General features: G+C 52.0%; 5 protein-coding genes across 6 annotated transcripts in view; 3 read left to right on the top strand and 2 right to left on the bottom strand.

Annotated features, from left to right (window-relative positions):
• The first annotated feature begins 72,263 nt into the window (after positions 1-72,263).
• ELAC2 (elaC ribonuclease Z 2) lies at positions 72,264-85,339 on the top strand. The gene is made up of 24 exons (XM_059864282.1): positions 72,264-72,469; positions 72,537-72,587; positions 72,660-72,730; positions 73,974-74,038; positions 74,600-74,657; positions 75,105-75,173; positions 75,658-75,807; positions 76,303-76,361; positions 77,145-77,203; positions 77,293-77,365; positions 78,128-78,240; positions 78,824-78,922; positions 79,117-79,255; positions 79,332-79,417; positions 80,386-80,495; positions 80,756-80,852; positions 80,968-81,106; positions 81,799-81,837; positions 81,986-82,095; positions 82,514-82,613; positions 82,683-82,803; positions 82,985-83,063; positions 83,721-83,865; positions 84,469-85,339. Exons 1-24 carry the CDS (start codon positions 72,279-72,281, stop codon positions 84,709-84,711), a joined length of 2,466 nt encoding a protein of 821 aa, XP_059720265.1. The 5' UTR covers positions 72,264-72,278; the 3' UTR covers positions 84,712-85,339.
• Positions 85,340-85,905: 566 nt separating this feature from the next.
• LOC132336834 (dynein axonemal heavy chain 9-like) lies at positions 85,906-175,242 on the top strand. The gene is made up of 54 exons (XM_059864731.1): positions 85,906-85,931; positions 86,147-86,825; positions 88,347-88,543; positions 89,180-89,338; positions 90,640-90,770; positions 93,738-93,949; positions 95,067-95,300; positions 96,851-97,018; positions 97,775-97,891; positions 99,270-99,420; positions 100,199-100,313; positions 101,267-101,335; positions 102,475-102,601; positions 103,946-104,201; positions 105,895-106,136; positions 107,074-107,209; positions 108,172-108,368; positions 108,896-109,043; positions 109,110-109,335; positions 111,125-111,347; positions 112,595-112,761; positions 114,463-115,333; positions 115,963-116,093; positions 117,160-117,286; positions 119,903-120,055; positions 121,450-121,575; positions 122,530-122,769; positions 123,695-123,855; positions 124,470-124,626; positions 127,300-127,457; positions 127,783-127,921; positions 129,403-129,690; positions 130,753-130,963; positions 133,105-133,232; positions 134,269-134,377; positions 135,197-135,344; positions 136,230-136,404; positions 138,513-138,686; positions 139,721-139,928; positions 142,707-142,872; positions 144,206-144,308; positions 145,211-145,450; positions 148,242-148,403; positions 148,653-148,849; positions 151,232-151,394; positions 152,318-152,441; positions 153,606-153,748; positions 155,456-155,617; positions 157,395-157,628; positions 163,020-163,280; positions 164,455-164,880; positions 168,448-168,567; positions 172,513-172,701; positions 175,003-175,242. The coding sequence occupies exons 1-54, from the start codon at positions 85,906-85,908 to the stop codon at positions 175,240-175,242; spliced, it is 10,614 nt and encodes a 3,537-aa protein (XP_059720714.1).
• Positions 175,243-175,960: 718 nt separating this feature from the next.
• LOC132336833 (ATP synthase subunit a-like) lies at positions 175,961-176,844 on the bottom strand. The gene is given in 3 exon segments (XM_059864730.1): positions 175,961-176,058; positions 176,675-176,725; positions 176,728-176,844. Coding segments are annotated over 3 exon segments (246 nt in total). The 5' UTR covers positions 176,825-176,844.
• A 3,497-nt stretch (positions 176,845-180,341) lies between these two features.
• Positions 180,342-239,522, top strand: LOC132336647 (dynein axonemal heavy chain 9-like). Of its 2 annotated transcripts, none has more exons than XM_059864364.1 (15): positions 180,342-180,362; positions 182,296-182,460; positions 185,043-185,183; positions 187,515-187,685; positions 188,653-188,775; positions 199,641-199,834; positions 203,160-203,308; positions 206,178-206,305; positions 217,439-217,666; positions 220,545-220,736; positions 220,994-221,185; positions 221,941-222,111; positions 224,931-225,113; positions 232,810-233,199; positions 238,040-239,522. In XM_059864364.1, exons 3-15 carry the CDS (start codon positions 185,121-185,123, stop codon positions 238,265-238,267), a joined length of 2,412 nt encoding a protein of 803 aa, XP_059720347.1. In that variant the 5' UTR covers positions 180,342-180,362; positions 182,296-182,460; positions 185,043-185,120; the 3' UTR covers positions 238,268-239,522. The 2 variants fall into 2 exon arrangements, with proteins under 2 accessions (XP_059720347.1, XP_059720346.1); XM_059864363.1 differs by lacking the exon at positions 180,342-180,362 and adding an exon at positions 180,400-180,884.
• Positions 239,523-264,095: 24,573 nt separating this feature from the next.
• The window catches only part of SHISA6 (shisa family member 6), a 161,817-nt gene continuing 144,692 nt past the window's right edge, over positions 264,096-281,220 (bottom strand). Inside the window, exons 5-6 of the mRNA XM_059864557.1 lie at positions 271,298-271,450; positions 264,096-264,646 (exon numbers count right to left, since the gene is read on the bottom strand). Of these exons, the coding sequence (XP_059720540.1) occupies positions 264,096-264,646; positions 271,298-271,450 (704 nt within the window). The remainder of the gene's footprint in view (positions 264,647-271,297; positions 271,451-281,220) is intronic.

Below are 281,220 nucleotides of genomic sequence, written 5' to 3'. Positions count from 1 at the left end.
CTTTCCCAAGAAACAATTGCAGTGTGGCTCTAGTCCCTGGCAAGGTGAAGCAGCTGCACTGTTATTGCTCAGAAATGTATATAAAATTGTCACAGGAGAAGCCTCATTTATTCCCTGACACAGGCAAAGGGTGAGATTTCCAAACAGGCCCCTGGCAAGTGGCAGCAGCCAGGAGGGGACCGTGCCAAGCTCTGCCAGCCCCCAGACATGTGTGAGGCCACCCTGCTCAGAGCCACCTCTGGGCAGAGGAATGTGCCCCCCGTTGATGGAGTGACAGAACTGTCCTTTGTCCCTTTAAAAAGGAAATGAGCCCACAACTTTCTCTTCTCAATTAGGTGAAGACACCTCATAAAACCTGGGGGACTTCACCTCAGACTTAAGGATGGCCAACTGGACAGAGGCCAAAAAGCCCCACCTGAGCAATTCACTGGAAAAAGAAGAGAGCAAAGAAACCAATCCCTGTTGTGAGGTGTTTTACCAGGAGCAAGAACCTCCTGCACCTGGCTCGGTTTTTCTCTGTGAGGAATTTGTTATTTTGCCTTTTAATAAAACTTTTTGTTTCCAACACTGCCACAGAAGCCATCCTGCTGATTTTATGCCTCCAAAGGCAGCTGAGCTATCTTGGGTGTGAAATCTCCAAAAGCTTTTGAGACCAGGCTCAAAGAGACCCTTAGAGCAGTGGAGTTGGGTTTTTTTTCCTCTTGCACATGGCTCAGTTTTTCTCTATAAAGAGCTTTGTTATTTTGCCTTTTATTAAAACTCTTTTTGTTTCCAACACTGCCACAGAAGCCATCCTGCTGATTTTATGCTTTCTAAGGCAGCTGAGCTATCTTGGGTGTGAAATAGATCTCCAAGAGCTTGTGAGACCTGGCTGGAGGAGACCCCTATTTCACTCAGGGTCTACAGATGTGACCCTGGGCACAAAACAAACCAGAGCCACCTCCACTCTCCTGCAGGACACTTGAGCTCAGCTTTCTGCCACAGCCATCCTCACTCTGCAGGAAAACATTGCTCTGCAAACCCAAAAATCACAGTTTCCCAAGGGGAAAGTTTTTCTTACCCAGCAATTCTGGGATTTGCAAAATTTGGGATTAACCCTGCATCTGTTTCAGGTGCTGCACTGCATCCTTGGTGCTCTGCTCTGCCCAGTCATCTGGGCTCATTGCCCAGGGTGGGCTTGAGCCCCTGAGCAGAGGGGAGCAGCTCAGGGGGTCCTGTGGCCACTGAGCAGAGCAGGGCAGAGCCAGCGAGCCCCGACTCTGATAACGACCCAGTTATCTCAGACTGAGGCAGACAAAGGAGAGGGTAAGAGCTCCCTTTAGCCCAGCAGCCCTCTGCCCAGCTCCAGCTGCCACAGGAGGATGTCTCAACCCCACGAGGGGAGCAGCAGCCCCCCTGAGCTCCTCGAGGGAGTTTGGGACAATCCTGGCTCGGGCACACTTTCTGTTTGGCTCTCTCTGGATATCTGCAAGCCTCGAGTGATGCCCAGTGCAAGCATCTGCCCCAGGCTGTGTTACCTCAAACAACCCCAGGCCAACAGGTAAAACAGGGAGCAGAGAGCAATGGAAACCCCAGGAGCACCGAGGCTGGAACAGCCCTCCAAGATCAGCAAGTCCAACCTTTTCCCGATTCCCACCTTGTCCCCAGCCCAGAGCACTGAGTGCCACCTCCAGCCCTCCTTGGACACCTGCAGGGATGGGCACTCCAACCCTCCCTGGCAGCCCCCTCTAATGCCTGCCCATCTGTGCAGGAAGAAATTCTTCCTGAGCTGAAAGGCACTGTGAGGAGCAGAGCACCACGAGGTACCATTGTTTGCACTCCAGCTGGATGCAGGAAGGTGCATTGGGTGAAAATCCCTTTGCACCTTGTCCCTGCAGCCCCCTCTGCTCCAAACCTCGGGTCCCAAACACCTGCACCTGCCCTGCAGCAGCTGGCACAGCTGGAATGCACCGGGGAGGGGGTCTGCAGAGCTCACAGCCCCAGGGCACACCCTGAGGGCACAGCAGAGCCCCAGCTGGCTGCTGTCCCTGTCCCTGTCCCATTTCAGGTGCTGGGCTTGTCCCAGCTCTGGGGCTGCTGTCCCTGTCCCATTTCAGGCCATGTCCCAGCTCTGGGGCTGCTGTCCCTGTCCCATTTCAGGCCATGTCCCAGCTGTGGGGCTGCTGTCCCTGTCCCATTTCAGGCCATGTCCCAGCTCTGGGGCTGCTGTCCCTGTCCCATTTCAGGCCATGTCCCAGCTCTGGGGCTGCTGTCCCTGTCCCATTTCAGGCCATGTCCCAGCTGTGGGGCTGCTGTCCCTGTCCCATTTCAGGCCATGTCCCAGCTGTGGATCTGCTGTCCCTGTCCCATTTCAGGCCATGTCCCAGCTGTGGATCTGCTGTCCCTGTCCCATTTCAGGCCATGCCCCAGCTCTGGGGGCTCAGGGATGCTGCCCTGCAGGCCCTGCAGCCTCCCTGGGCTGTGGTGTGTGCAGGCTGTGCTGCAGATGGGTTGCACAGCTGTGGGCATCTGGGAAGCAGCTGCTGCCTCCCACTTGTCAGCCAGGAGAGCTGAGCAGGGATCTCCTCTCAGCTGCCTGCCCAGCTCCCTGCAGGGTCCCTGGCAGGGATGCTCCCTCTGCTCCATCAGGGGACTCGGGGCAGTGGGAATCTGCCCCAGTTTCTGTGCTGGCAGTGCCACACTGGGATGTCACCCAGGCTCTGCCCTGGCTGTGAGAGGGAGGGGAGATGAGCACGGATAACTGGGGCTGGGGGATTCCTGCAGGGTGTGTACTGGGCAGACTGAGCCCATTCCACATCCTTGCTGACCCCATGGGCTGGCAGTCCCATGTCCTGGCAGTGCCAGCTTGCCATGGCACAGCATTTCTAAGCAGTGGCAGGAGCTTCTCCTGGCTCCCTGCTGTCCTGCCAGCAGTCCCTGCTGAGGAGGATGAGGGTCCCTTTGCCAGCCTTCCTCCTGCTTGCCCCAGCCTGTCCCTCCCAGGCAGGGAGCCAGAGCACCATCACCTCCAGCAGGCAGCTTTACAGGCTGACACTATAAATGTTCTGTGCTCTCATGGATTTGATGCTGTTTTTATGAACTTGGAGCTCAGTGTGGCTGTTTAGTTTGAGATGAGCGAGGAATGTATTAATAGTTGGGTAAAGCTCACTCCGAGCTTCTAATCTGACCGGGCTGTTTGCTTTAGGGAAAAAACACTTCACTTTTTCCATTCATTACTATTCCTCCTCAGTGGCTGCAGCCCCAGCCCCCAGCACACCGGGGCTGCTTTAACCCCTGGGCCACTGCACCCCAGCCACCCAGGCTGTCCCACGGAGAGCAGAGTGCCAGGCACAGTGACACAAAGGCTGTCATCCCCTCAGACCCTGCTGAACCACAAATCCTGGTGCCAGGCTCAGCCAGACCCAACCCCTGTCCCACTGTCCCACCCAGGCTGTCCCAAGACAGGAGAACACTTGGCACAGCACCATGAAGGCTTTCATCCCCTCACACTGTGCTGAAACACAAATCCTAGTGCCAGTCTCTGCCAGACCTGTGGAGTGGCCATTGTTGCTTTGCGGTTTTTTTTTTAAAGTTTTTCTAAGCTTTTTGATGTTGACATTCTTGTAATGAACTTTTTAACGTACTGTATGTAAATAACTTGTTGTTTTGCATTCTTTTATAGAAGAAGAGAAATTTGATAAACTGTTAGCTTGTCCAGTGTCATTGGAGAGGTGGCACTGTCACCCTCCAACCCGCTGTCACTTTGAGAAATCTATAAATGTTAAGGGCAGAAGTCAAACGTTCTCTTTCTTGCCTTAGAGAGCTGTGTCCATGTCGTTTTACTTTGTGTCCTACAGTGACAGGCCATGGCACCTCCCAAAGGTGGGCACAGGCCATGGCACCTCCCAAAGGTGGGCACAGCCCCCACAGAGCCCAGCAGCAGCACTGGGGTGTCACCACAGCCCCCCCAGCACCCTGGCACAGGGGGACAACACTGCCCCAGCAGCTGTGCCCACTGCTGGTGGCCAGGGCTGTCCCAGCCTGGCAGCTGCCCCATCAAGAGGAGCAGTCACCTGTTGGGAAGGATGAAAGTTGGACAAGGAAGTCTCACAGATGTGTGTGCTTGGCAGAAAGATTTTGAAATGTGGAGCCTGATGAAGGAATGGAGATGGAAGCAAGTTTTGGTATAGAAGAAAAGAATTGCTGAGCCAGTCTGACTGGCTAACCAAGGAGCAAAGGGTGTGTTGGTTAGAAGGGGTTTGTATGGCTCAAACCCACCCCAAACAAGAAGATGTTTTTACCAAGCACAAAGACAGCACAGGCAAACAAGGCAGCAAATGTGGCAAGTAGAAAAAAGGGCTCAGAATTTCCCACTGCAAGGAAACTGGAAAACAACTTCTAGCTTAAACTGCAATGTACTGACTGTGAGTGATTGGAGAACATGAATATGGTAATTATAGGAGTTATGATGGGCTGCAGGTAAAAGTTAAGGGATAGATTGGTTCTGCTGTGTGAAGATGCTCAGCAAAGAAAAGTATAAAATGCATTTGTAACCTAAACTCAGGGTGTCCAGGCCTGCCTGCAGCTGGAGCTGACAGCTGTGGGCACAGCTCTGTCACCCACCACCCTGGGCTGCTGTGACACCTTGGGTACAATAAACTGCATTTTGGAGAGCCCCTGCAGTCCCACATCTCTCATTTCTGCTGTTACAGTCACCAAGTCACCAACATTTGAATCTGAGGGGACATCTCATGTGCCAGGGGTTTGTCCTCCTGCCTGCCCCACCACTGATTTCCATCCAGATGAGGATCTCAGTGTCCTGCAGAGCCTCTTGTCCAACATGAACTTCCCATAATCAAGGCTCTATTTTTAACTCTGCCAGGCCTAGCAGAGGGGAGGGGGCAAGGAAGTCCTTGCACAGCCTGCAGCTGGGCAGGGTGAGCCCAGGGAGCTTTGGGTTTGCCAGGGGGCAGCAGGTTCCCCAAACCCCGAAGCTCTGGTGCCCTGAAGACCTTTTGGGTTGGGATGGTGGGGTAGATGTGGGCACAGGCAGGGTGCTGCTCTCCTGCTGGCCACCACAGAGGGGAGATCCCACAGCAGAGCTTTGTGTCCAGCCCAGGGCAAGCAGGGCAGGGCCGTGAGGGGTCTCACCTACATGGCACAGGATGTCTGTCCCCACCTGGGTGAGGGACACCATGGTTTGAACCCACCACTGATGAGCCAGAGAGTGCCAGTGTGGGGTACAGAGGGGTCTCCCTCAGCCCAGAGCCCACACTGAGCCTGGATTCAGCTGAAGGACACAGCCCTGGCACCAACAGAGGGCATGGGAAGGTGTCTGCATCCTCCAGCTCTCAGGCAGGGCAGAGCTCAGGCAGCAGCAGCACCAGGCACTGCAGCTCCCCAGCCCTGCTGCTTGTTGTGGGGCTTGGAAAGTGGAGTGCAGAGATGAGGAGCCTGTAAATCAGGACAGAGCTCCCCACAGAGCCTCTTCCAGAGCAGAGCAGCCCACAGCAGCCAGGAAAGGGGAGCAGCCATCCCTCTGTCTGTCAGCTGCCAGGGCGGGGTGGACAGAGCTCGGGACAGAGATCACACCTTCTCCCCAGGTACTGAAACCCCTCCAAACTCCACCCTGGCTCAGGGTCACCAAACCCCCCAGGAGGGGGATGGAGGGAGTGCAGAGACCCTCTGTGCAGGGCGGCAGGAGAGGAGTGGAGCCCTTGGCTCCTGCCCAGGCTCTCAGCAGGGACCAGCCCCCCGTGCAGCTCATCTCCCCCAGCCCCAAACGCTCTCCCTGCTCTGTACACTCTGATCCTTGTAGCACTGACTGATCACCAGACAGATCCCTCTGCAGCAGGCTTTTCTTCTCCATGCATGCCAGATTTTCACGCAGTCCAAGCCCACAATTAGCCTCTGCAGCCTGTTCCCAAGCACTCTGTCCCATCCAATTTTAAATTACTCCAGCAATAGAGTGCTTGCTCTGTCCCCTGGGAAAGCACTCTGCTCCCATAGATCTCACTGCCTGCAAGACAGGGCTGTGCTGATATCCAGCCCACGTTTTCCTGCAGTTAAATTCACTGTGGGGCTCTCAGCTGTGCTGCCCCAGGCAGTTACATCTCCTCCACTTCCCTGCTTCTCCAGTTTGCCTATTCCCAGTGACCTTTCTGGTCAGCTGGTTTTCCCACTTTTAGCTCTTGTGCCCTTTAGGCTTGTCAGCCCCTTATCATTTTGTTTGGCTTTCAGAAGGGATGGGATCTCAGCAGGGTTTGGCAGAGGATTCCTAGGAATGCTTTCCAAATCCCTGTCATGGCCTTTCTTCTCCAGCTTTGGATTGGGGAGTGCTGGTCCCTCCTCCTGAGGGGACCTGGTGGTGATGCTGTCACATCTGGAAGGATGTGTCTGCACCTTCTGTTTGCACCTTCCATCCCCTGCTCCAGGCTGAGTGTTCAGCTTTCTCCTTGCAAAACAAGCCTTGCTTTATTGTGGAGAAATGAGGACCTAATTCTGGGTTTAGCACAACAGGTATTTGGAACAGACACTGGTTTACACACGTGCACAGGTCAGTTCAAACTTCCCCCACCCTCATTTACAGTGGGGATTAATGGCTTAATTAATGATTAATATCTGCTGGCAAATCAGAGCACCAGTAAATCAGGCTGGGAAGGCAAGCACAAGAGCTCCATCAGAAATGTCAACACTGAGAAGTTTCTTCTGATTCTCATTAAATTGATGTCTAAAAGTCTCAACATTTACTCAACACGGGTAAAAAGGCAAACAGGTTACTTCCATTCTGACTGATTACTGCACAAGAGGTAACAAGGTGATGCCTTGTATGCAGTAATACCTAATGTCATACTGTAAGGCTAAAAAACCCCCAAACCATGAGATTACAGGAAATTAATGAAGCAGCACTCTTGCATGGAAGTGCCTCTAACGCTTCCTTTGTGCACATAAAGCATGCAAACCTCAATGACTCATTTAGACATTCTGGGGACAATAATGAGCATGGAAACCCAGCCAGTTGTGTGTGCTCTCCACAGAGCATCCAAGGCAAAATGCTCAACCCAAAACTCAACCCCACGATGAGCCTTGAGCCCAAGCACCCTCTGAGCACCTAGCTGGCCACGTGGTGCCACAGCATAAACCTTTCCTAGCCCTACACAGTTCATGGGAGGGAAAAATACACCTTGAAGGGGGAGGAATTGTGGTGACACTGAAAATCTCAGACCCATTTCCCAGTATATTTAACTGGATTTTTTTTTCACTTCTCTTGTGTCAGAACTCAGGACATCCCTCTAGCTGTCTTGGAGTGCCCAAACCCCTGCCAGGGGGTCAGAGACCCTGGCACACAGCCCAAGGCACCTGTGACTTTGATTTTGACCCATGGAAAAAATAACAAACCTTACATGAGGATCTGCAAGCCACGAAAGTTTAAGTAGAATGATAGCTAGTTTTCATGGGGTGAAAAATTGATTTTTGAGGTTTTTAGAATGGGAGATCAGGGTCCCAAGATGGAGGAATTTGGGCACACTCTATCCTTCTTCTTCTTTTTCCCAGCCTCCACCTTCTGCTGTGATGGTGGCACTTTTGGATTGGGTTAAGGTAGAAGCTGACTGTCTGACAGAGGTGATGGGTATTGGGCAGTTATGGTAATTATTGCACACGTGGTTTTTAGTATAAAGATATAACACCACGCCAGGGGCAAGCAGAGTGCCTCTGTCTGACCTGCTGAGCAGACCTCAGCAGGCCAGAAAAAGAATTTTATAGATAAAAAATTCTTGAGACTGAGAACTGAAGAGCTCTGACTCCTTCTTTGACTGCCAGGCTGGGAAAAGAGACTTTGTGACACCCCTCGGGGTCACTGAGAGCAGCAGAGATCTCCAGACTCTTGGTTGGCTCCCCCAGCTGCCCTCATTTTCCTGGTGAGCAAGCACCCAGGTCTTGGGAGAGGTGAGGAAGGTGAGCAGCCTTCCTCAGCAGCACCCTGATGTGCTGAGGATGTCTGGGGTGCTGAGGGCAGTGCAGGTGTGCAGGGCTTGGCAGGTGCCAGAGCAGGTGCAGGGCAGGGAGCCCTCCGAGGTGCTGGGTGAGGTGTCAGCAGCTCCCTGCTCCCCTGGAGTGATGGATATTGCCCTGATAAGCTCTTTGCCAGCACCCTGCCTGTCAGGAGGCCCAGAGCCTGGCTCTCACTGCGTTTCTACTGGCACATTGCACCTCTAATTTGGGAGGAAATCTGGCATCCCAGCAGTGCAGGGCTGCCAAGGGCTGCTCCAGATAATCTCTGCAAATAGAACGATGAGAAGGCTCCACAGGGCTGATGTCATGGCAGAATTGCTGCCAGACTCAGTGAGACCCCAGCCTGCCCGTGGCCAGCCCAGCACCAAGGGGACAAGCCTGGCCTGTGGGTGGGGACAGGGCTGGCAGCTCTGTTCCCATGGTGCCAGGGCTGTGCCCGCGTGTGTGTGTGTGGCAGTGGCTGCTGGTGCTGGGTGGAATTTCACCTCAGCTGAACCTTCCAGCCCTCTGGGATCATGGCCCTGCTGATAAACAGCCTGTGGTGAATGACACTGATGCCACCGCCCTGCTTTCCATCCTCCCCATGTCTGGAATGACACCAGAGACAACAAACTGTTCCTGCAGTGCTCGTGGTGAGATGTGCCCAGGCCCAGGGAGCTGATGGGGGACCCCAGGAGCAGCTGGGGCCACCCTCCAAGCACAGAGGGCTGTTCTTGGGCACGTGGTCACCCTGCAGCCAGCCAAGCAGTGCCTGCACAGCTCCTGGGTGTTGTATTTGCTGGGAATGTCCTGACAAAGGAAGGAATGATGGATCTGACTCCCTGTTCTCAGAAGGCTGATTCATTATTTTATGATTCTATATTACATTAAAGAATGCTGTACTGAACTATACTAAAGAGTACAGAAAGGACACTTACAGAAGGCTAAAAAGATAATAATGAAAACTCCTGACTCTCTCCAGAGCCCTGACACAGCTTGGCCCTGATTGGCCAAAGAGTGAAAACAACTCCCAGCAGAATGCAATGAAACAATCACCTGTGGGTAAACAATCTCCAAACACATTCCACAGGAGCACAACACAGGAGAAGCAAATGAGATCAAATTGTTTTCCTTTTTCTCTGAGCCTTCTCAGCTTCCCAGGAGAACAATCCTGGGCAAAGGGATTTTTTCAGAGAATGTGAAAGCCACCCTTGTGCCTTGGACAGTCAGCACAGAGAGGAACCAGGGCCACTCTCAGGTGTGGCACCAGCAGTCAGAGCTCCCTGCCCAGCTGGACCTCTTGGGGAGGGAGGAATGACCTTCCTGCAGCCCTGCCCTAGGGTTTGGGGGGGCAGACTGGAGCAGTTCAGTGCCCACAGCTGCAGCACACATCCAACAACCTCTTTAACAGCTCTGTCCTGTCCCACCTGAGCCCCAACCTCAACCCTCTCCCAAACCTCCTGACCCATCTCTTGTGGTAAAACAGCTCCCAGCCCCGCCAGACCAGCCTGTGGGAGCTGGCCTGGCCCTCAGGAACACACCCTGAAACTGTCTGAAAGCCTTTTCCTCATTCTCACAGCAAGTTCAGATTCCCAGGAAGGGACTGATGACCAAAACCTGCAGCTCCTGTGCTGCCCTTGGCCAGGGAGCCTGGTGGGTGAGGCTGGCCAGGGGACAGCCCTTGGAGGATGGGGATGGGCCCAGGGAAGTCCAAGCAGTGGATCTGCCAGGAGATGCACTATGAGGGGCCAAGCTTCAGCTCCAGCCCATTCACACTTTGATCCAAAATTGGCAAGATTTAATGGAAAAACAATTCTTTCTCTCAGAGCATGTTTTCTTTACATGCAGGGATTTTTTTTATTTTATTTTCTGATTTCCTTCAGCTCCCTCCTAAGAAATGAGGTAAGAGCCATGGTGCTGTCTGTCCAGGCTGTTTGTGTGGGACACAATCCAGAGCAGGGCCTGTCTCTCACTGGGGCTGGTTCACAGGGCTCAGCATGGCTCTGGCTGCACTCACACAGCACCAGCAGCAGCAGCAGCAGCAGAATTCCCTCAGGCAGCTCCTGGATTAAACACAGCCAATGCAGGAATAAACTCCACAGGTGCCTCCAAAACTGACAAATACATTTGCACAAAAAAGACACACACAGTGCACAAAGTGATAGTAAACTAAGCAATAAAAGGGAATCATAAAAGGATAATTAAAAGGAATCATAAAAGGATAATTAAAAGGAATCATAAAAGGACAATAACAAGGAATCCCTGGCTGTGGGATAAAAGTCATGCTGCAAATGGGGTGGACATGCTGCTGCAGACCCCATCTGAGCCATCCTAAATTGAGGTGGCAGTGCAAGGAGTCAGTGTCCGTGTTGGCAGGATGTCACAGAGTCACTCCAGGCATTTGGGGTGGCAGCCAGCAGGACATGGGGCTCCTCCTGGTGCTAATGAGAAAATTACCCCCAGATCTGCTCTGCCTCTTCCAGCAAGGACACAACTTTGAGCAAAGGGGGTTTGGCAGGCACAGAATGCTGCAGGATGGCTGCTGTGTGGTCTCTGCTTTCCCACATAAAACCAAGCTGGTCTCCGTGGGGTGCCTGGCTGCTGGGAGGTTCCTGTGCCCCAGGGCAGGGGAGATGTCCTTTTTGTGCCTATGGGAAGGATGGATGAACCCACTGCAGCAGTGCCACGGCACTGAGTTCCTCCTCTCTGCTCTCCTGGTGTGGGGCCAGGCCCCTCCAGGCTCTGCCCTGGCTGCTCTGTGCTGTATTGGTTTTTTGAGGTTGGGATTGAAGGTACTTGAGATGGTAGTTCAGGTTTGGAGTTAGGTGTTAATTATTTTTTATTAGTGAAACAGTTTTACAGCCATGAGTTTGGCAGTTTTTTATTAATAAGGCACAAAATGGTTAACTGTTTTCTGTTACAAGGTCTTTTAAGATTAAACTGTCTAAAAAAGAAATGACACTTAGATTAATTTCCCTTTTCACTTGATAACTGATCCTTTGAAGTCTGTAATGTGGACTTTTTTGTCTAATTATAAAATATCACTTAAACTTATGAAGAAGAAGAAAGAAGAAGGTGAAGAAGGAAAAAGGTGAAGAAGAAGGAAGAAGGTGAAGAAGAAGGAAAAAGGTGAAGAAGAAGGAAGAAGGTGAAGAAGGTGAAGAAGAAGGAAGAAGAAGGTGAACAATTTGCTTCTACCTTAAAACTTCCATCTTGCTTCATAATTATCACTATATTCTTAGACTCTTAACTCTTAAGTTTTACACTTTGTGATATTACACTCTTCTAACCAACTACACATTAATAATCTTAGTGTTATTAATTAATTTTGGAAGCCTTCTCCACAGCCTCAGGTCAAATGCAGTGTTCTCTTGTGGGTCTGTGCCTGTCTGCTCAGAAAGTTTAAAATTCTCAGGGTTCCAACAGTGCTGAGGGGCTGCACAGCAGCTGCTGTGTCCTTTCCCTTTCCTGGACCTTGCAGTCTGGGACACTTTCTCCATGGATGAGGGACAAAGTCAGGGCTCCCCTGGGGCTCAGGGCACCCCAGAGCAGACACAGAAATATTCCTGGTGCTCTGGGTTTGCACACCTCTCCTGCTGAAGCAGCAACTCTGGGGGCAGAATAAATCCTCAGCTCCACTGGTGGCCTCAGGCTGTGCCAGGGGAGGGTCAGGCTGGGTATCAGGCAGAATTTCTTCCCTGGAAGTGTGGCCAGGCCTTGGCAGGGGCTGCCAGGGAGGTTTGGAGGTGTCCAAGGAATTGCTGGAGGTGGCACTGAGTCACTCTGCATTCCAGGGAGAGCCAAGGCAGACCCTTGGGCTGTTCTCAGTGGCTCAGCAATGTCTGAGCCCCAGCAAATCCCCCCCAGGTGGGCTGGGCCAGGATGCTCCGTGCAGGTGAAGAAGGGCTGGTATGCAGCTTGGGCACGGGGCTGGGTGGGCCCTGAGAGCTGCAGGAGCAGGGATGAATTTCCCAGGCTGACTGTAGGGGTCATCAGCCCTCAGCTTTTACAAGCAGGGCTTGTCAGCTCCCTTCCTGCAGCCCTGGGGACGCTGCTGTCCCCACCAAGCACCCAGACAGAGCATAAACAAACCCGGGTGTGGCTGAAGGACACACGCTCAAACCCAGGGCTTCCAGGCAGGAAGGGTTTCCCCCAGAGCTGCAAGGTGCAGGCTGGGCAGCAGGAAAGCACCCAGCACTTGTGCTCAGGGGACAGAAAGCAGCTCTGAGAGGAGTCAGAGGGACAGGCGTGGGAGCAGAGCCTGTCTCTGGTGATGGGGACCCGTCCTGGGGGCTGGGAGGGGTGGGTGGCCATGTGCAAGCCTTCCTCAGCTGGGTCAGAATGCCAGAGTCCCAGAATCCCAGAATTCATGAATCCCAGAATCCCAGAGTCACAGAATCCCAGAATCCCAGAATCACAGAATCCCAGAGTCACAGAATCCCTGAATCCCAGAATCCCAGAGGTTGGAAATGACCTCCAGGATTATCCAGTCCAAGCTCTGCCCCATCCCCACCCTCTCCCCAGCCCAGAGCACTCAGTGCCACCTCCAGCAATTCCTTGGACACCTCCAAACCTCCCTGGCAGCCCCTGCCAAGGCCTGGCCACCCTTCCAGGGAAGAAATTCTGCCTGATACCCAACCTGCCCCTCCCCTGGCACAGCCTGAGGCCACCAGTGGAGCTGAGGATTTATTCTGCCCCCAGAGTTGCTGCTTCAGCAGGAGAGGTGTGCAAACCCAGGGCACCAGGAATATTTCTGTGCCTGCTCTGGGGTGCCCTGAGCCCCAGGGGAGCCCTGACTCTGACCCTCATCCATGGAGAAAGTTTCCCAAACTCCAGAATAGACTGGAACCACCAAAGTGTGCAATAGATTATAGAGAGCAGTGCAGGTGTGTCACTGGGTGAGAAATTGAGGGTTTGGGATTTTTAGTGTGCTGTGGATGGAAGCAGGATGGAGGGCACAGGGTGTCATCCTGGGTTTCCTCTTCATGCTGCTTCTTCCTCCTTCTCCAAGGGTTTGGGTGGCATTTTGTAATTGGGCAGAAAAGTCCCCACTGGGGCTCTGTGGGATCAGTTCTTGGGTTAAAAGGGAAAATAATCCAGGTGTCAGCTCTTAATTGGAGAGTTTAGCTTTAAAAGCCCTTGGACCAAGAGATTGTTGGCCATTTTGTGCCTTCTAATGGAAAGCTGCAGAGCTCAGGGCTGTGAGGCTGTTTCACTGGTAAGAAATAACAAACACCTGAGTCCCAACATGAACTGCTGCCTCAGGTGCCTTCAATCCTGACCAGAGAAACCCACAGCTGGTACCCCCACAGAGAGGGGGGGATTGCTGAGAGCTACAGCACTGCCCCATGGGGGCCCCTGTGCCCCTGCAGCCCCCTCCCAGCTCAGCCCCATGCACAGCACACGAGGTGCACACACTTGTATCTTGAGCTGGCAGGGTCATAATCCCAATCCAAAGAAAATTTTGCCCTTTGGAGATTGGATTTTGTCTCAAGTCAGGATGGAAACAACAAGTTTTCAACTGGCCAGTCCCGTGTAATATGAAGAATGGCACTAGAGCCAACTGAAATAATTCAGTTTGAATTTTTTTTTGTTGTTTTACTTCTTATTTTTATGAGGTATACTGGAATAATAAAGTCAGTAGGATACAGAAACAAAAAGTCAAAACAAAAAATCAGGGCATTTCACCAGCTAATGCAAAAGCCAAATATCTTGACATCAGCAGAATGTTTCATTTCAATGTTTTTTCTAAACAGATTTAGACCATGGAAAGTTTCCATTGAGTCGAATTGGCAGGAAGGTGTGACCAGCTTTCCTGGCAGGGCTGTGCACAGAGGAATGGGGCACAACCCACCTCACATGGGCACCCTCCTGCCTCCTCCAGGGTGCTCCTCACGTTCAGCCCCTGGAAATCCCTGTGTGCCTGTGCTGGAGCTGAGCTGGAGCTCTCTGGCAGCTCTCTGGGGGCTCTCTCTCTATGATTTCTCTCTGAGCTCTTTCTGAGATCTCTCTGTGATCTCTCTATGATCTCTCTCTGAGCTCTTTCTGAGATCTCTCTGTGATCTCTCTATGATCTCTCTCTGAGCTCTTTCTGAGATCTTTCTGTGATCTCTCTGAGCTCTCTGTGATCTCTCTGTGAGTCCTCTCTGAGCTCTCTTTGAGCTCTCTCTAAGCTCTCTCTCTCTGAGCTCTCTCTGAGCTCTCTGTGATCTTGCTCTCTGAGCTCTCTCTGTGATCTCTCTGTGATCTCTCTGTGATCTCTCTGTGATCTCTATCTGAGCTCTCTGTGATCTCTCTGTGAGCTCGCTCTCTCTGAGCTCTCCATGAGATCTCTCTGTGATCTCTCTCTGAGCTCTCCATGGGCTCTCTCTGTGATCTCTCTCTGTGATCTCTCTGTGATCTCTCTGCGCTCTCTCTGTGATCTCTCTGATCTCTCTGTGATCTCTGTGAGGGGCTTGGAACACAAGCCTTATGAAGAATGACTGAGGGAGCTGGGGTTGTTCAGCCTGGAGAAAAGGAGACTCAGAGGTGACCTTATCACTCTCTTCAACTCCCTGAAGGTGGTTGTGGTGAGCTGGGGGTCGGTCTGTTTCTCCAGGCAACAACAGACAGAACAAGAGGACGCAGTCTCAAGCTGCACCAAGGGAGATACAGGCTAGAATTAAGGAGGAAGTTTTTATCAGAAAGAGTGGTCAAATACTGGAATCATCTGCCCAGGGAGGTGGTGGAGTCACCATCCCTCAATGTGTTTAAAAAAAGACTGGATGTGGTGCTTGGTGCCGTGTTCTAGTTGAGGTGTTGGAGCGTGGGTTGGACTTGATGATCTTAAAGGTCTCTCCCAACCTAGAAATTCTGTGATTCTGTGATTCTCTCTGTGATCTCTCTGTGAGCTCTCTGTGAGCTCTCTCTGAGCTCTCTGCCTGGCACTGGGCACCGTGTGCAGGGTGTGGAGCCACCAAACCATGAAGCACCTGCAGCAGGGTGGCTCAAAGCTGCAGCACCATCCCAGGGAGTTGTTCTCCTGATGTCTGCCAGGCCCTGCTGTCACTCTGGGGCACAGGAATGGGCTTTGCAGCTTGCTCCCTGCCAAACCAGTGCTCCCAGTCTGAGCTGCGCTCCCAGGAGAGGCTGTGGGCTCAGCCAGCATGGAGACTGGTGGGTTTGGATGCCCCTGTTGGGTGGCAACCTCTGTTCTGCCCGAGTGACAACCAGCCAGCCCCCCTGGCAGGGGCAGAGTGCCCAGCCTGCACACAAAGCCCTGGAGAAGGCCAGAGCTCCCATTTCCATCCTGCCTGGAGGAGGCAGCCTGAGGTGTCCCCTGAGGCACAGCCATGTGGCCTTGTCCCTCTGCAGGGTGGTGCTGCCCCAGCAAGGGGACCAGGGCTGCTGTGGCACCGTGAGAGCCCCGGGGCAGGGGAAGCCTGGGAGTGCTCCTCCAGCCCTGGAGATGCTGCTGTGGGCATGGAGCAGCTCTCCTGTGAGGGAAGGCTGGCACAGCTGGCATTGTGCAGCCTGGAGAAGTTCCAAGGTGACCTAACTGTGGCCCTCCAGTGATTGAAAGGGCTACAGAAATGTGGGGGGACACTATTGATGAGGGAGGGAGTGACAGGGAATGGCTTCCCACTGACAGAGGGCAGGGCTGGGTGGGATGTGAGGAAGAAATCCTTCCCTGGCAGGGTGGGCAGGCCCTGGCACAGCTGGGGCTGCCCCTGGATCCCTGGCAGTGCCCAAGGCCAGGCTGGATGGGGCTGGAGCAGCCTGGGACCTTTGAGATCTTTAAGGTCCCTTCCAAGCCACCCCATTCCATGATCTACCTGCCAACCCAGGTGTCCCCAGCCACTGGGAGTGGCTGCAGAGCCAGAGCCCTGAGCTCAGCAGAGCTCCAGGCTGGAAACAGCAGTGCCCAGGCAGGGATGAGCCTCCCCACAGTGCCAGGCTGTGACATTGCTTGCTGCAAAGGTCACACAGGAGCTGAGGTCTCTGAGCACCACCCTGGCTGCCCAGCCAGCTGCAGCCTGCCCTGGTTGCTGGGCAGGAAGATCCTCACCATCCCCACAAAACCTCTGCGAGCAGCAGGAAACCTTCCCACCCCACACCAGCATCAACCCAAAACCCTGAGACATTTCCATGAAAAACCAAAGATGTTCCCCATGGGTTGCCATGGCTCAGGACCAGCTGGGCTGTGGGAAGGAGGACCAAGGTCTTCTCCAGTGCTGGCAGAGGGGGGGTGTGCCTGGAAGTGTCCCAGACCCCAGCTGAGCTCCAGCCCAGCGTGTTTGTACGGCCTGTCCCACTGCAGCTTCCCACAGCATAAATAAAGGAATAATCACTTGAACTTGAGCCCGGGTCAGTACCTTAACGAGCAGACTGCAGTCCAACTTTCCCTTTGGCTTAATGAATATTAATTAAGCAGACACAATTGAGCAGCCCCAGCAGGACAGGAAAGGCATGTGCTGGTGCTGGGGTGTACCCAGGGCTGTGCTCCCCTGGCTCACAGGGCTGGCTTTGCTGTCCCCTCCCAGCTGTGACCCAGCCAGGAGGTGATGGGCCACTGCAGGGTGGTCTGCTCCTGCCTGCAGGAGACAATCCCTCCCCAGCACCCCTGACCCTCTCAGATAAGACTTTAACTCAAACTGCTGCATTCCTGGGTGACATTTTCCTCTCGATTAACCAACGAGTTCATTTTTTTCCTCCAGTGAAACTCCATTGTGATGGAAAATTCTGCTGCAGAGGTGAAGCTGCTGCTGCTCAGTGCCGTGGCTGTTGGCTGCTGCTCTGCTGAGCCCCCAGGGTGGGTGGGCACAGCAGCCTTGCCTGCCTTTGGCACACGTGGGCACACACAGGTCTTTATCTCCTGCCTCACCAGGAGAGTCAGGCATTAGAGATTGTTCTGCTGTGAAGCAGGCAGGTGAATTCATGTGGCCCAGGGCAGGGAAGTGATTCCCCATGGTGCCCTGGCACAGCTGGGAGCAGAATGATGTGCTCCACGGATGGGATGGGGTTTGGGGAGTGGGGATGAGCTGCTGCTCTCACGCTGGGGAGAGCTCAGCCTCCCAGGAGCACCCATGCCAAGAGTGCATGATGCTCTCCAGATGCTCCCTCTTCTGCTCACAAAGGCAGAGATTGACACAATAAACAAACAATTTGTAAAATTCTTTAGTGAGGGCAAAAAACCCCACATTAACTGGAAACATGGATACCCCCTGAAAGAGTGCAGGAGGGGGGAGCATTCCCAGGACCTGATGTTATAGCAGTGGGTATGGAAATGGAAACATGCTCAGCACTGGGTCTGCAGGCAGGGCAATTCCCCAGAGAGTAGCAAGCCCCCAGCCCCCAGCCCCCAGGCAATGTGTTGCCTTGCTCAGCAGAGGGGACAGGATGTGTCTGCACGTGCCTGGGGAGCTGGGGGTCTGTGCAGGGGGGCACTGACACCACCCACACCCCACACTGCTGGCCTGGGCCTCTCCCCATGGACCCTTCCCCTGCCCCAGATGGTGTGGGCACTGTCACCACCTTGTGAGGAGGTTCTGATCACTCACTTTGGTCTTAGCTGACTTTGTTTGAAACCCTGTGTGCCAAAGATCCAAGAGAGCATGAGAGAAGATTCTCTAAAACTCTGTAATGCAGCTTCCCTCCTCACCCACACCCCACACTGCTGGCCTGGGCCTCTCCTCACAGCCTCTTTGCCTGCCCCAGATGGTGTGGGCACTGTCACCACCTCGTGAGAAGGTTCTGATCACTCACTTTGGTCTTAGCTGACTCTGTTTAAAGCCCTGTGTGCCAAAGGTCCATTAGCAAGAGAGAAGCTTCTCTAAAACTCTATAATACAGTTTCCCTCCCCACCCACACCCCACACTGCTGGCCTGGGCTTCTCCTCATGGACCCTTCCCCTGCCCCAGATGGTGTGGGCACTGTCACCACCTCGTGAGAAGGTTCTGATCACTCACTTTGGTCTTAGCTGACTCTGTTTAAAGCCCTGTGTGCCAAAGGTCCATTAGCAAGAGAGAAGCTTCTCTAAAACTCTATAATACAGTTTCCCTCCCCACCCACACCCCACACTGCTGGCCTGGGCTTCTCCTCACAGCCTCTTTCTCTGCCCTAGGTGGTGTGAGCACCATCACCACCTCATGAGGAGGTTCTGATCACTCACTTTGGTCTTAGCTGACTCTGTTTAAAGCCCTGTGTGCCAAAGGTCCGCGAGTATGAGAGAAGCTTCTCTAAAACTCTGTAAGTTTCTTGGTTCCTGGATTTTGAAGAATGGCTCAGAGTCACACCTGAAAGGGCTCCTTTGGGAGATCTGCCCCATGACACCACCAGGCCCCCAGACTGGGTCTGGTTCCAGCAAACCCTTGCTCCTGGCAGTGTTTTCCTACTCATGAACTCCCTGAAAGAAAGGATTAATCAAGGAGGACAGTCCAGCTCGTCAGGGGAGAATCTGCCCCAGAGCCCTGGACCCACAGGAGCAGGTTTGGGGTGTTTGCATCACACAATCTGCCTGCTGGTTCATGGTTCACCTGCCCCCAGGGCTGCCCAAGCCAGCGTGACCAGTGTGACCAGTTGGTGACAGCCCAGCCCCAGCTCTGTGCTCCAGTCCCTGCTGGGGTCCGTGGGGGTGATGCCCACCCAACACTCTGCTTGGGCCCAGTCCCTCAGCTCTGTGGCACCAGGGTTTTTTTTCTCCCTTATTTCTCTCCTCTGGAAGCTTTCCCTGGTTTGATGCCTGGAAGCACCTTCATGTTCATGACAGATTGTCCTGTGACAGGCATGTCCTGCAGTTCCAGGGTCCCCACCCAGAGTTTAACCCCTCACAGAGTGCCCAAGTCCCACCTGCAGTGACAGACTCTTCCTCCCTCACCTCCTCGCAGGTGATGTTCCTCTCGAGCTCCCACTGCACCTTTTAGCCTTTATTTACAGTTTTCCTCAGCACAGACTTCTCCAGCACTCCTTTGCTGGCAAACCATGACTTCAAGAAATTTAAAAGTCTAAGATCTCAATGCTTCCTTGAGGAGTCCCACCAATAAAAACCAAAACTCCTCTTTTCAGCACTGTGGCCTCCTTGCCTCTTGTAGCCAGACCCAAGAACTACTGCCCTGTGCTGGGAGCCAGGAGAGGATGGAGATTCCAGTGCCAGACTCCCACCTGAGGCTCCAGTGTTGCTCCAGAGCCTCTCCTGTCACGGAGAGTTTGCAAGTAAGGGCAAGATTTCAGAGTGGAGGGGCAGTCAGCAATTAAATGGTGGCTGAGTAGAGGGGTTCAGTCCTTCCAGTTACAGAAGCACAGCTGTTACTCACACAGGATTAAACAGTTCAGTTTAAAACTCTGAGGTTCTGCCCTTTGACAGCTGGGGTTCAGAGGAGCTGAGCTACTTCTCCTCTTGTGTACTTGGTGCTTAGCAGTACCAACCTTTTCTTCAGCCTCTTGCTAATGAAGGACGTGGCCTCTGGTAGCCAGACCCATGAGCTGCTGCCCTGTGCTGGCTCTCTTCAGCAGAGCCAGGAGAAAATGGAGATTCCAGCCCTTACTCAGCTCCTGCCCAGTGCAAGCCTCCGGTGTGAGGCTCCAGCGTTGCTCTAGAGCCTCTCCTGTCACTGCAGTGACCAGTGAGAACCCCATCACTGTCCCCAAGACAGCTTTCTGCATCCCCCAGAGCTGGGACAGAGGTGCAGGAGCCCCTTGTGTAGGAGTGACAGGGGTGGGATGGTCAGGAAGGATGGAGACCAGAGATCTCTGAAGCCAGGGCTTGGAACTTGGGGGTTATTGCAAAGGGCCTGGGTGCAGGGCCCTGCTGGGAGCTGCCAAACACAGCTCAGACCAGTAAAGAGAAGTAAAGAGAGAAGGCAAGAGCGTGGTGAAGAGGATGAGAGTGTGAGGTTCCCGTTACAATACCATAAATCCTCTTCTGTGCTGAATATTCTAATTCTCACTAGCCAATCTAATACAAGATACAAATCCTAAAGCATTTACATACAGCCTATAAGAATCATTACATTACCACACTGAGTTACATTTTAAACCCTAAAAACTCCTCTCTGGACCCCTTCTGCTAAGCCTAAAAACTGCTCTTTGGAAACCCTAAAAACTACTCTTTGCAGGAGTTTTAAACCCTAAAAACTCCTCTCTGGACCCCTTCTGCCAAGCCAGCAGGGTCTGCTCTGCCCCTTGGAGCTGCCTGCAAGCAGAGGGTGTTGTTCCATCACAAGGGGATTGCCTTCAGCTGGCCATGCCATTGTTTTCCAGGTGTTCAGTAACTGAGGGATCTCAAAGCTTGCTTTCATTTCAATCTCACTTACAGTTTCCATTTTCTCAAAATCTTTTGCCAGGCAATCACATTGATCAGGCTTTCCTGTTCCATGTTCCCCAACACCCTTGGAGATTCCCTGTGCCTGTGCTGGGAGGGATGGCAGTGCCCTGGCTGCAGCAGGGGGCTGAGCTGCTGCTGAGCACAGCCCAGAGCGAGTGTGGCCTGCCCAGGAACAGCTCCAGGGATGATTCAGAGCCAGGCTGAGGATGCTGGCCCCCCCCAGAGCCCCAGTTTTCACACGACCTAGGTGGGCTGTTCCTGCGAGGCACAGCCAGCAGCTGCTCCCTGCTCCTATCAGATAAAGCACCGAGGGCTCGTGTCAGGGACTCTCTAACAAGCAAAACCTGGAGAGGGAGAGGGGAGAAAGAAAAGCTTTGGGTTTGCTGCAAATTCCAAAGGGCTTTGCAGAGGCAGGAAAGTCTTTCCTGGAGTTATTTCTGTCTTTCCGTTTCTTGCGAGGGGGGAAGTGGCATTGTCACTCCTAACCACGATGTCACTGCCTCTCCCTGATTCACCATCCTCAAATCCCCCTGGAAGAGCCTCAGCCCGTCCTGGCCAACTTTTACTTTGGCACTTCAGGAGGAAAAATCACAAATGTCTGTGAAAGTCACCAAAATATTCCCCAAGTTTTCATCACTTGAATGAATGAAAAGAATAAAAAGCCGAGCAGAGGAGGGGGAGGGCTGGGCAGGGTGCAGAGAGCAAACGAGCGTCGTTTAGAGAAGCATGCTGTTATTCCTGGAAGTTGGTTTGTGGAAAGACAATTTACAACGCCTGGGAAAAGTCTGGCTGTTCATCCCAGTCCCACTTGGGGCTGGTAACCACAAGGGCAGGCTCCCCTTTGCCATGCAATTACACAGTGGGATCTCCAAAGCCAAACAGCTTCACCCAGCCCCAAGAGCAGCTTGCCAGCTCTGCTCCTGGCCTGGAGGAGCTGCACTGCACACAAGGGGCAAAACTCAGCACTCTAAGTGAGGCCACTAGAGAAAAATCACAATAAAATAAAATAACTTTTAATTGTTCAACTTTTAAAATATTTTTTTAATTAAAGTAAAAGTTTCAAAACTTTTTTTTTTACTTTTTCTACTTTTTTCTAACTTCCTAACTTTAAAGTTTTGTTTGCCCTTCCCCCTTTTTGCACATTTTGTCGTTTGTTTGCAGTTTGCTTTCTACAAACCCAAAAGGAATTCCTGCTGGTGATGCTGAGATTTGAAGGGGGAAGGGTGAAGCAGAGAGCAGCCACTGAGAAATAGGTTTGGAGGTCTCAAAGAAGGTAGTTTTAAAACTGTATTCCTCCCCCCCAAAAAAAAAAAAAAAAAAAAAAAAAAAAAAAAAAAAAAAAAAGAGGAATATTGGGGAGCCATGGAGCCATGGAAAATCCTCCTGGTTGTTGCAGGACTGTTGTCCCTCTCAGCACAGACCTGCCTTTCCTGTGCCCCAAGGCAGGCAGAAGGGCTTGGGTGATGTCCAGAGCTCTGTGCTGGAAGCCCCAGCACTGACACAGAGGCTCCCCCTGGCTCTGTCCCTCCTCCAGCCAAGTGACACACAGAGCTGACCACACCTGGCCCCTCCTCTAAAAATCCCTCTGGCCTGGCATGCTGAGCCAGCCTGGACAAGCAGACAGACAGACAGACAGACAGACAATTTCATCCTCCAGACCTCAGGGCTGTCACCCCCTCCCGTGGCTCCATCCTGGTCCCTCTCCTGAGCTCTGGGAGGGAGATTTCAGAGCTCCTGGCACTGCCTGTCCTGCTCACCTGCAGCTGCTATTCTGGACCAACACACCTGGGTTTGGGGGCAGGTCAGACCCCTGACAGGCCCAATTTCCTCCAGGCAATCCAGAGGGAAACACCCCTGGCTGCCCTCTCTGGGTGTGAAGGGCAGTGGGGCAGCTCTGGGGCAGCAGAGGAGGAATTTGGCTTTGCCTCCTCACACAGCCTGGTGCTCTGTGAAACAATTCCAAAGAGTTTGGGCTCTAATGTGCCTGCTTTGCCCACCCTGTGTCCCTTTCCTGTTCACTGGGGCAGGAAAAACCCACCTGGAGAGCTTTTCTTTGCTGGTTCCACAGCACAGAGACAGCAGCTCTGCTCCTGCCTCCCCCTGTGGCTGAGGGGAGGTGGTTTTGTGGGGAGGGGGCTGCCCTGGGGCTCTGCAGGGCATCAGGGACCCCGGCTGGGCAGCGGGCTCAGTGGGCAGGGGGCATCTCCTGGCACAGTGTTTGCTAAATAAAGAGCACTTTAAAATAAACTCCAGAACATGCATGTTCCTGAACTCGGGCCCATACTATTTAGGGACTCAGCAGAGCAAATAAAATGCCGATTACAAAATCACTATTTAGAGAAAATGCTGCAGAAGGATCTAGAGAGAACTCTGTGTTTTAGCATGGTCTGTTTACAGTGCATCACTGCTGCTCTGTGGAGGGCTGTGCTGTAACCCAGCAAAAATGCATCTGCATTCCTTCCCTGCAAAAATACTCATGCCCAGACATCACAGCAGCATCACAGCAATTTCCCTTTCTCCCTGCCTTTCTGTTGTGCTGTTGTTGTTTTGGTTCTGTTTGCTTTTTGGTGCTTTCCCAGCTCCTAGAAGATTGACCTAATATATCCTTGGCCCAGGCTGTGCTGTCAGTCAGACTCCTGGTGCTGCTCCAGTGCTGCAGGCTGGTGGCACTGCTGGAGCTGGGACACTGGCACAGGGCATGGGTGGCACTGAGCTCTGCATTTGGGGCTGTGCTGGAGCTGGGACACTGGCACAGGCAGTGCCACAAAGCACAGTTTGGGGTCACTGGGATGGGGCTGTGTGTGGCACAGTTTGGGGTCACTGGGCTGTGTGTGGCACAGTTTGGGGTCACTGGGCTGGGGCTGTGTGTGGCACAGTTTGGGGTCACTGGGATGGGGCTGTGTGTGGCACAGTTTGGGGTCACTGGGCTGTGTGTGGCACAGTTTGGGGTCACTGGGATGGGGCTGTGTGTGGCACAGTTTGGGGTCACTGGGGCTGTGTGTGGCACAGTTTGGGGTCATTGGGATGGGGCTGTGTGTGGTACAGTTTGGGGTCACTGGGCTGTGTGTGGCACAGTTTGGGGTCACTGGGATGGGGCTGTGGCCCAGCCCCATCCCCAGTGGGTGCAGGTGAGAAGCAGGTGAGCAGCACTGACAGCAATGAGCCATGGAGTGCCCAGGGGTGCTGAGCAACCACCCCAGGGAGCAGAGGGCACACAGGGGCAGTGCAGGGGCAGCAGGGGATAAAAGGTTGGGCTGAAGGGCAAGAGGGACAGATGCCTGCAGCCTTCTGAGGAGGTGTGGTGTTACACTCTGTATGGGTTGTTGCTTTCTGAAATTGTAGAGCGTTGCTCTGTGCAGTCACAGAATCACTGGGTTGGAAGAGACCTCCAAGACCATCCAGTCCAACCCAGTCCCAACCCCTCAACTCAACCCTGGCCCCCAGTGCCACATCCAGGCTTTGTTAAACACACCCAGGGATGGGGACTCCACCACCTCCCTGGGCAGCCATTCCAGAACTTTCTCACCTTTCTGTAAAACACTTTTCCCTGATATCCAACCTGTATTTCCCTTGGTGCAGCTGGAGGCTGTGTGCTCTGGTTCTGTCAGTCCCTGCAGACAGAGCCCAGCCCCAGCTGAGCACAGGCACCTTTCAGGAGCTGTGAGAGTGATGGGGGCACCCCTGAGTCTCCTTTTCTCCAGGCTGAGCACCCCCAGCTCCCTCAGGGCTCCTCACAGGGTTTGTGTCCCCAGCCCCTCAGCAGTGTGGCTGTCTCAGAGGTGACAGGGGCACAGGGCACAGCCCCCAGCCCTGGCCCTGGCCCTGGCCCTGGCTCTGCCCTCCCTGCCTGGCCCCGGGCTGGGTGGCCGTGCCTGTGAACAGAAGCTCCCAGGGAGTGCAGCTGCATCATCCTGTGCTTTCCCACTTCTCATTCCTCCTGGCTCTACATCCCTCTGACATCCAGACGAGATTTTTTCCCTTCCCTTTTGCTGGTTTATTGCTCTCCAACCCGCTCTGGGTGAGCTGAGCTCTTCTGGGACAGATTATTTACTAGAAGGTATTTGGTACATTGCTTTAATAATGAGAACAATTTTTTTTTCAAAGCCCTACAAATATGTTTAAAATCTAAATACAATGAGGCAATGCAACATCATTTAATAGTTCCAATAATATGCCAAGCCTGGGAATGACAAAAGCTGCCAGCAGGGTGCTACAAAGCAGGGTTCAGAACCCCACTGCTTCCCAGCTAAGCAGAAACAGATTTCCAGCAGTAAGACATTTGTTAACCATTTTGGAGGCTGCAGGATGGGGCGTGGAAGGAGCCTGGCTGCCTCTGTGTCACTGCCTTGCAAAATCCTTGGCACAGGCATGCACCAGCGTCCTTGGAATTAAGGCCCTTGTGAAGACTTAAAGGCTTAGTGGACTAATATACTTAAGATGGATTTTTCCAAATATTATTCTAAGTCATTGAGAAACACCGTGTCCTGGTGCTGGTGTGAATGAGCAGAGCTGCAGGAGCAGCCACGTGTGCCAGCCCTGCTCCCTCAAGGCTGGGCAGGCCTGGGAGAGGAGCCCTGGGGGGCTGGGAAATCATGGAATTGTCATGGAATCACACGAGGGGCTGGGCTGGGAGGGGATTCAAAGCTCATCTCATATCTACCCTCCCTGCCATGGCAGGGACACCTTCCACTGTCCCAGAGTGCTCCCAGCCCTGTCCAGCCTGGCCTTGGGCACTGCCAGGGACCCAGGGGCACAGGATGACAGGGAGGGTGGCACGTGCCATCCCTGGGGCTGCAGGGTGCCCCCAGCTCAGTGCCATGGTCACTGCCAGCTCCTGCAGGGCACCCAGGACTGGGGCTCATCTGCACCCACAGCTGAAAATCTGATGAGCACCTCAGGGAGAACCAGAGTGGTTTGGGGTGGAAGGGACCTCAAAGCCCATCCAGTGCCACCCCTGCCATGGCAGGGACACCTCCCACTGTCCCAGGGACACCTCCCACTGTCCCAGGCTGCTCCAGCCCCAGTGTCCAGCCTGGCCTTGGGCACTGCCAGGGATCCAGGGGCAGCCCCAGCTGTGCCAAGGCCTGCCCACCCTGCCAGGGAACAATTCCTCATTGCCCATATTCCATCTCTGCCAGTCGGACCCTTTCTGTCCCTGGGGAAGGGGCAGCAGAGGGTCCTGCAAGCAGAGGTGTCAGAGTGTCCCAGAGCTCCTGGGCTGCTCCCCCAGGACACACAGACACCTCAGCTGTGCCACACCTTGGCTGGTGACACCTTGGCTCAGGGAGGTGACACAAGCTGAGGGGATGGGGGGCACAAGCCCAGCTCCCCCTGCACCCCATCCCTCCTGCTCCTGCCCCATCCTGCTCCCACCAGAGCTGGAGCCAGCAGAGCCCCACAGGGGCTGCAGAACTGCTCCTGAGCTGGGCACTGAGCCTCATTTCCCAGGAGAAAAAGGGTGAGAAAATCCAGTTTGAGAGCAGGATAGGGATGGAGCCTGCAGCCATCAAAGGCAGCCCCAGCACACACCAAAAGCCCTAATAAACTGTTAATGGGAAAAGAGATCATATTCATTACAGGAAAACAAGTTTATGATTACTGCAGGCATGACATCATAACCCCCTGTGCCAGTTTAAACAATATTTGGGGAATTCATTTGTTTTGTACTATTTAAAATTACAGTGTGGGAGCCTATTTAAATGCACTTGTGAGAGTGAGAGTGTGTGTGTGTGTGTGTGTGTGTGTGTGTGTGTTGATGTAGCCATGCTAATGTTTATTTAAATCTTTTTATTTATAAAATTGATGTTCCTACGCCAAAAATGGAAATTTTTCTGCACTAAAACATCTCTTAAATCGTGGAAAACTATGGTATATATTTACATTTTCCCTCACATCCACATCTGTGTGTTTATCCTGGGGCACGTGCACAGATCTTCATGGTGACACCCAAAGGTGCTGCCACCTGTGACAAATCTCCTGAAAAATGGGAAAAATGAGGAAGTGAGCTGCAAAGCTGCATCACTGCCCACCCCAAACACCAACCCTGGTACTGCTGCATCTGCCACCAGCCCCGGGGGCCAGGGACAGCCTGGGGGGTTCACCTGCTCCAGCCCTCCCACAGCACTGCCCGTCCCGTGCAGTGGGGGGACTCCAGCCCAGCCCTGCTCCTGTGGGGCTGGGACCCAGCAGGGATGGAGCAGCATCAGAACCACAGAAATACAGAATCCCAGAACCACAGAATCATGGAAATACAGAATCCCAGAACCACAGAATCATGGAAATACAGAATCCCAGAAAGACTGAATCACAGAACCACAGAACCACAAAAATCACGGAATCCCAGAACCACAGAATCTCAGAAACACAGAACCACAGATTCACAGAATCCCAAAACCACAGAATCAGAGTATCCCAAAACCACAGAACCACAGAATCCCAAAACCACAGAACCACAGAATCCCAAAACCACAGAATCAGAGAACCCCAAAATCACAGAATCACAGAATCCCAAAACCACAGAACCACGGAATCCCAAAACCACAGAACCACAGAATCCCAAAACCACAGAACCACAGAATCCCAGAACCACAGATTCACAGAATCCCAAAACCACAGAACCACAGAATCCCAGAATCCCAAAACCACAGAATCACAGAACCACAGAATCCCAAAACCACAGAATCAGAGAACCCCAAAACCACAGAATCACAGAATCCCAAAACCACAGAACCACGGAATCCCAAAACCACAGAACCACAGAATCCCAAAACCACAGAACCACAGAATCCCAGAACCACAGAATCAGAGAATCCCAAAACCACAGAACCACAGAATCCCAAAACCACAGAATCAGAGAGTCCCAGAACCACAGAACCACAGAATCCCAGAACCACAGAATCCCACAACGAGCCATGCTGGAAAAGCCCTTTGGGATCATCGAGTCCAAGCTGCTCCAACACCTCCTTGTCAGCTGAGTGCCCTGTCCAGGCTGTTTTACCACGCCCAGGGACAGTGACTGCAGCACCTCCCTGCCCAGATGACTCCAGTGCCCAAAAGGCTCCAGGATCCCACCCTAAGCTCACCCCTGTGCTGCAGAGGGGGAAGTTTTAGCAGGGGTCCCCAGCAGGCAGCACAGCAGGGTGACCTGGACAATCCCCCATGTCCCAGGGGATGCTGCAGAGCTTTTTGGCAAATCCCCTCTGCTTGGCTCTGAGGTGAAGGGCCAGCAGGCCTGCTGCCTTTCAGGAGGAGGTACCTGTCCTCCCAGGCAGGGCAGAGCTGGTCTAGACACCCAGGCCATAAATCTGCTGGCTGCTGCTCTGTGCAGCACTCCCACCATCACTGGGACAGAGGGAGGCAGCCCTGGCACGGCCTGATGGGGAGCTCAGTGTCCAAAAAGGCTTTGGAACAGCCTGTCTGGAAACTCTGGCAGGATCCTACAGGAATATATCCTAAATCCTCCCCTCCTGGGCACCTGGGAAGCTTCAGTAGCACCTTGGGGCCTCAGATGAAGGGCTCATGTGCATCCCTGGTGATGGGGGCACCCAGCATGATTTCCTGAAGTTTTCAGAGCACTCCTCTTCCTTTTTTAGTGGGGCAATGAGGCACAGCTCAGGCCAATTTCTTCCTGTGGATCTTGCCAGACTTTGAGTCCCAGCCTGGTCCTGGCTGCTCCTGGTGCCACGGAGCAGAGTGGGGTCAGTGCTCTGACAATGGGGGCTGCCATGGCACAGGGGGCAAGGCACCCCTGAGAGCTCAGCACCTGCAGCCTGGTGGGTTCAGGACAGCACTGTCCCCTCCTGGTCCCTCTCACCACTGCCAGGACAGCAGTATATATGTATGTGTATATATGTGTGTATATATATATGTATGTGTTATATACACATATATATAAAACTATATGTGCCAGTGTTATAGTACTTGATAATTATACAATTTCCCATGTGTTATTGATTGTGTAATTATCTGAACAATTTCTAATTGCTATCAGTCCCCTCTGCACCACATGCCTTGCTTTGCTTTGCTGTTTCCTGATCCTCACAATAAAGGGATGAGAGCAGGACTGAAATAAGGGCTGGGATGGGGTGAGGAGGAGTCTGGACAAGCTGGGCTGCTCAGCCCCTCTCCCTGGTGGGTGTCAGTGCTGGGAGAGCCGGGTCAAAGTCCCCAAGAGCTCCCTGGAGTTCCAAACCCCATCCTTGGCCAAGCCCTGTGGGAGCAGCATCCCCCAGGGGCTCGGTGGGTAGCGGTCGCACACGCTGCAGCTGAGCACTCTGCTGGCACAGGCACGGCTGGAGCCTTGAGTAACACTGAGTAAACTTTGTTTAAAGGAGACAGCTGTGGGACTGGAATGAGCTCCAAATGGGTGAGATTCCCAGTGACGTGGCTGCAGCTCTGCTGGAGTCTCCCACCGCCCAGGGCGCAGCGCTCCCAGGGCTCTGTCCCCAGGAGCAGCAGGGACCTGCCTGCCTGCCAGGGCTCTGTCCCCAGGAGCAGCAGGGACCTGCCTGCCTGCCAGGGCTCTGTCCCCAGGAGCAGCAGGGACCTGCCTGCCTGCCAGGGCTCTGTCCCCAGGAGCAGCAGGGACCTGCCTGCCTGCCAGGGCTCTGTCCCCAGGAGCAGCAGGGACCTGCCTGCCTCCCAGGGCTCTGTCCCCAGGAGCAGCAGGGACCTGCCTGCCTCCCAGGGCTCTGTCCCCAGGAGCAGCAGGGACCTGCCTGCCTCCCAGGGCTCTGTCCCCAGGAGCAGCAGGGACCTGCCTGCCTGCCAGGGCTCTGTCCCCAGGAGCAGCCTGCAGCAGGGATCTGCCTGAGGTTTTTATTGGAATTATTACCAATATTGCTGGTGGGATGTGCCTGGGCTGGTCTGGCCCTTGGTGCTTGACCAAAAGGCAGCAGCTGTGGTGATTTCACCTGTGAGACACTTTTGGCCATGGGTGTGTGGTGTTTCACCCCAGAGACACCTTTGGCCATGGGTGTGTGGTGTTTCACCCCAGAGACACTTTTGGCCATGGGTGTGTGGTGTCTCACCCCAGAGACACTTTTGGCCACGGATGTGTGGTGTTTCACCCCAGAGACACCTTTGGCTGGCTGGGTGTGTGGTGTTTCACCCCAGAGACACTTTTGGCTGGCTGGATGCTGCAGCTGGGTGCTGGGAGACAACTCCAGACATTCAGGAGCTCAGGTTTAGCTTGGCAGAGAAACTTTAAGGCGATGGGGAAGGAAAGGAGTCAGTTCTGCTGGAGGGTCTGGATCCAGAGCTTTATTCTGGCCCACAAACCTCTGAATCCAGCAACAGCTCCAACAGAACTCTGGGAGACTCTGGAGCAGCCAAGGGAGTGTGAAAGCCCTGTCAGGTCTGGCAGGAGCCCCAGCAGAGGAGCTGCTCCTGCAGACCTGGAGTTTCAGGGAAGAGCCAGCAGAGGGTCAGAGCCCCTGGAGCTCAGAGGGTCAGAGCCCCTGGAGCTCAGAGGGTCAGAGCACCTGAAGGTCAGAGGGTCAGAGTGCCTGAAGGTCAGAGGATCAGTGTCCCTGAAGGTCAGAGCTCCTGGAGCTCAGGGGGTCAGAGCTGCTGGAGCTCAGAGGGTCAGAGCCCCTGGAGCTCAGAGGGTCAGAGCTCCTGAAGGTCAGAGGGTCAGTGTGTCTGAAGCTCAGATGGTCAGTGTCCCTGATGGTCATAAACTGTCCCTGAAGCTCAGAAGGTCAGAGCTCCTGAAGCTCAGATGGTCAGAGCCCCTGGAGCTCAGAGGGTCAGAGCACCTGAAGCTCAGATGGTCAGTGTGTCTAAAGCTCAGAGGGTCAGTGCTCCTGAATCTCAGAGGCTCCTGTCCCCTCCTTGAGCTCCCAGGAGAGGAGCCAAGGGTTAATCAGCATCTTGGGGAGAAGGAGAGCCTGGGGCAGCACTCTCTGCCTCTGGGTGGGTTTGAATCAGTTCAGCCCCAGAGATTCCTTGCATTGTGGTGTTATCTCTCACGGCAGGGATGGGGACTGGACCCAGAGCAGGGCAGGGTGAGGAGCAGCTCCAGCCAGAGCTGGTGCCTGGGAAGGGGCGAGGGAGAGGCACCAGCCCGGGTACCGTGCCCATTCCAGCCTATAAAAGGCTCTTTGCGTGTCAGAAACAGAATTGACTTGCACCCCTGACAGCTCCTAAGCTCCAGTGTCTCCTAATAAACTCCATATCTTTATGCAAAGGAGTTGCTTCATATATACAAGATATGCAGGAGGATGAGGCTCGGAGCCAGGCTGAGCCTCCAGGACAAGGAGTGCCTCGGTGTGCTGGAGCTCTGCTTTGGGGAGCATCTCCACCCTGATGGCAGGGAGCCTGGGAAAGGACAGCCTTTCCCCTGGGCAGGGGTGCTCAGGGGCTCTAGGAGGGTTGGGAATAGCTGGGTGCCTCCAGGGAAGCTGCAGATGGACATGGTGTGGCCAGAGTCCCTGCAGAGCCTCTGGGAAGTGAGCTGAGGGAACTTGTCGGGACCCAGGACATCCCTCTGAGCAGCCAAGATCCCTGCCAGGGGTCTCAGAGACCCTGGCACAGAGCCCAAGATGCCTGTGGTTTTAAATATGACCTGTGGAGCAAGTTACCAGCCTTAGATGAAGATCTGCAAAGCCACGACAAATTAGGTAGAATGATAGTGAATTTATCACAGGGTGAAAAAGTAGATTTTGGGGTTTCTAGAACAGGGTTTCAGGGGGCAAGATGGAGGGATCTGGGCATGTCCTGCCTTTCTCCTTCTTCTTCTTGGCCTCCATCTTCTGCTGTGATGGTGGCACTTTTGGATTGGTTTAAGGTAGAAGCTCACTGTCTAACACAGGTGATGGGTATTGAGAAGTTATGGTAAATATTGCACAGGTAGTTTTTAGTATAAAGACATAACACCACCCCGGGGGCAGGCAGAGTGCCCTGGGCTGTCTTGCTGAATGGACCTCAGCTGGACAGAAGATGCTCAACCACTGCTGCACCACAACTCTTCAGGCTCTGGGGTCACTTTTGGGGAGGAACTGTTGGTCTTGGTGGGCCCCCATCCCTCTGGCACCATCCTTGGGCTGGCCCAGGCAGGGACCTTGCACAGCCCCTCTGCCTGTCCCTCCCGAGCTGAGGGGACCCAGCAGGACAGGCCAGGGCTACCTGGAGCTGCAGGGGCCAGGTGTGGCCAGGAGAGCCACAGGAGCAGCAGGAAGGGCTGACATGCAGGAACCAGGTCTGGGGATGGGACAATGGCTCAGCAAGGAGCTGATGCTCAACCACTGCTGCACCTCAACTCATCAGGCTCTGGGGTCACTTTTGGGGAGGAACTGTGGGCCTTGGTGAGCCCCCATCCCTCTGTCACCACCCTTGGGCTAGCAGGCTGAGGACAGCCCCCCTGACCTCCCCATCTCACAGCACCACCTGTAAAACACGTTCTTCCTGAGCACCCCAAGAGACTTTCCTCTGCAAAGCCTTCCAGATCGACCCAACTTATTTAGCTGGTAATGTATAAACAGTTTATCAGCTTGGTGCATTTGCAGTGCAGCGGGATGGATGTTGTTCTTGGAATTCTGTTTGGTCATAATATTTAGAAGAGGGCTCTGATAGCAAAGATAAGCAGCTCGCCCACAGCAGATGGCTCGTGAGACACTCAGAGGAGCCAACATTCTGTGGGGAATGAATAAACTCGTAATGCAAGTTGTTTGTAAGTGGTTTTAGCTAAATGTCACATGTAAGACTGCACAGACATGCTCTGTCCAAGGTGTTTGAATTTATAGGAGCGAGGATTCAAAGGCAGGGGCCAAATTTGCTTTTAAACTTCCTTAAACAAATGTACAGAGGATAAAATACCTCTGGATTTGCTCTTGTGTGAGCGAGACACAGCCCATCCCTCGCAGCAGGTCCTGCCAAGGGGCTGTGCCTGCCCCTGTGCCCAGCCTGGGCTGGGGTGAGGCAGGGCACTGTGACCTCATGAGGTCCCCTGGCCCACACCCACGTTATGAATGGCCCCTGCTGTGCTGGCTCATTCACCTTCCTGCAGAAGGGAAGCAGGGAAACCCTCCCTCCCAGGGAGCTTCTTCTTTATTCTCTCTTTATTTTCTTTATTCTCTCTTCATTCTCTTTATTCTATCTTTATTCTCTCTTCATTTATTCTATTTATTTTCTTTTTCATTATTCTCTTTTTCTTTACCTTCTTTTTCTTTATCCTCTTTTTTTTTCTCTTTTCCTTTATTCTCTTTTTCTTTATTCTCATTTCCTTTACCCTCTTTTCCTTTATTCTCTTTATTCTCTCTTTATTCTATCTTTATTCTCTCTTCATTTATTCCATTTATTTTCTTTTTCATTATTCTCTTTTTCTTTATCCTATTTTTCTGTTTTCTCTTTTCCTTTATTCTCTTTTCCTTTATTCTCTTTATTCTATCTTTATTCTCTCTTTATTTATTCTACTTATTTTCTTTTTCATTATTCTCTTTTTCTTTATCCTCTTTTTCTTTTTTCTCTTTTTCTTTATTCTCATTTCCTTAACCTCTTTTCCTTTTTTTCTCTTTATTCTATCTTTATTCTCTCTTCATTTATTCAGTTTATTGTCTTTCTCATTATTCTCTTTTTCTTTATCCTCTTTTTCTATTTTCTCTTTTCCCTTATTCTCTTTTCCTTTATTCTCTTTTCCTTTATTCTCTTTATTCTCTCTTTATTCTATCTTTATTCTCTCTTTATTTATTCAATTTATTTTCTTTTTCATTATTCTCATTTCCTTTACCCTCTTTTCCTTTATTCTCTTTATTCTATCTTTATTCTCTCTTCATTTATTCCATTTATTTTCTTTTTCATTATTCTCTTTTCCTTTATTCTCTTTTTCTTTATTCTCTTTTTCTTTACCCTCTCTTCCTTTATTCTCATTTTCTTTACCCTCTTTTCCTTTACCCTCATTTTCTTTATTCTCATTTTCTTTACCCTCTTTTCCTTTACCCTCCTTTTCTTTATTTTCATTTTCTTTACCCTCTTTTCTTTATTCTCTTTTTCTTTACCCTCTTTTCCTTATTCTCTTTTTCTTTATTCTCTTTTCCTTTTTCCTCTCCGACTGCACGACAAGGCTGGGAATGGCTCCCAGGGAAGCTCTGGACACTCACACACACCCCCAGCATCCCAGAGCCCCTCCCTGGCAGCCAGGGCAGTGTCTGTCCCTCCCTGGATGTGCTTGGCACAGGAGGTGCCAAGAGCAGGGAGCTCCCAGGTGTGGCAAAGCCATCCTCACTCCCAGGCTCTGTGGGTGCTGCCAGTGCTGCAGGGCAGGGCTGGGGCTCTGTGTGGAGCCTGGGGAGGGCAGGCCCTGCTCTTCCAGCCCTCTCCTGGCAGCTTTCTGGGAGCTCTCTGCCTGTTCCACCTGCTCCATCCCTCCTGGCACAGTGACACTGCAGGGGCCAGCCAAGGGCACAGCTGCCCCACTGCTCCTGGCCTCGGGGAGCAGTGGTGCTGTCCAGGGACTGCCCACCCCACTGCACCCCCAAACCAGAGCTGTGCACCATGCCAGCCCGAGCACCTCCTCTCTCAGGGCACCTCAACACCCAGAAGGGACTCCAGGAGTGGCTACTCAGGATTCAGAGCACCCAAAAAAGGAGAGAGCTGAAGCCAAGGAGCATTTGTCTCGCTCTGTGCTGCAGGAGTTAATGAACGTGGTGTCTGCAGCCCTCTCCATTCATCCAGCCTTCCCCTCCAGGTCCTAAAGAGGCTCCCAGGTCACCCTGCTCTGGGATGTCCTCATGCCAGAGCTCCTTGGAAACTCTTTGTTTCCAAAGTCGCCCTCCTGCCCCAACATAACAGTGCTGGGCTGCTCTGAGTGCATCTCACAATTGTCCAGATTTATGAGCCCCCTACTGAAATGTTGAAGACAGCATTTAGAGTCCCTCAGTCCTTGTTCTGTTTAATCCATTCCCCTTTTCCCTGGGTTGTGATTCCAGCTCAGCGTGTGAAGCCCTGCTATTGCCAGCAGGCTCTTTCATTTCCAAAATGAGGCAGTTCCACCTCTCTGTGGTTCTGTTCCTTTCCCTCTTGTGCTCCCTCTGCACCTTTTTTACAGTTGTTTCATTGGCAAATGAACTGCAGGCTGGGCACAGGGAGCAGGGATTGAAATTCCTGTGGCCAGCAGCAGTGGCTTGCCCTCAGGATGGACCCAGTGTCCTGACTCATTCAGAAGGCTTCACCTTCTCTGAGCATCAGTCCCACCACCTTTATCTCCACACTGGGCACTCTCTGAAGGACAGATCCAGGCTGAAGGTCACAAATTTATTGATTTTGGTGAAAGGGCTTGAACTTTGTCTTTACAGCCACAGAAATACCAAAGGCAACAAATTGTGGGAGCCCCAAGATTGGTATTTCAGCCTGAGCACTTTCCCTTGGCACAGTCTGATGGTTCATTCACTCAGGGTGTGGCTGATCCATGATCCTTCCCCAGAAAATGTTTTATTGCATTTATAACAGCAATTGAACTGTAGCAATGGGATTGATTCACCTCTGAAATGAGAAGTGATTCTCTGAAATGAGACTTGACAAAGGATGCTCCTGTACAGGATTCCTGCACGGTTCCTACCCCTGCTTCTGTCTTCTGCAGTCAGGCCTGCAGTCAGTGGGCAGAGGGATCTGCCCACCCCTCTCTGGCCCCTCAGCCCCACCAGAACTCTCCCCAGGTGCAGCAGACATGGGTGGGCAGGGGCACAGGCTCTTTTGGGACTGTGAGTGAAGGGGACATTGCCCAGGACACCAGGGTGACACTGCCTAGGACACCAAGGTGACACTGCCCAGGACACCAGGGTGACACTGCATGGGTCCCTGCAGCTCCAGGAGCAGACTGGTGACCTCAGAGCAGCAGAAGCTGAAGCAGCCACAGAGCAGAGCCCAGCTGTCCCCTCCCCTGTCCCAGGGGTCCCTCCCCAGATGGGGTCCTGCCAGCAGCTCTCGCTCTCCATCGAACAATCCCTCTCTAATTGGCATTGTATGCTAAAATTAAACCCCTGCTCAATGAAGCACAGCCAGGAAGACACAGCTCCCCCAGGGCTTGGGCCCTCCCCATCCCTCAGAGCTCTGCCCTCGTGCTTGGCCACCGTCCTGCTGTGGGAATGGCAGTGGTGGCACGGGCAGGGACAGTCCCTCACTAGTGCCATGAGCCCATTAGTGGCAGACCGTGCCTGCAGGCCCCCCAGATGTGGCACAGCTGTGCTGGCAGAGGCTGTGAGCAGCCAGCACAGGGCAGCCCCTCCCTGCCCAGGAGTGTCCCTGGGGTTTGGGTCCTTCCAGGATGTCCCATTCCCCCTCGTCCCCAGCAGTACCCAGCACACAGATTCTCCTCTCCAGAGCAGGGCAGGAAGGCAGATAGCAAACTTTGCATGCTGAATTTCCTGAAACTAACTATAAATGGTAAAAACTCAAAGTCTTGCTTTCTCTGGAGGTTTTCAAGCAAAATAACCCCAAGAACGGCAGCTTCGACTTTTACTCGGATGAGAAAACATTCTTTTATTTTGACATCATCTCTGTCCGTTTTTATCATAGGGATAAAGTGTCTTTTATCTGGACACAATGCATCAAGTTGCAGGGTGAGTCATAAAGTGAATCTATACAATGGAGCCAAGGTGCTGCCCTGGGGTGAGGGCTGGCAATGTCCAAATGTCACACTCGAGGTAGGAGGCAATAAACAGCCCTCTCTGCTCTCCAAAAAGTGGGGTCTGCTTGGGGGGAAATGACACTTCAGAGACACCCCCATGGGCTGGGCACGGAGCTGAGCCCATCACTGAACCTTTCTCACACCTCCTTAATCCAGCAGGGACGTGGGCTCTGTCCCTGTGCCCTGGATTGCCTTACAGGGCCTGGCACGGGGCAGCTGTGGGAGCTGCTGTGGGGTGATGCTCTGTCAGGCAGGGCTCAGCAGGGTTTCCATCTGAAGCATGCTCCGTGCTCAGTGTCAGACTCTCAGAGGATTAACTCAGGGGCTGGAAAGCCCCTGGACACTTGTAAGGGAGGGCAGCCCTTGCAGAGAGGTGCTGGGGTGTCAGAGAGCTGGAAACAGCCTCACCCCTTCCTGGGCTGCTGCAGAGCCATGGCCAGAGCCACCCTTGGTGACAATCGTGCCCCACAGTTTTTGGGGAGGAAGAGGGACGTGTGTGAATCGCTTTGGCTGTGCAGTCCTGTCATGGAAAGCCTGTGTGCCCTCCCTGAGGGCAGCAGGGCCACCTCACCTCCTCTGCTCCTGGAAGGGCTGCTGAGCCAGCTGGGGGTGAGGAGGAGGAGGAGGGGTCCAAGACATATCACACAGAATCACAGAATCATCAGGCTGGAAGAGACCTCTAAGATCATCGAGCCCAACCCCTGCCCTAACACCTCAGTCAGACTCTAGCACCCAGTGCCATGTCCAGTCTTTTTTTGAACACATCCAGAGATGGTGATTCCACCACCTCCCTGGGAAGAGCATTCCAGTATTTTATTATTCTTTCAGTGAAGTTTTTTCCTAATACCCAACCTGTCCCTTCCCTGTGTAGCTGGAGACTGTGTCCTCTGGTTCTGTCAGTGCTGCCTGGTGGGAGAGACCGACCCCACCTGTGCACAGCCTCCCTTCAGGGAGTTTAGAGAGCAATAAGGGCACCTCTGAGCCTCCTCTTCTCCAGGCCAAACAGCCCCAGCTCCTTCAAACATTCCCCACAGGGTTTGTGTCCCCAGCCCCTCTCCAGCCTCGTTGCCTCCTCTGGATGTGCTCAAGCATCTCAACATCCTCCCCAACCTGAGGGGCCAGAACTGGGCACAGCACTCCAGGTGTGCCCTCACCAGTGCCAGGTACAGGGGCAGAATGAGCTCCCTGCTCCTGCTGGCCATACCATTCCTGATCCAGGCCAGGAGCCATTGGCCTTCTTGGCCACACCATTCCTGATCCAGGCCAGGAGCCATTGGCCTTCTTGGCCACACCATTCCTGATCCAGGCCAGGAGCCACTGGCTTTCTTGGCCACACCATTCCTGATCCAGGCCAGGAGCCATTGGCCTTCTTGGCCACACCATTCCTGATCCAGGCCAGGAGCCATTGGCCCTCTTGGCCACCAGGGCACACTGCTGGCTCCTGTTCAGCACCAGCACCCCCAGGTCCCTTCCTGCCTGAACACTTGTAACGTTGTAGGGGATTTTTGTGGCCAAAAATCTTAGTCTGTGTCATTCACAGGGGATTTACCCAAATGGTTAATGCTGTGCTAATTGAAAGAAAGGCAGAAGAGACAGTGAGGCCTCTTCAGCAGCACCAGTGGAGCTGCCACCCACCAAGTGAAGTGTCTCCTGTGGTGACAGATCAGACTCCTGCAATGTTTGTTGTCAGTGTGGCACCTGCCAAACCCAGGAGTGGCCGCAGTGGAGAAGCAGTGACCATGTGCTTTGGCTGCTGACTGAGAGGAGGTCACAGAGAACACGGGGAGCCAGAGCTCCCCAAGGAACCAGCCTGGGTGAGCAGCAGCCTCTGCACTGACTGCAACCAGGAGCCACAGCCCAGCTCAGCCCAGGGCAGAGGTTTCCTCCTGGCAGGGACACTAAACCAGGCATCTCCTGCACCTCTGGAGGCACAGTGTGACTCAGCTTTTACCCTCTCTCTTCTCAGAGGGGTCTCCTGCTCCACAGAGCCCTTGCCCACCCCCTCTGTCCTCTGCACTCCTCCAAAGCCGTTGGATTAAGATTCAAAGGTGAAAGCCCAGCAGGAAACGCTTTGATACCCAGAGAGGGACCAGCCCAGGAATGTTACAGGATTTTTCCGTGGCTGTTTCTTCTCAAGCATGTACACAAGCAGCAGCACTGGGTTATGCAACCTTGCCTCAGTGCCTTTAGCAGCTCCAGGCAGGGAGAAGAGGGCGTTATTTAGAATGCCCCCTCCTTAAATCAGGCTGAGAAATCAGGCCTGGCACGAGCAGCAGGACAATTCCAAATGTTCCCACTAACGAGCACAACACAGCATCTTTCCAAGAACAGGGGAAGCTCAGAGAGCCCGTGGCAGTGCAACAGCATGCAGTCTGATGGAAGCCTGTGTCCTGAGGGTGGGTGGCCAAGCCCTTGTGGATGTGGCCTGGCTTGGCTCACAGCACGGCCTGAGCACGTGGCAGGGCTGGAAAACCACTCTGACAAAGGCACCCTTCAGCAGCCTGATGCATTTGGATGTGCTTTCCCTGGGGAGGCAGCTCCTCTGAGCCTTCCCACAGATGCTGAATTTCCCCCCTGTGCCATCAGCTGCTCTCAGACCCTCAATAATAGCTGCAGGACACAGCCATGGTGCCATGGGAACTGCAGGGCACCTCAGCCCGGGGTGGGATAGAAGGGCATGGAGAGAAAGACTCTTCACAGCTCCTTCCCACGTGCCTGATGCTCAGAGCCAGGCAGAAGTGTGTCCTTCAGCTCTGAAGGTCTCTTTGAAGGCTTTCCTGCCTGGCCCTCTCCCCGAGGCTGGGCTGTGGGAGGCAGGGGCCCACCTGGATCTCTTGGTTCACAGAATTCACAAAATTTACAGAATCACTGGGTTAGGAGAGACCTTCAAGATCATCGAGTCCAACCCAGCCCCAACACCTCAACTCACCCCTGGCCCCCAGTGCCACATCCAGGCTTTGTAAACACCCCCAGGGATGGGGACTCCACCACCTCCCTGGGCAGCCCTGCCAGAACTTTATCACCTGTCTGTAAAACACTTTTTCCTAAAATCCAACCTGTATTTCCCTTGGTGCAGCTTGAGACTGTGTGCTCTGGTTCTGTCAGAACCAGCTCTGGTGTTGGGGGCCTGCCCACGCTGTGTGAGAGCCCAGTGATGTTTGTGAGCTCAGTGACCACCTCAGCCAGATCCCTTTTGCAGTTAGGAGGGGAAGGAAGCTGTGAGAGCACCAAACATCTCCTCTGAAAACCCAGAGAGCCTGCAGGGGGTGTTTGGTGGAAGAGCTGTGCCTGCAGCACTCTTCACTCTGCTCAGTAGCCCTGGCACCCCTCATCCTGCAAATCATCACCAGCATCTTGGAGTCATCACTCCTGCAAAGCTCCTCAGGGAATGCTGCCCACGCACGCTGCAGCTCCAGGAGCCTGGGCAGGAGTGGGACTGTGGCTCCCTGGGGTTCCTGATGGGGGAGAGGAGTGTGAGCAGCTCCTGACCCAGGGCAGAGCTCTGCCAGTGCTGCTGCACGAGCACAGAGCCATGCTGAGCACCCCGGGGTGACACTGGCCTGGAGAGCTGGGCACTGCAGCGCTGACTTTGTGCTTCCATCAGCTCCTGCAGCAATTCCCCAGCTCCTGCAGCAATTCCCCATCTCCTGCAGCAATTCCCCAGCTCCTGCAGCAATTCCCCAGCTCCTGCAGCAATTCCCCAGCTCCTGCAGCAATGCCCCAGCACCCTGCAGCAATTCCCCAGCTCCTGCAGCAATTCCCCAGCCCTCTGCAGCAATTCCCCAGCACCCTGCAGCGATTCCCCAGCTCCTGCAGCGATTCCCCAGCACCCTGCAGCAATTCCCCAGCTCCTGCAGCAATTCCCCAGCTCCTGCAGCAATTCCCCAGCTCCTGCAGCAATTCCCCAGTTCCTGCAGCAATGCCCCAGCTCCTGCAGCAATGCCCCAGCACCCTGCAGCAATTCCCCAGCTCCTGCAGCAATTCCCCAGCCCTCTGCAGCAATTCCCCAGCACCCTGCAGCGATTCCCCAGCTCCTGCAGCGATTCCCCAGCACCCTGCAGCAATTCCCCAGCACCCTGCAGCAATTCCCCAGCTCCTGCAGCAATTCCCCAGCTCCTGCAGCAATTCCCCAGCTCCTGCAGCAATTCCCCAGCTCCTGCAGCAATGCCCCAGCACCCTGCAGCGATTCCCCAGCTCCTGCAGCAATTCCCCAGCTCCTGCAGCAATTCCCCAGCTCCTGCAGCAATTCCCCAACACCCTGCAGCAATTCCCCAGCACCCTGCAGCAATTCCCCAGCTCCTGCAGCAATTCCCCAGCACCCTGCAGTGATTCCCCAGCTCCTGCAGCAATTCCCCAACACCCTGCAGCAATTCCCCAGCTCCTGCAGCAATTCCCCAGCCCTCTGCAGCAATTCCCCAGCTCCTGCAGCAATTCCCCAGCACCCTGCAGCAATTCCCCAGCACCCTGCAGCAATTCCCCAGCTTCCTGCATCTTACAGGATGCCCCTGCTGCTCTTGGCAAGGGAGAGGGTTGGTGCAGGCACACACAGTGCAGTAAAATCCCCAGAACCTCACCCCTGCTGCCAGGTAGGGCTGCCCTGGAGGAGGGGGTGTCACCGTCACATTTTCTGAAAAATCCCTTTGCCCAGGATTTTGCTCCTGGGAAGATGAGGAACCTCAGAGGAAAAAGAAAACAATATTATCTCACTGATTTGCTTCTCCTGTGTTTTGCTGCTTTGGAATGTGTTTGGGCATTGTTTACCAACAGGTGATTGTTTCATTGGTTTTATGTGAATTGTTTTAACTTAATGACCAGTCAGGGCCAGGCTGTGTCAGGACTCTGGAGAGAGTCACAAGTTTTCATTATTATCTTTTTAGCCTTCTGTAAGTATCCTTTCTGTGTTCTTTAGTATAGTTTAGTTTAGTATTGTTTTATATAATATCATAAAATAATAAATTAGCCTTCTAAGAACAAGGAGTCAGGTCCATCATTCCTTCCTCCTGCCACGGGGCACCCCACAAATACAAGAGAGGAGGCACCCAGGGTGTCTGTGGAGCTCAGCAGCAGACGGGGTGGCAGAACCCAGCCTGGTGCTCCCAGCCAGCCCAGTGTGCTGGGGGCTGCTCCACGCTGCCTTGGTTTGTGTTTTAATTGTGTTTTAATTCCTCCTCCTCAGCCAGGAGCTGCTCCCCTGGTGTGGCACAGGGGAAGGAGCAGCTCTGGCCATGCTGGCAGGCACCAGCCCAGGCTGTGCCCAGGAGAGGGCAGAGGCAGCCTGAGCACACCCACAGCACATCCTCATCCCAGCACATCCCCCCCAGGGAAACTCAGAGCTTGCTTTGCAGTGCTTGAGAACATCCATGGCCTGTGCTCACCAGGGAGGGAAGGTTCCCTGAGTGCTGCTGCTGCCCTCGGGGCTGTCACACCCCTGGGCACTGTGCCAAACTGCAGCTGCTGTGACTGACGTGGTCCTGATTCAGGGCTGGCCCTGGAGCCCCTGCCTCAGCCGGGTGGTTGGAGAAAGGACTCAAAAACAAGCCAGGGAGAAAACGTGGAGGGAGGTGAACCACCTCTAGGCATGTGGCAGCAACACCTGGGCTGTGAGCACGTTCTCAGGAGGGCACTCTCACCCTGGAAATGGTGTGGCAAAGTCTTTCCCAAGCACAGGGGAGGTCACCCAGCTCAAACCATACCATGAGTGAAGGCTTTTCCCTGGCACAATGAAGAGAACCTGCATTCCCACCTCTCTCAGGGAAGCACAACACCAGGCAGATCAGAAAGGTCTGGGATCTCCAGCAGGACACCAAGGAAGGGTGGACAGCACTTAGCTGGGATCCAGAGGGGTTTTAGGCACAGGGCAAAGTTTACTCTGCCACACCCAGACAGAGAAATACTGCCCAGAGAAGAGGGGGGAAAGGTGATCTGAAAGAACTGGGATGGTGGAGGAAGGAGAAGCAGCACAGAGATGAGGGTGCTGTGCAGTCCCAGAGCAGTCTGCAGGCACAGCCCCAACCCTCTGCCAGGTCTGCAGTGCTGGCCAGGGGCTTTGAGAGAGGAGGGATGGAAAAAGCATTTCAGGGAGGCTCAGGTAGCTTCTGCACCACCTCCCAGATGTGCTTGGCCCTTGAAGAGTCATCTCCTCTTCCCAGCACACCCTGCTCTGGGCCAGCCTGAGGGAGGAAGGGAGAAAGCTGAAACCCCAGTGAAATCACAGGAGGTCCCTTGTGGTTCCTGGCAGGAGCTGCTGAGGATCCATTTCAGCTGAGTGCAGGATTATCTTGACAGCTTGAAAGCTGCTCTTAACCACAGCCTGTGCCCAACGCCCCCCACAGCTGTAAATCAGCAGAAACCAAATCAGTGAGAGGAGATAAGGGACAGAGCAGAGGTGTGACACACTCTGACAGATGTCTGGGAGGTGGCAACCCCAGAGCTCGGTGCTGCAGCCACGTGGGACACCAAAGGTCTGGGCTGATGGATGGTTCTGTGGGCTTGGCCTTGCTGCCACATCCTGCAGCACCTCACAACTCCTGCTGGGCTGGGCTGAGGGGCAGGAGCTGTGCTGCCAGAACCACAGAGGCTCTGGGGCCAGATCCATTCATCCTGGGCTGAGAAGAAACAACAACTCCAGGAAGCAAGGCAGAGGAGCTCCAGGCAGAGCTAGTCCCAAGTTATTGTTCCAGGTTATTCCCAAGACACCTTCTAGGCAGCAATGGGAATCTCAGGATGGACTCCAAACCCTCCTGCTGGCCTGCACTACCCAAAGGTGGCAAACATGCATCAGCCAAGGGCAAACAAGTCCCTCATCCCATTCCTTGTTTCAGCCTGTCTCTTCCTAACAAGCAGCTTTCCCATGGCCCCATCCCTCAGGAAAAAGCAAAATGCTGCTGATAATGCAGGAGGAGCAGTGGTCTGCTCTTCAGGGGCTGAGAGGCAGGACAGGAGGAGAAAACAGGCAAACTCCAACCCCTCACTGCATGTTTGATCCTTCCCTCCTTCTCCTGTGCTCAGGATTCCCTTCCTTTTCCACCTCTGCTGCTCTGGCCACAAGAAGGGAGAGGGCAAGAAAAAGCCTGTTGGGAAAGCAGAGCAGATGCAGATTCTGATGGAAGACTGACCAGGATGGGGGAGCACCTGGAAACTTGGAATCCTCAGGGATCCACTGCAAAGCCTGCAGAGACACCCTGGTGTCCCTCAGGAGTTAAGGATCTGCCCTGTGTGGGGAGCCCAGATGCATCCAGGAAGAAATTGGCCCCCATCATGGGATCTGTAAACCTACAGAACTGCCAGGGGGACATTTCTGGAGGCAGAAAATGTTTGAGTCCCCAGGGCTGCCCATGCAATGACCTGCAGGGTTTGCCTGAGGGGTGTGGGCACTAGATCAGGTTTGTGCTCTCCTCACCTCACTGAAAGCAGCCCTGCCAGCAGCAGTGCCTGGGCTGGAGGCAGCTCTGATGGTCTCTGGTGACAACAGCCAGGAAGCCCCAGCCTTGGCAGGGCCAGTCCTCCCTCAGGTCAGCTTTGCACACCAGGAATGGCTTTTAAATGGGGACTTTTGAAGGTGCCAGCATCCAACTCCTCAGCTTCTCTTAATTTTTGCCTTCTTGCCAGTCCTCTTGCTTCACAGACAGGACATATCACTTCTTCTAATTGCTCAGGGACTCCCTGGCCAGGACCTGTGTGAGGCTTTGGCCATGAATAACAGCCACAGTTCCATATCTCAACCAGCGCCCACCTCCCTCCCTCCCAGCTCCCTCCCTTCCAGGTGAGCCTCTGCCAGAAAAGATTTGGGATCTGTGGCAAACTCCAAGGCTCTGGAGAGCCTTTGGCCTCCTCCACTGATCTCCAGCCCCAACAGAGTGCGAGTTTATCCTGGAAGCTTTCATTGATACTCAGCCACATTCGTCACTTGAGTCTCTGCAGACCCTCTGCCAGTTCAGGTGGGGTTTCTTGCTTCACCCTTTCCCCCCAGCTCTCAGCTCTGCTCGGGCCAGCCCTGAGAGATGCCTGGCTCACAGCCACACATCAAGGGCTGGTATCAGATCTGGAGCACTGAGATTCTTTTTTATGGGGATAACTTTGGCAGCAGCGGGTCCCCTCGAGCCGACTGCTGAAACCTCTCCTCCCGTCTGCTTTCCCCAGCCATCCGTGCACCAGGGTGCCAAACCAAGCCAGGGGCACCTCCTGGGGACATTTCACTCCAGGCCATGGTCTTTGGTGCCAAACCAAGCCAGGGGCACCTCCTGGGGACATTTCACTCCAGGCCATGGTCTTTGGTACCAAACCAAGCCAGGGGCACCTCCTGGGGTCATTTCACTCCAGGCCATGGTCTTTGGTGCCAAACCAAGCCAGGGGCACCTCCTGGGGACATTTCACTCCAGGCCATGGTCTTTGGTGCCAAACCAAGCCAGGGGCACCTCCTGGGGACATTTCACTCCAGACCATGGTCTTTGGTGCCAAACCAAGCCAGGGGCACATCCTGGGGACATTTCACTCCAGGCCATGGTCTTTGGTGCCAAACCAAGCCAGGGGCACCTCCTGGGGACATTTCACTCCAGACCATGGTCTTTGGTGCCAAACCAAGCCAGGGGCACCTCCTGGGGACATTTCACTCCAGGCCATGGTCTTTGGTGCCAAACCAAGCCAGGGACACCTCCTGGGGACATTTCACTCGAGGTCGTGGTCTCTGACCCCCTGTGAGAAGAGCAGCCCTCCACATCCTGCCCAGCTGGGCACATCCTACTGCAGAGCCCAGGTCCTGCCCATGCCCCTCTCCTCCTTGCTGGCATTCAGGCTGTGTGGGAGCCTGAAATCAATGAAATTGGCATAGTCAGTCTTTTTTTGGAAATGGTACTCCTAGCTTCAGGAAGTTAGATCAGCACATGGAGATGTTCTGCTGGAGGAACGCTCCCTTCACCTTTCTTGTTTTATGTTCCAAGGAGATTCTTTTGTTTTAATCAGTACAAAAATCAGACAAAAGCCACACTGTGCTGCAGTACTGAAAGTACATCCCAATAATTCAGAGTAAAATACCGTACAAGACAGGAGGACTCACTCCCCAAACTGCCATTTGAGCAAAAAAGAAATTCCTGGTTCAACTCCCAAAGACCTGGCCAATGCTGAGGATACACAAATGAGCCTGGTGGTGCCTTGACACACTGCTGCACAGGTGGCTGAGAAGCATTTAAAGGGTTAATGGCATCTTTCTGGTCCTTTATCCACTGCCTGTTCTGGGGGTGCAGCTGGAGGGTCTTGAAGGTCCCCTCCAACTCAATCTCTGCAGGGGATGAATCCCCTTGGATTGATGATGATCCCAGGGGATCCCCCATTCATTCCCCCTTTGTCTCCTCAGGGAGGGGTGTCTTGTCCACATGGCCCCACAAGCTGGGACAACATTCTGGAGAGTTCTGGGCTAGAGCTGGCCAAGAGACAGCCCTGGGCTTGTGCTTGGAGCAGGCTGGTGGCCCAGTAGGAGGAATCACAGAATCATGGCAGCTCCTGGGCTGGACAGGAACCCCAGGATCACCCAGTGCAGCTCCTGGCCCTGCACAGACACCCCAAAATCCCACCCTGGGCACCCCTGGCTGTCCAAACCCTCCTGGAGCTCTGGCAGCCTCGGGGCTGTGCCCATCCCTGGGGAGCCTGGGCAGTGCCAGCACCTCTGGGGAAGAACCTTTCCCTAAATCCACCCTAAACTTCTTCAGCCATTCCCTGCACTCTGCCCAGAGATCAGAGCTGTCCCTTAGGAGGAGCTGCAGGCCCTGGGGAGCTCTGTCCTCACCTCCTCTGCTCCATCTGAACAAACCCAGCTCCTTCAGCCTCCAAGCCCTTCACCATCTTCACCACCACCGCCCGCCTGGTGACACCGCGGTGTCACCTGCTCTGCCCAGGTGCTTTTAATGACCAGAATGGCCTGTTGGGCACATCCCTGGCTGCTCTGGGCAGCCACCCTCAGCCTCCAGCAGAGGAGCAGAGCTCTGAGGATTTCCACAGGGCCCAAGGCTGAGCATCACTGCTCGTGCCAGGGGCTGCAACTGCTTCAGCCCCTAAAGGACCTGCCCAGTGCTGAGGATGCACAAATGGGCCTGGTGGTGCCTTGACACACTGCTGCACAGGTGGCTGAGAAGCATTTCAAGGGTTAATGGCACCTTTCTGACCATCTGGGCACCATCTGGGCCCACGGAGCTGTGCCCAGGGGCCAGGGGTGGGCTGGGAAGCCCGTTCCCATTCCATGCCCCCAGCAGGGTGTGCTGGCCCCAGGAAGGGCTGGCCCGGGGTGCATCCTGCTGCTGTTTTGTCTCCGAGGGGTCAGGCAGCCCCAGGAGCTGTCAGCAGGCTCCGTGTGAGGCCCCAGTGAGCTTGCACAACACAGCAAAAAGGGATTTTACACTGGACAACAATGAAGAGTTCTTGTGCTTGGCAACAAGTGGGTGCTCTCTAGGCTGGCTGGAAAAGCCTCTTGGGGAAGATGAGACAGGAAAGCCTTGTAAATATGATTGCCTGGCAAAAGATTTTGAGAATATGGAAACTGTGAGATTGAAATGAAAGCAAGCTTTGAGACACCTTAGTTACTGAACAGAGTGCTGCCACCAGTTGGGAGAGCAAACCACACCGTGCTGACTTGCAAAGAAAGTTGGGAGTGTTTTGTTTTCTTTCCCCTTGCAGTGTGACCAGGGAGCTCCACAGAGCTTCTGAATGAGGGGCTGGCTGTGTGTGCTGTCCTTCAAACCAATCTCTGCCCTGGAAGCATCTCTGGAAAGCTGATTTGGCAGAATTTCATTGAGAACTGCCAGTCTGGAAATGGCAGGTGTGTTTGGAATTGTCTTGTACAGCTGTGCATGCTTCCCACCTTCCAGGAAACAATCCCTGGGGAGCACTGGTGAGAGAGCCAGGCTCCACCAGAAACTCATCCAGAACAAAAGCTCAGCACAACCTAAGAGCCATTCCAAATATTTGTTAATGAAAAAAAAAAAAAAGCAAACAGAAATTACACACAAGGAATTTCAGTCTGAATCAAAGTGCACATCATCATTTCTCACCATCCTTTTACAGGCCTGTTGGTTTCCAGCTGAAAAATGCCACTGATAAATCACTTGCACTCCAACAAAGCCACCTGGCTTCCATCCTGACACTTGCATTCACTTGACTGATTTCCCCCCTTTTTCTGTAACAAGCAGAACCCTCTTGTTCAGCAGAAAATTCAGAGAGGCAGAGGAGGAAGAGGAGGTTGAGGATCAAGCCCTGCATCCCAGGAAGAGAGGATCCCTCAGCTGGTGCCCAGGCTGGATGTGGCAGGCCCTCTGTCCCCCTGTGCCTCTCTCTGTGCCCTCCCAGGGGCACTCAGGGCTCTGTGAGCCTGGGGGAGGGCTGAGTGCCAGCCCCTCTGCCATGGCATGGGGAGGGCTCATGGGCACCTCACTCTGTCCCCAGGAAAAGCAAACCTGTGACACCCCGTGCTGCTGGGCAGGGAGGGAGCCTGGGGGTCTCACAGCCTGCCTCCTGTCCTGGGGGATGCCACACTCTCCCTGCCAGGGTCACAGGGCCTTGTGTGACACCTGGAGAGTGTCCTGCACTGCCCTGTCACAGGCTGCAGCCGTGTTCCAGGGGACAGAGCCATCCCAGGACACCCCTCCACCCTCACCCTGCCAGCTCCTGCTCTGCTCAGACGTTTGGAAAGACAGAGGAGCTCAGGAGGTGTGGACAAGGCTCTCCAACACCCAGAGGGGCTCTTGGGACTGTGCAGGGCCAGAAGTTGGGCACAATGGCCCTGTGGGTCCCTTCCAGTTTGGGATTTTCTGCCATTCTGTGATTCTGTGAAACGTTTGTTGGTGTTTGCATTCAGACAAGAGGCTGGGGAGGTCTGTGTGTGTCAGAGCAGCCCAGCAAGATGAGGGATGAGCTCATGGGATCTGCCATGACATCACAGGGCACAGCACCCCAGCCTGCTGCTGCTGCTGCACGTGGGCTGGAAATGCCTGTGCATGACAGAACCTTCCTGCACGGAACTGCAAACATTTATTCTGGAAGGGTCTGGATGCTCGTGGCTAAGAGCAATAAATACAGGTTTCATTTCATAGTTAATACCCTGGCCAGGGTAAAATGCTCATTTTTAATATCGCTGCCTGCGATCTGACATTACCAACGAGATGTTGCAATGCAATCTCTGAGTCACTGAGCAGCAGATAATGGTATTTTCTTGAGTTCAATCTGGAGGAGTTGGCCCCATTTATCAAGCTCAAAAAAACGATGCCAGAGAGTCTGCCAGAGAGTCTGTCTGGCCTGTGCTGCACGAGTTACGTGACCCAGGGCTGCGAGGAGAGGGGGAGAGAGGGGGCAGGCCTGGATGTCACCATGGGGGACATCCTGGGAGGGTGTCTCCCTCTCTCCTTCCTTGGGGTCAGCCAAGAGTTTGGGCTATGAGGGAGTCAGGACTGACCATGTCGATCTGCCTTGGCTTTCAGGCTGCCCCAGGGGAGCTGCTGTCCCACAGCAGGACCAGGCACAGATGACATTTGGGGTCTGGGCAGTCCCTGTGATGTGGAGGAGGTGGCCCATGTCAGAGGATCCCAAGGGAGCTGCTGTCCCACAGCAGGACCAGGCACAGATGACATTTGGGGTCTGGGGGTCCTGGGGGCTCCAAGCACCTCTCCTATGCCATAGGGTGGGGTCATGGTCACCTCGCTCTGTCTCCAGGAAAATGAAACCTGTGTCCAGGTCTGGGCAGTCCCTGTGACGTGGAGGAGGTGGCCCATGTCAGAGGATCCCAAGGGAGCTGCTGTCCCACAGCTGCCATTTGGGGTCTGGGCGGTCCCTGTGACACGGAGGAGGTGGCCCATGTCAGAGGACCCCCCAAGGGTGCCCACCACCAAGGCTGGGAGCCCCACTGCTGCTGAGCCCAGGGCCACTGGTGGGGACAAGAAGACCTGACAAGGTGGCTGAGGAAGGAGAGGTCAGAAAAATCTCCCAGGTAGGGACAGGGGCAGGGAAGCCCTGAGGAACCATCCTCAGAGACATCCTGCCCTTAGGGGTGTGTGTACATCTTGGAGGTGTCTCAGGGGAGGAAGCAGAAGAACAGAAGGGTGGGAGCTGGAGGAGAGGCCTGCCTGGGCTGCCTTGGGGGTGTTAAAGGAGCTGGAAAGATCTGGAAGAAAGCAGAAGCAAGCCTAGGAATGCTGGGCTTTGTCTCCTGTAGGCAAATGGGAGCATCTCCAGTGACCCAGCTGGAGGGAGAGGTCACTGGAGGAGGGAGCGCTCCCTGGCTGGCAGAGAGCTCCTTCCCTGGGGGGCAGAGCCCAGGTTCTGCACAGAAATGTGCTGTGCACCTCTCACACAGCACCACTGACCCGTTGGCTGGGGGTGCAGCAGATTTGTTTTCAGCAGAAAGGCTTCAGCTCAAGACTGGGCACCTCATTGGGGAAGAAATGGTTTTCATTGAGCAGGCATGGCAGTCAGGATGCAGGAACCAGCAGATGAAAGTCCCTGGCCTGCTTTGCAGAGGTCACAGATGATCCCCTCTGTCCTTGAGAGCCAGTGAATGGTTCTGCAGACACTTTAATGTGTGAATGAAACGGTGACTCATGAGAACAAGGCACATTTAACTCCTGCCCTCCTCCGTGAGGAGCTCACCAAGGCTCCCACAGCCACAGGTGCTGCCCAGGGGCTGCACAGGCAGGGCTCGTGCTGAGATCTCCTCCTCTGCCCACCTGGGAGTCTGTGCATCAGCAGAGATCAGTGGCCAGTCCTCTCTCCTGCTCCTCACAGTTTATTGTGGGTTTTGGTTAGGGAGATCCCTGGCCAGATGTATCTGCAGCCACCTGCCTTTTCATGGCTGTGCCTTCCTTCTCCTTCCTTCTCCTTCATCCTCCTTCATCCTTCTTCATCCTCCTTCCTCCTCCTGCCTTCTCCTTCCTTCTCCTTCATCCTCCATCCTTCTCCTACCTTTTCTAACATTCTCCTTCCTTCTACTCTCTCCTCCTGCCTTCTCCTTCCTTCTCCTGCCTTCTCCTTCTGCCTTCTCTAGGCTTCTCTAATCTTCTCCTTCCTTTTCCTTCCTCCTCCTTCCTTCCCTTTCCTTCTCTTTCCTTCTCCTTCCTTCTCCTTCCTTCTCCTTCATCCTCCTTCCTTCTCCTTCCTTCTCTTTCCTTCTCTTTCCTTCTCCTTCCTTCTCCTTCCTTCTCCTTCATCCTCCTTCCTTCTCCTGCCTTCTCCTGCCTTCTCGAACCTTCTCCTTCTTCTGCTTCCTCCTCCTGCCTTCTCTAACCTTCTCCTTCCTCCTCCTTCCTTCTCCTTCCTCCTCCTTCCTCCTCCTCCCTCCCCCTCCCTCCCCTGCCCTCCCCCTAAGCTGCCCAGCAGGATCTCCCTGTCCTGAGGCTAGGAGCTCCATCCAGGCTCTGCTCAGGGTTGGCAGTGGGGGCTGGGGGCTGGCTCTGGGACAGGAGCTGGTGACCCTCAGGAGCCCTCCCAGCTGTGGGCATCCTCCCCACAAGGAGTCACCACTGCTCAATCTCCTGTCAATGAAATGTGGCATGCTGGGCATCAAATTCATCATTTTGTAGGAATTTTCCTACAAAAACAAACAAAAAAAAAGCACAAATTTTACTTCCTATTAAATCCGGAAAAACTCAAAGTGATTGAAGAATTTCTGGTTTTAATTGCCAAATGTGGAATGTTGGGGAAACTTGGAGAATCCAAAAACAAATTGTGGACTCGAATTTCAGTTGCCAGAGGAGGGATGATGCCATCTTAAAGCTGCCAGATTTCAGACAAGCCTCGCTTTATCCAAATTAATCTATATGTTGACAAAAAACACTTCATGAAAACAACTTTTCTCAGGAACAATTTCCATTTCCCAGTTCTGTGACCCGAAAATGCATGCCAAAAGTCTCTAAGAGTGCTTTAGTTTATTTAACTGAAAAGCAAAATGACAATAAAGCGAATATTTAAAGTGAAGGTCTGTTCTGAAAATATATCCACTTAATGCTTAAACGATTCAGCTTCACAGAGCTGGAAACAATTATGAACCAAATCAACTGGGAGAAGGAATTAAATCAGAAAAATGTGAATGCTAAGTGGGAATTGTTGAAAAACATTTTACACGTTGCCCCAAAACCACAATCCCACAATTGAGAAAGAAAGCAACGCTGGTTTAAAAAAAAAAACAGACAACTCTGGCTCGTGAGGGAAGTGAAGACAACAGTGAAAAATAAGAAAACCATATATAACTTAAGAAAGTGGAAACTGATCGTAATGACTGAGAAGTGAGGAGCTGCAGAAAGCTGATAAGGAAAGCCAAGAGTTGAGAACAAGGTTTGGGCTGCAAACCTGAGTGAGGGAGCAGCAGCTCCTGTCAGTGTAAAGGGAATAATGATGGCTCTGGGGGCTGTGGCTCGGCGTGGGTGCACCAGAGCAGCCAGCAGCTGCAGGAGAAATCTGCTCACCGGGGTTTGGGTGGCTGAATCAGGCTCTGGAGGGGCTGGGCATCATCTCTGCCTCCCAAGGCTGCCACAGGTAAATTTAGGTGAGAAATGGGGTTAAAGCTAACTCACACCCACCTGCAGGAGGCAGAACGTGTCAAACTGAGGCTCACCTTGTTCCTGGAATTGCAGTTTGGATTGATTCAATAATATGGGTGGTGTGATACACTCGGGCTCCTGCAGGGCCGCTGCACTGCTCCCTTCTGGAGGAGAAGGCAGAACAATGCCCAATTAACACGGGCCACATTGAGCAGATTAAAGCTGGCTGGGGGGTGTCCCAGCTGTGACTGCCGGGGGGAACTCCACACCCAGAGGGGGGAAAGGAGCTCCCCGGGGCTCAGGGCTGGGCCCTGGGCTGCTCCACTGCCTTATCAACCATCTGCAAAGAGATTAACTCATCTGTGCTGGCACCGAGGTGGTGAGACAAACCAATGGATGGAATGGTCACTGTGCACAAGCACACACGTCCAGGGGCAGATCACTGACACCCCAGGGTGTCTGTCCTGGGGAAGGGTGGCTGTGCAGAACTTGTGCAGGCTGCAGCTCCTCACAGGTGAACATGAACATTCCCAGGGCAGCAGGGCAATCCCTGAGTGCCCCCTGGGTGTGTCCAGCACCCAGCTCTGGTGCTCTCTGGGCACAGGGATGTTGGGAGGCTGAGGAAAAGCTGAGAATTTGGTCATAGAGAACCAGCCCTGCAGTGAGAGTCCTTCAGAATGCACCTGACTCACAGTGACACAAACCAGCTCTGCACTTCCTAGAGCAACAGAATCCCAGGATGGCTTGGGTTGGAAAGGACCTTAAAACCCATCCTGTTCTGCACCTTCCCAGGTGCTCCAACCCCTGTCCAGCCTGGCCTTGGGCACTGCCAGGGATGCAGGAGCAGCCACAGCTGCTCTGGGCACCCTGTGCCAGCCCCTGCCGACCCTGCCAGCAACAATTCCTTCTGTATATCCAATCTAAAACAGTGTGAATCCATTACCCCTTCTCCTGTCACTCCAAGCCCTTTGTGGGCTCCCATCAGGTCCTGGAAGGTCACAATTAGATCGCCCCAAAGCTCCTCCTGCCCAGGTGAGCAATGCCAGCTGTGCCAGCCTCTCCTCCCAGCAGAGCTGCTCCATCCCTGGCATCATCCTGGATCCTCCCTGGGCTCTGCAGCAGCTCCAGCTCCTGCCTGTGCTGGGGCCCCAGAGAGAGACAGAACTTGGCCTGTGACATCTCTCCCACTGCTTATTTCCACTGGACCCTGAGCCCCAGGGTGGAAATGGACCAAAATTCATAAAAGGGTGAGAACTCCTGGCTCTGAGTCCATCCTGGGTGCAGCCCTGGCTGGGCTCTTGCCCTGCCCCAGGTGGATCCTTTGGGGCCTTTTCATAAATCCCCACTTTATTCTTTAACTCTGCCCAGCCTCTGCTCCAGGAGCCTCTCCAGGCAGCACCAGCACTCCGGGTGCACAGAGTGGCTCTGGCTGCCCCTGTGCCAACATCCAACATGTTTTACAGCTGACCTGCAAGGAATGTGTGTCACTGAAGAGGATCTGCAGCCCTGCAGAACACAAAGCACAGCTGCATTGTTTAAAAGTGTCTGGTGCAGCGGGCTGGAGCAGCAGAGATGATCTCAGGGAGATAACTCCAGGAGTGTGCTACAGCAACTACCTTGGCCAGTGGAAGATTCTTATAAATTCACTCCTCCTGCCACCCTTCTGCAAGGGGTCAGGAGATGTACTGACAATAGCAGCATGCAAATATTTCAGGACTTGGCCACACGCTGAGCAAACACTCTGGATAGTTTCACCAGCAGATTAAAATGCCAGATCAGCCAGCAGCACTGCCCTTTAAATATGCTCACTAATTTATGAAGTTTATTCTTAGCAAGCTCGCAGACTTCAGAAAGTTGAATTTCTTGCTGACAAATGGAGCTGGGCAGGCAGGGTGTGTGTGCTGAGGCAGCGCAGGGGAGCAGGTCCCACCCTGCCCTGCATGGGGCACAGTCCCCAGGGGCAGAGGCAGCAGGGCTGGGTGTGCAGGCTCCTGAACAGCCTCAGAGTACAAACCCAGGCTCTTGGCACACCCCACGCTCCTCCAAGGAGCTGCTGCCTCCTGCTCCAGGCTCAGACATCCCTTATTATCTGTTCCCCTGTGTGCTGTGGGTTAACTGCTGTGAGCAGCACTCCAGCCTCAGTGCCCTGCTCCAGGAGCAGCAGCAGGTCACCTCCCACACCCAGGGCTGAGCCAACACACCTCCCCTGCCAGGACAGCCTCCTCCGTGGGCCCAAAGGACAGCCCTGTCCCTGGCAGTGCCCAGCTCCTTCAGGAGCTCACTGCTGCCTTTTCCCAGTCCAGACTGGTGGCAGGTGTCTCAGGTGGGACACAGCAGGTGCCAGGTACACCCCAGTGCCCCTCAGCCCTCTGCCTCTGCTGCTCTCCGTGGCCCTGAGGAGCTGGAGCAGGGCCTGGAGTAGCAGGGCTTCCTCAGGAGGGAACCAGGGCTAGCACTGCTGCTAAAGAGAGAAGAGATAAGAGATAAGATGCCAGCTAGAAGATCTAAGAGATGAGATAAGAGATAAGAGATAAGATAGATATAAGAATATGTATATAAGATATAAGACAGATATAAGATATAAGATATAATATAGATATAAGATTATGCAAGATTATCTTATTATATAAGATGATATAAAATATAAGATACAAGATAGATACAAGATGTAAGATGTTATAAGAGATAAGAGATAAAATATAATAAATTAGAGATAAGATATAAGATAGATATAAGATACAAGAAGTAAGATATAAGATAGACATCAGATATATATTTTTAGTTTCCTTCTTGTCCAAAACTAAAATTAAAACTTGAACCAAAGACTGTGTTCAGGAGCCCTTCTGAAGGGCTGTGTGTCCACCTTTCACCAGCACCACCCTGAAGATGAAGCCTGGCAGCAGGCCAGAGCTCTGGGATGATGTTTGGAGTCCTGTGCAGCAACATCTCCCAACCCCTTGGGCCCTGGCAGCACCACAGGACCAGGCCCTGCCAGGAGGGCCCTGGCACTGCTGCACTGCTGGGGCAGAGGAGTTCTGCACCTTCTCAGGTCTGTTTTTACTGCCAAAGAGAGGAGGGTCCTGGCTGGTGGGGAAGGGCTGCAGTGGGGGGGATGCCCCCAGCCCCCTGCTCTGCAGGGCTCCATGCTGAGAGCAGAGAGCAATGACGTGGGACCTGTGGGCAGCAGGGACTTTACCCAGCTGAAAAACCACCTGGAAGAGCATTCCTGTCACTGGAACTGGGAACTGTGCTCAGCAGAGAGGAGAACCCCTGGGGGACAGGGGGCAGAGAGGGGAGAACCCCTGGGGGACAGGGGGGCAGAGAGGGGAGAACCCCTGGGGGACAGGGGGGCAGAGAGGGGAGAATCCCTGGGGGACAGGGGTGAAGAGAGGGGAGAATCCCTGGGAAACAGGGATGCAGAGAAAGGAGATGCCCATGTGGCACAGGGATACAGAGAAGGGAAAATCCCTGTGGCAAAGGGATGCAAAGGAAGGAGAATGCCACAGGGCACAGGGATGAAAAGAAGGGATGCCCTGTGTGACAGGGATGCAGAGAAGGGAGAATCCCTGTGGGACAGGGATGCAGAGAAAGGATGCTCTGTGTCACAGGGGTGAAAAGAAAGGATGCTCTGTGTCACAGGGATGCAGAGAAGGGATGCCCTGTGTGACAGGGATGCCCTGTGGCACAGGGATGCAGAGAAGGAATGCCCTGTGGCACAGGGATGAAAAGAAGGGATGCCCTGTGTGACAGGGATGCTCTGTGTCACAGGGATGCAGTGAAGGGATGCCCTGTGGCACAGGGATGAAATAAGGGATGTCCTGTGGCACAGGGATGCAGGGAGGGGATGCCCTGTGTGACAGGGATGTCCTGTGGCACAGGGATGCAGTGAAGGGATGCTCTGTGCCACAGGGATGAAAAGGGATGCCCCCTGGCACAGGGATGCAGAGAAGGGATGCCCCCTGGCACAGAGATGCAGGGAGGGGCAATCCCCGGGCAGGGAGCCGCCTGCCAGCCCCGGGGCCAGGGCTGGGCACTGCGTGCTGGGCCAGCTCCTCGGGAGGCGATGCCAGCCGCCGTGGCGGTGCCTCCGTGCTGTTTGTGGGGCAGGAGCGGCGCAGAAGGCGGCGGGGTGCGGCGGGCTGGGGCTCGCAGCCCTGCGGGGCCGCTCCGCAGCTCCGGCGAGCTGTCACTGCTCTCCTGGAGGGAAAAGACTTCGCCAGGAACATTTCCTGAGCTGGGAGCAAATCCCACACGGCATCACAACCCTCCAACAGCAAAGGCATCTTGTTGTTACTCGCACTGCAAATGGGCTGCGTGTGCCTCTGCTGGTAGCTCAACAAACTCCTCTGCCCCGTCCAGTAGTGCTGGGTGATGGGAGAATGTCCCACCTAAACCGACCCTCCTGGGTGAGGGATGGACAAATATCCCAATGAAACCAACCCTCCTGGGTGAGGGATGGACAAATGTCCCACCTAAACCGACCCTCCTGGGTGAGGGATGGACAAATATCCCACTGAAACCAACCATTCTGGGTGAGGGATGGACAAATGTCCCACCTAAACCAGTCCTCCTGGGTGAGTGATGGGCAAATGTTCCACCAATCACCCTGGGAAACAGGCAAATGTCCCACCAACCCTTCTGGCTGAGTGATGGGCAAATATCCCACCTAAACTGACCCTCCTGGGTGGGTGATGGCCAAATATCCCACTGAAACCAACCCTCCTGTCTGAGTGATGGATAAATTTCCCACCCAAACCAACCCTCCTGGCTGGGTGATGGGTGAATGTCCCACCTAAACCAGCACTTCTGAGTGAGTGATGGACAAATATCCCACTGAAACCAACCATTCTGGGTGGGTGATGGACAAATATCCCACCTAAACTGACCCTCCTGTCTGAGTGATGGATAAATTTCCCACCCAAACCAGTCCTCCTGGCTGGGTGGTGGATAAATTTCCCTCCAAACCCAGCCCTCCTGGCTGGGTGATGGATAAATTTCCCTCCAAACCCAGCCCTCCTGGCAGGCTGGCTGCTCCCCAGGAGGCAGAGCTCTGTCTGGAGGGCAGACACCCCCCACACCCCACAGCACCAGCCCAGTGCCATCCCTGCAGAGCACCCCCACACCCCAGTGCTGTGAGGGAGGGGGACACAGCCCCGTGCTGCTGGTGGCTGTCCCACTGTCACAGCAGGGTTCAGAGCCAGGAAACCCCTGGGGACAGCTGATAAGCCCTCTGCATCTGTTCCAAGAATGCCAGTGCTGGCAGGGTGAATTTTTTGGCTGGAGGTTGGGCCATAAATCAATGTGAGCCAGAAAAGCCCCCTGGCAGTATGTCCCCCCTCCCTGGTGCCTTCTCCAGGGCACTGCCAACAGCCCTGGTGCCTGGGACATGGGCACAGGCCTGCTGCAGTGGCCAGGGAATCCTGGAGGAGCCTGGCAGCTCTGGTTCAGGATCACCCTGGCTCCTCATGCCCAGGGTGGGCTGGGCCCTGGAGGAGAGCATGGCAAGGGGGCTGCCAGGGGGGTTTGGGGCTGCCAGGGGGGTTTGGGGCTGATCCAGGGGACACCTGCAACTGTCTGTGCCCAGCCTGGGATGGGGACATGCACAGGCAGCTGCTGGGGGCTCAGAGCTAGGGAGGGGGCACCACAAATGTCTCACATCTGGCAGAACACCACCCCAGCAGGTCCCTGGGGGCTGGAGGGGGCTCAGAGCTGGGGAGGGGACACCACAGCCCTGTCACATCTGGCAGAACACCCCAGCAGGTCCCTGGGGGCTGGAGGGGGCTCAGAGCTGGGGAGGGGACACCACAGCCCTGTCACATCTGGCAGAACACCACCCCAGCAGGTCCCTGCCCTCCAGCTCAGGGGCTGTGTCCTGGTGCAAGGCACCCCTGAGAGCAGGGCTGGATCTCTGTCACCTAAAGCCCAGAGCTGAGCTCCTCTGCAGTCACAGGCAGGAAGGCCAAGAAATAAAGCAGGTACATTCCAGGAATGCTGCAGCAGCAAACACTGCATGAATCATGTCAGGCCATGTCTCCTTCCCAAAAAACACACTTGGGGTGGGCACCCCACCTTTGGAGCTGGGCCTTTCCAGCACACACAGGTCCTGCCCACCTGGGGTGGTGGAGGAGTGGGGAGAGCACCAGGCAGAGGGAGGTTTGGTGCAGCCATGAGGGGTGGAAGAGCCACAGATCATCCCCCAGGCTGTGTCCTGCACATCATCCCCCAGCCTGTGTCCCACACACCATCCCCAGCCTGTGTCCTACACATCATCCCCCAGCCTGTGTCCTACACATCATCCCCCAGCCTGTGTCCCACACACCATCCCCAGCCTGTGTCCTGCACACCATCCCCAGCCTGTGTCCTACACACCATCCCCAGCCTGTGTCCCACACACCATCCCCAGCCTGTGTCCTACACACCATCCCCCACCCTGTGTCCCACACACCATCCCCAGCCTGTGTCCTACACATCATTCCCCAGCCTGTGTCCTACACACCATCCCCAGCCTGTGTCCCACACACCATCCCCAGCCTGTGTCCCACACACCATCCCCAGCCTGTGTCCTACACACCATCCCCAGCCTGTGTCCTACACACCATCCCCCAGCCTGTGTCCTACACACCATCCCCAGCCTGTGTCCCACACACCATCCCCAGCCTGTGTCCTACACACCATCCCCAGCCTGTGTCCTACACACCATCCCCCAGCCTGTGTCCCACACACCATCCCCCAGCCTGTGTCCTACACACCAACCCCAGGCTGTGTCCCACACACCATTCCCAGCCTGTGTCCTACACATTATCCCTCAGTCTGTGTCCCACACATCATCCCCAGGCTGTGTCCCTGCTCCATCTGCACCCTGAGCTGCTCAGGGCCATCAAACCAACCCCCCGGGCCTTGGCACAGGGCACTGCTCCTGCCACAGCACCCTCAGCTCCCCTGCTCCTCTGGAATGGCCTCCAGAAGGGGAATAAGGGAATTGGAGTGACACAGTGCCACCAAGCAGCCAGCCCTGGCACAGTGGGGCACTCACCCCTGCCAGGCACGAGCAGGCAGCAGCTCCTCAGCCCGTGCCCCAGCACAAACCCTCGGGCACAGGGGAGCAGCTGGAGCGTGCCCAGAGGAGGATGAGGGTGGGAGGAAGCCCCGTGTGCCTGGCCCTGCCGGGATGCTCCCGGGGAGGGAGGCAGCCAGGAGTGCTGGGATGCTGCACAGCAGACAGCACAGCCCAACAGGACGGAGTTTTCTGCCGGTTCCATGTTTTATGAAAAGCTGTTGGCAAAAATGCGCATTTTCTTTGGCCGTGTTTTGCATGGATCTGGCAAAAATGTAACGTTAGTGTCTCCCCTTGAGAGAACTTTATTGAGTGGAACAAAGTCGGATATTTTTAGCTACCCATTGTTAGCTGAAGAACAAAGCCATAACTAAGATATTTTGTCTCTTACACTGAAACGGGACTATCAGACAAATCCATGTACAGTCATATGTGGCTGCCCATTCAGATGGAGCACCAGAAGGAAACTATTTTTAGCCTGAACGCTCCACACAACAACCACATTTCCCTTCCCCTCCGAGCTGGACCACCAGAAGACACAGGCAGCACCAGAGAGAGCAGCACTGGGCAGGGGGACCTGGGGTCACCTCCTGCTGCTGGCCCTGGGGCCGTCTGACAAATGACAAAAAAAAGCACTTTCATTTTTCTGCCTTTTGGGGTGTTTTCCCCCGTGCTCAGAGCTGAAATGGTGAGAGGCAGCAGGAAGGAGAAAAGCAGGATACAGAGGGCTCTCAGAACAGCGCTGCACCCTGAGCCCTCCCTGTCCCCAAAACACTCGTCCATGACCCTTCTGGGGGCTTCTAAATCCTGCCACGGCAACGAAGCCCTTCTGGGGGCCACCAAACCATCCTGGGGGCCACCAAACCATCCTGGGGGCCACCAAACCATCCTGGGAGCTACCAAACAATTCTGGGTCCTACCAAACCATCCTGGGGGATACCAAACAATCCTGGGGGCTACCAAACCATCCTGGGGGCCAGCAAATCCTGCCAGGGCCACCAAACCCTCCTGGGGGCCACCAGTCTCTCCTGGAAGCCACCAAACCCTCCTGGGGGCCACCAACCCCTCGGATGAGGAGGGAGGATGCTCACGGGCGGCACCGGGGGAGCGGAGCGGGCGCGGCCCCGGCAGCGCTGCCCCCTCCCCGCTCGGCAGCCGGGCCATCGGCGCTGGAAATGCCCCGGCTGCGGCTGCCAGGGCGGTGCTTTCGAAAGTTTTAACCCCGAGCCAGCCGAGAGCCCAGCACGGGGCTGACAAAGCTCCCCCAGCGAGCGCTGCAGCGCTCAGCGAGTGACATCAGTGCGCTCGGACTGGCAGCGCCTCTTCTGTGAAATATTCGTGTAACAGAAACAAAGCGCTCCGTAAATGCCCTGGATTTCTGCGTGTGAGAGATGCCGGGAGCTTCTTCTGAACAGTTCTTGTGGGTTGCAGTGGTGAGTCACCGATGGGTTGCGTTAAACACTGAGAGTCTGGTGCCACCAGCGTGACCCTGCACAGTTCAGGGAGCCGCGACACGCTCATGGCAATGAGTAGTAAAAGCGGGGTGACACCGCCACTGGGGGGATCCCACCGTGCCAGCTGGGGTGGGGACACCAGAGAAGCCACCAGAGCAGGGTCCCAATGGCTGCAGCACAGCCAGAAGCTTTAGGAACCTTCAGGAAGCTCCAGGGCCCACCAGCTCCATCCTCCCCGCGCTCAGCCAGCCGCTGCCCCCGCAGCACCTCTCGCTGCCAGGCTGGCTCCTGAGTGCCAGACACGCCTTGTGCCCGCTCCTGCAGGAGTGCCACTCTCCTCAGGGATCTCTCTGCACTCCACAACCTGCCAGGTGCCGCTGGCACCCCTCAAAACCCCAGCAGCAGCAGCAGCAGCAGCAGGCAGCGGCGATGCCCGGCTCTGCTCGTGTCCCCAAAGCTGTCCCCACACACACCGTGTGTCACCGTGACCGAGCCGGCAGAGGACAGGACAACACGAAGAAGGAAGCTTGAATTAATTACCTGTGGGCTTTTCGGCCGAGCTAGAGCGTCCTGCAGGAGATGCTGCTCTGCCGCTCCTCGCCTGCTCCGCGGGTTAGGGCTGCTTTGACCAGGGAGCACTGATTGTGTTTTATAAACTTGAAGCACAGTAAGAACCGGTTTAAAATAGAGTGAACAGAGCTGGTGCGGGTGGAATTAGACAAACTCTGCGAGCCGCTTTTCCAAAAATAAATTAACTTCTTGCAGCCCGCGGAGCAGAGGCGGGGGACGGGGCCTCCCGGGAGCGCTGCCCGAGCGCCTCTGCCGCTGCTGTCCCCTCCTGGCACAGCCCCGAGCTGGGGCTGCCCCACTCCCGGGGCTGCGTGGGGAGGGGGCAGCCCCACCGCATCCCCCCCAGCCTCTCTGCACCCCAAAGAAGCGTCTGTGCCCTGGCAGAGGGGAGCGAGGCACCTGAGGCAGGGAGGAGAGGGGCAGGATCCCAGCCAAGGGTGGCACTGACGGGGCGGTGCCTGCCAGGATTGTTGTCTCAGCGTGTGCTGGGCATTTCTTTCAGCCCAGGGAGGCCAGGCTGGGTGAGCAGAGCAGGTCTCCTTGGCTCTGCAAAGTGCCCCTGCTTGGATGGAACTGGGCAGTGAGGAGCTGAAGGAGGGGGCACAGAGAATCACAGGGAAGTTTGGAAGTGTTGGAAAGGACCTTAAAGACCATCCCATCCCACCCCAGCCATGGCAGGGGCACCTCCCACTGTCCCAGGTGCTCCCAGCCCCAGTGCCCAGCCTGGCCTTGGGCACTGCCAGGGATCCAGGGGCAGCCACAGCTGCTCTGGGCACCCTGTGCCAGGGCTGCCCACCCTCACAAGGAACAATTTCTAATTCCCAATGTCCCATCCAGCCCGGCCCTCTGGCAGTGGGAAGCCATTCCCTGTGTCCTGGTACTCCAGGCCTTGCCCCTAGTGTCTCTCCAGCTCTCCTGGAGCCCCTTTAGGCACTGGAAGGGGCTTTAAGGTCTCTCTGGAACCTTCTGCTCTCACCCTCTCTCAGCCAGTGGCAGGGGTTGATCTCACACAGGTGGCAGGGGGAGGTGGCACTTCCTGCACCCTGAGTGTGGGCTCAGGGACCCCACGGTCTGTCCCCACATCCCCGAGCTCTGGAGGGTTTATTGAGCTCTGCCCAGCACTCCCAGAGGTGCACAGCAGGCTGAGCACCAAAACAGGCATGGCATGACCTGCCTATAAACCCTGCACGTCCCCAGTGCTTTCTCCTCACTGGGGAACAAGCAGAATGATGTCCCCCCACCTCAGTGCCACTGTGGTGCTGGGGACAGCACTGGTGGCAGTCCCCTTCTCTCTCCCCAGCTTTCACCCTGCCCTGCCCCTAAAAAAAAAGAAAAAAAACCAACCCAAACAAAACAACAACAACAACAAAAAAAATCCCTTTAAGTTTTTTGACACCAGCAGGGAGGTCCCTGGAAGCAAATCCCTCTTCCAACCAGCATCCAGGCCAAGGGCAGCCCTCCCTGGGCGGGCAGGATGCCACTCCCCAGGCAGGGAAAGTCCTTTTCCCTCTATTTATTTATATCCCTGTCGCTGTAAACTCACCCGCCTGCTGTGTTAGTGTGAACCTGCTGCTCACACTAACAAACACATCTCCCTTTGGTCAGAGCAGCAGTCCCTGCCCGGGGAGCTGGGGATCTCCACCAGCCCTTCTCCAGCTCTCCCAGAAATCCCCAGCTCCCACTGGGTTTGTTTACACAGCAGCTTGTGAGCGAAGTCCTTTTGGCAAAGCAGCTCCTGGTCTGGGAGAGACCCGAGGCAGAGCCCCAAGGGCCACAGCAGTGATGAGACTGGGTGATGGTCCCGTGGAGGGTTCTTCAGTGTCACACCCAGAGCCTGCCCAGGAGAGCTCTGCTCATGGTGGGTTTGCACTGGGCAGAGCTGCAGTCCCTACAAAATATCCCCTAAAAGCAGGAGGGTTTTAGGACAGGCACAAAAAGGGGAACAGTGACATTTCTAGGGTGGAGAGGTGGGAGTTTTTGTATTAATAAGTTTCTGTACCAATACAGATATCCCAGGGCTCTGTGTATTTAGGGTGTGTTTATTAATACAGAAATCCCAGGACTCTGTGTATTTAGGGTGTGTTTATTAATACAGAAATCCCAGGGCTCTGTGTATTTGGGGTGTGTTTCTGTACCAATACAGAAATCATGGTGGGTTTGCACTGGGCAGAGCTGCAGTCCCTACAAAATATCCCTTAAAAGCAGGAGGGTTTTAGGACAGGCACAAAAAGGGGAACAGTGACATTTCTAGGGTGGAGAGGTGGGAGTTTCTGTATTAATAAGTTTCTGTACCAATACAGAAATACCACTGTATTTCTGTATTAATAAGTTTCTGTATCAGTACAGAAGTCCCAGGGCTCTGGGTGTTTGGGGTGTGTTTCTGTACCAATACAGATATCCCAGGGCTCTGTGTATTTGGGGTGTGTTCCTGTACCAATGCAGAAGTCTCTGGGTGTTTGGGGTGTGTTTCTGTACCAATACAGAAATCCCAGGGCTCTGAGTGTTTGGGGTGTGTTTATTAATACAGAAATCCCAGGGCTCTGTGTATTTGGGATATGTTCCTGTACCAATGCAGAAGTCTCTGGGTGTTTGGGGTGTGTTTCTGTACCAATACACAGTACAGTTGTTATTTAGGTTGCCACCCTTAGAGCTCTGAGTTAAAAATCCCCAGTGGGCAGTGGAACTGCTCACACTTCCCTCAGGTTCCTTCTGAGCCATCTGCTGTCCATCCCCTGCCCCAGCCCACGGGGCACGTTGGAGTTTTTGCTCCTTGCAGAGGAAGATCCTCAGCACAGTTTTGGCCCACAGGTGGGGCAGGACCTTCCTGCAGCAACATCAGGGCATGTCCCAGGGTGAGGAGGGGAGGCAGGGTGGGCTCAGGGCACTTCCAGAGCGAGCCCTGCCTGCTGGCAGCAGCGTAACCCCACAGGACACAGGGGATCCCCTGCCAGCCCCACACCTGGTGAGTCGATCCCATCCAAAGGGAGCTGAAATGATGCACAGCAGAGGGGCTCAGCTCTGCCCTGCAGCCCAGGACGAGGGTGGTGATGGCTTAGGGACACCAGAGGGTGGCACGGAGGTGGCAGGCACGGACGGGGTATCCCCTGGCAGTCCCACCGAGCAGCCAGGACTGGCACACGGGGTCACTTGGTGCCCGTGGGTGGCACGGAGGTGGCATGGACGGAACTGTCCCCTGGCAGTCCCACCGAGCAGCCAGAGCTGGTTCTTGGAGTCACTTGGTGCCCGTGGGTGGCACGGAGGTGGCAGGGAGGGACAGGGCTGTCCCCTGGCAGTCCCACCGAGCAGCCAGAGCTGGTTCTTGGAGTCACTCGCTGCCCGTGGGTGGCACACGGAGGTGGCAGGCAGGGACAGGGCTGTCCCCTGGCAGTCACACCGAGCAGCTAGCGCTGGTACACGGGGTCACTTGGTGCCTCCTGGGTGCCGCAGGCAGGGCCGGGGCTGTCCCCTGGCAGTCCCACCGAGCAGCCAGCGCTGGCACACGGGGTCACTTGGTGCCCGTGGGTGGCACACGGAGGTGGCAAGCAGGGACAGGGCTGTCCCCTGGCAGTCCCACCGAGCAGCCAGAGCTGGCACACGGGGTCACTTGGTGCCCGTGGGTGGCACACGGAGGTGGCAAGCAGGGACAGGGCTGTCCCCTGGCAGTCGCACCGAGCAGCCAGCGCTGGCACACGGGGTCACTCGCCCCCCGTGGGTGCCGCACTGCGCAAAGGGAGGTGGCGGTGTGGCGGTGGCTGTGTCACCGTGCACGCCCGGGATGGGGACACCAGGGGTGTCCCGGGCTGTTGCTGCGGGGAAGCAGGACACGGGGTTTGGCTGTGGCAGCGCCCCAAATCCCAGCAGGTGCTGACCCGAGCGGGGCTTTCTGGCACGCCGTGAGCACGGCTGGATTGCCGTGCCGCTGCCGGCGGAGCAGCGCGGTGCCGGCTGTGCATCAGACAGTTTATTTTAGCCGTCGAGGCAGCAGACGGCTGCAGGATCGCGGCTGAGGCTGTGTGGGCGGGCGGGGGCCGTCAGCCCGTGCCTCCAGCGCGTGTGACACGCGTTTGGTGTCACCCGAGTGGGAGACCTGCTGGCGGGGTGAAATATGAGCTGCGGGTTCCCGGCTGCAGCTGGAGGAGCTCGTCCTGCAGCCTGGCTCCGTTCCCTCTCCGGGGCAGGAGGGCAGCGGGAGCCGCTGCGGAGCCCGGGGGCCGCAGCCACCATCCCCGAGCGGGGCGGGACGGACACCGGGCAGCGGGACAGACAGACACCGGGCAGCGGGATGGACACCGGGCAGTGGGATGGACACCGGTCAGTGGGACAGACAGACACCGGGCAGTGGGATGGACACCGGGCAGTGGGATGGACACCGGGCAGCGGGACAGACACCGGGCCGCGGGACAGACAGACACCGGGCAGCGGGATGGACACCTGGGAGTGGGACAGACAGACACCGGGCAGTGGGATGGACAGACACCGGGCAGTGGGACGGACACCAGGCAGTGGGACAGACAGACACCGAGTAGCAGGAGGGACAGACACTGGGCAGCGGGACAGACACTGGGCAGCGGGACAGAGGGACACCAGGCAGCGGGACAGACACCGAGCAGCGGGACAGACAGACACCGGGCAGCGGGACAGAGAGACACCAGGCAGCGGGACAGACACTGGGCAGCGGGAGGGACACTGGGCAGTGGCACAGACAGACACCGGGAAGCGGGACGGACACCAGGAAGTGGGACGGACAGACACCGGCCAGTGGGACGGACACCTGGTTCTCCCTCAGGCCCAGCAGCGACGCCAGTGAGCTCTGGAGAGCCTTGAGAGCAGCAGATGGGGCACACAGCAGCCAGGGCACACAGCACAGAGGGCACACAGCACAGAGGGCACACAGCACAGAAGGCACACAGACCCAGGGCACACAGCAGCCAGGGCACACAGCACAGAAGGCACACAGACCCAGGGCACACAGCACAGAGGGCACACAGACCCAGGGCACACAGCACCCAGGGCACACAGCAGCCAGGGCACACAGCAGCCAGGGCACACAGCACCCAGGGCACACAGCAGCCAGGGCACACAGCACCCAGGGCACACAACTCCTGCTGCAGCCTGTCCATCCCTGAACATCCCCTGCCAGCCTGCAGGCTGTGCTGGGGCTTCTCCTCCTGCCATGTCCAGCCCCAGCCCTCCAGGAAAGCTCCTTCCCTGCCTGTGATCTGAAGGGGTGGGGAAGGACAAGCTGAAGCCTTTCCCCTGGATACACTAAAAAAATACATACACAAATAAAAATGCCCTTTCAGAGCCTGTGAAGCCCCAAGCTGCCATCAAGGGAAGACACAGAAGCCTCGTGTCCCTGCTGTGGGCAGCTCCACCATGCTGCAAAATCCCAGGGCTCTGGTATTTGGGGTGTGCATGAAGCAGAGGCAGGAGCCCCATCCCAGAGGGGAAGTGGCAGGGTTGGATGCAGCAGCCATGCCCTAAAACATGAAATAGCTTCTTCTCCCCACACACTGCATGTCTGGGATATAAATACTTCCCTTAGCCAGCTCTAGGGACGCAGGGATGCTCTCCTGCACCAGGATGCTCTGCCCTGTGGAGGAGGGCAAAGGGAATGGAGCACCTCCCATGGTGGTGGCACCTGCCTGTGTGGGGACAACAGGAGAGCACTTGTTGAGGGACACCCTGGAAGCAGTGCAGCTGCTCCTGTGCTGTCAGCAGCCCGAGGGACCCCGATCCCTCCTGGCCCCACTGCTGCCCACACCCAGCTGGGCATGGGGGCATGGGCACCGTGCATGGGGCCGGCAATGCTCTCCCCACGCTATTCTTAGGAAGGGTAAAGTTTATACAAGAAATTTAAGCTTTAAGCCCAGGCACCATAAATAGTCTATTTTTCAAGGGCTTCAAGTCAGTTGTAGGCTCAAAGCCAGAGCCAAAATTTGGCAGCTGTCTTTGTTTAGTGATTAATTAAAATGAGGTAACAAAACGAGACATATCTATTAACGAGGGTATTTGCAGCGTCAGTAGAGGATTCCAAATGGCTGATTTTTTTCCCCTTTTAATCTTCAAACTTCTCGTTAGGAAAACAAGCTCTTCCTCCGGCCGCAGGCGGGCTGGCAGGGAGGGGCTGAGCCGCGGCCCCTCGGCCGGGCAGCGGGAGGGGAGCGGCGGGCAGGCGAGGCTTTATCTTTATGGTCCTCTTCCTTTAAACAAAGCAAACCTCTGCATAAAGATTTTTCCAGTTTGGAAATTTTATTAGACCTTAAAGTAAACTTCAATGGAGAGACCCTTGGCTGTGACAGAGGCGGGAGGGGGGGAGGCTTTGCGCATTGCCGGCCTTTCCCCAGCGGGTGACACCCAGTGGGACTAAAATGGGACTGTGGAGGCAAAGGGGCATTTTCCAGGCTCTTTTCCACTTTTGCCAGGCAAACAGGGCCAAACCCGTGTTCCCTCCTTGTCTTGGGGCAGCAGCACACAGCATTTTGGGCACCCTGAGGAGGTGAGAGCAGACGAGGTGACAAGGAGGAGGGTGAGGATGGAGCCTGGGATGCATTTCCCATCCGCTGGGCTCTCAGCTCATCCCTGACACGGGATGCATTTCCCAGCTCGGGAAACCAAGTGGAGCATGAAGCTGGCCTGTGTGGGAGGCGCCTGTGGTCAGAGGAGGGGGTTAAAGTGTATGCAGGGGTCAGAGGCAGCTCTCAGGGGTGTGTGAAACAGGTTCACCCTCCCCAAGGCTCCAAAGGCTTAGCCACATGGGAAAGCACCCAAGTATGAGGAAAAGGGAAAAACATCCCAAAATAGTTTAGTCTTGTTTTCTGCACTGAGAGCCCAGACAGGGTGGGAGTTCTGGTTGTGTCTGAGCTAAAAATTACAGTAAATAGAGAAGTGGCTGCAAAGCCCCATGTTCTGGATAAGAGGAACATGTGCAAACACCGTCCTTCAGGGCGAAGCCACGCTGCAGAGAAGGACCATAAATAAATGAGGAGGGGGATGCAGTGAAACGAGCTCAGTGTCAAGGGTGAGCTGTCAGCCACCCACTGAAGTGTGTGCTCGCCCCAGTTTGGTTCATGGGATGACTGGGAGTGAGGGGAAGAGCTTAGTACCAAGGGACCACTCTGAGCAGAGGTGGGATCCCAGCATCTCTGTCTGCATGGGGCTCTGGCACCACGGAGCCCACTGGCCCCAAGATGGGCTGGTTCTGCCAGGACAGAGCAGCTCTGGGCCCTGCTGCTCTCCCCGCACCACTCTCCAGGATTATTTCAGCCACTGGGGAAACCCCAGCAGAAATCCTGAGCTCTGGTTTCTGGAGGAGGTGATGGAGTGGGGATCATCCATGCAACAACCAGAGAGGTCCTGAAGGGATCTGCTCCTGTGGCACACACGGGAGGAGCAGGATGGGGAGAGGGCTGGAGCTCAGAGGGGAGGAAAGCCCACTGCTGCTCCTTGGAGGATCACTGTCCCAGGAGTGGAGGAAAGCCCACTGCTCCTCCTTGGGGATCACTGTCCCAGGAGTGGAGGAAAGCCCACTGCTGCTCCTTGGGGGATCACTGTCCCAGGAGTGGGGGACAGCCCACTGCTCCTCCTTGGGGATCCCTTTCCCAGGGATGAACAAACAGGGGATACATCCCATGGATGCTCCACGGCCCCTCTTTAATCCTCAGGAGTTGCCCACATCAAGCAGCAGCCTCAGGGCCCTGTGATAGTCCTGGGGTGGGTGAGCTGGTGAAAACCCAGCTTGGGGTGCTGGGCTGTCCAAGCTGTGTCTGGAGCTGGCCACGGGCAAGGTGCCACCCTCAGTGGGGCAGGGACTGCTGCACGGGAGGGTGACAGGGTGCCACTGCAGGAGCTGGCTCTGCTCCCCGGGCAGGGACCCTGCCAGCCCGGCCTCGCCGCAGGATTTGCCCTGGGGGTGCTAAAGGTGACACCGAGGGCAGGTGACAGGCAGCCGGGGTGGGAGCGCTGCGCTGCGGGATGTGCAGGTTCTCCGGAGGGGGCTGAGCCCCGAGCAGCAGCAGGTGCGGGGCAGAGACGTGCAGGGGCAGCACGGAGGGGATGGGGCAGCGCTGGGACAGCCCAGGGACAGCGGGACAGCCGGGGACAGCCGGGGGGCACAGAGCAGCCCAGGGACAGCGGGACAGCCGGGGACAGCCGGGGGGCACAGAGCAGCCCAGGGACAGCGGGACAGCTTGGGAGGTGGCGCTGGGACAGCCGGGGACATCGCGGGTAGGAAGGGGGCTGGAGGGAGGCGGAGGGGCTCGGGCGGCTGCCGGACTCGCCGGGGCGGCCCCGTCCTCACCTCCCGCCCGCTCCCGGCCGGACGCGGCGGCGGTGGCGGAGTCGCGGTGCCACCTAGGGCCGGAGCGGGGCCGCTGCAGCGCCGGGGGCTGGGGACAGGGATGGGGATGGGATGGGGAAGGGGGTATGGGAATGGGATATGGGATATGGGATATGGGGTATGGGGTATGGGATTGGGATATGGGGTATGGGATATGGGATATGGGATATGGGGTATGGGATATGGGAATGGGATACGGGATATGGGATATGGGAATGGGATATGGGATATGGGATGGGGAATGGGATATGGGATATGGGATATGGAATATGGGGTATGGGATATGGGATATGGGATATGGGGTATGGGATATGGGATATGGGATATGGGATTGGGATATGGGATATGGGATATGGGATTGGATATGGGATATGGGAATGGGATGGGGGATATGGGATATGGGAATGGGATATGGGATATGGGATGGGGAATGGGATGGGGAATGGGAATGGGAAATGGACTGTTCTGTTCCTCCTCGAACAAACAGGAATTGATTTAATTTTTACTTTGCCAGGCAATACTGAAAACAATCCCAAGCCTCTGCAGCTGGCTGTGGGGTGTTTACCTTTCTTTCATTGAAAGAGCAGAAGGAAATATCCCTGGACAGGGAGGACTGGGAGAGGGAGATTGGGCTCTGCAGGGACCAGGCTTATCCCTACATCTGCTCCTCTGGCAGACACAGGGCCAGGGGGCTGGGGCAGATTGCAGATAAGAAAAGTAAACTCTTCTTTAATGAAGCTCCCTCGGTTACACCTTGCTGTTGCCTCCCTGAAATCATTCTACATTCAAGTATTTCCGAGGCCTAATGGATTTTCCTCCCATTTAATTGCGAATATCTCTGCATATTTATTTTTTGGGGTTTTATTTTGAAGGTTTTTCTGGCTAGGGCAGTGCCTGTCATGTCCTGTGCCCTTTTTGAGAATTTCCCCACTCCTCTGCCAAGTGCTGCCATGATTTGTTGCTGAGGAACAAGACCTTTTCAGCAAAATGCCACTAACCTGAGGGCTGAACCACCTGAAAGCTCACCTCTTAAGGTAATCCTCCCCACAATCTCCACTCAAATCCTTCATGGCAAAAGAAGCCTTGCCAAATTGCTTTCTCCTCCTGGACTCCCTGTCTGTCCCCCATCACTCGATGCCATTGGTAACTCAGTTATCCCTCAGGAACCACAGGTTTGCAGGGTAAATCTGATAGTATTGGGATAAAATGTTTCTAAAATCATGGGATATTCAGGGGGGTTGGAAACAAAGGTTGGGCCTGGTAGGCCCTGGGAAAATTTCAGGCTTTACTGGATCATGCAAAAGTGCACCTGAAAAATCATTTAATGGCTATGAGAAATGATATCATTGTTAAATGATAAATGATATCATTTTTAAATGATAAATGATATGATTGTTAAATAATTGCTTGGTAATTGGATATAATTACTGTTTAATTGTAACAAGAATAATCAGAAACGATGTTTGGGGGGTTTGATGGAAATTACAAAACCCATGCTTGGATGAAATCAATGTGTGCAATAGAACAATAAAAGTTTAACAATTAATGTGCAGTTATATAATGATAAGGGTATAAAAATGTGTTCATCCTGGACCCATGTCAGGTCAGATTTGGGTCTGTAGCCCTGACCCCCAGAGCTCTCCAATAAAAGCTCCTGCACAGAATCATTCCAGGATTATGTGCTTCTGAACAAACCCACCCCTCGGGCTGTGCAGAGCCAAACCCAGCAGAGTTCAACCTGAATCCTCAGAGCTTTAGGAGCTCTAAGCTGCAATGCTGAGAAAGAGGGGACCCTTTGGGAGACCCTCCTGCCATCCCATTCTGCATCCAAAAGCTAAGCACACACATCTGTGAGAGTTTCCTGTCAAACTTTCCTCCTTCCCAACGCTCTGTGCCTGGGACCAGCATCTCGTGGTTATTGCTTTGCCCTCAAGATCTACTTTCCTCTCATTTTGCTTCTTCTCCTGACCAGACTGGAAATCTTTATGAGCCACTGACACACCAAACTCTCCACATTGTCCTGTGCTGTCTTTCACCTGTGTGCAAACCTGCTCTTTTAACAACCCCAGGCTCCAGTGGGATAAACAGCAAACAAAGGGAAGTACAGATACCACCTTGGGGAAATAAGGATCCCCCTTTGTCTGTCAGGATATTGCTTTTAAATCTCCCTTGTGATGGCTGATGCTATCACTGCAGCTGGCTGCTTGTCCCCAGGTCCTGGACAGGCTCCTGGGGGAGAGGAGCAGCGGGAATGGGGGAGCCTGGTGTGAGAAATGGTTACTGACTTTTCATAATTTTAGAAAAGTTTATTAAGCCGTATCAAAAATACAACAGAAGAGTGAATAGAGAAAATATTACAGCGCCCGGGGAGCAGGGGATTTTCCCCACCGTGTGCCCAGCCACACAATGGAGGTTTTCCCTTTTTAACCCTTTAACCTCTCCCAAATTCTGTCCATCAACCCCTTCCCTGTCCAGTGGTGGAGACCATTCCTTAAATCTTGATTTGGGAGGGTCAGATGTTGCCATAGCAACAATCTGACCTCGCAAATGTCCCAACCCCGGCTGTCCCTTGGTGACAATGCAAGGGGCTAAAACATAAGTATAAATCTATAAACCTTAACCTATATACCCGATACTTGTCTATTATCGTGTCATATATGTATTATTATACATTATATTTGTCTATTATCGTGTCATATATGTATTATTATACATTATATTTGTCTATTGTCAATCATGGCATTGCTCATCTAGCACACTGGGGAGGTAAAAATAAAACCAATTAACTCTGCTTTTCTAAAAGAGCCCTTTAAAAGTTCTCTCCCAAATCTGCCCTAAACCAAAGCAAATAAGCAGGGGTTCAGAGGGGCTTTGAGAGGCTCAGCCCCCCCATGGAGGTCAGGCCAGGGCTTCCAGGGCTGTGTCCGCAGAGGCCTGGCAGGGACCGGGCACGGAACCGAACAGACCGGACACAGAACCGAACAGACCGGGCACAGAACCGAACAGACCGGATACAGAACCGAACAGACCGGGCACAGAACCGGCAGTGATCGGGCACAGAATCGAACAGACCGGGCACAGAACCGGCAGTGATCGGGCACAGAACCGAACAGACCAGACACGGAACCGAACAGACCGGACATAGAACCGCCCGGACCGGACACAGAACCGGCCGGACCGGAATCTCCCGAACACCGACCGGCAGAGCTGGTCACGTGTCCGCGGCCGGGCAGCACAGCGGCGCCTCAGGGGCGTGGCGGCGCCCGCTGTTCTCACTCCCCATTGGCCCGCCTGCATGACGTAATTAAGGGGCGGTCCGTCCGCGGGCATTTCTCGCCGTTCATTGGCTGCGGCGCGCCGGGCGGGGCGGGCACGCGGATGTGGGCGCTGGCGCGGGCGCTGTCGCCGGGCCGCGCGCTCGTGTGGCGGCGGGCGGGCCCCGGCGGCGCGGCCCGGGCCATGGCCGAGGGCTCCTCGGCGGCGCGGCCGGTGCGGCGCCCCAAGGACGTGCCCCGGCACGTGTGGGCCCGCGAGCGGCGGCGGAACGCGGGCACCGGCCTGGCGGGGCCCAACACCGTGTACGTGCAGGTGGTGGCGGCCGGCAGCCGCGACGCGGGGGCGGCCGTGTACGTGTTCTCCGAGTTCAACCGGTGAGTGCGGGGCTGGCGGCGGCGGGGCTGCCCGGCCGGGCCCGCCCTGACGCCGCTGTGCCCGCAGGTATCTGTTCAACTGCGGCGAGGGCACGCAGCGCGCCATGCAGGAGCACAAGTAAGTGTGGGACACCGGGGGGACCGCGGGGCTGCGGCGGGCCCCGCTCACCCACCCCCGTGTGCCCCGCAGGCTGAAGATCTCGCACCTGGACAGCATCTTCCTCAGCCGCGTGTCCTGGGCCAACGTCGGGGGACTGCCGGGTGAGTGCGGGCACAGCCCGCGGTCACTGCCAGGGGACCGTGCGGCCTGCGGGGTGTTCCAGGCGGCGGTGGGGACGGCGACATCGCTGCCTGAGGGCTGGGCTGCGCCGGGGCTCTGCGGCAGATTTTTTCCTAAAATCTCCTGAGCAGGAGGTGTTGGGCTGGGGCTCTGTGCAGTGCAGACACGTGGTGGGACAGGCCCTGCCTGAGCAGCATGCCTGGCTTCAGCTTCCCAAAATCCCCTAAGCAGGAGGTGTTGGGCTGGGGCTCTGCGGCACTGCAGAATCACAGAATAATGAGGCTGGAAGAGACCTCTAAGATCATCGAGTACAACCCCTGCCCTAACACCTCAGTCAGACTCTAGCACCCAGTGCCATGTCCAGTCTTTTTTTGAACGCATCCAGAGATGGTGATTCCACCACCTCCCTGGGAAGAGCATTCCAGTATTTTATTATTCTTTCAGTGAAGTTTTTTCCTAATACCCAACCTGTCCCTTCCCTATATAGCTGGAGACTGTGTCCTCTGGTTCTGTCAGTGCTGCCTGGTGGGAGAGACCGACCCCACCTGTGCACAGCCTCCCTTCAGGGAGTTTAGAGAGCAATAAGGGCACCTCTGAGCCTCCTCTTCTCCAGGCCAAACAGCCCCAGCTCCCTCAAACGTTCCTCACAGGGTTTGTGTTCCCAGCCCCTCTCCAGCCTCATTGCCTCCTCTAGATGTGCTCAAGCATCTCAACATCCTCCCCAACGTGAGGGGCCAGAACTGGGCACAGTTCACAGCACTCAGTACTCACTGCAGACACGTGGTGAGACAGGCTCTGCCTGGATTCAGCTTCCCAAAATCTCCTGAGCAGGAGGTGTTTGCAGTGTTGCCAGCAGGGAGGTGATTAGGCTGGTGTGAATCCAAAAGGGCACACAAAACTTGGTTGGCACCCTTGTGCTCAGTGCTGGATGAGGATGGGATAGATGGCTGGGTCTTGTCCATTAAAATTCTGGAAATCTCCAAGAAAAGGAGGTGATTAATGATCTGTTCTGATGCCTTGCTCCAGATTAATTTTATCAAGATGTGTATTTTCTTTATCTGTAGAGGCAGGTGACTTGTTGAAACTGCCACAAAATTCAGGTCCAGGTTTAGTTTTGGCCTTCATGGAGAGGCCAAGCTCTCCTGAACAGAGAGGAATCTTTCTTTTGGGATCTACCAGTGCTCACTGGAGCTGTGAGAAAGCTGTTTCTCTGCTTGCTCTTAGGTATGATCCTCACCCTGAAAGCCATGGGGCTCCAGAGGTGTGTGTTCCTGGGGCCACCAAAGCTGGTAAGTGTGGCAAGGTGCAGAAGGCAGAGCAAACCCTCAAAGTGTTAAAGCTCACCCTGGAATTGGGAGAGCTGGTGGCAAAGGGAATCTCTGTGCAGGTGTGAAATGCTGCTCTGAATTAGTGTCAGCACAAAGGGCTGGCTTGAAAATCCAAATCTCCTCAGTTACAGGACTGCAGAAATCTTCTGTACCTGCCTTGTAGTCTTGTACCCTGATAAATCAGCTTTTGGGAGAGGGGAGGATCTTTGTTCCCTTGTCTGCTCCCTCCCTGTTTTACATTAATAGGAACTCAGTCTCTGCTCTCCTGTTTGATGTGATCCTTCCAGCCTAATGCCACGTCTGGACCAGAAATTTGCAATCCTCAGCATTGTAGTGGTTTCATTTCCTTGCAGTTTCTGCTGACTAATTGCAGGGCTGGAGGGGGTGGGGACAGTGGCCCTTTCCCTTTCTAAAGGCACAGTGCCTGCCCAGAGCTGTCTGAGCTGCTCAGGTTGGTCTGCCTGGCTGTTTGGCATGGCACTGTCTGTGCCCCCTCCTGACAGCCTGTCTCCTCTCTTCCAGCAAAACTACTTGAAAGCCATTCGCCTCTTCCCTGGGCCCCTCAAAAGGATGGATTTAGGTAGGTCAGGTGGGTTAGGGATGTGAACCAAGGAACTTGGAACTTTGTTTCATCTCTAGCCAAGGTTGCATTGCTGAGCAACAGCCTCAGCCTCTAGTTTAGGTCCACTCAGAGGATGTTTTAAACATTTCTTTTGCTCTGATACACTGTTAAACCCCTCACAACAGTGTTTCCAGCTCTGTTTCTGCTCAGGGCCTATAAACAGCATTTGGTTTTAAAACACTGAAGGCGGTTTGCTTCCAGAGTTTGCATCATGACACCATGAGCATGATGGGCTTTTAAAACTTTAATTGTTCATTGGGGTGTGCAGTTGGGCAGAGAAAGGGAAGGGGAACGTTCAGCAGGTTGTGTTTAAGGCAGACAATGACACTTTTCTGATTTATATCCTTGAAGAGTGTGAATCTCTGCTTATGCACTTGTTAATGGTGGGTTTTGATCTCTTCCCAGCTGTGCAGTTGCACACAGAGCCTGAGTACAAGGATGAGACAATGACTGTCTACCAGATCCCTCTGACAGGTGAGCCCTGGTGCTGCAGGGAGACAGGGGAAGCACAGTGAAGGTTCAAGGAGCAGCTTCTGTTTGCCAGCCTGAGTAAGCAGAGGTTCATTAATTTGCTTTTCTCAGGAGAAGCATCTCATTTAAATAACAAGACCTGCTGAGTCAGGCTTGTTCCTTTAGGTGTGGGTGGATGGAATGACCTGTTTGTCACCCTGGGTTTGGCTTTCTCAGCCAGCTGCATTCTTTCTGCTGCAAAATGGGATACTGAGGGTGCAGCACAGACTTGACAGAGTTTAACAGGTTGGGGAGAAGGACTTGGATGAGGGATGGCTCTGAAATAAGTGACTGCAGGATGCAAGTGCGAGCTAGACTGGAGGAGGAGCTCTGTATTCTGGTGCAATTTAAACCTGACTGCCATGGAGGAGGGAATGCTACTCATGCTTTTCTTTTATGTTGCTGTGGATTGAGTGATCTTTGTCTGCTTTTCTTGGATTTGGGACAGGAAAACCACTGGCTGCTGGAAGTTCACCCCCCCAGAGTCCTGGAGCATCTCCCCAAGGTGGAGATAGCCCTAAAGGGGACACAGAGCCTGGATCCCCAAGAGCTGCACAGCAAAGCTTGGAGGAAGGAAAAGACAGCCCAAAGAAAGCAGGTGAAACACATGGAATGGCCTTTTAAACTTTATTGAGATGGTTCCAAAGGATAGGAATTTGTCCTCTGAGCCATTTGCTGTCTGAAAGTGAGGTTGGTAGAGAAGCTCAGCTGGAAGGTTCCATGGAGCAGAAAGTGTTCTAATACTTTGGAAGTTACAGAGAACTTAAAAGGCCTAGAAATTGGACAGGATTGGTGCTTGGGTGTGGTTAGTCCCTTAGTAGTTTGCTTCTGGCAGGGGTAGATGCTCCAACATTTGTAATTTAATTACAGGTGGATGCTGGGCTGATGATTTTTAATCTTGGGCTTTAGTTTGGCTTCCTGTATTTGAAGCCACAAGCTCTCTGGTCTTGGGTGTTTATAACATTTTGCTGCTGGGCTCCAGGTTAAGTGGATAATGTTCCTGTTAAAGCTTTAGCAAATTCTGGTGTGGTTTGGTTTTAAGAAAAGTAATAGTGAATGATGATTTTTTTAGTAGTTTTGCTTTGTTTTACAGGTGATGAACAGAAGTGTGCAAGGAAGCATCCTGACCTGGTGACAGCTTTTCTTTGTAAAGTAAGTTTGGGCACAGGGTCTCTAAGCCAGCACAACAGACAAGAGAATAAAACATGGTATTTCAGGGTGGAGTGACATACAGTGATCATCTATAGCCACAGGATGCATTGGGTTGGGAGAGACCTTAAAGATAATCTCATCCAATGCCCCTGTGGGCAGGGACACCTTCCCCTAGGTCAGGTTGCTCCAAGCCCCATCCAGCCAGGCTTTGGATACTTCCAGGGCTGAACCCAGTCCAGCTGCTTGGCTACTTCAGGCTGCCCAAAATTTAAAACTTATTATTGAGGGCATTGTCCAGTCATCTCTTAAACACTGGCAGGCTTGGGGCATTGACCATTCTCTGTAAGGAAATGTTTCCTAATGTCATCTTGCTGCAGGGATTTAAATGGAGACAGCATTTTCAAGTAGGGCTTTGAAGCTCTAATGTGTTTCTGCTTTTCAAGTGTCAGAGTTGCTGTAGCATGAGTAGGAGTGTGTAAAACTGGAGGTGTTTTCTAGAATCCAGCAGTGGTTAGGAGCATACAGTTTGTATTCTTGTTTAACCCTCAGAGGAGGGCAGCCTGTCGTGCTTGCTTGGCTGGAGAGGGGAGCAAGAAGCAGCAGCATGATCCTGGGAAGCAGAGAGCCCAGAAAAGCCTTTTTGGGGTAAATTGGAGCAGTTGCTGTGGAACTGAAAAAGGACAAAATACTCCCTTGGTTGGTGAAGAAGCTCTTAAGCTGGCAGTACATGATCTTGTTTCGTGACCCTCTTAATTTGGGTTATTTGTGTTTGACTCTCTGCAGGTTCACCCAAGGAAGGGGAAATTCCTTGCAGCTAAAGCCCAGGAGCTGGGCCTGCCAGTGTGAGTATGAGAGCCCAGCCTGGGCCACGGGGCAGCAGGAGCAGGCTGTGGGTGCTGGCAGCTAAATATTTCTGTGGCCTTGTTCTCAGGGGAACTCCAGCCATCCTTCCCATCATTACAGCTCTCAAAAATGGGGAGAGCATCACTTTTGAAGGCAAAGAGGTAAGATGTGCCTGTGCTTCTGTTGTGGCTTCACTGGGCTCCAGGGTGACCATTTCTTGTGCAGAATGCTTTGCCTGCCAGTACATCCAGGTTGTTGCTGAGTGTGCATGCCTGGGGCTGTTGGGGTGGTGACCAGGGAATGAGCCCCTGTGTGGGTATGGCTGGGTGTTTGCTGGTTGGCAGAGCTGCTTCATCTCCCCAAAGCTGGTGCAGGTCTAGGAGTGAGCTGGTGGAGTTAATCCCTGCATTGTTTAAATCTGGGATTGAATGCCTGTGTAGCCATCACTCCCTCCTGACCCTCTTTGCACCTCTGACACCAAAATAAACTCAGTAGTTCTGGGGTACAGGGTCTGCATCTCTCAGACACTGCAGTGAGAGGCAGAGCCAGCTCTGGCCATGGCCCAGGTGATCTGCAAGTGAAGATCCTGACCTGGGAGACAGGATCAGCACATCTTTGTGTTTTCCCTTACACATGCTTTTGCTGCCATCTGAATCTGTCATGGGAACCTTGAAACTGCTGAAATTCCCCTCCTTGGTTAGGTTGTGGTTTCTCTGAGGCCAGGGTTGGGATTTGCTGTTACACACGTGGGATTTTGCTGTGAAATGAGAGCAGAAAGGGCCCCAGAGCTGCCCTGGCTGGGTGCACTGAGCATTGGGAGTGGCTGCTGGGCTCTGTCTGACTGAAGGAGTCGGACGCAGAGGTGCAGGAAGGGCTGTGTGTGCAGGCTGGCTGTGCTGTGACCACTGTGTCTCTGCCTGCAGCTCTTTCCTGAGGAGCTGTGCACCCCCACTGACCCTGGGCCAGTGTTCCTCGTGCTGGAGTGTCCCCACGAGGGCTTTGTGGATGCTGTCTGTGAAAACGAGACCTTCCGAAGGTAGGGCTGGGGCACCTGCAGTGCCTGGGGAAGGACCTGGGCTGAGTTTTGCTCTTGTTCTAGCCCAGGTGTGCTGTTTTTCATGGCTGATGTCTGAGCTCTTTGGCACTGTTAAAGAGCTTGAGGTGCAAGAAAGGATTGGTGGTGCATTTGGGGGCTTTTAGGAAAGGCAGGACCTGTGGGTCCTGTGGCTGCCACGGGCCTGTTTTCCCCCAGGGACCTCCAGAGCAGGAATGTGCCCTGGTGTCTGCCTGGGGAGCAGTGGAGGCTGCTGGAAGCCTGGACTGCACATAACTCTGTAGGGCTTGTGCAGAAGCATTTGGGCTCCTGGAGGCTCTGCAGATGTTGTTGCTGATGGAGGAGAGGAAATGCCCTGTGGGGGACAGTGGAGGTGTCAGCAAATGGCCTGAGCCTTGTGGCTTGGGTGATGCAGTCCTGGAGCTCCAGGGCCGTGCTCTGAAAATAAATCCCTGCTCTGCCTGCCTCAGGGGGCATCTCTGGCACCACCAAAGGGGGAGAGGGGAGGGCATGCCAAGGACACGGACTGGAGCACAGATGTTCTTTCTGTTTGCATGTGTCCCAGGTACCAGGAGGGAGCTGCTGAGCACCAGGTGGCCTTGGTTATTCACATGACCCCCGAGTCAGTGCTGCGAGACAGCCGCTACCAGCAGTGGATGCAGAGGTACGTGTCCTGTGCTCCCTGGGCTCCTGTCTCTGTGGGCAGCAGCCTGTTCTGCTGGTGCACATCTTTGTTCCAAGGTAAAGAGCCTTGAAAAGAGGGCTCTGCTGCCTCAGGTGAGACTTTTAGCTCAGGTGTGCACATGTGCCCAGTTCTAACATGAGCTGAAGCTGTTGAGCATTATTGTCCTCTGACAGATTTGGGCCTGGCACTCAGCACTTGGTGCTCAATGAAAACTCCTCTGCTGTGCACAACCCACGCAGCTACAAGATCCAAACTCAGCTGAACCTCATCCACCCAGAGATCTTCCCTCTGCTCACCACCTACCAGAGCAAGGTAATCCAGACCCACCTTGCCCCTGTGCCTGCTGCCCTCAGCAAAGGCTGTGTCTCATGTCGCCCTCCTCCTGCAGGAAGCAGAGGCTGTGTGCCCTGTGCCCATCGTGAGAGGGGAGTGCCTCCTGAAATACCACCTCAGGCCACAGCAGGAGTGGCAGAGGTCAGTGGGAATCTTTTTCTTCCCAGGTTTTGGGTGTTGGCTTGAAGCAGCTTTTTGGTGAGAGAGGGCACTGTGTCAGGATCCCCTGCAGATCCTTTCTGATGGTTGTGCTGGGGGAACTTTTGAGGGCTGTGTCCCTGCCCCTGAAAGTCTCAGACAAGGTGTAGCACATGAAGGAGTGAGCCACTGAAAACAACACCTGGCCAGTGCTTGGGAGTTTCTGTTCCTTGCTCCTGTGGCCTTGTGGTCCTTTGTCCTTTGCTTTGACTCATGCTGTGCACCCAGCTGTGGCTGTGGCACAGCAGATGGGGGCAGGGAGAGAGTTTTTGGGGAGTCTTACCTTCTGAAGACCTAGAAAGTCTGCCATTAGAGCTGAGAGCTCCAGGTGGTTAAACAGTTACTAGCTTTTCTCCTGCTGGCCTGGTGGGCAAATGGGTGAAGCTGCTCAGAGCCTTAAGGGACCGCAGGGGGCGAGGGAATTTCAGCCACCATGGCTCAGATTTCTGTCCTTGTTGGGCACAACAGGAGGATGCAGGTGCCAAGAGGAGTTTAAATTTCTTTGTTGAGGTAACTGAAGTGCTGCACATGCTCTGAAGCAGGCCAGGTCACAGGTTTCTTATGCTTTTCATCAGTGCCTGGGTCCCTTTAGGTGTCTGCTCCTCCTGCAGCACCCTCTGTGCTGCCTTGCAGTGCCCTCTAGTGCCTGGCAGCTCTGGATGGGATGAAGTGCTGTTGCAGGAGCTTCTCCACTTGCTGAAATGATCACTTCTGTGCCTGGCTCAGCCCAACCAGGCCTTTTTGGCACACACCATACTTGTGGATGTGTCTTCTCCAACCCCTCGAAATGGAAAGAGCATTTGTCCTCTTGTTGTAAGGCTGTTTTGTCACAGGAGTCTGGCACTTTGCTCTGAAAAGGGCTGTTCCAGCTCCTGCCTTGCCCCATCCTGATGGGTGGCCTGTTGTTGCAGAGATGCTGTGACTGTCTGTGATCCTGATGAGTTTGTCAGCGAGGCCTTGGATATCCCTGACTTCCAGACCCGTGTGAAGGAGTGCAAGGAGAGCCTGTCTGCTGTACCAGGTACAGAGCAGCAGCTTAGCTTGGAGCAGTGTGGTGGAAAACAGGACCTCTTGGTGGCCCACTGCTTCAGAGCCCAGATGAAGCTGTGAAGTGTTGGGGCTTGTTCTGCCTTCCCTTGCAAACCTGCTGCTGAGGGGGCAGAAATGCCTGTGCTGGCCATGTTGGCTCTGGAGTTACTGGGCTGGTGAATTAGATGGTGTCTGAGTGGGCAGTGTGCAGAGAACATTTGCCTCCAAATCCTTGTTGTCTGTTTTCTCTAGGAAATGTGGGTGCTTATCCTGAAATTGTGTTCTTGGGAACAGGATCTGCAATCCCAATGAAAATCCGCAATGTCAGTTCCACGCTGCTGAATACCAGGTAAACCCCAGGGCTCTCTGATCTCTGCCTTCCAGCCCCAAAGATCCCCCTCCCTGCCTGGCCCTGCTCAGAGCTCTCAGAGTGGCTGCTAAATGTCTCTGTCACCTCTCACTAGTGCTACCAGGTGCCTGCTCCTGGACTGTGGAGAAGGAACTTTTGGACAGCTCTGCCGCCACTATGGAGAGCAAGTGGACCAAGTGCTGTGTAACCTGGTGGCTGTGTTTGTGTCCCACATGCACACAGATCATCACTCGGTGGGTGCAGGGGCTGGGAAGGGGCTTGTGCAGCTCTGCTCTGAACTTTGGGCTCAGAGCTACCTGGGCACCTCCAGCTGAGGAATGTGGGCTGCCCTGTGTGGGAATGAATCACACAGGACTCCGTTTTTTTCTTGGTGGAAAAAGCCCATTCTTTATTCACATAACTCCTTTTTATACAGTTTTACAGACCTCTTGTGTGACTCCAATTGGTTAGTAGTTTTCTTGCCAATTACTTTTATTGGTTAGTAACAAGTTGTTATTCTGTATTGAATGGTCACTCAAACCCCTGGTGTATATGTGCAGGGAAGTTGTTGGTGAAATATAGTTTTCGTGGTGCAAAAACAGTTGATGCAGGTGCAAGTTGTTTTTTAACCCAGGAAAAGGGCTCACAATGGGATTGCATTCACATAGGAACCTGCAAAATGCTAGCTTTGACAAGGCCAGCCACTGATTCCAGGAGAGCAGGCTTGATTTTATGAAGCCTTTCTCTCTGATTTTTCTACCTTACAGCAACAGCCCCGCTATGCATTCCTCTCTTCATTCATTCCCCAGGCCCTGTTGAATCTCTGTGTTTCTAATCCCCTCTCCCTTCTTGTTTGTTCTCTGGGCTTGCTGAGCTGTGGTGGCTGTTGCCTCTGGCTCCTCAGCCAGTTCTGACTCCCTTGCTGTCTGCTGTGTTCCCTCTGCAGGGGCTGGTGAATATCCTGATGGAGCGGCGGAGAGCTTTTGTGAGTAGTTACTCTGCTCCTCAACATGGCTTGGGTGAGGGGAGGGGAACTTTAGGGTAGTGGAGAAGCACCAGCCTTTCCCTAACATTTCTCTCTGGTTTGGTGTACACCTAGCAGTGATTTTTTCCCCCTGCCTTTGGTTTTGCAGGCAGCCCTGGGTCAGGATTTCAGCCCTCTGTTTCTGGTAGCACCTGAGCAGATCATGCCTTGGCTGCACGAGTACCACAGCCACTGTGAGGAGATTCTTGGAGACATCAGGTGAGTGTTCTGTATGGAGAAATGATGTCCTTGGTCTTTATTCAAGGCAAACTCATCCATTCCCCCAGCCCTTTGTTGGAGGTGGCTCTGACTCCTTCCACTCTCTGTAGAACAAGGCTATGCAGTCTGCAGAGGGCAGGATGGGGTTTGTACTCAGCTGTGCTGATTAACAGAGGTTTATGTGCAGGCTTCCCTTTGCTGTAGGAAAAGGGAGTTGGGCAAGTAGGAGAGAGTCTTTGGTAGTGGGGTAGAAGTGATTGGGTGAGTACTGGGGCACCAATGAAAGTGAGAGGTTATACAGGCCGCCAAGGCACTGAACTGAGACTGAGAAACAGGAGAAATCAGCTGCTTGAAGAGAAGATCAGGTTTTGTTTTGTACCTGCCCTTAATTATCTCTTCTTCCCTCCCTTCCTCCCAGAATGATTCCTTCTCAGTGTCTCGTGAAAGGCTGTGAGAACATCAGACCCAAAGCCAAGGAGTTTGTGAGCTCTCTGTTAGAGAGCTACGACCTGGCTGAGGTGAGTTCCTGAGCTGGGGGTTCTGTGGCTGGAGGAGACCTGGAGTCTAACACTTGTGTCCTTGTTCAGTTTCAGACCTGTGAAGTCCAACACTGTAAAAATGCCTTTGCGTGTTCAGTGATCCACAAGTCTGGCTGGAAAGTAGTTTATTCTGGTGATACAATGCCCTGCATGGCCTTAGTGCAAATGGGTAGGTAACAAAGCCCTCTGCTTGAAGAATCTCTTGGAGAAAGGTCTCCACCTGTCAGTATCCAAACCTTTGGTGCTGTGTCTGCCACACAGACAAAGCTGAGGAGGGACAAGAGGGCTCCTGTGGGCACTTGGGCAGGTCAGTCTTCAGCTGAAGATTGAATTTGTGATTGTTTGCACAGGTAAAAATGCCAACCTGCTGATCCACGAAGCCACGCTGGAAGATGGCATGGAAAAGGAAGCGATAGAGAAGACCCACAGGTGGGGTGTGTTCTGTCTGTCCCTGCTAGGAAGGGAAAGGTGCCCAGCTGGGTGTAGTCCTTGGAGCTGGTGGTGAAGGGCCCAAGTCCTGTCAAAGGTTCTGATGTGCACAGAGCCCTCCTGCACTAAAGATGGGGTGTTGGTCATTGCAGCAGCTCTGAGACCACCACAGCTCCTCTCAACTTCCCCAAAAGAAATGGGGAAAGCTTTCAAGCAGACATTGGTAGCTCTACAAATAGACCAAAGGAAAGACCCTCTGCATGGTTACATCCTGGGACTAAGCTCAGGAGGCAGAAGAGTCATTTTAGCCCCACAGCTCACGGAGAGCACTGCAGCCAGGGATTCCATGTGCTGCCCAGGCAAATCTGGGAGACCAAGAGAAGCTGCCTGGCATTCCCTGCCAGGTACAGCTGAGCCCATTGGCACCCCTGGGACAAGTGCCTGTCCCCAGGTTGTGGAGCTCTTAAGTGCAAGGCTCCAACGATTACAGCTGCATTCCTGCACTCAGGGTTGTGTGGAAGTCAGAATTGCCACCAGTGCAGGCTGCCCGAGGGAGAGGGGCCTGTGCCCGTGAGCTCACTTGGTGTGCTGTGGCCCTGGGTGCAGAGCAGCAGTGCCTGCCAGCCTGGCTGTGACCAGGGCGTGTTCCTTTTGCAGCACAACCTCGCAGGCCATCCAGACTGGGATGAAGATGAATGCAGAGTTCATCATGCTCAATCACTTCAGCCAGAGGTACGCCAAGATCCCGCTCTTCAGCGAGGACTTCAGCGACAGGGTCGGCATTGCCTTTGACCATATGAGGGTGAGTTGGGAGCTTGGGGCCAGGCCTGGGAACAGTGTCAGTGTTATTTTGATGGCTGCTCATGAATTAAATGCTCCTCTTGTACTGTATCAGTACTCCATCTCCTGAGGATGGAATACTCCATCTCCTGAAGTCTCTGAAACAGCTCCTGTAACTGCTGGCAGCAGATACTCTGTGTCACCCTTTCCCCACACTGCTGTGAGACAGGTGCTGATGGCCCTCAAATCCAACTCTTGGGTATTTACCTCGTGCCACCTCAAGTCTGAGCTTGCTATTCCCAGCCTAAAAACCTAATTTTGCTTCCATTCCCATCCCAACTGATGAGCTGCTCCAATGGCTTTCTGTAGCAAACATCTGTAGCAGACAAAAGCTGGCTGAAGGTACTCATGGCAGTGAGGGCAGCTCACTGTCAGTCAGAATTTGTACTGGGCCACAGCATTTCTGTGAAGAAAACATCAATAACTCATTGAGGTCAGGGCTGCTGGGTGCAGGTGCTGCACACAGGAAGGGGCAGTGCCCTGCTGCCTGCACAGGCCAAAGGCAAGGGGGAGTGAGGAAATCAAACAGCAGCTATCACTCAGGAGCTGTGTGCTTGTGTTTCAGGTTCGTTTTGGTGACTTCCCAGCCATCCCAAAGCTGATCCCACCCCTGAAGGCTTTGTTTGCAGATGACATCGTGGAGATGGAGGAGAGGAAGGAGAAGAGGGAGATGAGGCTGCTGAAGGAGACTGCCCTGGTCCTGGACAAACTCACCAGGGGGGACAGCACAGAAGCAGTGTGCCAGAAAAGAAAACAAGCCAAGAACCATCAGGAACTGCCAGACAAGAAGCTTAAAACAGCCAACTGAGAGGGACAAGGCTGGGAGTGCTCTGCTCTGAGAGAGAAGCCCAGCTCTGCACAGGCATGGGCAGCGTGTGGTGCTGCCAGCACCACGGGACAGGGGCTGGCCTGGGCATCTGGGTCTGCTTGCTCATCATGGATCTCCCTGGGCTGCAGCTCCAGTGGGCTGTCAGCAGCACTGGTCCTTGTGGAGACAGGATCTGCCCACATTGCTCCTCTTCTAGGGGCTCACCAGTCCGTGGGGCAATTTTTCTTTTTAACCAAAATTCTCTCTGGACTGTTTTAATTTTGGGGTTTATGCTATGAGGTATTGATAATGTAACAGCAGCAGGTGTGACCTTTGCAAGAGATCAGGTGTGAGAGGCCCTGGAGGGGCTGTGGGTTGGCCAGAAGAAGGTGAGCATGTCTCAGCTGGTTATGCCTCCCTTCACTATCAGAAGCCAGGTGATAAGAGGAAAATTAACAGTAAAATGGGACCCAATTGTAGGGGTTTAGTAAATTAGAGGTGAGAATACATCTGTACATCAATGTTCCCATTTTATTTTGGTTTTCTCTGCTGGTTTTTTGACTCAGAAGATCAGTTTTCCAAACCCTTTATTTAGAATCTGAATAAACCACTCGCCATCCTCCAGAAAGCTGTGTTGTGTGTGGATCACTAATGAGGAAACAAAACCTGAATTTCTCTGGCAAAGGACCTTGGTTTTGGCTGGCTTTGGGGTAAAGACCAAGATCTTGCCCATCAGATCTGGATCATGCTGGAGCCTCATGGCTGTGAGTGTCCTTGAGCAGATTCTGGTTCTGGATGCAGGGGACAGGAAAGAACCACAGACCTGCCTGCTGTGCCAAAGAAGAGTTTTTATGAGGCTTTTGTGGGTCAGCCTTGCTTCTTCCCTTGCCACACTGTCTCTGTTTTCAAGTAGTAGGGGAGTTCTGTACTGTTCCAATAAAGGAGTTCATTTTTGGAGGCAACTTTTAGACACCCAGGCCTCACACAAGGAGATGATGCTTGCACAGAAGTCTTAAGACTTCATTTTGAGTTTATGGGAAATTAGGGGCAGACTATCAGCAAAGCCTCTTTTGTTATGAGCTGTGCTTTAGTGTGATGCTTGTCTAAAGCAGAGGCTGCAGAATTGACACATCTGTGTCCTCCAGAAACGCTCTGCTGGGCTTTTCTGAATAGCAGGGGACTGGGGAAACCAAAATGTTCCTGTCACTGGACAGGTGGAGGTAGGGCTGGCTGGGGGTGCCCAGGAGAGGACCTGATTGGGGTGACACGAGCAGCTCTGGGACTGCACAGGATCCGTGTGCTGCTTTCCATGGAATTACAGAAGGATCTTTTATTTGGAAAATAGGGAACTGCTTCTCACAGAAGAGGGTGTTAATGAAGTGGAAATGCAGCGGTGGCAGGAGCACACAAGTTTCAGCTTCAGTGGTTGATGCAGGAACGGCACCGGGGGCGAAGGACGGGAGCTGCCTGAGCCCGATTTGGAAAAATTCCCGCGGAGCGAGCCTGGAATTGCTTCTGGAGCTGCGCAGCGCTGCCGGGATGAGCGAAACGGGCCGGAGCAGCAGGAGGGAGGCGGCAGCGCTGGCACCGCCCTCGCATCCCGGCGGGGCACGGGAGCGGCTCCCGGGAGTTCCCCGGGCAACGGCGGCGGCTCCTCGCAAACACTCGGCGGAGCCGGGCGGATGGAGGCCGAGGGCGATCCCGGGCTGGCGGGGCCGGATGCCCCGGAGGATGCCCCGGAGGATGCCCCGGAGGATGCCCCGGAGGATGCCCCGGAGGATGCCCCGGAGGAGGAGCGGGGCGCGGTGCGGCTGGCGCGGGGCGCGGCGCGGGCGCTGGCCGTGCCCCCGGAGCGCTGGCGGCGCTGGGCGGGCGGCGCGGCGGGGCCGGCGCTCCGCGGCTTCGTGCGGGGCGCGGCGGGGCCGGCGCTGCTCGCCTGGCGGGGCCCTGGCGGCGAGCTGGGGCTGTGCCCCGGGCCGCCCCCGCCGCCTCCCAACGCCACCAAGGCGCTCTTCTTCCTGCGGCCGCCCGGAGCCGGCCCCGGCCCCGCCGAGCTGCTGTGCGGGGACCTGCCCGCAGAGCCCCTGCCGCACTTCGCCGCGCTGGTGGAGGAGGTAAGGGGGGAAAGGCGGCGCTGGGGTCTGTACAGCCCGGTGGAGTCTCCTAAATCATGAGCCACGTGGGCTCTGGGTGTGTCACGGTGGGGTCCGTGGGGGATGACCCCGTTACACAGTCACAGGATGGGCTCCTGAGAATGAGAGGTTGTGCTCGTCCCATCCTTGGAATGTTCAAGGTGAGGTTGGACAAGGCTTGGAGCAACCTGGGATAGTGGAAGGTATCCCTGCTATGGCAGAGGCTGGAATAAGATGAGCTTTAAGGTCCCTCCCAACCCATTCTGTGGTTGTAGGATACTTGGTGCTGCGTGGCACATCTCAGACACATCTGGTCCAAGCCCCTGCTCCAACCAGGCCACCCAGAGCCAGTTGCCCATTGCCATATCCCAGGTGACTTTTCAGTGTCCCTGCAGATGGAGACTCCTGTGCCAGCCCTCAGTCACCCTCAGGAAAGGGTTTTTCCTGATGTTCAGAAGAGCCTCCTGTATTTGAGTGCCCCATTACCTCAGGTGGGCTGATGTTTTCCCAAAGGGATCTTCAAGAGGTTCCAGCAGGGCCCCAGCTTTCATTTTAACACTCCAAAAGAATACAAACAGCTGATGTGACTGGTTATGGCATTACTGTCATTAGCAGTCTGTGTGATTTGAGTAATGGAGACAAAGCCTGCTACTATTGCAGCTGAAGCTGTTGAAGGTGAGCTCTGTGGGGCTGTTCCCCCTTCCTGTGGCTCCTTGGGCACGGTGGTTGCTCCTTTGGTCGTGGTACAAAGAACTTTCAGCACCCTGGAGTGGCACCCTGGTTGTTCCTTTTGGATCCTGTGTCTGTTTGTAGCTGGTTTTGTACCTTTATCCTCCCCCAAGTCTGGGCACACAAAGGCTGCTCATCACCAGGGGCAACCTGGCTCTGGTCCCAGGGCAAGGTGGCAGGCACTGTTGCTATCCCAGCACAAAGGAGCCAGAAGCAGCTCAGGTCCAGGCAAGCCCAGCCCAGAGCCCCCAGCTGCTGGAACTTCACTGGTAAAGACAGGAATCATGTTTAGTGGGCTGCAGCTTTGGGAAATAACCTGAAATGTAGCTCTGCTGTAGATGCCAGGAGGTACCTGAGGACCTTCCCTCTGCTTATGGGGGGGCTGTGCAGGGACAGCCCCTGGGCTCAGCCCAGCCCTGCTGCCTTCACCATCACCTGCTGGGGACACTGGTGAATGAGGGTCTCCAGGCTTGCCCAGGACCTCAGAGCCTGGTAGCCAGTCCATTCATGGGGCTTTTTGTCATAGAATCATCAAAACACAGCATATTTATGTTGGAAGGGACCCTAAAACTCAGCCAGTGCCACCCCTAGGAACACCTTCCACTGTCCCAGGGTGCTCCAAGTCCTGTCCAGCCTGACCCTGGGCACTGCCAGCCCCAGCTTCTCTGTGCCATGGCCTCCCCACCCTCACAGGGAACAATTTCTTCCTAAATCAAACTTAAATCTGCCCTCCTCCAGCTCTTCCCCTCTGCTCTTCCATGGCTCCTGCTGCAGGTGATCGTGCCCATCCTGACGAACCGGAGGAACCATCAGGGCTGGCCACGAGTGGTGTCACAGGACATCATCCATCATGTCCACAGCCTGAAAAATACTGTCTTCAAGGTTGTTGGCCAGGTGAAGGGCAAGACCTTGCTGCCTCTTCCAGCTGCCTCGGAGGGAATTGAGAACATTGATCCTAAAAATGAGAAATTGTGAGTACCAGCCCTTGCTCTCCACTGGGTTTTCCTCTGCTGCTGCATGTGCTGCACCTTTTGGAGATCCTCCCTGTCAGACATGGGGACTCTTCTTGCTCCCTGTCCTCTGCAGCTCATCAGGCTGCCAGGGAGGGTATTTTGCTCTGTCTAGCTCATGGGCTCTGTCTTTGGAGACTGTGCAATGATACAAGCAGGAAAACTCAGGAGGTGGAAGGGGATGTGGGCATGCAGAGAAGCAATGAACTGCTGGGATCACTGAGGGAAAACTCCAGACTCTGCAGTCAGGTTGCTCCAAGCCCTGGTGTCCAAACTGCCCTTGGGCACTGCCAGGGATCCAGAGGCAGCCCCAGCTGCTCTGGGCACCCTGTGCCAGGGCCTGCCCACCCTGCCAGGGAACAATTCTTTCCTCATATCTAATTTAAACCTACTCTCAGTTTTAAACCATTCTTCCTCATATTGTCTCTAACTGCCCTTGTAAATGTTCTCCCTCATGAATTTTATTGTTTTGTGGTTTTGAAACATGAATCTGGGCTGTAACTGCAAAATCCAGCTGCCCACTGAGGTAGACCCAATCAGCAATGCACATGCCCAAGTGGAAAGCACCAAGTGACCCTGGTGCTCTGTTTCCTGCAGCTTGGAGCTGATCAATAAATCCCTTGTCCATGCCACCGAGTCAGCCATCATTGAGTGGAGCCAGCAGATCCAGAGAGTGCTGAGGAAAGAGTCCTCAGAGCCCCTCCTGCAGGGCACCAACCCCACGCCGAAGGTGGAGCTGCAGTTCTGGAAGAGCAGGTGCTGGGGGAGCTGCTGGTGCTGCTTTGGGGGGAGGGGGTGCTGCTGCTCTGAGCCAAGAGCAGCTGCTCGAGGTCATGTCGAGACCTGGACCCCAAAATCTTGCTCCCAGACATAAAATCATGGTGATCTCTGAGTGGCTGGAGGTGGCTGGGCAGCTGGCTCAGTTTGGCTTGGCCCAGCCACAGTTCAGGGCTACACCACGAGGGGATTTAGATGGAAATGGTGTTTGGTTGTCTCCAGACAGCCAGGACACAGCTTTGAGCCAACTGGCCAAGGAAACAAAACAATCTCCAGCAGAATCTAATTGACAAATCACTTCAGATCAACAATCTTGACACATTCCACATGTTCAAAACAACAGGAGCAGCAAGTAGAGATAAGAATTGTTTTCTCTTCTTCTCTCTGTGCTTCTCTAAGAAAAAGCCCTGAGAGAGAGTTATGTCTCTCCCTGCTCAGAGAATGTGAGTGCCACAATGGTGTTTCCATCACTGGTCACTAGGATCAGCCCCTGAGCAGAGCTGCTGGGCACTCTCCATGCTGTCAGCTGGGGGTGCCAGAGGGGGGTCAGGTGAGCCAGGGAGTGGAATTTCAGCTGCCCTTGGTGCTGTGTTGGCTCAGGCTGAGTGGAGACAGAGCCCTGCCCGTGCAGAGCTGTCAGCAGTGCCTGCAGAAACAACACCTGGCTCCTTCTGGCACTGCCCTCACCTGAGCCTGGCACCAGCTGTGTCCTCTAGGGCTGGTCCCATTTCCTGCCAGCTCAGTTCAGACTAAAACATGGGATCTTAAGTTTTAAAACTAAACGTTTCCTAAAGTCTGGGTGAGAGCCTGCCTGGGTCTGTTTGCACTGCAGTCTGTGCAGAAAATCCTCCCAGTGGATTCAGGACTTCACCACCTCCCTCTCTCCAGCACAGCCTTGTTCTTCTTACATCCTCTGTACTTTCCTGTGCTGGAGCTCTTTGCTCATGCAGGTTCATCTTCTGCTTTCCAGAGATGTGGGGGCTTCAGGAAAACTGCTTGGAAAACTTGCATGTCCTCCAAAAAAACCCCAGATCTAAAACCAACACAACCCCCCTCCCCGCCAACATTTGTTATTCTTCAAAGGGTTTTTTTTCCCCACGTGAAAGTAAGGCCAGGACTCTCACTATTTGGGGATCTCAGTTCAAACCCTGCTGTACCTCTAACTTCCCCTTTTCTAGAGAGTCTGTGCCCTTGTGTAACTGCAGAAAATCCTGAGCCAGGGCTTTGGGGCACAGCTGGTTGCTGCCCCAGCTGGGCTGTGACGTGTCCTGGTGCTGCAGGTGTGCTGACCTGGAAGGCATTCACGGGCAGCTGACGTCCAGGAGGGTCAGCAACCTGCTGGAGGTGCTGGAGAGAGTGCAGAGCATCTATGTGCCAGCCTTCCAAAGCATGCTCATGGACGTGGAGGCAGGTGAGAACCTGGGGCAGCTCTGCCATGCTGCTGATTTCTGTCCTCTGTCGTAGCCTGGGGTCCCAGGGTGCTGTGCCCTCCCTGCTGGGGGGACAGGGTGGCTTTGTGGGAGGGAGATGCTGATAGGGACAGTTTCTTCTTTAGTCCTGAGCTTTGGGGTTATTTGCAAGTGCCCTTCTGGCACTTCTGAAAAGGCTGAGACAATTGGGGCTGTTCAGTCCAGAGAAGAGAAGTCTCTGCAGTGACCTTCTTCTGGCCTTCCAGTGCCTAAAGGGGCTCCAAGAGAGCTGCAGATGGATTTTTTACAAGGGTTGGCAGTGACAGGAGAAAGGCAAATGGCTTCATGCTGTCAGAGGTTAGATTAGATATTAGGAAGAAATCCTTCCCTGGCAGGGTGAGCAGGCCCTGGCACAGGGTGCCCAGAGCAGCTGGGGCTGCCCCTGGATCCCTGGCAGTGCCCAAGGCCAGGCTGGACAGGGCTGGCAGCACCTGGGACAGTGGGAGGTGTAACAGGATGTGCTTTAAGGTCCCTTCCAGTCCAGACCATTCCATGGCTCTATGATTAGATGATGATGATTCTCTTCATGTTGGTCCACAGGTTTAGTTGCACAATAATGTCCTGGTTTTATTAAAATTCATGAATTTAATAAAAATGAATTAATTATTGATTCTGGGGTAGTTCTTCAGGGTCCTAGGCTGAAGATTTCACCCAGTCAGGAAGTCATTTCTGTTCTGGTACAGCCAGGACAGGTGGTAGGACTGGGCTGCCCTCGGGGCATGGGGCTGCCAGAGCCAAAACCAGGCTCAGCTGAGCTCAGGCCCAGCCTGCTGATCCTGCAGCCCGTGCAGAGCTGTGCTTTTGGTGCTGCCAAGCACTGCTTGGTTGTTGTTGCCTCAGCCTCTGCCCAGAGCCCTCTCACACTCCCTGTCCCCACCCCCTGTCCCTCACTACCTCACCAACTTTTTTTATTATTACTATTTTTTTGGTTTTTTGTGAAGTTTTTTTGTTGCATCTTCAAAGCTTTAAAATCAGGAAGTTCAGTCAGTACTTGGTACATGAGTAGAATATGTTGAATTGAAAACCTCCCTTAAATTCTGAAAAATCAGGAGACCCATTTGCACAATTTCAAGGAGGTCTATTTTGAAATTATTACACTGAAAATAGGGCTGTGTCACCAAAATACAGCAAGTGGCAGTTTTACTCAGCCTGGATGTTTACTGCTACTATCTCAGATGTTAAATGCAGCAGGAGATTTAAAGCTCCACAAGATAAATTGTTCTAGAACCTGGTCTGAGCCATCTCATCACAGCTGTTCAGATCCCAGTGTGCATGTCTAGATGCCAGTTAAAAAGATGCTGGGATTCAATATTTAGTCATCCAGGAAGAAGTCATTTCCACTCTTCCTTTGTCCCACACCCTTGAACCGAGTCGAGTCAGGTTGTGTGCTGTGCTGGTTGTGCTGTAGGTGAGCAGGGATGGAGGTGATTTCTCTGCAGCACACACAGGTGAGTGCTTTGTGCTCAGCAGGACTGTGTGCCAGCTCCCAGCTCCTCAGCAGGACTGTGTGCCCCCCTTGGTGTCATCTCCCAGCTCCTCACCAGGACTGTGTGCCCCCCTTTGTGTCATCTCCCAGCTCCTCAGCAGGACTGTGTGCCCCCCTTTGTGTCATCTCCCAGCTCCTCACCAGGACTGTGTGTTCCCCTTTGTGTCGTCTCCCAGCTCCTCACCAGGACTGTGTGTTCCCCTTTGTGTCATCTCCCTGCTCCCCACAAGGACTGTGTCCCCCTTTGTGTCATCTCCCAGCTCCTCACCAGGACTGTGTCCCCCTTTGTGTCATCTCCCTGCTCCCCACAAGGACTGTGTGCCCCTCTTTGTGCTCCCAGCTCCTCACCAGGACTGTGTGTCCCCCTTTGTGTCATCTCCCAGCTCCTCAGCAGGACTGTGTGCTATGGAGGGATAGAATGTAAGAGAATAGTGCAGAAGGCAATCTCACCCCTGAGGAGCTGCAGCTGTACTAATCACCAAAGATTAGGACCAGGCCTGCCCTTAATAGGCCACAGCTGTGTCCAATAAGAACTGTGCTATAAAAGAGTGGGTTAGTTGGGTGAGAAGGGAGGTGGAGTTTGTTGGCTGTGCTGTGAAGAAGGAGGAGTCAGTGCTGTGAGGAGCTGCCCACGAGAAATCACCAAGAAGGTTTGGAACTTTTGTAATAAGATGACAAAATTCTGCCCCTGCTTGTGCCGGGTCCCAGCTTGTGCTAGCTCCTAGCTCCTCACCAGGACTGTCTGCCCCCCCCTTTGTGCTCCCAGCTCCTCACCAGGACTGTCTGTCCCCTTTGTGCTCCCAGCTCCTCACCAGGACTGTCTGCCCCCTTTGTGCCAGCTCCCAGCTCCTCACCAGGACTGTGTGCTCCCTTTGTGCCAGCTCCTCACCAGGACTGTGTGCTCCCTTTGTGCCAGCTCCTCACCAGGACTGTATGCTCCCTTTGTGCTCCCAGCTCCTCACCAGGACTGTGTGCTCCCTTTGTGCTCCCAGCCCCTCACCAGGACTGTGTGCTCCCTTTGTGCCAGCCCCTCACCAGGACTGTGTGCTCCCTTTGTGCCAGCCCCTCACCAGGACTGTGTGCTCCCTTTGTGCCAGCCCCTCACCAGGACTGTGTGCTCCCTTTGTGCCAGCCCCTCACCAGGACTGTCTGCTCCCTTTGTGCCAGCCCCTCACCAGGACTGTCTGCTCCCTTTGTGCCAGCTCCTCACCAAGACTGTCTGTCCCCTTTGTGCCAGCTCCTCACCAAGACTGTCTGTCCCCTTTGTGCCAGCTCCTCACCAGGACTGTCTGTCCCCTTTGTGCCAGCTCCTCACCAGGACTGTCTGTCCCCTTTGTGCCAGCTCCTCACCAAGACTGTCTGCTCCCTTTGTGTCAACTCGTGACCCCCAGTGCTCTCACCCCTTCTGCCCTTCCTCCCACAGCTCTGAGTGAAGCTCAGGACATCGACCTGCACCTGACAGCCCTGCAGCAGCCCCTGGAGCACCTCGAGGCTGTTGAGTTCAGCAAGGTGAAGCCTCTCCTGGTGCCCCTGCTGCACGTGGTGTGCTGGGTCTGGGTCAGCTGCAAGCACTACAGCGTGCCCCTGAGGCTGGTGGTGCTGCTCCAGGAGATCTGCAACCTCCTCATCCAGCAGGTGTGTGCCTCTGGCACCTGGGCTTGCACTGGAAGGGTTTTAGGGAAGATGAAACAGGAAAGCCTTATAAATATGATTACCTGGCAAAAGATTTTGAGAATATGGAAACTGTAAGCGAGATTGAAATGAAAGCAAGCTTTGAGATCCCTCAGTTACTGAACACCTGGAAAACAATGGCATGGCCAGCTGAAGGTAATCCCCTTGTGATGGAATGTGGTGTTTGTGGGTCCCAGGATGAGGGAAGAGATGAGAATCTTGACTCCGTATTTCAGAAGGCTGATTTATTATTTTGTGATATATATTATATTAAAACTATACTGAAAGAATAGAAGAAAAAAATTTATCAGAAAGCTAGCAAAGAATAGAAAAGAATGATAACAAAAGCTTGTGATTCTCAGAGTCTGAGCCAGCTGTGATTAGCTATTAATTAGAAACAACTACATGAGACCAATCAAAGATGTGCCTGTTGCATTCCACAGCAGCAGATAATTATTGTTTTTCTTTTCCTCTGAGGCTTCTCAGGAGAAAAATCTTAGCAAAAAGATTTGTTAGAAAATATCATGGCAACAATGAAACAACACCCTCTGCTTGCAAGCAGGTCCAAGGGTCAGAGCAGACCCTGCTCGCTTGGCAGAAAGAGGAGTTTTTAGGGTTTAAAATGTAACTCAGTATGGTAATGTAGTGACTGTTATAGGCTGTATATAAATGTTGGAGGATTTGTATCTTGTACTAGATTGGTTAGTGAGAATTAGAATGTTTAGAATATTTATGCTATTGTAATGGGAACCTCGCTCTCTTTTACTCTCTCTCTCTTCACCACACTCTTGCCTTCTCTCTTTACTTCTCTTTCCTGCTCTGAGCTGTGGCTGGCAGCTCCCAGCAGGGCTCTGCACCCAGGCCCTTTGCAACAAACCCCAAGTTCCAAGCCCTGGCTTCAGAGATCTCTCATCTCTGCCTGTCCTGCCCCCCTCACTCCTACAGGAATTCTCTCTTTCTTTCCCCTGTCCTTCCTTCCAAAGGGATTCTGACTGAGAGGAAGGGTCAGAGCTCCAGTGCCAGCAGCCACCATTTGCTGTGGCAGCAAAGAGACATCTCTGGTGTGATTTGGCTCTTCCAGGCTGTGGTGTACCTGTCCCCAGAAGACCTGCTGAAAGGAGAGGTGGAGGAGAGCCTGGGCAAGGTGCAAACAGTGTTTGACACCCTGAGTGCCTTCAAAGGGGCGCTGGAGGAGAGAAGGGCAAACCTGCAGGTGTACTATGAGCCAGGCCAGCAAGTGAGGAGCTGGGACTTCCCCTCCAGGCTGGTGTTTGCAAGGCTGGACAGCTTCCTGCGGAGGCTGGAGATGGTGAAGGTGAGACTGGAGCTGTGAGGTGCTGCAGCCATGACCTGCCTTGCTGGCACCTTCCCTCCCTGATGCCAGGGGATCACTCTGTGCTGCCCCTGGCACCCAGGCCAGGACTTGTTTGCCCAGGTCCTGCTCAGTGCCTGTGTCAGATTTGCTGCTGTGTCCTTCTGCTCAGGCTGGTGGCTGTGTCAGTGCTCCCAGGGGTCCTCTGGGACTGGTACTCCTCTTGGGACAAGGGAATGGGGGTCATTGGCCTCATGGGGCTGTGGTTTGCATGGCTGGGAATAAACCAGGACAAGCTCTGAGGCTTCCTGGGGCATTCAGGGACACCCTGGGGCATTCAGGGACACCCTGGGGCATTCAGGGACACCCTGGAGCATTCAGGGACACCCTGGAGCATTCAGGGACACCCTGGAGCTGGGCATCTCCTGACTTGGACAGGGGGCCTGGGGAGGAGCAGGGGCACATTCCACATCCCTCAGCAGGGCATCCCTTCCCATCCCTGTGTGTGCCCAGCTGTGGGGTGTCCCTGTTTGCCCTGTTTGGTTCTCACTGTGAGATGAGGCAGGGCAGGGACAGGGGTGTCATGAGTGCCATCAGTGCCCAGCATGGCTGAGGCTCAGGGAGTACCTGTTACACAAACTCTGTGCTCACCTGTGAGCTCCCCTGTGGGTAGCAGCTCACTGCACCTGCTGGTCACTCTGTTAGCATTCAGGAACACACAATCACAGAATGATAAATGCAGGAGCTGTTATTGAAGCACTCTGGGTGTCAGGGGGCACAAACCCAAATCTGACTCCTCCATGGTTTCGAGCCAAACATATTTTATATCCTATGGTTATATAACTTACATATTAATTATTAAACTTACACTGTTCTGTTGTATACATTGATTTCATCCAAGCATGGATTTCTTGTGATCCCCCTCAAACCTCTAACATGGTTTCTCATGATTCTTTAAACAATAATTATATCTAATCATATCTAACAATTATATCATTTATCATATACTGACTACACAGGTGCAGTTTCACATGATCTAGCAAATACAAGGTCTAACATTTCCCTACCTTTAACATTTTCCTGGGGCCTACTAAGCCTAACTTTCTTTCTTACTCCCTGAATTTTCTGTGATTTTGAAATCTTTTACTATCAACCCCTCTCTGAAGTGAATCTCTGTTTCTGGAGGGGCTGTTCCCAGCTGGGGGGTCAGATGGGCACTGCACAGGCTGCTTGTGCCTATGTAAGGCAAGGTCTGGGTTCCTTTTCTCCTTCTCTCATTCCCTGCACTGGAACAGAGGGTTTTACTGACACTGTGTAACTCTGCTGCTTCCTTAATGAGCTGTGTTGAAAACTACAATGGATGGCATCTGTTTTCAAACCACTCATAATTGTAGAATCACAGAGTGGTTTGGGTTGGAAGGGACCTCAAAGATCATCCTGATCCCATCCTGAGCACCCTCAGGGTGGCCCAGGAGCAAACATGACTGTGTGCTGTGGGAACTGTTGTCATCTGCTTGTGGCTGAACCTGTGTGTGCCTCCTCTGGCTCTGCAGAGTCTCCTGACCACAGCCCTGGACCTGGCACAGCTGGAGAAGATTGAGTTTGGGGGGATGAGAGGGAAGGCCCTGGGCCAGCAGGTGCTGGACATGCATGAGGAGTTCCAGGAGAGCTACCAGGTGTTCTCAGAGCGAGCCTATGACTGCCTGGACCTGGCCAACGTGGTAGGTGGGGGCAGCCCGTGGGGATGCCAGCAGCACACCCTCCTCTCCAGGGAGCAGCTCCCTCTGAGCAGAGCCCTGGCTCCTCCTTCCAGCCCCTTCCTCCCTTTGTAGTGCTCTGATCTGTCCCTGTAGGGGACAGGGAGCTGCTGGCCTTTTCTGCAGGCACTTGGCAGTTCTTGCAGCTCCACATCTCAGAATCACACCATGAACCAAGCTGGAACAGACCTTTGAGATCATCAAGTCCAAACTGTGCCCCAACACCTCCTCATCAACTAAACCATGGCCCTGAGTGCCACATCCAGGCTGTTTCCAACATTCCAGGGATGGTGACTTCCCCACCTCCCTGGGCAGATGATTCCAGTGCCCAGTCTCTCTTGCAGTGAGGAATTTTTTCCTGATGTCTAACCTAAAGTTCCCCTGGCACAGCTTAAGTCCAGCATACCTTGCTGGTTCAGTGAGTTTGAGCTTCTGTGGGTTTCTGGGGTGGTGGTGTGGTCTTCAGGCCAGTTCAGGGTAAGAGAGTGTGGAGATACCTCCTGTCTTTCCTCCAGCTGAAGTTAGGGCTTGTTGGACTGTGGGTCCATCCTGGGAGGCCCTGAGCTCAGCCTTGGGGTGGGACCCAAGTGTCCTTGACTCTGTGGAGAAGTGTTTTAATTCCTGGTGAATAAGAAGAGCAAACAGCTCTGGGCAGGGATGTGGCAGGCACCTCCCCAGTGCCCTCTCACAGCCCAGGGCTTGCTGCTGCCCTTCCCACAGGAGTTTGAGCAGGATGCCCTGGACTTCCAGCAGAAGGTGCAGGACATTGACCATCGGCTGGGCACCGTGTTCAGCCAGGCCTTCAGCGACGCCCCGGACCTGGAGCACATCTTCAAGGTCTGTCTGTCTGTCTGTCTGTGCCTCCCTTCCCTCCCTGTGAGCCCCACAGAGAGCCCAGACAGGGCTGCAGCTGCAGGCTGTGCCTGTGGGATGGACTTGGGGATGGTGACACTGGGTTGGATTGGGAGCAGTGACATTGGGATGGACAAGGGAGCGGTGACACTGGGTTGGATTGGGGGCAGTGACACTGAGTTGGGTTGGGGGCAGTGACATTGGGATGGGCAAGGGAGTGGTGACACTGAGTTGGATTGGGGGCAGTGACGTTGGGTTGGACTTGGGGATGGTGACATTGGGTTGGATTGGGAACACTGACATTGGGTTGGACAAGGGGACATTGGGTTGGATTAGGAACACTGATATTGGGATGGACAAGGGGACATTGGGTTGGATTGGGAATGCTGACGTTGGGATGGACAAGGGGACATTGGGTTGGATTGGGAATGCTGATGTTGGGATGGACAAGGGGACATAGGGTTGGGTTGGGTAGGGATGCTCAGCCCTGTGGGTCCCTCTTGAGCCCTGGAGCTGGGAGTATCCCTGCTCCTCAGCTCTTGACACAAACAGAAGAGTTTGCTCAGTTTGGGGAAGAGCAGCCAAAGAAATGACTCAGATCAGGCTTTTGGATGGCAGGAGTGGCGCTGGTGTCCCTGGGAGGTGGGGGGAAGGCTGCTCTGAGTGCCAGGGCCAGGTTGGACTGGGCTTGGAGCACCTTGGCCTAGTGGAGGTGTCCCTGCCTGTGGCAGGGTGGAATGAGCTGGACTTTAAGGTCCCTTCCAACTCAAACTATTCTGTGATTCTTTGATTTCCTGGTGAAAACTGCTGTTAAAACCAGGTGATCGTTGTTAATATCAATTTGTTTATAATGGATGAATTTCAACTCTGAAAATAGAGGTTTTCTAGAAATGAGGGGGCTTTGTTTACCAGTGAATCTATCCTGCAGAGAAAGTAAATGGTGTTTTCTGGAAAAAAATTAGCATAATTGTAAAAAATACTATAGAAAATGGTAAATGATGGCACTTATCTTTGGGTTATTCTGTTTTGGTTTTTTTTAAATAGCAAATTTTGAAGAATGGTAGTTGGAATATGGTTCACCCACAGAGAAGGTCTGAGCATTTCTGTAACAAAAACATCCTCTGTGCTATGGTTTAGTGGTGGGATCAGCCAAAGGTGATCTTGGAGTTCTTTTCAAACCGAAATGATTCCGTGAAAGGCAGGAACTACTTGGGAAAGTGGGGAGAAACCCTTCCCTTTGACAGGTGTCCATCAGTGCAGACCTGAGTTACTGAGGAGCTGCATCAGTGAGGAAAATCCCAGTGGGACTTTGTGCAGGAGTTTGACTTTTCCCCATTCTTTCCCTGCTCCTTCCCCTGCACAGCTGCTGGCCATGTTCCGGAACCTTCTGGAGCGCCCTGGGATTGCTGCAGTTGCTGCTGACAAGGTCCCTGTCCTGCTCAGCATGTTCAGCACTGCCCTGGACCAGGCCAGGCTCACCTACAGCAGGCACACCCAGGCAGGGCTGCAGCTCGGTGGGTGCCGTGTCAGGAGGAAAATGGATTTTCCTGAAAAGCCATTTAGGCTAATTTAGAGAGGGGAAATAATTTGCTGTTGTAAGGACACCAGAACTTCCCAAATTGCGAAGGATTTCAGCTTTCCTAGTGGGAAGTGCCTGGGAATGCTCTGTTCTTGGCATTAAAGCAATGCCAACATCCTTGTTTCAAATGTGCACGTGTGAGGTGTGCCTGGGACTGGGGGCACGTGCTGAGCTTTCCCCTTGTAAAGCTGGAAATGCAAGGGGGAGAGGTGGGAATTTGGGGTTTGGTCAGCTTTTCCCAGGTTTATTATTCCATGGGAATGCTGGCACAGAAGGGAATAGGTAAATTCCATTCAGGAAGACTGTTCTGGAAGCAGAGAAGTTCCAGGAGAGGCAGCACTGCTGGAACCAGTGCAGGTTAACAAGGGCAGTGGGGAGATTCGTGGAGGACGAGTCCAGCATTTGCTGTGGCTTTGGGGAGCTCTGTTCTGTGGCTCTGAGGTGGCATGGTCACATCCAGCTCCCAGCCAGAAATCCCTTCCTCAGTGCCCGTGGGAAGCAGAGAATTCACCCCAGTCTGGCTCCAGGACGTGCCAGGCCTCTCCTCTGATCCCTTATTCCAAATCCACAGGGGGTTTGTCGGTCGCAGGCCTCCATGGAGTGACAGAGGTTGGATTTCAGGGAGGAAGCCGGGAGCCCAGGGCAGTTCTGGGGGGCTGTGGGTGCTGTGGGCTCGCAGGGCTGATGGAATGCTGTTCCCCTGTGCCCTGCAGGGTTCCCCCCCCTGCACAAGAACGTCCCTCCCGTGGCCGGAGCGCTGGGCTGGGCGCGGGAGCTGCGGGCGCGGATCCAGGGCCCCTTGGAGCACCTCAGGCACATCCCAGGGCTGTGAGTGTTTGCTCCAGATGAGCTGGGACCATCTGGGACTCTCTCTGGGTGTTCTCTCTGTGTTGAATGCCATGCAATGGCTGTAGCTGAAGCAGTCCTTAGGGAGGAGGTGAGAAGTGAAGAGGTGCCCTGGAGCCATTCACTTCCTTCCCATCTTGGTGTTTTGGAAGAAGCTTTTTAATTTGGTTGGTTATTAAGTGATGAGAGGCACAGCGGGACAGCAGATAGGCTCCTCAGCTATTAACAGAATCCTAGGTTGTAATTAAAATAGGCATTGCAACCTTTCCCACTGTAATTCCTCCAAGACCTGGTTGGGAGCAGCCCAGCTCTTGTGCTGGCAGAAGATAACTTTCTCAGCATTAAACAAAGGAGCAATCACCCAAGATCAAGACAACAAACCTGGGCTGTAATTCTCATGGTCCCTACATTTAGCATTGATTTTATCCCTCTGTTTAAAGACAAGTCCTTCAGGGTGGTGTGAGACTCTTTCCCATGTGCAACTTGAGAGGGAGAAAGGATTGAAAAGGAAAAATGAATATTTGTTTGTATATCTATATATTTTCTAGATATATGATCTATATAGTATGTTATTGCATACATTTATTTTTTTTCTATAAATGATATAAACAGTCTGTGACCTGCATCTAGTGGAGCACAGCTGTGACAGAAAACTGTCAAGAGTAAAATGTTCAAAAGTGATGCTCGGTAACTGATTTTTCCTGCAGCCCTGGGTCCTTCTCCCATCCCAGCTGCTGCTCCCCATTTTACAGCATGGAAACACCTGAGAGAGAGAGCTCAGGGGGCTGGGCAGCCTTTGGGCAGGGAGAGGATTGGGTTTGGGGTGAAATCCAGGCAGACTGTGCCTGCAGACTGTGGGGGACCTTGGGAAGGGGAAATGCAGATGCCAGCCCCCAGGACTAAAGGTGATGGACCCCTGTCTGTTGTGCTTCCAGGAGCCTGGACTCTGCCCGTGGAAGAAGGGTGGTGCAGAAATATGAAGAAATGATCCAGCTGCTCGACAGGTACAGGGGGCTGAGGCAGGGCTGTGGCTGAGGAAAGCTTCCCCTCCCCTGAGCCACCTGCCAGAACACTTGGCAGCCCAGGGCTTGGGAATGTCCCTTTGCAAGCCCAAGGGAATTCCCTGCCTGGAGAAGGAGGAGGGAGCTGGCACTGGGTGCCACAGCTTTGCTGGGATGGCTTCAAGTGGGCATGCTGCAGGGGGAACAGGGGCTCTGCAACCCTGCAGGAGCTTCTGAACGAGCTGCTGTGGGGTGGAGGAGCTGCCCTGGTGGAAAGCCTGGGCTGGGAGAAGTCTTTGTTCTCTCCCTGGTTGTGTTTGCTGGGGCTGTAATGTGGATATTCCACAGTGTGAGCTGGGGGTAACTGCCCAGGACTTGGCATCTCAGTTTTTGATGTCACCCCTGATTGCTCTGGTCTGTCCCTTGAGAGAAATCCTGCAGGATTCCTGGATCCCTGCAGGGCCCTGTTCCCCATCAGGGAGGGAGCTGGGATGAGCCAGAGCCCAGCCTGGGCTGCTGCAGGGTGGGTGGAGAGAACCCTGTTCCCATCACAGAACAAGGCTGGGTAGTTCAGCAGAGCCTTGCAGAGAGGAGCAGCCCCACAGGGGGTGTGGGGTGATCACCTGGAGGTGCTGTGTCCTGGTGCTCAGGTGACAACGGGATTCAGAGCAGGCTTTGTCACTGGGGAAGGAGGGGCTGCCCATGCCCTTTGAGATGCCAGGAGCCCTCCTCTGCCCTCTGTGCTCCCATCCCAGGGGTGCTGTGGTCTCACTCAGCCAGGTGAGCTCGGCTTCAGCCACCCCAGCATCCCTGGGGCTTCAGGTATTGGCCCTACTCAGACCTTTGGAAACGCCCAGCTGCTGCTATGTCACATTGGGCTAAATGCTTTGGAAAGCCCATCTCCAAATCTGAATTCTCTTCTCAAGCTGGTACTTGAGAGAGCTTTGCCCCCCTGAGTTGATGCTGCCACTGTTCTTTTGGGTGTTTGCCTTGGAAGCCCTGTTGTTGAGGTGGCATGGGTGGGTTTTGAAGATTCCTTCAGTTCTTCAGTCCTCAGAGTGGGGTGGTCTTGGCTTCCCCTCAGTTACAGCTGCACCCTCTGCTCTGGTGACTCTGTGGTGCATGTTTCTCTTTTCTGGCAGCTATCAGGAAAAGCTGTATTCAGACTGGTCCCAGACAGTCTCAGAGAAATCCCAGTACAACCTGGCTCAGCCTCTCATCCGGCGAGATGCACACACCAAACTGATCACGGTCAATTTTGATCCCCAGGTAGGAGCTGCTGCCCCTTGGCTCTCCTGCCATGTCCCCAAGCTGTGGGGGACACCTGGTGGGTTCTCTGTGCTCTGTGGAGCCCCTCCCATGGGGGTAACAAGGCTCTACCATAGATCTGCTCTGCCTAAATACCAACACTGCAGTTTGAGCAGAGCAAATCCTGGGTCAAGGCAGTGGCAGGAAGTCCCTCAGGAGCCAGAGGTGGGACTGGTGTCAGCATGTCCGCTCCATACTGGTTGATACTGGTGTGGAGAACGATGGGACATCATCTACAGACACACATTCATGTTGTGTGTACCTGGAACCTGAGCTTCTGAAAGGGTGTGAAAAACCCTGGGAAGGTTTGTTCTGTGACTCCAGAAATCTAATGGCACCAGAAGGAATTGAGTCAGTGGCTTTGAGGCCATGGTACTACTTTTTAATTACTTTTTTTATACCAATCAGCCCAGCAAACCAAGAGAACTGCAGCTATCTTATCTTTCACTTTGATAATGGCCTGGCAGAACAGCATGGCTGGGACTTGTGATGTGGCTCAGCCCCCATCTGAGAGGGGAAGCACATGCAAGGGGGTGGCTGAGAGCACCAGAGGTGGTGGTGGCTCTTAGAGGCTGCTGGGTTCCTGAGGTGGTACAGACCAGGAGCTGCCCAGGCCCTTTCCAGCTTGCTGCTTTGGGAATAAACCAGCAGGACCTGCAGAGGGGACTGGAGGGAATGACAGGAGCTGGGAGGGCTGTGCTGACCAGCAGGACCCCCCTGTGATGGTCAGAAGGGGCTGGGAGGGCTGTGCTGACGAGCAGGACCTGCTGTGATGGTCAGAAGGGGCTGGGAGGGCTGTGCTGACCAGCAGGACCCCCTGTGATGGTCAGAAGGGGCTGGGAGGGCTGTGCTGACCAGCAGGACCCCCCTGTGATGGTCAGAAGGGGCTGGGAGGGCTGTGCTGACCAGCAGGACCCCCCTGTGATGGTCAGAAGGGGCTGGGAGGGCTGTGCTGACCAGCAGGACCCCCTGTGATGGTCAGAAGGGGCTGGGAGGGCTGTGCTGACCAGCAGGACCCCCTGTGATGGTCAGAAGGGGCTGGGAGGGCTGTGCTGACCAGCAGGAATATCCTGTGATGGTCAGAAGGGGCTGGGCGGGCTGGGCTGACCAGCAGGACCCCCTGTGATGGTCAGAAGGGGCTGGGAGGGCTGTGCTGACCAGCAGGAAATATCCTGTGATGGTCAGAAGGGGCTGGGAGGGCTGTTCTGACCAGCAGGACCCCCTGTGATGGTCAGAAGAGTCTGGAGAGAGTTCTTGGAGCTGGCAGGGCCATGCTGTGCCCAGCTCTGTGCCTTGCCTCCCCAGCTGGTGGCCGTGCTCAGGGAGGTGAGCTACCTGAGGGGCAGCGGGGCCGGAGCCATCCCCCCGGCAGCAGCTGAGCTCTATTCCTGCAAGGAATCCTTCTGGCAGCTGGTGGCCAGCCTGGAGCTGATGGAGAAGAGCTACAACAAGGTCCTGAGGTCCGTGCTGGAGGTGGAATATCCTCTGGTGCAGGGGCAGCTGCAGGACATCGACTTGAAGCTGAGAGAGGCAGAAGAAACGCTGACCTGGAAGACAGAGGGTGAGCTGGCTCTGTGTGATGTTGGTTTTCCCAGCTTTTACAGAGATGGGGCAACTGAGAGCTGTTTTAAAAGATTTCATTTCATTATCTGTTTCAATGAATAGTGAGACATGAGGGATGTAAAAGTCAACACCATTCCATCAGAAGCCAACCCATTTCCTGGTTACCTTAGAAATATTTTCAGCCCATTAGCTTTTGCCCTACAGTGCTGCTGTTACTTCTAATACAAATCACCTCTATTTTTGCCTCTATTTTTGCCTATGTTTAACACCAATCATCTCTATTTTTTACCTATATTTTAATCTATATTTAACACCAATCACCTATATTTTTACCTATATTTTAATGTATATTTAACACAAATTACCTATATTTTTACCTATATTTTAACTGTATTTAACACCAATCACCTCTATTTTACCCTATATTTAACACCAATCACCTATATTTTTTACCTATATTTAACACCAATCACCTATATTTTTACCTATATTTAACACCAATCACCTATATTTTTACCTATATTTTACCCTATGTTTAACACCAATCACCTATATTTTTACCTATATTTAACACCAATCACCTGTATTTTTACCTATATTTTACCTATATTTAATACCAATCTCCTATATTTTCATCTATATTTAACACCAGTCTCCTATATTTTTACCCCACGTCATGCTACAATGCATCTTTCACAGTTCTAATTCTCTAAAATATCTGTCTTTTTGCAAGGCTACATTTTGAAACTTGTTGAATCGTGTTTCTAGCTCAATCTCTCTCTCAGCAATGCCATCTCTATCCCACGGCCTTCCTAAGCCAGCACACCTTATCTCAGTTTGCACTCAGGTGTACAAGGCTGTGTGAGTTTTCTGTCAGGCTTTCAGAGTTCTTTACCAACACGTTTCCCACAGTGTGACACCCAGGGCTCCTCCCGTTCCCCCGTGTGCCCAGTCTCTGCTCCCTGGTTCCCAGTGGCAGTTCCCAGTAGGACAGGGCTCTCTCTGGTGTGTCCAGCACTGGGAGGATGAGGAGCAGCTCCTGGTGTGTTTTCTCCTTCCCACATCCCCTGGATCCCCTGGGGCTGTGGGCAGGATCCTGCTCCTCAGGTTTGGCCCAGGCTGTGGGGAGGAGAGGCTCTGGTGGTCCCTGCTGAGCCTTGTTGGGGCAGGGTGTGGTGGTGGTCTCAGGAGGGGAGAAGAGACAAGAATCTTGACTTTGTTTCAGAAGGCTGATTTATTATTTTATGATATATATATTATATTAAAACCATGTTAAAAGAATAGAAGAATAGCAAGGAATGGAATCGGAATGATAATAAAATTTTGTGACTGACTAGACAGTCTGAGGCAGCTGGACTGTGATTGGTTATTAATTAGAAACAACTACATGAGACCAATCAGAGATGCACTTGTTGCATTCTACAGCAGCAGATAATTATTGTTTATATTTCATTTCTGAGGCTTTTCAGCTTCTCGGGAGAAAAAATCTTGGCAAAGGGATTTTTCAGAAAATATCATAACTACAGTAGGGGAGAGGTAGAGGTGGCTCTGCTGCTCCAGGTGGTGAATCTCTTTCCTTAAGGATGAGTGAGAAACACATGAGACCACAGGGAAAAGGTCTGAAGGAGACAACACCAGAGCTTGGCCCAGCAGCTCTGAAAAGAGAGGATCAACCATCTCATTTTTCCCAGGTGTCTGGGATCACATCTCCGGGGTGGTGGGTGATGTCTGTGACCTGGAGCAGAGGGTGCAGAAGGCCAAGGACAACGTTGAGGAGATCCAGAGCATCGTGCACTCATGGGGGTCGCCCATCCTGGAGAGGAGGGATTCCAAAAGGGAGGCAGTGCTGAGCCTGGAGGAGTGCCAGGAGCGCCTGGAACGGCGCTACAGCCTGGTCAGGGAGTGTGGGCAGAGGATCCACGCCCTGGTGGAGGTGAGGGGGCACCTGCAGGGCTGGGGGGCTCCTCAGAGGCTCCGTGTTGTCCCTGTGGCACTGAAAACGTCCAGAGTGCTTTGACTGAAGTGAACTGCCTGAACCCATTTGGGAGCCCGACCCGGGGTTCATTGATGCTGTCTCTGCGGGGTGGGCTGGGGTGTGGGGCTGGCTGAGCTCCCAGCCCGGGCAGGACCAGCAGCAGCTCCAGCCCAGGGAGGGGTCTGGCTCCAGCCCTGGCTGCTGGAGAGCCACTAGAGGGGAGTGGTGCACCGGGTTTGGGATGCTGCTCCCAGGAAAAATCCTCTCTGCGGGGTTACCTGGGAACAGGGGCTGGGGCTGACCCTGCAGTGTCAGGCTCTGTCCCTCTCTGGAGCAGGAGGTGATGCTGAGTGACAGGAGAGAAACTGCTGTCCTAAACCTTGGTGTTTCCCAGCAGTTTTGCCAGAGCTCAGAGTCCTCTGCAGGCCAGGAGAAAGCCCAAAGCTCTGCTCCTCACCTGCCTGGAGCCAGGTGTTGGTCATGTCAGGGACAGCCCCTGGCCTGGAGGGAAATGGGTTATGGCCCTCTCCTGGGGGCCATGTCTGGCCTTGGACTCTGAAGAGAACCAGATGGGTTCATCAGGATGGGCATCTGAGACCCCCAGTTCTCCCTGCCCAGGAGTGCAAAGCAACCCCAAGTCCCATGGCCTCAGAGAAGAGGGAGAACACGTGGAAGACCTTCTATGGCTCTTCTGCCCTCCATTTTCACCTTGAAGTGTTCCTGGACACCAAGCAGCCCTTGACAGGAGCAAACTGTGGCCATGCCCCAGTAGGAAGATCCACCTCCACGAGGCTGGCACTGCTCTGCTGCCCAGTACCAGCCCTTGGGTGTGTGCAGCTCTCCTTGGGACACACTCAGCCCCGCTGTGTGTGAAGGAATCTTCTTTGTCTTCCAGGAAAACCAGAGCCTCCTACGTGCAGCCCCAGCCTCTGATGCCTGGAAGGTGTATTTGGATTATGTGGATGAGATAGTCCTGGATGGATTCATCACTGCCATTGAGTGCTCCCTGAAATACCTCCTGGAGAACACAGGTGACACCTGGTTCCTGTCCCCTGGCTGCAGGGGCTGCTCAGCCTCTCCAAGGGGACATCTCTGGCTGTGCTCCCTCATGCTCAGTGGTTGTTCTTTTTTTTCTGGCTTTCCTCTGGCACTGGAGCCTGCAGAAGGGGAGGGTGGCTCCAGCACTGGTCACTGCATTGCTCAGGGGGAGGGATGGAGGTGACTGCACTGTCTGCAAGGGTTAATGGAGAGAGGCAGCTGAGGCTTCTCCCACATCTGTGCTTGGACATCCCACCCTCCCATGCCCAAAGCAGCAGGGTGGCACCATCCCTCCTCTGTGGGGAGTCTCAAGAGGCAGTTCTGCTCCTGAAGGGCACCAAACAAAGCCCTCAGTCCCTGAGCATTAGTCCTCAGGCAGAGGTGAGCCGGGCTCAGGAGTCACCAGCCCAGCCCTCCTTGCTCTGCTGGGAGCAGCTTGTGTGCAGCTGAAGCACATCTCCAGGAATGCTTCCCTTCTGGATGTGAGGCACAATGAGCCAGAGAATTGCATGCAGTTCTTCACTGTCTTGTTAAAAACTTGCCTAGGTTGTCACATTTGCATCTGGCTTCAGTTTCTGGTTGCTGTTGTGGGTTTTTTTCATGCCTTTCACCACTAAATTGAAGAGCCACTTGGTTCCTGTTGTTTTTCTCCTCTGCAAGCACTTCCTTGCTAGTGTTGTTCAGACTCCCTCTGCATTACCTGAAGAGCCTTTCCTCCTCAGGGTGCTTTCTGCTCCTTAAATCACTTGTGTCTCACCTGTTCCCCACTGGTTTCGGTGGGTTCCACAGCACAGCTGGTTTGCCAACACTTCTGTGGGTTGTGCAGACCCCAGTGAGTGTGTCTGCCACCACACCCTCCTGCTGTCCCTGCGGGCCATGTGGCATCTTGTAATAGGAGGTCAGTGGCTCAAGATTCCCTGAAAAAGAACCTGACATCTCTGTTCTTCCCTACCAGATCCCAAGGCAGGGCTTGCTCCCCTCTTTGAGGTGCAGCTGGATTTGGTGATCCCAGATTTGGTGTTTCGCCCTCCCTTGGACCCTGGTGCCAACGATGGCTTCTGTGACATGGTGGAGAGTCTTCTCCAGGGCATCTACCACATCTCCTCGCTGGTGCCCCGGCTGGCTGCACACAGGGGCTTCTGCCACTACCAGGTCTGTGCTCTGGGGCTTCCCTGGGCTGGTGGCAGTGAAGGGGTGCCACGTGCTCCCACCTCACTGTGCTCTCCTCTCCCCTCCCTCTCTACTCTCTCCTTTCTCTTTTCTGCCTTCTTCCCTCTTCTCTCTTTCCTTCCTCCCTTCTCTTCTCTTTCCCCTCTTCCTTCTCCCATTTTTCTCTGTCTGCTCTCTCCTCTTCTTCTTCTCTCTGCTCTCTCCTCTTCTTCTTCTCTCTGCTCTCTCCTTTCCCTCTTCTTCTCTCTTTCTCCTCTCTCCTCTCCCTCTTCTTGTCTCTCCTCTCTCCTTTCCATCTTCTTGTCTCTCCTTTCTCCCCTCTCCTCTCCCTCTTCTTGTCTCTCCTCTCTCCTTTCCCTCTTCTTGTCTCTTTCTCCTCTCTCCTTTCCCTCTTCTTGTCTCGCCTTTCTCCTCTCTCCTTTCCCTCTTCTTGTCTCTCCTTTCTCCCCTCTCCCTTCTCCTCTCTCCACTCCCCATTTCCCCTCTCTCCTTCTCTCTGTGCCCACCAGGCTGCCCTGGAGGCCATGCCCTCGCTGTGCCCGTGGCGCCAGGAGCTGCTGGCCCGTGCTCAGGCGGCGGCGGCCGCGTGCCGCGAGCACCGCGCGGGGCTGGAGCGGCGCTTCTCGCACCTCCTCGGGGAGGACAGGAGGGAGCTGGGCCACCACCTCCTGCTCCACGACAGGAGGGAGCTGGGCCACCATCTTCACGTCCCTGCACCTGCAGACATCGAGGAGGGGCTCCCCGAGGCGCCAGCCACGCTGCAGCAGTTCAGGGAGCAGCTGGGCTCCTACGAGCAGCTCTACGAGGAGGTGGCTGGCATGCAGCCCCTCTGCACCTTCCAGGGCTGGCTGAGGCTGGATGCACGGCCATTCAAGGTGGCCTTGCTCAATGAGATTAAAAGGTGGAGCTTGGTGTTCAAGCAGCACCTCCTGGACCATGTCATGCACAGGTGAGGGTTGGTTCTGCCTCTGCTCATGGAATTTCTCCTGTCTTGGTTGGGCTGTGTCATTTCACACTTGTGGCCAAATGGCAGAGAATCATGGAATACCCTGGGTTGGAAGGGATCCACAAGGACCATCCAGTGCAGCTCCTGGCCCTGCACAGGCACCCAAACAATCCCACCCTGGGCATCCCTGAGAGCATTGTCCAAACACTCCTGGAGCTCTGGCAGCCTTGGAGCTGTGACAACCTCCAGAGCTAAACAGGAGCAGAGAAGGGTCTGTGCTGCACAGCAGCTCCATCCCAGTGCTGAGTCCTCCATGCCCTGGTCTCTGCTTGTGTGAGAACTGGGAGCAGTGGCATCCCTTGGTACCCCTGGCAGCCCTGGGACCTGATGTAGGGTGTGTGTTTGCCCAAGGTGTGTGTTCTGCTCCTCCTGAGTCAAATAATTCCATCTCTGCCCAAAGACTGCTTGCTTTACTGGATTTGATGGTGGCCATCAGTAAATCTGCAATGATGCTGTGAGGTTTCTAAAAGCCCATGATTCAGGTAGCCTGGCATAAGCAGTCATTGGGAGGTGTCATGGAGCAGTTTGGGCTCCAACTTTTGCATTACCATATGCTCTTTGCTCTGAAGAGCTGCTCAGATCTGTGCAGGACAATGCCCTGGGTGAATTATTGGTCACAACTGAAGGGTGTCTTAGGTTGTGGGTGCTCCCAGGGGAGAGCTCACAGACATCTGAAGGGGAGGCTGCTGCGTGGGGTGGTGATGTGATCTCTGATGTGCTTTTCAGCACCATAAATCTGTCTGATAATTTCTTTGCAAAGAGGTTTAGTATGGCAGAGAATGAGCATTGAGGAGCTGTTATTGAGAGTCCCTGAGTCAGCAGTTTAGTCTTTATTAGGTGAAGTATTTAAGGATACTTTTAGGCCCAGCAGCATCCAGAGAATTTAAGCAGGCACTTAAGAAGTGTTTTGAGACCCAGAAGTCCAGTGCTCCTCTGCTGAAAGTGCCCAGTAGCTGGTGAGGTTAAGAACAGGATAAGCAGGTGAGGAAACGTGCCCCAAACACTCTCCTGTCTGTGATGGTTTATGGCTCAAGGGCTTTGAGAGACAGGGATCTTAATTTTAAAGACCTGGAGGGATTTTTTTTTTCCTCTCACAAATATCCAGTTGCTTTTCTAAGCTTCTGTGAATTTGTATCACCTGCAGGAGGGGAGGGAGCTGCCCTGTGAAGAGAGGCAGTGCATGAAGGACAATCCTTGTTTGTTACAGCTTTGAAATGTGTCAGGTTCACCTGGAGAGCTTGGATTCCTGTAGTGGAAGAGATGGGGTGAAAACTGTCAAAGAATCCCAGAATGATTTGGGCTGGAAGGGACCTTAGAGCCCATCCAGTGCCACCCCTGCCATGGCAGGGACACCTCCCACTGTCCCAGGCTGCTCCAAGCCTTGGCCAACGTGGTTTTGGACGTTTCCAGGGATCCAGGGGAAGTCACAGCTGCTCTGGGTGCCCCATGCTGGTGTCTCCCCATCCTCCCTGTAAAAACTGGGACAGTAAAATCTGTCCTCTGACAGCCCCTCCTGAGCTCCCTGTCTCGGTTCAGGTACTCTGTCTCCAACTTGAGAAGTCCCAACCTGTCTTTCTGTTCCTTGAAGGAAGCTGTACCACATCCAGAGACACTTTTGGGCGGGAATTCCAGTTCTGAGGATGGGTATTAACTCTAGAGGAGCTGGAAGAACATTAATTCCAGAGGGGCTGCCCTCATCCTGTGCTTCCTCCCCCTGCTTTGTGCTCTGCAGCTTGGCTGACCTGGACGAGTTCATCCAAACCGCCGAGAAAGGGTTGAGCAGAAAGGTGGAGAAAGGTGACTATGGTGGCTTGGTGGAAGTCATGGGTCACCTGCTGGCTGTGAAGGAACGTCACAGTGCCACTGATGCCATGTTTGAGCCCCTGAAGGAGACCATTGAGCTGCTGAGGGCCTATGAGCAGCAGCTGCCTGAGGAAGTGCACCAGCAGCTGGAGGTGGGTGAGGGCTTGTGGTGGGCACAGCAGTTTGCCCAGGAGCAGAAGGCAAAGGGAGCAGGAGTGGAGGAGCATCCCAGGGATACTCAAGGCCCTGCTCCCTGTCATTAGAGGGCCTCAGTGGGCAGCATTTTGCTACTGCAGGATGTGTCTTGGTAGCTCTAAATTTTGAGATTTTTCTTTTAAAGCAGAGATTAAGCCTTTTGTTATGTGTGAAAAACATGGAATTGCCTGCTCCAACTCCCAGCGAGTGCTCTTGAAAAAAAATTAATGCATTTTCAAATCCATCTGTTAATTAGGTTGAATTATAATTATTTTTAAATAAGCTGGTTCTTGGCAGCTATGGAGACGGGAAGGATAATGCTGGCAGAGGAGCTGCCTTCCCACAGGACTTCAGTCCTCCTCTGTGTCAAGACCACCAGGTCTGCTTTACCTAGAGGACATCCCTGGGAGCAGGTTATGAAAATATTTTGGCATCTTTCCACATCTGGCTCTCATGAGTCAGTTCTTTGGGAATTTTCTTTTCTGCAAAGGGGACCATGAGATGAAGGTTTAAGAGATGGTGAGTGTTGGGGGACAGAGACAAGCCCTGTCTTCATCCACCAGCAGCCCATGGAGTCAAGATTCTAATCTCTTCCCTCATCCTGGGGACCCTCAAACACTACCACAGTTCAGCTTTCTGCACCACAGTCAGTGCTGGTCACACAGTGCCCATCACACCTTCTGCACCACGGAGTCAGTGCTGGTCACACAGTGCCCATCACACCTTCTGCCCCACAGAGTTAGTGCTGGTCACACAGTGCCCATTACACCTTCTGCACCACAGAGTCAGTGCTGACCACACAGTGCCCGTTACACCTTCTGCACCACGGAGTCAGTGCCACCCACACAGTGCCCATTACACCTTCTGCCCCACGGAGTCAGTGCTGACCACACAGTGCCCGTTACACCTTCTGCACCACGGAGTCAGTGCCACCCCCACAGTGCCCATTACACCTTCTGCCCCACAGAGTCAGCGCCACCCCCACAGTGCCCATTACACCTTCTGCCCCACAGAGTCAGTGCCACCCCACAGTGCCCATCACACCTTCTGCACCATGGAGTCAGTGCTGGTCACACAGTGCCCATTACACCTTCTGCACCACGGAGTCAGTGCTGGTCACACAGTGCTCATCACACCTGCACCACAGAGTCAGTGCTGACCACACCCATGTCAGGGGGACCCAGCAGTGCTGTTGTGCCCGCAGGAGCTGCCGGAGAAGTGGAGCCAGGTGAAGAAGCTGGCCCAGGCCGTGAAGCAGCAGGTGGCCCCTCTGCAGGCGGGCGAGGTGACAGCGCTGCGCCAGAGCTGCGCCGCCTTCGACGCCCAGCAGCAGCGGCTCCGGGAGCGCTTTGCCAGGGAGGCTCCCTTCAGGTACAGCTCTTCCAGCACCACACCAGCCTCAGGAACGTTTGAAGGAGCTGGGGTTGTTTAGCTTGTCTTGGGTTAGTTGTCATTGGAATGGCTTTTGAGGTATTAAAAGGTTTTTTTCCTAGCCCCGCGCTTGAAGAAAAAGTCGTGATTCTTCGGCTTTGGTTTTCAAGGTTGTTTATTTTCTCTTGTTTAATATGTGCTTTTTTGGATCTGCACAGGTTTGTTCAGCAGGTCGGGTTGGGGCAAACTGACTGCCCTCGGGCCGGTGTTATCTTTTTATACTAAAAACTATGCGTTCTTTATTTATAATAATTTTTTAATATTTACCACTTATGTTAGACAGTTTGTCTTTAAACTAATTTAAAAGTGCCACCATCACAGCAGAAGATGGAGGACAAGAAGAAGAAACACTGAACCCATCTAGATTTCTCCATCTTGCCTCCTGAACTCCTATTTTAAAAACTTGAAAATTCTACATTTTCATCCGGTGATAAATTCACTATCATTCTATTCAAACTCCTGTGACTTGTAAGTCTTCACACAAAGTTGGTAATTGTTTCCATGGGTTAAAATCAAAGGCACAGGTGTTTTTGACTCCGTGCCAAGGTCTCTGAGCCCCCTGCCAGCATCTGGAGTCCTCCAGGGCAGCCAGAGGAATGTCCAGGGATCTGACATGCCTGGAGAAAACGAGGCTCAGAGGTGCCCTTATTGCTCTCTACACCTTCTTGAAGGGAGGTTGCAGACAGGTGGGGTCGGTCTCTACCACCAGGCAGCACTGACAGAACCAGAGGACACAGTCTCCAGCTATGGCAGGGAAGGGATAGGTTGGGTATTAGGAAAAAAAATTTTCAAGGAAACAATGATAAAGTACTGGAATGCTCTTCCCAGGGAGGTGGTGGAATCACCATCTCTGGATGTGTTTAAAAAAAGACTGGACATGGCACTGGGTGCTATGGTCTGGCTGAGGTGTTAGGGCACAGGTTGGACTCGATCTTAGAGGTCTCTTCCAACCTCATTATTCTGTGATTCTGAGCCTGCAGAGGGAAGAGCTCATCCCTGTGGTGCCCTGGAGTGGCTGCCTAGAACAGAGGCTGGACAGAGTTAAAGTGGATGTTTATTAAAGACCTTCCACAGATTCACCTTGGGCAGTCAAAGCCTTGCAGAGGCTGCCCCCAGGATGGATGATGGTCACCAGTTTTTATACAGATATCAGTTTGGTCTATTTGCATATCGGGGTTAATCCTCCAATTACAGCTTCAGTTAATGAAGTCATATTCCCAGTTTGCTCCCCACAATTCACTTTTGTTTATAATTTGCAGGGCCTGTGGTGTGTCCTTGGATCTCAGGCCCAGAGGGATTGTTCTGTCTGACCAAAATGTGAAGGCAGTTAACCACACTTTATATGGAGTTCACAGCTATGCACTAATGCACTGCAGGATTTGAAAAATAGAAAAGCTGAAATCTTAAGGCATCACCTGCATGTCCTGGTGATGCACAGCTCTCCTCCCTGCTGTGCCTGCAGTGCTGTGTCCCTGGGAAGAGCTTGGGCTTGGGTGGTGTCAGCAGTGCCATGTGGCTCAGCCATCAGGGTGTAGTAGAGACCTTTCATCTCTCCCGTGGCTCTCAGAGGCTCTGTTTGTTTTATGGGTCCTTCAGAAGTTGTAACAATGTCATTTACAAAGAATAAATGTTTATTTCTAGGTTTGACACCGAAAAGCCTTATCAACTGCTGGATGCAAAGCACATGGAGATTAAAGAGATGGAGTCAGCCATGACCTCGATTTATGAATCAGCTGGTCTGTTTGAAGTCATGGTGCCAGAGTACAAACAGCTGAAGCAGTGCAGGAAGGAGCTGTGTCTGCTCAAAGAGCTCTGGGACATGATCTCCCTGGTGAACACCAGCCTTGAAGACTGGCAGACCACCAGATGGGTGAACATTAACGTGGAGAACATGGATCTGGAGTGCAAGAAGTTTGCAAGAGAGATTCGGAATTTGGACAAGGAAATGAGGGCGTGGGATGCTTTCAGTGGGCTGGACAGCAAGGTGAAGAACATGCTGACAGCCCTCAAGGCTGTGGCTGAACTTCAAAATCCTGCCATCAGGGAGAGGCACTGGAACCAGCTGATGCAGGTGACGGGCGTGAGGTTTGTGATGGACTCGGACACCACCCTGGCTGACCTCCTCAAGCTCAACCTGCATGAATTTGAAGGGGAGGTCCATGGCATTGTGGACAAAGCGGTGCGAGAAATGAGCATGGAGAAGGTGCTGAAGGAGCTGAGGGTGACCTGGAGCTCCAGGGAGTTTCAGTACGAGCCTCACCCCCGCACCCACACCCCCTTGCTGAAGTCAGATGAGGAGCTCGTTGAAACTCTAGAAGACAACCAGGTGCAGCTGCAGAATTTAATGTCATCCAAGTACATTGCCTTCTTCCTGGAGGAGGTGTCTGCCTGGCAGAGGAAGCTCTCCACTGCCGACTCTGTCATCTCCCTCTGGTTCGAGGTGCAGCGCACCTGGTCTCACCTGGAGAGCATTTTCATAGGCTCAGAAGACATCCGGGCACAGCTGCCCCAGGTATGAGCCCCCAGATCCCAAATTCCTGCTTGGAAAGTGTTGAAGAAGAGGCACCAGTATTCAACGGGGTTATCTATAGTGCCAAATCCCCCAAAGCAGGGCTGTTCACCTGCTGCTTTGCTCCTCTGGAGGCTCTCTCAGTGCTGGGGTTGTTCCCCCAGGATGTTTTTGTACCCCAGCCTGTGCTTGAGCCATGCTGAGGGGCTGAACTTCTCCCTTGTAGCACTGCATGGCAAACACAGAGTTCCTGGGTGCTGAGTGAGAGCTGCTGCCTTCCTTCAGTGCTGCAGGCACGTTCCCTCTTCCTTTGGAGGGGAGAGGACTGAGATCATTGCTCAGACACTGCACATTATCAAACAGAGCTGGCCCAGGCAGCTTTGGCAGCTTTCCCTCCCTGTCCTGTCACTCTGGTGCTGGGGGAGAGCAGCTCTTCTCCTGCTCTGGGGAGCTCCTCAGGTGCCTCCAGCCCAGCTCCCAGTGTCATTCCAGGCTCACAGCCATGCTGAGGAGGAACAAGCCTTTCACTGGTGAGGGAGGAGCTTTCCCCTTACCCCAAAGACAGCTCTCAGAGGTTGGGATCTCTCAGCACACCAAGAGAGCGTTGCTGTGACCTTTGTGTCCCTTTGTAGGACTCCAAACGTTTTGAAGGCATTGATGTGGATTTTAAAGAACTGGCCTATGAAGTTCAGAAAACCCCAAATGTGGTTGAAGCCACCAATAAACCAGGTCTGTCCCAACAGCTGGAGGACATCCAGAGTAGGTAGGTAGAGCATCAGTCCCAGGGTTTTGTCAGAGGCTGGAATCAGCCATGAGAAGTTGGTTGAACCTGTGCTCTGAGGCTGTGCTTCCTCTGCAGTCACAAACCTCCTGCTTTTCTGACCTTTGTCAAGTTTCTGTATTTGTGACCATCACCCTGTGAGGGTGGGCAGGCCCTGGCACAGGGTGCCCAGAGCAGCTGGGGCTGTCCCTGGATCCCTGGCAGTGCCCAAGGCCAGGCTGCACAGGGCTTGGAGCAGCCTGGGACAAGTTGGGCTTTGAGGCCCCTTCCAACCCAAACCCTTCTGTGATTTTGTGATCAAAAAAAGAACAGCTGAGCCCATTTAATTTACAAAATTATCCCTGTGTACCCTTGAGGCATAACACAGCTCCCTGAGATGGACCTGAGTGCCCTGGGATGGAGACACTTCTCACTTAACATATGAATCTGCCTGAAAACCACTTCAAAGTCCATGCTAAGCTGTTGTGTCAGTAGCAGCTCTCCATTTCAAATAAGGATTTGATTTTATTTTCAATCGAACAAGGCCAATGTTCCTCACAGAGAATGTTATTTAGGAACTTTGTAAGCTCAGCAGCAGTTTAGCATGTGAACACTGCAAGATTCATTTTAGATCGGAGCAAACAACTTTCCTTTCATGCTTTGCAAACATAAAAAGCTGAGTTGGTTGGAATCAGACTTTAAAATGTGGCTCATTAGAATAAAAGCAGTTCTGGAAATGTTCATCCCAGTGGATGCCACCACCTGTGGCAGCTATGAGCTTGTCTAAAGCAGCGGGTCAGGCTGCAAACCTTTCCAACCTCTTCTTCCACTCCTGCTTCTGCTTTTTCATGAGGCTGCCCTGACTCTTGGGTGTTTGACCCCTGGAGTAGAGTGAGCTGTGAGTTCCCTTGTGCTTTGTGGATCTGCTCAGGGCTGTGGGAAGGAGCAGCCTGCAGGCTCAGCTCGTGCCTGGCATTTCCCCATGGTGGGGAGAACCTGCCCAGAAGGGCAGCACGAAGCATGGCAGGGTATTTACCCACCTGTCCCGGGCTCTGCTTTGTCTCCCCAGGTTGTCTCTTTGTGAGAAGGCTTTGGCTGAATATTTGGACATGAAAAGGTTGGCTTTTCCCAGATTTTACTTCATTTCTTCTGCAGATTTACTGGATATTCTTTCCAACGGCACCAACCCACAGCTGGTAAGGCTTGTGCTGCACCACCTTTGCATTTTCAGGAGTGTCACAGTGGAAGGTGTTGTCCTGGGACTCTCCTTAGTGTCCTTTTTGGAGTGATTTTCTCCCACCCTGTGTGGACTAACAACTCCTTCCCAGCTGATCTCCACCTGCCATCACTGACAGGCAGCCCTGTCCTGGCTGTTGTCTGATCTGACCCTGGGGATGCTCGTGGCAGGTTCAGAGAGAGCACCTCTGTGGGTTTTGTGCCATTAAAACAGTGCCTTTGTTCCTGCTGGGATACAGTGAGGCTGCAGGAAAATGACTTCCATGAGGATCTCATCCAAAACTTTTTGCTGACCTTGGATCCCAGCCTGGGATGGCACCAGAGCCCCAGGCTGGGCATTCCAGGGTGGGAGGGCTGAGCACTGGTGGCTTGTAGAGGGTTGGTTTTTTTAGGCAGAAAAGGCAATTTCCAGGAAGTGCCTCTTCCCCTTGCAAAGCCTTTGGGATGCTCTGATGGCAGGGATGAGCACAGCCTGCACAGGAGAGCAGCTGCTGGTCAGGCAGTGACTGTGGCCAGGTGGTGTCTGTCCTTGCACTGGATTTCTGGGATGGGCTCGGAATGCCAGGTGTGGGGAATCCCCCCAGGTACACCACTCCTCCTCCCAGATCCCCCCAAACACACCACTCCTTCTCCCAGATCCCCCCAAGTACATCAGTCCTTCTCCCAAATCCCCCCAAGTACACCAGTCCTTCTCCCAAATCCCCCCAAGCACACCGTTCCTCCTCCTGGCTCAGCAGTATTGCTGGATCATCCCCTGGAGGAGCTGGCAGTGACCCTCCTGTTGTAAGAAATGGCTTCCCAGGCCCCTTCTCCCTATTCCCAAGGATCAGAACCCTCTGTCCCCCACAGGCAGAGTTCAGAGGATTCAGGTCTGCAGGTGCTTTTCCGTGTGGAGCTGCTGTCAGGGAACCTCAGCCCCTTAGCCTGGCAATGCCATGCCTTGCCCAGCCTGCTTTGGGAGGCATCACCAGCCCTGAGGTTGGTGTGTGAACCAAATCAACATGTTCACAGGCAATGGAGCCTGTTGGGTAAGGAAACAATTCCTTATTCCACCTATTAGTAGTGAGCAACCTCAGCCTCCTTTTCAGCTTTTCCTCCTTAAGCTTTTCCTCCTTTCCAGTTTGTGTCAGGATGTGAATGGGGCAGGCTTGGAAATGCTCTTGTTGCCACTAACCTTTAACTCAGCTTGGATCTGTTTGCTGCTGCTGGGTGATTTCAGCCCACAGAGTGTCATAAATACACAGCTGATTGATGCTTAAAATGGAGAGAGAGAAAGAGAACACAGGAAGCAGAGAAAAGCTGCTGTGCTGAAATGCTCCACGGAGTAAGGAGAAATTCCTGGTGCTTTCTGTTATTCAAAACTATTTGCAGTAAAATCAAAGTAAATGTCAGGCAGGATCATACACGGATACGCTCTCAGCCTTTCCACTGTAGTTTCAAAGCCTGATAATTCCTGAAGGAGGATTAGATAGACAATGCTATTATCCACTTGAACTGGGTATTGAACTGGTGCAGGTTCAGGTGCACTCTGGGCTCTGGTGGCAGAGCTGTATCAAGTGCTGGAGCACAGCCAAGGCCCTGCAGAGTGGCTGGGGGCTGGCAGAGGACAGTGGGGGCTGCTGAGCCTGCACACTTGCAGGGATAAAACAGGATTTCATGGTTTGTGTGAGATTTGAAAGGATGTGTGCCTGTCCTGGTAGGGAAGCTGAGTGTCCATTGCTTCTCAATCCACTTGGGATTCAGCCAGGTAAGAAACTGATTTGGGCACATGTGGGACAGCTCCTGAGGAGGGGATGGAATCCTCTGTGGGACAGGGAATGAGAGCTGGGCCTCTCAACAAGCCATAGGATGGATGATAGGATAGCCTGAGCTGGAGGGAACCCACCAGGATCATCAACTCCAGCTCCTGAGAAGGACAGCAAGAGGCTCCTGTTGGCAGCATCCTGGCCATGAGTGAGAAGATGTGGTGCTGCCAAGATGTCCAGGTCATTCTTTGTGAGCAGGTCTGTGGCTGTCACACCTCTGCTCTCTCTGCTCTGCCTGTCCTGGTCCTTGATGTCCAGTTCTGGCCCCTCAGGTTGGGGAGGATGTTGAGATGCTTGAGCACATCCAGAGGAGGCAACGAGGCTGGAGAGGGGCTGGGAACACAAACCCTGTGAGGAATGTTTGAAGGAGCTGGGGCTGTTTGGCCTGGAGAAGAGGAGGCTCAGAGGTGCCCTTATTGCTCTCTAAACCCCCTGAAGGGAGGCTGTGCACAGGTGGGGTCGGTCTCTCCCACCAGGCAGCACTGACAGAACCAGAGGACACAGTCTCCAGCTATGGCAGGGAAGGGACAGGTTTGGTATTAGGAAAAAAATTCACTGAAAGAATAATAAAGTACTGGAATGCTCTTCCCAGGGAGGTGGTGGAATCACCATCTCTGGATGTGTTTAAAAAAAGACTGGACATGGCACTGGGTGTTATAGTCTGGTTGAGGTGTTAGGGCAGGGGTTGGACTCAATGATCTTAGAGGTCTCTTCCAAGCTCGTGATTCTGTGTCCTGTTCCCTCACTTCATTGACACAATCCCTTTGGCAGGTGCAGCGTCACCTTTCCAAACTCTTTGACAACTTGGCCAGGCTGAAATTCCAGGTGGACTCTGAGCAGAAGACAACCAAGGTTGGCCTGGGAATGTACAGCAGAGAGGAGGAATATGTCCAGTTCAGTGAACCCTGTGACTGCAGTGGGCAGGTGAGAGGGGAGACCTTGTGTGTCCAAGCTGCCTGGTGGAATGTGCTCCCACCCCCCTGGGGTGGGCATCCCTGGGCAAGTGGGGTAGGGATTTTTCAGAAAATACAACAGTAACAGCCAAGCTCTTGTAGAGTTCCACTGCACTGCCTCCATGGAAAAGCTTACACCACAGCTTTAGTCCTGCTCTGGATGGGTCCTCACAGCCCATGGTGTGAGGAAGGGTTGTGGCCTATTCTTTACTGTGCTTTTTAATTTTAATTCCTGAAAGATATTTTGAAGGTTACTCTTACCCTGCCAGCTGGGAGAGGATGCAGTCTGAAAACAGATTAAATTATTCCATAGTATTTCTGCATGGATACCATTGGAAAGCAAAGGGTTTCCCCCCTGTTTTCCAAATCTTATTTCATAGGACGAGTTGAAGTACAAAACTTAAGAATCAAATTACTGCTCAGCTTTTCTGTCCCTGTAGCTGCCCTTTTCTCCCTGGACTGTTAAAGGAAGCTAAAGCAGGTAATACCAGCTCTGAGCTCCCCGGTGATGGCACTTGGCATTTAAACTCTCCTCTCAGTGAGGACTTTGCCTGTGAAATACTAAATTCAGCAGGAATTGTGAAATACTAAATTCAGCAGGAATTGTGTTCCCAGCATTCTCTTGCTGCTGACAGATTGTGCTCCTGTCCCATGGGTGACTCTGCCATGGCCTGGAGCTGGAACACACTGAGCTCAATTGCTCCTCAGTGGAGTTCAGGTTCCTCCTCCAGCTGGGTTTCCACAAAAAACCTCTCTGGGAGGAGATGCTGATCCTGCAGGAGCAGAAATGGCTGAGTCCCCCCGTCTGGAGGAGACCTGAGGCATTGACTGGGGAGCTGAGCTGCTTTTCCCCCTCATGGCTGAGGGATGGCAGGCGTGTTCCTGTGACCATCCCTCACCACCCAGGGGTGAGAAGCAGGAGTGTTCTGGGATCATCCCTCATCACCCAGGGGTGAGAAGCAGGAGTGTTCTGGGACCATCCCTCACCACCCAGGGGTGAGAAGCAGGAGTGTTCTGGGATCATCCCTCACCACCCAGGGATGAGAAGCAGGCCTGTTCCTGGGACCATCCCTCATCACCCAGGGGTGAGAAGCAGGATGTTCCTGGGATTTAACCCCTTGTGCAGGTGGAGGTGTGACTGGCTCGCCTGCTGGACACCATGAGGGCCACGGTGAGGGACGGCCTGGGCGCAGAAATGGCTGAGTCCCCCAGCCTGGAGGAGGCCTGGGGCATGTTTGGCTGGAGAGTTGAGCTACTTGTCCCCCTCACTGCTGAGGGCTGAGGGATGGCAGGTGTTCCTGGGATCATCCTTCATCACCCAGGGTTGAGAAGCAGGATGTTCCTGGGATTTAACCCCTTGTGCAGGTGGAGGTGTGGCTGGCTCGCCTGCTGGACACCATGAGGGCCACGGTGAGGGACGGGATGGGCGCGGCTGTGGCGGCCTACGAGGACAAGCCCAGGGAGCAGTGGCTCTTTGACCACCCTGCCCAGGTACTGCCCCTGCCCTGCTTCCAGAGGGGTCTGGGCTGTGGATGGGAGTGGTTCTGTCCAGGGGAGAGAGGGAGGGTGTGATGCCTTGAGGAGCTGGAACAGAGGCTGGATGGAGGTAAGAGGAATAAAGTGGAGATTTATTGAGGGGCCTTCAAAGGTCACACCCTGGCAGTACCCAGATGGCTCCAAGATGGAAGTAAAGAGGGCTTGGTCACAAGAACTCACATTTTTATAAGTCTTAGTCCATTTGTATCTAGGAGCTAACTGTCCAATTGATAGCTTCAAATTATGAAGTTCCATCCTCCTTGCTTACTTGCCTGCCCTCCTCTTTTTGCCTTGTTTATGCTTTGGGCCTGAAGTTTGAAGAGATTGTCCTTGAGTCTCCAGCTAGAATGGGATTGCTTTATCTCCACCATCCTATGAAAAGATCCTAGTAACACTTAATATAAAGCTACAGCTGCACACCAAAGAACAGAAAAACTTAAACCCTAAGGTACCGTGTGAGGTCTCCTTTCTCCTGGCCATCTCTTGATGGGTTCCCAGGCTGAGCTCTGTGCTCTGACCAGAGCTCCAGGCAGGATGCAGCTCAGGGACTTGGGCAGTGGCTGCTGCACCCCAGGGTCACAGGGAGCCCCTACACCCAGTGGGGTGAGAGAACGAATTGATGGGGCCTGATGAGAGGAAGGAGCCCCTTGGGTGCTCCTCTGGCAGCCTCCCATGTGTTCAGACATGAGAAAGGGGCTCATTTACTGATGGGCAGCTGCTGGGTGTGCCTGGGATGGGAATTTTGATGGATGTGAAATGGATCCCTGTTCTCCTTCCTGCTGTGACACTGTAGCAAAACTTCATTTCCCATCAGGGATGCCTCATCCCTGACCTCCCCATGGGTCAGACCCTCTCAGAGGTAAGGAAAGCCTGGTGCTGCCCTGCTGTTGAGCCACCCTGTTTCCCCAGGTGGCTCTCTGCTGCACCCAGATCTGGTGGACAGCTGAGGTGGGCATGGCCTTCTCCAGGATGAAGGAAGGCTACGAGAAGGCCATGAAGGAGTACCACAAGAAGCAGGTGGCCCAGCTGAACACGCTGGTGACCATGCTGCTGGGGCAGCTCTCCAGGGGCGACAGGCAGAAGATCATGACCATCTGCACCATCGACGTGCACGCGCGGGACGTGGTGGCCAAGATGATAGCACAGAAGGTTGGTGTTCCCAGTGTGAGCCATGCTGGGCATTGAGGGGGAGATCGTGGAGGGACAGACCAGAGACAGGTGCTGGGGGCACTGCCTGCCCCAGCAGGGCCATAAGAAAAAGCATTTGGGATTTTCTTCTCTGTAGCTTGCTTTCTCTGGTGTGAGCCCACAGGAATCCCTTGGGATTTGTCCAGCACTCCCACACTGCCTGTCATCACACACTCCCAGAATGGTTTGGGTTGGAAGGGACCTTAAAGCTCTTCTCATTCCAACCCCTGCCACGGGCAGGGACACCTTCTGCCACCTCAGGGTGCTCCAAGCCCTGTCCAACCTGGCCTTTGGCTCAGATACCTTCTGGACAGCAGCTGGGCTCTCCTGGCCATGCTGGCAGGAGTGGCAGAGCAGGAGCTGGGTGTTCCTCTGCTCCAGGGGTTTTCCAGATGCCTTCTGTCCCACCTGGGGTGCCTGAACTGATGCCTAGAGAGACTGACCTGGAATAGAGACTAGACAGAGCTAAAAGAATAAAGTGGGGATTTATTTAAAGGACTTTAAGGGATACACCTTGGACAGTACCAGAGCCCAGCTATGGCTACACCCAAGATGGATCCCAGTCATGAGTTTTTACACTTTTATAAGTTTTGGTCCATTTCCATATTGGGGTTAATTGTCCAATTACAGCTCCAGGTCATGAAGTCCCATCCTCCTTGTTTGCTCACTTCAGTTCCCCAATGTTTATGCATTTTGGGCCTGAAGCTTCTATCGATTTTCCTTTCCAAGCTGGAAAAGGATTATTTGGTCAACCTGCCTTGTAAAGAAAACCTACTAACACTTAACACGAAGCTCAGAGCTACACACCTAGGCAGCACAGAGTCTGAAAAACATGAAAGGCAGGACTGAAGGCACCACCCCTGCCCTCCCTGGTGGCCCTCTGCAGGTGGACAATGGCCAGGCCTTCGTGTGGCTGGCGCAGCTGCGGCACCGCTGGTCGGACGAGGAGCGGCACTGCTGGGCCAACATCTGTGATGCTCAGTTCCTCTACTGCTACGAGTACCTGGGCAACACCCCCCGGCTGGTCATCACCCCCCTGACTGACAGGTGAGGCCCTGGTGGTGCCTGCTGGGGCCACCTGAGTGGTGGTTATGAGATGTAAACTTCAAGGCATTTAGAGATTTTAGGGGAGGTAAGATTTTAGAGATAAGCTTTATTGGAGTTAATTAAAATAAGTGCGTAGACAAATGGGGGACAGAGGAGTCCTTTTGCTTTATTCCAATAAAGGGAGAGGCCATGGAGCATTCCCCTGGGGTCTCTCCAGTTTTTGGAGGACGCAGCCTCCTTTTTATCCCAATTTCCCAGCCACACTTCCCTTCTCTCTTTCCCCATGGCTGAGGTACTTGGGAGGTGCAGACTTCCCAGAACACCTGATACCAGAGATTCCCCTCTAATGTATAACCCTCCCTTTTAATTTTTAATTCTTACGTAATTTAGGGGTTTTCCCCATTGTTTCTTTCATCTTTCAATGTCCAATTTAATTTATCAGCAACTCTAAACTTTATTTTAAAAACAAATATCTTTTCCCATTCACCAATCAGTGGAATCCTCCCCATTGTTTCTTTATCTCTCAGTGCTGGTTTTATCTTGTTTGCAAAGACAGATCTGCCATTCCTCTCACCCAGCTCAGTCTCTTTCCCCTTTTCTCTCATCCTGTGCAGGTGTTACATCACCCTGACCCAGTCCCTGCACCTGACCATGAGTGGGGCTCCTGCAGGCCCTGCTGGCACTGGCAAGACAGAGACCACCAAGGACCTGGGCCGAGCCCTGGGCATCATGGTCTACGTGTTCAACTGCTCCGAGCAGATGGACTACAAGGTGCTGTGCTGCCCTAATACTTTCTGAAAAATCCCTTCATCAGGATTTTTTCTCCTGGGAAGATGAGAAACCTCAGCTTCTCTATGTTTTGCTCTTCTGGAATGTAGTCTGGAGATTGTTTATCTGAACATGTAAATGATTTTTAATTAATAGCCAATCACAGGTTTTATTATTCATTCCTTTCTTGCCTTCTGATATATCCTTTCTCTTTCTTTAGTATAGTTTTAGAATATAGTATAGCGTAATATAATAAAATAAAATAGTAACTAAACCTTCTGAAAACATAAAGTCAAATTCTCATCTCTCACCTCATCCTAAAAACCTCACAACACCACAGTGCTGCTCCCCCCAAACTGGGGCTGCTCAGGGCCCCTGGAACCTGCAGAGTGGGAGTTATCAGCTGAGCTTGCTCTGGTCCATCCCCTCTCCTCTTATCCCTGCTGCCTCCCTTCCTGCTGAGAAGCTTTTTCTCCTCCTCCTCCTTTTTGTCTCTGAGACTTGCACGAGGTTCTTGAGGAGGAAGAGCTGAACTGTGCTCTCTGCCCTGCTCCACCTTTCCCTTCTCTTCTGGAGTTAGATTTCATATGAAATTCTTCCAAAATTCTGGCCTGTTCACTCGAGGCTGAGGCTGTGCTGATCCATTCCCTCTCTCCAGACCCACAGGACACCTGTCCCAGGCATGGGGACAGAGCTCTCCTGGTTCCTCAGGTTCCTCTGCTGGGATAAGGCCAGCACTGGTCATGGGGCTGATCCCTGTGCTCTCCAGGGACACTGGCTTTGGTGGCCTTGGACCATATTTTATCCAGCTGAGGTCCCTCATGGACGTGGGGCCATCAGTAACTCAGCCCAGGTGACCTTTGGATGGAACCAGAGTGCAGAGTTGTCTAGAGAGGGCAATTAGCAAATCAAGTGGCAAACTGTGCAGAGCTATAAATATTATAATTGAGTTGTGCCTGCTGCTCCCGTGCACTTACTAAATACCCACAATAGACTGTAAATTGCTATAAATAAACAGGCAGGGAAACCAAATCCACTTTTTGCTGGAGTAAATTCCATTTCTGATTTCACTCTTGTAATTTTATTTTATTTTTTTTTTCTTTTCAGTCTTGTGGGAATATTTACAAAGGCCTTTCCCAGACAGGAGCCTGGGGCTGTTTTGATGAATTTAACAGGATCTCAGTTGAGGTCCTTTCTGTGGTTGCTGTACAGGTAAGTGGAGAAAAGCTTGTGGATAAATACAAGCCAGCCTTCCTTCCCTCCCTCCCACAGGGCCAGAACAGAAGGATTTGAGTCTGGGGGAACTTCAGTGCTGAAAATTGAGTTGCTAAAATATCAAAGTTCTTCTGGTCCCCAATGTCAGCTGTGAGTGCAGGTTTTGGGATCCTAGTGTTTGACTGAGGAGATGAATTCTTTCTAGACCCGCTTTGGGGCTTGGCATTGCAGAAATTAAGGTCTAGAGCCCAGAAGTTTCTACACTTATGTAAATGCCTTGGCCAAAGGAATTGTTCTGAGCCCCTCCACAAACTCCTCACTCTCATCTCTCTTTGTCTCATCATTGTACCTCCTCTGCTGTCCCAAAGAAATCCCTGGCAGGTACAGGTGTTTGCTGTCCTTCCCTCTCCATTTCCCTTCCACCAGGTTCTGGCTTAAACTTGTCATTGAAAAAACGTCTTTCAGGATCTTAAAATAAAAGGGGAAGCTGAACAAAAGAAGCCCAGATATGACTCAGCTGCTAATGATTCCCTGGCTCCTGGCTGGAGCGTGGTGTCTGAGTGAGCAGGGCTGTCACTCCATCATCGCCTCTGCTGCTATTAGAGGGTAACCATGGTGATGGTTAATTGGCTGCCTTAGTCATGCAGCTCCTGTCGATGTGGGTCCTTACACTGAGAAACTCCCTTAATTGCTTTGCTTTAAGGTGGCAAACGGGTGAGTTTAGGGCAGAGATAGATTCCTCCCTGATGAAGTGGTGTTAGTGAGGAGGTGAGCTGGCTGCAAGGGGCTGCTCCCTTGGGAGGTGGGGAAGGAGGGTCTGGCTGTAAGGACTTGGAATGGGAGGTGGGCAGTGAGGTGGCCTGGCTGTGTTTGCTGTTTAGGAACATGTTTTTGTACAGAAAAAGTGATAAAGTACTGGAATGGTCTGCCTGGAGAGGTGGTGGAGTCACCATCCCTGGATGTGTTTAACAAAATATTGGATGTGGCACTGGGTGCCAGGGTTTAGTTGAGGTGTTGAGGCTGGGTTGGACTCCATCTGAAAGGTCTCTTCCACCCAGTGATTCTGGGATTCTGTGACTCACTCCATGGGAATGGAAGGTGGGCAGTGAGGTGGTCTGGCTTTAACAGACCTCCTTGGAACGTGGTGGATGAGAAGAGCAAAGCTGCAATCAGACAGGCAGAAAAGACCAGCCAAGTGTCTTACGAAGAAAACTCTCACAACTCTTTTCAGTTTGACTGTCCAGTCTCTTCAGCCCTTTTCTGCTTTGTCAGAGTTGGATTGTGGTGGGAGACACACAGGTTTACCCCAAACAGTGTAGAAAGATTTATGTGGTCAGTAAAAACCCAGACCAGAGCAGTGATAATCCCCAGTCATCATGGGCCAAGAGCAGGGAGGGCAGCAGTGCTGTCTGGGGGTTTTCATGCCTGAACACCAGTGCTGAGCACTGCCTTGGTTCCCAGGTGAAGAGCGTGCAGGATGCCATCCGGGAGAAGAAGAAATCCTTCAATTTTCTTGGAGAAGACATTAACTTAGTCCCCTCAGTTGGGATTTTCATCACCATGAACCCTGGTTATGCAGGACGAACCGAGCTGCCTGAGAATTTAAAAGCTCTCTTCAGGTGAGTAGAGGTCATGTTTTGTGACCTGTTTGATAAAACTGGCAGAAATTGTCTTTTGGAACATCCAGGCTTCATTTTCTTGGGAAATTCACTGGTGTTGGGGATTCACAGATTGTTTCAGCCACATGCACCAAGCCTGGATCAGGGAATGCACAGGGAGGATAAGGGAGCTCTGTCCTGTGCCATGGGAAAGGCAGTGTGGGCAGACTGGGAGAGTCTCCAGTGGCTCACTGGAGAGGACCTGGAAGATAAAGCTACAGATCCACTGCCCTCGAGCTCTGTAGTCAATGCTTGCTCTGCAATCCTTTCCTGCCTGTCTCCCTAGGCCCTGTGCCATGGTTGTGCCAGACTTTGAGCTGATCTGTGAGATTATGTTGGTGGCTGAGGGCTTCCTTCAGGCCCGGGCCTTGGCCAGGAAGTTCATCACACTCTACCAACTCTGCAAGGAGCTCCTGTCCAAGCAGGTGAGCCCTCTGGTGAGCTCTGGATCCCCAGAATCAGGGATGTGACACTCTGCTATTGATCCCCCAAAATCACGGACGTGACACTCTGCTATTGATCCCCAAAATCAAGGACGTGACACTCTGCTATTGATCCCCAAAATCAGGGATGTGACACTCTGCTATTGATCCCCCAAAATCAGGGATGTGACACTCTGCTATTGATCCCCAAAATCAGGGATGTGACACTCTGCTGTGGATCCCCAAAATCAGGGATGTGACACTGCTATTGATCCCCAAAATCAGGGATGTGACACTCTGCTATTGATCCCCAAAATCAGGGATGTGACACTGCCGTGCACCTCCAGGGCTGAAGCTTCACAGCTTTTAGTTACTGACTGCCTTTGTGGCAGCTGCTGGGACAAGGTAGGATTTGTGATCACCAGAGCAATGACATTTTCAAAGTGCTCTCCTGGAGGATCTGCAGGGACAGAAGCATTTGACCAACTGCATTAACCTCACTGATTTTTGAATTTGAAAGATTTTCCAAAAGCCTCAAATGCCACCATGACTGGGACGGTATTCAGTGACCCTTTGCTTTTTCTCTTAGTTCCTATTGATTCTCCTGCCTGCAAGGGGTTCATGATCACTGTTCCTCTTTTAGTCCAACTAAATACTTCTCTTTCATGTCAAGGGTTGACCATGTAAGGTCACCTCCGGTGCAAAACCCTGGTTAATCAGATTTTAACTTGGCATTGTCTGCATAGAACAAAGCTGGGGTGAGTTGAATCAGGACTCCAGATGGAAAACCTGATCTTGGCTGTGCCAGCATGAGCTGGGGTGGGTTTCTGCCTTGTCACAGAAACTTCTTGCTGTGCAGCTGGAGGCCCTGTGGGAGCTTTGGCCTCCCACACAAAGCAGCCAAGCTGTCGGGCTGTGCTCTGCAGGGTCTTAATGGAGCACAAACAGAAGGACTTGCTTGTTGGCTTGAGAGTTCCTCTCATGCCTCTTTAGGATTCTTTTCCAGCAGTGTCCTCCCTGCCCCTGCTTGATGGACTTTCCCCAGGATCAAATGTCCCTGGTAACCTGCTGATGGAGAAATTTGGGTGTCTGAGGCCTCCGAATGGACTAACAAGCCTTCCACCTCAGTAGCTCCTGCAGATCCAGGGCTCTGGCAGGCCTTGCTTAACCCACACAAATGCCAAGGTTTAAGAGTTTAGGGGGAAAATTGCTTAGGTCTCCAGAGGGCTAGTCCTACTGCTGACTTAGTGCCAGCTCTGAGCCCACGTGATGGCATGAACAGCTGAATTATTTGACTCTTCCTGGTGGGAAGCTCACCTTGTGAAATGGAGACTCAGGCTGGTGGAGGTCTCTGGCCACGACACAAATAACGAATTTGGCTGCATTTCCATTGCTGACAGCTCTGGCAGCTGGGACTGCTGGTTTTTACCCCTGCCTGGGCATAAACTCACCCCTGTTTTTATTTCTTTCTCCCCCTCACACAGGACCACTATGACTGGGGTCTGCGGGCCATCAAGTCGGTGCTGGTGGTGGCCGGCTCCCTGAAGCGCGCGGAGCCCGAGCGGCCCGAGGAGCAGGTCCTGATGCGCTCCCTCCGCGACTTCAACATCCCCAAGATCGTGACAGACGACGTGCCAGTGTTCATGGGGCTCATTGGGGACCTGTTCCCTGCCCTGGACGTGCCTCGGAAGCGCGACCTGGATTTCGAGGCCGTGGTGAAGGAGGCTGTGCTGGAGCTGCGGCTGCAGCCTGAGGACAACTTTGTGCTCAAAGTAAGGCCGAGGGACATTCTGCTCTGTTGTGGTGTTGTTGGGGTCCCCAGGGCGAGGTGAGAGATGAGAATTTGACTCCTTGTTCTCAGAAGGCTGATTTATTATTTCATTATATTGTATTATCTTATATTAAAAGAAATGCTATACTAAAACTATACTAAAAAAAGAGGAGACATCAGAAGGCTGGAAAGGAATGAATAGTAAAAAACCTGTGACTGACCAGAGTCCAATACAGCTGGACTGGGATTGGTCATTAAGTAAAAACAATTTCACATGCTGGGTAAACCATTCTCCAAATCATATTCCAAAGCAGCAAAACAGGGAGAAGCTGAAGCTTCCCAGGAGAAAAAATCCTGGTGAAGGGATTTTTCCTAAAATATCATGGTGACACTGCTCTACCTGCACCATCATTAGCTCAGCTGGGTTTTCTCAACCATCTTTGCCTTTTTGTTCAAAGAAGGCTCTGCACAATCACAGAATCATAGAATGGTTTGGGTTGGAAGGGACCTTAAAGCTCAGCTTGTTCCACCCTCTGCCATGGGCAGGGACATTTTCCACTATCCCAGGCTGCTCCCAAGCCCTTTCCGCCTTGTCTTGGACACTTCCAGGGATGGAGCAGCCACAATATTCCCCTTGCAGACAGACCTTGATGGAGGACAGCCAGCTATGCTGGCTCTGAGTGGTCCTAAATTCATCTCTGCCTCTTTCCTGGATTTCTAGAGACTGACTCTCGTGCACATGCAGCCCCTGGAGTGCAGAGCCTCCCTGGCTAGTGGCTGTCACAGCAATGCTGGAGGCTTGTCTGCCTGCTCAGGATTTCACCATTCTGGTTTCAGTGATCAGACAAAACTCAGGGTCAAATCCCCTAGTGTGTCTGGGGCTCTGGTATAGAAATTGGTGACCCAATGGGAGCTAATTTCACAGACTGCTTTGGGATAGAAGGGACCTTAAGGGACATCTCATTCCAACCCTAAGCCACAGACAGGGACTCTTTCCCCTAGATTTTGCACATCTGAAGTTCACTTTGGCACATCTGTCTGAGCTCTGGGCGTGTTTCCCCAGGTGGTGCAGCTGGAGGAGCTGCTCAGTGTCCGGCACTCCGTGTTCGTGGTGGGGGCTGCAGGCACGGGCAAGTCTCAGGTGCTGAGGTCCCTGCACAAAACCTACCAGAGGATGAAGCGCCGGCCTGTGTGGACAGACCTCAACCCCAAAGCAGTCACCAACGACGAGCTCTTCGGTGTCATTAACCCAGCAACAAGAGAGTGGAGAGATGGTAAATGTCCTTTTGTGGCTGAAGTTGGAGATAAAAAGGGCATTTTTAAGGAAGCTCTGAGAGGGTGATGGGTCTCTGTGTGCAGGTCTCACAGCCCAGGTGTTGCTCCCAGCCATGTGAGGGGTTGCTGTTGGAAGGACATGTAGGGTGTCACAGCTTTTTGGGAATTTATCTTTTTCCCACAAGGATAATTACCATGTCTGTTAACACCAGCACTTCCCAATTCCTAATTTGGGCAGGTTGTTTTTTGGGCTGGGCTGCTGATGAAAGAGAATTCCCTCCTGCCCTGTGCTGGGGCCCCCCAGAAAAGTGCCACTGCCAGGTTTCTATGGCTGGACATGCCCAGCAGCCTTTGAGAGGTGTTTTCCCACTGAATATCCATGCCTGATCCCCAGCACACAGTGTTTGCCAGTCTGTTGATAGTGATTGCTCCTGAGGAGGATGAGATGAGCATTTAAGACCTGCTGAAAGATTACAGAGATGCAGAGTGCAAATGCTGGGTTGTGACTAATCCAGAAAGGCAGCTTTGATTCCTTGTGTGACTGTTCTGGGAGCTGAGGGAGGACAGCTCCATAAATCATCCCTGGCCGGAGGTCTCCAGGAGAGGAGCTGCCACCACCTCCCCTGCCACCACCCCTCCTGCCCCCTGCTCCGCTCCACTGCCAGGTCTAATTTCTTTTTAATTGTGGTTGGGGACCCTTAATCAAAGTGACAAAGGGAAGTGTGGGATGCAGCCAGCCCTCTGCAGAGAGAGCTGCACCTTGGGGACTGTGGATCAGAGGCTGTGGGTGGCACTGGACAGCAGGAGGAACACTGGCAGGTGGCTGTCCAGTGTCCTCAATCCTCTAATGTTTCAAGAGCACTTACAGGGCTCCTCTCTGATGGCTCAAGGCAGATATTTTCTGCACTAACCATTCCTGGAAACGTTGTTTCTTGGTGCCAAAGAGCAGCCAGGCCATTTTCAGCACAGCCTGACAGGAGAGGATGTCCCCTTATGGATCAGCTCCTCCTTTTTCCTCTTCCCAAGTTCATCCTGTCACTCATTTCACTGCCAGCAGCTGGGAAGTTTGCACATGTTAGGTGGAAAAAGGTCCCACAAGGGAATCCTAAAAGTGTTATGTGTAGATCCAAACTCTCCTTTCAGATCCCAAGGCCCCTCTGTGGTGTGGATGCCCGAGGTTGGGAGAGGGGCATCTCCCTCCAGCTGCTGTGGTTGTGATGCTCCCAGGCAGGAGCTGCTGCTGGCCCTGGCAGTGCTGGAGAGGTTGCCAAGCTGTGTCCAGCATGAGGAAAGGAGTCCAGGCAGAGCCAGGGAGGTGTTATTTATCTGTGACCCCCTCTGTAGCTGTGTGGCTGAGCTGTTGTGCACAAGCTCTGTTTCGGTCATGCAGTGCCACTGGCAGCTCCTGACCTGCATCAAGAGGGGACAGCTGGTCCTGGAGAGACAAAAAGCATGCCTGTCACAATTCACCAGCAGAGAGGCTGTTTTTAATGCTTGCCTGATGTTCCTTCATGCAGCCCAGCCTTTCCCTAGGTATTTCCTTGTGTGGAGGAGAGTGATGGTTCTGTGGAGCTCTCATTTGCCCTGCAGTACTTCTGCTCTGTTCCCAGCTTCTCACTCTTCTTAGCATTCATTATTTACTCCCCTTGAGACTCTGTATATTCTCTGTCTCCTTGATTTTAGTGACATTTTGTTCTGTCACTCAATGTCACTCTGGGCTTGTTCTCCCCTCAGTCTCACTAAAGCCATGACCCAGTGTTCAAAGCATCTTGATTTTCCTGATATACTTCAAGCCACAGGAAAAAAAACCCCGAATATAATAATTTCCAAGGCATATTCAAATGGTCTTCTCTGCATTGTGGAGTTGGTGGGGTTTGTTTTCTCTGAGTATTTTTCCTGTGTTTTATGGTTTTCAGTGGGAATGAAGCTCATGTAGGCCCACAGTCATTTTCAGTGATAATAACTCTGATAATATTTTTTTCTTCAAAGCAGATATCATTATACAGTATTATTTATGTCCAGATGCAAAGAGTTATGAACGTAAAAGGGGAAAGCATAATTTTTAGGAAGTTGCTGGAAAAATCTGTTAGAGCAGGTGACAACTTCAGTGTTCATCAGCATATTCATGTCACCCTCCCAGGACTGTTTTCATCAATCATGAGAGAGCTGGCCAACATCTCACATGATGGTCCCAAGTGGATGGTACTAGATGGAGATATTGATCCAATGTGGATTGAATCTCTGAACACTGTGATGGATGATAATAAGGTAATGGATGTCAGGTAAAGAAGCAGGTATTCCTTGTCAGGGGTGATTCAGCCTGGGAGAAATGCAGATTGTAATAACATCTCCTGGAATAAAGAGATGTGCTTCTTCAGACATACCAAACAATATTGCACAAAGGCAATGGTGCATGAGGGAAATAACTTAGAGCTTGTTTTCATTGGAATTTCCCTTTTCTGGAGAGGCATGCATGTGAGTAATTGCAAATATTCTGATCATAACTTCAGGCCCTTTAGAAGTAGGGTAGGTACATAATTCTGTACATCATACCCACCCTGAGGGAGTGCTTTGGATTCTGGGTTGGGGAAGAGAGAAGGAGCATTCTGTGCCTGTCAGAAATCATGTCCTGGCATCACAGAATGGTTTGGGCTGGAAGGGATCTTAAGGCTCACCCCATCCCAGCCCCTGCTGTGGGCAGGGACATCTTCCACTATCCCAGGCTGCTCTAAGCCCTGTCCCTTGGGTACAGCCAGGGGTCCTGGGGCAGCCCCAGCTGCTCTGGGCACCCTGTGCCAGGCTCTGCCCACCCTGCCAGGGAACAATTCCTAATTCCCAATATCCCATCCATTCCTGCTCTCTGGCAGTGGGAAGCCATTCCCCTTTGTACTGTCACTCCAGGCCCTTGTCCAAAGCCTCTCTCCTGTTCTCTTGGAGCCCCTTCAGGTACCAAAAGGCCACAGTAAGGTGATCCCACTTCCTTCTTCAGGCTGAACACCCCCAGTTTTCTCAGCCTGAGAACTAACAGAGCTGCTCCACCCCTCTGCTCATCCTGGTGCCTCCTCTGGGCTCTCTCCAGCAGCTCTAGGTCCTTCCTGTGCTGAGCCCAGGACTGGGGCAGCTCTGCAGGTGGGGTCTGGCCTGGAATGGGGCAGAATCCCCCCTTGTCCTGCTGGGCACTGCTGGGGCTGCTGTGCCTCAAGGAGCTGAGCTGGGCAGCCAAGCCCAGCAGTGCCAAGTGCTGAACACCCTTCATTCCTGTTCCTGGCAGAGCTTCAGGCTGTCTGTCTGTCTGCACGTGCAGGTGCTGACCCTGGCCAGCAACGAGAGGATCCCTCTGAACCCCACGATGAGGCTGCTGTTTGAGATCAGCCACCTGCGCACGGCCACCCCGGCCACCGTGTCCCGGGCAGGTGGGTCCTGCTGGGCTGCCCCTGGGGCTCTTAGCAGCCTGTTGTTGGCCAGTCCTAAGGGAAATACAGGTTGGATATGAGGAGAAAGTTTCTTTCAGAAAGGGTGATAAAGTTCTGGAATGGTTTGCCCAGGGAGGTGGTGGAGTCCCCATCCCTGGTGTGTTAAACAAAGCCTGGATGTGGCACTGGGTGTTGAGGTGCTGGGGCTGGGTTGGACTCGATGATCTTGGAGATCTCTTCAGACCCAGTGATTCTGTGATTCGTTGAAAGCTGCTGGGCTGGCAGCACAGCTGCCTGTGGTGTGCAGGGAGTGTTCCTGAAGCTCACAGACCTGGGAGGATCCTGAGCCCAGCCCCACTTGGGGTCTGCCATCGTCTGGGGGGTTTACTCAGAGTGTTCCTACTGCTGCTGTGGGGTCAGGGCTGCAGCACTGCTGGGAGCACTCTCCTGCACAGCTCTGCGTGTGCCTGATGAGGAGAGAGCAGCCTCTATCCCAAAGAGCTTTTGGAGCTGTGCATGGGAATGGACAATGAAGGTGTCCCCTGGTGTCTGGTGCCCAGAGCAATAACATGGCTCAGGAAACACCATGTTCCAAATTTGGGGAAGGGTCATGAGAGGTGTCCCGGTTTCCTGAGTTGCATCTCTTCACTGTGAACATTTCTCCTCTGCAGTGGGGCAGGAGGAGGGGGCGGGTAACGAGGGACCCCAGGTGCATTTGACAGGGTTTCAGTTGTTTCCGAGAGTAGCTGAAAGTTCCTGGTGGAAAAAGGGAAAGCCTCTGCCGTGTCCTTACTCTTGTCTCTTCTCCTGCACCTCAAGGCATCCTGTACATCAACCCCTCAGACCTGGGCTGGAATGCCCCCGTGAGCAGCTGGATTGACCGGCGGGAGGTGCAGTCGGAGAGGGCCAACCTGACCATTCTGTTTGACAAGTACCTGCCTGTTTGCCTGGACACCCTGAGAGCCAGGTACCACTGCAGCCTGGGACAGTGGGAGGTGTCCCTGCCCCCCCCTCCAGGGGGTTGGAATAGATGACTTTTAAAAGTTCCCTTCCAACCCAATCTAGTCTATGATTGTGTGATTCTCCATCCTCTGCTCGCTCCCCATACCTGCAGTTTCATTTTAAAAAAAAGAAAAAGAAGAAAAGTCAGTGAACAACTGAACCTGGTCACCATCAGCCCCAACGAGGAGGTGTCAGGAGGAGTGCAAGTCTTGCTCCTTGGTACTGGGAGTTGGGAATCTTGCTGGGGAGCTCCTCTCTGGGTGCCCAGACTTTAAAGCTCTTGGCAGCAAAGCCCATCAAGCATCTCCAGCTCTCTCTGCTGAGCAATTGTCAGCCCATGAAATCCCCAGGATTAGCTGAACCAGCCCCGAGCTGAGTATTTTGGTAGCTTGCTTAATTCAGAAATTGTAGAACCAACCTTTCAAATAGCTCTAATTACTTTATGGAGGACTTCAGTGCTGCTACAATATTAGTTTGGAATTCTGTAAGTGTAGCTTAAATGAATGTAAAATGGCAAGATGAAAGGTTTTATTTTATTACTCCTCTATTTGACCGCTTTTGAACTCCTGGCACTCCCAGGAAATCATCGCCTTCAGCAACTCCTCCATTTTACTTCTTTCAAGAGGATCAAAGTTTTTAAATGCCTGAAACTTCTGATTACTGTTATTATGTGTGTGTGTGCCAGTGCCAGCAGGGCCAGGCAGAGGATGGGTGTTCTCTTCTTCCTGCTGACAAGGAAAATGCTGATATTCTGGCAAAGCATTCCTGCCTTGCTTTCCTGGGCTGGGAGCAGCCCTGGTGCTTCACCCAGTTATGTTTCCCAATTATGTTCTCCTTTTCCTTCCCTCAGATTTAAGAAGATTATTCCAATTCCTGAGCAAAGCATGGTTCAGATGCTGTGTTACCTCCTGGAATGCCTCCTGACAGAGGACAACACACCTCCTGACTGTCCCAAGGAGCTTTATGAACTTTACTTTGTCTTTGCTGCTGTCTGGGCCTTTGGTGGCTCCATGTTCCAGGACCAGGTAAGAAGGGAGGGGCCACATCAGCATCTTTCAAGAGACCTTTTATTGCCTTTGTTTTTTCCCTGCTTTTTGCTACTTTCCCAGACCTAAATCTGTGTCAGTGCTGCTGTTTGACCTGGAAACCTGAACTAAACAATCCCTTTTGTGAGAGACCTCATTATCCAGGTGGTAACACTGGAGAATGGCCAAGCCCAGCGTGGTGCCATCACCTCCAGGCTGTGGAGAGCCAGAGCAGCTTTTGTGGTCCTTTGGAGGATTTAACCCTCCATTCCCTGGGTGCCAGCTGGGAAAACCACAGCCCTGGTTCTGTCAGTGCAGGGTGACTTTTAAGCCAAGCCTGGGGGGCACAGCTCAATTCAGAAATTGGTCCATGCCCAGCAGCTGCCTCAGCAGAGGAACTTCAGCCCCTCGCTCTGTCTGGGGCACGGCTGGTGGCACTTGGACATGGCATTCCCATGCCACAGCAGCCAGCCCTGGCATGGCAGGGCCTTGGCACAGCTGGGTGTGTGGCAGGAGGAGCTGGGAGCAGGCTCAGCATCCCTCTGGGAGGATTCTGGGCGTTGCTGCTCTGTAAATGTCAGGGAGGAGAGCGTGAGCACACGGCGTCCGAGCGAGGGGGAGCCTGATGAAAAACGATCCAATATAAAAGCTGTTTATTGCTCCCTGCTGAAGGTGCCCTGCCTGGTGACCTTTTGCTGCTGAAATGTCAGGAGAAACAGGCTGGAAGGCTTCCCACTGCTCGGTGTTTGTTGGTGGGGAGCAGGGCCCCTCCATAAAACCAGATGATAGATTTGCCATTTCCAGGCCCTCAAATTAGCAGAAATCCACACGGGGCTTTTGTTAAGGAAGCAGTTTGAGCTCAACACCATTCTGGCAACAGAGCTGGGGCTGGGACTGCTCCACTTAAGGGCTCAGCCCCTCCCAGCATGGGAGCAGGGCGAGGCAGCACTGTGAGAAAGCTTTTAGCAGTGCTGCACATCCCTTTTCTGCTGCCAGGCTGAGGAGTTGTGACAGCAGGAGAAAGGAGATTACAGTCATTCTGCCTCTCTGGGCAGCACGAGACTGCAAAATCTTGGATGCTAATCATGTGGTTTTCAAATCCTCTGGTCTTTTGATGTGTGGTGGCTTGGGGAGCTTTGCAGAGGACACTCAGTTCAAAGCCAGGTTTCCTGAGGGAGGCTGAGCAGTCCCTGGTCCCACCTGCTCCCCAAAACCCATGTGGTGGCTATGGGGAGGAGAGACCTAATAGAGATGCCCCAGGAACAAACTGTGCTGCTAAAACCAGCTCAGTGATGCATGTGCTCTCTCCCAGACATCTTTTTAGCAGCACTTTCCCCCTCCTTCCCCCCCGTTTCTCCCCAGGGCTGAGGGCTGCAGTCCCTGTGCTCTGCGTGGGAAGGGTTCAGACAGTGGCTGGCCCAGTTTCACAGAGGAGACCTGAGGCAAGGAAGGGGACTAAGCACATTTTGCAAATTCTGACTCAGTGTCTAAAGCAAAAACTATCACCCCAGCTCCCAAAAAACAAAAGTTCAGATGCTTGAAAATCCTCATGCATGGAGGGATAGAAGGGGGGAAAGCAGGAGCTTGCTGGGCTCTGTGGCAGCAGCCCCTCTCCCATTCTGTGCTGAACTGGGGCTTGCTGCTCCTGCTTGAAAAGAGGCCAGAAAACAACAACTAAGTGTTGGCAGGGTGATGTGATTTATGAGGAAGAGATTTGGTATGCATGCTCTGACTGTCCATGGCCATGGATGGAGATGGATGTGGTGTCCTTGTCTGTTGGAAGAAGTAGGCACCAAAAATCAATCAAGTGTCTGTTTAGTCACAGGCACGTATTTCTCTTTTTCAAATTGATCCATCTGTCTAATCTCAGACATACTAGGAGTGATCAACACAGAGGATGAATTATTTAGGGGAATAAATAGGAGTGATGAGAAAAAATGAAGAAAATGAAAAATTAGCCTTAATAATAGGAAAAAGGATAAGGTTGTTATGCTGTGGAATGTATTTTTAAGGACTTATCCCACTCTAGTGGACTGGGATAAATAACATTCTCCATCTCTAATGAATTTCTCTGGATTTGTCTAATTTTTCCTCTCTTTATCTGGCAGCTGGTGGACTACAGAGTGGAGTTCAGCAAGTGGTGGGTGGCAGAATTCAAGACAATCAAGTTCCCTTCTCACGGCACAGTCTTTGACTTCTACGTTGACCCAGAAACAAAGAAGTTTGAGCCTTGGTCTAAACTTATTCCCCAGTTTGAATTTGATCCAGAGGTGCCACTGCAGGTAGGTGACCCCGGCAGGCTGCTGGGCTGGAGGAGCTCGTGTGTTTCAGTGACTGAATGTGGGTGTTGCAATGAAGTCTGGTGAAAGGCCAGGCACTGCTGGAATTCTTTATTGGATACAACTAAATCACCCATCTTTTTTTGCTCTGCTTTGGCTGTAACAGCACAACCTCCATCCATCTTCCAAACACAAGTGATGTACAGCAGGGGCAGGGAGCTGCTGTGCCCAGGGTGGTGAGACAGAGCAGGGACAAAGCCTCTGAGACACCCTGACTGGTTGTCGTTCTCGTGGCTGTACATAGAGGTGGTTTTATGTTTGGGCCAAGAAAGAAGTTCCTCAGGTAGTAAATGGTGGTTGCCAGTTGCACTTCTCTGTGTTTTTCAGAAGTGGCACAGTGAGCAGATCACTTGTAAAAATCATCACTGATTTAGCAAGGTGTGATCTTGTGGGGGGATGCAGGTGCCTCTCCCAGGGGTGTGGTTGTGTTTGCGGGGTCCCAGGATGAGGGAAGAGATGAGAATCTTGTCTCCATGTTTCAGAAGGCTGATTTATTATTTTATGATATATATTATATTAAAAGTAAATGCTATATTAAAACTAGACTAAAAGAATAGAAGAAAGGATTTCATCAGAAATCTTGAAAGGAAAGGAATAATAATAAAATCTTGTGACTGACCAGAGAGTCTGAGACAGACGGACTATGATTGGCCATTAATTAAAAACAACCACATGAAACCAATCACAGATGCACCTGTTGCATTCCCCAGCAGCAGGTAATTATTGGTTTTCTTTTCCTCTGAGGCTGCTCGGCTTTTCAGGAGAAAAATCCTAAAGGATTTTTCATAAAATATGCCCATGTGGATATTTCGTATTTTATGAAATATCCACATGATATTTCATAAAATAAGTGACACAGGGTTTCCCCTGAAAAGATAGATTTTAATGGCTGGCAGCAGCACATCACTCCTTCCCTAAAAGGCTGAAACCTGAAGGCATCAGGGCAGGGGGCACTGAGGTGGGTGCTGTGCCCCCAGGCCTGCCTGGTGCCCACGGCTGAGACGGTTCGGGTGCGGTTCCTGGTGGCCAGGCTGCTGCAGCGCCGGCGCCCCGTGCTGCTGGTGGGCACTGCTGGCACGGGCAAGTCTGTGCTGCTGGGGGACACGCTCTGCTCGCTGGACACCGACACCTTCCTGGTCAAGAAGGTCCCCTTTAACTACTACACCACCTCTGCCATGCTGCAAGGTAAGCTCTTACACGGTGCTCGGGGGTTAGGGCTGGGTATCGGGAGGAATTTCTGTGCAGAAAGGGTGGTTGGGGATGGGAATGGGCTGCCCAGGGAGGTGGTGGGGTCACCATCCCTGGAGGTGTTTGACAAAGCCTGGATGTGGCACTCAGTGCCAAGGTTTAGTTGACAGGTTGGTGCTAGGTCAAAGATTGGACTCGATGATCTCAAAGGTCTTTTCCAGCTGGGTTCATCCTGTGCCATTCTGTGATTGTGTCACATCATCACTGTGTGATTCTGTGCCATTCTGTGCCATTCCTGGGGCATCCATTGGGGTTTGGAGCAGGATGTGCTCTGGGAAGCTCAAGCAAAGACCCATGGGTGAGTTGCCCATGTTGTTGTGGGCACACTCAGGACCCCACAGTGAAGCTCTCTGCTCAGCAGAGCCCTGCTTTTGGGGGGAAGATGTTTTCCAACCTGAGGATTTGCATTCTTAACCCCACCACTCTGGTTCAGGGCTGTGCCAAAGCCCAGGCTTCAATCTGCTGTGGTTTCCATGGCTTGTATTTGACTTGAAGTGTTTTTAACATGGAATTGAAGAATAAGATGGGTTTTTTGGAGAGGATCCAAACTGTCCTCGGGGTGCCATGATGGGAACTGCATCCCAATTAGCAGTGAGGATGGTGTTAATGGCTGTGTGCAGGCTGGCTGCATGGGGCTGTGCTCCTGTCCTGCCACAGCCCAGCATGTCCCATGGAGCAGGTGCCACCCCCTCCCCAGGGGCACAGAGCTTGCTGGCCTGGGGGGCTCAGACCCCCCGAGGGATTTCTTGCCCCAGGGAAGCCCTTCCAGGAAAAAAATGGGTAAAACCTCCCCTTCTGGCCAGTCCCACAGCCGTGGGCAGTGTGATGGTTGCAACCTCCCTTTTTCCTTTTCCTCCTGGAGTGAGAAGTGCCCTGGCTTGGGGAGGGGGCTCAGCTGGGGACCCTGGTGTTCCCCACCTGCCCAGGTGAGTGTGTACAGCTGTGGGGCAGGTACAGGGTGTCCTTGTTGTTCCGGGCTGAGACCTCCCCTTCCTTCCTCTGCAGAGCCCAGCACATCTTCATCACAGGGAAGTGTGATTTATGCTGCCTGGCATCCTTCCCCACTGCTCATTTTTAGTTAATTTGTCCCTTTTTGTGGAGTTTGTCAGTTGGCTGCTTTTTTTTCTTCCCCAGCAGGTGCCTCTTTAGATTTGTAAAATGGGAATCCAAAGCAGTTTGGGATTCTAGTTTTTATTTACCTTGGAAAAAGCCAACCTGAAAGCCAGGAATTTTTAAGTCGAGGAGCCTGTTGGGACAGAGATTTTAAGGTTCAGAGCTGCACTCTTGAGGGGAAGCAAAGGGATGTGGTTCAAACAAACTTTGTGGACCTGTAGCTTACAGATTTTTATGTGCATGGGGGTTAAAAGGAGCCAGATTCTCTCTGTGTCCAAACCTGGGCACAGTTTGGGGATTTTCTTTGGGGTATTTTGATCAATCCCACTGCCTGTGGAGCCTGGACCTCTGGAGTGCTGCTCCATGCCCCCTTGGACCTCTGCTCCTCCATCAGCTCCATCCCTGCCCTCATTCCCCACCTTGCCCCTCCATATCTGCTTGAGAAAATGACAATAAATGTTGGTTTTTGGGGTTGGGTACTCTCTCCCCCATGGCCATCAGCGTGAGAGGGGCCACACTTGCCAAGTCTGGTGTGCAGTGAGTGTTTGAGGGGCTGATGGGGATGTGTCAGGAGCCCAGAGCAGGGACCCTGCAGAATTATTGTGGGATAAGCTTTGAATTAAAATGCAACTTCCACAAACGTGTCACTTCATCCCCAGTAATTGCATTTCACTATGATGAATCTCCTGCATCCTTGTTTAACCTCGAAAAGGGCTGATTTTATGTGTTAATTAAGGCCTAATTAAATTTAAATTAAATGCTTATTTGAAACACTTAATTTGACTTGCTACCAGAAATTTCAAATATTGTGGTTTTATTGAAGGGGGAGAGAGACTCCACTGAGGAAAAATCTATCATTTTTCTAAGCACAATTCATGGCTTTGTGCAGAAGAGTCTGTGACAAGAAAACAGCTGAATTCTTAGTGGGTAACCAGGCTGTCTGCAGGGCACCCAAGCAGGAAACAAATGGGGTTTTAAAAGATTTGTGGTCTGAAAAAAACAACCCAGAATATAAATTTTCCCTAACAACTTTTGCCCTTGATAAGGGATGGCTGAAGTGTGCATTTGCACCAAATTTTTATCAAAACTCCCAGTTGTCCCTAATTACAAAGGATTGCTCCTTGCCTTGCTGCTGCTTACAGGACTGGTGATAACCCCAAACTGTGTCAGTGAAATAAATTCTGCCTCCATCTCCAGGAGGGCTGGGAGCACCTGGGAGGGAGGGTGGGCTCCAAGAAAAGCCCTGGCAGGAAATTCACCCCAGGGCCCAGAAAAGCTGCTGCTGTTGGCTTTGCCCCTTCCTGAGGCAGTAAAGGTTTCTCAGGCCGCAGTGAAAGGAATCAATAACCTATAAAACATTTTGTGCAGCAGTGTGGGGTGATCTGCATTAAATATCACTCCAGCATTGTAAATATCCCCAATATGCTCCAGTCTAGAGTAGCACATAACCTCAGCCTTCTGCTAAAACAAACGGGAATTTTCCAGAGCTTCCAAATGAGTTTTGTCTCCATGCCCTTCCTTCCTAAAAAGCCACAAACACCACAGGTGAGCTGGGAGGGCTGGGGCTCCCTGCACTCATCCCAGTCCCTCCTGGCCCTACAGGTGTGCTGGAGAAGCCTCTGGAGAAAAAGGCTGGCAGGAATTACGGCCCCCCAGGCACCAAGAGGCTGGTGTACTTCATGGATGACCTGAACATGCCCCAGGTGGACGCCTACGGCACCGTGCAGCCCCACACCCTGCTCAGGCAGCACCTGGACTATGGCCACTGGTATGAGCCTGCTGGAGCTTTGCCCTAGGGTGGATAGCTGGCAGATCTGCGCTATTAAAAGCAAGGAAAGCAAAAAAGCAGAACTATAAGATTAGATTAAAGCCCAAATTTCCCCTAAGCTGTCATCTAACAAAAAATTCTACAACACTACTGATTGCCACACCTATAAAACCCAAAGTTCACAGTCTTTGGTGGGTGAAACACAAGATGACAGCAGCAAATATGGGCTGAGACCTTTTTGTCCATGTTGGTGTTGGGAACAGAGTTTGAGATGAATGCAGAGCCCTCTTCCATCCCGTGGTGGAGCTGGCTGGGACGCTGTGGGTGAGGAGAGCACTGTGCACCCTGGGCTGTCCCATGTCCCCAGCAAACATTCCCTGAGCATGGGGGGAGGCCATGGACTGCCCCTGCTGCGAGCTCCCGGTGCTGTTTTCAGCCAGGCAGCAGCAAACAGTCATTTTCCAGGCACAGGTAATCTGTAGTAAACCAGCAGCAGTGCTCTGGAAGGAGAGTGGAGTGTTTTACACTGCAGCCAGCAGGGCAGGGATACTCACAGCTCTTCCAGGGGAAAGACCAGGCAGAGACATTCCCAGTCTCTTCAGCTGTGTGTGCCCAGACTTGAACAAAATCTTCCCAACCACGGGTGCAGTGGGGTGGATGCAGAAATTCAGGGCTGTGGGTGTTGGGGAGGTTGGGCTCCTCAGAGAGAGGCTGTGTGGGAGCAATGCCATGCCTTGGGGACACCATGTGCTACCTGTCCCTTCCCAGGTGGGTCCAGGTCCCTGCCCTGCTCTCAGCAGCAGGTGCAGCCTCGGTGCTCCTGCTGAGCCCAGGGTGCTGAGGAGGGACAGGGGCACAGCTCTGGTTGCATTCCACAGTAGCAGATAATCATTGTTTACATTTCGTTTCTGAGGCTTCTCAGGAGAAAAGATCCTAATGAAAGGATTTTCATAAAATGTGTCTGTGACACCCATTGGCTGTGCTCCTCTTCCTCTACCCCCCATTCCCCCATGTTTAAAGTCTCCCACCATGAGGCAACACCCTCTTTCCCACCTTGGAAATGAACATGGGATGTTGGTCCCCATGTGGAGAAGAGGACTTCTGGTCTTTTGCCTCTGTCCATGGAAGATCCTGTGGGCTGGGGTCCATAGTTTGCTGGATTGGACCTGTACAGCCCATCCAGACACAGATTCTTACAGTTGGTGCCCAATGTGGGGCTCAAACCCACAACCCAGGGATTCAGAGCCTCTACTGACTGACCCACCTGGGCAGACAGGGATTCCTACACCCAGGGGTGTGTGGTCACCTTCTGTGGCTTTTGCTGTGCCCCAAGGTACGACAGGAGCAGGCTGTCCCTGAAGGAGATCAGCAACGTGCAGTACGTGTCCTGCATGAACCCCACTGCAGGGAGCTTCACCATCAACCCCCGGCTCCAGGTAAAGCCCTGCTCCACAGCCCTGATTTTTGGGTGGGTTGCTCAGGCTCAAGGCTTCAGGAGAACCTGTGGCAGATCCTGCTGTCGTTCAATCAGTGGAAACAGCATGAAGTGACTGATTCCTGATGGAATTTCTCCCTTCTTTGTGTTTCCTCTTGTTTTGCTGCCCAGTGGAAGGAAGAGGTCACAAGTTCCCGGGCAGCTGGACACCCACTCTCAGGAAAACTTCCGATTCAGACAGGCAGATTTTACCTTCCTCTAGCTGATACTTACTGCTGGACCAGAGTTCTTGAAAGTCTTTTGTTGGTCAGGCATTGGAACTTGCAGCCCAGGGAAGTGGTGGAGTCACCAGCTCTGACTGTGTTCAAAAATGAACTCCAAAATGGTGCTCCAAAGTATGCTTTGGGATTTGTTCAAAGGTTGGACCTGATCTCAGAGGTCTTTTCTAACCTTAAGCATTCCATGTTCTCTTCCTCTGCAAGTTCCTCATCAACAAAGGGTCTTCTGGGAGGTGGCACCTTCTGGGGCTGCTCCTACTAGAGACAGGCCTGGGCTTCACCAGGGCTCTGTGGGGCCTTTGGACCCCTCAGCTCTTTAGTGGACTGAGCTTCCCTTGTGATATGCCACTGAAAATCCCTTGTTCAGCCAGCAGAAGGTGTCTCCTGCCAGCTGTCCTCTGCTGGGAATTTGGAGGGGGGACATAGTTCTGGTGGACTTCAAGTCATGGGATCATAGAGCATCCCAGGTTGGAAGGGACCTCCAAAGATCATCTGGGCCAGCCTTTCCTGGGAAGTGGAGCCCAGAGGAGATTGTTCAGTGCTGTGTCAGCCACAGAAAGGGCACTGACCTGGGAGGTGGTTTCCATCTCTCTGACCTTTCCACCTCTCACTTTCTCTTCCTCAGCGTCACTTCTGTGTCTTCGCTCTCTCCAACCCTGACCAGGACTCCTTATCCAGGATCTACAGCACCATCTTGGTGCAGCACCTGGCCAGTGGGAACTTCTCAGAGGCTGTGCAAAAATCAGCCCAGCAGCTCATTGCCCTGGCCCTGGGGCTGCACCGGAAGGTGGCTGCCACTTTCCTGCCAACAGCTGTCAAGTTCCACTACGTCTTCAACCTCAGAGACTTCTCCAATATCTTCCAAGTAAGTGCAGCTCCTGTCCTGTGCCATTTGGAGTTTGTCCCCGTGTCACAGGCAGTTTGTCCCTCTGGCCCTTGGTGAGCCAAACACAGTGTCCCACTCAGTAGTGACACAGCATGGGTGTCCCCTGAGCTCAGGGGGTGACCTGGGGCCATTCCCTGAGCCCTGGTTGGCTTTGAATGGACTCCAGAGCCATCACCCATGACTATTTACCTTCCAGCCTCCTCTGTGGCCAGTGGGGAGGGACGCACAGCTCCAGAAGGAGGTGTAGGTTTTGAGGGGTTTGAAATGTCCTCTGGCTGGAAAAAGGACAAACTGGAGAGAGCTTTGGGCTCCTGACCCCAGCCCTTCCAGCAGTGGCTGTTGTCAAGGTGCTGGAGCTGGGCTTGTCTTGGTGGTCCCCACCCCATGGTGGGGGTGTGGGGGTCTGTGGCACCACCCCACCACACAGGCTGGATGCTCTGTGGGCTGCTGGCCCTGAGAGGACAAGGGTGGCTGGTTCAGCTGCTCTGCCAGAGCCAGGGCAGCTTGGTGGCTGTACCAGCACGTCCTCTCAGGTGCTCAGCATTAGGCATGCAGGATGGCAGTTAGAGAGTGATAAATCAATCCAAACCAGGGTTGATTTTACCACTGAAACTGAATTACCAGCCCCTGTACCAAAGTGAGGTTGTTCAGCTTCAGAAATGTTGTCTTCCATCCTTGGTGAGATTTTGTTTTCCTGTTTACCCCAGCAGTCTCGTGCTTTGGAGCAGCTGGTCTTACTGCTCAAAGAGCCCTTCAGAGTTTCAGGCTGATTAATAAAATTTGATAAATTCCTCAGCAGCCACACCGAGGGTCAGCACCGTAGCCTGTTCTAAACCCCCAGCTGGTCATTTGTCACTGTCCTTGTTAACATCTGCTTCACAAAGTGGGGACGTGGCAGTTCAGAGCCTTGTGCCTGCATCAGACAGGAGCTGAAGCAGAGACAGACAGGGAGATCTGGGACCAGGACCTTGAAAAGTGAATAACTCCACTGTGGCAGGAAGGAGTCAGGGCTGTCACTGTGCTCGGCTGAGCAGCAGCTCAGATGTGAGATGTGGGTCTGGGTAAATCCTGCCTTCAGTTAATCTGGGCTTTGGGAGGTGCAGGGAGAGAACATTTCAGAGAGAAGCATTTCAGTGGGAGGCTTTAATTTGATCTGCTGAATGTGCCAGGGCTGGGGGGTAACAGAAAACATCCTGCAGATCCCAGCTCTGGGCCAGAGGGTCACAGGAATGCTCCTCATTCTCCTTTCAGGAGATTCCCCATCCTCTTTTTTTGTTTGTTTCTTTTAAATGTTGGCCCCACCTCCATCCCAGATGCAGTGACCCACAGCCACGTGTTCCTCTTGCTTTTGGGTTGTGGGGGTCTTTAGATTCAGTCCCTCTAAGAGAGACTGAGTGACTTTTAATTTTGATTTTAATCAGTTTTGGATCTGATGTGTTTTTCCTTCCTCTTTTTGAGTTGTCAGCTTTTCTCACCATTTTTTTTTTTCTGGAATAAATAAAATAATTTGACAGATATGAAACCCAAACAAACTGAGCCATGGACCAGTGAGCTGAGAGGGCCTGCTTTACATTGCTTTCAATGCATTTAATATTTAATGTATAAATAATTAGATGTTAGGAATAAAAGCTGTCTGTTTAATTCATACCATTGAAAACCCTGTGTGCTGTTAATAGGCTTAGTATAGGCGACACCTCTTTGAAATATAATTCTTTTATGCATTTTAATAGAGTTCATGGTAAACATACTGTGCTAAGCAGACAGCAACTGATATTTCCTGCAGGCAGAATGCACCTAATTAGAATTAATTGATTAAAAGAAAAAATAGCCACCAGTAACATTCCCAAACCTTTTTTCCCTTCTTGACAAAGCAGCCATGGCATGGGGATGGGATGGGAGAACCAGGTCTGGGCTGGTGCCTGGCTCTGCAGAGCCCCAGATGCTGAGAGCAGGACCCCAGCCCGGCCAGGGGAGGGGGATTAAAAAGGGTGTAATGAGTGTAAACCCTCAAAAGAAGGCGGGAAACATTCCCAGAGCTGTGGGTAGCAGGTTCAGGGAGGTGGTTCTACCCCTCTGTGCTGCTTTGTCAGACCTCACCTGAAGCACTTGTCCAGCTTGGGGGTCCCAGCACCAGGGAACCTCCCAGGAAGGACCTGGAGCTGCTGGAGGGAGCCCAGAGGGACACCAGGGTGATGAGGGGATGGGGCAGCTCTGCTGGGAGGAAAGGCTGGCGCACAGCTGGGGTTGTTCAGCCTGAGGAGTGCTCTGAAGTGAACTGGCTGTGGCCTGAAGGGGCTCTGAGAGAGCTGGAGAGGGACTTTGGACAAGGGATGGGGGGACAGGACACAGGGAATGACTTTCTACTGACAGAGAGTGGGTTTAGATGGGATCTTGGGAAGGAATCCTTGGCTGTAAAGGGTGGTGAAGCCCTGGCAGAGATTACCCAGAGCAGCTGTGGCTGCCCCTGAGTCCCTGGCAGTGCCCAAGGCCAGGTTGGACATTGGGGCTGGGAGCAGCCTGGGACAGTGGGAGGTGTCCCTGCCATGGCAGGGGTGGGATGGGATGATCCTTAAGGTCCCTTCCAACTCAAACCCCTCTGGGTTGAGCAGCAGCTTTGGGAGTTTTGGATTCACAGAGGGCACGTTCCCTGAGTGTTTGGTGGTGGGGTGGCTCAGGTGCAGGCTGGGTGAGGGGGGCTCAGCCTGGTGGTGCTGGGGTGAAGTCCCTCAGGGCCAAGCCTGGGTTTCCTGGCTGTCTTTGCCCTCCCCAGGGCCTGCTGTTCTCTACCCCTGAATGCCTGAAGCAGCCCCAAGACCTGGTGAAGCTCTACCTGCACGAGTCCAACCGGGTGTACCGGGACAGGATGGTTGAGGAAGTGGATTGGGACACTTTTGATAAAATCCAGCAGGAGATGGTGAAGAAATGTTACGACGTAAGTGTGGAGGTCTGATGGGGTCTAATGCTGATGAGAATGGAACAGAGTGGGTTTATTGTAAGGGAAATCAGTTCTGGGGGTTTTCCCTTCCCTCTCTTTCACTCCTGAGCCTGTTTCCCATTTTCCAACACACAGGTGCTGCTGTGTGGACATAAAAAGGCTGGAACACCGTAGTTCCCTTGGAAGGTTGCTCAGAGCTGCAATGGGTTTTCCTGCATTTGTTCTCTATTTTCTTCTCTTTTACAGGACATTGAGGGCACTTTGGAGCAGGCCAAACACATGAATATTTACTGCCATTTTGCCAAAGGCCTTGGAGAACCTGGATACAGGCCAGTTGCAAGCTGGGAGGAGCTGAACCAGATCCTCGTGGAAGCCTTGGACAGCTACAATGAAGTCAATGCTGCCATGGACCTGGTACTGTTTGAGGATGCCATGAGCCACGTGTAAGGGCTTTTCTGACTTTATTCCCCCATCATTTGTCTGTGCAGGTGGTTTTGTGGAGTTTCCTGGAGGATGTAGGAATATGGATGCATGAGCTGAGGCAAATAATTTGTAGTTCTACAGGGCCATGTGCCAGGTCCTGCACTCTGCATAAACATTTCTCAGATTTGACAACATTCAGGTGCTTTTGTGTCTTCCCTTGCCAGCTAGGACAGAACTGGTTGTACTGGGCTTCCCCCAAATGCTGACTGCTGCTTTAGGGCCACATTTACCCAGGCCCTGAGAGGGATTTTCCACTGTATAAAGATTATGTGCATTCAGCCTGCTGCTTTTAAAGGATGGAGGCATTTAAACTGCTTTGATCCTTTGGAAAACCTGCTTGCATGGGAATGCCTAGAGGTGCAGGTGGATTCCAGCTGGAAATTGGACATGTGGGACTATATGAAAATAAGCCTCCTGCTGATTATTATGAAGCTGTTTACATGCTTTGGGGGGACCTCCAGCTCTCACACACAGCCTGAGGGAATCCCAGCAGAGACAGAATCACTTCTGGGTGCTGGGATGCAGAGCTGGCCCTGGGTGGTTTCAGGAGATGGAGCTGCTCTGGCAATCAGAGCTGGAATTTGTACAGAAACCTGATCCCAGGAGGTGCAGATTTGGGACTCCAAGCTGGGAGGAAGCCCCTGACCTGCTGCAGCCGGGGTGGGTGGTTTTAATTCTCATTGGACCTGGCAGCCTTTTAACTATATCTGTATATATCCAGGAGTAGCATTTACATATATATATATAAAAATGTATATATACACATATGTATATATATATGTGTATATATATATATGTGTATGTGTATATATATATGTGTGTGTGTGTATATATATATATGTGTGTGTATATATATATATATATATATATAAATATAAATTTGTCTGTTCCAAGAGCTCCCAACCTGTATTTTTGTCCACTAGGCTGGGGCAGATTTTCCCTGACAGTCTGGGCATTCCCTCCTCCATCCATGGGGGCTGTGGAATCTGCTGCCCATGAGTATTTCTGCTTGAATATTGCCCCTGTGCTGCTCTTGCACTTTACATAAATCGGGATTTGCAATTGGAATTTGCCAAACACGGCACTGCTCCTCCAGTTCATACTGAGAATAATGAGGAAAGCAAGATTTGAGCATCCAGCAGCACTTCACAATTTCACTGGAGCCGAGTGAATCTCATTCACTGCATTTGGAAATTGCATTTGGCTGAAATACACAACTTCTTCCATCTCAAGCAGCTTCTGAATGTCAGCTTGAATTTGCTGGAGATTTTCAGTTGGAAGGAAAAAAAAGATGGAAAAAAGACATTTGATGACTTAATATGTGCAGGGCCATGGGGGATACCTGTCAGTCACCTCATCCAGGGCTGTGTCATTGCACGGAGCCCTGGGGAGCACATCAAGGCAGGGACACGGGCAGAGCTGGCCTGGGAAATTCAGAGCAGGAATGCTAAAGCTCTCCTCTCAGTCTGGATTGCTTTTATGGAAATAATTTCACAGAAATTATTAAATTATAAAAAAATTGGTCAGAGTCTGTGCATAGATTATGGAATACTGGAGCTGTAATAAAGCAGGGTAGTGTTTCTCACAGTCTTAAGTGAAAAATAATTAGATTAATCTAGGAAAATAGTGAAGGGAGGTGAATAAAGGGATGGGGCTTGTGTTTCAGACCCTGGACAGGGAGGGTTCCACAGGTGGGATCTTCTGGACCCCCTCACCTAGTGGGAAGCATGTGGGGGTGCCAGCATTTGCTTAAAGAGAACAAAAGGGAGGCAGAGTTCACCACAGGGCTCTCAGGTGTGAGCAGACCTGGGAAATAACAGCAAATTCATTGTAAGAGTGAGAAAATCTCACTCTTATGTAGAGGTGGTGTGGATAAAAGGAACACAGATTGTTTTCCAGGCAGGTTTGTGCCATTCCAGCCAGGTGTGAATGTTCTGTAATGCTCAGCAGGGCTCACCTGTGCACAAATCCCAAAGCCTTGAGAAGAGGGGTTTTTCTTGGGAGGAGGGTCAGAGCCTTGAACTTTGCTCTCAGTTTTTACAGGTCAATGTAACATCCTTTTCCCCTTGCACTCCCTGCAAAGACCTTCACTTAAACGTTGTTCTGTCCAGCAGGTGGGGGAAAAAAATAAGCACATTTTAAATTGCCACCAAACTTTGGGAGTTTTTTTGAACAGGTCTCAGCAGAGATGAGCATTGATTGCTGCCACATCTCCGAGACTGCCATTCTTCACCGTGCTCAGAACACAATTTCCTAGTGAATAAAATATGTATTGAAAAGCAGTGGGCAGAGAAACGGGCGAGTGCTGTTATTAATGAGAGGTTTTGCATGCCTGGGTGCAGCTGCCGCATCAGCCGCATCCTGGAGGCGCCTCGGGGGAACGCGCTCCTGGTCGGCGTGGGAGGCACGGGCAAGCAGAGCCTGACCCGCCTGGCTGCCTTCCTCAGCACCCTGGAGGTCTTCCAGATCACCCTGAGGAAAGGCTACGGCGTCCCTGACCTCAAGGTGGGGGACATGAAACAGAGGGGAAGGAAAAAAAAAGCAGAGTTTGCCCTGGAGGGTTGTTGTGTGTTGGGAAAGAGAATGGGGGAGGATGACTGTGAGCCCAGGTGGGCAAGAGGTCAAGGCCACCTGGGCTGACCCAGCTCTGGGGTGGCAGCAGGGCCAGGGCAGTGCCCATCCCCTGTGCTGGCACTGCTGGGACACCTCCAGTGCTGGGGACAGCTCTGGGACATTCAGGACAGGAAGGACATTGAGGGGCTGAAGCTTGTCCAGGGAAGGGAATGGGGCTGGGAAGGGGCTGGAGCCTCAGGAGAGGCTGAGGGAGCTGGGAAGGGGCTCAGCCTGGAGAAAAGGAGGCTCGGGGGGACCTTTTGGCTCTGCACAGCTCCTGCCAGGAGGGGACAGCCGGGGGGGTCGGGCTCTGCTCCCAGGGAACAGGGACAGGAGGAGAGGGAACAGCCTCAAGCTGGGCCAGGGCAGGCTCAGGGTGGATATTAGGGAATATTTCTTCACTGAAAGTGCTGTCCAGCCCTGGCACAGCTGCCTGGGGAGGTGGTGAAATGCCCATCCCTGGAGGGATTTAAAAGCCATGTGGATGTGGCACTTGGGGACATGGGTTAGTGGTGGCCTTGTCCATTCAGGGGGAACAGCTGGATATGATGTCCTTAGAGAGCTCTTCTGATCTGAGATACTGAAACACCCCAGACATGACATGCTGCTGTGGAGAGGAGCACATGCCTTGCTGGAGTGTGTCTGCCCAGGGCTGCAGCCACACCTGGGCTCCCCTGGCATTGCCCTGAGAACAGCCCAGCCCTGAGCCTCAGCTGTGCTGTGTTCTCAGCCACTGGGCCGGTTCTGAATGATCCCATTTCTATGCCTGGCCCATGCTTTGCAGCATGCAAGCCCTGCTGGTGTCCCCCCTGCAGGCAGACCTGGCAAACCTGTACCTGAAGGCCGGGCTGAAGAGCGTGGGCTCTGTGTTCCTGCTGAGCGACGCGCAGGTGGCGGACGAGCAGTTCCTGGTGCTGGTCAACGACTTCCTGGCATCAGGTACAGCCCTCGTGTTACAGGAGCCTCCTCAAGGCAGGTCTCATAAACTCTCAGAGGTCTGTAGCACACCCAAGATAGCTCAGCTACCCTTGGAGGGATAAAAATCAGCAGGATGGCTTCTGTTGTGGTGTTGGAAACAAAAAGGTTTAATAAAAGGGAAGATAACAAAGAGAGAAAAACCGAGCCAGGTGCAGGAGGTCCTTGCTCCTGGTAAAACACCTCACAAAAGCCATTAGTTTCTTTGTTCACTTCTTTTTCTAGTGAATTGCCCAGGCAGGACTTTTTGGTTTCTGTCCAATTAGCTACCCTCAAGTCTAAGGTGAAGGTCCTGGCACAGGGTGCCCAGAGCAGCTCTGGCTGCCCCTGGATCCCTGGAAATGTCCAGGGCCAGGCTGGACATTGGGGCTTGGAGCAACCTGAGGTAATGGGAAGTGTCTTAATTACTTGTTACACTTGTTGTCATTATCTAGAACAAAATACACCTTTTAATCTCTTTGAGGAATGAGCAGATTTCTGATTATTGTATTTCCCTAAGTGATCAGTGTGTGTATTGAAAGTATCTGGCTCAATAACGATGATTTTAAATCAGAAGCCAGAAAGGAAGTGAATATGTGATATATTAAGGAAACACTAAGAAAAAAAAAGTGGTTGGTTGCATTTTTGGCAAACAGCTGCTTAACTATTAACTTATAAAAGTTTTTTATAAGATTTGTAACTTGTAAAATGTTTGGATGGTCTGGGAGTTATTTGGCCACAGCTGGAAAAGGCCCTGAACAGCTGCAAAAATTTTACGTGTAATTAATGCACTTGCAAAACTGCAATGATTTTATAATACATATGGCATATTAGGGATTTGAATATTTCTTTTTTAATCTAATTAGACTGCAGAGCTTAAAAAAAATTTATTTTCTGTGCTTTGACTCTATTCTATCTTCCTTTCCCTTGTGTTTTATAAGAAAGTTTGCTCTCACAGATGTTTATTTTTCAGTAGAATGACCTTCTGTGCCCCTTTTCTGCTTTGGGGGCCCAGGGGACCTGGTGCAGGGGTTTTACCTGAGGAGGGGACTTCCCTGAGCCCCTGAAGAGGGGGACAGCAGCTTCCCTTTGCTCTGAGACTACAACAACATCCTCATGTGTAAACCCAAACGTGCCCTCCTCTCCTAGGGGAAATCCCAGATCTCTTCCCTGATGATGAAGTGGAAAACATCATCAGCAGTGTGAGGAATGAAGTCAGGGGCCGGGGGCTGGTGGATTCCAGGGAGAATTGCTGGAGGTTTTTCATCGAGCGCGTCCGACGGCAGCTGAAGGTGAGATGGAGCACGAGGGGTTGGTGCTGAATGATTTTTTTGCCTTTTTCCTTTTACAGATTCTCTGTGTTCTTCACACACATATTTGTAGCCTGTTATTGTTTTAGTAGCTAGTTCCAGCACTTTTCCCTAGCCAGAAAGACAAAATCCCAGAGCTCCAAACCCCAGGGGATGCAAGGCCTCTATCCTATCTTGGTTTTTCTGTCAACCAAGGCCAAGAACCAGCTCTTTGAGGCATATTTTCATAAACAAAGTTTAGTTTCCATCTGTGGTCCATTTGCATATTGAGTTAATTGTCCAGTTACAGCTTTAGGTTATGCAGTCCCATCCTTCTTGTTTTTTCTCTTCAGTCCATGTTGGTTATGCTCTTGGGCCTGAGATTTGGGTCATTTGTCCTTGGTCCCCAGCTAGAGAAGGAATTGTCTTGCCTCCTATTGTGGGAATCCAGGACTCCTGAGCAACTGACCAATATGATCAAGCAGAGGCTGTTTTTTACATTGCACACATATTTATGGATTCTACAAACTACTAAGCACACACTTCTTCCTTGGTGCCTTTGCCTTGTTCACTCGTTTTCTGCCTGCATTTCTCACAGTATGTGATTGGTTACAGTCCAGGTGTTTCACAGTCCTCTTATTTAGTTCTTGCAGTCATGGTATTCAGTTTCTCAGCCTCTTCTTTCTTAATTTAACACAATTTATGTTCCAATAGCCTTGATGAATTCCTGAGGCTTCGATGACAAACTCAGGCTGGCTGGTGCACACTGTGGGTTAACCCTTGCAAATACATTGCAGCAGTCTCCCTGCTCTGTGCAGAGAGGTCACCAACACTTCATATGTGAATGAACTACACTAAAGCAGCACAGAATCTAAAACTTGAGGCATCAAAGGGGTCAGGAGCCCAAGGTGGGCTGTGATTTGTGGACAAAACCCCAACTAACTCTACAACTTGTAAAAGTTGTAAAGCTGGAATGTTTGTTACAGCGCTGGATGCATGTGGGGATCATTCTTTTTAAAGGACATGTGTGTCTTTGAGAATTCTGAACTTTTAAAAATCTCTTTTACTTGTATATATGCATAGAGTTTTATAAGTTTATGCATATTTATTTTACTACTTTTTACTAGTAAAATATTAGTAGCTAGTTCCAGTACTTTACTATTTTTCACTAGTAAAATATTTTACTAGTAAAAACTAGTAAAATAAATATGCATAAACTTATTATAAAACTCTATGCATATATACAAGTATGCATATATTTATTAGTTTTTAAATATATTTTAAAAACTAATATAATAGATTCTAAATGTATTTTAAAAACGAATAGAGTAGTTTTTAAATATATTTAAAAACTAACATACTAGTTTGTACTAGTTTTGTGTTACACTTGTAGCTAGTTTTTTATTTGAAAGTACAGAAAGAGTTCTTAAATCATTTTGTTTGTTTCTTGTAGTTTGTTTCAAAGTTTAAGAGGCCTCTCTTAGTTCTTTTTACATTCTTTTGTAAGTATTTTGTGAGAAGAGGTAGTTTTGAGCACAGACTAAACCACACATCTCATCTATGCAAGCAAGTTACAGACTCAATAATTTAAACTGGTGCATTTTACCTAAATAATTTCTATCTTATTAAATTTTCACTGTTTCAGCGGCAGGGCAGGTGCTGCTCTCCCTGCCCCTGCCCTGCTCCTCAGTGCCCTCTCCTGCTCCGCAGGTGGCTCTGTGCCTGTCCCCCGTGGGCCCCAAGCTGCGCCTCCGCAGCCGCCGCTTCCCGGCGCTGGCCAGCTGCACCACCATGGACTGCTTCCAGCCCTGGCCCCGCCAGGCCCTGGAGTCCGTCAGCCTCCGCTTCCTGCGGGACATGGACACCCTGCAGGTGAGCACCAGCACAGCTCCTGGGCTGGGGACACTGGGGGACCCTGGGGACAGCGCTGGCACAGCCCGCAGTATATGCAGGGTCCCCCGGCAGGAAGGAAAGATGAATCTGACTCCATGTTCTTAGGAGGCCAATTTATTATTCTATTCTATTCCATTCCATTCCATTCCATTCCATTCCATTCCATTCCATTCCATTCCTCATAACATATTTATCGCATTATACTGTATCGTACTGTGCTATATCACACTGTGCTATATTGTACCGTGCTATATTAAAACTATGCTAAAGCATAGAGAAAGGGTGTCACAGACATATTTTCTGAAAAATCCTTTTGCCAGGATCTTTTCTCCTGAGAAGCTGGGAAGCTTCAGCTTCTCCATGTTTTGCTGCTTTGGAATGTGATTTGGAGAGCTGTTTAGCCAGCATGTGAAATTGTTTTTACTTGATGAGCAATGACAGCCACCTGTGTCGAGGCTGTGAGCAGTCACAAGATTTTATTATCATTCCATTCCTTTCTTTTCCTTTCAAGCCTTCTGATGAAATCCTTTCTTCTATTCTTTTAGTATAGTTTTACTGTATCATTTTGTTTTAATATAATATATATCACAAAATAACAAATCAGCCTTCTGAAACATGGAGTCAAGATTCTCATCTCTTCCCTCGTCCTGGGACCCCTGTGAATGCCACCACAAAAGGATCTTACAGAAGGCTTAACAAGATACTAATGAAAAACCTGTGACTCTCACCAGAGTCCTGACACAGCTGGACAGTGATTGGTCATTAAGTAAAACCAATTCACACATTGGATAAACAATCCCCAAACCACATTCCAAAGCAGCAAAACACAGGAGAAGCAAATCAGATAATTCTTGCTTTCATTTTTCTCTGAGGCTTCTCAGCTTCCCAGGAGAAGAAATCCTGGTGAAGGGATTTTTCAGAAAATATGACAGTGACACCAGGGGTGGCCCCATGTCACTCACGCTGTGTCAGGGAGGGTTGGGTTGGCCTCAGCACACAGGTGGCTGTCCAGAGGGGCATCACTGGTGGCACTGAAGTGCTTTAAACTCAACCAAACCATCATTGAGGCACATTCCACATTTCTTTGGAGAAGATTGTGGGCAGAACCACGGGCGCCATGCTCTTGTGTCACTTGGAGCTGCTGAGGATGTCTTACTGGGAGCTGAGGATATCTTACTGGGAGCTGCTGAGGTGTCACTGGGAGCTGATGGCACTGCCAGGCAAAGGACAGCTCTGCCAGCACAAGGGCAGCCCCAAACCTGCACAGAAAATAAGCTGCTGCTCTCCCCACTTGTGTCTGAGCCTCTGGCAATCTCAAGGGCAAAGATAGGTCAAGTTCTCCGTGATGACAATCTGCTACTAGAATAGAGATTGGTTTCTGTTTATTTAGCTTTTCCAGGCAGGATCTAGGAAGAATAAAGCCTCCAATGTTTCTTTTTAGGAGTGTGCACTTTTCCCATTTGTACAGGAGAAAAGCCCAAAATTATACTTAAAAGAGCTGTTATTTTGTAGAGAAATTGCTTGGAATAAGATAATGTGTGAGATAAAAAGATATAAAAAAGGGGTATAAAGCACATGAGCAACAAAGTTATTTTAGAGATAACAGTGAAAAGGGATCAGCTGAGGTGTTTCACCCTGGATTGTGCCGCAGCAGAATCAAAAGTTACCAAATTCCTTTCTATTCAGCACAGACCTGTGTTTATATATAGTTTTCTATTTAAAACAGTTTCTTTTCATGTCCCCATCTTCCCTTTAGGATTCAGTCAAGGATTCCATAAGCAAATTCATGGCCCACGTCCACATCAGTGTCAACGAGGTGTCCCGGCTGTACCTCAGCAACGAGCGCCGCTACAACTACACCACCCCCAAGTCCTTCCTGGAGCAAATCAAACTCTACCAGAGCCTGCTGCTGAGCAAGGACAAGGAGCTAAAGGTGAGAATGGAGCGCCTGGAGAACGGCCTGGAGAAGCTCAAGAGCACCTCTGCACAGGTAAGGACTCCTGGGGGTTGGTTTTCCTTGTTTTTCCGGTCTGGTTCAAGGGAGAGCTTTACATCTGGGCTGGATCTTGACTCTAGTCTGGCTTGAGCTGGGTTTCTGGAGGAGCAGAAGTGAATCTCTGCACTGGAAAGGAGAATGGAGAGGTGTGTGCTCAGTCTCTGCTGTTTGGGAGGTAACTGAAAGATTTCAGTAAATAATATGAGATTGGGATCCAGCTGGCTCCGCCATCCTCTTTTAATGTTTAAATTTCAGCTGTGGTGGCAAAACAACCTAAACAATACAGGACAGTCAGTGATTTTTGGAGTTGCATCCAGGAAATCTGCAATAACCTCAGCAAGACTCTTTCAAACTAACCAGTGCATGCTGTTAAAATGAGGCTGATGTTCATTTTTCCTTCCATTATGCTATCCATCTTTAAGGAAGGCTAACACATGTCTGAAATGCACATCACTCATCCCAAAATCCCCCAGCTGAAGGCTCCCACTGGCACTCTCCTCTGGCAGTGACTAGAAGTTGTTCTGGGTGTTTCCCAACCCCCCCTGCAGTGACACCTACATCTGTTGCTGTGCTCCCATTTTGCTCTCTGTTTCATATTCTATTAACTCTCACAAATGTTTGCTCACAAAGCTTCTGCAGTGGCAAATGAGGCTCTCCTGGAGCTGCGCTGGAGGAATGCAGGGGGGTTGATGAGGAGGAAGGACTGGCTGCTCCATCCCCTTCCACACATCTGCTCTAGGGAGTGCTGGGGGCATCAATCACATCTGTCACACTCAGGGAACTCAGTGTTCCTGGAGGTGATGGATGGGCTGGGCTGGTGCTCTCAGTGCTGATATCTCCATCTCCCTTCAAACAGCCTCTGCTCACAGAGCAGGACATGGCAGGGGTGGGCACTGCCAAGTCCCCTGAGCAGGTTGTAGCATCTCCTTTGAGGGAGGGGGTAGCAAAGAGCACTGGTGGCACCCACCAGAGCCTCAAGGCTGTGTCCTCACTGCCCAGCACACACCCTGTCACCAAAACCACAGGAAAAACAAAAACCTGCTAGCAACACTTCTAGTGTTAGAGAATGAGGCATTATTATATTCTGGCTAGGATGTGCAACAGAAATCATTTCATCCACACACAGCCTGGGTGTGCAGAGAAAATCATTCCATGGCACATGAATTTTGCCAGATTTTTCACAAATTTATGCAGTCAAAACACACAGAGATTCATTGGTTCAGTGTTCATTGATATCTTAGTCTTTGGTTTCCTGTGTGTTCCAAATCTTTTCCCCTCTGATGCTAATTAGGTTCTGATTACCTCTGGTGCTAATTGGGTTTCATTCTTATTTCTCTTTTCCCAGCCCAGGTGTCTCAGACCATGCCAGGGGTGATATTTGGAGCTGATGGTTGTTATCCTTTCTGTATCTTCTCTGCTATTCCCAGTCTGTTAAGATGTTAAATTCACCAGGCCTTGCCTAGTGGAACAATGCCCTGGAAAGAAACATAAATTCCCTTCCCCGGGGACAAAGGCAAACAAACCTGACTGAAATGATTAAATTATAAATTTTAAACTTATTATATTTTCCAAAAACCTCACCTCACCCATGCAGGCAATAGCTCTGATGGACCTGTGGGCTGCTGCTCTTTTTTCAGGACTAAGATGGATTAGGTTTATTTTTTTGGGTAATATGAAATGAATATTTTGAGAACGAGTCCCTGGGTCTGTTGTGACACATGGGAACTCTTCTGTATCCTTCAGGCCTCTCTTCAGTGGGTGATGTGTGGGAAGGTTCTCTGCTGAGCCCCAAAGCAGTGGTGGGGGACTTGGAGGCAATGGGAAGGGTGGGAAAATCAAAGCCCAAGAAGGATGAAAGAGCTCAGTGTTGGTGTCTGCTTGCTCTGAGGCTGGGCTGAGAGGTGCCTCCCTGAGCAGGTAATTAAAATGCAGAGCAGTGAGGACAAACATGTCAAATTCAAGACTAAAATTAGTACTGGGGGCCTAAAATTAAACACCTAAATTACCAGATGTGCGCAATAGTCCAAACTGCTGTTGATTTGAAAGCAGAGTGTGGATATTTATCAGTATTGGAAATCATACCAGCATGTTCAGTCTTAAACATGGGCTTAAAAGGCTGAACTTCACATTCACCCATGGAAATGCTTGGTTTTGGGGCTGAGGAAGTGGAGAGTCCACTCTCTCACTCAGGTGTGTCACCTGCAGGTTGTGTTGGGAGCGATGTGCTCAGGGGATTTTCAAAGTAAGGGAGGAGGATTTTGATCCCTGGGTATCACCTGGCTGTGCTGTAGCTCTGGGGACTGGTGCTCATCTCTGGCATTCTCCAGGGCCCAGTTAAAGATGAGGTTTGTGGATTTCTGTAGGCTCAGAGTGGCCTCAGCACGAGGGGCTGTTGTATCAGGGGCTGCAGGTATTTTTTACTATGCTGCTCCCATTTCAAAATAACCTCTCTGCCTCCTTTCACTGTGATCCCCTCTACCTCCACCCCTTTCTTTTTTTTATTTTCTGTGGAGATTTGGACACCTGGATGCTGTTGACCAACTTTGCTCCTCCAGCAATGTTTTACAACCACCTCTCCCTGTGGCCAGCGCATCCTCAGCGCTGGGGGAAGCTGAAGCCTCCTTCCCGTTAGGAGATAATGGATTGGGAAGATGTGTGGGATGAGTCATTTGTTTTTCAGAGTGCTGTGTGCCACCCAGAGGTCAGCACCCATTGCTGAGTAATTGAGGATGGCTGTGGGTAATATTGCATCACTGCATTCCAGATTCCAGCCTGCCTGCCGCTATCAATTAATCGCTGACCTTTTGATGTATTTTGTGTTCTTTAAACAAGGCAGGGACAATCAGATAAAATGACTCTTCTGGGAGCCTGCCCTCCAGGTTTTCTTCTCTTCAATAATTTTTCTCATGCTGTTCTGGTGGTAGGCAAGGGCTTCTCCCTTCCTTTCCCTGATGAAGTCACAGCACATTACCCTTGAATTTCTCATTTGCTTTGCTCTTCCCCTTTCCACCTCACATTACTAATTGCTTATCAGATTGTTGTGCACTCAGGAAGCTGCTCACAGGTTTCTCATGGAATCACAAAATTCTTTGGGTTGGAAGGGATTTAAACGACATCCTTTCCCACCCCCTGCCATGGGCAGACACACTTCCCATTGTCCCAGGCTGCTCCAAGCCCTGTCCAACCTGGCCTTGGGCACTGCCAGGGATCCAGGGGCAGCCCCAGCTGCTCTGGGCACCCTGTGCCAGGGCCTTCCACTCTCCCAGAGAAGGATTTCTTCCAGATAGCCAACCTAACCCTGCCTTCCTTCAGTCTGAAGTAATTCCCCCTTGTCCTGTCACTGCAGGCCCTTGCAAACAGTCCTTCTCCAGCATTCTTGCTTTTTTAAAATCCTGACAAAGTCATTTCCCCTTCCATTGTGCTGGGCAGGGCATTGTGTGTTCCCCGGGGCTGAGCTTACACCTGCTCTTTGTGCTGCCCTTGAGTGCCTGTGGATTTTAATCCCCTGCTTGTTTTGTCCTGGCCCTGTAAACCCCCAGAGCTGCCGTTTGTGTGTGTATCCAGCACACAAAGGCTGATTTCTGGGCAGAAGGTCACAGCCATATCAGCCATCAGCAGAGCCCACTTCAATTTCCTGCAGCCCCCAGAGAGCTGGAGCTGAACAAGGAGCTGCTGCTGGGTTTGTCACACGGGGGGACTCTGTGAGCCCAGATTTACAGCTGTGCCTTTGTCCTGCTGAGAGCAGTCCCACAGAGCCAGGAGCAGGGCATGGTGATGGATGGAGGGCATGTGGAGAGCCCTGAAGAACTGCTCTCCACGTGAAGCCAATGCCAAATAATGTCAACAGCTTCAGTTCATGGATTGCAGGCTGTGCTTTCCCTCTGGTATCAAAATGGTATTGCCAAAAGCAGTGGCTGGCTTCCCTTCCTGTGAGCATTTTTGTGTGGGTAAAGATGTACCCCAGGAGCTCTAAGGGAACATTTATGAGCCTGAGATCAGGCAGTGAAAGCCTCGTGCTCTGCCCAGAGCCTGGGTGAACTCACTGGAAAGGGGATTTTAGCAGGAGGTTTTCTGTCTGCAGGTGAGAGCCTGTGTGAGCATCCCCCCGTGCAAACGCTGCTGAGGGCTCCTGTGTGGGAGCAGGGGGTGAGGAGCTGCCACCATGGCCATGCTGGTGGCCTCCTGGCTGCCAGCTCAAGGGGATGTCCCTTCCCAGGCTCATCTGACATCACATTTTAAGCCCCTTGAACCTCAGAGCTCTTGACCTGTCGGCAGATCCCAACTGCAGTTTTTCTGGGGTGAAAATGATGTTAGGAAAATGTTCTTACCTGGGAGGGTGGAAGGCCCTGGCACAGGGTGCCCAGAGCAGCTGGGGCTGCCCCATCCCCATCCAAGGCCAGGCTGGACAGGGTTTGGAGCAGCCTGGGACAGTGGGAGGTGTCCCTGCCGTGGCAGAGGGACTGGATAGGGTTTAAGGTCCCAACCAAACCATTCCATGTTTCTGTGATTCCTGCAGGACTGATGGTCTCAGAGCAGGGGCTGCCCCTGGCCTGTGCCCAGGGAGGGCAGGGTGTGCTGGGGTGAGCAGGGGGCTCAGGGAGTTCCTGGGGCACAGGTCCTGATCCCAACCACCTCATGCCCACGTTTGCTGCTGGCGAGGCTGAGAAGCTGAAATGTGCTGAACTGAAGCCTTGTCACCTCCCCAAGGCACAGCACCTCTGCTCAGGGGGGATGGGACCTCAGAGCTCGTGCCCAGAGCTGAGGGGTTTGGGATTTCCTGCACATGCCTGCTGTGTGATGGGGCTCCTGGGCTGTGTGAAACTGATGCCTGGAGAGGCTCCTGGAGCAGAGGCTAGGCAGAGTTACAGGAATAAAGTGGGGATTCATTCAAAGGCCCCAAAGGATCCACCTGGGGCAGGGCAAGAGCCCAGCCAGGGCTGCAGCCAGGATGGAGCCAGCATGGACTCAGGGTCAGGAGTTGTCACCCTTTTATGAGCTCTGGTCCATTTCCACCCTGGGGCTCAGGGTCCAGTCCCACTCCAGGGGATGCAGTCCCACCCTCCCAGGCTGCTCTCCTCCATTCCCTGCTGTTTGCACTTTTTGGGGCTGGAGCTGCAGCGGTGTCCTTGGTTCTGGGGCTGGAGAAGGATTGTTCTGTGTGCCTGAGCTGGGAGGAGACCTTGCTGACACTTTCTGTGGAGTTCAGAGCTATTTCCCAGTGCAGTGCACAGCCTGGGAAACATGAAAGATGAAACAGAAGGCATCACCAGGACTCTGCTGACAGCCAGGCCCCCCCCTGCCCTGGGGTCCCGCTGGGTGTGAGGCTGTGCTGGGCACTGAGGAGCAGGCAGGGCAGCCCAGCTCCCCCAGAGCTCTGCCCTGCAGGTGGATGAGCTGAAGGCCAAGCTGGCAGCCCAGGAGGTGGAGCTGAAGCAGAAGAACGAGGATGCTGACAAGCTGATCCAGGTGGTGGGGGTGGAGACGGAGAAGGTGAGCAGGAAGAAGGCGGTGGCCGACGAGGAGGAGCGGAAGGTGGCCCTCATCGCCCAGGAGGTGGAGCAGAAGCAGAAGGACTGTGAGGAGGACCTGGCCAAGGCTGAGCCTGCCCTGGCTGCTGCCCAGGCTGCTCTCAACACCCTCAACAAGGTAGGGTGAGGGTTCCCAGTGGTTTTCCTCCTCGCTGGGGGAGAGGGGCTGTGTCCTCTGATGGCCCAAGTTCTGCGCATTGTATTGTCCCTCCTCCAGCTTCATCCTTGCTGGTGCTGAAGTGTGTAAAAAAGGATTGGATGTGGCACTGAGTGCCGTGATTTATTTGACAAGGTGGCGTTTGGTCACAGGTTGGACTTGATGATCTCTAAGGTCTTTTCCAATCTAGTTAATTCTGTGATTCTGGGGTTCCCGGTGGAACTCGGAGCACCCACGAGGCTGCACCATGTTCCCCCTCACTCATTGCCATGGAGAGGAGCAGACAAAGCTGGTCCAAAGGAAGATGCCACAGGGAAAAGGTGTGATCAGGAGATTAGCATTGCTCTGATTGCAGGAGATTGGTTTTGGGAGCAGCTTTTGTGCCTTGGAAGGTTTGTCCTTCCAGGGTGCTGCAGGGGTTCCCATTTGATGTGGCCCTCAGTGCCATGGCTTAGTTGACAAGGTGGTGTTGGGTCATAGGTGGGACTTGATGATCTCAAAGGTCTTTTCCAACTTCGTTCATTCTGAGGTCCTGTGATGTGCCTGAGAGATGGACCTGCAATTTGTTTTGGTCTGCAGTTCATGCATAGTGTGTTAGTGAGCTTGAAAACTGGGGAAGTCAGGAGTTGGAGACAAAAATGCCCTTTTGGATCCTCCAGTGCAGTTTGGCTGCTTGCCCTGTGAGGGTGCCTGGGCTTTCCCAGCAGCTGCATTCCCTGAACCCTGAGGGCTGCAGGATGTGGGAATCAGAGGATGGATTTGGCACTGGCATCTCAGCCTGGGTAGGAGGGAGTATGAGGGGAAGCTCTGAAGGTTGTTTTAGAGGGCCTGAGTGTTATTTCTATAGATTTCGTTCTTATTTATCCCAGTCTTCTGAGAGGGCATAAAACCTCCTGCTCCCCCAGGAGCCTGGGGAGGAGCAGTGTGCTGTGCTGGTCCCAGGTGGGATGTCAGGAGCAGGAAATGGAGCAGGTGTGCTGCAAGCATGCAGAGCAGTGATCTAAAGGCAGCACTGCTGGGGCCCAGAGGAGCCCAATTTATCAGATTGATAGCCTGGGAGCCTGACTCTATTAGCAGCAGAGTGAAAAGAAAGCCCATTCGTTTTTACCTAACAACCTTGTTTTCCCCTTTTCAGACCAATCTGACGGAGCTGAGGTCCTTTGGGTCACCTCCTTCTGCTGTCAGCAATGTCACAGCAGCCGTGATGGTGCTGACGGCCCCGGGAGGGAAGATCCCTAAGGACAGGAGCTGGAAAGCCGCCAGAGTGGCCATGGCAAGGGTAGACAGCTTCCTGGACTCCTTGATCAAGTTCAACAAGGAGAACATCCACGAGAACTGCCTCAAAGCCCTGCAGCCCTATCTGCAAGACCCCAAGTTCAACCCCGAGTTCGTGGCCACCAAGTCGGCGGCGGCGGCCGGGCTGTGCTCGTGGGTGCTGAACATCGAGCGCTTCCACCGCGTGTTCTGCGAGGTGCAGCCCAAGAGGCAGGCTCTGGACAGGGCCAACGCTGAGCTGGCAGCAGCCCAGGACAAGCTGGCCACTGTCAAGGCCAAAATTGCTGTGAGTGACCTTGGGGGAACCCGTCCTGTTTGTCCCTGCCTGGGGGAATCCTCAGCTTGGGCAGAGGTGCTGCTCGGTACTTGTGTTCTAAAGCAGGCTGGGAATCCACAGGCTCGGGGGTTGCTGGGTTTTCTCTCCCTGCTGTTGCACTGGCAGCCCTGAAATCCAGCCCTGCCCTGGGCTGAGCCCCAGCGTGGGCAGCAGGGAGGGGAGGGGGATTCTGCCCCTGTGCTCAGGTCAGACCCCACCTGCAGAGCTGCCCCAGCACAGGGAGGAGCTGGAGCTGCTGGAGAGAGCCCAGAGGAGCCATGGAGATGCCCCAAGGGCTGGAGCCCCTCTGGAGCCAGGCTGGGAGAGCTGGGGGTGCTCACCTGGAGAGGAGAAGGCTCCTGGGAGAGCTCAGAACCCCTTCCAGGGCCTAAAGGGGGCTCCAGGGGAGCTGGGGAGGGACTGGGGACAAGGGATGGAGGGACAGGACACAGGGAATGGCTTCAAACTGAAAGAGATGACATTTAGGTTAGTTAAAGGGAAGAAATTGTTCCCTGTGAGGGTGGGCAGGCCCTGGCACAGAGTGCCCAGAGCAGCTGGGGCTGCCCCTGGATCCCTGGAGTGTCCAAGGCCAGGCTGGACACTGGGGCTGGGAGCAGCCTGGGACAGTGGGAGGTGTCCCTGCCATGGCAGGGGGTTGAAAAGGTCTTTAAGATCCCTTCCAAACCAAAGAATTCTGTGATTCTATGATAAAATATTGCTGCTTTCTAAATTTCCTCTGTTCTTCTCCAGCCTTGCTTGTACCCAAAGAGGAAGGCTAAATATGAATCCTTGTTATTCCCACCTAATTTTTTAAATGTAATTTACCTCTTGTCCTGGGCCCTCAGAAAACTCATTATCTCCAGCCAGGGTGTTCCCAGTGTGCTGCACAGGGCAGGGGATGGGACCTGGAGGCTGATTCAGTGCTGGGAGCACAGAGCTGGGCTGGCTGCACACTCAGTGCCTGCTTTTGCAGGATGACAACTGCTCTTGCAGGAACCTCATTTGTCACGGCACAGCTCCCTGGCAGCACATCTTGGATGTTATTTGGATTTTTGCTGCTTTAAAAAAAAAAATAAATTAAAAAACTCCCTGAATAGAAGAAATTACAGCATGATTAAAAGTGTGTTTCCACAGAGTGTAAAGTGAGACCTTTATCATTTTCCTTCAGAAAATTATCTCTATGTAAAAACACATCCTGCTTTATCCTGCTTTCCTCCCTGCTCCCTCCCAGCACGATACCTGCTAAGAACAGGCTGTGGGAAGCAGCTGCTCTGGTTTTAGGGTGTTTTGGGATCTCTCTTTGGGAGTGGGATCCCCTCCATGGCTGGGCTGTTGGGCTGGACCCACAGCACGGGCAGGGTCCCAGTGAGTGAGGTCCCTCTGCTCCCCTCAGCCCCTCCACCAGCACCTCACCCTGTTAGAAAACCCATCACTCCCTTGATGTTTTCAAGGGCTTATCATTCTTAAAATGCTTACTACACTTTTTAACTAAAAATACAAGGAAACGGTGCAGAGCTCTCTGGCTGCCCCTTCCTGCTGCAGATGAAAGGAGGCACCTGAAGCAGGGATGGATTTAGAGGGCTTTGGTGTCTAATTCTCCCACCTCAGATGTGCCATACACTGCTGGGGAACTTTTTTCATCCCTTTATGCTGCTCTTCTCCAAAGCTTTTTTATGCCTGGGCTTTTTTTCTTTCTTTTTTTTTTTTTTTTTTTTTTTTTTTCCTTAAAGGAGTGGGATTTTGTTCAAGAAAATTGCAATCTTTGGGGAGATTACTGCTGCTCCTCTGGCAAGCTCTTACAAAACTGCCTGGTTGAGGGGCCCTCTCCTCTCTGCAGATGGGGAGTGATGCAGGGCAGCGTGGGATGGATGTGGAGGTACATCCTTACTTATCTGGGATCTCTTGGATAGCTTCACTGCTGGCTGCTGATTCATACCTGCTCACAGCTGGGCCCCAAGCTGTCTCATACTCATTTTTAGCAACAAATGAGGAAATTCTGATTGTCCAAAACATTAAGGACTTTCTGTCTTTTTTTCCCTACCTGGGAATTGAGTGCTCTGCACCAGGGGCTGCTGGAGGTAGGAGTGAAAGGTGTGTCCACAGCTGCACACAGCTGGATTTGCATAGGCAGACCAGATATATGCATATATTCTATAGAAACTCTATTATCAGCTCGTGCTTTTATAGTGGAATGGGATATACATGAGCCTTTGTAGGCTGATAGATCCACATGCACACGGGGACAGAAACTTTTGGTGTTATTGTTCCAAGGAAGGTCAAGGAGAGGCTGCTTTGAGTTTGCCAGTATCCAGGAGAGCTGCAGAGATCTCTAATATAATCCTTTTTCATTTTCGGGTTTGTTTCTAGTGTGTAGCTCAGTGTTAAAGTGATTTACAAGCAGTTTAGCCTTAAGCAGTCTGCATTGGGTGCAGATAAAATCAATTATTACTTTTCTTATCAGAAGTGAAATGCTCCAAGTGCTTGTGGGAGCTGTTGGATCAGTCTAGATCCGAGTATGAACAAGCACAGGGCTCTCCAGCTTTCTCTGCAGGTGCTTTGGCTCTTGCTGCCCCTCCCAGCCCTGACCTGCACAGGACATGGCCCCACCTCACTGGGCAGCTCTCAGAGCAGAACCTTTTAGTTCACTTGCTGGAAACAGTGTGAGGGCATGGTTTGGAGAGGGTTCAGGCAGAGCTCCAGGAGCCCCTTGGGGATTTGACATGACTTGGGGAATCAGCAGAGCCTCAAGGACTGCTCAGAGACAAGGGGCTGTAGCATCAGGAAATATCAAATTTGGTTTCCTCAGCTGCCTGTGCCTTGCTCAGCCATAGCACTCATCATCAGAGCTCTGCCAGAAGCCCCCAATAAATTCATTTTGAGTGTCCTTTGCCTCTGCCTGTGCTGAGGGTGTGAGTTCCAAGCCGTGGCACAGCCCAGCCCTGCTCTGTGCTGGCTCCTGGTGCCAGCCCTGGGTGGAGGGGGTGGGCTGGAGCTTGGCCAGCTCTGGACAAGGGTTTGCCTCAGGATCACAGAATCCCAGACTGGTTTGGGCTGGAAGGGATCTCAAAGTCCATCCAGTGCCAGCCCTGCCATGGCAAGGACACTTCCATTGTCCCAGGCTGCTCCAAGCTCCATCCAGCCTGGCTTTGGACACTTCCAAGGATCCAGGGGCAGCCACATCTTTTCTGGGCACCTGTGCCAGGACCTGCCCACTCTCCCAGGGAACAATTCCTAATTCTCAATATCCCATCCATCCCTGCCCTCTGGCAGTGGGAGCCATTCCCCTTTATCCTGGCACCCCATCCCTTGTCCCCAGTCTCTCTCCTGCTCTCCTGGAGCCTCTTTAGGCCCTGGCAGGGGCTCTGAGGTCTCCCTGGAGCCTTCTCTTCTCCAGGCTGGACACCTCCAGCTCTCTCAGTCTCCAGAGCAGAGAGGTCCAGCCCTTGGAATGTCTTCATGGCCTTTTGGACTCCTCCAGCAGCTCCAGGTCCCCCCTAAGTTGTGCTGTTCCTGACTCCTCCTGTTTTTCACCCGCAGCGCCTCAACGAGAACCTGGGCAAGCTCACAGCCCGCTTTGAGAAGGCCACGTCAGACAAACTCAGGTGCCAGCAGGAAGCTGAAGCCACAGCCTGCACCATCACCCTTGCCAACCGCCTGGTGAGTGCCAGCAAGGGCAGCTCTGGTGGCCCCGGGGGAGGGAGCAGGGCTGGGCTGAGCCCTGTGCACACAGCAGGTGCCATCCTCTCCTGCTTTTGGGAGTGTTTCCTGCACTGCTGTCACTGTCATATTTTCTGAAAAATCCCTTCGCCAGGATTTCTTCTCCTGGGAAGCTGAGAAGCTTCAGAGAATTATCTGATTGCTTCTCCTGTGTTTTGCTGCTTTGGAATGTGGTATGGAGATTGTTTATCCAACATGTGAATTGTTTTTACTTAATGACCAATCACTGTCCAGCTGTGTCAGGACTCTGGAAGAGGTCATGAGTTTTTAATTAATATCTTGTTAAGCCTTCTGTTAGTATCCTTTCTCTATTCTTTAGTATAGTTTTAGTATAGCATTCTTTAATATAAGTACATAAAATATTAAATCAGCCTTCTAAGAACATGGAGTCAGATTCTCAAGTCCTCCTTAGTCCTGGGGACCCTGAAAATATCCCACACTGCAGCAAGTTTCAGCAGTGAAAATGCTTTTACAGAGGTTGTTTCCATGAGGTTGTGGCAGAACGTCTTCTCTTTCTCAGAGAAGGAGAGGCAGCTGCAGAAAGTGTTGCTGTACTCCAGATGGTTTGGGGCAGCTCTGCTCATTAAAGTGCCTGGCTCTGCTGCCATCACAGCTCTCAGCTCCTTCTTGGGGCTTAAATGTGTGAGGGGGTGCTGATGGGCCAAAACAGTGTGAATCAAAAATGGCATCATAAAAACAAAGGGGTGAACGTGCCCATGGCTTTGCAGGGTCTGAAATGACAAGAATTAGAGTGAAAATATCTCAGAAACCCTCAGTCTCCTCCAAGTCAGAGTACAAAGGTTTTAGAGAGGGGCCTGGGAGGAACTGGAGAGAGATTTTGCATCAGAAACTGTTGTGACAGGACAAGGGAGAATGGGTTCAGACAGAGGGGAAATTCAGTTTAGATATACAGAGGAAATCCTTCCCTGTGAGGGTGGACAGGCCCTGGAATGGATTTCCCAGAGCAGATGTAGCTGCCCCTGGATCCCTGGCAGTGCCCAAGGCCAGGCTGGATGGGGCTTGGAGCAGCCTGGGACAGTGGAAGGTCTCCCTGCCATGGCAGGGCTGGCACTGGATGAGTTTTAGGTCCCTTCCAAGCCCATCCATTCCACAGTTCTGTGATTCTGTGATGCCACATCCAAGGCTATGCTGGTCACATCTCTTCCCCACCCCAGGACGTGGGAACAGCTCCCAGTCTCAACAATTCTGTGATTTTTTTACTGTCAACAATTCATCATTTCTGCAGTGCAGGCAAGGAACTGCTTGCATCCCAACTTCCTGCTGTGCACTGCACACCATCTCCTGTGCCACCCTGGCTTTGATCTGGGAGCAGGACCTGACAGCCCTTACTGCTGCGCAGCTCATTTGACATTCAGGAGGTGTCACTGGGGTGGCTGTGGGTAGAAATGAGTTCCCAGACTTTGAAACAAACTCTGAAGCTGTATAAAGAATGCAGCTGAACGCGGAGAGCGATGCTTTGGATTGACAAGTGAACCTGGGGGATTGAGGCCAGCCCAGCTCTCACAGTGCCAGGCTGGCATCTCATGAACCTCAGGTGGCTGAAGCAGGATGCTCCAGGATCCAAAGGACGGGATCTGTGCAGCAGAAAGGGAGGCTGGCTGATGAGTGGTGTTTGTGAGGGGGTGTGTGCTAATGCAGAGGAGGAAATTTAGTGATGACAAATGCTAAATAACGTGTGCAGGGAAAACAAACTGTAATCATGCAGTTACATGGATAGGGCCTAATTGCACTATTATCACTCACAGAAGAGCTCTTGGAGCTGTTGCAGAGAGTTCTCAGGAACAGCAGCGTGGCACTTGACAGGAGGAAAAAAGACAAATTGAATATTGCTAATTGGTAGGAAAAAACTTCAGGAAACAGAAGTTAAGCGTCATTGTATTGGGTCTGTCAGTGCCTGCATCCCACACGTGGCCACCCTGTCTAGGAAGGCTGTGGGCAGCCTAGAAAAGCTACAACAAAGTACAAAACCACTTCCATAGGAGAAGAGAGGGAATGGATTAGGGCACTTCATTTTGGAAAAGGTGTAGAGGCTTCTAAAATCATGGCTGGTGTGCAGAAGGTGGGTGAGGGATGGTTGTACACTCTGTCATTATCAAAGGTAATCCAAGGAGTAGCTTTTAATTTGCCTCTTGCTAAATAAAAAGGATTTCAATGATTTCTAGGATCTGAGGTGGGAGACACCTGGGGTGTCTTGAATGTATTAAAAGTGGCAGCAGTGTGTGATCCAAGCAAAGGAGAAGAAAAGACTTCCAGGACCGAAGGAGATAAAAAGTTGCCTGAAAAAATTAATTAGGAGTATGGAAGCACCTCTAAGTGCCAGGGAAATCAGATCAATAAAGACTTCTTGGTCTTACAGGGGCTGTGGGACTGCCTCTGGATCCCTGGAAGTGTCCAAGGCCAGGCTGGACAGGGCTTGGAGTAGCCTGGGACAGTGGGAGGTGTCCCTGCCGTGGCAGGGGTGGCACTGGATGACCTTTAAGGTCTGTCCCCACCCAAGGCAGTCTGTGATTCTGTGATTGCATGAATCACAAATGAGCTGGTGAGTGGGAGGTCACACGGCTCCGCAGTGATGATGTCAACTGTCTGTAAAGAATTGTAAAAATGATCCCAAGTGGTGGAGGGATGAAACACCACGTAGATAAATGTAATGTAAAGTACATTGGAGAAATGAGGTTTTACTTCACAGGCCTGTAAGTGATGCTGAGCTGATTGTTATCACTCAGCAATGAAAGGAGGGAGTTAAGAGTGCTGTGAGCTCTGTGCTCCCAGAAGCAAAAAGCCCTCACCAAACCCAAAGCCCCTCTGAAACCGGATATTAGGGTTTATTAGGAAAAGAAGGGAGAACAAAACAGAAAAAAATCCCCATCTTGCTCTGTGAATACCTTCTAAATAAATCTTGAATGGGCAGCATTACCACCACCCCCTCTGCTGCACCTCAAAGGCTGGAGGAGAACGGGAAATGGTGCAGAGCCAGCAACAATAAAAGGAACCAGATAATAAAGATTGCATCACTTGGTGCAGATAACGACTGCAAGGAAAATCAAAAGGCTGCTTCTGTCTGAGGAATTATTGAAGAGGCTAAAGCCCTTCAACCTGAAAAGAAGACAGCACAGGGGTGCTCAGGGCTTGGAATCCTGAGTGGTGCAGAGAAGCTCTAGTCAGCAGGATTGTTCCCTGGTTTTGCACTGGACAAATGTTTGAGCAACTGAAAAGTTCAGGCAGCACATCAAAGGATGTACTTTTGTTCAGAAAGCTCAGCCGAACTGTGGATCTCCTGCCCACAGGATGCTGTAGCTGCCAAGAGTTGGGCTGATATCCACAGCAGCTTATGCTCGGTCATGAAGTCAAAACCCATCAGTGGCTGTTGGGCACAGGGATGTGAGCTCTGGGTCAGAAGGTCCTGAAGTCTGCAGCTGTGGGAAGCTGGAAGCTGTGTCCAGAGCTGTGCTTGTGAGTGCAGCATTCCCAGGACAAGGGCTGCTGTCAGCTGCAGGAGCTGGGTGTGCCCTGCAGAGCTGGGCCTGGGATGGGGATTTCAGAGGGGAACCCAGTAACATCTTGGCCTAGGAGATCCTGGCTGTTTATCAGGAGATCCTGGATGTTTGACAGGAGATCCTGGATGTTTAACAGGAGATCCTGGCTGCTTATCAGGGGGAATGGAAGTACACCAGGGTGGAAGGAGAGCTGTTTGATCTAGGTGTCTGCAGGACAACCAACGCCATAGAAACAGCAGCGAGTTTCTGTTGGGAACATGAAGGTGGCTCTGACCCTCAGGAGGCAGCTGGAATTCTGCTGGAAACAGGACTTGGTCAGGTTCCCATTCCATGATTGTATGAATGATCAATTTGACTTGGGAATTTGCAGGTTGGGGGACTGGCCTCTGAAAACGTGAGATGGGCTGAGGCCGTGAAGGACTTCAAACAGCAGCAGAGCACCTTGTGTGGAGATGTCCTGCTGGTCACAGCCTTTGTCTCCTACCTGGGCTACTTCACCAGGAAATACCGCCAGGAGCTCCTGGATGGCATCTGGAGGCCCTATTTGCACCAGCTAAAAGTAAGTCCAGATTGGTCTGAGGAGCCATTGTCTCTGGGATTAATGGGGCCACAAATCCTGGTGACCACTGGGGATCTCTCTGCTGAGGGACATCACTGTGTCCTCATCGAGCTGGAGGGAGGATCAGGACGTGGCCACTTACTCCTCCCTGGGGAAAATGTGTTGTCCTTGCTCCAAGTACACAGGAAAATCCCAAACACAAAGCCCAGCTCTGCAGTTTTGTCCATGGCCATGAAGGAGGGGGGAATATGGAGAAGGAATTGGAGTAGGCAGAGCCCGCTGCCAGCTCTCCAGGAGGCTTGGAAAAACTCCAGGTGTTTTTTCGTTCTGGACACGAGCTCTGGTCGTGCTGGCCATGCCTCTCAGCTGGTTTTACCCATGTCTTGCTGTTAGGACCAGATGGAGATCATTGTGCTTGAAACTTGTTTAATATTTCACTAATTTTAACAGGTTCCTCACACAAATGGTGCCAAGAAGCTTTTAAATAAGGTCCCAGAGATGTCCAAATCAAAGGGCTGACCAAAGCAGACAGTTCCTTAGGCTGAGAAAGGAAAAATTCATTTTGCATTTCTTAACACAGTTAGAAACTTAGCTAAGACATGGTTTCAAAAATGACCTGACTGTGCTTAGAAATGTCAAGGAAGTGCCTGTAATTCCAATAGAAATGAAAGGCCCATTCTGCTCAGACACCTGGCACAGGTAGCTCTGGTTGGCACACCCAGAAATGGCCTCCTCTGTCAGAGAAGTGTTTCTGGAGCTGCTGCTGATGGTTTGTAACACCACAGCAGCCTTAGGAGGGCATTAATTCTGTCCTTCCAAGCTGGCTCAGGGAGCTGAACAGGGCAGGGAGTGACCCCAGCCAGTGGGGCTGGGCTGTGGGGGGCAAAACCCCTGGGATTGTTTGTACAACAGGACTGGGAAACAAAACCAGACTGCAAATATCCTTTAGAACGGGAAACCACTGATAAACCATGGAATCACAGAATACTTTGTGCTGGGAGGCACCTTAAAATCACCTCATTCCAACCCCCTTGCCAAGGGCAAGAACACTTTCTCTAGCCCCCATCCAACCTGGCCTTGAACACTCTGAGCACCTTTTATGGTCACTGAACATCCCCTTCAGGTATCCAGGGGCAGGCACAGCTGCTCTGGGCACCCTGTGCCAGGGCCTGCCCACAGTCACAGCCAAGAATTCCTTCCCAATATCCCATCTAACTCACCCTCTGGTAGTGGAAGCCATTCCCTGTGTCCTGTCCCTCCATCCCTTGTCCCCAGTCCCTCTCCAGCTCTCCTGGAGCCCCTTTAGGCCCTACAAGGGGCTCTGAGGTTTCCCTGGAGCATTCCTTTCTCCAGGTGAGCACCCCCAGCTCTTCCAGCTTGGCTGCAGAGGGGCTCCAGCCCTGGAGCATCTCCATGGCCTCCTCTGGGCTCCCTCCAGCAGCTCCACACCCTTCTGATGCTGGGCACCAGGGCTGGGCCAGCTCTGCAGGTGGGGTCTCACCTGAGCAGGGCAGAGCAGCAAAATCCCTCCCAAACCTCCTGATCCCACCACTGCTGACACAGATAAACACACTTACCCACCTTTTACCTCAGCCAGCTTTCCCTGGTGCTGTAGTGTGCTTTTATACTTGGTAATACTTTGAAGTAGTTTTGTTTCTGTATCCCTGTAGTTTTCCCAAGTGGTTTATCCCAGACTGTACCCCCTTCCCTTTACCTATGTAATCCCTCTCCCTTGATTAGATCATCCCCAAATCCCCACCCTGGCTCTCTGTCAATCACTCAGCATCCCATCCCCTTCTAGAACCTTTGGTTCAAGATGTCAAGCAATTAGCCAGAGGCCAGGGGTCAGCCCCTCGAGACTTGGCCTTTATGCTGTCCTAAGTGTCTGTCCCCCAGTGCCCATCCCTTTGGGTCTCTTATTGGTCAGTAAATGTTATCTACTTTTGGTTTCCTCCTCCCTTTATATGTAACCTTGGCTCATCTCCCGGGGCTCTGGCAGGAAGCCCGCTGAGGTGCAGGAGCTCCCCTGGCTGCTGAATAAAACCTTGGATCAACCCCTGCTAAGAGTCAGCCCTTTTATCTTCCACCGATGTCTCTGGTGTCTCCTCTGCTGCAAAGGTGACTGGCCTAGCTGCCCTCAGCACCCTCGGGGCACGAGAAGGTGTCTCCCCGCAGTGGGCCGTGCCGTGGCTGCTTCCCTGCTGTCTGCCGACTCGGGCCTGGCCAGGGGTTCCTGAGAGGCTCCCAGAGGGACAGAAGCCACCCTGAGATCTGCAGGAAGCCTTTGTGTTTGCCTGGCAGGTGGCAGTGCCGGTGACGCCGCGGCTGGAGCCGCTGGCCGTGCTGGCGGACGAGGCGGCCGTGGCGGCGTGGCGGAACCAGGGCCTGCCGGCCGACCGCACGTCCTGCGAGAACGCCGCCATCCTCAGCAGCTGCCAGCGCTGGCCCCTCCTGGTGGACCCCCAGCTGCAGGGCAGCAAGTGGATCAAGAACACCCACGGGGACAGGCTCCGCGTGATCCGAGCCGGGCAGAAAGGGTAACGGGGTCCTTCTCTGGGAGGAGGGGTCTGGCATTGTTCACAGGGGTCTTAGGATGAAGGAAGAGACGAGAAAGTTGACTCTATGTTCAAGGCTTGGTTTATTATTTTATGATATATATTATATTAAAACTATACTAAAAGAATAGAAGAAAGGATTTCATCAGAAAAGGAATGAATAACAAAGGTTTGTCTCTGACCGAGACTGTCTGGACATGTGGACTGTGATTGGCCATTAATTAGAAACAACCACATGAGACCAATCCCAGATCCACCTGTTGTATTCCACAGCAGCAGATAATCATTGTTTGCATTTTGTTCCTCAGGCAACCTTGGCAAGCTTAAGGGATATCAGCTCTTCGGTGATTTATCAGCTCTTTTATGATTTCCAGCTCTTTTGCTTGCTAAGGCACCGTTGCAGGCAGACACAAGAGAGGAGAAGGCAGCCCTGGAGTTCCATGGCAATGGTTTTATTGGGGGGGTCTGTGAAGGGTTCCAGCGACGGCTCTTCTGCCAGAATGGGCTAAAGCAGCCCCTTATATAGGGTCAGGGGGATCAGAAATTGTCCAAAAAGCAGAGGTTAAGGAGAAGTGACCCGTGGGGTCACAGAGAGATAAACTGGGGTCAGAACGGCTGAAGAGAGGGGCTTCTTTTGCTATTTCACTGTGACTTGGCATTTTAAGCCTCTTCCCTCCACAGGGCCCCAGCAGGCCCAGAGCCTGCTACACCAGGGCTAGAGGGCAAATGAGCAGGCTTGTTATTTTGGTCAGGATGAGGGCTGGGAGCAGTGGTGTTGGGTGGCCAGTCGGGGGTCTGAAGGCTCAACCTGGATGCAGTAACCTTCCCAGAGAGAGGTCCTGCTGGAGACAACTTTCTACGGGTCTCAGGAAGTCCTTCAGCCACCAGGTAACCTCAGCAAGGGGCAGACAGCTCAGCTCGGAGCAGTGATTTCAGCTCGGAGCAGTGATTTCAGCTCGGAGCAGTGATTTCAGCTCGGAGCAGTGATTTCAGCTCGGAGCAGTGATTTCAGCTCGGAGCAGTGATTTCAGCTCGGAGCAGCGATTTCAGCTCTTCCTTGCAAGGTGTACCCTGGCCAACACAGGGACAAAGAGACAGGAGCACCATGTGGTTATTCCACAGAGTTAGCCTTTGTTCCAACACCCTGCAAAGGACACCAGGGATGGCAGCTCCCTTCTGAGCAGGGTAGAAACTGGGGTTTTTATGGGGAAAAGCATCGGTGGTACAAAGGGGAAAAAACAATTGGTCCCAACAAATCTCCATGGGGTTCCAAAGCATGCTGGGAACTCACCATGACCACGGAGGATTTCTCAGTCCAGGAGGGTTTGAGGAGATCTTATCATTGCCCATTCAAGGGATACCTCTCCAGGCCCATCTGTCCCCACGTTGGGGAGCCTTCTGGCAGCCTTAGAGCTGGCCTAGGGAGGCAGAAGGTTGGTGTTGCAGGCCTGTGAGGAGTGTGGCAAGTCATGGGGGAAGGCTAAGGCTGGGTTTATGGGCAGTAGGGTGGTTGGGGTAAATGTGCATGGTAACAGGCCTAAGAGGTTGATTGGTAGGAGGAGTGTCATGAAGTGAGCCTGAGATGTGCCTGCCCAGGGTGTTTGGTGAGCACTGGGCACTCAGCTGCACTGAGCCAGTGACATTGAGGGAAACCTGCCACTGAATCTGCTCACATTATCTGCTTGTTCATTACCAACATGACAGATCTCTTATTAAATCAAGGACCTGTTTAGTGCTTGGCTCTGTTACCATAGAAACTCCACTGAAGCTGGTGATGGAGTGAGCTGAGGCTGAGTATCAGACAATTCCAGACTGGCTTGGGCTGGAAGGGACCTTAGAGACCATCCAGTTCCCCTCCTGCCCTGGGCAGGGACACCTCCCACAATCCCAAGGGTGCTCCAAGCACTGTCCAACCTGGCCTTGGACACTGCCAGGGATCCAGGGGCAGCCACAGCTGCTCTGGACAACAGGCCTGTGCAGACCTGTGACATCCTCCAAAGGCTCGATGTAGCTGTAATGTCCTGGTTTAGCTTTTATTTTTAGGGTTAGGATTCTGAAAACCACAAAGCCCAAAGCCCCAGGCACACTGCAGCTGCAAAAGACATGCAAAACAGAACAGAGAATTGCCACATTTTGGCTACTTCTCCACCAATCTGCTGGGCACGAACCTCACCCCCTGCACCTTCTATGCCCTCACCTGGGGTTAGGGTTATACCCAGGGTTAGGGTTACACCTAGGGTTAGGGTTCTCAAAACCACAAAGCCCAGAGCTCCAGGCACACTGCAGCTGCAAAGGGCATGCCAAGGGCAACACAGCACTGGCTTCCCCCACAGCTTTTTCCTTGGAACCAGCCCCATCCAGGAGGATCCTTAGGGCTCCCTACCTCTCGGAGAATGAGAGAGTGTATGGAGGGGTCACCACGTGCCCTGGGCACAGGGTTTCATTTCCTTGTTAGGAATGAATTTGTCGTAAGCATGACCCTCAACTCTGGGCAAAATAGAGCTGAAAGCTGCTCTTCACCTTTGCTTTGAGGTGAACTGTGTCATTTGGCTCTGGAGAAAACAAAGTATGTGCTGAAAATAACTCCAGGCTGTGCTAGCTTTTCTCATGGCTGCCCTGGGACAGACTTGGTGTTCACTCTTGTCCTTGGGGTGTCTGGGGCCTCATTCTCTCATTTGGACTGCCAGGACTCTCTCTGTCAGTGCCACTTTCTGCACCAGGTACTGGCACCACCTGAGCCCTCTTCCTCTTTCCAAATGCTGGCACCCACCTGTAGCTTCCAGCACAGTGAGGGTCCCCTCTGTCCCCTCCTCACTGACAATGTCACATCCTGCTCTGCTGCAGGAAGCACCAGTGCTCTTTCCCACAGGTATCTGGACACACTGGAACAAGCCCTGGCTGCTGGAGACCTGGTTTTGATTGAGAACCTGGAGGAATCCATGGATCCTGTGCTGGGGCCACTACTGGGGCGAGAAACAATCAAGAAAGGCAGGTGAGCCTGGGGGGCTTGGGGACGTGTGGATGGGGGCTGGGGGCTGCTGTGTTCTCTGTTCCTGCCCTCAGACCATGGGTGTTCACATCCAGCAGCATTAACATCCTGCCTTCAGCAGTGAGGGTGTTTTTAATCAGGCAATCACAGGTAATTCAGCCATTGGATGGCTTGGAAATCAACCAGGATTTCTCATTTCATTTCACAGCATCATTCAATCCTCATGTGAAAGAGAGACCTGTAATTCTCCCATTGTACACTGACCTTGGGGTCTGTAATTGGCTGTTCTGACACCAAATTATTACCAAAATAGCTGCTGCTCTGTGGTGAAGTAAAAGCAGCCTTGAATTTTAGCAAACACTGCACAGTGTTTAGAAATGCAGCTACAGATTTCAGCATCAAGTGTTTCTTAATGAGGTCAAGTTCTCATGGCAGCTGCTGGTCACCTCCAGCTGAGAGGAGATCAGCAAGGGAGGCAGCCAGGGAGCTCTTTTCCCTGAAGTTCTTTGAGGATTATTTCCCTGCTTGCCTAAAACTTCCCAGGCTGTTCTAAACTGGTGGGCAAGGCAAACTGTCTGCAATGTTTGCTGGGGAAAACGTCCTGGGAAGGGTGGCTGAGTATGGGTTTGGCTGCAGGATGGAGGATGGAGGGGCAGGATTGAAATGTTTGGAGGATGCTGAGAGGGGGATGCAGCAGGAAGGGTGGCAAATCTGAGCCCCCCTCCAGTGGAACACTCAGGCATCCCCTTTGTGCATCTCTGCTCTCAAACCTCCCTGTGAAACCAAGTGTTTGATAACAAAGAGAAAATGAGTCATAAACCACAAAGAAAATCCCTGGGTGTCCTGTTTCCAGGCCCTAAGCCCAGCCTCCAGGCAGATGCTGCCTGGCAGGGGCTCTGAGCTCTCCACACGAGCTTCTCCTCTCCAGGCTGGACAATCCCAGCTCTCCCAGCCTGGCTCCACAGGGGAGGTGCTCCAGTCCCTTTACCAACTTCCAGGTCGCCTCTGGAATTGTTCCCACAGCTCCTTGTCCTCCTGATGTTGGGGACACCAGAGCTGGGCACTGTTCCAGGTGGGGTCTCCCAGAGGCAGAATCTCCTTGGGGCCCTGCTGCCCACACTCCTTTGGATAGAACCCAGGGCATGGCTGGATTTCTGGGCTGGGTTAAACTTGGGTTCAGGGAATGCTGGAATTTCCTGAGGTCCCTGTGAGCTATAGACTGCATGTCAGCAGTGCAGAGCAGGAGGATGCTGGGTTTTCCTGGTGGATGTCACCTCCTGGGTATGGCAGGTAGCCATTCCCAGGTGAATTGACAGGTGAAGCCCTCCACATGTGGCTTCATGTGTCATGCTCAGTGCAGCTGCAGAGCTGGCCTGCTCAGAGCCAACACTCTGAGTAATTTTAGCTGTGACCAGTGAAAAGCTCGAGGCTGAGAGGCTTTTCCTTCCTGCAGCTCCAGTTTTAGGTAGAATTCAGCCTCTGCCCAAAGCCAGGTGAGTTCATGGTTGGACTGGTTGTGCTACTGCTGGAAAATCTGAGCCTCCTTTAACTGGATCCAAAATTCAGGAGAGACTCTCTGGGGTTTTCACCTTAAATCAGAATTGATTTAAGCGTGCCCAGTATGAATTAAATCATGATTTCTGTGAGGAGTGCCAAGTGGCATCTGGTGCTGCCGCTGAGACCACCGCGTGTGCTGTGGTGACAGCTCCTGGCTGATGCTCCTTCTGCTGAAACCCCAGGTACATCAAGATTGGGGACAAGGAGTGTGCCTTGCACCCCGCCTTCCGTCTGATCCTGCACACCAAGCTGGCAAACCCCCACTTCCAGCCCGAGCTGCAGGCCCAGTGCACCCTCATCAACTTCTCTGTCACCCGCGACGGCCTCGAGGAGCAGCTGCTGGCGGCCGTGGTGCGCCTGGAGAGACCCGACCTGGAGGAGCTGAAGGTCAGAACCTGGGAGTTGTCTCTGGGAGCAAGCACAAACCATCAGCAGCATTATTACACTTAGAATTTAGCTATAATTGTTGTAATTGTTAATATTGTTATTGATATTGTTATTAGTGTTGTTGTTGTTGGTCTACACCAGTAACAGAGAGACCTGACCTGGAGGAGCTGAAGGTCAGCACCTGGGAGTTGTCTCTGGGAGCAAGCACAAACCATCAGCAGCAGCCTTATTACACTTAGAATTTAATTATAATTGTTGTAATTGTTAATATTGCTATTGATATTGTTATTAGTATTGTTGTTGTTGGTCTACACCAGTAACAGAGAGACCCGACCTGGAGGAGCTGAAGGTCAGCACCTGGGAGTTGTCTCTGGGAGCAAGCACAAACCATCAGCAGCAGTATTATTACACTTAGAATTTAATTATAATTACTGTAATTATTGTTATTGATACTGTTATTAATGTTGTTGTTTTTGGTCTACACCAGTAACAGAGAGACCCAACCTGGAGGAGCTGAAGGTCAGCACCTGGGAATTGTGTCTGGGACCAAGCACAAACCATCAGCAGCAGCCTTATTACACTTAGAATTTAATTATAATTGTTGTAATTGTTAATATTGTTATTGATATTGTTATTAGTGTTGTTGTTGTTGGTGTACACCAATAACAGAGAGACCCGACCTGGAGGAGCTGAAGGTCAGCACCTGGGAATTGTGTCTGGGAGGAAGCACAAACCATCAGCAGCAGCATTATTACACTTAGAATTTAATTATAATTATTATAATTTTTGATATTGTTATTGATACTGTTATTAATATTGTTGTTGGTCTACACTGAGAAGCCTGACCTGGAGGAGCCGAAGGTCAGCACCTGGGAATTTACACTGGGATCAAGTGTTACAATCATATTATCATAATTCATTTTTTATTTTTATTATTGGTATTTTTTAGTTTCTATTTTGTTTTTAAAAAACAGCATTTCACATGCCAGCTTGCAGACATTGCTGAGCTCCTCACAAAATCAGATTTCCCTTGTATGACAGACATTGAGGGATTTTTTTTTCCCTTCAGCCTTCTCTTTCCTTGGTATTTTGAGAACCCTTTTACTTCATTCTCAAGATTTTTCTCTGAAAAAGTCTTTTTATTTTCCTCCTCCTCTTGTGACTGAAAGCTGAGTTTCTCATTACCTCAGTTTCTTCCTGGACTTCACAGATTTAATTTTGGAAGCAGGATTAATCTTGCCTAATTTTCAGCATTTGTGGTAAAGGATTCTCTCTGTAAATATTGTGAGGCTGGAAATGATATTTTTCTCTTCTGGTTCTTCCTCCCACTTTGTAACAGGCCAAAATATTTTCTCTCTCCCTTAATAAGTATGGCTTTAATTTCAAGGCAATTTTATAAAGAAAATCCTCCCTTCTGACGACATCTTTAACAGTGTAACAAATATGAAGAATCCTAAATATTTTCTGAGAGTGGGAATAAATTTACTGCATGTGCTCATTCATTTTCTGCCTGGCCCTGGTTGGAAGTGCCTCTCTCTTCCCAGTTTTAGCCCAGTAGGCCACTGGTGGCAGTGGGACCCCCAGGGCAGGATAGAAATGGGAGCAGGACAGGAGAGGCCGTGGCTCTGCCTCAGTTGTGAGCTGAGATTTCCCTGTGCCTGAGGTTTCACACTGGTGCCCACCAGGCTTTAACCCCGTGTTCCCCGTGGCTGGTGGGACTGGGGTGGGCTGCAGTGCTCAGAGCAGAGGTTCAGCAGGAGGGGTGAGGAGCAGCTGGGACTCTCCAGGCTGGCTTGACCCCGAGAAATGAGCTACAGAGACAGATGTGTTTGAGATGAGGATAAAAGTCTATTCCTGATTAATTTTCAGTGTTTTCCTACATTTTTAGCAACAGGAATCAGTTCTCCTGGTGCTTTCTGTACTGCCAGCTTGTTGGATAAGGAGTGATCCCAGACCCCAGACCTCTGTCCATTCCCAGGAGAGCAGGAATCAGCACTGCTGGGCTATGGCAGTTGTCAGTGGGAAGCCTGTTCCCATGTGAAGCTGACTCATCCTTACTTAACCTCATCCTTTATGGCTAAAACTTCCTGGATTTATTATTTGCAGTCAGATCTCACAAAGCAACAGAATGGATTCAAGATCACCTTGAAAACGTTGGAGGACAATTTGCTCTCTCGGCTGTCATCAGCATCTGGGAATTTCCTGGGAGACACAGCGTTGGTGGAGAACCTGGAGAGCACTAAGAGGACAGCTGCAGAGATTGTGGAGAAGGTACAAAGACAGTGATAGCCTGGAGAAAAGCATGTCTGTGGTCCTTTAAGGATTTCTGGGTGGGATGTAACCTCTGCTCTGCCCATCTCTGCTCCGTCTGCTGAGCAGGGAGTAGAAATTGATATAAATTGTAAATGTTCTCCTTTCTGGAGAGCTCCAGGCCATTTAGTTCTTTGGAACTTTTTTTTTTTTGTGTGTGTTAAATGACCTATTTAAGACCAAGAGAAAACATTGGTGCCTGATGTGAAGACAATAAAATTTACACACTGTATCAAGGCAGCTTTAGCTGTTCCAGCATAATCCTGGGTACATCACACTGCCTCTTAGGCTGGGTTTTAGTACTGACCAGGGACTGGAGTCTGGGGAGTTGGTGATCTCGAGTAAATCTGAAAGAACTCAGGTATTTCATACCCTTCCACTCCTCAGAGTATAAATCAGCATTTGTGTGAGCTCTGTGAGCACTTGCAGCTGCCCTTGCTGGCTGCATGGGCTCAAGTGAATGCCCAGAGGTTCTTCCTTGGCACTGAGGGAACTTGGGGAGTGTGGTTCCTGTGCCAGGACTGTCCCAGGGCTCTGGTGGGGACATTCAGCTGCTTCCCTCTGCAGTCCCCCATCTCCAGAGCCTGCACTTGCCCTCCCCAGCCACTGGCCCATGTTCTGCCTGGCCCAGGCTGGAGCTGCCTCTCTCCTCCCAGCCAGTGACCAAGACACTGAGTGATCCTCCCTCCACATTAAAAATCAGAATGATTTTCCCTTCATGGTGCATCAGGTGCATTCAGCACCCTGGGGAGGGGTTTCTTGAGCCCCCAGAAGAGGTGTTGAAGGGATTTTTTTGATGTGGAAAGCTTGGCATCTCCCCCTTGCAGTAGGTGTTTTGGAAGTGCTTCACCGTCCAAACCAGCTGTGCTGTGCAGCTGCTCACTGCCAGCAGTGCCAACAAGGCATGAATTTTAGAGTTTGCACCTGGGTTTTATCAGTTTGTGCCCAGCTGGAATGCTGTGGAAGAGCCCTGTTAGAGGTTCCAGTCAAGCCTCACTCTCCTTTTGGTCTGCCTGCCCAAAGAAAGGTGTGCAGCCAACATTTTCCTTGCTTTGGAAGTCCTCCCTGCTCTGCAGATGAAGAGCATCTGTCTGGCCCAGCTGTGGCTCTGAGTTTGGCAGAACTGTTCCTGAGCCCAGGACTGCTGGTGGGGATGTGCAAACAGGCTCATCCCACAGACCCCACAGCAGATTAAGGCTCCTCTGTGCTTCCTTGGGGTGCCCTGCTGCCTTGTTCTGCCACAGGAAGCCTAGGAAGGGCTGGAGAGGGACTTCCTGCAGTGGTGGGACAAAGGGAAGGGCTTCAAGCTGAAAACAGGCAGATTTAGATCAGATGTTAGGAAGAAATTCTTGGCTGTGAGGGTGGGCAGGCCCTGGCACAGGCTGCCCAGAGAAGCTGTGGCTTCCTCATCCCTGGCAGTGTCCAAGGCCAGGCTGGACAGGCCTGGGGGCAGCCTGGGACGGTGGAAGGTGTCCCTGAGTGGAATGAGAAGAGCTTTAGGGTCCCTTCCAACCCCAACCATTCTGGGATTCTGTGATCCCACTGCATGCTTTGCAGGGCTGGCTGGGCCAGCACTGTCCCAGCAGCTCCTGACCACGGTGTTAGACCTGTCTGTCCTCAGCCAGGGACTAAAATAAACCCCAGGAGGCTCAGGGATGGCACTTGCTGCTGAGGTGGAATGAAAGAACAAACAGGAGCGAGGTGATGGTTCTGCCAAGGTTTTCACATGTCCCTCCGAGCAGCTGCAGAGCCCTGCCCAGGGGTTTGGTGCTGCTGAGGAAAGGCAGCAAAGAGCTGCTCTAAATTAGCTGCTCTCAGCCCTGGGGAAGCTGCCTGAGAGCAGCACTGGGGCTGCTCAGCCCGGGGTTGTTAATGGCCTGCACAGCAGGGGCAATTAGCACCAGAAACTCATTGATGAGAAATTGAATTCCAGTCAGCAAAGAGCAGGGAACCTAGGGAGAAGCCTGGAGGGCACTCAGGAAAACTGGGGATTGGGCATCTGTGGGGAGGGAAATGCAGTTAAATGGAAGGTTCCAGAGGGGGAGGATGCTGGGGAGGGCAGCTGCAGCCCGACAGGGCTGGTCCCATGGTGGTCACTTGTGGCTTGCCCTCTTGGCTCTGTGGCCAGACTTTATCATTGCAATGGGCCCCCAGATGGGTAGTAATTAGTTTAGACTCCATGTATTACAGAAAGTTGATTAATAATCTTCATTAAGAAACCCATTACTCCTCTTTATACTTAGTTCACTACAGGCAGAATTGATAGGTCCTTTAGTTAAAACACCATTACTGCTGGTTAATTAAGAAACCACCCTTTGGTAAACAAATTTTCATAACACATTCCACGTGCTCACAATGTCAGGTGCAGTAAGTTAAGAATTGTTTCTCATTCTTTTCTCTCATCCTTTCACAGTCTTTTCCCAGCACGATGCCTGGGAAAATTGTGTTGCTGTCTTTGGCCAGAGAGCTGCTGCCACAAGTGTGGCAGGGCTGTGGGCAGTGCCCAGGGCTGTTGTGACAGGAATTGTGCTGTTTCCCTGCAGGTGCAGGAGTTTAAGGTGACAGAAGGCAGGATTAACGAGGCCAGGGAGCAGTACAGGCCCGCGGCCCGCCGCGCCGCCATGCTCTACTTCACCATGAACGAGCTGCACGCCGTGCACCCCATGTACCAGTTCTCCCTCAAGGTACTGCCCTCTCCCTCTGGGGTCCAGAAAGGCAGAACTCAGTTCTCCCTCAAGGTACTGCCCTCTGCTTCTGGGGTCCATAAAATCAGAACTCAGTTCTCCCTCAAGGTACCTGCCCTCTCCCTCTGGGGTCCAGAAAGTCGGAATTCTGTTCTCCCTCAAGGTACTTGCCCTCTCCCTCTGGGGTCCATAAAATCAGAATTCAGTTCTCTCTGAAGGTACCTGCCCTCTGGGGTCCATAAGGAAGAATTCAGTTCTCCTTCAAGGTACCTGCCCTCTGCCTGTTGGGTCCATAAAATCAGAACTCAGTTTTCCTTCAAGGTACCTGCCCTCTGGGGTCCATAAAATCAGAACTCAGTTCTCCCTGAAGGTACATGCCCTCTGGGGTCCATAAAATCAGAACTCAGTTCTCCCTGAAGGTACCTGCCCTCTGGGGTCCATAAAATCAGAATTCAGTTCTCCCTGAAGGTACCTGCCCTCTGGGGTCCATAAAATCAGAATTGCAGTCACAGTGTCACAAATCACACAAGGTTGGGGTTGGTAGGGCTTTAAAGCCCATCCTGTTCCACCCCTTCCTGTTCCACACCTTTCACCATCCCAGGTTGCTCCAAGCCCTGCCTAGAAGAAGTTGCAGCTCTAATATTCTATGAATTAGAAAACTTTTTGTCATATAAGAAAGGTATTTTGGGGGATGGGGTGTTAATGAGCATCCTGGTCTACAGCTTCTTGCAAGTGATTTCTTACCTTGACAAGTGACCTGGAAAAAGGAATTGAGGAGACACTACAAAATGTTGAGCCTCATCCACAAAGAAGCTTTTCCTTTTGATAGCTACAACTCGTTTGTTGAAGTAATTTTATCAGGAAAAATGTACAGAATATCTTTTGTGCCTTTGGAAAGATTCATCCCTCTCACATACATAATAGATCCAGGGGTTCTGAGGTTTCACCTTTAATCTGTGTCTCCTGCAGTTAGTTTGTTTTATGCTTTCCAGTGGACATTAGCAGTGTGTATATATACATGGAAAATTATTGGGGGAAATGTTTTTATCTAATAAATTTTGATGGCAGATCATAAAACATTGTGTAAAGATGCACAGGGATGATTTTAGAATACTTGCCACACAGCTGGGAGCCCATTATAAATTAGAGCACAGAGATTTATGTGCTGCTCTGCAGCATGTTTTAACACAGTTTAAAGAAACGTTAAGCAGGAAAATGCATTCTGCAATTATTTAACAATGCATTCAGGATCAGTGTTACTTTAATTTGTTGAGGCATCATTTTTCCTTTGAAAACCCTAAAAATAAGGCTGCCAGCACGGTCATGCCTTGTCCAGTTGGTGCCATCAGTGTGTATTCCCTGGTTATTTCCTTTAGCTGGGCCCAGCACACGGAGCCTTTGCCTTGCCAAGCAGGGCTCGGCGTTTATGCTCTTGTTAATTTTCTTTTTCCAGCTGCATTTGATTTTTTGCTCGTGCTTTTAATTTGGATGGCTCTGAAAGTTGTTTGTCTTTTCTCATTTAGACCAGAAATGTTGTTGCAATAATCCTTAACCTCTCATATAAGAGGGTTATTCTCAGTGCAGGCACCCACCCTTGAAAGGGACTTCAATGACTGCTTCAGCTCACTGCTCCCTGCCCTCCTCAGCCAGTCCTTTGCTGGAACAGGACAGAATCCAAAACACTCATGGGATTTAAAAATATTTATTATTCTTTTTAAATTTTATTTGGAGGAGTTGTTCCTCTCTGAGTTGAAATATTTGTGCAGTGAGAGATGTGCTTTCCTCCTCTGCTCCACTCTGCTAAGACCCCACCAGAGCAGTGTGCAGGTCTGGGGTCCTCACACAGGAAAGGTGTGGACATGACTGAACAGGGCCTGGGATGGAATTCCCAGAGCAGCTGTGGCTGCCCCTGGATCCCTGGAAGTGTTTGAGGCCAGGTTGGACAGGGCTTGGAGCAGCCTGGGACAGAGGAAAGTGTCCCTGCCATGGCAGGGGTGGCACTGGACGTGCTTGTGTTGGAGTTTTTCCCTGTTTCCTGTGGGAGCTCCACTCTCTGCTGGCTCCACATTCGCAGAGGAAGTGGCTGTGCCATCCCAACAGGGGCACACTGGGCACAGAAACATCTCCTGTACCCCGTGTGGCAGTTCCCTGTGCCCTGTCGGGGTCCCAGGGGATGCCACCACTGCCAGCTGTCCCACAGGCAGAGCCAGGGGCTGCTTGGTCTCTGTGTGTTCCCTGCAAGGCAGGACCTGGGCTGGCATCACTGTGACACCTCAGGGGTGTGCAAAGGGCATCTCCCACTGCCCCTTGCCGCTGTGTCTCCCCTCCCAGGCGTTCCAGGTGGTGTTCCAGAAGGCCATGGAGAGGGCAGCTCCTGCTGAGAGCCTGGCAGGGCGGGTGCTGAGCCTCACAGACAGCATCACCTTCTCCGTGTTCCAGTACACGGCCCGGGGGCTCTTCGAGAGGGACAAACTGACCTTCAGTGCCCAGCTCACCTTCCAGGTACCAGCACCACCCGGGCACCTCGTGTGCCAGGCTTCACTGCCAGAGCAGGGGGCTTGATTGGCTTCTCTGCCTCTCTGGGAATCACGGAATCATTCAGGCTGGGAAAGCCCTCCCAGATCCCTGAGTCCAGCCTGATTCCCCCCCACCTTGTCCCCAGCCCAGAGCACTCAGTGCCACCTCCAGAAATTCCTGGCACACCTCCAGGGATGGGCACTCCAACCCTCCCTGGGAAGTTCCCATTCCTGAGCTCCCTTTCCATGGGGAAATTCCTGCTGTGCCCACCCTGTCCCTGCCCTGGCCCAGCCTGAGGCCGTTCCCTCTGCTCCTGTCCCTGTTCCCTGGGAGCACAGCCCGACCTGGGGCTGTCCCCTCCTGTCAGGAGCTGTGCAGAGCCAGAATTTCCCCCTGAGCCTCCTCTGCTCCAGGCTGAGCCCCTTCCCAGCCCCCTCAGCTGCTCCTCACAGGATTTATTCCTGCCAATAACAGGCACAGGTGCTGTGTTGGATTTCAGTTATGCTGACAAAGGTTATCTGAGAAATTCCTGCTTGCAGGACCTGCAGAAAATGGCAAAGCAAACTGGCCTGGAAGGGCTCTTGCACTGAACCTAAAGAAGTGCCTGCTGCAGAGCTGCTGTCCCATGTCCACAGTGTTTGTATCATTTTTTATTTTTTTGTCCAGTCTGGCTCTGCTGCCAGGGCTGTCTCCTCAGGGTGCTCTCCACCCACCTGGAACTCAGCCTTTACCACATGGTTTTCCCAACGTTTTTCCTCTTGCCAATCTCCACACTCATTCCTGGTCATCTTTTGGGACACCCAGAGCACCTACATGGTGTGTCCATCACACCTCTCCAGCACAGGGCACTCTACATTTCAGCCACATGCTTTTCAAGCACGTTAATTGAATAATTAATCTGCTGCTCTGGATCCTGGCTGCTCTAGGATATCTTGTTTCTTTGGAATTACAGATACTTCTGATGAATAAAGAAATTGACCCAGCAGAACTGGATTTCCTGCTCAGATACCCAGCACAGCCTGGAGTCACGAGCCCTGTGGAGTTCCTGTCTGACCATGCCTGGGGAGGAATCAAGGTACCTGATCCACGGGAAATCAGCTCCCTTTATCTCCTCTAAAAACCCTCCCGAGGGTCTGTGGTGTTGTGAGGTCCCCAGGACGAGGTGAGAGATGAGAATCTGGCTCCATGTTCTCAGAAGGCTGATTGATTATTTTATTATATTATAAGAAAATTATATATTAAAACTATACTAAAGAAAGAGGAAAGAGACATCAGAAGGCTGAACAAGAATGATAATGAAAGGTGACTGACTCCTCAGGGTCTGACACAGCTGATGGGGATTGGCCATTAATTTAAAACAATTAACATATTGGATAAACAATCTCCAGTGGACATTCCAGAACAGCAAACCATGGAGAGGCTGAGGCTTCTCATCCTGCCAGGAGAAGAAATCCTGGTGAAGGGATTTTCCAGAAAATGTCACGGTGACAAGGGTCCTTGTGGCATTTGGTGAACACAGGTCTGCCTTCGAGGGGCAGCACAAAAAGGTCCAACAGTGATTCTGAGATCTCTTCCTGTGCCCTCAGGTGTGTCCCCAGCATGATGGTTCTTCCCTCTGAGATTCAGCCTTCTCCCTGTTAGACCTGAGAGCACCCTCAGGGGTTTGTGGCTGTGGTTTGTAAAGGACATGGAGATGCCTCTGTGTTTGGGAATAATTGGGCATTTCTGCAGGGATGGGCTGGGGTTGGAGCTGTGGCAGCTGCCAGAGCTGCAGGGAAATTCTGCCAGGGAAATGGGCAGGTCTGGCACCTGCCACGTGTTTGGAGTGAGAAGGGAGGAAAAGCAGCCCAAAAAGATGAGAAATGTCCCACACTTGCTCCTCTTTGTAAACAGATGTGAATTGTGCTGTGTTTGGACCTGATTTATCAGGGTGGGGGTTGTTTTCTGGAAAGGACCCAAATATTCTCCACCTTGGGCCTGTCCATTCCCCCCTTGCTGGAGCTGGGCTTGTGTCTGCTGTCTGACTGTGGTGCTGGTCAGTCTCTGGCACCTGTGGTGTTGTAAGAATGAGTTTTGTTTACAGCATGTTTTCTCTGTGGGGCTTGAGGCCACAGGTTCGTGCTGGGTTCATGGTTGGATGGGGGGATCTTGGAGATCTTTTCCAACCTTTTTGATTCTGTGGGTCTCTGTGACTCCTGTCATGCCCCAGGATGCCTGCAGGGGTACATTCCCCAAACAAACACCTGCTGGGTTTGCAGTGAGTTGTCTCTGTGAGGTCACCCCTGCTGTGCTGCCAGTCCCCTCCACGTGGCTGAAATGGCTTTTCCTGTTCCCTCTGGGGTTCCCTTCTAGATGAGCCCTTCCCACTCAGCTTCCTCTTCCCCACTGAGGAAGGTTTGTGGGTGAGGTGGAATCTGTGGTGCCCACAAATGCTGCTGTGTCACTGTGATATTTTCTGAAAAATCCTCTTTGCCCAGGATTTTCTCCTGGGAAGCTGAGAAGCCTCAGAGGGGAAGGAAAACAATAATGATCTGATTGCTGCTCCTGTGTTTGCTGCTTTGGAATGTGGCTTGGGGATCGTTTATCCAACAGGTGCATGTTTGGTTCCACGTGAATTGTTTTAAATTAATGACCAATCTCAGTCCAGCTGTGTCAGACTCTGAGTCGTCACAGGTTTTTCTTTCTCATTCTTGTGAAGCCTTCTGATGTATTCTTTTTCTTTCTTCAGTATAGGTTTAGTATAGCATAATGTGATATAATATAATAATAAATCAGCCTTCTGAGAACTTGGAGTCAGATTCTCATCTCTCACCTCATCCTGGGGACCTCACAAACACCACACTGCTGTGCATGGCAAGGTTTCCAGGTGTCCTCCACACCTCAGGTGTCCTCAGCCTTCATCTGATGGCCCCAGGAACTGCACACCACTAATCTGCACTAATTTTATGAATTCCAAGACTTTTGAATAGTGAATTTTGCATTATCAGATCCCAAATACCCTTCAGATTGTCTTTTGTGATGACTGTGCTATTGATTTTGCTATAAATAATATGGTGTCAACTTTTATTAGTGTTTGTGTTGATGTCTGTTGGTTTATTAACCTCTGAGGTTTTGGTAATTCTAGTTACTTGAGGCATGGGCTTAGTAAAATCATATTTTGTCACAGACTGCTATAATTAGGTTAATTAGTCATGGATTCTCCACAGTTTATTAGCAGGCTAAAATCTCCCTTTCTTATATCAAGAAGATTAAATGCTATAATAAATTGTTTCTTCAACAAAGCTTGAACAAAGCACACTTCAGATTTATATTCCAAATTCAAAGTGAAATTTAGCATTCTGCCGATTTTTCACAGAAACTTTGCAAATGCTCCAGCCCAAAGGACTCCTTTTGCCAGGGGGTTCTGGCCAAGACAGTGCCAGAAGAAATCAATATTGATATTTGTGGCCCATTCTGAGCCTCCCACTTTGGGCACGTTAACTTCCAAGGAAACCTCATTAAATGTTGAGGGCTCTGGGCATGCAGCTGGCCTTGTGTGACTTATTATTTATTGTTGGGGCTTGATTAATAATAGATAGAGGCCAATAATCCTTTGCAGTTGCTTAGCTGTTTGCAGGAGCCTCTCATTTAGGAAACCCTCATTTATGATTTAGTTTTCCAAGTTCAGCACAAAGTTTCACAGAGCCTTTTGCTGTAACCAGAGTGCCAGAGAAGTTTGGTATTCGCCCCTGGATGAAGAAAACCTGGCCAGATGGAGGTGGTTTGTAGGGAAAGGTGATAGCTTTAATTAGATCTGCTGAGAGACCTGGGAAAATAGGCACATTTCAGGCTCTTTGGTGCTTCTTTAAAGCTGAAACAGGAATTGAATTCAAGCTAAAGGCTGAGAAGAGCTGCTCTGAGCTTGGCTTGGTTCTGCTCATCAGTGAGATGTGTGGGAGGGAATGGCACCTGTGGAGGAGCTCTGCCTGGCTCTGGAGCAGGGGAGGTGTTAGCAAAGGGCACAGCCATTGCCTCGGTGCCAGCCCTGCCTCTGGGTTGCTGAGTGTGAGCTGAGAGCAGGAAGGGCACAGAGTTCTGTCATCTAATTAAAGCAGTGCCTTTGCTGAGCCCTGCCTTTGGTGCTCAGTGCAGTTGGTCATTTCAGTCCTAAGGCCTCTCATTTGCAGGGGCTTAGCAGTGATCCCTGGAGAAGGCAAAAGTGTTCTTTTGTTCCTATAATGAGGTTTTCTGTCTCTTTTCAATTTCCTTTATTGCAGCCTGTTGTGCTGTTCTCCCCCTCTGTGTTCCCAGAGTCTGCCTTGGAAGTTTTTATTTCTGTTGGTACTTGTGAAAAGCTTCTCTGTGTCCATGCACAGCTGGCCATGTCTCCTGGCTTGGCTGGTGGTTTCCTCATCAGCAAATGTGTGGACACACCTTAGAGCACAGTGCTGCTGTGGCCACAGCCAGGTGCAAATGCCACTTGGGAATTCTCATTGTGTGTTTGAATGAACACAGAATCCATGCAGAGATTGTCCTCTGGAGGGTGAGTACTCTCTGAATTAATCTCTGAGTTGATGCTCTGTGGTCCTTTGAGCCCTGTGTGAAGGCAGGCTGCCCTGCTGAGCTGTTCTTGGTCAGACAGCTCTTGGCTCTTCTCTGAGCATGATGTTGAATTTGAACATTTTATTTTAGGGTCTTTTTTTGAGGTCTTTCCTTGGTCTTTCAGACTGTACCCTGAGCCAGCAGTTGTTTGCTGCCCTGGCAGCACCTGAGTGCACACAGTGAAACTCCCCTGAGCTCCCAAACCAGAGCCACCTGCAGGGTGCTGCCCTGCTCGTGCCCAGCCATTTCCTGAGAGCAGGAGAGTTCACCCGAGCCAAAGGTGAGCCAGCAGGACAGGGCTGACAAATTGTGTGGCTCACCCTGAGCTGTGCCTGGCACAGACCGAGGAGCAGGTCAGCAGGGAGGGAGCAGCACCTTCCCCTCACTGTGCTGAGACCCACAGGCAGAAGCTCCTTCAGCCCATGTCTGACCCAGCCTGACTCTGGAGGTGTGGGTGTGGGTTTAGGCCCGAGTTTAGACCCTGAGCCCATCAGTGGATCAGGCACAGCCTCACACAGGGCAGGGTCCCACCTTCTGCCCACACCAGGCTGGTGTTCCAGGGGTGCAGCAGAGCGTGGGTGTGTGCCTGGCGCAGACCACCCGAGCATCCCCTGGGCCAGCTGGGCTCTTCTCCAGCCTCCCCACTGCACTGGCTGTGCCCTCGTGCTCTTCAAAACCAAAACCTTTTGGTTTTGGCCCAAGCCAGGAGGTGGGGGTTGTTCCCTGGGACCTGTCCCAGCTCCAGCTCCTCCACGGTGCCCTGGGGCTCCCCGTGGTGCACGTGGCTGTCCCCGTGTCCGGCTGTTCCCAGGAGCCTGGGCTGGCTCCTGGGAGCTGGAAATGTGCATTTCCCCAGCCTGATTTCCTTTGTGATATTTCCTGCAGTGCCTCTTCAGTGCTGAATGCAGATGTGTCCCACGGGATAAGTGCAGTGAGTTAATGCACAGCAGGAGTACACCTGGCCAGCCTGGATTACTTCTCATCCCAATCATCTCCCTCATCTCTTTCTGAAGAGGAAGAATTTTCATTATGGAGATATGAAAACGCCACTGAAAGGGCATTGTTTAATAAATGTGGTGTTGAATAATGAGCTCTAAATACTGAATTCAGCTTTCGAGGAGGAGAACAGCCCTAGACAAAGTCATATATTAACTCCATATTTATAATTTTGCAGAATGCAGATGATAAGATTGCGTATGTGGCTGAGGAGATAAAATACCGAATCATATCTTTTGCATTTAAGAAAACTGGATTTTTTTTTTTTTTTGGCACAAAAGAACAAAAATCTCTCTTCCAACTTTCACTTCTTGCACTTTTTAGATGAGGAAATTTTTCATTCTTCTCCAAGATTGATTGTGGCACAATCTGCTGCATACATTGTGCTCTCTGTGCATATGCAATGTCCTTTGATCAGGCTGGTCAGACAGGAGAGGCTCGCAGCTCACAGCTTCCCTCCTACATTCAGAATTATTATTATGCCAGAAAATCATAGTCTTAATTAAATATCTTCCATTAACTCAGTTCTTCAGATGTACAGCCTTTTAGAGCATCTTTGATAGAAAACATTGATTGTGACACTTCAATGGCCATTTATCTGCTCTCATCTAGAAGTTTCCTAAGGACTTTCTTCTGTCCTCTGTATCAAGTCGCAGAGAAATATTCCCAATGTCTCGCAGAAATGCTACTTGAGAAGGTTTTACCTTTTTTTTCCCCCCTTTTCTTTTCTAACCTGCTGGCTAACGATCTGATGCTTATCTGAAATACGGCAGAGATTGTGATCGCATCAAATATTTAAGGACGCACTTTGTCGGTTTGATTGCAGAGTGGAAATTGAGTTTTTCTGGATGCTCTAAGCCTCTGTCTTTCCCTCTCAATCCTCCCTGACACAAAGCCTGCTGTCAGCTGAGCATTTGGAGTGTAAAAGCCTCTTCACCCTCTAAATGGGAGGAAAGGGAGGTAATGGCTGCATCCTGCCCTTGGGTCACAGCAGCCCCAGGCTGGGGTAGAGGGGCTGGAAAACTGGGAAAGGCCCTGGGGATGCTGGAGACAGAGGCTGTGCATGAATCCAGGTGTGCCCAGGTGGAAAAGGGGCCAGTGGCACCTGGGCTGTGGCAGCAGGGCCAGGGCAGTGCCCATCCCCTGTGCTGGCACTGCTGGGGAAAGCTCTGGGACAGGAAGGACGTTGAAGGGCTAGAGTGTGTCCAGGGAAGGAATGGTGCTGGGGAAGGGTCTGGAGCAGCTGAGGGAGCTGGGCAGGGGCTCAGCCTGGAGAAAAGGAGGCTCAGGGGGGCCCTTGTGGCTCTGCACAACTCCTGCCAGGAGGGGACAGCCAGGGGGTTGGGCTGTGCTCCCAGGGAACAGGGACAGGAGCAGAGGGAGCAGCCACGTGGATGTGGCATTTGAGGTCCTTTTAAACCCAAACAATTCTCTGATTCAGTGCCGAAGGACCCCTTGGAGCTCCTCACTGTGTGACAGAGCCCTCTCCCTGATTCCTTTCCCTGGCTGTGGTGGGTTCACATGAGGAGCTGTGCAGACCCAGTGCTCAGCTCAACTCTGGCAGTGACCTTTGGAGCCCTGGGGGTAAAACCAGAGCTTTCCCTGGGATGGGGAATGTGAGATGGCATTTTTTGGAGGCTCTCATGGCCTGTGTTTGGTTCCCACAATGTGAGCACAGAGCATCAGTGGACCCCAGTACCCACCAAGAGCCTGGGGCCTCCCTCTGCCCTTCACTCAGACACCTGAAAACACAACAGTGAGAAGAGACTGAGGAGAGGGAAAGGGGAAGAGTTCTGTCTGAGGACCACAAGACTGAGAGGCCAGGAAGATCTGATCTCCAAGAGTGTCCTCTGGAAGGGAAAAAACAGTTGGCTCCCTGTGTCAGTAAAGAGAAGAAATATGCAGGAAATATTCCCAGCAGGCAGTGGACCTCGAGAGTGTTCCAGCAAGGGGTACCTGGAACAGCTGCCCCAGCTGAATTCTTGCAGAAAATGGGACATATTTGCTCTTCCAGTTTTGCTGTGTGTTGGCCCATCTGGGATTTAAAACAACCAAATCCAAGAAAGTTTTCTGAAATCCACAAGTACCAGCTGCCCTGGGGGACCCATGCCCACCTTCTGGTTCTGGCTGTGTGTCCCTCATTGCTGAGAGGCATCCAAGAGTGAAGAGGAAAGATGGAAAGCATGGCTTGGGAGAACAGCCTGACTTTGCAGGGCCTGTTCTCAAACCCACTTGAACAACCTTTTTAGAAAATGCAGAGAAAATGTCAACATGAGCCCATCTGGGAAACATCTCAGGCAAAATGAGGAAAACATGGTGGGTGGCTGTAAGCAATGAGAATACAAAGATTGTGACTAAGTCTCATTTCTGTTTCTGACCTTTCCCATCAAGTGGAGCTGGCTCTAAGTATGCACTGGTAGGAAGGAGATGAGTGCTGAAGCCATTGTCCCCCCAATTTATGATTTTTCACTGGAAATTTTCTGAGGAAAGGTGCTGAGATCTGATCCATCGCTCATGAGACTGCTTGTGGTGTCCACCCTGCATGCTGTGATCCCTGGGACCCTGCAGATAAACAGGGGGGGTTTGCACACCTCCTGTCCCCATTAAAATGGAGAAGCAGCAAGGAGGAGTTTGAAGGGAGACAGGGGCATACAGTGCCTTGAGCTTGTCAGTCAGCTTTTATGAAAGAAATAAGGAGGGTTAACATAACATTTCTGTGTTGAAAGTTGATTGAAGCTTGGCAAACCCCATCAAATCTTTATTTTCACCTTGGTAGAGATTTCTCTTATGAGTTAAATTATTCAGGTAGGGCGGCTAAACAGAAAATAACACCTTCAGTGTATGAATAATACAACCCAAAACCTAGGATGGGAGAGATTGTAAATAATCCATCATCTGCTACATTAATTCCTGTAGTTAACAGTAGTATTTAAATGGAGCAATTCATCTGCCTGTACATCTTTTCCTGAGTGATCCAATCTATCAATTGAAGCCAGGTGCAGCTCTGGCTCTGCCATTCTTCCAGGAGCTGTCATTCTCCAGCTGTGGGGATGCTGCTCTTCCTAAAGACTCCTGGGCCAGCTGCAGCAAATGAAAGAAGGGAATTATGGATGTTAGCTGAAACATGCCCATCAGTGTAAGACCTTTACAAAGTGCTTGGGGGATCAGAGAATTGTAGAGTTGTTAGGGTTGGAAAAGATCTTCAAGATCCTGGAGTCCAGCCTTCTCCTGAATCCCACCGTGGTCCCCAAGCCCCACCACAAAATTCACCCACAATCTACTCCAAACCTCTGTGGATCACCTCTGTGGATCTCTGCTTAAAAACTGTGTAACTCAATTCATAAATTCCACAGCTCCTTAATTCTGCAAGTGCAATCGTGACTAATCATCAGGATTTAATCATCTCACCGATTATTAAAACTGGGAGAATATTAAATATAATTTCTTTCAGTGTTGGCAGGTTGTGTGATTTTTATAGAGATATGTTTGATGTGCAGTGTGTTCCCTACAGAACAGAATTTTTTAAAGCAGGGGCACAAGTGTTTTTTAAAGAAAAGCAAGATATGTTAGTAAAAACTGAAAGTAAAAACCAGATATTACCTGAAGCCTCAAAAGATAATGACAGATTTTACAAAAGCCTCAAATTCCTTTATTTTGATTTCCTTCTGTCTTTTACGACTCAGTCCCATGGCTGCTGGGGGGTGGTTACAGACTGGGTGTTAGCAGTGTTCTGGCAGCTCTGCCTTTCCTGGCTCTGTTTTATTTTCACCCTGTTTGTGCCTGTACAGGGCTCAGCAACGAGGTGGTTTTGTCCTGCCTTGCCCCAGAGCTGTTCTCTAGCCAGGGGATTCTAAGGATGGCTGTTTTAATTATGGAAATAGTTTAAAATGCAGAACAATCTCTTTTTTTAAAATCTCTTGTTTTAAAAGATATTGTTTTGCATTTTAAAATATTTGGAACTGAGGGGAAGAAAACACAGTGCTAATATATGTGTTTGGGGTTTTTTAAAGTTTTATAACATCTTATGAAGCAACACCTCAACTTGAGGCCAGTTTGAGCAGATGGCTTCCTTAGAACAGTTGCCTTTAGTGATCAGAGCAAGTAAGAAATGTCCAGAACTTGTGCTCTGTCTGGCAGCAGGAGATTCCTTGTGTGCAGCAGCAGTGACAGCAGCCCTGTGGAGCTGTTCTCTTCTCCAAGGGCTCCTCTGCATTCTCAGGGTTTCCTCTCCTCCCTGGGTGCCCTCCCCACAAAGATCCCCCTGTTCCCTCAGATCCTTGGCCCTGTCTGGAGAGCACTCCCAGGCTCTGTGGTGGCATCCAGGACTCCTGTCCTACAGCCAGTGCCTGGTCCTTGCTGTGCTTCCTGCAGCTGTGGGGGACGGGGAGAGCTCCTCCTCTGGGGATGTGTGAACCCCAGGGAGCTGCTGAGGCTCCAGCTCCACAGAAATGCTGCTTCTCACTGAGACCAGGAGCTGCCAGAGAAACCTGAAGTGAAAAAGCAACTTGTCTGTGACTCACTGAATGAAAAACCACTTTCTCTCAGAAGATGGTGGATCCTCTCCCTGACATGGTGTGAAGAGCCCTGTTTTGCTGGAAAAGCCTCATTTTGAGATATAAACTCAAGCCCCTCCTGTTTCCAGCCACCAGAGGTGATCACAGTGTGGGCTGCAAAGACAAGAGCTCGAGTCCTCCAGCCCTTTGGATCATTTTCTATTTTGACCAATAATTTTTGTCTCCTCAATTTCCATGACAACTCTAAGTGCCAAAAGTACTTTTCATTATGTGGACAGGAATAGAATCACTGCACAGGTTGATGTGCAGTTCCCATCTGCTGCCCCAGTGTACCACTCCTGCCTGGGAAAGGGATCCTTTAGTGCTGGGCTAAGTTTCTTGGAAAAAATCACAACAGGGGGATTAAAAAGCAATTAATATTCACAAAAAGATTACTGATCAAGAGACCTTGCACTCCACTGGCTTTTAAAGAGAAGCATCTCCCATTAATACCATCACTCCTAATAAATGCTATTAATATTGTTGACTAATGACGATTTTGGTGTTTATTTATATAATACAGAGGTTTTATTTGCAATTAGAGCTTTCATGATTCTGCAGTATGTTGTTCAGGGAGAGAGGGAGACCATCATTCCTGATTACATGTCTGTCATTTAGACAGAAAAAAGCAATTTTTCAGAGTCTCCCTTGTTAACATCAGCCAAGAGACTTCTCGAAGCAGCAGCAGCCAAAGTTCTGAAGTGATATTTTAAGTAAATCACGTCAAAAGTCAACAGTGAGAAGATGTTTTATATAAGCACTTGCACTGAGAATTCCCCCAATTCAACATTTGCCGTTGTGTTCCACTCAGCCATGAGAGGTGCACTGAATGCATTTATTGCTGCCAGGCCCAGGGCTTGGCAGGTCAGAACTTGTGCCATCATTCCTGGGAACTTCAGTTTCTATTCCTGGGAACCTCAGTTTCTCATGCTTGGTGCTCTGGTTTCTGGGTTTTCACAGAAATCAGGGTAGGGAGCTGAATTTGGAGCAAGTCCTTCTGTCGCTGACATTTCTCCTTGTTAGTGCAAATCCACTCATGGAAACAACAGCTGTTGGATCACTCCTGTGCTCACAGTCTCCATGGAATTCTCTGGAGCTCTGGGAATTTGGCATGGGGATGATGCCTGGAGAGGCTCCTGGAGCAGAGGCTGGGCAGGAATAAAGTGGGGATTTATTAAAAGTCCCCAAAGGATCCACCTGGGGCAGGGCAAGAGCCCAGCCAGGGCTGCAGCCAGGATGGAGCCAGCATGGACTCAGGGTCAGGAGTTCTCCCCCTTTTATGAGCTCTGGTCCATTTCCACCCTGGGGCTCAGGGTCCAGTCCCCCTCCAGGGGATGCAGTCCCACCCTCCCAGGCTGCTCTCCTCCATTCCCTGCTGTTTGCACTTTTTGGGGCTGGAGCTGCAGCGGTGTCCTTGGTTCTGGGGCTGGAGAAGGATTGTTCTGTGTGCCTGAGCTGGGAGGAGACCTTGCTGACACTTTCTGTGCAGTTCAGAGTTATTTCCCAGTGTAGTGCACAGCCTGGGAAATGTGAAAGCTCCAAACAGGAAAGGAGAATTCTTTCCTTTTTGGGTAATGAACAGGATGGGCTGGTTGATGCCAAAATCTTTCATCCTTCCCTGGATGAACCATCCAAGGAGATGGATGGTTCCAAACCATCCAAGGAGAATGGACATAATCAGGTCCTGATGGGTTTCTGGCCGTGGTGCCAGGTTCCAGCTCCCTGGTGGAGCAAAACACGAGTCAGAGTTAGAAAAATGGTCCAGAGGCACAGAGGATTGTTCTTGCTGACCTTCCTTGAATTTTTCCAGGCTCTCTCATCCATGGAGGAATTCAGAAACCTGGATCGGGACATTGAAGGCTCTGCCAAGCGGTGGAGGAAGTTTGTTGAGTCTGAGTGTCCTGAGAAGGAGAGGTTCCCCCAGGACTGGAAGAACAAGTCAGCCCTGCAGCGCCTGTGCATCCTGCGCGCCCTGCGGCCCGACCGCGTCCCCTGCGCCGTCAGGTGGGGCCTGGGCCACCCCTGGGCTGGGCTGGGGGGTGGCAGGAGGAGTTCAGGGGCGTGCTGGGATTTGGTAATGTCACTGCAACCTTAGCATGTGAGTTCTGCAGTGTGGTTTCCTATCAGGGCTCTTGAATGAACCCAGTGAGGGTGGGAGGCACCAGCACAGGGTGCCCAGAGCAGCTGTGGCTGCCCCTGGATCCCTGGGATGCCAAGGCCAGGCCTTGGGGCAGCCTGTGTCCCTGCCCATGGGAGGAACTTTAAGGTCCCTTCCAGCCCAAACCATTGTGGGATTCATTGATGCCTGAACTCTGCAAGGCAATCAACAGATGGGATTTAAGTTGAATTTCTTCTTAATGGCATCCAAGCTCCCTGCCACCACCAGGGATGGAGCAGTGTAGGCAGGGTGAGGGCAGGCCTGCCAAGGCAGAAATGAGCATCACCACACAGATGTTGCACATCTGCTGCAGGAACATCCATTTTAGTTACTAGATCAGTTTGAGCTTCTTCTTAGAATAGGAGTAGAAGTATAGGAGAACAGGAGTAGAAGTAAAGCAAGGTCTTATAGAGGTTTTCTCTTTTTTTTTTTTCCATGTAAAATGCAAAATTTATGTGCTGCTGGTTCTGAAAGTTGTAGTGCTGAATTATGTAGTGAAGGTAACTGGGCGAGGCTAAACTTCCTGAAGTCATGCAAAAGCAACCTCCCTGTTCCAGGACAAACCAAAGGTCTCTCACTCCATGAGGACTTGGTTTTCCCTTCTCTGGCCAATGTTCTGGCATTTCTGGGATGTCTCTCATGCTCCTGTTTCTCCAGTAGTTTATATTCCTGCACCACCTGATGTGCACACAGCAGGGTGTTTTACTCAGTGTATGAACTACATCTGTTTGTGCTTCAAGGTTCACAGAAAAACACAGACAAGACTGAGTGGATCTCCCCCTGGTCACTGGTATTATTTTTTTATTAGAAATAAATACTACAGTTTATCATAATACTAATACTAATCCATCTTTTTTCATTTCTTACTCTCATGGCTGGATTCTCCATGTGTCTCAGCTGAAAATACTGGTTTTCCTGTTGCTGTTTAGCTTGAGTAAGATAAGCTCTTGGAATTTTATGTGCATTTATGCAACTGTAATTCATTTCTTTCTTACTCCCATGGCTCAGAAATAACAGGAACATCAAATTTCAGTCCCTTTCCTGTCTCTCTTTTATGAAAAGGGAATCCAAGTTCAAAAGCTTGCCTGGATATTTTTAGGGTTTGGGCACATCAAGCTTTGCTGTTTGCACAGGAGTATTTAAATGGGTTTTTGTATTGTTTTGTTTTCTTTCTTATCTCAAAGTGCAAACAATAACAGTTTACTGAGCCTTCCCCAGGACTCTGGGGACTCTTCTTGAAATCCAACTCAGTTACCAATGTCTCAGTGTGCCAGTGTGAAACACCTCACTGGTGACCACGGACATCACCACCAGTCCAGGGGTGCATTTTAGGAGTAATAGTGTAGCCCAGCCACAGGTGGCATGGGGGATTTTACATGCCCTGAGACATCCCAAGCTCATTTCCAGCTGCTGTTCAGGAAGCTGTAAGCCCCTTTGTGTCCCACCTCAGGTGTACCTGCTCCGTGATGATGGTGCAGGATTTCTTTGGGATTTAAGAAGATCCAAGCCTGTTCAGGCCCTGGGAAGTTGGGTGCTCCAGCCACTCTTCCTAGCAGATCCCTGGGGATGTTTGCCCAGTCTGGTTCATTCCCTAGGGCTAAGGAGCATCAGGAGAAGCCCCTGACTCACTCCTTAGAGCTTCAGGGCCAGCAGTGCTCCAACAACTGTAATTTCCTGAGAAAGGATTAACCCCTGTAAATCTCTTTTCCCCTTCAATCTTATTGAAGAACATCAGCAAAAAGCTTCTTGTAGCACCTTGTGTTTCTGAGTCCCCAAGGCACTGTTTCAAAGAGCTGAGATGGGAAGTGAAACAAGAGGGTTGTGACCTTAAATCTGATGGACTTGGTTAAATTTCGTGACCTGAGCCTTTCCAGCAGCAATTTTGACCCTGAACAGAAAAATCTTCAACCAAATCTTGACCCTGAACAGAAAAGTCTGGAAGGAGAGGTACCAAAAATGTGGAAGCGTTTTAAATTTTTTTTAATTGCAATCCCTTAGGCATTTCTATTCCAACTGCCTTTCAGCAGTCCTTGAAGGAGGTTCTCAACTCTCTTAGAAAGAATTTGGCTGCCTTCAAAAGGCCTGAGTAATCCATCTGAGCTGCAGCAGCATTCCAGGGGTTTGAATATAACACTGCTGCCTTTGAATCAGTGTTCAGTGTCTCTCTTTTTGTAAAGCACTGATGTCAGGAGCTCACCCTGGGGGAATCCAGCCAGAACATTCTCCACGCACTGTGCTCTGTTCCAGCAGCTGCTGTGGAGCTGAGCCTTTCCCTGTTCACTCCTTTGAGTTTTCCCTTGTCACTCTCATGCTAAGGCTCCATGCTCCAGACATTCTTAGAGCTCTTCCCTTTCAGCTTTCCAGATCAAAGCCATTGTGTAAATCATCTGGACTTTCTGTGGATGGCTGCTTCCTCTGCCAGGCTGCTCGGCTTGCAGAACACGTGGCAGGTTCTTGTATCTTGTACCTTAACTCGTTTCTTTCCTCCTGAGATTCCTGAGTCAGGACCAAGCCAGGGCTTGTGTTGTGCTTCTGAATGCAGCTCCCACTGCTCTCTCTTCCTGCTTCCTTTGGTTGCCAGGAGCTGCTGTCTCCTGTGGCATCCCAGCCCTGTACAGAGCACCAGGCATTGCTGCTGAGGGACAGCAGATCCTCTCCACAGTTATCTCCTGCTCATTTCCCTAATTTCAGTTTCTGAATCATTTGAAGGATCAAAATAAAGACTAATGGCAGGACAAGTCATTTGAGGAGAGGCTGAGGGAGCTGGGAGAGGGCTCAACCTGGAGAAAAGGAGGCTCAGGGGGAACTTCTGGCTCTGCACATGAGGGGACAGCCAGGGGGGACGGGCTCTGCTCCAGGGGACAGGACCAGAAAAAACAGCCTCAGGTTGCACCAGGAGAGGTTTAGATTGAATATTAGGGGAAGCTTTTGCAGTTGAAGGATTATCAAACCCTGGCACCACCCCTGGCAGTGCTCAAAGGACCTGTGGATGGGACACTCGAGGACATGGCTTGATGGTGAACACAGTGGTGCCCGACAATGGTCACACTGGGGAGTCTTCTCAAACCTGAATTCTGGGATTCCATCATAATTAATCGATTATTTGCAGGGGAATCTGCATTTCCTGAACAAACTGGCAAAAGTTTTTGGTTTTTTTTTTCTCCCTGGCAGAGATTTTGTAGAAGAAAAGCTGGGCAGCAAATACGTGGTGGGGAGATCCCTGGATTTTGCAACGACCTTTGAGGAATCAGGGCCTGCCACCCCAATGTTTTTTATCCTGTCCCCAGGAGTGGACCCACTGAAGGATGTGGAGAAACATGGTAAATCAATCCTGTCCCCAGGCACACCACAGCATTGCTATTTATCTGCTGCATTATTATCTTAGCACGACATGCCTGTTTGGTTTGGGTTTTTTTTTTCCTCATCTCTTTGTAGATAATGAAGTAATTTGTTAAAAATAGATAATTGTGAGAGGATGAGATGGGATTTTGCTTTGGTTTTATTGTTTCTCCTAAAGTTTTTTTTGGATTTTCATCTGAAGTTTAAATTAAACTTGTCTCTTTCCTGCACTGCCTGGATTCCCAGTGTGGTTCACAGTGCAGGGGTCTCCGAGCTGGGTTTGTGCACAACCTGTAATTTACATCAGAGATACCTCACACGCTGTCAGATGCTCGTTGCCAAGAAAGGTTGAACCAGAGGACCCTTGAGGTCCCTTCCAACCTGCTATTCTGTGATTTTATCATCACTAAAATAAGCAACAGCTCCCTGGAACAGATTGCTGCTTTATGGCAAAGTTTCCAGGTTTCCTGCCATCCTTCCCGAGCTGATTTCCATGTGGATGGTCAGCTGTGGAGCTGTCAGCTGGCTCCAGAGGCAAAGGGCCTTCTGTGAGATGCCTCCCTTGAGAAGGCCCTGATGCCCCTGTGCCCCAATGGCTGCAGCCACTGCTGAGCTCCAAAGCTGCCCTTGTGTGGAATTTACTCTGGGTCTTGGCTGCACTCTGGAAAAATTCTCATTTTCAGCCTGAATTTCCCTCTGGAGCAGAGGAGTCTGATGCCTTTGGGGTTGGACAGTACAAAACATCATCCAGGCTGGCACAATGACTTGTGCATTCTTTTTCCTCTCCACAATGCACCCAAAATAAAGTTTGAGTGAGCCTTGACCAACATTGCCACGAGCAGCTGTCAGAGCTGTGAAACTTTGCTCATTCTGGGGAATTCTTTGGCTTAGCTTTGCATTTCAGGCTCTTTCTGCTCCCAAACCAGGTGCCATTACTGGAAATTGAAGGAACACCCCCAAAAGAAGCTCCTGTGGTGTCCCTGGCTTCCCTTTGGAGCCACCTTGGTGATCCTGTCTCTCCCTGTTATTTCCTTGTATGGGAAATGAAGCACTGAAATCAAAGTATGAGTGGTTTAATTGGAATTGTAAAGATGAGCACAGCTGAGCACCTGGGGTTAGCCAGCCAGAAAAGTTACAGCAAGAAACAGCAAAAAGAGAAGAAATGAAATAAAATCTCTGCCAGAGAGCAGCTGCACTGGCCTTCCAGCTGCCTCACTGGGGTTTTGCTTGTTATTAATATTTCCCTGTCCTTCATTAGGTTTTATTAAAGTGCAGGATAGTTCCTGTGAATGGAAGTCAGCTTCTTGCAGATGCTGCCCACCCTTGGGAGCTTTCCTTGGCATCTCAGGCAGCAAACACTGCTGGGCTGGAAGGGCTTTGTGCCCCCCCCGAGTGCCCATCCCCTCCCCTCTGCAGCCAGCAAGGAGGGAGCAGGGCTGGCACTGCCAGGGCAGGCTCACTGACACCCCTCTGCCGTGGAAATAACAATTCTATAATTTATTACTCATCTCTGGCTTGGGGGGGTGCCCTTGCCCCATCCCCTCTCCAGGCAGAGGATCATGAAGGCAGAGAAGAAGAACAGCAGCTTTCAAAGCTGGCAGCAGCCAGAGATGGTGGGAAAGAGAGCTGGGAAAGGGAGCTGGGAACCCTGAACTGTGTGGAGAGCTGGATCCCAGGGGAAGCTGTGGTGAGGCTCAGCAGAGAGCTGGAGTTTGGAGGTTTGTTCTCCTCAGGGCCATCTGTTCCCAGTCCTGCACCACGAGATGGTTCCTCAGCCTCGCAAGACAAATCCTTTCCTTGTTTCTCTCTGAAACCTGCCTGCTTTTGGCAGGAATTGGGAATTCAGGGCACTCCATCTGCAGGAAGGCAAACCTGCACACAGAGATAAGTGTGGGCAGTCCCCAGGGATCACTGTGGGGATCAGCTCTGGCTCCCTGGCTGAGCCCAACCCATCCTGGGGATGTCTGTGGGGCTGTTCCCTCCTGCAGCACACCTGGGTTTTCTTCTGAGGTGCACACAGCAGGGAGAGCTGGTTGTGCTGTGAGAGGAGCAGCAGTGTGCTCTGTCTGTGGGGGACAGACCCAAAACATGGCCAGGAGATTTGCAGCCATGAGCACAGAAATGATCTGAGCCACTGGGATGCTCCAGAGGGACCAGGGGAGGCTGAAGGACCATCAGGGACCAGTGAAGGGACAGGAGGAGCTGCAGGGCAGGGAATGGCAGGGCTGTGGGGCTGCACCTGCCTTCAGGATCTGCCTGGAGAGGGGATGGGGCAAATCCCAGAGCCAGGGCACCACCCCAAGCCAGGGGATGGATGATAAATGAACATCAGGTGTGATTTCCTCTTCCCAGCAGCCTGCCCTGGAGGGACACTGGGATCTGTCTGGATGGCTCCCAAACCACCCCTTCCCATGGGCTTTGCTGAGAAACCTGGAGGGTTTCTCTCTGCTCTCCAAGCCCCAGACACCTGGGAGGCCTTGCTTGAAGAAGCTCCCAGGGATCTGATTTCATTCCAGCTGCTGCACCAGCCTGCATTGCAGGGGCTTTTCCCCACCCAGTGTGGGTGTTCAAAGCCTGGCTAATCAGCAGGAAAAGATTTTAATTTCTGATCACTGTAAAATGTGTTTTTACACCAGGTTGCAGGGGAATAATGTTCTTTAAACAAGAAGCACTCAGTAATAAGGTACCTTTGTGTGGATGCTGCACTGTAATTAAAAGAGTTTGGGGGAAGCTGCTGCTGGGTGAGCACTTGGGCAAGGAGTGGGTGAGAGCCAGGAGAACTGATATCAGGAGTGTGACAGCTCCTGTGTGAGGGTTTGGTGCCTGAACTCACTCCTTGTTCCCTCCCAGGGAAGAAGCTGGGCTACACCTTCAACCATGGGAACCTCCACAACGTTTCCCTGGGACAAGGCCAGGAGGTGGTGGCTGAACAAGCTCTGGATGTGGCTGCAAAGGAGGGTCACTGGGTCATCCTCCAGGTAAGGGGCTGGGGACCAGGCCTGCCCTTCTCCCAGCTTGGTGTCCCCTCCGTGAGGGGACGTGGACACGGTGTCACCTGTGTGTCCCAAGCAGCCACCTCTCCCAGGGATCAGGCTCTGTCAGATTGGGTTTCTCCTCCTGGAGCTGGTGGTGGGAAATTTGAAGAAGTTAGGCAAGGGCCTCCCAGGCAGATTAGTCCCTACACCTACCCAGGGAAGTGAGGGGAAACACAGCAGGAGCTGTGTGATTGTGAACTTAAATCAGTATTTCCCTGTTGTGGTTTTGGTCCCCTCACAAAAGAGCTGTTTTAGTGTGTGTGGGTCTGGACTTGGACTGTCTGAGAAGGAAGAGACAACTTGAAGGAACTAAGCAGGGCTTCCCAGGCAGATTTTGTCTCTTCAGCTACCCAGGGAGCACAGCAAAGGCTGTGAGATTGTGTAACTTAAGTTTGCACCTCCCTGTCGTGGTTTTGGTCCCTTCACAAAATCACTGAAAACCTCAATGCAAAAGGTAAAGCTGAATTTTGTGCTCTGCTCGCTAAATACAATGCCACACCTCCTCCAGGAGGAGAAGAATGGGCAAACTGCAACTGGCTTATTAAAGCTGAAATCCCCTCTGGGTTGTTTTTGCACGCTGAGATCAGTGAAGGAACCATCACAACCCTGCTTGTACTGGTGGATTGTGACAAGTGTGAATGTGCAGGAACCTGTTCCTCACTTCCCTGTGCCTTTGTTTGCTCCGTGACTGAATGAAGACTGTTCTGAGAGCCCCTGGACTCATCCTCTGCCCCTCAGAGAGCACAGAGGGGCCACTCAGGGAGGGAACTCTGCAGTGGGGCTGGCTCCCCTGCCTGCTACTCACAAACTCTCTGAACAGAGAGAGACAAAATTCCCCCATCCAGGATTTTTCCTGGGGAAGGCAGAGACACAATTCCCCCATACAGAATTTTTCCTGGGGAAGGCAGAAACACAATTCCCTCTCCCTGGATTTTTCCTGGGGAAGGCAGAGACACAATTCCCCAATTCAGGATTTTTCCTGGAGAAGGCAGAAACATAATTCCCCCATCCAGGATTTTTCCTGGAGAAGGCAGAGACATAATTCCCCCATCCAGGATTTTTCCTGGAGAAGGCAGAGACACAATTCCCCCATCCAGGATTTTTCCTGGGGAAGGCAGTGAGAAGCACAGAGGGAGAAGAGAAAACAATTCTTATCTCTGCCTGCTGCTCCTGTTGTTTGGCACATGTGGAATGTGTTATGGAGATTGTTTACTGAGAGGGGTTTGTTAATTGGACACCAGTGAGGGTTGTTTGGATTGACTGGCCAGTTGGGTCAAAGCTGTGTCCTGACTTTTGGGGACAGTCACGGGTTTTTCTTTAGTATCTCTTCAGTCTAGCTCTAATATAGTATTAATGTTATATCATATAGCTTAAAAAAGCAACTGTTCAGCCTCCTGAATCAGGGGGTCAGAGCTCATTATTCCCTCCCTTGAGGATGCCCTGCATCAATACCCCTGAGCATCCCAAACTGGGGAGATGCTGCCAGCTCTCACCACATCCCCACAAAACTCCTCAGAGCCTGCTGGGGTGTGGGGGGACCTGTGCCTCTCTCAAGTGCTCTCTGGAGCCACTCATTTAGGGAGGGTTTGGGTTTGCTGATGTGCACTCGGTGATGTCAGCTCTCATTACAGGTTTTGGGAACCCCTCTGATTTCCTTGATGTGGATTATATAAACTTTCATTATCACTGAATTGTTTGCATAAAATTAGATTAAGACAAAGCTCTGAGCCCTGATCTGAGCCCGCAGGCCTGGTTATGAATTGAAATTAAATATCCTTGATATTTTGATCTTAATTTTTGCCTTTTTTTTTTTTTTTGCAAGCTCCCTCTGAGGTAAACAATGCTGAGCTCCTCTAGAGCTTTTAATATACAGAGGGCTGCAATCCTGGCATCTGCCTTTGAGGAGGTGCAGATGGAAATATGCAGCTTTTTGAGCCGTTCAGTAATGCAGAGTGAAAAGTTATTTTCTACAATGCTGGTGTGCTGCTGTAGAGGATCTGTCAGCAGTGCCAGGATCCATGTGCTGTTCCAGAGCTAACAGACAAGCACTGGGGGCCTGAAGGGGTTTTATTACATCCATTCCCATCTTCTCTGGTGGTCAGAGCAATCAGCAAGAGGTTGGGCAGACACTGAAGGCAGAATCAGAATTCCTCCCTGTGAGGGTGGGCAGGCCCTGGCACAGGGTGCCCAGAGCAGCTGGGGCTGCCCCTGGATCCCTGGCAGTGCCCAGGCCAGGCTGGAGCAGCCTGGGACAGTGGGAGGTGTCCCTGCATGGCAGGGGTGGGATGGGATGGTTCTGCCACCAGTCAGGGGTGGATCAGAGCAGTATTTGCCATTTGGTTTGTCTAGCAAGATCTTTCCTGAGAGGCTTTGGTGACAAATGCCTCACAAACAGCTCCAGGAGTGTTTGTACAAGATCTGGAATGACACAGATGACTCAATTTACGAAAGTGCCATAGGATTTGTGGATCATTGCATTAATAACAAAAGAGAGGCCAGAGCAGATCTCAGGGTAATTTTACCCAGATTAATTAAACTCATTATTTGAAGGCTGTATCCCACCCACAGCACAGTTATACCCAGGCTTCCCATTTGTTTTTGAGCAGACAAAAAGCAACTGTTAGCTTTGCTTCTGTGTTTTGCCATCCCTGACCAACAGCTCAGCTCACGTGGAGCAGAGCTCCTCACACACACGTTCTCCAGGACAAACACTTGAGGGGATCTCTGGGTGGCTTTTTCACATGTGGCTCATTACTGGTCCTTGATTGGGACCAGACATAATGAGAGTCACGTGCTTGGAGCATTAATGAGCCAGGGAATGAGGTTTGGGAGGTTTTTGTTGATGACAGGAGCAGGATGGCTGCTGTGCTGGGAAGGGCTGTCCTAGGGCCACTTCCTCTCACTCCTGTTGCCTTCTGACACCACAGGAGGCAAAACAAAGACAAAAACGCCCTGGGAAAAGTTCCTCAGCTCACTCTGAAAATGGAGATTTTCCTAAATGACTTATTTAATGAGAGAGAACAGCAGAAAGCCTCCCAATCCTTCGTTTCCTCGGGAAGATAATCGCCCTCACCCTGGCAGAGCCTGGCCAGAGCTCCCTGCCCCTCCAGCACCAGTGTTGTTCCTGTCTGGTGGCTTTACCTTTGCTGAGCTCTGGTACATGGTGCTGACAGATGAGTGAAGCCCACAGCTAAAATTATTCTCTACAAATACAAATGGTCCAACTGCAGAATAGGAGCCCCTGAGGCACAAGTGCAGCTCTTTAAAGAGCCAGCTCAAGCCCAGCAGCTGCTCTGCTCCTGTCATTGGTGCTGAAGGGCAGAGCTTGATCTTTGAGCTCCACAAAACCCCCATTTATAGCAGCTTCAGCCTCTGGGTCTCCTTAGCAACACTTCAGAGGTTTGGAGGGCTTTGAAGCCAGGGGTAGCATTCCAGGGGAGGGCAGGCCGAGCTCACTGCCAGCTCCTCGTGGCTCTGGGGGGCAGGAGCAGCTGGGCCCACAGCTGGAGAAGCTCTGTCCAGCCTGGAGGAGAGATGATTCCATCACCCTGGATGGTGGGGAGTAAAGACCAGGCTCTCTCGTGGTGTCTGGTGATGGGGACAACCTGAAATTCAGGAAATTCCATTTCAATGTAAATGCCATCTCTTTTCCCATGGGAATGGCCAAACAGTGGATGGAGCTGCCCGTGGAGTTTGTGGTGTTTTCATCTTTGGACACGCCCAAAAGCACCTGGGGCTGCTCCTGGGTCACTGCACTGCCTGGCCCTGCTTTAAGGGCTGGGACTGGGGATGCCAGAGGTGCCTCCAGAGGTGCCCCACTGACTCTGAGATCTCTGCCTTCCCATGCCCAGCTATCCATGGATCTGGTTTCCCTGCTGCCTGCAGTGTCCTCTGGGCAGGGAGGAGGGAGCTTTGCACTCAGCCACGAGTTAGCACCAGCTGTGTCTGCTCTGTCTCCCTCTCAGAAGCCTTTGCTGATCCAGTGGCCACCCCAGTCACCAAATGAGCTTGATCAGCTTAGCAGCAAAGACACAGAGAAATTTGTTTGTGTTTGTTCAGATGCATGTTTGAATGCACTGATGCAGGGAGAGCTCTGACATTAGATATTATTCCCCATTTAATTGTAGTCTTCACCCATTAGCCCGAATGTCACTTCCCTCTCTTTGTGATCAAGTTAATTTAATTCTTGAGCATCTTTCCATTTTGCTAGGCTGCTGCTTCACTGAGTCAGGTTCATGGATTAAATTGAATAACAGTGAACTCCTGGAGCAAAACTGTGTGAGATTCATCACTGTATCAGAAATCACAGAATCCCAGGATGGGTTGGAAGGACCTCTGGAGATCATCACCAGCCCCTCTGCTCCAGCAGGGTCACCTGGAGCACAGGTCCAGAGAAGGCTCCAGGATGAGCAGAGGGATGGGGCTGGGAGAGCTGGGGTTGTTCAGCCTGAGGAGTGCTCTGGAGTGAACTGAATGTGGCCTGAAGGGGTCTGAGAGAGCTGGAGAGGGACTTTGGACAAGGGATGGGGGGACAGGACACAGGGAATGGCTCCCACTGGCAGAGAGTGGGTTTAGATGGGATCTTGGGAAGGAATTGTTCCCTGGGAGGGTGGGCAGGCCCTGGCACAGGGTGTCCCTGGATCCCTGGCAGTGCCCAAGGCCAGGCTGGACACTGGGAGCAGCCTGGGACAGTGGGAGGTGTCCCTGCCCATGACAAGGAGCTGGAATTGGATGAGATTTCAGGTCCCTCCTAACCCAGACCTTTCCATGGTTCTGTCATTCTGACACCACATCCCAGGCCAGCCTGGTGGCATCTCCTGCCCATGCCATGCCCTGGCACAGCAGTGCCCTTCCCTGTCCCTTGGGGTCCCCCAGCAGCACGCAGTGAGCAGGGGCAGGGCTGGGCTGGCTCTGGCTGTGCAGCCTGGCTGGCACAGGGAGGGAAAAGCAGGGAATGTTTTCCAAGAGGTCTCCCAGAGAACGAGGCTTTGTACAAGCATCAGTTCTCCTTGCTGCAGGAGTGATTTGTGAGGAGGGCTGAGGGAGAGGGGCACTTTGAGGCAGGGCAGGGTCCCCAGGTGCTGCCAGCACAGCGAGGGGAGCGTGTGCTGCTCCGTGTCCGTGTGGTGCTGTCCCTGATGGTTGCCATGGCAACGCTGACTGTGGTCTGTGTTCTGCCTTGTGCAAACACACGGGCTGGGCAGGGAATTCCCAAAGGAAAGCCTCTGGTGCTCCCATGGCCCTGCACGTGCAGCCCAGCACTGCCCTGAGAGGGGAACGGCCCAAGGAGGGGATGGGGTGGGATGGGATGGGATGGGGGCATGGAACAGTGTGGGTGGTCAGTGGGGATGGTTGGAGAGCAGGGGATGGTCAGTGTAGGTGGTCAGTGTGCAGTGGAAGGTCAGTGTGGGTGGTCAGTGCACAGAGGGTGGTCAGTGTGGAGGGTCAGTGGGCATGGGCAGATGGGCAGTGCACAGGGGATGGTCAGTGGGATGGTCAGTGGGATGGTCAGTGGGGAAGGTCAGAGGGGATGGTCAGTGTGGGTGGTCAGCGTGCAGGGAGCTGTTTCACATTGCCCACTCTGGCTCGTTATTGATAACTGCTCATCTCTCAATTACTGATCACTGACACATCTCTCAGTTTCTGATCACTGACACACCTCTCAGTTTCTGATCACTGACACATCTCTCAATTACTCTGACCACGTGTTCTCATTAGATGTGTTCTTTCAGGTTTTGTTACCTGTCTGCTGAGAATTAATTTGCAGAGTTTCTTTCCAACCTGTGAATCCCTTCTGTAGCGTCCCTGTCTGGCCTGGGCAGATATATTAATTTGAATTATGAATTCTTAGTACCAACCCATGTTTGGCTGCATCTATTCCTCTTTTTCATCCCTTCTATCACAAAAGGACAGGATATAAATGCACTCAATTATCACTGGACTGGAAATATTCCCTAAGTTGGCTGTTAGCAGGCAGTGATACCCACAAATAATGATCACTGGTGTCATGTCAACACAAGCAAAAGCAATTATTTTTGAGGCATCTAACACCACAAAAGCAGATGTGGGAAGAAACTACCAATTAGAGATGAAAACACTTAAGGTCAGATATGCAGACTATGATTAAACTGATACTTAATGCACGATTTTTCTTTTGATATTTTGTTGAGCTCTTTCCCAGTTTTATTAAATCTCTGTGGTGTTGGCAGCACTTTGGTTGCAGGTTTCAGTCCACTCCTACCTGATTGTCTGACTTGTGTTTGTAGAATGAACGTGTTGTGTGGACCCTGGGGATGATCTCATCTCCCAAGATCCTGAAATCCTGAGTGCATCAGGCCAGCAGTGGTGCAGCAGCACTCAGGTGGAATTGCATTTTGCCTACTGCTCCTCACACAGTCCTTGTCTGTGAGGAAACAACCCCAGAACAATCCCTCTGCCCAGGTACCTCCTCTCAGCTCCCCCCACACCCCAAACTCCATCTCATCCACGCAGAGAGAGCACAACCCTAAATCACTTCAGGTGAGGAGACTGAATTTCTGCAGTTCTAAATAAAAATATTGTTCCCAGCCACGTCAATCCGATTTGGGGCAGCAGAACTGGAGGCAGCAAAGTGTCTGTGGCTTCTCCAAACAACAATTCTCTTGACTCACACCCTCTGGTCCCTCTCTGAGTGCTGACCCATCCCTCCAGCAGGTTCAAATCCTGACACAAGTGACAGCAGCCACCACTCTGCCCGAGGCTAAAGCACCTCAGCCTTTCCTTTCCACAGTGTTCATCCTCTTCTCCAGTCCCAGCTGGGATCTGTCCATCCCTCTGAAGCCTCCCAGAGGCACCTGGAAAGCCAGCAGAGCTTTCTCCTCCCTTGGGGGAGCCCCTGGGGTGTCCCTGTGTGGCACCAGCCCCTGGCACTGCCAGCCCAGCACATCCACAGCCTCGGGGAAGGGGGCAGGGGTCTTGGAACAGGGCAGTAATGGGACCACCACCCCTGGAAGGGCTCTAAACCTGTGTGGCTGTGGCACCTGGGACCTGGGTTCCTGCTGAGCGTGCTGGTGCTGTGGGGTGATGGATTTGCTGATTTAAAAGCTTTTTTTAAAGCTTTTTTCCAGCATTAACAATTCTGTTTCTCTCTGCGACTTCCAGCTCAGCTGCACTCTGTGATTCTCTCAACTCCCCAAACACCCTGAAGCAGTAAATTGGCAGTTTAGTTCTGTGTCACATGAAAATGCACTTCCACTTTCTTGCAGCCTGCTCTGCTCACCCTTCACTCCCTCCCTCCACCCCAGGCTCTGCTCTCTCCAGATGGGTGAGTCCCTCCTGATGGAGTGTCTCTTTTTGAGGGAGTTAAATCCTTCAGGATTTAAGAGCAGTGGGAGCTGGGTGCTGCTTACAAGATGAGGGCCCACCATGGATTTATGGAGTGGCAAAATCCCGTTTGCAGCTTTATTCTCTCTTCCTCTGCTCTTGCACTGCTAAGCACTGAACTGCTGTTTGCAGGAAATAACTGTGAGGACTCTGAGCTCTCTTCCCTGAGTGATAATAGTTAATTTTGAAGCCATCAGTGTGTGTATCTGTAGCTGGGGTTGTTTTCCTGAGTGCATTACTTTGCATCTATCACCAGTGAATTCCTGCTGCAGTGTCATTGCCAGTCACTTAGAATGATGGCATCCTCCCTCAGCTCTTCACTACCAGGCTTTATTTGCAAGACTTGAAATGGCTTTGTCTTATGGGTTATTTTGTCAGCTCACCAATCATTTGCTCTTTCAGATGCTTTTTTGATATGGTGAGGAGTTAAAACTCCATCAGCAGCCTCCTTACCCCTGTTGGCTGTGTTTTAGCTCGTTGGTGGCCTGTGAGACCTTCCCTTTTACCTGCAGCAATACTGGTTTGGGGAAGATAAAGAGCTGGTACTGATCAAAATCCACGCCTGGGGGACCCCACAGAGACAATTCCTGCTGCAGGTGTGGGGGTGCCTGGGGAAATCCCCTCTCCAGCCCCCAAAGAGGAATTAATGGGGATGAGCTGCTGTGTGGAGACTGAGCCCCACCTGCTGCTCCCTCACTGCCCAGGGGTGGAGGGGGCAGAATGGGGGGTTAAAAGGGAGATTGGGAGCCAGACAATGCAACAGGGAAAGCCAAAGCTGCCCAGGCAAGGAAGCCAAGTAAGGAATTCATTCCCCATTTCCCCGGGCAGGCAGGGGCTCTGGTCACATCCTGTGGTGGCTGGGGAAGGCAAATACCCTCCCTGCCAACATTCCTGCCTTCTCCTGCTCCTGCTGAGCAGCATTCCATGGGCTGGGACAGCTGGCACAGCTCCTTGTCCCCCAGGCTGGATGTGGCCGTGTCCACCCTGCCCAGCAGGGACTGACCCCTCCAGTGTCCAGCACTGCTCCAACCCAGCCTGGGGCAGCTCCTGGGGACAGGGACAGCACCTCCACCCCGCCCCACCCCACCCACACACCAGCCCAGACTGTGATATCCTCACGTATCTGAGCTCTCCAAAACGGGTGGGAGCTTTGAGATTGCTGTTCTTTCCTAAGTGATGCTGTTGGGGAGTGACTCGTGTCCTGCTGGAGCCCCTGCCAGGCTGGCTGCTGCCTCCTGAGCTGTGCTGCACACCCTGCACGTGTGGGGTCCTTTTGGGTGAGCCCATCTGCTCCCTGAGACCTCTTCTTGTTTATTACCCCATGGGCTCCTCTGAACAGCTCTTCATCTGCTGCTTCAGTTTAAGAGTCGTTGCAACAATTAGGAGATTGAAGCATCTGTTTCATGAGGAGAGGCTGGGGTTATTTGACCTCCAAAAGCTGGGGTTTGGCTCAGAGACAGCAGGGATTTGGAAAATTTGATTTATTGGTGGGTTTAAATCCCTCCTGGTAGAAGCAGGAGTCAGAATCTTCATAGTGGTGCTGAGTGAAAGCAAGAAGCAAAGGGTTAAAAACTGAGATACAAATTTCCCTTAAACATTCATTTCAGTTCACTATCTCATACTAATTTTTGATTTAATTTTTTTTACTGTGAGTGTGAGCTGGCACACACTGCCCAGACAGATTGTGGAGACTTCAGCCTTGCAAACATCCAAAAATCCAACTGGACCCAGTTAAAAACCTGCTCTGGGTGAGCCTGCTGGGAGCAGGAGGGTGGGATGGATCATCTCCAGCCTCAAGGTTTCAGTGATTCCACCAGGCTGGAGCAGTGAGAGCCTCCCCAGGCTCTGCAGGGAATATTCCTGCAAATTTGGGCTGCTTTGGGCTGGCCTGGCCTTCCATGGGCTCTCCCTGCAGCCCTTGATCGTGTTACAGTTTTATTGACTCTCTGGTAGGTTCCTGGCTTCTGGAAAAGGCTTTATTATTAGCTTTTATGGTTTTCAAAAAATTGCTTCTTGTAAGTACTTTTTGACTTTACCATGGCTGGCTTTTGTGCTCTTTTCTGTTTTTCTCATTTGGACACAACTTCCACTTTCTGAGGAATGTAATTTTACTCCTCATAATCTCCATTACTCTGCTATTTAACCATGAGAGCTCTTTCTGGCCCCATTTCTAGGTGATATATATTTATTCTCAGCCTCTAATATGGTTCCTTTATGTAATTTCTTTGCCACCTCCAAGCAGTTTATCTTTCTGGCGGCTGCTTTTAATTTAGCTTTAGCAAGTTCCTTGTCCTTTCTTGGGCTGGGATAAATCACCATCCCAAGTGCCTGTGAACACAGCCAGTTTGGATTGCACACCTGCCTCCAACACAAGGGTGGTTTAGCCCACAAATCCCATTCCTAATATAACAAAAAAGCTGTTTTCTTGCCTGGAAACTAGAATGCTGTATAGGACTCCAGGGGAAAAACTGAGGCTTAACTTCATCCATCTCACCATCTCCCCACAATTCTGCCTGATCTTCTGAGGGATGTGTCCAATTAGTTGCATGAATAAATAAATCCTTTTGTGTTAAAGCACTTTGTGAAATCACCTGCTCGACTTGTTTGCCCAGGAGCTGCTATGGAGGGTCCTCACTGTAATTGTGATCAAGATGGACAAATGTTTTTATCTGAGATCAGTGGGGCTGGGGGGAGGAATGACAACTCTGCTCCCCAGGAATGACAACTTTACACCCCAGCAATAACAACTCTGCTCCCCAGGAATAACAACTCTGCTCCCCAGGAATACCAAGTTTTCTCCCCAGGAATAAGCTCAGCTGGTATTGCTGAAATGAGGAGAATTCCAGCACTGAGAGCCCAACCAGCCCAGCTGTGACTTGCTGCTCTGCTGCTGATTTATACTGATTATTTTGAATTTTCAAATGTTCTTGCTGCACCTGAGTCTTTGGGGCTGGGAGCTGCACACAGGCACCCCTGTCTTCAGACTTTTAGTTGGCTAGAGTGATTTTGAGATACGTTAGAAAGTTGTTTTTTTTCAGCTTCGGTCAAAGGAGGAGTTAGAGCTTTTCAGTTTTTGGTTTTAAGGTTGTTTATTGTATCTTATCTATAATTTTTTTTGTTTGTTTGTTTTGCCAAGGTCTGCTCAGCAAGACAGTCTGAGGCACTTTGCTCGCTGCTGGGGTGGTGTTATTTTTTTTATATTAAAAACTACGTGTACAATACTTACAATTACTTTCTAAACTTATCACTCATGTTGGATAGTGAGCTTCTACTCTAATTTAAAAGTGCTAACATTACAGCAGAAGATGGAGGCTTAAAAGAAGAAGGAGAAAGGTTGGACACACTTAGGTTCTTCTATTTTGTTCTTTGAACTTCTATTCTAAAACCTTAAAAATTTATTTTTCACTTTGTGATAAATTCACTGTCATTTTACTTAAACTGTTGTGGCTTGCAGATCTTCAAATAAGGTTGGTAACCTGCTCTGTGGGTCATAATCAAAACTACAGGAGTCTTGGGCTTTGTGCTGGGGTCTTTGAGCCTTCTGGCAGGGGTCTTGGCCATCTAGGGCAGCTAGAGGGATGTCCTGCATTCTGACACCCCTGGGCCAAGTCCCAATTCCAGAGGGCATCCATCAGCAGGATGCATTTGGTGCCTGCTCAGCACATGGGTGTATGATGGGGGAACTGAGCAAGCCTTGTCCCTTTGTCCCTGCAGAACATCCACCTGGTGGCCAGGTGGCTGAGCTCCCTGGAGAAGAGGCTGGAGCAGCTCGGCCAGGGCAGCCACCGGGATTTCCGCGTGTTCCTCAGCGCCGAGCCGGCGCCGTGCCCGGAGAGCCACGTCATCCCCCAGGGCATCCTGGAGAACTCCATCAAAATCACCAGCGAGGCGCCCACGGGCATGCACGCCAACCTGCACAAGGCCCTGGACAACTTCAGCCAGGTGGGAGCCTGCTTGGTGTGCTGGAGCTGAAGGGACCCCTTGGGACAGGAGCAGGGCAGGATCCCACACCTGCAGGACTCCCTGGGAACAGCCCGTGGGCCCCAGGGCAGGATGGAGCATGGGGGGCTCAGCTGGGACCCCATTTCCCTCCAGGGCTGAGGGCTGAGCACTCGTGTTGCTGCTGATTCCTGTCCTGGGGACACTGAGTCCCTTGTCCTGACACTCACTCACACCCAGCCCTCACAGCAGGCTCTGAAGGTGCTCTCAGCCCTCACACTGCCCTTTAGCATCCCTGGTGCTGACATTATTGCAGCCTGTCCATCCAGCCCGTGGCTGTGCTGGGATCACACCCACGGCCCCTGTGGAGCATTGTTGCAGTTGAGATGGAGACAGTCCAAAGCATCACAGTCCATTTTCAAACTGGTTTTATTCTAGCATGTGTTGCTGCAGGTCCCCAGCTGGTTAATAATGAGCACTGACTCCATGATTGCAGAAAGCTGATCAATCTCTTTATTCTATCATCTTATACTACACTGTACTTATTAAGAAACTCATCCCCTTACAGACAGTCAGATACAGCTTTGGCTCAAGGGCTGAGGGCTGAGCACTCATGTTGCTGCTGATTCCTGTCCTGGGGACACTGAGTCCCTTGTCCTGACACTCACTCACACCCAGCCCTCAGCAGGACCCACCAGAAGGCTCTGAAGGTGTTCTCAGCCCTCACACTGCTCTTTAGGATCCCTGGTGCTGACATCATGGCAGCCTGTCCATCCAGCCCGTGGCTGTGCTGGGATCACACCCTGCAGCTCTTGCAGGGCTCTTTTCTCTTGGGAGAAATCTCTGATTGGCTTTTGTGAGGCCCCACCTGCAGTGCTGAGTGCCACTCTGGGGCCCCAAAAACAGCTGGAACAAGTCCAGAGGAGGCAGCTGAGTTGGTCAGAGGGCTGGGGCACCTCTGCTGAGGAGAGAGGTAGAGAGAGCTGGGGTTGTTCAGCCTGGAGGAGAGAAGAGTCCAGGGAGATTTTCCAGCACCTAAAAGGGCTCCAAGAGAGCTGGAGAGGGACTTGGGACAAGATCCTGGAGGGACAGGACAAGGGGAATGGCTTCAAATTGAAGAAGGATGGCTCTGTATTGGACGTTGGGAAGAAATCCTTCCCTGTGAGGGTGGGCAGGCCCTGGCACAGGGTGCCCAGAGTAGCTGGAGCTGCCCCTGCATCCCTGGCAGTGCCCAAGGCCAGGCTGGACACTGGGGCTGGGAGCACCTGGGACAGCGGGAGGTGTCCCTGGGACAGGGGAAGGTGTCCCTGCCATGGCAGGGGTGGCACTGGATGGGCTTTGATCCCTCCCAACCCAAACCATTCTGTGATTGTCTCCATAAAGTTTCTTGTTTTTTGGGATGAGGCAAGAGCAGCCCCAAGCATTTGTGGACCCTGAGTCATGGGGCAGCTCACAGCTGGTTTTGCACTCGGATGTTGGTCTGGAGAGAATCCCAAGAGCAAGAGGGAACGTTGCTGAGCAGGTGTGGGGGGAGGCACCATGCAAGGATGAATGCCAGTGGTCAGGGAAGATTATTCCATACTTATCTACTGCCATTCATCATCCTGAGCTCCACAAAATGTCCTGGAGTGCAAGGGAGGGGAGAACCTTCACCCTGAGTAACATTTTCATCTTGCCTCTGCTCATTTCAATCAATAGTAATTAGCATTTTCTAAATTGCTGGAGGATTATGAAACATCTCTTATCAGAAATCCTGAAGCGAGTGGGTGGGGTCCCTTTTACACCTCATTTCCCTGCTTTATACAGAAGAGATGTTCAAATTTAGCTTTCAGCTGAAGGCTACAAAGAAGGCCCTTTATTCTGTGCAGGGGAAATTGTTCTGCTTTGTAGCTGAAGAAGAATTGACAACTGAAGAGAGGCCGAATGAGAATGAACTGGGTTGTTCTGGGGATGTTTCCTGAAATGAGAAAGGTGTTCTGCACGTATTTGAAGCAGTTCTTCATCACAGTGCTGACAAAGGGAGCTTAGAGTGCTGCCTGATCCAGGGGAAAACAGGTTTTGGGATGTTCTTGATTGTCACGTGCACTTGGTCAATGAATTGCACTCTCCAGAGTAATGGATTCCCCCTTTCCTGCACAGACCCTGAGCTCTGTGGTGCTCTCAGAGGATTAAAGGTCTAACATGGCATTTTTTAAAGATAAACGTTGGACAGGTCTTGGAGCAACCTGGGATAGTGGAAAGTGTCCCTGCCCATGGCAGAGGGCCTGGAAAAACATGGACTTTAGGGTCCCTTCCAGCAGAGAAGTCTGTGATTCTGTGGCTCCCTCCCCATCTTCCTGGTGAGGGATGTTGAGCACGTGCAGGTGATGGGGCGATGAGTGGGTGCACGTGTCCTTCCTGCCCTGTGTGTGCTCCTGTGCAAAGCCACTCGGAGCTGGGAACAGCAAATATTAAGTCAGAAAATATTTGCTAGAGTTTGCCAATAAATCTGCAATGCAAAGCCACTGCATTTGAAATACATGTGTGTGTGTGTGATACAAAAATGAACTGCAGGACAATTTGGTCAGCCTCTTGTCCCAGGTAACCAGCGTCAGCATGGGAGGTTCAGGTTGGATGTTAGGAAAAAATTTCTAAAGCAGAAGGTTGGTAAAGCTCTGGAACAGGCTGCCAAGGAAGTGGTGGAGACACATCCCTGTAATTGTTCAAAAAATATGGTTCACAATTAGTTATGCCTGGGGATATTTGGCTGAAATTGAACTTGATCATCTGGGGGCGTTTCCCAGCCTTGACCTCTGATTCTGTGATTCACCCTGTCCAAAGCCCGGCATGTTTGGGTTCCCTGGGAGTCGCTGAGGCTGAGGGCAGCTGTCCTGTGTTGCAGGACACCCTGGAGATGTGCAGCCAGGAGAAGGAGTTCAGGAGCATCCTCTTTGCCCTGTGCTATTTCCACGCGGTGGTGGCGGAACGGCGCAAGTTCGGCCCCCAGGGCTGGAACCGCCCGTACCCCTTCAGCACCGGGGACCTCACCATCTCTGTCAACGTGCTCTACAACTACCTGCAGGCCAGCTCCAAGGTGGGGGCGCCACGGGGGGGCTCTCTGGGGGCTTTGAAGCTTTCCTAAAATGCCATTTCCTTGGCATTTGGGTTTAGAACTTCATGGTTCGGGGCGCTTCCGGGAGGAGATGGGAGACCGCAGTGCCACCCGCACTGTGCTGTGCCCCAGCTTTCCTGGGGCAGGATTTGACTCCTGCCTGATGTTTGTTTGCTGAGGGGGGAGCCCTGAGGGTGCAGGGCAGTGCCTGGGTCCAGCCCAGCCTGCTCCACGCCCAGGTCCCCTACGATGACCTGCGCTACCTCGTGGGTGAGATCATGTACGGAGGTCACATCACGGATGACTGGGACAGGCGGCTCTGCAGAACCTACCTGGAAGAGTTTATCAAGCCAGAAATGCTGGAGGGAGAGCTCTGCCTTGCTCCTGGATTTCCTCTGCCAGGGAACATGGATTATAATGGCTATCACCAGGTAAGCTCTTTGTTTGCTGGCGTTATTTTTACATGTAAATGGAATGTCTTCCCTAACTGCCCCATAATCTGCCTTAGGAGGCAGGAACAGGGCTGCAGTGCTCCTGCACCGTTCCTCTTATTTCCCATTATGTTGTGTTCCTGTGGATGTTTCAGCATTCCCCTGGATGAACCAAGTCTAATGGTAATTTGCTACTTCATCATGGGCTCATTCTGTTCATGCATGAATAGAGCAACTGTATTGGTGCTCGAGACTTAAGTGGGGCTCCTGGAAAATTACATCCACATACTGTTTGCTAAAATGGCCCTTTCAAGCTCTTTTTATCATCAGTTTTGATGAGAATCACTGAAGGGTCTTGTTGATCTACTTACTGATTTCATCTGCTCTTTGTACACAAATGCAGAGGCACATCAGGCTGGTTTTGTTCATAAAACTTAACTACTGGAAGCTCAATTCCCACAAGAGATTTCAGGATGCTGATGCTGAAATGCACAGCAGATAATTGCTAGAGAAGGTCCAGCCTGAGACACGGAGCCAAGCTGAACTCCAGCAATTACAGAATTTTCCCAGCAGGAGCAGAAGCAGCTCTGTAAACATTTGTACTCTCCTTCCTCCATCGCTTCCCTGGTGTTTCAGCCACAGCCAGAGCTGGTTCAGCCCAGGCTGACCTCTTGGGGGGTTGACTCCAGCACTGAAGCTGTGCAGGCCAAGTGCCCTGGGCTGTTCCTAACGTGCTCCTGAATGTCTCTGTGCAGTACATAGATGATGCCATGCCTCCAGAGTCCCCCTACCTGTACGGCCTCCACCCCAACGCCGAGATCGGGTTCCTGACGCAGCGCTCAGAGCGACTCCTGCGCACCGTGCTGGAGCTGCAGCCCCGGGACAGCAGCACGGGCCAGGGAGCTGTGGGCACCCAGGAGGAGATGGTGAGAGTGCTCAGGGGCAGGGGGCACCCAGGAGGAGATGGTGAGAGCACTCAGGGGCAGGGGGCACCCAGGAGGAGATGGTGAGGGTGCAGAGAAGGAGTGGGCACCCAGGAGGAGATGGTGAGGGTACTCAGGGGCAGAGGGCACACAGGTTGAGATGGTGAGAGTGCTCAGGGGCAGGGGGCACCCAGGAGGAGATGGTGAGGGTGCTCAGGGGCAGGGGGCACACAGGTTGAGATGGTGAGGGTGCTCAGGGGCAGGGGGCACACAGGTTGAGATGGTGAGGGTGCTCAGGGGCATTGGGCACCCAGGAGGAGATGCTGAGGGTGCTCAGGGGCAGGGGGCAACCAGGAGGAGATGGTGAGGGTGCAGAGGAGCTCTGGGCATGCAGGAGGAAATGGTGAGAGCACTCAGGGGCAGGGGGCACACAGGAGGAGATGGTGAGGGTGCTCAGGGGCAGGGGGCACACAGGAGGAGATGGTGAGGGTACTCAGGGGCAAGGGGCACTCAGGAGGAGATGGTGAGAGTGCTCAGGGGCAGCTGCTGTGGTTTGATGCCCGTCTCATCCACCAGGCTTGTCCATGGTTCTGTGTTCTGCCTTTGCCTGCCTAAAGCCTGGTTTTATGCAGAACATCACCCTGGTGGGATGTAATTGAGTGTTGGCAGGAACAGGACAGCGCCTCTTAATTACCCCGTGCTGCAGAGCCTTCGTTATCATCCTCTGAAGGTGTTGCAAATAAACCTTCCCTGAGCAGCAGTCCCTGTGCACCCCCTGTGACTGGCATAGCAATGGGCCCCTGGCACACTGCCTGCCACCCACAGCGTGCCACCCAGAGCTCAGCCCTCCTCCTGCTGCTGCCACCGTGTCCCCCCAGCTCCCCAGGGCCTTGTAGTTCCTTATTTCCAGCTGAACTCCTTTGCTACACCTGTGTCCTGGGCTGATCTCAGCCCTCCCTGTGGAAACTCACAGCTCATTAAAACAGGGCCCAAATATCCCTGACAAGATCTGGAATCAGCCAACACATGCTCAGGTTTTTACTCCTGCAGTCTTAAGGTGCCAGCTCCGTGCTTGAAGATTTGCAATTTCATGAATGGCTAATTGCAGCTCATATAAAGCTGTGGTTTCACACGAGCTTCCTTTGGCTTGGTGTGAAGCTGGGGAACTGACTGCCTTCCCCAAGGGGCTCCTAGAAGTGCCCAGCATGGTCAATTTTCAGTTTATATTGGAATTTGAGGTGATGGGAATAATCCAGGGGTAGCAAAGCCAAACAAGATGTTCAGAGATAGCAAATGTGAGTTCCTCTTCTCCCCTCCCACTCCTTTTGCTACTGAAAAACAAATAAACTTCTTAGCCCAGAGAAGCAAAATGATCAGGGAGTGCCCCAGCAGTGGTGTCACAGGTCATGGTCACCCTGCAAACTGCTGGTGGCAGTAAAGAAGACTCTCACAGGAACACAGAAGTCCTCATGGTTCTGTCTGGGAATAAAATCTGCCTGAGAGCAGGCAGAGTGACCTCAGTGCCCTGGCTTGTGCCTGGGGACACACTCCCAGGGCTCATTTTCTTCCTGAAGTGATCTCTGTCATTATCCAAGCTGTCCCTTCCACCTGGTCCTTGGATAGGAGTGAGCAAAGCCTTGTCTCAGCTCCTCCACTGAAGGATTTCCAGCCCTGGTTTGGCTGAGGTGATTTTAGGGAGCTCCCAGGGAAAATGAGAGCCTGTCATTTTCCCGAGGCTCTGACAAGTCCAGTTCCTCCCACAGCCTTCTGAGGTCACACTACAGCAAAGGAGCTGTAATTGCTGTGAAGGAATCAGAGCCACAGGCACTTGCAGGGGAATTTCAAATGAGCAGATATTTCTGTGGTGCCCCCGAGGTGCAGCTGAGGAGCTTCTCCAGCTTTAGCCACCTGTGTGGCTGCACTAACAGCCCACACATCATCACTGCTGATGGGAACTGAGGGTTGAAAAGAGCAGCAACAGGAGGGAATTGGAGAACAGAGTCCGAAATACGAATATTGGTGGCCCTGGCTGTAAAATTACCCTGCCCTAGCTGGCACTGGCCCTGCATGCCAGGTTTGGCACTTGGGATCACAGAATTTTTACTGTGTTATGTGTGCCCAAAAGGTCCCAGCAAGCAGAAGTCTTGCTCAGGTTCCAGCTCAGAAGTAAAGCAAAGCTTTGAGTGAGAGCTTCCACATTAAACCTGGGAAATGCAGCTGGGCCCTATGGACAGCAGGGGCTTCGTGCCTCATTGTTAGAAAAGGGTTTATTTAATTTTTTAGACACTAAAAAGATCTTTTTGCATTGGGTGGAACATTCCCTGTTCAGTACTTAGAGTTCTGAAGAAGCTGTGGTGGTGACCAGAAGATAATTTTGTTTCGTTATGCTTTTCTTCCGTGGCTCCATTAGTCCGGAATGCCAAATTCAGCTTAAAATTCAATTTTATGTAATCACCTCTCTCCATCAGTACACCAGAGAAAACCAGCTCATAAGCTGTGTTGTCCTGAGGCTCAGCTGAGGCTCCAGCCCCATCCATCTCCTTGTGAGTGTGACCTCGGGAGAAATAAGAGAGCTGAGAAGAGAGGAGCCTGCCACATGTCACGGGGACATTTTAAAACCATCATTTTGCAAGCTGCTCATCTGACATTACCTTCTGTCAGCATTTGGATTTTAATAGGATGGGGCAAGCTCCTTGAAAGGTGCCCAGGGCTGACAGGGATGCTTTTGGAGACACTGACAGGGCAGAGGGAGTTCTCCCAGCTCAGGCTGTGAGCCCGGGGATCACTCAGCAGCATCCCCCTCTCTCCTCCCCTTGGCACAGGTGCAAGCCCTTCTGGAGGAGATGTTAGAGAAGCTCACGGACGAGTTCAACATGGCAGAGCTGCTGGCCAGGGTGGAGGAGAGGACTCCCTATGCCGTGGTGGCCCTCCAGGAGTGCGAGCGCATGAACGCGCTGACGGCCGAGATGCGGCGCTCGCTGGCCGAGCTGGAGCTGGGCCTGAAGGTACTGATGGCCTGAGGGGCTCCTGGGACACAGACAAGAGGAGAAATGGGGGCTTGGTGAAGGACCTCAACAGGAACACCTCAGGCAGTGCAAAGTGCAGAGGCTGCAGCCAGCATGGGTGATTGATGGCTGGAGAGGCTCCTGGAGCAGAGGCTGGACTCTGCTTAAAGGGTTAAAGGAATAAAGTGGGGATTCATTAAAAGGCCCCAAAGGATCCACCTGGGGCAGGGCAAGAGCCCAGCCAGGGCTGCAGCCAGGATGGACTCAGGGTCAGGAGTTGTCACCCTTTTAGGAGCTCTGGTCCATTTCCACCCTGGGACTCAGGGTCCAGTCCCACTCCAGGGGATGCAGTCCCACCCTCCCAGGCTGCTCTCCTCCATTCCCTGCTGTTTGCACTTTCTGGGGCTGGAGCTGCAGCGGTGTCCTTGGTTCTGGGGCTGGAGAAGGATTGTTCTGTGTGCCTGAGCTGGGAGGAGACCTTGCTGACACTTTCTGTGGAGTTCAGAGTTATTTCCCAGTGCAGTGCACAGCCTGGGAAATGTGAAAGATGAAACTGAAGGTATCACAATGGTCACGAGTTTTTTATACAGATATCAGCTTGGTCTATTTGCATATCAGGGTTAATTCTCCAATTACAGCTTCAGGTAATGAAGTCATATTCCTCAGTTTGCTCCCCACAATTCACTTTTGTTTATACTTTTCAGGGCCTGTGGTGTGTCCTTGGATTCAGGCCCAGAGGGATTGTTCTGTCTGACCAAAATGTGATTGCAGTTAACCACACTTTATATGGAGTTCACAGTTGTGCACTAATGCACTGCAGGATTTGAAAAATAGAAAAGCTGAAATCTAAAGGCATCAGTAGGAGAGCTGGAAAATCCTGCAGGATGCTGCTCAGGAATAAAAGGGGTCACAGGGAAGAATTTGCTGCTGGCTGCAAAGCCAGCTTGGCTCCACAGGGCTCACAGGTGGATTTGCAGTGGCACGGTGTCCACAGGCACACACAGCAGTGCTTGGCTCGTGGGAACAGGGGATGAGCACTTCTGGCCACCCCAAACTGTGCCACAGCAACAGCAGGTCACTCACAAACTGAGACATGGCCTAGTTAAAGGTGAGCCAAAAATCAAACCTTTGCATAAAATGTCCATGAGTGGGGGGAGCTTGGAACAAAATGTCTCAGAGGCACAGGCTGAGCTGAAATCAAAGATTGGTTTTGTGTGAAGGCACAAAATGTCCAGAACTCTAAAAGAAATAGGCTGAAATCTCAGGAGTTTTAGAAGAAATACAATTCCCTTGCTGGGTGTGAGCCACGTGCTCAGGAGTCCCTGTCCATGGGGCTCCACTGCAGCTGATCCCCACCCTGGTGTGGAACCAAACTCTGCTCCAGACAGGGATCCCGTGGATCAGCTCTGCCCCAGACAGGGATCCCATGGATCAGCTCTGCCTCATACAGGGATCCCAAAGATCAGCTCTGTCCCAGGCAGGATCCCATGGATCAGCTCTGCCCCAGACAGGGATCCCATGGATCAGCTCTGCCCCATACAGGGATCCCATGGATCAGCTCTGCCCCATACAGGGATCCCAAAGATCAGCTCCGTCCCAGGCAGGATCCCATGGATCAGCTCTGCCTCATGCAGGGATCCCATGGATCAGCTCTGCCCCATACAGGGATCCCAAAGATCAGCTCTGTTCCAGGCAGGATCCCATGGATCAGCTCTGTCCCAGGCAGGGATCCCATGGATCAGCTCTGCCCCATACAGGAATCCCATGGATCAGCTCTGTCCCAGGCAGGATCCCATGGCTCAGCTCATCCCTGTCTCTGCCCCAGGACAGGGGTGTCTGTGTCCCCCTGGCTGCTGCCTTTTCCACACCAGCTGGGGTGCAGATTTCTGGGCTCTGCAGGGTGTGAGGGAGGGCTGTGGTCGATGCTGCATGCCCTGGTAGGAGAAGTCACCTCCTGCATCCCCCCAGGCACTCAGTGGGATGAAACAGAAAAGGCTCCCTCTGCCCCTGAGGGATGAGCCAGCAGGGATCAGGCTGCAGTGCCAGGGAGTGAGGAGCTGCCTGGCGGTCCTGGTGCTCTCTGACAGCACTCCCCCTCCACCTTGTCACCCCCAGGGACCCCTCCCCACAGCCAGCTGCTGTCCATCCCTTGGGGAGGCACTAGTGCAGCACAGCAGTGCAGCCTGGAGCTGGCAGGACAGAGCCTCAGCACTGCCCTGCCTCCCCCTCAGGCCACAGCTGGGTCCTGGGGCATCCTCTGCTCCATCATTGCCAGCGTGGCAGGCTGTGATCCTGTGATGGATGAGTGATGCCATGATTGACTCTCACAATTAATGGACAAATATCATGGATATAGGCTAAGAAAAGTTTTATAGATTTATGGTTATGTTGTACCCCCTCACGTGGTTATCAAGGGACATCTGGGAGGGTCAGATTGTCACTATGGTGACACTGAGCTCCAGTCAGGATTTGGGGAAGAGATCTCCACCACTGGACAGCCAAGAAGGGGTTGATGGACAGAACTTTGGGAGGAGTTAAAGGATTAAAAAGGGAAAACCCCCATTGTGTGGCTGAGCACATGGTGGGGAAAATCTTTTGCTCCCAGCACCCATAACCTTTTTTATTTATTCAGTCCCTGTTGTACTTTTGATAAGGTTTAATAAACCTTCCTAAACTATGAAAAGTGAGGAGCTGTGTCTCACAATCCCTTCTCAGGGGGATGCTGAGCTCCCACAGCTGGTGTGCACAGCGTGCCTGAGGGGTCTGGGCTGGGAGAGCTGAGGGTGAGCAAGGAGGGCCTGCCCCGAGATGGAATGACATCTCAAACCTCTCCCAGGGGCAGCTTGGAAGAGAAACCTTCAGCTGCCCACCCTGCACGAGGAGGGGCAGGCTTGGCTCGGGGTTTGGGCACCAAGCTGCTCCCAGATCCCAGCTGCAGCCTGGAGCCAGCAGTTGCAGATGTGAGTGCTGCACTGGCTGCTGGTGCTTGTTAAAGCAGAGATATCCTGGACACAGGTGGTGGGTCAGTGTGGGCAGCCCGTCCTGAAAGAAGCTGATATTTATGTAGTCAATTATCATAAACAGATTTCTCTTATTTTCTAGCATAAGGCAGTGGAATTGAAAATTCCATTTCCTGAGACAGGTAAACAGAAGTGATTTAATGCTTCAATCCCAGAGCCCCAAACGAGATACAATTGTGACTTGGACAAGGTGTGGCAATTAGATTTCGTGTGGGGAAGAATGTGCTGTTAAATATTGGTAGGGGAACGAGGGGATGCAGAGTGTGCAAATAAACCACAAACAAAATTAGGCACAGGAATCTGTAACACAGGCTGCAAACCTCTCCCCAAACCTGCCACAGACCCTGGCAGGGAAGGAGATGGGGACTGCAGAAAAGGCTCCTCAGAGGGCAGCAGCAGCCCCTGAGCTGGGATTCAGAGACACCCTGGGGCTGGGACTGGGGGAGAACAGCAGAGCAGAGCAGCATTTGGCATTTCTGGTGTTTGGCAAGTCTGGTGTTTGCTGCAGACACATCTGAAGGCTCTGAGAGGCCATCAGTGGCAATTCCAAGAACCATGGAGTCCTTAAGGCTGGAGAAGCCCTTTGAGGTCCCCAAGTCCAACCATCACCCCAGCAGCAGCACCATGCTCACCCCTAAACCATGGTTTTTTGGGCACTTCCAGGGCACTTGGGCTCAGTTGGTGCTGACCCCACCAAGGCTGGGGGTTCAGTCCCTGATCTAAGAGTTGGACTTGATGATCCTTGAGGGCCCCTTCCAGCTGGCAATATTCTGTCAGAATTTCTCTCAGCCTGTGGTTGGTGACTCCCCAATAGCCTGTTCCAGTGCCTCACAGCCCACTGCCTGAAGAAAGCTTTCCTGATATCCAAACCAGCTCTCCCCTGGCACAACTGGAGCCCAGCTCTTGTGTCTGCAGCCAAAGTCACGTGTGGGTCCCTGCAGAGCTGAATTAGACCTTGTGCATGACCCAAAGCCCTGCTCAGCATCCCTCATGTCACCTCCCACCCCTGGGGGACTGAAGGCTCTTCCTGGTGCTGCCCTCACTTGACTCTGGGCCTTGCACTGAAGAACTCCTGCTCTAATTGCCCTTGCTGACAATTAAAGAGCTGTCAAGGCTCCTTCCTCTCTGGGGCTGGGGCCCTGCACTGACAGCACTCAGAGGAGGAGAGTTTACTAGCCAGGCCCCACGGAGCTCAGCAGAGAATAAATAAAGCCCAGAGAAAACAAGGCTTATTGTTTTTAACTGACTGAAGGATCTGCCAAAAGAAGGCGATTTGGAAATGTCACGCCTAATTTGAATTTTTGAATAATTCATCGTGTCGTCCTAGCGGAAAGTGATTGTTTGGTCCAAAAATAGGAGACATCCCATTAGGAGGAAGAGAAATTGCAATAGACTGGTAGCCATCAGAAATAACTGGCATGTTGCATTTCAAAGCCCTTTGTTCTGGCTGGCTTGGGTGGAACCAGAGGCTGGGCTGAAGCACTTGCATGTTAATGTTGTACCAGCCTCATTTTTTGCAAGCAGATCCTCTGGTTTGCAATTTGGGTGAAGGATGAGCCTCCAAAATGAGGATAATAGATATTGTAAAATAACAAAGACCAGATTTTGATAGGCAAGCTGGGTATCAAGTGAAAATAACCTGAACTGAGGAAACAGTTTGTGTCTGTAGTGTGCTCATCTTGAGGGAATGGCTGCAGGCTGATTAGGATTTCCTTCAAGGGTGTCTTTAAATGAAAATTACTCCCAGCGTTTGGGAAAAGAAAAAAAAATTTAAAAAGTAACTTGAATAATTTCTGATGCACTTTAGTATTCAGCATCTGAAATGCAAATTTATGCATAATTGTGTTTGGACAACTCTATGAGATTGCTGCTGTAGATGCTTTGAACCCTCACAGGAGACTCAAAGCATGCTTGAGTGCGCTGGCTTTAAAAATTGCTTCTCTCAAGCCTTGCTGAGAATTCCATTTGCTAATTCATTTGTTTCCTGAAAGTAAAACTAGACATGATATATGATCGAGGGGGGCTGTCTTTAAATCAGTTTGGCTGCTTGCACACATTCTGCCATGTTCTTACCCACGTCAAAGCACTTCCAGGAGCACAGAATCCTCCTGCTCCCAGGTCCTGCTGTGGCCAGGGCAGGGATTCTTGTTCTCCCTGCCTGGTCCTGCCATGGCTTCAGCCCAGCCCATTGATGGTTCCTCTCTGTGTCCAGCTCCTCCTGAGGATGGAGATCATGATGGACATTTCGGGAGGCTATTCCTCATATTTCAGTGTTAATTGCAAATGTTGCTTCTTCCAGCTTTTCATTTCATCTCGTTAGCAGTTGTAGCTTTGAGACCCATTTTGAACCCCTTGCACTCAAGATTTTCTCTGTCCACCAGAAATGTGCTCTCCAGGGTGTCTCTGAATCCCAGCTCAGGGGCTGCTGCTGCCCTCTGAGGAGCCTTTTCTGCAGTCCCCATCTCCTTCCCTGCCAGGATCTGTGGCAGGTTTGGGGAGAGGTTTGCAGCCTGTGTTACAGATTCCTGTGCTTAATTTTGTTTGTGGTTTTTGGGTTTAATTTTGTTTGTGGTTTATCTGCACACTCTGCATCCCCTCGTTCCCCTGCCAATATCAAACAGCACATTTGTCCCCACGTGAAATCTGAGTGCCACCCCTTGTCCAAGTCACAATGCCATGGCTGGATTTGGTGATGTTAAAGGTCTTTCTCAGCTGTCAGTGTGTCCCACAGGGCACGGCCAGCACGGGAACAAACTGCAGAGATCTTGAACTGCTGGGCTCTGCCAAGCATTGCTAATCAACTTAAGAAGATTTCAACTTTTTCTAAAGCTTCGTGGATTTTTGTGGCCCCAGCAAAGGGCACCTCTGCTGACCTCACTGCTGGAGGCACTGAGGTCCTGTGAAAGAACAGTTGGAATCTCTTAATGTGAATAGACTGACCCAATTCCCTCCCCCTTGTTCTCAGCAATGATTTCAGTTAATCTTTCCAAAAACACTTAGCCCGAGGCAAAGAGAAATTGTAAATGGGATAAATTTTGGCAAAATGATAAGGGAACAAAAGGAAGTGTTTATAATGGAGAGCAGTGATGGACATTATCTGTGGGTCTCCAGAGTTCTGGGGGTGTTGCAGCCCTCCAGCTGAGCACAGAGCTGCAGAGGTTTGAGCTGTAGAGACCATTCCATCCCAGGGAAGCTGAGCTGGCATTTGCAGGTTTTGTCTTTGCATCCTGCTTGGCTTGAGTGAGCCAGAATCACAGAGGAGTTGGTCAGGACATTGCTCCAGCCCCATCCTGAGCAGGGACAGGCAGAGCTGCTTGTTCTGGACCATGGCCTGGTGGGTTTTGAACATTTCCAAGGATGGAGACTCCACTGTGGACAGCCTGCTCCAGTGTTCAGCCACCCTCACGTTGTCTTTCAGTGGAATGTCCTGGAATTCAGCTCTTCTGGCAGAACTGATACAGGTTTCTAAAGGCTTTGAAACTAATTAATTGCTGCACAAAGGAAAAGTCAAAGCTCTCTCTTTATCTCACTTGGCGGAATCATATCTTACTTTGTTGTGCTCCTTCCCTGCTGTGGAAGGAGCTGTGATTACATTTGCAGACAACCCGTGAAGTCAAAGAGAAAATCTTGCACTGCAAAGCAGTCAGTGAGGGGAGGAGTGAGGGGAAGTGGAGAGGAGGGGGATAGGAGTCAAAATAACAAATATTTGGACAGTTGTAGAGTAGATCATAAGAAGTTCCAGTATCCTGCCCTGGCAGTGAGTGAGAACAGCTTTACACCCCTGAAAATCTGCCAGTCCATGAGAGAAAACAGAAAATACACCAGGACAACCGAGGGACACCCCTGCTGCTGCCACTGTCACACAGCTTTTCCTCCCAGTGGTATTTTTACAGCAGGATGCAGGAATATGCAATAGAAAGTGTAGAGGAGGAACCCAAACTCATGAAGTCACCCAGAGGACGTGGCCAGCAGTGTCTGTGTGGGATTCTGTGCTCTTCTCATGTCCTGGCCCTGCTGTGCTTCCAGTCAGGCTCTGCTGGGCAGTGTCAGTGCTGACTGTGCCCTTCTGGTGTTTGTGAGGGTCCCCAGGACGAGGTGAGAGATGAGGATCTGACTCCAAGCTCTCAGAAGGCTGAGAATATATCATTATATTATATTATATTATACTATATTATGTTATATTATACTATATATTTTCTATTCTATCTTATTATGTTACATTATGTTACATTACATTACATTATATATATATTACATTACATTATATCATATAATATATATTATATTATTATATTATATTATATTATATTATATTATATTATATTATATTATATTATATTATATTATATTGCTATAGTAAAACTATACTAAAGAAAGAGAAAGGATGCATCAGAAGGTTTAACAAAAAAAATAACAAAAACCCATGACTCCTCAGAGCCTTGACACAGCTGGTTCATGATTGGTCATGAATTAAAAACAATTCACATGAAGCCAGTCAAACATGCACCTGTTGGTAAACAATGTCCAAGCCACATTCCAGAGCAGCAAACACAGGAGCAGCAATCAGATAATTATTGTTTTCATTCCTCTCTGAGGCTTCTCAGCTTCCCAGGAGAGAAAATCCTGGGCAAAGGGGATTTTCCAGAAAATATCCTGGTGACCCCTTCTCTCCCCAGGGGGAGCTGACCATGACCAGCGAGATGGAGACCTTGCAGAGCTGCCTCTTCCTGGGCACGGTGCCCGAGTCCTGGCTGAGGAGATCCTACCCTTCCACGGCCAGCCTGGCCTCCTGGTTTGCTGACCTGCTGGCCCGCATCAGCGAACTGGAGGCCTGGACCAGGGACTTCTCCTTGCCCTCCACGCTGTGGCTCGGAGGGTTCTTCAACCCCCAGTCCATCCTGACGGCCGTCATGCAGAGCACGGCCCGCAAGAACAGGTGGCCCCTGGACAGGATGGCGCTGCAGTGTGACGTGACCAAGAAGAGCAGAGAGGATTTTGCCAGTGCTCCCCGTGAGGGGGCCTACGTGCACGGGCTGTTCATGGAGGGAGCACGCTGGGATGCTCAGGTGAGCTCTGCAAGGCTCTGGGGGTGAGGGAGAAGCCATAGGTGTGGCCCTGCAGTTCTGATCCAACTCTCTCCACTTATTTGTCTCCTCTGATCCAACACTCTCCACTTATTTGTCTCCTCTGATCCAACACTCTCCACTTATTTGTCTCCTCTGATCCAACACTCTCCACTTATTCGTCTCTTCTGATCCAACACTCTCTGCTTATTTGTCATGGATCATCTCCCTCTCTGCAATGGTTTTCCATGAAGGATAGGAAATTAGGGAAAGCTGTGCCCTCCCTGATGGATGCCATTCCATCGCATCTCCTTGGGCAGTTCCAAGCTCCAGGCTGGTTTTTTGGCTCTGGAAATGGCCTGAATTGGGTCTGGGAAGCCACAGGCAGCTGGGAATGTTGTCAAGGGCTCTGCTGGGAGATGGCAGTGAGGATCTCCCTGGGTCAGCTCAGATCTCTGCTCGTGGGGTCTGGCTCTGCTCACAGAGGCAATCACAGAGCCCTGCCCAACTCCCAGCTCTGCCCCCACAGCTCCCTGGCTCTTCCCCTCTCCACACACAACCCTGCGGAGATCACAGCCCCTGCCACAGGGAGCACTGGATTTCTGCTGCCCTAAAAACCTGGCAGAAATCAGCTGGACACACCAGAACAGAGAGAGCTGTTAAAAATTCCCAGTCCTGCACATCAAACACTCCATTTAAGAACATTCCAGTGCCTGCTGTTATGTTTTCTTTGCCACTATGACCAGAAAATGAGTTCTGGCTGGGTTTTACCAGGTGGAAGTGGAGAGTAAGAGGTTTTGGGGGTGCAAAGCCAGAAATCTCTGGGAAATACTTGGCTTCTCCCCTCTGCCTCTCTCCAGTAACTGGTCTGGGTGATTGCATCCAGCAATGGGATTTGTCTTCAGGGACCATCCCAACACCAGTAAATGTGTTTTTCTGATTACATTTTCCTTGTGATTGAAAGATACTGAGCAATTATGTTCATGGAGCCATTCATAATCTCTGGGTATCATGCTTCAATTTATTTCAGAAAGGAAAAGGATATTTTTATGGGTTGCTGCTCCCACTGAAATATCATTTCTACCTAGTGGAACTATTCATTTTGCCTATAATCCAGTGAGTACCAGTGTGCATTAATGGATGCAGGACTTTTAAAACAGGTGCACAGCTCTTTTGGGTTGTGTACTCCTTCCAAATTAATCCTCTGATAAAAATGGCAGGCCACGTTTAGAAGGATTCCTCTGGGGAACACCTCCACTTTCAGAAGAATATTTCACATTTAGGTTGTGCCTCCAAAAAAAGGAAAGAGTCCTTCTATGTTCTGCTACTCACATTTTTCTATTTATTTAAACATTTATGTTTGCCCTTGGGTGTCTTAAATTTATAAAACATTCATTACAAAACAGCAGGCAGCTATTAGATGAAATGAAACCAAGCAGATTATTTTGGGTGCAAATGATCTCTTGCTGCAGCCCTGTTAAAGTCACTGGGACTCAGTGCCAGTCAGAGGGATGCTGTGACTGGGGACACTTGGGGACCTTTCATCTCAAGCTGCTGGCTGATCCTTGGCTTTCTTGCTCTCTGCAATAGGGAGTTTGATGCCAAGAGTGTGCCCTGTCCCTCTCCAGGGGGTTGGAGCGTGGTGGGACAAGGGCAGGGGTGGCTTTCACACCACGTGTGCTCCACAGAGCTTTGGCAGCTGGGCACAGCACAGCCCCTGCCATGGAACCACAGGATCCCAGGCTGCCTTGGGCTGGAAGGGACCTTAAAAGTCAGCTCATTGCAGCCCACCATGGGCAGGGACACCTTCCACTGTCCCAGGCTGCTCCAAGCCCCATCCAGCCTGGCCTTGGACACCTCCAGGCAGGGGGCAGCCACAGGGCAGAGCCCCACCACCCTCACAGGGAAGAGTTTTTTCATTCCCTTTGTCCAGCTGAAGCCACTGACCCCATCACTTGGGGACCACCTTGGAGTGCTCCCTGATGGCTCCATGTCCCCCTCCCTGCTGGCTCCATGTCCCCTCCTCTGCTGGCTCTGTGTCCCCATTCTCTGCTGGCTCTGTGTCCCCTCCCCAGCTGGCTCCTTGTACCCCTCCCCTGCCAGCTCCATGTCCCCTCCCCAGCTGGCTCTGTGTCCCCATTCTCTGCTGGATCTGTGTCCCCCTCCCCAGCTGGCTCTGTGTCCCCTTCCCTGCTGGATCTGTGTCCCCTTCCCTGCTGGCTCCATGTCCCCATTCCCTGCCACCTCCTTGTCCCCTCCCCAGCTGGCTCTGTGTCCCCTCCCCAGCTGACTCTGTGTCCCCATTCCCTACTAGCTCCATGTCCCCTTCCCCGCTGGCTCTGTGTCCCCTTCCCTGCTGGCTCCTTGTCCCCTCCCCAGCTGACCCCAAAGGGCCTGTGGTGTGAGGAGCCTGTGCTTGGACCCTGTCTTGGTTTGAAAAGACAGGTGTGTGCTAAGGAAGGCAAGAGCCTCCCCTGAAATGGAAAATGCAAACCCCCTCCCTCTGAATTATTATAAATTTAAATTAAGGGGCTCTCAGGCAAAGATGTTGGAGCAGGAATAACAGTTCTTTACTAGGGAAGAAAATAAAAAGATAAAATAAACGATGCAGTGAACCAAACCAACCCTGACAGAGCCAGAGCACAGCCTGACACCCTGTGGGTCAGGGTGCTGGCAGCAGTCCCACTGGAATTGTGGCTCAGCCCTCCTGCAGTGCCAGGGGTGGTTCTGCTGGAGCAGGGATCCTGGAGAAGGGTGCAGTCTGCCTCTGGAGATCCAGAGGAGGAGGCAGCTGCTGTTCCTCTGGGAATCCAATGGAAGGGCTGTGCTGGTGTCCCGAAAACTCAGATTGTATCCAGGTAGGAATGCTTGGCTCCTCCCCTGGGCGGAGCATCTCCCCGTGGGATGCTGGAATTTCATCAGCCATGCAGGGACACTCACTGGCCATGGACAGAAGGTAATTAATAATTAATGGCCCATGAACAGCAGAGATCTCCTGGAGGGAGGATTGATTGTGGAAGAGATAAAGAAAACTCCCAATGAACAGAAGAGAACTGCCCCACCCCACTCTGAGTTTCCTGCTGGGAATCCGGGACAAGCAGGAGTGAGGGATCCTTTAGGACCTGAGGTTGAGCTCTCCAGGCACAGAACGGGGGTTCTGCACCACGAGGGCTGTGCTGCTAGTCAGGAAGAACTGCTTCCAGAGCAGAATTAATTTCTCATGATGAGAGCGATAAAAAATGCAAATGAGAATCAGCCCAGACATAACAAAATGATATCTTACATAGAGGTACCTCAGGAAGATTTCAGCTCTTGTTAACCCAGAAACAGGTAGAATATCTCTTGGAAATTTCATTTCAAGTATTCTCAGCAGTAAAAAAAAGAGAAAGACCTGATTAAAACCCAGTCTCAGGAATGAAAGGTGTGAATTTAGGAAGAGTGCATAATAATGTTTCATAAATAGCTAGTTTGCAAGGTATTATACAAATTATTTAATGTTTGTTCGGCGCTTTGGAAATATAAAATCCTAAATGAGAGTTGGATTTTTCATAGCTGAGCATAACAGATGGCATTAGCACAATTAAAGCGAGGTGTGTGGCAAGAGGGATGATTTTTCTTCGCTTGTTACAGACCTAAATAAACTACTGGAGAGGCTGAATCTCACCCCACAACTCTGATCCGAGAGCATTTGGAATAATGATGATATGTGGAGCTCAGCTGCAGTGAGAGGCAGTTTCTTTAGTGCTGAAAAGTTTCGTTTCCATTTCCCTGTTTATTTTCATTTGGTCTCTCTAGCCTCCATTAGGCAGTTTTCCCTGGAAATGGATTGATGTGCAGGGTATTTTATTGTCAGGAAGAGAGAGAGAAAATGTCAGAGAGACCCAAATTAGAGAAACAAACTTGATTTCTTGCCCTGGCAGGGTTCTCTCCCTCTCCTGCATTGGGCAGCCTGCTGGGCAAGGCATTGCTTGGAGGAGAATAATGGGATTTGATATTGGTGATATTCCCTCAGAAAAGTCATTTTGAGTTCTTTTAGTTGCATCATGAGAGTGGGAATAGGCCTGTGGTGGCTTTGGGGCTGTTCTCCATCCCAGTGGTTCAGGTGTCCACCCTCTCTCCCACCACAAGCAGCGCCTCCCACGAGGTGATTCTGGTCTGAGAGGTGATGATCTCTGAGAAGGAGATGCATGAGAATAATCCCAGGATCACTGAGCTTGGAGAAGATCTCCAAGGTCATCGAGTCCAAGCTGTGCCTGATCCCCACTTTGTCCCCAGCCCCAAGCTCTGAGTGCCACATCAAGGTGTTCCTGGGACACCTCCAGGGATGGGCACTCCAAACCTCCCTGGGCAGTGTTTAATCACCCTTCCAGCTAAGAAATTCCTCCTGATGTCCACCCTGAGCCTGCCCTGGCACAGCTTGAGGCCTTTTCCTCTTGTCCTGTCCCTGTTCCCTGGCAATAGGACAAGAGGAAATGGCCTCAGGTGCACCTCAGGAGAAACCAGGACAAGAGGAGTGAAACTTGGTTCACAATATGGCTGGACAGGGTCAGGGACATTGTTCCCACACAAATCCAGCTCAGGTGTGAGGGTTTGAGCATCTGGTGGGAGTGCAGGCAGCTGGAGCCTTGAGGAGATCTGCTCTGGTGAGTTGAGGAGGGTCATGGTGAGACAGGCAGCTCTTGGGTCCAGACCTCCTTCCTCAAAGAGGCTCATCCAGCCCCCTGACCCTGGAGAAGCTGTTTGCACCTCCCCAGCAGGAGCAGCTTGGATAAAGGTCATGGGCTCAGGTCCATCAGCTGGTGGACTCCTTGGGGATGTGACCTTTGTCTCCTTCTCTCTGCAGGCCGGGACAATCACAGAGGCCAGGCTCAAGGAGCTCACCCCGGCCATGCCTGTTGTGTTCATCAGGGCCATTCCTGATGACAAGCAGGACACCAGGGGCTTGTACCCCTGTCCTCTGTACAAAACTCGCCAGAGAGGCCCAACCTACGTGTGGACTTTTCACCTGAAAACCAAGGAGAACCCGTCCAAGTGGGTGCTCGCTGGGGTGGCCTTGCTGCTGCAGATCTGAGGCTCCAGCACAGCCCCTGGTCTGCAGAGCCCTCACAGTGTCACAGCATTGAAACAATGCAATGCTGAGATTAACCTGAGTTCCATCTCTCTGATGGACTGCCGAGTTACCTCTGTGTCCTGGGGATGTGACCCCAGCAGGGCCTGTGAGGAGGTGACAGAGGTGCAGAGGGACACGGCCCAGGTTTGTGGCCGCTGTACATCAGTATCCTGTACTTCCTACACTGCTGCAATCTCAGGTTTCTGTGGTTGAAACGGCTCCTGAGATATTAAAAAGTTTTTTTTTTCCCAGCCCCACACTCAAAGAAGAAGTCAGGATTCCTCAGCTCTGCTTTTCAAGGTTGTTTATTTTCTCTTATCTCTTACATTCTTTCTCTGCCCTGCTGAGGTCTGTCCAGCAGGTCAGGTTGTGGCACAGTCCCTGCCCTTGGGCTTCTGTTGGCTTTCCATACTAAGAACTACCTTTACTTTTTTTGCAATAATTTCCCAATCCCTATCACCTATGTAAGACACTCTGTCTCTACTCTAAATCAATCCAGAAGTGCCACCATCACAGCAGAAGATGGAGGACAAGAAGAAGAAGGACAGGACACACCCAGATTCCTCCATCTTGCCTCTTGAACCCCCATTCTAAATCCCCAAAATTCTACTTTTTCACCCTGTAACAAATTCACTGTCATTCTACTCAAACCCTTGTGGCTTGTAACTCCTCACCCAGAGCTGGGAATTGTTTCCATGGCTAAAATCCAAGGCACAGGTGTTTTTGACTCTGTGCCAAGGTCTCTGAGCCCCCTGGCAGGGTCTGGAGTCCTCCAGGGCAGCCAGAGGAATGTCCTGGGATCTGACACTGAGCTGCAAGATCCCAGCCCAAAGCCTGATACACCACACCCAGAGGGTGCTAAACTTAAATCTGGTTTTTATTTCTCTTCATGATCCAAAGCAGTTTTAAAATCATCCATCAGTAAAATCAGTACCCTTAAATAGTCCAGTAACTTGTGAAGTTCTCCAGAATTTATTCCTTTCTCTCCATGAGTGTTTCTTTGTGGCGTGTGTAGTGTTGGAAATGGGAGGTGAGCAGATGTTGTGGTTATCAGCTGTGTGTTGCTAACACTCCTGTAAATCTCAGAAACATTGGAAATGGTGTTAATATCCAGTGTGCTCCATGGAATCAATGGTGAAAGCACAGCACAGGGGTGATTTAGGAGGGATTTGTCGTGATGATAGATACTTACTAATAAAAGAAATTGTTCCTGGAATGGTCTCTGGAAGCTGCAGGTTTACTGAGGGGAGGAGAGCACAGGAGCCAGGTGGGAGGAACACACCTGGCACACACCTGTGTGGGTCACTGGGGTTTAATCCCAGCTGGAATGGGAGAGCAGTGGTGCAGAGGGCACAGAGGGGTGGCTGGGTGGGCACTGTGGCAGTGACAGCCACACAGAGCATCACTGAGCCCACGGAGCTGGGGATGGCACCAGCTGGGCTGGTCCCTGGGGAAATGGGGCTTTCCTGGGAAAATGGGGATTTTTCTGGGAAAATTGGGTTTTTCTGGGAAAATGGGGTTTTTCCTGAGAAAGCTGTCTGTGCTTGGAGGCTCACACAGGCTCTGGGTGACATTTGCTGTCCCTTGTCACAACAGAGATGGACAAGACACTTGTTTCTTCATGCAGAATAGCCAAAGCTTTATTCACATAACCCGTGTTTGATATTGTTCATTTTTTGTGCTGGTCAGTGTTTTGCCTGTTAAACAAACAGGTTTTTTTCCATAATTTTTTTTTTGCCCACAGCTGTGTTTATGGGCCATGCCAAGTTATGGGGTGCTGTTTGAAAGAAGAGCTGTTCAAAGGCAAAAGTTCTCATTTTCTATCTCTAAAATCATCTCTGGGAAGAGAGATCAGTTGGGGGTGAGGGGGGAAGGGGGTGCTTGAATTTGCTCTCTAGAGGAAACCCCTTTAGAGGTTTTCTCCCAAAATTGCCCCAAACCAGGCCACATTATTCATACAATAATTTATGTGACACATATTTATACAATATATGGCACCATGTTAATTCTAATTAGTCAGCAATTCATGGAAACTCAGCTCGTTGGGTGCTAAGGTACATGTCCATCAAACTTTTCTCTTTCTAGATATGTTTACATTCTCTCTTCATGGATTCTCTCGGGACAAACTCCTTATTTTCACAGGTGCAAACTGTCTTCTCGTAAGAATAGATTGTTGTGCAGAGTGATTCTCATAATTCTCTTCTCGTGGGAGCTCAGCAGCTCAGCCAGGGCAGCAAGGCCTGAGCTGTGTTTTACAAAGCCTTTCTGTTGTAAGGTTGTGCCCATATGGAACAGTTCCTCTCCTCATCCCCCCAGCCCTCACCACAGGAGCAGCCCTGGGTTCTCCCTGGGGCTTTGTCCCCCCTGAGCTGGTGGCAGGTCCCAGGAGCCTGGCAGGAGAGAGGGGAAGGTGCCAGGGCTGCAGAGGGGTTGGCTCAGTGGGATCAGCACCCCCAAAGCCTCCCACCCTGACCCAGTGCCAGGCTACAGCCTCACAGGCAGATCTGGGTCTCCAGCAGGGACTGTGACCCTCCTGTGGGGACACCACAAACCCTCTCAGCTGGATAAACCCCCGAAGTCCAGGAGCACCCCGACAAACCCCAGTCCTCTGGAGAGGTCCCCACGTGGCAGCTTTGGCCCTGGTTGGGCTCAGGAGCTGGGGAAGGGGGAGAATCACCAGCCAGTGCTGCTCCAGGGTGGCACTGAAACTGAAATCTGACAGAAACCCAGGAAGCTGCAGTGCTGGGGTCCCTCCCCAGGCTCTGCCCTGCTCCTGCCTTGCAGCATCTGCAGGCACCATTCACCCATGGCTTTGCCTCTCAAAGTGCCTTTAGCCTGGGAGGTTTCACACTTGTACCCTGGGAGGGAGGGAGGGAGCTGGGGGCTTGGGGGGCTTGGCTGCTCCTGGGGTTCCACCAGGACAGCCTTTCTGTGGGCAGAGTTTGGTTGCTCAGAGCCCCATCTCAGACTGAGTGGGTTTAGGGGTGGCTTTGGCATGTGGCAGAAGTTGTGGTCAACTCTCTGCCAGTCCAGGGGATCAGCTTTGCTCCCTCTGTGTCATCCAGGAGGGTGAAGCCCTCAGGCTTGGCAGGAAATCCGCAGGAACTCTCATTCCTGCAGGAATGAGAACATCCAAAATCCTCGTCCTTGCAGTCCTGGAGAACAACAGGCTTCTGGATGAAGGGAAGGAGGGAAAACTCTCTGGTAAGAACTTTAATTGCTAGGCACTGTCCCCAAGGCACAGCCCCAAAAAATTAATGATGAAGGAGCTGGTTATGGCTTAGCAAAAGCCATCTGCAAAGATCTAATGGAAGGGAGAGAGCTGTCTTAAGCTGGGTCCTTTAAATTGCCTCCAACCCATAAATGAGGCAACAGGGTCTGTAGAGTGTCCCCCATAATGAGTCCCTGCTAGAAGAGTCTGTTAGCTGGGGAAAGCTTTGCAATTAAATTAAATCCCTCTCAATTTAAATTAAAACCTGCCAATTAGGTATGAAATGTAAACTGGTCACTTCCCACAGCTCTGCAAAGCTGGGCCCAGTAAATTCTCTGTGATTTTCACCGTGCAGGGGGTTGAGATGCTGAATTAAACACAAAAGAGAAGGAGTGGATGGAAGTTCATTGTGCCCCAGATAATCCATGTGGGGTTAGTCCTTCACTGGGACATCTTCAAGGCTGCTTTTACCAGAGGGGACCTTGTGGGCACAGCTCCTGCCAGGAGGGGACAGCCCCAGGTCGGGCTGTGCTCCAGGGACAGGGACAGGAGCAGAGGGAACGGCCTCAGGCTGGGCCAGGGCAGGCTCAGGGTGGGCACAGCAGGAATTTCCCCATGGAAAGGGGGCTCAGGAATGGGAACTGCCCAGGGAGGGTGGGAGTGCCCATCCCCTGGAGGTGGCACCTGGAGGTGGCACTGAGTACTCTGGGCTGGGGACAAGGTGTGGATGGGGCACAGCTTGGCCTGGATGGTCTTTGAGATCTTTTCCAACCTCAGTGATGCTGTTTGTGATTCCATGTGATTCTCAGTGCTCTGGATGTGGGATTTCCTGCTTTTCTGGAGATTTTACTGTCCTAAACTTCATTCTTCTTCTCTTTCAAAACCTTTCTTCTTTTTCCCAGCACAGCAGGGCCTCTCTCTGCTCAGAGTTGCCCTCCAAGATGCCCCTGGACATCCAGGAAAGGAGAAGCTCAGTAACTCCCCAGGCACTGCCTGCTCTTTCCAGAGCCACAGCCTGAGCTGTTCCCTTGTCAGCTGAAGAAGAATGGTCTGTTGACAACAAAATGGATCCGATTGTTTTATTATATATATCTCCCTGCATAATTCACCAGTTGGGCAGGCAGGGTAGTGGGGAGATATTTATAGATACTAGAAATGTCACCAGGGTGCTCATTCTTCATCCTTTGAAAATCATCACGGGAAAGAGTTGGCTGCAAAATGCTACAAAAGGACGGTGAATAATTTGATGCTTTAGGGGGTTGAAAAAAATCTTGACAGGCATGAGATTTTTCCAGCCATATCTGCCCAAACCAGGCAATTAAATCCAGCTGGACAGGCTCTTCATTAGGAGTGATTCATTAGTCAAAGGTCAAGGTCTTCTGTCCATGAGCTCTTGGAGACAGCTGCCCACTTGGCACTGCCATGTGCACCTTCCTCTGCTCTCCTGGGCTGGGCTGGAGGATCCCAGCACGGGCAGGAGCTGGAGCTGCTGCAGAGCCCAGGGAGGCTCCAGGATGATGCCAGGGATGGAGCAGCTCTGCTGGCAGGAGAGGCTGGCACAGCTGGCATTGCTCACCTGGGCAGGAGGAGCTTTGGGGTGAGCTCAGTGTGATCTTTCAGGACCTGACAGGATCTACAGGAAACGTGGAGAGAGAGAATTGCCAAGGGCTGGGGACAGCACCCAGGGAATGGCTTCAGACTGAGCCAGGGCAGGGCTGGATGGGATCTTGGGAACTGGGAATTGTTCCTGGCAGGGTGGGCAGGCCCTGGCACAGGGTCGCTGCCCCTGGATCCCTGGCAGTGCCCAAGGCCAGGCTGGACAGTGGGGCTGGAGCAGCCTGGGGCAGTGGGAGGTGTCCCTGGGGCAGTGGGAGGTGTCCCTGGGACAGGGGAAGGTGTCCCTGGGACAGGGGAAAATGTCCCTGTCATGGCAGGGGTGGCACTGGATGGGCTTTGATCCCTTCCTGGGATTCTGTGGTTTTAGGGCAGTTTAACAACAGGGAACATGTGGCTGCTCACTTTCACATAAAGCTGGAGCCCCTGGGGAGTGGCTTTGCCATCACTGGAACAAGTGCCACCAGGCATTGTCCAGGCCCATCCCTGAGGGCTCTCTTTGCCCTACAGCCCTCCATCCTGACCCCACTCCTCCACCACTGAGCTCCCCACACCTGCTGAGCCCCAGCCCTTCCTTCAGCACCCCAGCAGGGCCCAGCTGGGCAAACAAGGCTTCAGACAGCCAGGCTGGTGTTTGGGGGTGCCCGGGGGACCCCAGCCTGGCTCTCAGCCTTTCTCTGCATCCCTGGGGCTCCTTTGGGCCAGGCTCCTCCGTGGTCAATTGGGTAACTCCAGTTTGGTGACATTTTCCAAAGAGATGAAAGCGAGGGAAGGAAAATTGTGCTATTGAACACTTAATGTCAGGTAAAATTGACTGAACTCCCCCAGGACAGAGAAATGGCTGTTCCACAGCCTGGGAACGTTGTACCTGCTGCAAATTATAATTGGCAGAGGAGCACAGCTCAAAGCAGAGTCTTTGTGGTGGTGTCCCATGATCTGGGGTTAAGCAGCTCCATTTTACTGCAAGTGTTGCTCACAGAGCAAAAGAAAATGAGGAGGGGGCACATGAGGGGAGCTGGGCAGGAGATTGGCTCCACTGGGGCAAATTAATTGCAGCTATTCCTGGGCACTGGCAATGCCCAGGGATGCAAATTCTGCCCGTGTCACTGCTTGAATGTTTACAGCACAAAAGGAGCTGTAACATATCAGCAAGATGCATTCGTTTTATAACGTGGCATTAATACATTTAATTAGCAAAGGCTTATTAGATTCATGTCTGTTATTATGCATTGTTTTTTAAGTGACTGTAATTGCCCAAACAAATCTACAAATGTATTTACCTTGTTCGTGGCCGTGAGCCTCATTTAAAAGGCTTTTAGGCTGTACAAGACGTTCATGGAGTTCTAAGCAGCCCCTCTAATTGGAGTGCTGGTGTTCCTGTCAGTGGAGAGGGTGATTTGAGGCTGGAAATAATTTGTCCAAAGGCCTTGAAACCCACTTATGTGTGCAAACTTTGGGGCTCACTTCTAGGAAACTCCTAAACCTTCATCTTGATTAGTGCCAGGAGCCATGAGGTGAAACCCTGAAATTTGGTGTTTTGGTTCAATGTTCCTGAGAATCCACTGGGAGCTGGGATGAGGGAGCTGTCAGCTGGGATAGCCTGAGCCCCTCTGGTCCCTGGGAAGGGCTGGTTCAGTGCCCCAGCCTCCTTGTGGGAAATGCTGCCTTGGAAAAATCAGAATATTTGTGGCACTGTGGGAGGTTTGATGAAAACCACACGGGGAAAGTGGCTCGTGTCCATGAGGGAAGTTTTGTCCAGGTCAACAACCCTAGGGACCCTGGCACATTCAGGGCATTTTGAGGAGAATCACACAGAATCACAGAATTACAGAATGCCTGAGCTTGGAAAAGATCTCAAAGACCATCGAGGCCAAGCTGTGCCCCATCCCCAGCCCAGAGCTCTGAGTGCCACAATTCCCTGGGCACTCCAGGGATGGGAACAACCCTCCCTGGGCAGTTCCAGTTCCTGAGCTCCCTTTCCATGGGGAATTCCTGCTGTGCCCACCCCGAGCCTGCCCTGGCCCAGCCTGAGGCCGTTCCCTTGATCTGTCCCAAGGCTCTGCCTGTGCCAGCTGTGCCACCCTCCCTGCTCCCCCCTGGCCTGGGGGAACCAGGGCTGCCCTGGGCAGAGTGAGGGGTCACAGAGGAGGAGGAGGCTTCCCGTGCCCAGCTCAGCTTTTGGAGGAGCTGGGGAGTCCAGATGTGATGGTTCCAGGCTCATTTCTGGGGAGGAACTGAGGCCATCCCCTCTGAGCCTTCCTTTACCCGCTCTGTGACAGTGGGGTGAGTCACCTGTGGCTGCTTGGATCCATTCAAAGGTTTATCTCATAGAATCAGAAAGGTGGGAAAGGTGGGAAAAGACCTCTGAGATCATCAAATGCACCCTCAGTCTGGATCATCAAATCCACCCTCAGTCTGGATCATCAAATCCACCCTCAGTCTGCTCCCTGCTTGGATCACACCGAGAGCTCGGGATCTATCGACTCTCCACCAATAAATGAGCTGCTTGTTGGCATTTCCCTTCCACTTCTGACCAAAATTGTGAGGACCCAGCCCCTCTCCTGCCACTCCTGCCCCCAAATCTCACATTGTGCTCTTCCCTGTGAGATCCTCCTGTGAGAGGATGAGGAGAGGAGAGGAGAGGATGAGGATGAGGATGAGGATGAGGATGAGGATGAGGATGAGGATGAGGAGAGGAGAGAGAGGAGAGGAGAGGAGAGGAGAGGAGAGGAGAGGAGAGGAGAGGAGAGGAGAGGAGAGGAGAGGAGAGGAGAGGAGAGGAGAGGAGAGGAGAGGAGAGGAGAGGAGAGGAGAGGAGAGGAGAGGAGAGGAGAGGAGAGGAGAGGAGAGGAGAGGAGAGGAGAGGAGAGGAGAGGAGAGGAGAGGAGAGGAGAGGAGAGGAGAGGAGAGGAGAGGAGAGGAGAGGAGAGGAGAGGAGAGGAGAGGAGAGGAGAGGAGAGGAGAGGAGAGGAGAGGAGAGGAGAGGAGAGGAGAGGAGAGGAGAGGAGAGGAGAGGAGAGGAGAGGAGAGGAGAGGAGAGGAGAGGAGAGGAGAGGAGAGGAGAGGAGAGGAGAGGAGAGGAGAGGAGAGGAGAGGAGAGGAGAGGAGAGGAGAGGAGAGGAGAGGAGAGGAGAGGAGAGGAGAGGAGAGGAGAGGAGAGGAGAGGAGAGGAGAGGAGAGGAGAGGAGAGGAGAGGAGAGGAGAGGAGAGGAGAGGAGAGGAGAGGAGAGGAGAGGAGAGGAGAGGAGAGGAGAGGAGAGGAGAGGAGAGGAGAGGAGAGGAGAGGAGAGGAGAGGAGAGGAGAGGAGAGGAGAGGAGAGGAGAGGAGAGGAGAGGAGAGGAGAGGAGAGGAGAGGAGAGGAGAGGAGAGGAGAGGAGAGGAGAGGAGAGGAGAGGAGAGGAGAGGAGAGGAGAGGAGAGGAGAGGAGAGGAGAGGAGAGGAGAGGAGAGGAGAGGAGAGGAGAGGAGAGGAGAGGAGAGGAGAGGAGAGGAGAGGAGAGGAGAGGAGAGGAGAGGAGAGGAGAGGAGAGGAGAGGAGAGGAGAGGAGAGGAGAGGAGAGGAGAGGAGAGGAGAGGAGAGGAGAGGAGAGGAGAGGAGAGGAGAGGAGAGGAGAGGAGAGGAGAGGAGAGGAGAGGAGAGGAGAGGAGAGGAGAGGAGAGGAGAGGAGAGGAGAGGAGAGGAGAGGAGAGGAGAGGAGAGGAGAGGAGAGGAGAGGAGAGGAGAGGAGAGGAGAGGAGAGGAGAGGAGAGGAGAGGAGAGGAGAGGAGAGGAGAGGAGAGGAGAGGAGAGGAGAGGAGAGGAGAGGAGAGGAGAGGAGAGGAGAGGAGAGGAGAGGAGAGGAGAGGAGAGGAGAGGAGAGGAGAGGAGAGGAGAGGAGAGGAGAGGAGAGGAGAGGAGAGGAGAGGAGAGGAGAGGAGAGGAGAGAGGATGAGGAGAGGATGAGGAGAGGAGAGGATGAGGAGAGGATGAGGATGAGGATGAGGATGAGGATGAGGATGAGCATGAGGAGAGGATGAGGAGAGGAGAGGAGCTGGCAGAGCAGCAGTGCCAGGAGACGTGCTGGGGGCCACAAGCTGAGAGCTGAGAGCCTCATGAGATCAGCCCTCACTTCCCAGCACAAAAAGGCAGCACACAGGGCACGAGGGAATGAGGATGTGGATCTGATTACAGTGGAGAAAGATGTCAGCCCTGGAAATTAATTATCTGCTCTTCAAAAGGAGCAAGTTCTCCAAGTTAATGATAATTAGGAATAGAAAATTGTAGAGGGGGAAAGAAAAAGGAACAAAAGTGAAACATTCTCTAAAGAAAGGTATTGGGAGGTAAAAAAGCCACAAGCAGAGAGGCAGTTCTGACTAAAAGCCTGGAGGGTGGATGGTGTTAGCAACTGCAAATAAAATTGAATGGAGAACAACTGCAAAGGGAAAAAAGGAGTTCTTCACAAAGCAGAGCTGGAAATGTGGGAAATTGCTGAGGGAAGCTGAGGGCAGTGGGGGAGAGCCTGTACCAGGCAAAATTGCAGTCCTGGGATTCCTTCCCAGAGTCAGGTCCCACCATGGCAAGGGCTCAGCTCTAATCCCTGCTTTGGACAGATGGACAGCAGGGTCTGGTGGTTCTGAGGTAAATTTTGCATGCTGGGAGATGTTTACATCTGTTCCTAGAGCAGGGCAATGGATCCCTCCCTCTGCAGCCAGCAGGGCTGTTGGCACCTCCTGGGCTCCACGCTGGTGTGCCCTGGGCTCCCAGAGAGACCCCCTGGGAATGCCCAAAGCCCCCCAGGTGGAAAGGCCACAAGGGATGGCCAGATTGGATGAGGAGAACATGAGTGCAAGGCCACTGATGCTGGATGCAAGGCCAGCAAAGGCAATTTCTGCCAGACTTTGAGGCTTTGTAGGACTTGGGTCTTGTCAAACAAACAAAAGATGCAATTCCAGGTTGGGCTGGCAAAGGTAACTGCAGAATGGGCTTGGTCCAGGGGAGGCATCTCATTTCATAATGCATCATATGCTGGTTATAAATAAAATACATAAAACTATAAAGGAAATAAAACTTCCCTCTGGGAAATGCAGAGGGAGTGGGAGGGGATGGCTGCCTGACAGATCAGGGAAGGTGATTCTGGGGCTGATCCTAAAGAGGCTCCTGGAGCAGAGTCTGGACAGAGTTTATTAAAAGACCTCAAAAAAGATTTATTAAAAGGCCCCAAAGGATCCACCTGGGGCAGGGCAAGAGCCCAGCCAGGGCTGCAGCCAGGATGGAGCCAGCATGGACTCAGGGTCAGGAGTTCTCCCCCTTTTAGGAGCTCTGGTCCATTTCCACCCTGGGGCTCAGGGTCCAGTCCCACTCCAGGGGATGCAGTCCCACCCTCCCAGGCTGCTCTCCTCCATTCCCTGCTGTTTGCACTTTCTGGGGCTGGAGCTGCAGCGGTGTCCTTGGTTCTGGGGCTGGAGAAGGATTGTTCTGTGTGCCTGAGCTGGGAGGAGACCTTGCTGACACTTTCTGTGCAGTTCAGAGTTATTTACCAAAGTTATTTATCTTTCATATTTCCCAGACTGCAGTGCACAGTCTGGGAAATATGAAAGATAAAACTGAAGGCATCAGGGCTAATTAAAGGAACCAACTGAGGCTCTACCCAGAGATCACAGAGGAGCCAGCTCAGCCTGGTGGTCAGTGAGCCCAGGTGCCAGCTCTGCCTGCCCACAGGTCTGTGCTCCTGTCCCTTTTTGCATCATCCAGGTCACTTTCCTCATCTGTCCCCTCTTGGGACTCATTTGTCCCCAGCTTGTTTGGTGTGGAACACCTGGGCTGGGTTGGGGCCAGCATCTGCTGCTGGGCCAGACTGGGCAGGTGGGACAGGGGGACAGGAGGGACAGGGACCTGTGGCACGTGACAGAGCCAAGGGTCAGCCCCACTGCTCGGGCTGGGGGCAGCAACAAGCAGCACCTCTGCTAATTAATGAGACCTTTGAGTGCCAGCTGGGATCTCCTCGACTGCAGCTGACCTCTGCAGCTGGGAGCAGAGCCAGGAGGCAGCAGGATGGAGCCATTGATGCAGATGACAATAAAACACCTCTATTAACACTGACAAAGCCTGGGAGTGAAGAAGTGCTTAGTCAGGAGCCATCTCTTCGCCCTCCACGAGCACACAGTGCTCATTTAGTGTCTGGTTTAATGTTAAGCTGTGTCTAAAGAACAGGCTGAGGTTGCTGTGAGTGAGAGCTTCCCCCCAGCCTGGCCATCACCTTTGCTGGCTCATCCATGGCCTTGTGATGAGCTGATCACAGCATGACAGCCACGAGGGTTCCTCCAAACATTCCTTGTGGCCCCATCCTCAAACCCACCCTGAACCCTCCCAGCTCTCTGCTGCGCTGTACACGGTACAGGAGTAAGAAATATTCATCATTGTTTTAATAATGTATGATCCCAAAGACATCGTGGCAACCAAAAGGGTTGCACTGGGAAATCAGGATGCATCTGGCTCTTCCCTGGAAAAGAGAACAGCCTGAGGCACTCCATTGCCCACATCCATCTTCAAACGAGGCAGCAAGCAAATGCTTTCAGCCTTGCTGGGGAATTGTTCTGTTGGCTAAAGCTGCAGCAGAAGAGCCTGGATTGCAGGGAGGTGCATCAGCAAGGCTCGAGGCAAAGGGCAGCCCACAGGGAGAGCTTCTGAAGGCCCACTTGGACTGGGAAAGGGCAGGGGGGCTGGCAGGTCCAGCTCTGCTCCCTGGGAGCTGCCCGGAGATGGCTGCAGACCACGTGTGAAGCCCTGAGAGGATTTTGGTGCTTCCCCAGGTCACTGCTGCTCTTGGTTACCCAGTGTTTTAGATTCCACAGGAAATCAACCTCCCCTTGCAAAGAGTGGCCAGGACAACGTGTGAGGGGGCTCCTGGAGCATGTGGGGCCAGCTGGGGCTGCAGCATGAACATCTCTCTCTGCAAGGCCTGTTGGGGAGCTGAGGATGCTCTGGCAGTGCTCTGGAGCTGCTCCAGGGAGCAGAGTGCTGGGTGAAACCATGCTGGACCGTGGACATAAACTAAAGAGATACCTTTAAATAATTCAGAGTGGGGGAGTTTATTAGTTCTGTGGGTGCTTGTTCCTGAATCATCCTTCCTGGGAAAGATGTGCACATTTTTCCCCACTCTGAAAATGCCTGGCTTCAGCTCCCAGGCCCTGCTCCTGCTTTTCCCAGTTTATTGAGGAGCCTTTCAGAACTTGGTGTTTTTCCACATTAAGCTGCTCTGTGTTGTGAGCACATTGTCTTTCAAGTGTCTCCTCAATTAGCTAAACAGGTTGAGGTTTTAAATCCTTCACTTCAAAGTGTTCTCTTCCACCCTCAAATCATTTTTATGGCTCTTTTTGCACTCGCTCCCTTTTTATCATCCCTCTAATGCGTGTGGATGGCCTCAGCCCATCGTCCCCAGGGGCTGGAGTCACCTACCTGCCCTGGGCCTCTCCTCCCTGGGAACATCTCAGAGCAGAGCTGGCTGCCTTGCTGCTGAGTCACAGTGAGTTATGGTGCTGCTCTGACCCCTCAATCCAGGGCACTGCTGGCACTGGGATCAGCCCTGCAAGAGCACCAGGGAGCACAAGAGAAGCTGAACAAAACCTGTGTGAGATTTAAAGGGGATCCTGCCATGCTCAACACGCTGAGGAACAGCTGCTCTGGCTCTGCTCCATGTGCTGTGACCCCTCTGCTCTGGCTGTCACTGCCATCCCAGTGCAGCTGAGCCAGGGGCACCAGTCCCAGGGAGCAGTCCCCACCCCCAGAGCACCCTCCAGGCTCCTGCAGGAGGACACAAACCCCCAGACAACCCTGCCACAGCCCCCACACCCCCCCACAACGACCTGCTGCTCACAGCAGGGCTCTCCTCAGCTCAGCCCTGGCTGCTGGGCTGCAGGGGCAGGACAGAGGACAAGGGACAGCCTGGACCTTTCCTGGCCTGTTCTTTCCAGATCCATTGCCTGGACACTCCCTGGGCAGGGATGTGGCTCTGCAAGGAGAGCAGAGTGGGAGGGAAGCAGGCTGGAGGAAGGACAGAAGTGCCTTCCCATGGTTTTGTCCTGCCTTGGGTGTCACTGTGCCCTCCCCACTTATCGATGCAGGGTGACCCCAGTGTGGGGAATAACGTGCTCTGACTCCACGATTCAGAAGGCTGAACAATTCCTTTATTAAGCTGTACAATTCCTTTATTAAGCTGTATTATATTACACTAATACTCCACTAAATTAGATGCTATACTAAAAAATACTAAAGAAAAACCCGTGGCTGTCTGCAGCCAGCCAGGACACAGCTTTGACCCAACTGGCCAAGGAATCAAAACAATCTTCACCAGTGCCAATTAACAAATCACTTTGGATTCGGGGTCACTGTGGGTAAACAATCCCCATAACACATTCCACATGTGCAGAACAACAGGAGCAGCAAGTGGAGATAAAAATTGTTTTCTCTTCTTCTCTGAGCTTCTCACTGCCTTCCCCAGGGAAATCCTGGGAGAGAGTTGTGCCTGCTGCTCTCTGTGAAGAGCTGTGCCCTCCTCACTCACACATTTTACATGGGGTGATGAACTTCATTTTAAAAGGAGCCTCACAGCAGCTGTGCTCTGGAATGTTCCTGGAAATCTGATCCACAGCTTGGGACAGATTACCCAGAAGAAAAACCGGCTTCATCCACCAAATCTGGGGACAACTTCAGCTGTGTCCAGGTGTGCCTAGCCTTGGGAATGTGTCCTGTCTGTGCTGATGCCTCGGGAAGGCTGAGCTGGAGCAGAGGCTGGACAGAGTCACAGAATAAAGCAGGGATTTATTCCAAGGATCTCCTCCATGGATCCACCTTGGGCAGCACCAGAGCCCAGCCAGGGCTGCACCCAAGATGAACCAAAATGGTCCCAATATGGTCCCAAAATGAACCAAAATGGTCCCAAAATGCACGGCCGGGCACGGGGTCTCTCCCTGGGATCAGCTCTGCTCCATTTGCACCTTGCAGTTCATTGTCCCATCCCAGCTTTGGCCCATCCAGTCCCATCCTTGTTTTTCTCTCTCCAGCCCACGGGGTTTGTGCTCTTGGGCTGAGATTTGGCTCATCTGTCCTTGGTGCCCAGCTGGAGCAGGAATTGTTTTGTCTCCCTGCTCTGTGCACAGAGCTCACCATCCCATAATATGAACCCAGACCCACACACTGAAGCAGCACAGAATGTGAAAAATAGAAAAGCTGAACCTGAGGCATCCCTGTCAGCACCAGCCTGAGCTCTCAGGGTGCAATGACCATTCCACACCATCACCACTGCCTGAGTATCCCCTGCCAAACCCTCCATCAGCTGGTTTAGGGCTCCTCTGTTCCCAACAGCCCCTCTGGGAGGGCAGTGCCTGCTCTGAGACCCCACAAACTGGCCCACACCTGGGGCTGATGGGGAGATGCAGCCACGGTGTCCTGGAGAGCAGGGCAGGCTGTTCAGGCCTGGGGACACATCTGGATGGGGGGACACATCTGGATGTGGTGGCTGCATGTTTCGGCCATGTGGTGTTTATTTATTACAAAGCAAGGAGGTGGCTGCCAGCGGAGACAATGAGAGATTGTCCTGTTTTACATGGAGAGCCTTTGGATTCCAGCACAGAAAACCTCTGAATTCCAATGCAGCAGTGAGCAATAAGCTCTTCAACAGGTGCTAACTTGAATTTACCTTGGGAAAAATACGTGCAGTGGAAGGCAGTGAATCAGATAATCCAACATTTGACTAAATCCCTTTCTTGAACTCTTTGATCTCTTCAATTAGCTGCTAGCAGGCTGCCTTGGAAAAAATACCTTCCAACATAACAGGGCTGGGTGAAAACCAGGAATGAGCAGCCCCAGTGCTCAGAGCAGGGCCAGGAAGGGGGGCAGCAGGTCAGACACAGCCCGGCCTCGCTGGGGGAGCTGGACAGACTGCTGCTGCTGCTGGAGGCTCTCCCTCTTCACCCACAGCCAGGATCTGCTCTTTTCCTGCCACAGGCCTGGGCACAAAGGTGGCTGTGTCACTGTGATACTTCAGGAAAAATCCCTTCGCCAGGATTCCTTCTCCTGGGAAGCTGGGAAGCTTCAGCTTCTCCCTGTTTTGCTGCTTTGGAATGTGATTTGGAGAATTGTTTACCCAGCATGTGAATTGTTTTGACTTGATGACCAATCCCAGTCCAGCTGGGATAATAATATAATTAATATAATATAATATAATATAATATAATGTAATATAATATAATGTAATATAATATAATATAATATAATATAATATAATATAATATAATATAATATAATATAATATAATATAATATAATATAATATAATGTTATATAATGTAATATAATATATAAAAGATAATAAATATAGGATAATATTATGAGAATAGAATAGAATAGAATAGAGTAGAATAGAATAATAAATCAGCCTTCTGAGAACAAGGATTCAAATTCTCATCTCTCACCTCGCTTGGGGACTCTCACACCACAGCAGTGGCTGTGCCCTGGAAAGCAGCCCAGTCTGGAGGGACAGGGAGAGCTGATGGGTGATGGCCTCGCTGCACTCCAGCACGTCAGCAGGCTCAGAGGGCTGTGGTGGTGCAGGAGATCAAACCAAAATCCAAGCCAGACTGCCCTGGTGGTGAAGCTTGTCCACCACTCTCTGCTCTCACTCAGAGCAGTCATTCTGGACTCTCTGCTTGCATGCAGGAGGCTCAGGGGGGCCCTTGTGGCTCTGCACAGCTCCCAGCCAGGAGGGGACAGCCAGGGGGGTCGGGCTGTGCTCCAGGGAACAGGGACAGGAGGGGAGGGAAGGGCCTCAGGCTGCATTGAGATTGGATATAAGAAAAAGCTCTTCATGGAATGAGTGCTCAGCTCCTGAGCTTTGTTTGGGTCACTACAGGCACTGCCTATAGCCCTGCACAGCCCCTGAGCTGAGCCAGCTCCTGAGGAGCTCTGGGGCAGAACTGTGACCCTGAACCATCTGCAATGCCCTGAGCCAGCCCTGAGCTGGTCTCTGACCTGGTGCAGCCTTGTGCCAAGCAAGGAGAGGCAGCAAGGTGAGCAGAGAAACCTTCCTGTCCACGTGTGGGTGGCAGGGACACACTGTGCAGGTCACCTGGGAGGTTTGTCCTCCCCTCAGTCCCCAGCAGCCCGTGGTCACTGCGGACCTGAGGCTCTTTTGGCACCAGCTGAGCTTTGTCGGCAGCCCTGAAGTTCAAATTCAAATAAATAAAAAAGTGCTTCAAATTCAAAGAAATTAAAAAGTGCTTCCTGAAGCTGGAGGCAGAACAGAAGAGCTGCTACCTGGCATTTGGACAAGGAGAGAGGATGGGGAGCTGCATCCTGTCCCCAGAGTGCTCCTGACTCACTCTGTGCCTGGCGTGAGTCACTTCCCAAGGTCTCTCCTTCCAACGTCCCCTCTGCTCTGCAGGGAGTGCGAGTGCTCCTGAAAGCTCTTCCAAGCCCCATTCATCATGAAATGCCTTGAAGTGTGTGACTGTTGGGGCAGAAACACCTTGTGGGCACAGATCCTCCTCCGTGGGCAGAAAACAGCCCCGGCTTGGGAGAGAGCTTCAGGTCGCAGGAGGACTGGCTGAGCTGTGGGAAACAGCTGGGAGAAAGGTGGGTTCCTGTTCAGAGGATCCCTGTGGCAATGAGGCAGTGCTGGCAGCCTCCCAGCAATTACTGAAGGCACACATCCCCCATCCTGTGTCTCCTTGACAGTTTTATTTCCAGGGCAGTGGATCTGGCCCCAGTGTTCAGCAGCTGCTCCTTCTGAGCCTGGATTAAAGAGCTGTTTAATCCCCCACACTTTTCACCCCCTAAAAGTGCTTACATGCAGTGACCCTGTCACCTCAGCACCTCACTTGGAATTAAAATGCTGAGCTTTGTAAAAACCTCACTGAAAAGCATTTCCCCAGCTCTGTTTTGGGCTGGAATGCCTTTCCACTCACACATCCACATCCAGCTCTGCTCTGGTTCCTGCAGGTCTGAGAGAACTGGTGGCATCAGGACACCTCCTCTTCAAAGGACCCAGCCCACCCTGACTCAGAATTTCCCTATTTTGTTGCTCTTTTCATCCTAAATTCTTTGCACCTCCTGGAACTTTTAGCAGTGATGGTTTCATTCTTATCCCTGGACTACTGAGCTCAGTGCTGTAAAGTGTGCTTGGCCTTGCCCTGAGTGCCCAAACACCCCTTGAGGTGGCCCTTCAGAGGGTGAAACCCTCTCTGAGCTCCTCCAGGTGCTCTCTGGAGCCGCCAGCTCCCCCGAGGGTGTGCAGGGATGAAATTCCCCCTCAGATTTTCCAGCAGCACAGGACCCAGGGCTGTGGGAAAGGTGAAACCCATTGCACCTCCCCTCCATCCTGCCAGCCCCAGCTGGAAGAACTTTAGAGAACTGATTGGAGATTTTTTACGAGATCTGCTTTTTTAACCCCACGCTGGCAGGTGTGGGGTTAAAACAGAGAGGATGGGGAGCTGCAGGGATCCTGTAGTCCTTAATTTCCTCATCATTTTCCAGCATCTTTCCAGGGCAGTTGGGAGCAGAGCTAATCCTTAGCTTGGGAAACCTTCCTGGTTTTCTTGCTGGGCCCCAGGAAGAGTGGGAGAGCTGCTGGGAGGATGTGACTGATGGAGTGGCCACTCTCACCTTGGCAGCACCTTTGGGGCCTCCCAGCAGTTTTCCTGCATTCTGTCCTTCCAGGAATGGGCACAGTCCTGTCTTTTTTCATGTGTGAGCACCCCAAGCCTTCCCAGGTGGAGGAACTGCTGCTTTGCTGATGGAATGGCTCTGAGCCAGTGCTGCTGTGACAAGGTGACACCAGGCCCCTGCTGTGGGAGTGACAATGGACAAAAATCCAGTTTAATTGTTCCTCGGGTGCCTCCACGCCCATCCCATCATTCCCATCCTTCCAGGTAAGTGTCCATCAGCTGCTCCTGATCCCTGCTGCCTCTGGGCCCCCAGTGAGACTCCTGCAGGGTCACAGGGTCCTGCCCAGCCTGTCCCTCTGCTCAGGCTGCCCTGTGCCCCATTCCCAGGGAGGGATCACAGAATTAACCAGGCTGGAAAAGACCTTTGAGATCATCTAGTCCAACTCTGACCAAACACCTCCTCATCAACTGAACCATGGCTCTGGCTCAGCCTGGGACATCCCACCACATCACCCAGGGCACTTCTGCTGGCCAGGGGCTCCTCCTGTCCTGGCACAGCCACCAAAGTGTCCCTCTGGTCACACTTGGGATGTCCAACCCTCACCAGGGGTGGTGCCAGGCTGCCCAGGCCACCAGAGCCACCTGGGGCCACCACCAGAGAAGCTGAGGAGGTCACCCAGTGAGGCCAGGGGAGGTGGATTGAGTGAGCCAGACAGTGAGCTCTGCACCTCAGTGCTGACATAATTAGCACAGTGGGATTTGCTGTCTTTTGAGGTTGGAGTTAGTCCCAGCTTCATCTTTGTCCCCACTTGCTCTCAACACCACAAATCCTGATGTTCTCCCCAAGAACTTTTATGGGAAGTGGAGAAATTAGCAAATTCCCCATTGCTCCATCACCACTTATTAGTGCTACACAGAATTGGGTAATTATGAATAGAACTGCCAGGCAAAAGGAAACTTCTCCCTGAAAAATGCATTTTAATTAACTCTGCTGGGCCCACGTGCTCCTTGGGAAGGGCTGATTGTGCCTGCCTGGCTGAGCTCTGCTCACACAGGAGACCACAAGCCTGGCCAAAGGCTACAAAAGGGCCTTGCCTTCCCTCTGGGCCCACCCTGGAAGATGAGGGTGGGGTGCTGCTCCTCAAGGCTGATTTATCTACTAAAGTTTGACCTACTTCAGTTTGGTCTGCTAAAGCTGAGCAGCAAAGTAACAGAATGATACAGAACCATTGAATTACAGATGGGTGGGGTTGGAGGGGACATGAAAGATTATCCAGGGCCACCCCTGCCATGGCAGGGACACCTTCTGCCATCCTGGTGCCAGCCCTGCCATGGCAGGGACACCTTCAGCCCTGCCCAGCCTGGCCTTGGGCACTGCCAGGGATCCAGGGGCAGCCCCAGCTGCTCTGGGCACCCTGTGCCAGGGCCTGCCCACCCTGCCAGGGAGGAATTCCTTCCCAAAATCCCTCTAAATGTCCTGTCACTCCATCCCTTGTAAAGAGCCTCTCTCCACCTTTCCTGTTGGCTCCACTCAGGCAGCCCCAGTCAGCTCCTCCTGAGACCTTTATTTATTTTTTTCCAGGCTGGGCAATCCCAATGTGCCAAAGACTGAAAACAGAGCTTGGGGCTTGGTGCTTGGTGAGTGAGTGGTGGAGAGGAGACAACCTCTGCCCCACACGAGGCAGCAGTGGGAAGGATCCCTGGGCCGCCAGCAGGGTGAAATATGAAATTATACATTTCCAGCACAAAAAAAAAGGAAAAAATCCCTGCCACGGTTCCCAGCTGGGCAGAGGGGTAGGGAAGCCCAGGTTCAGAGCTGGTAGAAATGGAAATGCAGTTTGACCCCTCTGGGGTGGCAGTGGGGGCTGCTCAGCCAGACCCACCCTGACCTCATTGGCACTTTCACATCCTGGGAGGGTGATGGGGAAAATCCTGTGTGTGCTCCACCGCCAAGGGCAAAAGCAAAGCCCCCGTGGAAGCCTCACCACCGTGGGACATTCCACAGGTTCCAGCTTTGCACTTCAGGGCTTTCTAGGTGGAGGAAATATCATGGTGTAGAGGCAAACTTAAGGAAGGGCAACTTCAAAATAAAATCTTCTAGGCTTGTGAGACAAAATTGCCTCACAGCAAATGGTAATGTCTCTCTGCTCCCCCTGCTTTTTCCTGGCAAGATGATGAAATGCAGTAAATAAATACATAAAAATAATGAGTCTTCCAGACCTTGCAGCATTCATTTTAATAGATGCTATTTAACTACACACAGAATCACAGGTATCTACCTTTTCAAACGCTGGTTACAAAGATTGGGAAGGCTGCCAAGAAAATGGCTTTTATTTCCCCCCCAATAGATATCAAAAAGAAACAATTTATATGTTGAAATTGCCTTTATTTTTTAATCCATAAATAGTTGTTACTGACAAAAGTGGAAAAATCCTTAAGACTCTAAATTTTACTAAACTGATAATATTTTTGTTTACAGTACATACAGAATGTGCTTTTACAGGTAAGTATAACAACAAGAATAATACAGAGAAAAACAGTCAAATACTGCTCATCTTGAAGCTTGTTTAATGGTTAACCAAGAGTCTGTGCAAAGTTACAGATACAAATGTACTTCCTCTTCAGTACTACAGTATAATAAACATGGAATCCATAAACTGGGCTAAAGCACAAAAATATCCACTTAACCCCTCTTAGGAAATATTGTCCCCCAACTAAAAATATTACAGTAAGAAGTGTCTTTCTCAGAGCCAAGAAATTCTTGCTACAAAAATGTCTCAGGGGTTTGCGGGCGGGCGGGAGCGGCGGCGGAGCGGAGGGTGAGGGGCAGCGGCTCCTCCCGGCAGCGGGGTGGGATGGGAGGGACCTCCAGGGATGGGAGGGACCTCCAGGGATGGGAGAGACCTCCTGGGATGGGAGGGACCTCCATGGATGGGAGAGACCTCCTGGGATGGGGAGAGACCTCCTGGGAGGGGAGGGACCTCCAGGGCTGGGAGAGACCTCCTGGGATGGGAGAGACCTCCTGGGAGGGAAGAGACCTCCTGGGATGGGAGGGACCTCCCAGGGTGGGATGGGAGAGACCTCCCAGGGTGGGAGAGACCTCCTGGGCTAGGGAGAGACCTCCTGGGGTGGGATGGGAGAGACCTCCCAGGGTGGGATGGGAGAGACCTCCTGGGATGGGAGAGACCTCCAGGGATGGGGAGAGACCTGCAGGGATGGGGAGAGACCTCCAGGGATGGAGACCTTCAGGGATGGAGACCTCTTGGAATGGAGATCTCTTGGCATGGAGAGAGACCTCCTGGTATGGAGACTCCTGGGATGAAGAGAGACCTCCCAGGATGGAGAGAGACCTTCCAGGATGGAGAGAGACCTTCTGGCATGGAGACCTCTCGGGATGGAGGCTTGGAGACCTCTTGGCATGGAGACATCTCAGGATGGAGACCTCCTGTCATGGAGACCTCCTGGACGTGGTGTGGCCACGGTGGAGACCCGGGGTGCTGGGAGCAGAGATCTCTTTCAGATTACCACTGACACACTCAGACAGCCCCATCCAACTCTCCCCTGGCCCTTGGGTGAAGCACATTTGGCTTTTGCCAGCTGGGATGTGGGCTCGGGGAGGGCACCTCTCACTATGGAGAGCTGGGAATGGCCCCTTCTCCCACCTGCCTGTGGACACACAGCCCAGGAGGGGCTGTTCCCCACGGAGCAGCCCCAACACGGGCTTATTGCTAGCAACACTCACTAGGAAAATATCTAAGCCCCTTTCTCATGCATTTCCCTTCTTTCACTCAGCTGAAACACACCTGAACACGAAATCTGTTGGTGCTAAAGGTATTTCAGCAGAGCCCCTCCTTCCAGATTAAGCAGTAAATCTGAAACTAAACTAAGACAAGCTACTTCTCCGTGAGCTGAAGATGGCAGATTGATCACAAATAGAACACACGTCTCAAACACCATTAAAGTTACCCTGTTCCATGGTGAATTTGGTGGAGGTGGTGGAAGAAGATGAGGATGTCTTCCCAGCTACCAGGAACTACAGATACCTGATGACAAGCTCCTGCAGATTCCTGGTGGGAATGCTTCTGACAGAACAGAAATGTGCATGTGGGAAGCTCAGGTTCCTGGGAGCAGCTTTGCAGCCAGCCAGGCTCAGCAGACAGAAATTAAATCCAGGCCAGGGAAGGAGGGCTCACTCCTGGACAACTGTCTCTGTTTCTTCCCACCCACCCCCATCCCCAAGTAACAGATCATCATTTATAAAAGGAACATTAAAACATTGAAAAATATTTTTTTTTCCTTAAAACACAATTCAGTGGCATTAGAAGGCTTTTTATGACAAAGTTTCTGTTCCGTGTGGTACTGTGTGTGGTTCATTAAAAATAGTTTTCCACATTTCAAAGAATGATTCAACACAGTTTGGAAGCTTCAGTTGGTGGAGGGTCAGTCAGAACGTGTTGGTTGCATTTTACAGTATGTATGTATATATATATATATCTGTTTGTATCTATATACACATACACAGAGAATTGTATAAAACCCAGTGCAGCCATCCAGGACGTGTTGCTGCTCAGGGAATGCAAATAATTATCAGCTTGTAGGAAATACTATAAACTTTTCTACATCCCCCTTCCCCAGTCTCTGCACATGCACTCTGGGAACTGGACACTCCCCAGGTGTTTGTTTGCACCTGTGGGTGGAGAAAACACAGATCAATTCTTCAGAGTATATGAGATTAATCAAGGCAGGTTATATTTTACTGTACAGAGGAATGTGGCTGCTTCCCGCTTTTCTCCTGAGGATGTTGTGGTGACTCAGACACGAGGAGAAGGAAGCAGGAAGGTCCCAGTGCAGGGAGCAGCATCCCCTTGGAGCTGCAGCCTGCCAGGACCCTGCCCAGGAGGAGAGCAGTGGGAATCTGGGCAATGCCAGCCCAGCACTCTCCTCCTGGGCAGAGTGGATGTGGCACATCACACGCCACGTGTCAGGACAATGACAAACAAGATTAACAAAAGCACTTTGCTGCTCTGCAGTTTCTGTTGTGAGAGGGTCTCAGAGCACTTCTCAGAGCTCGTGGTCTGATCCCTCCACAGAACTGGAAATTCCCATTATCATCACATGAGGACCACGGGAAGTGCTGGGGACCAGGCTGTGGGTGATGACACTCGGTCCCAGACCAAGTGTCCTTTCAGTGACAAATTCCCAGAAGGAGGAGTAAGGGAGAAAAATGACCTAAGGACACCTGTGTGTGCTGAAATGCCACTGCCCCATGCACCATTCCAGCACACAGAGTGGGCTGTGGGAACACATGGTGCTATCCAGGGCACTGTTCCTTCCCAAGGAAATTTGCTGAAAATTTTCTGTGGTGGTGGCAGAGTCCCTGAAGAGATTTGGCCTAAAAAGGCTCCTTGTGGGACACATCTGCTTGAAACAGTTGAGTGGGTGGAAAAAAGACAAGGAAATGAGGCTGAGATTTCTCTGGAGGATTCTTGCCCAGGTAAGACACAAAAAAAGCAGAGTGCCTGTGATGTTTGTTAGCCAGAACAGGAGAAGACACAGAGGTCAAATGGCCCCGCTCAGGATTGGCACGGGCTACTTGAATGAAAAACTTCCAAATTTGCATCTGGTCCAGCAACTTCTTAGCTCACAAATGGAACATTGAGATGAGGACTAGAGCTTGAGACAGACAGCTATGGACATGGAAAGAGAGGAGTGCTCACCTACCCACAGCCTCCCACCGTCACCTCTTCTCCAGCTCTGCCACCGCAGCTCCTGGAGACTCTATGGTAGACTCTGCTCTCCCACAGTGTCCAGATCTCCCTGGCTTGGCCTGGGCCAAGGGAGAGTGGAAGAGCCCCAGAACCTCAGCAGGGGCTGCCTCCCCATCAGCAGTGAGAGCTTCTCTTCTCTTCACACGAGTCCCACCCTCTGGCCTGTGGGAAGGTCAGCAGGGCAATGTTTTCACAGGGATTGTCTTCCGGGAGGAAAAATCCAGGGGCTGAGCCGAGGAGCTTGGAGGTAGTCAGGGGAGAGTAGTGTCCATCAAGGGAGGGGGCAGGAGACGAGCTGAGAGCCTGTTCTCTCCCATCCCTCCCGTGCCATGGACTGCCACCCTGATCCACAGACAGTTCTGGTTGTTGCCCAGAGTGATTTTGCCCAAGGCTGCAGGATCTGACCCTGGAGACTGTTATTTATTTATTTATTTTTTTATTTATTCCCTCCCAGCTCAGTTTCCGTCAAACAAAGCCCCAGTAACCTCTGACTGATGGAGTCCTCCTCAGCACAGTCTCCATCAGATGGGGCAGGATAAAGCTCTGGAAATAGAACCAGCTCCAGGACAGCCTGGGAAAGAGAAAGGCCACCTGGACACCCCACTGAGGCCCACCTGTAAGTCCCACTGTGGTAAGGACATGCTCCTCCTGCCTGACCTGCACCAGATGAACCTGGTGCTGCACCAAAGCCTCCACAGGAGACTCACGCCCCACGATCACTGTTTGCTACAGGACTTGGCACAGTTGGGCTGGGAATGTCATTAAGGCCAGGAGGTGGGAGGTATTTGAGGGGAGGGAGGAGGGCAGAGCAAGCTTCAGGGATGCCTGATGAAGAGTTGTGTCGGAAAAGAGTCGGCGTGGGGACGTGGGACATGAAGAGAAGTGCAAGGGATGTGCTCACAGCCTGAAGTCAGACATCACCTCACCCAAGGAGGGAGCGTGCCTGCCCGGACCCACGGGGTGTGTGCGTGTGCTGGGGCCTCGAGGGCACGCTGGGGACAGTGTCCAGCACCCACAGCTCCAGCACCAGGTCTGGCTGGCCTTCAAACCCTCTGAGACCCTTCCCTGGCTGCAGAAGTGTGTTCCGGTGGGAGTCAGTTCTACAGAGTTTGGTAGGAGCACAAATCAAAGGAGGGGAAAAAAATGAAAAGAAAAATCGAACCCAAATCTAACAAAAAATCAAAGCAAAGCCCAATCTGTCTGGAAAGCCAAAGGTAAAACCCTCGCAAATTCTGGACCCACGAGTCTATGTTTTAAAGATTTTACAAATATACAGTATCTAATTAGCGTTATATCAGATATACAACATGCCCATTAATTATAAGTATGCTGGATATATAATTTATATGCATGAAATGTAACTGTCTTCATGGTTAGGATTGGGACTCGGTGGAATTGGAATTTGGAAGGTTTTTTCGGGAGGCCATTGCAGGGAGAGAAAACCACGGAAAGTTACCGACCTGCTTTTCGGTAAACAGACACCCTCAGCCTTGTGCCTCTGCTAAGGGCTGGAAAAAGATTTGCTACATATGGATTCTAGGCTGTAAATGGGAGGAGAAAACGCTCAGAAACAGGGGAACTGGGCCATGGAAAATGCTATCAGGAAAAGAAACTTGTGGGGAGAATCCAGGCTCGGTGACTGGCGCGGCAGCCTGGCCTCGCGGGGGTCTCGGTGGGGTGGGACCTCCCCAGCACAGGTCAGCAGTGTGGAGCTGAAGGGGTTCTGCTGCTTTAGGTTCAGCAGTGGCGAGAAGCTGGAGGAGGAGAAACCCTCTTCCCCCTTCCTATTTACATGTTGGAGACACCAAGATACTAGAATGAGTGGAGGAAAGGGTCTAACAAGCGTTTTCAGCATATTTGTGCTTATTGAACACATCAACCCCACTACTTCCTACACTGAGAGAGCAGGCGATTTGTAGGCACTAGTATGTTTTTATCTTATGAGTATATTTAGTATAAACTAAAACTTTATTTCTCAGCCAGGCTATTCCTGTCCCTAGATCTGCCAGTCCCTAAGGAAAGTCTGCCCTTGAATTTGCTCCAAGGGTGACGAAGAACAGATGTGTGGGTGCTGACGGGTGTCGAGCAGCCTGGGGGTGGCCCCAGCAGCCAGGACTTCCCTACTTGCTGCAGAAAGGCCAAACGTGAGGACCAAGAACAAGGCCCCTTCCTGCCAGGGTGGGGGGCTGCGTTTCCTCCTCCCTGTCTCAGGCTGCTTCTCCTTGGAGCAACTGCAAAGTCCTGAATTTATGGAAACTATGGGATAATGCAGGTGAGCCCTTGGAAGGAGCCATCGATTACTATGGCTTTCTTTGACAGAAACTGATGCCCACCAGGAAATTCCCTCTGTTATCCCTCACTAGTGTCTGACTGCTGCTTCAGTTCTTCCTGTGTCACTGATGGAGGGGTGGCTTTCAAAACAACGTGGGTGGGACTGCCAGAGAAGTCCTTGCAGACACTGAGTTAGTAGAGGTTATCGTGGCCTATAAGGCCACTGCAGAACGGGGTGCTGTGGCCACCCCAGTCCTTAAGGAGTATCTACAATGCACTGGGTTGTGTCAAACAGTCACCTCAGTTTTGCTGGCGGTGCGGTAGTGGTGGTGGTGCCCGGGGATGTAATGCAGCTGCTCCACCGTGTTGTGCCGGCGCGAGGCGAACGCTTGGCGCTTGGCCGAGGTCGGGTTCATCCCCAAGGTGTTGTACAAGTTATTTGAGGCACTGGGATGGGAGTGCATTTTTGACATCCTGTAGCGATCCAAGACCGGTGTTGACACAAAGACATCCGTGTGTGACAATGCCCTGGACATGGACTGCTCGGGGTAGCCCGAGCGCTCCGGGGACAGCAGCGGGTCCTGGGAGTGCAGGCGCTCTGCTGACAGCAGCTGCTCGTCTGAGAGAATCCGCTCGTAGGACATGCTGAACTCCTCGGGCATGATCCTCTCCGGGGACAGCACTCTGTCCTGGGACATGGCCCTGATGGGACGGCGGGGCCTGTCCCTGTGGTTGCCCTGCTGGGACATTTTGATGACGTTGATGGGCAGTGTGCCCCGGGCCGCCAGGTCGGGCAGGTGTCTCCTCCTCATGTAGTACTCGTCGGCCTCTTTGTCAGCTGTGGGGAGGGAGATGAGAGGTTAGAAATGTCAGAGAGCTGCCTCGGGCCCTGGAGCTGCTCCTGGTGACGCCTGAGGGACCATCTGCCACAGGACAGCCCTGTGTGGGTGGTGCCACCAAGGGCTTGTGACAGAGGAGTGTGAAAGGTGTGGGGACAGTGCCATTCCCTGGGCAGTGCACCCCACACTCCTCCATGTGGAGGCCAGGCCATGGTACCACATGATTTACATGAGTTATGGAGAAATTCCCAAATGTCACCTTCTCAAATTGTCACATTCTTCAGATGTCACCCTGGGAAAGAACAGGGCAGGTGACACGAGCAGGCGAGGTCCCTGTTTGAGGACATGCCCGTGTCACCTCTGGCCTCAGGCATGGCTATTCCCTGCAGCCCACGAGTGACCTCACCACATTTTAATTACCACATTGAAATATTTGTAAATGTGATCACAAACCAGGTCTGGTGGTCTCTGAGACACTGAATCGCCTGCCTGAGGTTTCATTTCCCATTTCTGTAATCAACCTTGGTTGATAGAATAGAATTTATCCCATGGAACATTTCATGCTCAGTTTGCTGCTCCTGCATCTCAAACGATCCCTCTGCTGCTCTGAAATGCAGCACACACCCCCCACACTCCCACTTTGCTTTCTTTGGCTTTGAGAGGAATGCTGTGGGCTCAGAGAGGATGTTGGCTACTGCAGCTGTGTCGTGATAGATCACTGGGATCCTACAGCCATCAATCTGCAGGTTTTATCCACCACCTTGGCTGGGAGTTGAAGACAACTGGCTGCCATTCCCATGAGCCAGAGCTGCTGTGGTGGGTGCTGACAACATCCCAGAGCTCTGCTCACAAAACACCAGTTCAGCCAAACCCTGCACCAGCCTGTGCTGGGCCACGCTTATGTCCTCATCCCTGTCCCACACCTTCCCTTCCCTGCTGCCAGGCCCCTGTGCAGAGCTCAGATCCGTGGGGAGGTGGGGTTGGTTCCTCACAGCCAGGAGCAGGAGCTGAGAACATCTGTGCCACCAGTGCTGCTGCCAGCCCTTTCCACCAGTGCAGCCCACACAGCCCCGAGGCGTGAGGTCACCCCCAGCTCCCCTGTGCTGCCTTCCTGCCCGTGGGATTCGCTCTCCAGAGCTCACACTGCAGGAATGAATCTTTATTTTTCACCACCCTACACTTCTCAGAAGGATGTCTCACTGCAAATGTCAGGCAGCAGCTCTCCTGGCCTCGAGCTCTCGTGTCTTTAAAATCACCTTCTAGGAAGCCTGAGGGTGGGGGGAATTCCATATGGCCCCAGGAGCTGTAAGCATTTTTCTGCTGTGCTTTGGGGCGGGTTGGAAATGCCAGGCTGGGTGAGCAGAGGCTCAGCAGCAATGCTGGAGGCTGGCTGCAGAGTGGGAAGCAGGCAATTAGCACTCTGGCACTTGGCCTCTGCTCTGGGTGACAGGAGTGCCACAGGATTTGCCCGTGTGACTCTAAATAGATGTAATTAAAGCACAGAACATCCCAAATGGAGACGTGCTTGGATGCTCACACCTGGCTCTGGTAATTGCCAGCAGGAGCTAAACCAGCTTATGTGAGGTTTGCAGCTCTGAGGCTGCTGGAGAGGTGGCACAATCAGCTGCTGGAAGGGGTTTGAAGGTGTTCCTTGGACTAAAAATGCAGCATGTGCTGCACTGTAAAATGTTTTGTCCATTAGGAGCATTAAAAAATTCCTTTTCCTTCCCTCTGCCCCCCTGTGATCCTGGTACAGATCTGTACAGTCTTTGGCTGCCATGGCTGAACCTTCAGGGAGCTGGTTTGATTTCAAAGATGTTTCTGAGCTCACTCAGGCTGTACCTCCAGTGGTGCTGAGGAGGAGGAGGAGGAACATTTCCAGGTGTGGAAGAGCTGCTCATCTCCATCTCAGAGGAGCCAGAGGAGGTGGGACAGCCGTGTGTCACACCCAACAAGCTGCTCCAGGCAGCAGCAGACAGACAGACAGACATTTTCCAGGCTGCTGGCTCTGAGAGGGGTGCCAGCCTGAGCCAGGGGTGGGGAACAGAGCCTGGCAGGAATGCTGTTGGATTGGGTTCTTTTTTGACTCAGAGAAGGGGTAACTGAGAGGAATTTTAAAAACTTCTGTGTTATTTTTTATCTCATGTGAAGGGCAAGACAATACAGATGTTATAATTCACCCTATCACAATTGGAAGCTAAATATTTTTAACTTACAATATATTATAAGCATTTCTTGGCCTACCATACTATACTGTAAATACCTTAAAGCCAATCACCTAAAAATACCCCTCGTGGGTCCTACTTCAATGCCTCTTTCATAGTTCTACTTCTTTAAAGTACCCAATCTTATTTGCAAGGTCTCCCTTTGAAACTTGTTTCTTGCTCCATTTCTACAAATTAATTTCTACAAAAATTATTTCCCCCGTTGTGTACAGCACCACTCAAGGGAGAGCTCAGCACTGGAACCCCAGAATTGCTGCACCCAGGGACAGCAGAGGAACAAACCCAGCTGCAGGCCTGGGAGAGCAGAGCTCCAGGGCTGGGAAATGTGCAGGGCTGGGTGCAGAGCTGGCCAAAACCAAAGTTTCCCTGGGAAATGAAATCTTGGAGCCATCAAATATTTTGGGTTGGAAGGAATCTTAAAGAGGGTCCAGTTGAAACCCCCTGCCATGGGCAGGGACACGTTCCAGACTGATTGATGCCACCCTTTGAAACTTGTTTCTAGCTCCATTTCTACAAATTACTTTCAACAAATTCATTTCCCACGTTGTGTGCAGCACCACACACGTGCCAAGGGAGAGCTCAGCACTGGAACCTCAGAATTCCAGGGACAGCAGGAAACAAACCCAGTTCCAGGCCTGGGAGAGCAGAGCTCCAGGGCTGGGAAACGTGCAGGGCTGGGTGCACAGCTGGCCAAAACCAAAGTTTCCCTGGGAAATGAAATCTTGGAGCCATCAAATGGTTTGGGTTGGGAGGAATCTTAAAGATGATCCAGCTGAAACACATTCCAGGCTGATTGATGCCACCCTCATGCCACCAGCAGGGACACATCACACCCTGGGACAGCTGGCACTGACCACCCTGCCCCCTGTCCTGTCACTGAGGCTAAAATTCACAATTTTATCCAAAATCCAACTCCTATCGAGTGTGCTTCTCCATTGAGGATGTGCTTAAAAATTTAAAAATTAAAAGAAAAAAAGAAAAAAAGATGTCCTAAGAGAATTCCAAAAAAGCAGAAATTGTGAACAGAGAAAAAATAATCACTGGTGTAATGCTTGGCAGACAGGATTTTTTTCTATTTTTTAATCAATCCCATAGTTCTGGGTCTTTCCTTGTGTTTTTCAAGCAATTGGAACTGGAACTACTGGAAGTTATGCTTTCTGCACGCTCCCTGGTCTTTTTCATTGGTTTTGGTTGGGGTTTTTCTGCCCTTTTTTTCCTCCTTTGGCAGTTTCCAGAACATCACCCAGGGCTGCTCTCACCACACTTGAGGAATGTTTGAGAGCTTCAACTGCCTTGGCCTCAGCCTAAGCTGTTTTACCCTCAGACAGCTTTTTTTTGGTGGATTTTTTGTGGTTTTTTTTTTTTCCTCATTTGGAAGGAGATCCCCAAATAAATGCTCTTACCTATTCCACCTCAACCTGAGCTGCCTCTGCAGACGGGCAGGGCAGAGCTCCTCTGGCCCTGGCATTGCAGAAACGAGGTTTGCAGAAATGCATTTGTGGTGCTCTGGGTAGGGAACGTGGGGCAGAGCAGCCAAATTCAGTTTTTCTCCCTGTTTTTACATGTTCTGGGGAGAAGAGATGCACGTGTGTGTGCGTGTGAGGCCAGCACAGCACTCCCTCTCCTTTTTTAAAGGTAATTTCCCCAGCTCTCCTCCTCTGCAGCTCCAGCAGGTTTCCTCTCTGGGCTTGTCTCTCCTTGTTTTAATTGGCTTTAACATTTCCAAGCTGCCCAGTCACTCCTGATGATTCTCCAGCCAGCACCAAGTGGTTCAACATGCCTGAAAACAGGAGCTCCCTTCCTCACTGACCTTTCTCACTCGGCTGGGAAGAGCCATTCCCTGGAGTGCTGGGCAGGATGGAATTCATCTGGCTGCTCTTGCTCAGCCACATCCTCACACCCTCCCCTCCCTGCTCCTCTCCAGGGGGTGCCAGCCCCTCAGAGACCCCCAAGGACCCCCCAAGTGGGGTTTTGTTGTCTGTGCCCTGAAGGAAGGGCCAGGCAGATAAAAACCCCTGGTCTTTCACCATCTGTCTCTGCTAATTGGAGGAAAATAAGTAATTTTTCCCTGCCTGGCAAGCCAGACAAACAGCTGAAATGTAGATTTTAAAAATATCTAAGGCTTTGTTTCTTGCTCAGATAGAAGTATTTGTTAATGATCTCTTCAGCACTTTAATATTTTATTTTTTTCTAGCAAGTCCATTGGGAAGAAGTGACAGGAATTTCGTTGGGAAGAAACAATTTTAAATAAAAAAACGAATGTCAAAAAAGTAATTTTCGAACTCCAGCTTGTAGATATCACACTTTTTTGTGTTCCCTTCGTGCAGAATAAGAACATTCTCTTGCTGGCACTTTGCAAGGGGAGGCTGGGGAGCTGGGAGCCTCCTTTCCCTTGGCTCTGGAGTGGAGCAGCTGCAGGAAAGTGATTCAGAGATTCTGGAGGTGCTGAGTGTGCTCAGTGCCAGTGGGAGCAGGGAGGGCTGGGCACTGCCAGAGCTGGAGCTCCCTGGCTGCTCAGGGAGAGAGCAGGGCAGTGGGCTGGCATCTGCAGGAGGCTGGGCTGGTGCCTGCAGAGAGCTCTGGAGTCTCTCACCCCTGCCCTGGAGGGGTCCAGAGGTGGGATTTGCCCTGCAGGGAGCAGGGAGTCCCTGCTGGCCCTGGTGGGTGGGTATTCAGGGTTTTGACTGAGCCCCTCTCCAGCCAACAGGAGAATTTCCCTGTTCAAACCACAGGAAGGAAGGGAAACCCCCAGGATTTGTTCATTGCAAACATTTCAACCCAACAGGGAGCAGCAAGCAGGATGGCTCTCCTGCATTTCCCCAGCCAAGGGACAAAGACGAGCTCGGTGGCCTTGGTGGCTGCCAGGGGTGCCCTGAGTGGGACAGGGAAGGCTCCAGGAGCACTGAGGGCACTCAGAGCTGCTCATGGACACTGCAGAGCCAGGGTGAGTCTGCAGAGAGCTTTCCCTGCACAAAACTCACTGGTTCAGAATCCACTGGAGCTGAAGGGTTTGGGATCAGCAAAGGGGATGGCCTGGAGCATTTCAGAGCCGTTGGCAGAGCAGTGCAATCCATAAAGCAACACAGAAGGAGAGATGCCAACGAGTGGAGATGGGGCAAACCTGCTGGAATGCCCAGAACACCCTGGGGGTCTGAGCATGGAACGGGTCAGGAGCAGCTCTGACACACACACAGTGTGGAACAGAGTGTGGGTCTGAGTATGGAATGGGTCAGGAGCAGCTCTGACACACACACAGTGTGGAATAGAGCATGGATCTGAGCATGGAACGGGTCAGGAGCAGCTCTGACACACAGAGTGTGGAACAGAGCATGGATCTGAGCATGGAATGGGTCAGGAGCAGCTCTGACACACACACAGTGTGGAACAGAGTGTGGGTCTGAGCATGGAATGGGTCAGGACACACAGAGAGCATGGAACAGAGAATGGATCTGAGCATGGCACATCTCTGGGCACACAGCACAGAGAATGGATCTGAGCATGGCACAGCCCTGGGCACACAGAGAATGGATCTGAGCATGGCACAGCCCTGGGCACACAGCACAGAGAATGGATCTGAGCATGGCACAGCTCTGGGCACACAGAGAATGGATCTGAGCATGGCACAGCCCTGGGCACACAGCACAGAGAATGGATCTGAGCATGGCACAGCTCTGGCCACACAGAGAATGGATCTGAGCATGGCACAGCTCTGGGCACACAGCACAGAGAATGGATCTGAGCATGGCACAGCTCTGGGCACACAGCACAGAGAATGGATCTGAGCATGGCACAGCCCTGGGCACACAGCACAGAGAATGGATCTGAGCATGGCACAGCTCTGGGCACACAGAGAATGGATCTGAGCATGGCACAGCCCTGGGCACACAGCACAGAGAATGGATCTGAGCATGGCACAGCTCTGGGCACACAGAGAATGGATCTGAGCATGGCACAGCTCTGGGCACAGAGCTCAGACAATGGATCTGAGCATGGCACAGGCCAGGAGCAGCTCTGGCACACACCACAGAGCAGGTGGATCGCAGCACTGCCCAAGGAGGCAGGGCTCCTCCTGGAAGAGGTGTTCCCACCACCTTGGCACCTTTCTGTTGGCATTTCCAGCTGCCCCCGTGGCTGGTGAGGTCCCTGGCTGTGCCAAGGGCAGCTCTGAGCACCCAGCCAGGCTGGGCCCCAGCAGGGAGGGAAAAGGATCCTTGGATGGCTCTGCCAGGAGCAGATCCCAGCAGAGGGGTGGGGGCAGCACAGCAATAACCCCAGGTACCCTCCCAGACTTCCACACCCACCCTGCTGGGGAGTGCCAGCCAAAGGAATCCCCACTGGAGATGCCAACCCAGGAGTGCCCAGCTGAGGGAAGGGGTTATTCCTTACAAAGCAGAACCAGGGGGAAGCAAAGGAGCTGACACCTACTGAGTCTCTTGAGAGATGAATATTTACTGGGGTTGGTCTTGACAGCAGACTCGTAGGAGGGCGGGAGGTGGGAGAGGTTCTGGAAGGAGCGGGAGAAGGACAGGTCGTAGGGCTCGGTGGCTGAAGTCAGGATGTTGTTCATTCGTGGCTTGTCTGCAAAAAAACAGAGAAAGGCAGGTCTGGAGTGTGCCCCGAGGGGAGGGAGAGAGGCTGGCTGTGCCCACAGGCTCCAGCAGGGAGCTAAGCTGCACCTGAGCCAGGCTCAGCCACAGCTCCTGGGCATGATTCACACTGGCACCAGCAGATCCAGGAGAAATGGATCCCGTGGTGCTGCTTCCTGTCCACAGCAGTTCTGGGGACAGCAAAGTGCTGCCTCACATCCCCTGCAGCTGCCCAGAGGGACGGGGCTGGACTGGCACTCACCCCGGGCATGCAGGGCTGTGCCAGGGGCTCAGGCAGCATCACTCACCTCCACCCCCCCAGTGTGCCCTCCCCATCCTCAGGGACACAGAACCAGTCTGGGGGGTCTTTAACTGGGCCACCACGATGGTCCAGCTGCCCTCCCTGCGTGCCAGAGTCCTCAGGGATGCTCTGAACCTGGGGGCTCTGCAAACCCCCACAGCTCCCTGCGCCCAGGGCTGGGACCTGGGGCTCTGAGGCACCTCAGGGGACACTCTCAGGGCAGGGCCAGGTGTTGGGGAGGTTCCTGAGGCAGGAAATCCCTATCCTGAAGGGTGGAGGATGCCCTTCTACCGGTGCTCATTTTGTTGGTCACTGAGGGTCCCCAGGCAGGGTCCCAGTGCCCTCTGTCACAATTCCAATGCTGAGGGCACTGAGCCCTGATGCTAAAACTGAAGTCCAGACTACCTGCAGGGGTTTGAAACCTTGTTCCTTCACTGCAAGCTGGAAAAGGGTCTTTCATCAGCCCAGCCAAGGCACAGGGACCCGTAGAACTGCAGTTATAACCCCCAGGTGTTCAGGTATTAAAATGGGCAGAGAGGAAAGGATTTAACGAAGCAGGAACTTCAATTATTGGAAGCAGAACCAGAACAGACCAGGGGGCTCTGTCAGACCCCCCGGCAGTGATGGGGGTCAGCAGCTGAGGCAAAAGGTGGCCACTTCAGGTATGGTCTGAGGGTAAATTCTCTGCAGGAGCAGCAGAATGCCCAGGCTTGGGTTCACACATTCCTGTTGTACATCCCTGAAGTGTCCCCATGCATGATCAGTGTGCACTCACCTGCCCCAAGCCCTCTTGCCTCCTCTGCACCAGGGGCTGGTTGGGATAAAAGCTCAGATTCTGCCCAAAGGTAGCAGAGCAGCAGGGGAATTTCCCCTGGGAAACTGCTGGCTTTGTGCAGTGCCCATACACCTGCTGACTTCTCCCATTTCCAGGAAAAAATCCCTCAAAATCCACCCAAGCAGAGGGCAGACATTTCACAGACATTTCCTAGACCTGAGTCATAAGTGAATCCGTGTCCTCCAAAAAACATCTGTGAGAGTGAGGCCAGTCCTCCCCTGCTGCCTCTCTGCCGTGTGGAGCCCAGCTTGTTGGGCAGCAGAACGTTTTCCTCCCCTCTGAATTTTTCATTTCACCGTGTCCTCGGTGCCCCTGCAGCCTGGAAATGAACCCAGCAGTTCATCTGAGTGTCTGCTCGGGGATCCAGAGCTGCTTCCACAACTTTTCTCCCACTGGGGCTTCCCCTGGATGTTTCAAACCTGCTGTCAGCCACCCTCAGCCCTGCACAGTGTCAGAGACAGGCTGAGGCAGCCCTGCCTCAGTAATTACAGAATCACTCTCACAGTAATTCCGTAAGAAAGAAAGTAATTCTTTCTCACAGAATCCAGCAGGGGGGAAAAATTCCTCCTCCCAATGCAGAAACCACCTCAGTTCATAAATCTCCTCTCCCCTTCCTCCTGCTCCTCTCTGCTCTCCTGGCAGGGGGTTCTGGTGTGGCAGGAAGAGCAGAGACCCGAGGGATCTGGAGTGGAACCTCTCAGAGAGCAGCAGTTCCCTGCTGGAGATTTCCACCTCTTGTATTTGTGGGGTGCCCCGTGGCAGGGAGGAATGATGGACCTGACTCCATGCTCTCAGAAGGATCATTCATTATTTTATGATACTGTATTATATTAAAGAATGCTAAACTAAACTATACTAAAGAATACAGCAATACAGACAGAAGGCTAAAAAGATAATAATGAAAACTCCTGACTCTCTCCAGAGCCCTGACACAGCCTGGCCCTGATTGGCCAAAGAGTGAAAACAATTCACATGAAACCAATGGAACAATCACCTGTGGGGGAACAATCCCCAAACACATTCCACATGTGAGCACAGCACAGGAGAAGTAAATGAGATAAAATTGTTTTCCTTTTTCTCTGAGGCCTCTCAGCTTCCCAGGAGAAAAATCCTGGGTGAAAGGGTTTTTCAGAAAATATGAATGTGGCATCCATCCGTGTCTAACAGCCTGCCTGCAGGATCAGGGAGTGTGTGGCATTCATCAGGGGGCTGGAAACAATTGATTTGATGTTATCCAGCAAACAGAGGCTGGATCAGCACTGAAACCACGTCCCCACTCCTCCTCCTGCTTGTGTGGCAAGGACCCCGGGGTAAGATCTCTCTGCAAATTGCTGAGGCAGAACGTGGAGCTAATCTCCATTTCCATGGAGGTTTGGGCATGATCAGGGAGCCCAGGCACAGGCACGGAGCCGTGCTCAGTGCCAGAGCACAGCATTAATTGACTGCTTGCATGAGGTGTGTGAAATTAAGTGCCACCCATTTATCTGATGGGCTGCTGCAGGATCACTTCATCTCCTCACTGCTTCTCCCATCCAGGCACTCAGGAACAGGCTGGAATGATTCTGGCAAATGAGAAGTCACCTTGAAATCCACTGCCCATCACTCAGCAAAATAAGGGATAAACTGAAATGACCAAAGCTAATTTCAGATGTCTTTTGCATAATGTAGCTTGAGGGGGAGATCAGAGAGCTGAGGTGCTCCAGGAAGGAGAAATATCTCGTGCAATTTATATTCTGAGGCCAGTTCAGCACCAGTTTCTCAGCAGGTTTTCACTCCTGCAATATATTTGTCTCTGGTCTCTCTCTCCTCTTCGTTTGTGGTGCTTGTGGGCTCCCATGGAAGCTGCAGGTCAGAATCAATAATCAGGATGCAAATAAAAGCTCTCCCACTGCCTGCCAGGCAGCTGAGGCTGTACCCTGTGCTCCCCAGCATTCCCATCATCCCAGCTGGAGCTGACCCTGGGAAACGAGCTCTGTCCATGGTGCTGGGATCACCTTTAAATCAGCTTTGGTCCCCCTTCTCCTCAGCATCTCCGTGCCATTTGGTGCCCATTTTCTGGCACACCATCCCTCAGCCAGCAGCACAGGAGCCTCCCCAGCCCGGGCACAGCCCCACCTTGGTACAGACAGTGCAAGGCTTTGCAGTTCTGCAGGAATTGCAGCATTTCCCCTCCCTGCAGGCAGCCCTGGCTGCACAGTGCCCTGAGCAGGGCTGCACAGCCCAGCCCAGAGCTCAGGAGGGGAGCAGGGAGCTCTGTGGAGCTCTGATCTCTCCTCCTGCACCACCAGGCCAGGTGGGTGCATCTCTTCTGCTGCATGAGCCAGAATTGCCAGGCCAGTGTGAACCTGCTGTGTTTTTATGGGAACCAGAGCACCCCTGGGCCAGGCTCTGAGGGGCTCCTGCTCTCTCCCACCTTGCACTGGGCTGGGGAAGGGGCTGCCTGGAGGGACTGCCTGTGCTCCTACCACACCTGGTGATGCCTCAGGATTTCAGCTTTTCTATTTTTCAAATCCTGCAGTGCATTAGTGCACAGCTGTGAACTCCATATAAAGTGTGGTTAACTGCAATCACATTTTGGTCAGACAGAACAATCCCTCTGGGCCTGAGACCCAAGGACACACCACAGGCCCTGAAAAGTATAAACAAAAGTGAATTGTGGGGAGCAAACTGGGAATATGACTTCATTAACTGAAGCTGTAATTGGAGAATTAACCCCGATATGCAAATAGACCAAACTGATATCTGTATAAAAACTGGTGACCATCATCCATCCTGGGGGCAGCCTCTGCCAGGCTTTGACTGCCCAAGGTGCAGCTGTTGGAGGCCTTTCATAAACTCCCATTTTCTCCTCTTGATCTTGCCCAGCCTCTGTTCCAGGCAGCCACCCCAAGGCTTCACTGTCCTAACAGGACAATGTCTTTGGTGGCAGCACCTGGGTGGGTCCTGCAGCCCTGCTGGGCCTGGGGGTGGCACTGAGGGTGGACTCACACAAATCCACTGCTCTGATCACTCCTGCAGTGGCACTGAGGGTGGACTCACACAGATCCACTGCCCTGCTCACTCCTGCAGTGGCACTGAGGGTGGATTCACACAGATCCACTGCTCTGCTCACTCCTGCAGTGGCACTGAGGGTGGATTCACACAAATCCACTGCTCTGCTCACTCCTGCAGTGGCACTGAGGGTGGATTCACACAAATCCACTGCCCTGCTCACTCCTGCAGTGGCACTGAGGGTGGATTCACACAGATCCACTGCCCTGCTCACTCCTGCAGTGGCACTGAGGGTGGACTCACACAAATCCAGCACTCTTCTCACTCCTGCAATGGAACTGAGGGTGGATTCACACAAATCCACTGCTCTGCTCACTCCTGCAGTGGCACTGAGGGTGGATTCACACAAATCCACTGCTCTGCTCACTCCTGCAGTGGCACTGAGGGTGGATTCACACAAATCCAGCACTCTTCTCACTCCTGCAATGGAACTGAGGGTGGATTCACACAAATCCACTGCTCTGCTCACTCCTGCAATGGAACTGAGGGTGGACTCACACAGATCCACTGCCCTGCTCACTCCTGCACTCTGCCATCTGCCAGGGCAGCACGGCCCCTCTGGGCTGAGGCACAGCTCATTTCTCTGCCAGTGCTTTGCATCCTCTCTGCAAGCTCAGGGCTCAGAGAAGCTCCAGGATTTCCAGAGCTGTGCAGATCAGACCTGAAGTCTTCCTGTCACATCTTGCTCTGCCCCTCTTGTTGGAAGATGCTTTCAAAGTGTGTTTACATGAGGCACAAAACCTTTCATGTTCAAGGACAGGAGCAGATGATACCAAAATAAAACTAAAAGTGAATTGGTGGCAAAGTTTGGAACAAAGCTCAAGTGGCAAAAGGGATGTGCTGCAGATTTGCATTTGAGTCTGCACATATGTTGTGCGAATTCTGCAAGACATTTCAACAGATGCCTTTTAAAACATTCCCCCAGAGAAAGCAAACAATGTCACCTAGGAGAAGCTGCTACAACCCAGCCTTCTGCTGCTCAGCTGCAGCTCAGCAGAGCCCCAGCCCTCTGTCAGAGCCCTCCCTGCTCCCCCAGCTCTGCCTCCTGCTCAGCCCTTTGAAGGCTCAGACGCAAAGTCTCCGGCTCTGACGCGAGTTCTCACAAAGGGCCCCGATCCTCAGGAAAATCTGGTGGCACTGCTGACGTTCTGGAGCCTTCTGTGCCAGGGCTCAGGGCTCCCAGGCCACGCTGAAGTGACAGGCAAATGAACTGATGTGTGCAGAGTCCAAATCCATGACGTGCATCCTCAGTGTTTGTGTATTCACACTTCTGTTTGCTGGTGTTGCAAACGCTGTTATTAATAGTGCTCTGCATTTCTCATGACTAATCTCCAGGAGGTTTCTACATTTCCAGGTCAGATCCTCTGTGGTGGAAATCAGAGCTCTCCAGTGAGTAGCTGCCCTCATTTGTGAGAGCTGGAGATGGAGGGTTTCCAACAGAGGCAGTGTTAAAACCCTGTGTCTGTCAGGATGGCTCCAGCCCTGGGCCTTGCAGGGGAGAGAACTGAGCAGCACCTGCAGGAGGAGGGTGCAGAGGGAGGGGATGCAGCACACAGTGACACTGGGTGTGACAGGGACACCCCTGAGTGCTGTCACCCTGGGGATCAGCATGGAAAGGCCCCTGAGCACACAGAGCATCACTGAATATTGCACCAGAGTGGAACAGCCCCTGAGCACACAGAGCATCACTGAATATTGCACCAGAGTGGAACAGCCCCTGAGCACACAGAGCATCACTGAATATTGCACCAGAGTGGAACAGCCCCTGAGCACACAGAGCATCACTGAATATTGCACCAGAGTGGAACAGCCCCTGAGCACACAGAGCATCACTGAGTATTGCACCAGAGTGGAACAGCCCCTGAGCACACAGAGCATCACTGAGTATTGCACCAGAGTGGAACAGCCCCTGAGCACACAGAGCATCACTGAATATTGCACCAGAGTGGAACAGCCCCTGAGCACACAGAGCATCACTGAATATTGCACCAGTGAGGAAAGGCCCTGAGCACACAGAGCATCACTGAGTATTGCACCAGAGTGGAAAGGCCCTGAGCACACAGAGCATCACTGAATATTGCACCAGTGTGGAACAGCCCCTGAGCACACAGAGCATCACTGAGTATTGCACCAGTGTGGAAAGGCCCTGAGCACACAGAGCATCACTGAATATTGCACCAGAGTGGAACAACCCCTGAGCACTCAGAGCATCACTGAATATTGCACCAGAGTGGAACAGCCCCTGAGCACACAGAGCATCACTGAATATTGCACCCTACAGCTTGGCTGAGAGGAGCAATGCTGAACTTAAAATGAAAGGGAGAGCTGCAGAGATGAAAATTGCACAGAGCAGTCAGAGCAGAGGATCTGCTCATCCTGGGGGGTGATGCCCTGGCAGGGGGTGCAGATAAAACACCTGGCTCTGGCACCAGGGCTCTGCAGGGCTGGGACCCCTTCCTGCTGGGCCTTAGACCACTGCAAAGTGGTACCTGCCCCCAGCTCTGCAAGGACCTGGGCAGGGCAGGGAGAGGGATTTTGGAATGGCTGGAATGGTTTGGTTTGGTCTGGTTTGGTTTGGTTTGGTCTGGTCTGGTTTTGGTCTGGTTTGGTCTGGGTTTGGTTTGGTTTGGTTTGGTTTGGTTTGGTTTGGTTTGGTCTGGTTTGGCTCACAAAGACCCCTCAATTCCAGCCCTGCCACGGCAGGGACACCTCCCACTGCCCCAGGCTGTCCCAGCCCGGCCTTGGGCACTGCCAGGGATTCCAGAATTAAACCCAGGATTTGATCTGAGACCTTGGAAAAGGCTCCCAAACTCAGTGCTGCAAGGGAAGATGTGGATTTGGAGTTTAAAGCAGAGACAGGAAAAGCTAAGGAAAGGATATTTAGACTTTCAGAGTTTAGGAATAGACAAACAAAGCAGGTGCAGAGGTGAACAAGGGGCTCAGACTGCAGCACTGTGGGTTTGGGTGCCACAACATGATTGGCTAAGAAAGCTCACACTGTAACAGGGGTCCCCAAGACAGAGTATTTATGTATTAGCTCAAAACCATAAATATCCCTGTTAGCACTGTTGTATTGGTCAACAAATCCCTAAAAGATCTTGTAACTGAGAGTCTTGGGACCTTCTGAGCCGTGCTGTGAAGGTGTGAGCCAAACTCACCCTTCCTGCCTATGGAGAAAAACAGAAAATAAACCTCATCCTCAAAAACAACTCAGAGGTCCCATCTCCAATTCCTTCCAAACCCCCCCAGGTGAATTATCACACCTGCCACTGCAGCCCTGCCCAAGGTCAGGACACCCAGGTCTGGCTCTTCTCTGGGGTTCATGCTGCACATCTGGTTAGCTTCTCCTTTCCCCCACACATTTCTGCTGGGGATAAAGCAAATTTAAACAGCCCTTAATTGTTATGATTTTGTAAACAGTGTCTTAAACACAATAGACACAAAACTCTCAACAAATTGCTGGAGGAGATGTGACAGAATAGGGAATCATTTTCATATCTTCTGGGATTGCCCCAAATTGAAGCTTCTGGTCTGATGTTAGAAAATTGATGCAAGGATTTTTTCAGCACTGTATCCCCCAAAGCCCTATTAGTGTGTGGGAAGGAAGATGCCCTGGATTTCTGAAATGGAGAAAAGAGAAAGAAGGAGGAAAAGAAAGGTAGAAAATTAAAAAAAAAAAGGGAGAAGAGGGAAAAGGAGGGAGGGAGGGAGGGAGGGAGGGAGGGAGGGAGGGAGGGAGGGAGGAAGGAAGGAAGGAAGGAAGGAAGGAAGGAAGGAAGGAAGGAAGGAAGGAAGGAAGGAAGGAAGGAAGGAAGGAAGGAAGGAAGGAAGGAAGGAAGGAAGGAAGGAAGGAAGGAAGGAAGGAAGGAAGGAAGGGAGGAAGGAAGGAAGGAAGGAAGGAAAAACCACACTCAGACATGAGTCCATAGAGAGGAAAGTGTTAGAAGCCCACACAAGTACAGCTATAAAATGAAATTTGCCTCCCTCAGAGCAATCCCAGGCATCATCCATGCAAAAACACTTGGCCAAATTAAAACCTTGAAGTAATTGGCTGCTCATGGTGCTTTACCAAGTATTTTTTGAGATGATTGTCAAGTGCAATTAACTGACATAAAAGTTGTGATATGAACTTCCTTCTAACCATATTATTTGGAAATGTGCTTGGTATTTATAAAGATGTAAAAAAAAAAAAAATTGTTTATTAGGTGCTCTTTAGGTTAGGATAATTATATATGCACTAAATATAATGAGATGAAGCTTCAGCAGCAGTAAAAAATAAAGCAATAATCTGTACAGCAACTGAGCCCAGGCAGTCAGTGTGTATTTCTGTTACAGCTGATGCTCAGTTCTCTTTTGTGCCCCCAGCTCGGTTTTTTCCTTCATATTTTAATGTTTTTATGGGGGAAATCATTTTATGTGCTTATTTTGTGTGAAGGCTGAATATCTAAGCAAGATAAATTAATGTATCAAAAGATTTAGCTGCATTTCATATGTAAAACTTGGTTGTGCTTAGAGCCTAATACTTGCTCCCTCCCACTCACATTTTACATACAAATCACTACATTTCCTAAAACTGCTGTAGAATTCTTCATTTGCAGCTCAAATCTGCAGCTGAGGTAGAAATAAAGTCTAGAGTTAAGGAAATCCACATGGAAATTCAGATTTCAGTGGAATTGGGGTCTAAATGCTGCCACTGAAAGCCAAATTTCAGCCGATGTTTCTAAAGGGCTGCAGGAGCCTCTGGAATGGGACATTTGGTGTCCTGGGGGGAATCTGGGGCAGGAATTGTCCAGCAGCAGGAAAAACCCGAGGATTCCTGGCAGGTGTGGGATGCTCAGAGTTAATTCAGAGCCCCCAGCCACAGCTGAACTGAAATCCTGGGATTGCAGCCCTGGGCTGGAGAGTCTGGAACTGAGGAGTCCCAGGATGGGCTGGGATGGGATGGACCTGAAAGGTCACCCAGGGCCAGAAAGAAGGAGGGAGAGAAGGATGGGAAAGAAAGAAAAGAGAGAAGAGGGAAAAATGAGGGAATAGAGGGAAGGGAAGGTTTGGGAAGGGAAGGGAAGGTTTGGGAAGGGAAGGTTTGGGAAGGGAAGGTTTGGGAAGGTTTGGGAAGGTTTGGGAAGGTTTGGGAAGGGAAGGTTTGGGAAGGGAAGGTTTGAGAAGGGAAGGGAAGGGAAGGGAAGGGAAGGGAAGGGAAGGGAAGGGAAGGGAAGGGAAGGGAAGGGAAGGGAAGGGAAGGGAAGGGAAGGGAAGGGAAGGGAAGGGAAGGGAAGGGAAGGGAAGGGAAGGGAAGGGAAGGGAAGGGAAGGGAAGGGAAGGGAAGGGAAGGGAAGGGAAGGGAAGGGAAGGGAAGGGAAGGGAAGGGAAGGGAAGGGAAGGGAAGGGAAGGGAAGGGAAGGGAAGGGAAGGGAAGGGAAGGGAAGGGAAGGGAAGGGAAGGGAAGGGAAGGGAAGGGAAGGGAAGGGAAGGGAAGGGAAGGGAAGGGAAGGGAAGGGAAGGGAAGGGAAGGGAAGGGAAGGGAAGGGAAGGGAAGGGAAGGGAAGGGAAGGGAAGGGAAGGGAAGGGAAGGGAA

Source organism: Haemorhous mexicanus, chromosome 20 (assembly GCF_027477595.1).
Source record: "Haemorhous mexicanus isolate bHaeMex1 chromosome 20, bHaeMex1.pri, whole genome shotgun sequence".
NCBI classification, from domain to species: Eukaryota; Metazoa; Chordata; class Aves; order Passeriformes; family Fringillidae; genus Haemorhous; species Haemorhous mexicanus.
Note: the sequence above shows the minus strand (reverse complement) of the source record. Positions and strands in the feature narration are given on the sequence as shown.

Bases quoted from the DNA above. Each gene is read 5' to 3' on its own strand.
- ELAC2 (XM_059864282.1), top strand. From the start codon at position 72,279: ATGGCCGAGGGCTCCTCGGCGGCGCGGCCGGTGCGGCGCCCCAAGGAC. The intron at 80,853-80,967 runs GTAAACCCCAGG...ACCTCTCACTAG, and splicing joins TCCACGCTGCTGAATACCAG to TGCTACCAGGTGCCTGCTCC. The intron at 82,096-82,513 runs GTGAGTGTTCTG...CCTTCCTCCCAG, and splicing joins GAGATTCTTGGAGACATCAG to AATGATTCCTTCTCAGTGTC.
- LOC132336834 (XM_059864731.1), top strand. From the start codon at position 85,906: ATGTTCCTGTCACTGGACAGGTGGAG. The intron at 101,336-102,474 runs GTACAGGGGGCT...CTTTTCTGGCAG, and splicing joins ATGATCCAGCTGCTCGACAG to CTATCAGGAAAAGCTGTATT. The intron at 145,451-148,241 runs GTAAGTGCAGCT...TGCCCTCCCCAG, and splicing joins ACTTCTCCAATATCTTCCAA to GGCCTGCTGTTCTCTACCCC.
- LOC132336647 (XM_059864364.1), top strand. From the start codon at position 185,121: ATGCTCTACTTCACCATGAACGAGCTGCACGCCGTGCACCCCATGTAC. The intron at 206,306-217,438 runs GTAAGGGGCTGG...TTGTCCCTGCAG, and splicing joins GTCACTGGGTCATCCTCCAG to AACATCCACCTGGTGGCCAG. The intron at 220,737-220,993 runs GTGGGGGCGCCA...CTCCACGCCCAG, and splicing joins ACCTGCAGGCCAGCTCCAAG to GTCCCCTACGATGACCTGCG.